General features: G+C 47.7%; 6 protein-coding genes across 19 annotated transcripts; all 6 read right to left on the bottom strand.

Moving 5' to 3' along the window:
* Positions 1–16,202: 16,202 nt before the first annotated feature.
* On the bottom strand, positions 16,203–41,113 carry LOC127697612 (sphingolipid delta(4)-desaturase DES1-like). The gene is made up of 4 exons (XM_052200876.1): positions 41,054–41,113; positions 24,682–24,806; positions 18,980–19,722; positions 16,203–16,766 (listed from the first exon to the last, which is right to left on the bottom strand). The coding sequence occupies exons 2-4, from the start codon at positions 24,761–24,763 to the stop codon at positions 16,617–16,619; spliced, it is 975 nt and encodes a 324-aa protein (XP_052056836.1). The 5' UTR covers positions 24,764–24,806; positions 41,054–41,113; the 3' UTR covers positions 16,203–16,616.
* LOC127697613 (sphingolipid delta(4)-desaturase DES1-like) lies at positions 35,941–48,865 on the bottom strand. Its single transcript, XM_052200877.1, has 3 exons — positions 48,697–48,865; positions 41,054–41,796; positions 35,941–37,178 (listed from the first exon to the last, which is right to left on the bottom strand). The coding sequence occupies exons 1-3, from the start codon at positions 48,776–48,778 to the stop codon at positions 37,044–37,046; spliced, it is 960 nt and encodes a 319-aa protein (XP_052056837.1). The 5' UTR covers positions 48,779–48,865; the 3' UTR covers positions 35,941–37,043.
* Positions 48,866–68,466: 19,601 nt separating this feature from the next.
* LOC127697606 (epoxide hydrolase 1-like) lies at positions 68,467–149,718 on the bottom strand. Of its 10 annotated transcripts, XM_052200863.1 has the most exons (10): positions 146,581–146,692; positions 141,824–142,011; positions 140,042–140,222; positions 134,710–134,937; positions 105,501–105,630; positions 104,800–105,008; positions 102,399–102,507; positions 100,909–101,034; positions 100,255–100,495; positions 68,467–68,652 (listed from the first exon to the last, which is right to left on the bottom strand). In XM_052200863.1, exons 1-9 carry the CDS (start codon positions 146,675–146,677, stop codon positions 100,291–100,293), a joined length of 1,473 nt encoding a protein of 490 aa, XP_052056823.1. In that variant the 5' UTR covers positions 146,678–146,692; the 3' UTR covers positions 68,467–68,652; positions 100,255–100,290. The 10 variants fall into 10 exon arrangements, with proteins under 10 accessions (XP_052056823.1, XP_052056827.1, XP_052056825.1 ...); XM_052200867.1 differs by lacking the exons at positions 68,467–68,652; positions 146,581–146,692 and adding an exon at positions 149,656–149,718 and having other exon boundaries at positions 100,069–100,495; XM_052200865.1 differs by lacking the exons at positions 68,467–68,652; positions 100,909–101,034; positions 102,399–102,507; positions 104,800–105,008; positions 105,501–105,630 and adding exons at positions 128,726–128,851; positions 130,219–130,327; positions 132,611–132,819; positions 133,312–133,441 and having other exon boundaries at positions 100,069–100,495.
* On the bottom strand, positions 68,467–183,039 carry LOC127697608 (epoxide hydrolase 1-like). Of its 3 annotated transcripts, none has more exons than XM_052200871.1 (10): positions 182,928–183,039; positions 178,177–178,364; positions 176,081–176,261; positions 170,691–170,918; positions 169,296–169,425; positions 168,595–168,803; positions 166,203–166,311; positions 164,713–164,838; positions 164,060–164,300; positions 68,467–68,652 (listed from the first exon to the last, which is right to left on the bottom strand). In XM_052200871.1, exons 1-9 carry the CDS (start codon positions 183,022–183,024, stop codon positions 164,096–164,098), a joined length of 1,473 nt encoding a protein of 490 aa, XP_052056831.1. In that variant the 5' UTR covers positions 183,025–183,039; the 3' UTR covers positions 68,467–68,652; positions 164,060–164,095. The 3 variants fall into 3 exon arrangements, with proteins under 3 accessions (XP_052056831.1, XP_052056830.1, XP_052056828.1); XM_052200870.1 differs by lacking the exon at positions 68,467–68,652 and adding an exon at positions 127,873–128,058; XM_052200868.1 differs by lacking the exon at positions 68,467–68,652 and having other exon boundaries at positions 163,874–164,300.
* Positions 68,666–149,732, bottom strand: LOC127697610 (epoxide hydrolase 1-like). 3 transcript variants are annotated; one of them, XM_052200874.1, is made up of 9 exons: positions 149,656–149,732; positions 78,252–78,439; positions 75,622–75,802; positions 74,456–74,683; positions 73,475–73,604; positions 72,783–72,991; positions 70,810–70,918; positions 69,320–69,445; positions 68,666–68,893 (listed from the first exon to the last, which is right to left on the bottom strand). In XM_052200874.1, the coding sequence occupies exons 2-9, from the start codon at positions 78,432–78,434 to the stop codon at positions 68,689–68,691; spliced, it is 1,371 nt and encodes a 456-aa protein (XP_052056834.1). In that variant the 5' UTR covers positions 78,435–78,439; positions 149,656–149,732; the 3' UTR covers positions 68,666–68,688. The 3 variants fall into 3 exon arrangements, with proteins under 3 accessions (XP_052056834.1, XP_052056833.1, XP_052056835.1); XM_052200873.1 differs by lacking the exon at positions 149,656–149,732 and adding an exon at positions 113,764–113,906; XM_052200875.1 differs by lacking the exon at positions 149,656–149,732 and adding an exon at positions 86,037–86,175.
* A 17,047-nt stretch (positions 183,040–200,086) lies between the features above and the next one.
* Positions 200,087–234,575, bottom strand: LOC127697609 (epoxide hydrolase 1-like). The gene is made up of 9 exons (XM_052200872.1): positions 234,462–234,575; positions 214,429–214,616; positions 211,796–211,976; positions 206,914–207,141; positions 205,524–205,653; positions 204,823–205,031; positions 202,425–202,533; positions 200,934–201,059; positions 200,087–200,513 (listed from the first exon to the last, which is right to left on the bottom strand). Exons 2-9 carry the CDS (start codon positions 214,609–214,611, stop codon positions 200,309–200,311), a joined length of 1,371 nt encoding a protein of 456 aa, XP_052056832.1. The 5' UTR covers positions 214,612–214,616; positions 234,462–234,575; the 3' UTR covers positions 200,087–200,308.
* Between the last annotated feature and the right edge of the window lie 2,121 nt (positions 234,576–236,696).

The following is a 236,696-nucleotide window of genomic DNA, read 5'->3' as shown; positions in this document are numbered from 1 at the left end:
GTAGAATAGTAAGCCGGGCGGTGGTGGCGCACGCCTGTAATCCCAGCACTCTGGGAGGCAGAGGCAGGCAGATTTCTGAGTTCGAGGCCAGCCTGGTCTACAGAGTGAGTTCCAGGACAGCCAGGGCTACACAGAGAAACCCTATCTCAAAAAACCAAATCCAAAAAAAAAAAAAAAAAAAGAATAGTAAGGTTATTTGCTGCATCCTCTCAAGTGGTAACACAACACATTGTTACTCAAGACTGCCACTGAAATCACTTGATTCAAGTGATTCTAACAGCTTCTCGTACTATACCTCGAATACATGTGTTCTACCCTTACCACATTCAGAGGTTATTTTTTTTTTTCAGTGTTTTATTCATTATCATGATTGGCTGTTCAGACTGTCTTAGATTGTGTCTAACCTGATTGTCTTAGTTAGGGTTTTACTCCTGTGAACAGATACCATGACCAGTGCAAGTTCTATAAAAGACAACATTTAATTGGGGCTGACTTACAGGCTCAGAGGTCCAGTTCATTGTCATCAAGGCAGAAACATGGCAGCATTCAGACAGATATGGTGCAGGAGGAGCTGAGAGTTCTACATCTTCATCTCAAGGCTGCTGGTGGAAGACTGACTTCCAGGCAACTAGGATGAGGGTCTTAAGCCCATACCCACAGTGACACACCTACTCCAACAAGGCCACACCTCCTAATAGGGTCACTTCCTAAGCCAATCATATATAAACCATCACACTGATGTTTTGTAAGAGATTTTATGTTGTGTCATGATTATTTCATCTAACCATTCACGTATTGCTGTTATTGTATAAACAGTCTGGTTATTTCATTTTCTTCCTAAGTTTTTATTCTATCACCTTCTGCAAAGTCTTTGAGGTTCCTTTTAAAAATTTAAGCTTTTTTATGATTGAGCTGGAGAAATAAATGGCTTAGTAATTAAGAGTATATACTGCTCTTTCAGAGGACCAAGTTTCATTTCCTAACTCCCACATAGCAGCTCAAAACTGCCCATACTTCTAGCTACAGGGGATCCTGCACTTCTGACTTCCAAAGGCACCTGTGCTCATATGCATATAACCCCTCACACACACACACTTTTTAAAAATTAAACCTATTTTTATAAAACAAATGAAATTGATAGTAGACTGGCGAGATGTTGAGCCGATAAAAGCACTTCCTACCAAGCCTCACAACCTGATCTTGATCCTGGGACTCCAATGGTGGAAAGAAAGAACTAACTCCTACAAGTTGTACTCTGACCTTGTGAATGTCTTCTGCACCCCCACCACCCCAAATTGGTAAACTATAACTGAATAAAATCAGGGTTATGGTTACAAAGATCAGCATGACTCCTTTTTTGGGACTTGGCAGAGGTTTATAGGTACTGAGCAGAGTGACACTCTGTTCGACTAAGGACATGAAGGAGAACAGTACTGGATCCCAGAAAGAGACCAGCAGAGGAAACAGAAAACCAAACCGGATCATCAGTAGAAGTAGGTGATGAGGGTGATTGGAGAACTAGAAGTAAATGCCAGAAAGCCTTAAATAGTGAATCTCAGCAGTTGGGCCTGATACTGTACTTGTTATATGCCAAGTGAACACACCATCTGATCTTAACAACTGAATGTTGGATCTAAGTGCATTTATTTCTGTTGGTCTGTGGTCAATGGTCTCATAAAATGCAGGCTGTGTCTGCAGTGGTACAAGTTGAACAGAAGTCAGTTACTGGGCAGAAAATAGATTACAACATTTCTTCAAATAACACCTTTTGAACATACTCTGTAGAATGCCTGACACTCTTATGTGATGTTTCCAACTCAATAGGATCTTTTGACATCCACATTTTATAGAAATAAAGATTGAGAGTTTGCTAGTACTAACAAGAGTAGAGGCTGAAAGCTCTTGAAAGTGCTGTTGACATCTTGGTTGGGAATGTTTCTTCACCAAGTTGAACTTCAAGACTGGCTCACCTATGCCCTTTTGTACAAGAACCCTTGAGATCCTACTCTTCCAACTTCAGGATGAGAAATTTACCTAGGGGTTGAAGAGATGACTCAGTGGTTAAGAGTTAATTCCCAGCACCCACATGGTTGCTCACAATCCTCTGTAGTGGAATCCAATGCCCTCTTCTGGTGTACATGAAGACAGCAACAGTGTACTCATACATAAAATAAATAAAATCTCGAAGGAAGAAAAAAGAAAAGAAAATTTAATTTATCTATGGGAGTTCCCAGAAGTAGGACCCAGATGGGGGAAAATGTCACCTTGGACTCAGTTTCAGGTTGCTTTGCTGTCCTGCCAATGATCTTACTCTGACTATTTTGTCAGGGTACACTTTAAGCCAGCCCCAACCCCATACCACTAAGTGTGGTAGCACATTCAGGATTTACTGTGACTAATGAATGTCATTATAGATAGCTTTTGCCTTTATAAATGCATGAGCTTTGGGGCAAGAGTTTCTGACAAGAACTTGTTCTCTATCTTAAAGAATTATTTGGTGTTACTAATGGTCTGGAACTTTCTTGATTGGACTATAATATATGTGTTGCTAGAAGCCCATAGCACCAGAGCATACCAGTTGGGGTAAAAGCATTCAGAGATAGTTTTTACTATTTCAGATTGGTTCATCTCAGGTGTCCTGACCTCTGCAGAATGTCACACATTCAATAAGAACTTTCTAAAGAGTTTAACCATGTAGGGAATGAGGTCGTTGGAATCCCAAGTAACAAGTCTTTTAACCTCCCTAGAATTTGGGTTATAGATTATGAGATAAGGAAGCATGTGGTAATCTAGAGTGCTACCTGGACCTGTATCCCAGTCTTTGTGAGGCAAGGGCTGGTAGCGCTACTTGTCCAATGTTAGATTGAATCACATAGGGAGTTCCAGCACTTCCTGGGCTATGTAGTAAGACTCTGCTTCAAAACAAGGAAAAATAAAACCCAAATAATATAAAGAAAAATGAAAAGACAGAGGGTTTTAATTTTTTCCAAAGAAAAGGCCTTTGAGCTTAAAGAACGTAGAATAGAAAAGGTCTTGACTGCACAGAACCTCATCCACTGTATACACAAAGGGAGCTAAAGAGGCCCTGGATTCCCTTTGAATAAACACAACTTGTTTCTTGAGTGATGTGATCCTGTGTTACAAGTGCCTAACATCCAAACCAAGAAACTCCCATTTCAATGATTTGCCCACTCAGGGCATACCTTGTAGTTAAGAATCTAAGGACCTTCTCTCTTATGTGAAGACTGTCCACATAGGCTAAGCAGGTTAATTTCATGCTGTGTGCCAAGCCTGACATAGTTTAGATAGTGTATTAGGGTTCTCTATAGTCACAGAATTAATAGAATGTCTATATATTAAAGAGATTTATTATAATGACTTACAGTCTACAGTTTAACTAACCCAACAATGGGCAACTGTGAATGGGAAGTCCAAGAATCTAATAGGTCTCCAGCAGAAGGTATAGCCAAAATTAAAGGTGTGTGCCACCGTGCCTGGATTTAGAACTTGCTCTGTCCCAGGCTGGCCTTGAACTCAGATCTGATTGCCTCAGTCTCCTGGGATTGAAGGCATGTACCACCTTGCCTGGGCCTAAACTTTTCCTGGCCACTCTGCCTCAAGATCTGGATCAAAAGTGTGTGTCATCCCATGTCAAGTTCCCAGTCAGAAGCCTCTGACTTTCAGCCTCAAGATCTGGACCACAGGTGTGCCCTCCATTTCTGGATTGTAGTTCATTCCAGATGTAGTCAAGTTGATGACCAGAAATAGCCATCACAATCAGCATCACTAGTTGGGTCTACGCATTGCTCCATGTGCAGTTAATTCATTGAAGCTTCACAACCTTAAAAGGAGCTTTTCTGAATTAAAAAGATAGTTGAAGACACCCAGGCATGAAGTACAGGAATCTCAAGGGAATAAATGAGTCACCTGAGGTAGGCAGACACTGAAGTATCTGCAAAGAAAGCAGGGAAGCTTTAGGAAGCACAACAGTAGGAAAGGACATTCATTCTTGAAGTCCCTGCCCCAAGTGTGGCATGTATTGGCTGGTTTTGTGTTTCAACTTGACACAGCTGGAGTTTTCACAGAGGACAGAATCTCCCTTGAAATGCCTCCATGAGATTCAGCTGTAATGTATTTTCTCAATTAGTGATCAAGTTGGGGAGGGCCCAGCCCATTGTGGGTGGTACCATTCCTAGACTGGTAGTACTGGATTCTTTAAGAAAGCAAGCTGCGAAAGTCAGTAAGCAGCATCCCTCTGTGGCTTCTGCTGTCAGCTCCTCCCTCCAGTCTCCTACCCTGAGTGTGTTCCTATCCTGACTTCCTTTGGTGATGAACAGCAGTGTGGAACTGTAAGCTGAATAAACCCTTTTCTCTCCACCTTGCTTCTTGGTCATGATGTTTTGTGCAGAAATGCAAACTCTAAGATTGCTCTGGATGAGGAGAGCAGAGAGAACCACTAAAAGGGAAGGAGAAAGCCTCAGAAAATATGAGCACTTCAGTATTAGAAATTTTGAGAATAGGGGCACTGGAGAGAGACGGTACAAAGGACAAAAGCCACATGACACAGAAAGGGTTGGGGAACAAACAAATGACTCCTGGAGTGAAATTTTCTGTTTGTGTCATGTGATGCAGACTCACATGTTTTGTTGAGGCAAGGCTCATGAGAGAATGTGATGTTTGGAGAGAGTATCAGTGGGCTCAGCATGATGGGGCGCTTGCAAAAACTAGCTGTGCAACTCTAACTCTTCATTGGTCTTGTGACTTAGCTGATCAAGAAGCACAGCAGAGAACACCTGGCACTCCGGCTGGTCCTGCCACTCCGCTGACTCACTGACTGGTGCTGATTTGACAGAGGCCTGGTAGTTTCACCTAGATTATGCCACTACTTTTGTTGGTGTTTAGTGACACGTTTGAACTAGATTGCTGGTATCCTGACACTACTCAGCTGGATTTCTGTTGGTATCCTGACACTACTGAACTGGATTGCTAGTATCCTGACAACAGAGATTGCAATAGCCCCAAATAACTACTTCTAAACTTGTCCTATTTATCACCTTTTCTCCTCTACCTTTGGACAGTGGGCTAGAAGGTAGGTCAAAGTATTTGAGAACCCTTATTAAAGTAGGTTTTGAAGCCTACACATTCCCCCAAATTTAATAACAGATCCAGAAAACATAACAGATCTCCTCATGAGCAGATTTGCTGTCCAACTGAACAGAGTTCTCAGGGTTTATAAAACATAGTGCTGACTGGGCATAGTGATTCATGCCTGTAATGGGTTTAAGTTAGCCTGGTGTATACATTGAGTGCCAACTCAATCTCAGATGTAGAATGGGTCCACGTCTAAAAAACTAAACAAATATACAAACCAAATATGTTTGGAAAATCATCTCTGCATTGGATCAATGTGCTGCAGGAAGCCATTTTGAAAAACCCTTGTTGAATCTGAAGCTTGCAGTCCTACAGATTAAGATTTCTTCCTTACAGTGCCCACTTAGGAAACCCAGAGCAAGTATCAGATGATTAAGCTCTGAGAGTTAGCCTGAAGAAAAGATGTAAGTCAGCACCATGGAGAGCTCCCACACTTTGACCCTGTCTGCACTGTAAGCTGGGGTAGAGCTCATGTCCCCATCTTGGCACCAAGTGGAGGAGCTCCCAGGAAGGAAGACAAAACAGCAACAATAGAAGCCAAAGAATGAAGTGTCAGGGGATGCTGGGCCCTGCTGTAACCACAGAAGCTTGACAGTCCTTTAAGGTCTCTGGAGCTGGAGTGAGCACACTGCCTGGTCCGTGAACTATATACACCCTATAGTTTTAGGAGACAAGTGAAGACATTGACATAGCCAAATACTGTAAGGATCCATTCTCATGAGAAGACACCAACTCAAAATAGAGAAGGAAAACACAAAATAGAGACTGTCTGTGCTACCATAGGCAAGTAACATCTCTAGATGATGGAGAACCACATATTTTTAAATTTGTTTTTGCTTCTGTTGTTGGGGAGGGTTGTTTTTTATTTTTGTTTTGGGTTTGTGTGTGTGTGTGTGTGTGTGTGTGTGTTTTTAGACAGACTCTCTTTATGTAGGTCTGGTTGTCCTGACTATATAGACCAGGCTGGCTTCAAACGCCAAGAGATCTGTCTACCTCTGCCTCCCAAGTGTAGCCGCCAGCAGCTACATGTAAACTGGGTTACCTGTTGAGAGAATTTTGGGGTCATAGGGAAGAGCGGCGAAAAGAAAGTACGGCTAAGTCAATGTTCACTGATCAAAGCCGTAAACTTTAATGGCGCCGGACCTTTTAACAGTTTGGGCAAACCCTCCCCCCAGACTCCAGGCTGAGTTCCGGTGGAAGTTGTCTAGCTTCTCTTGGAGGTCTTCGTCTTGACTGCTCCGGCAGCTGGGTGGGTCACCTGTTTAATTCAGGAATCCCTATACCAGGAAGAACAATGAACTTAACCTTTACTACGTGCACTCCACCCTAGGTGGAGCAGGATCCTGGCTAACTGGGAGAAGTTAACCTTGACCAAAGTCAAACTCTGACCAAGTGCAAGACTGCCCCAATATGGCTCTGTACATGTCCTCCCTTTTTTTATTAATTTGAACACGAGGAGGTAGAAAACAAGTGGATAAATATCCTTCATAAGAAGGCGGGCCTTAACCAGGAGGGGAAGCATTGACCGTAATTCCTCTTAAATATTGTATAACGTCTTTTTCAGAGGAGGGGTAATAGGCTCCCTTATTATTTTAAGGACAGCCTCTCGACGTTAACCCCTATGCAATTAGGTGTACTTCCTGGGGACTCAGAAGCAGAAATTCACCTCCCCATGCAGTGCTTTGCCTCGCACGTCTCGCTGGTACCCATGTTTGTTCATAAACAAACACACATAGATCTGAGTTCTATGTGGCTCCCTCTTTGGAGATCCACTTGTGTAAGTTTTGAAGCCAGGGGGGTCTGCAAGTGTCTTTAACAGACATGTAATCTCTCCATCCAGGTGAGCCTGGGTGGAGACAGCCAGTCTGCTTAACAGACAAGGTCAAGAGTTAAAGGTGGAATAGGATTAACTTGTCCCAGAAGTATCCAATTCAGTTGTAAATTAACAACTTTAAGGACCCAAGGCTTGGCCTCTGAGGTGGGAGAGGTAGCCTTGTGAATCAAGAATTAAGCTGTTACTTCTCAGGAAAAGTGGAGACTATATGTTAAATTAACACAGCTGGCTGAAGATTGTTAGCCATCTTCAAAATTGGAATCTTCAATATTGGAATTATTTCTAGACCAGTCTATGGTTGAGTCAGCTGAGCACAATAAGGAGAAGAGTCATTTTAACTCTTCTTAATTAATTTTTCCTAAGCTAGCATAACAGTCTCCATGTTCTGTCCCACAAAGTCTAAAAGCTTGAAGCTAGGCAATTTATCTAACCTGGGACATTTAACAATTGAGGTAAGTCAAGAACATATATCCAATATAGCTCTTATGTTACCATGGTCTGGGCATTCAGCAAGCACAGTCAGCATATCTTCTGCAGCATTCTGTGGAAAAAACAGAGGACATGCCTTCTCCCCCAATATTAAATCAGGATCATGGCATATGTTAGTAAGTGAATTCCTTCATTTCACCTAGACATCAATATGCCTAATTACAAGATGTCATATACATTTAGCAAGGAGTTTCTTGGCATCTAAATTTTAAAATTTTCTTAAAAACATGCAAGCATAATTTAAATTATATGTACAGGGACACGATTTCCCCTCTCTTCTTTCTTCCAAGAAGATATTGTTTTATTAATTTAAGTTGGAACACAAAGTATAAACCATAACATAGGCAATAACTATGTAATTATATAAAATATAGTTGCTTTTTCTGTTAGAGCAGTTGCAACTAGACAGCCTAAAAATGAATCATTAGTCACATGTACATTTTTTTTTAATCTTTTAAATTAGAAATATGAATATCATTTATCTGTAATAACTAAGTCCTCTAGGATTAACACCATTACGTGGTAGAGGTAGAAATTGAGGACATCAAGAACAAATCTTTATAATTTGATGTGCACAAAATATAAAATTATTTCAAATACCTAAAGGACAGTCATTTAGAGAATATATCCTTTGTTCTTAGAAATTTGAATCACATTTGTATAAACTGTAGAAATTAAGAATTAGCAGTATTAAAAATGGACCAATTTTAAGCAATTATAAACCATGAGCTATGTATATCTACTATTATTAAAAGCTTGACCTTTAACATCTTAAAAATAGCTGCTATAGCACCCAATTCAGGTATCTGTGTTGAAGCAGGGAGAAACTTAAAGGAATAAACATGTGATCTGATAGTACAAATTATCTTTTGGATAACAATTATTAATTTTGCCTAAAAATGCTTACCATGTAATAGACCAACCATTAATAATAAATTTGATTGTTGCTTGAAGCAAGGAACAAACGTTTCCTACCTTGAAAACAGAGGTTTAAGACCTTCTGTGGCAAGCTTAAAATGAGGTAAATAAGATAAAGCCAATTAATATATCCTAACAACCTTTGAAAGCCATTTACCTAAAAATTCTAAAAGTCTATAGGAGCAAGGGCCTGTAACAAACATTCTATGAACATTATACACTGAAAATTTTAAGATCTTAACTTCTAGTATAAAAACAGAGACAAAACACTTTTTTTTTTTTTTTTAAAGCCAAACACTCCTTAGGTGGGGCCTGTAAGGCAGAAACAATTTCTCAAAACTTCCTCACTAGCTTCCCCTGAGGCAGCTCTAAGCTTTGCATTAACTCAAATGTAAATTTTTTTATCTGCCCTAGGATCCACCTTGAGTCCTTGGCAAGGACATTGTATGAGATTCCTCAAATGTAAATATCTTCTAATCTGAGCCTTTTATCTAAGACCAGACCCAAACCTACAAGGACAATTTAAGGATTAAACAAAAGAAGCCTGTAATTTCATGGTCAAAGGAACCTACTTGATATCAAATACATTTCTACAGAGATATCCTTTTTAATCTTGGAGGGTTAAATTTTGCTCCTACCATTGTAGCCTATAAACTTGTGGAAAAGTGGCAATGGGCCTCTAAAACCCATAGCTGTATCACTCTCAAAATTATCTTAATTACAAAATGTTAACAATTACGAGCCTGCAAACTGAAAACTGTAGCCAATGACACACTGATTTTTATTGTAACTCAATGTTTTCTTGCAATATTAGAGCACAATTGTAATTTTGGAAGCAAATCTCAATTTTAAACAATCTATTTTCTTTAAAATTAATGGCAAACACATATTTACAGCACAAGGTTTGTATGCCAGTTCTTATGTTCAAGTGTATAACAGTGTAACTTATTAAAGAGACAATATTTTAAATCTTAATCTTCATTAAGTCTAATCTCCAGGCCAAGATTCACATGAAACACCATGCCAATTTAGGAGCGTCCCAAAGGCCTGTATTTCCTGGATTGCGTCATGCCACGTGGTGTTCTTCAAAATGGCGACTACCCTAAACTAAAAGCCTTAACCATCATGCCACGTGTTCAAAATGGCGACTACCCTAAACTACCAGCCTTAACCATCATGCCACGTGTTCAAAATGGCGACTACCCTAAACTACCAGCCTTAACCTAACTTTTGTTAATAACATTATACCTTTTAAATCATGTGCAGTGACTTAAGCCAATACTCTATAGTCAAGACATGTAAAATATACCTTTAAATCCAATTATAAACAAGAACAAAGCATGAGTGGCGTTAGGCCACGTGTAGTTAGTTAAGATAGCTCTAACACTGAATCACCAGTTTTAAACTAACCTTTTCTTAATAACACTATACCTTTTACATAATAACCAATTAATTTATAACTCTTTAGTCAAGAAATGTAAAGCCTTATATCATTAAAACCAATTAGAAACATGTATAAAGCGACTACATGAATTTCACAAGCCAAACCAAGGTCTTCCCAAATCTTGAGGTTTCTGGGCTTTAAGAGCGGCTTTTTCCCCAGCCATGTTTGCCTCTTGAGTGAGCTGCGCTGTCGCGGCGTGGCTTTGAATCAATCCCCACACAAACTGTGGCTAGCTCAAGAGGTTACCAGCAGATGTAATCTTTACCAATTTTTCTTTTTAACATGAAACAGTCATTCACACAAAGACACAGAGAGGGCATAAACATACACATAGACAGTCGGTGCACCGGGACAAACACGGAAAGATACACAGAAAGTTAAGCGTGCTTGTTAAGCAATTGCATCCATTTTCCTCTTTAAACAGCTCTTAGAAGCTGTGGACATATGCCTATTTTTAAAAACCCCTTTCTATTCGCCGAAATCAGCTCTTACGAGCTTTGGGCAAATGCCTACCAAATTCCTTCCCCATATTTCCCTATCTTATCAACCCAAGCAGTCCTGCGCTGGGTCCACGCAGTATGCTTGAAAAACTGTATCCATTCCTGCACTCACAACCATAGACACGAATTCACTAGCGCTAGTTTTGCCCTCTATGTTGCTTACCGTGCGGACACCATTAATTTTCACCTTTTTCTGCGAAGCTTCGCTGGATAGGGCTACCTCAAGAAATTCTCTCGTGCCAGGTCTTCCCCTCTTACTTTTTAAAGTATTATATTTGTTTTTATTTTTACTATAAACTTCCCTATTTTTTGTCTCAGCATTCTCTTTTGTGACTAGGACATTTTCTTGAGAGAAAGATCTCATGTTGTTCGTGCTGGCGTCTAACTTTCTGTGTAGTAGAGGATGACTTTGCAATTCCTGGTCTTCCTCCCCCACCTTTTTGAATGAGGGTTGCAGGCATGTACCACCATGCTTGTTTTTAGGTGGTACTGTGGATTGGATACAGGGGTTCCACTCACCCTACCATCTGAATCGCATCCTCAGCCCTGATTATAGGACTTGTATAATGTGCTGGCTAGTCTTATGCCAACTTGACACACAAACAAGTTATCTGAAAGGAGGGAACATCAACTAAGAAACTATCTCCATAAGATCTGTCTGTAAGACATTTTCTTAATTAGTGATTGATGGGAAAGGCTCAGCCCATTGTAGATGCTATCATCCCTTTGCTGGTGGTTCTGAATTCTATTAAGAAAGCAGACTGAGCAAGCCATGAGAAACAAGTCAGTAAGTCATATCCATGGCCTCTGCATCAGCTCTCTCCTCTAGATTCCAGCCTTGTTTGAGTTCCTGTCCTGATTTCCTTTGATGGTGAACAGTGCTGTGAAAGTGTCAGCCAAATAAACCCTGTCCTTCCCAACTTGCTTTTGGTCTTGGACTTTCATTGAAACAATAGAAACCCAAATCAACACAAAGCAATTAAAATGTATACATAAAGTATTTTTTAATGTCTCCATTCCCCCCTCCTTCCCTTTTTAACTTCTCTTGATATCTAATTCTGTAGACCATTTTTGTCCTTTCTCATATTCTTCATTCCTTTCTTCTCAGTTGTCAGCAGAGGACATGGATTGAGGACAAAAGTTCAGTGATGTAGAAGGGAATAATAAAGATCAGGAATTAATGAAATGGAAATGAAAAGAATTATCTACTCAGTGAAATAGTAGATTTATTGCAAAGGTAAATAAGACTGACAAGCCCTTAACAAAACAAAAGACAGAGAACCAAATCAAGAAGATTAGAATGGAAAGAAAGACATTACTTTACACTTGATAAACTATGAAACTCAGAGGACCAATAAGGAATACCTTGAAATTGTATATACATGGAAAAATCTAGAGGAAGTGAATAAGTGTGTAGAAATAGCCTACTAAAAATAAGTCACAGGTGTATAAGCAACTGAAGCAAATTATAATGGGCAATGAAATTGAAATATTAATAAAGATTCCAAAAATAACACTCCCACTCTCCCATCCCCACCCCTGGCCTCAGGCCTGATTGGAGTCACTGCTAAAATCTATTTGACATTTTGAGAAGAACTAATATTAATCTTCAAATTATTTCATAGTACACAAAGGAAAGAAATATTACCAAACTCACTTATAAAGCTATCATTACTCTGACACCAAAACTGGTAAGCACAGGCAAAAAAGAAGATTGTAAACCAGTGATCCTGATGAATAATGCCATTTTATTGCTGTGAAGAGACACTGACCAAGACAACTCTTATAAGGAAACCACTTGCTTGGGGCTGGCTTACAGCTTTAGAGATTGAATCCATGGCAAGAAACGTGGAGATATTCAGGCTGACATGGTACTGGAGAAGTAACTAAGAGTTTTACATCTTGATCTACAGGCAGCAGAAGGAGACTCTGCCATATTGGGTGAAGCTTGAGCATAGGAGACCTCAAAGCCTACTCACAGAAACACACTTCCTGCAACAAGTCCACACCTACTCCAACAAGACCACACCTCCTAATGGTGCCACTCCCTATGAGCCAGACATTCAAATACATGAGTCTGTGGGAGCCATACCTGTACAAACCATCGCTAATAGGGATGTAAAACTTATCAGTAAGTCAGGCATTTGGCATGTGCCTTTAAGTCTAGCTTTTGGCAGGAGGAAGAAGACTGTGTGTTTGAGGCCAGCCTGGTTTATAGAGTTAATTCCAGGCCACCCAGAGCTCAGAGTGGAACCTTGGACAAAAAGCACAAATCAGAAATAAAACAAAATAACAAAACATCTCAACAAAATGCTTGCAATCTAAAGTCAACAACACATTAAAAAGATTTGTTCACCATGATAAAGTTGGCTTCATTACAGGAATGCAAGGATAGTTCAACATATGCAAATTAAAAATGAAATATTCAACATTAAAAATTGGTGAAAAGTCATGTGGTCATCTCACAGTTTCCACCTATACAGTTAACAATCTAAAATTATACAGTACATTGATGTTTAAATCTAGAACAAATGCCACTTTTGGGAATATACCCAAAAGACTCTTAAGTAAATGTACCACAGATACTTGTTTACTTATGTATTCATTTATTTAAGGTACTGGTATCAATACTAGGGTCTTGAGGATGTTTGGCAACAACTCTACCATTGAACAACCAGGAAACCTGGCCTTTTGTTTTGTTTTGTTTGGGGTTTTGTTGTTGTTTGTTGTTTGCTTGTTTTTGGCTTTGGGGATGTTTGTTTCTTTGCTTGTTCAGATTGCCCTTAAGTTCCCTCTGTAGCACAGGAAATCTAAATATGAGAGCATCCTGTCTCAGACTCTGAACCATTTGGATAATAGACTTGTCCCATGAAGACCAGCTTACGCTTACACATATTTACTGAAATGAGGTCTATAGCTAGGTAATTGGAGAATGCCTTGAAAGAGACAGTGAATGTCCTCTTCCTCCTTTGTAGCTGCTAATTAAAAAGGTGTCTGCCATGGTACCAAGGCCACTGAGCTGCCGACAGCAGAAAGCAACTGGGCAGACCACTCTTGCTGAGAACATCTAGAACTCTAGCCAAGACCCAGCATGTCCTCTTTGCAAGTTAATGATGTTCCTTTTTTGGTGAGTGTGAGGTTGGAGGAACACTAATTCCAGGCCAGCCTGGGCTAGGTAGTAAGACCTGTCAAGAAACATAGATAGAGAGAAAAACAAAATGAATTAACGTATAAATAAAACCCACAAAAACAGAGCAGATAGTTGGGTTATGGAAATGAATGGAAGCGAGACAAAAAGCAGAATGCATCTCTAAGGAGCTTTACTGGATAAAGGCTTTTCTGAGTGATTTGTCCTGTGACTCAGAACTCATTCTTTAAAGAACCTATTTGAGTAGTGGGTGGTTTCAAACAGCCACTCCAGCCAAGGCATAGTTAGTTCATGCTTTCCCTGTCTGAGACTTCCAAACAGAGTAATTAATATTCTTCACTATTCGTCAGTCTTTCCTGTGACCTCAGAAGCCAAGAACACAGTGTTCTCTCTACTGGAGTCACCTGCCAGAGAGAGGAGAGTGGGGTCGGAGAGACAAGAGAATGAGGACTGTAAGACTAGGTTGTAAGTGCTTGCAGAGGTTGCTGAGTCATTGGAATGGTGTCAGAGACAATCATGAGCTTCCATGTGGCTGCTGGGAATTAAACCTGGATCCTCTGGAAGAGCAGTCAGCAGTCTTAACCTCTTAGTCATCTCTTCAGCCCCAAATGTTATGCCCTTTATTTTTTGTTTGTTTGTTTGCTTGTGACAGGGTTTCTCTGTGTTACCCTAGCTATTCTAGAACTGGATCTGTACACCAAGGTGACCATGAACTCAGAGCTCTACCTGCCTCTCCCACCCAAGTGTTGGGATTAAAGGTGTGCACCACCATGCTCTTCTGCCTTTTAATTGTTTGTGATAGTGGTGCTTCCCTAAAGGGACTTTTGGGAGGGGGGCACATCTTAGCCTACTCTGTAGTTCTAGGCAAGTTCTTTGGACTATAAATGTCACTTTCTAGATCTCTTTTCTAGCATATTAGGGCCCCTGGTCCCTTTCACACTGAACCAGTGAAACCCTAATTAGTTCCCTAAGACTTGGGATAGAGAATGATGTGGGAGAGGTGGTGTGACATCAGTGGGGCAGCACAGTCTCCGGTCAGGTCCCTCCTCTCCTGTCTGTTCACTCAGGACAGTGGTCCTTAGTGTAAAGCCCATTGGCATGGATCCTAATAACTTTCTCTGTCCCTTCCACATCGCAGGGATTCAAGTGCGTAAGATCAATCTTTAGTAAAGAGGGGCTGAAGCTGGCCAATGTGCAACTCTATTTCCTCACAGCTCAGAGGGACTTTTAAAATGTGTGTAATGTGAAGAGAAAGGAGACGATACAATGGATGTACAATTCCACGAAGACCTGAAAGATTACCACTGGTGAGACTGTCATTGAATTGTCTCTGGACAGACAGAGGGGGGATGAACCTCCCTTGTCCACTGAGTTGCTTCTTCTTGCTTGGTAAACAATGGTTCCTACTGCTTAGGAACCATGCACAGGAAAGGCTTTTAAAGTGAAGGTCTCTGAGCTGAGAGCTGAGTGTAGGGAAGGAGTTGGCTGTATTAGAACCAGTACAGAGAGTGGGGGAGGCTCTGACTGTGCTAGTCTTGAGCATGGAAGAAAGGAATGTGCTGGGGCTGGCACAGAACAATGACCAGGGAGCCAAGGACACAGTAATAGGTAGGCAGGAGCCAGATGTGGCAAGGCTGCCCATCACGAATGTGTGCAATGTGTGTGTATGTGGCATGCCTGATCTCTCTTTCCTTCTCAGCTTTCCTTACTTGTACAAACCAAGCTGGAGGCAGACATGGCTTCCTGCATCCCCTGGAATATGAGGAGACGGCAGGAGAGTGAAGGAAGCATCCCTCCCTGTGGATGATTGTCTTCCCAGTTACTGAAATCCTGCCTCAGCTTCTAGACACTGTTTCCAACAAAAGAAATCAGTTCCCAACCCTTTCTTTCATATGTGGGCAAGGAGAGCCTTTTTGTGGCTATTTAACTAAAGAGTTATCATCATAGGCAGTGGACAGTCCTTAAACTTAGAATGAAGTGGTTCAGAACTCGTTCTGGATCCCCAACCATGCTAAGTGGAAGTTGACCAACTTGAAAGAAGTTACTTCATATTTTTGGATCCTCATTTTTCCTTTTCCTCTTAATGAGGGCCAGACTATCTACTTTTCAATGTGCACATTAGAAAGAGATGATGTCAAATTGAAGCAGGATGGTCATTTTCCTGAGTATGCATACAGTGCTACCTGAGCTTTTGAAAACAGAGATGATAGACTGGGGAAATGGTTCAGAGGGTGAAAAGCTTGTGGGTCAAGCATGTAGATCCATGTTCAAAGCCCCAGAAACGACATAAAACTGTGTGCAGTAGAGGGTGCCCGGGGTTCTTCTTCCTAGCCTCCCTCAGACCATAGGTGTATGCCACCACAGTCTAGGAGTCTTTCTAGTCTTTTCTGTAGAAAGAAAAATGTAAAGTTGTTTCCCCATGAACTAATGTGACAAAATAACACAGAGAAAAGACAGCTGAATACCAAACAAATGGGCTAAGGAGATGATTCAGTGGTTAAGAGCACTGATTGCTCTTCCAGAGGTCCTGAGTTCAATTCCCAGCAACCACAGGGTGACTCACAACCATCTGCAATGAGGTCTGATACCCTCTTCTGTCTAAAGAGAGCAACGGTGAATACATTAAAAAAAAAAAAAAAAGAATACCAAACACCAAAGAAAAAAAACCGGTAAGCACATTTTGGTTAACAGCACAGTTTGTTATCATTTTTATTAAAATAAAACTTAATGTTATAAATCACGTACTAAAGTAGCCATTTCATGATGTACTTACAGAGTTATAGACATAGATGAAGACATCACAAGAAATGATAATTCACTATCAATAAACAAGTGTCCTATAGGCAGAGCTGAGCACTGTAACAGTCAGGTTGACTGAAAACTAGAGTGAATTCTTGATTTCATGGAGATCTGAGTTTAAATTGTAGCAAGATAGCTCTGACCATCACTGATCCCAAATTTAACCAGACAAAAATCCAGCCTCGGAGGATAGCTCATTGGCAGAGGTCTTGATGAGCATGTACGGTGCTCTAAGTTAAATTACCAGTGAGAGAAACAGAATGGGACAGGTATTTCCACATTGACAGCTATTATAGAGCTCTTGGGAGCAGTTTTCTCCAGCCCTGGTGATGGTTATTTATTTAGAATCTCGTTCCCTTTCTGAGGCCTCTTTATCCTCAAGTAGGGGCTCATTGTGTCATCCATCACAAAGTCATACAGTGCCTTCACCCAGGAGTTGTGATGTGGTAGCTCATCGTAGTACTCAGCTGCAATCTTCCTCACCTGGAAATGAAGACACAGAGAGGTGAACTGTGTCACGGAGGCCTTGGAATGACAGGTGAGTATCTGACATAGACAGAAGGACAAAACCCAGTCAAAGGACAATGCCTCTGTTCATGAATAAGGACAAGCTACACATCACACACATAAAAGCCTCTATCGTAACCCACACTGCATTTAGAGACTAGCCATCGGCAATCAATTCAGCTTAGCAGATGGAACAAAAAGCCACTGGGGTTATAAAGTTGTAAAATGACAGAGCCAGTTCAAAGTTCAGGCTCTGGAAAAGCACTTAAGCTGTTCTTGGGGATTGAGAGTGTATTATCAACCAGGAGAAAATAAAAGTTAATATTTTAAGGACATAAAATAAAAAGTTAATACATTTCATATTACTTGAAGCTATCCTAGAGAATGCATTAGTCTCATGTCCAGTGCAATTCAAATGCTGATGTTATAAATCCCTGGGTGTCTACTGTCTTTAAAATGTTGTGAACAGCTGGAAAAATATATGCTTAAGAAGTATTTTGTGAACAAAAAATCTTAGTAAAAATAAGTAAAAAACAAACTTCAAAAATCGGGATATTCAGGCAGTGTTGGCGCACGCCTGTAATCCCAGCACTCTGGGAGGCAGAGGCAGGCGGATTTCTGAGTTCGAGGCCAGCCTGGGCTACAGAGTGAGTTCCAGGATAGTCAGGACTATACAGAGAAACCTTGTCTCGGAAAAAAAAAATCGGGATATTAGCTGGGTATAGTGGTAAATGCCTTTAATCCCAGCAATCAGGTGTCAGAGGCAGGTGGAGGAGTTAGAGGCCAGCCTGGTTCACAGAGTGAGCTTCAGGCCAGTCAAGGGTTTCAATTCAGTGCATGACAGAGGAGAGAAACAAAAGCCTCTATTCAGAATAGCCTGGCACCAGGAACTGGAGGCTAGAGTCACATCAACTCAAGGTTGCGCCCACTCAACTACATGCTTTATTTATACAAACCTTTATTCTGATTATGTGAGGTTTATCAAAAAGTTGAAAGAATAGTCAAATTAATCTTCAGCCACTTTACCAGTTAACTGCAACAGAGCTACCCTTTGTGTGATGTTCTGAATAAATTGAACCAAAGCGTTTGCTCTCCTTGCTGAACATGTTGAAAGTTGCAGATGCGATTCACAATTGCACTGTGTCATTCCTCAGTGTTTCCCCACTTATAAACCACAGTACTGTCACGCTGCAGCGACATTACACAAAGCTTTATTTTGACAAGAGTCTCTGCTTGAGGAATATAGAATTGGTCCCTGTCCATCCACTTTGTAGATCATTTTTGCAGGTCACCTCTGTATTTCATAAACGGGTGGGAAGATTATAGGAGCCTGGGCACGGGGATTGCTGCAAAGTAGTGTCTTCTTGAGATACACACAGGAGAGGCTCATGAAGCCCCACACCTAGTTGAGGGGCTTTGGCCCTTAAAGGCTTCTGGAGTCGGGATCCCTGATAGTTTCCCATGCTCTGTCCATGACCCTTGGCCCATGAAAATGAGAGAATCGATTAGACCCAGTGGGCTATGAAAAGAAGACATGAATTGGAAGGAGAATTTCGCAGAGTCAAGGTCTGGTAAAAGTAGGGGATTGGTATTATCAAAATATGCTGCATACGTGTATAAAGTTCTCAAAGAGTGAAGTAAAAAATACATACATCTTAACATAGCTCATCAGCTCAAAATGCAGCTGATGTTCACTTTACAAAGGAATTTGATTTTTTTTTAGTATATAATTTTTCTCAAGATTTTATTTTTTATGTATGTGAATATACTGTTGCTCTTTTCAGACACATAAGAAGAGTGAATTGGATCCCATTACAGATGGTTATGAGCCACTATGTGGTTGCTGGGAACTTAACTCAGGACCTCTGGAAGAACAGTCAGTGCTCTTAACCGCTGAGTCATCGCTCCAGACCCCAAGGATTTGATTTTTAATTGAGTTATTTTATCAAGTAAAAGGTTTGTACATCTTCTAACACTTCTGAATTCTAATTGTAACCACCAAGTGTAAGGATCCAGGAGAGTGAAGGTTAGTAAAATTAGGCTGTCAGACACTAGATCTACACTGTGCTTTCTTTTTTATTTTGAAGTAAATTTTTGCTTGATAAAACATACCAGTCTTTTGTAAATGAACAAGTGAAAACTAATTTGGATCCATCAGAAATTAAAACAATAAATTGAACTTCTCTTACCTGTGGAAGACGGCTTCCAGGAATATTGGGGAAGTCATGATGTTCATTGTGATAGCCTCCGTTGAACATGAAAAAGTTGAAAGGCCCATAATATGAGTTTGTGTCTTGCCCCTTAAAGAACATGTAGTGGTCAGCTATTAAATGCCCAGAAATTGGGTTCAAACCCAAGCCAAGTAGAGAGGCTGCCAACATGTAGATTAAAGATTTAATTCCAAAAACATAGTAAACTATAATGTTAAAAGTGACCTGGGACACAATATTGATGGTTTCCAGGTAAGTAATTGGTTTGGGATTGATGAAATAAGGTCGAAGAAAAAGAAACAAAGGTTGAAAAACAACCCATATAAGCTTCCGGAAAGTGGTGCAGAAGAACCAGGCCTCAAAGTCAGAAGGAGCATCCACATCAATACCAGCAGCTCCAAGGTATCGGTGGTGATCTATGTGATACATTTTATAGGAAATTGAATATGGAATCCCAAAAGGGAGATTAGCAAATATTCCAAACCAGCGGTTCCACTGGGCCCTGTGGTGGCCAAAGGGGAAATTGTGGGAAATCTCATGGATAGCCAGAGTGACTGAGTGGTTAATGGAGCTGCCAAAGACAAAGGCCCAAAATATGACCCATTTCCACTGCAAGTCTTTAACTAAGTAAAACGAAGCCAACTGGACAAGAAACATCATGGTTATGATCCATATCAGGTTAGGGTCAGGTTTCATCAAGGATTTTATCTCTGGATACTTTGCTGTAAGAAAAAATACAATAACAAGTGTAAGTGGAGAAAATACAATATAATTATACACAACTGTAATCAACACACCTAAGAAATTATAATGAGGTCTGGAGAGACAGAGTTCAGTGGGTAAACTGCTTGTGCGTAAACAGGAGGGCCTGAGTTTGACCTCCAAAACCAAAGTCAAAGTACCAAGTGTGCTAGCAAGATCCTGTGACCTCCAAACTAAGAAGACAGAGACAGGTGGATCTTTAGGGCTACATTAAGTAAAGTCTCTTAGCTCAATATTAGACCTCTACGAGGGTATAATGACAAATCAAGATTGATAAAGTATGCATCCCTTGGTGAAATAATTTATTATCATTTAGTATTTTGAACACTTAGTAATAATATGATAAATATTGTACTATAATGAAATAATGTAATTATTCATTTTCTAAATATTCTCTTTTTAAAGATTTATTTAGTGCATGTATGTGAGTACAGTGTCACTGCCTTCAGACAAAGCAGAAGAGGGCATCAGATCCCATTACAGAGGGCTGAGAGCCATCATGTAGTTGCTGGGAATTGAACTCAGGGCCTCTAGGAGAGCAGTTAGTGTGGTAAGCCACTGAGCCATCTCTCTAGCGCACTCAAAATATTCTTGAATTTAGGTGACAGATTTTTTTTGTCCTTCAATAAAAGACATGATATAGATGAAATATTATTATATGTAATAATTATAGAAAAAATAAGAAAATTTAGCCATACTCTAAAAAGTATAATGTAGATTTTTAATAAAACTCTGGTTGTTTCCCATACATGGACTGAATAATGTAATGAGAAGAAACTAATGATCAAATCATGAAACAATAGGTAAAGGTTCTCTGTCTGGCGTAGTGGCTACCTCCCAGCACTCAGGAGGCAGAGGCAGGCAGATCTCTGTGAGTCTGAGGTCAGTCTAGTCTACAGAGTGAGTCCATTAACACTGAGGGCTATGTAGAGAGACCTTATCTTAAAAAAAAAAAAAGATTCTCAGGATATAGACATTAGATTAGGAATACTCAAATTAGAAAAATCTCTTTGAGCCTAAAACTTGGACAGGTATTTTGTTATTTTAGCCAACAGTCCTTTGGAAAGTAAATATAAAACTTGCTTTTATGTTTACGTCATATAAATATCATCTCATTGAAATGTGTGTACCAGGAATAGAACCTGACATGCAAGGGAAGTGAGCCCTACCCTGAGCCCTAGAGATCTGAGGTATTGTTTTTAGATGGACTCACGCTTGGTTGTCCAGGGTGTTCATATTGCCAATGTCTTTACTTTGTTAATGGGAAAAGCATGGTATAGACTAAGTATATGCGTATTTTTATTTAAGTTACCATTTTATTTGTTTTTAATAATGTATTTATTTTTGTTTTGCTATATATTTGTGCCCTGACTTTGGTCTGCATGTATGTCTGTATGAGGGTGCCAGATCCCCTGAACAACAGTTACAGACAGTTGTGAGCTGCCATGTGGGTGCTGGGAATAGAACCCTGGTCCTTTGGAAGAGCAGCCAGTGCTCTTAACTACTGAGCCGTGTCTCCAGACCCCAAATTACCATTTTATGAATACATTAATTATACATATTAATGAGACTCAGTGTGCTTTTGTTCATGCACATACAGTCTGTGCAGATCAACTCTAACTTCCCCTTTCCCACCCCACCCCCCCATACACTTTCCAGCCTCTAGTTTTCAATCGGCTTCCTCAGGCTTCTACATGCAAAGGAGAAGATGTGGTGCTTACCTTTCTGTCTCACTTTACATTAACCTCTAGACACACTAACCTCTAGTTCACCACATTATCTACTAACTACAGTGTGTGTATGGTTCTGTGTGCAAAGGTCAATGCTGGGACTTGCTCCTCCTCAGTCACTGTCCACCTCAGATTTTACAGGCTTTTTAAAAGATTTATTTATTTTATGTGTATAAGTGTTTGGACTGCATGTATGTATATGCTCCACATGTGTGCATGGTGTACAGGGATGTCAGAAGAGTACATCAGATCTCCTGGAGCGAGAATTACAAATGATTGTGAGCCATCATGTGAGGGTCTGGGTCTTCTGTAAGAGCAGTAAAGTATTCTTAACCACTAAACCATCTCTCCAGGACCCCACCTTGTATTTTGAGACAGAGCCCATCACTGAACCTGAAGCTCACTGAGTTGCCTGGGCTTATTGGTCAAAAAGCTGCAGAGATCCTATTGTATCTGTGACCCCTGTTCCAGAATGACTGATGTGTGTGTATCTGTGCCTGCGTTAATGTCAGTGCAGAGGAGCTGAACCCAGGTCCCTATGCCTGCACGACAAGCACTTATTGACTTCTGAGATCTCTCAGTAGTTTAATGATACATTGTTTTGTGTGTCACACTTTCCTTATTTTTGCTGCTTGTTAATGAGCACCTCAGCTAATTCCATAATTTAGCTATTGTGCATGCCATAATACATATGAAAAAAGGTATCTCTTTTATATGTTGATTTGTATTCATTTTAGAGGTGTAGCAGAAAGTGGGAGAAATGACTAGATGGAAAACTTATTTTTGGTGTTTCAGAGGAATAATAGAACTTTTAAGAATTTGTTTGAGTTCAAGGCTCTTTCCCACTTTCTCTTCTATTAGACTCAGTGTATCTGGTTCTATGTTGAGTTCCTTAATCCACTTGGACTTGAGCTTTGTGCAAGGTGACAAATATGGATCTATTTTCACTTTTCTACAGACAGCCAGTTAGACTAGCAGCATTTACTGAAGATGTTTTCTTTTTTCCATTGTATTGTTTTGGCTTCTTTGTCAAAGATCAAGTGTCCATAGGTGTGTGGTTTTATTTCTGGGTCTTCAATTCTATTCCACTTATCAACATGTCTGTCTCTGTACCAATACCATGCAGCTTTTGGTAGTAAAGCTTGAGGTCAGGTTTGGTGGTTCCCCCCTGAAGTTTTTTTATCCTTAAGAATTGTTTTAGAAGGTTTATGGGACATATGGGGAGGGGGGATCCAGGAAAGGGGAAATCATTTGGAATGTAAACAAAGAATATAGAAAATAAAAATATTAAAAAAAAGAATTGCTTTTGCTATTTTGGTTTTTTGCCTTTCCAGATGAATTTGAGAATTGCTCTTTCCATGTCTTTGAAGAATTGTGTTGGGATTTTGATGGGGATTGCATTGAGTCTATAGAATGCCTTTGGTTGGATGTCCATTTTTACTGTTAATTCTGCCAACCCATGAGCATGGAAGATCTCTCCATTTTCTGAGATCTTCAATTTCTTTCTTGAGAGAATTGAAGTTATTGTCATTCAGGTCTTTCACTTGTTTGGTTAGACTTACCCCAAGAGATTTTATATTATTTGTGGCTATTGTGAAGGGGGTTGTTTCCCTAATTTCTTTCTCAGACTGTTTATCATTTGGTGAAGTGCTGAAGCCTGTTCTCTGACCTCTCCGAGGTGTAGGCTCAAAGAGGCAGCGGTGGGAAGCACTGCACCCCCTCTTTGGCACCTGCAGCCCAGCACACTCTTTCAGCTGAAGTGCATCTCTGGAGAAGCCCATCTGAAAGGAGCTGGGTGGAGTTTCTCTCCATCTCCTTTGCTCTTGGACACCCACAAGGGGATTGCTTATAAAGCATGAGATGGGCTTCTAACACTAACTCTAGTGTAGATGGAAAGTATACAGAGCTCTTTCTTCCCCAAAGTAAACACATTTTCAGAAGTACATTGCCATTTTGATGCTGTAATTTAAATAAGTTCTCAGAGCTTTTTCCTTAAAGTTATTTCTTTTCTGTCTCCTGAAATGGAACTCTGGGGGGGTAAAATGGTATTTTTCATCAAACGCATTTCAAGGGAGGTGGCACATTGGTGATAAGCTTGTGGGAAAGATTCAGTGCTAGAAAAGCATAAAAAATGTCCTTCCTGCTTCATCGATTTTCTGACTACTGAAGAGCAAGTAAATTTGAGCGTCAGTTTTGCAAGGATGAACATCACATTGTTCTTATGCAATATGTTGATAAGATTTAGATAAGATGTACCCCATGATGGTTCATATTAAAAATGTGCAGGTGAGCTGCAATATTGTGCAGGGAGAAAAGAAGAAACCCAAGAATTAGATAAAAGTCTTTTATGGGGGCTACCTTAAAATACAGTTCAGAGGTTCCCACACCCACTAGGTTGAACTCATTCTGAAATAAGAAATTTCTAACTTCGATACTCATAAAACTTGGCGCCTTGTCCTTTCTTTAGAAAAGTGGTGCTGCTGTGTGAAGTCCTGGGTTTGGGCCCCAGTTCTTGGGGGAGGGGCTCCACACTTTCAACGCCTCTTCCATTGGTTTCATTGCTTTTAAAACATAACAGGTTAGACGGATATTCTTTGCAGGCTGCTAGCCCAGATTAGTAACCTCCTAGCATTCATCTCCCTGCCTCTCACTGCACCTTTAAGAGGCAGAAAAGTCAGGAGACCGCAGTGAGGAGAAGTCAGGCAATGCTGAAAAGCAATCGGCTCAAAAGCCTGCAGGTCGTGAAGGGCGGCCTGGGAGAGATGAGAGAGAGAGTCCTCTGGGAATGAAACGCAGGCGTGCCCAGGCTACTCCAGGGCAGTAAGGCTGGCTTAGTCTGACTTAAACACACTAAGTGAACAAACTGTCAGGTCAAGTCAGGTCGTTCTGTATTTGGCCGGTCATCTGTGCTTCAGTGTCTTCACCCTAACACCACAAGGGAATAAAAGTGTCTATGAACTACCCTCCTGGTGTCACAGGCTCGTGGTAGATTTACAAAGAAGCACACCAGAGCCTGGCTTCTCTAATAAGCCTTGGAATTGCAGGGTAGTGCTGTTCCCTCACCAGTGAAGACTTCAGACTGCACTGAAGACTTGCATCCCTAAGGCTGAGTGCCTAAACCCAGCCTCTCTCTGTGCTGCGGACCTGGGCACAGGCTACACACTGTGGAACGTATGCACAAGACCTCACCCAGGATCTCCCGTCTCCTCTGCGCATGCGGCTCCTCCGTGTAGACCCACTCAAAATCTTCCCGAGAAACGCGGCTGCCCATGGCTCTGCGCGGACCTCTCTGGGTTCTGCTCCAAGTCCAACCTCTTGAAAGCAAAGGAGGTAGAGGCTGCAAGCTCTGGTCTGCAGGTGCCTGCACTGTGTTGAGTGAAGTAGCAGATGGGCAGAGCCCAGCCTGCTCCTCCCACTCACCCCACCCCAGCCAGCCACCTTCTGGATCCAAGCTCTGGGGCCAGAGTAGGAAGAACTTGTTGCTAGGTCTGAGGTTCCTCGGGGCATGAGCACCTGTGGGTCCAGCTCCTGTGTCTACTCTCAGCCCTCATCCCGGAACAAAATGGAAAAGGAAAGAAATGTCTGCGGGTAGACGGGTTGCTGGCCATAACCTCCTGGAACTGAGGATCCTAAGGTGGCTGCAAGTTTTCCAAGTCAGAAGGATGCCCGCTTCAATACATGGCAGCACCCTGAATTGTGGTTAGTTGTTTAGCTTCCAAAGCAAATGATCAGCAGAGCCCTGTGTGTCTGCCTTCTAAAACATAAAGGTTCTCCCACCCAGAAGGAAAACTGTGGCACTGGAAAGCCAGCAAGCCAAATGGAAGCACGCGTGGTTCTTGTGTGGAATCTGTTATTCTGATGTATGCATTTCTCTTACTTGTATCTCTTACAGAGGTCCCTAAGATCTTCAACAGGGGACATTTTGTTTCAAAATTAACTACCACTGTGGGTCCAAAAGAAACCAGGACAAGGATGGCAGAAGGGAAGACGGTGTGCTTCCTAATAAAAGAACACACCATCCACTACAAACTACACACTCCCCACACCGCGCCACATACACAGGCAGCCAAATCTGTTGAGGTCCCTGGCTCAGATTGCCACTGTATAGGAACTAGGAAAGTCAGAGGACCATGCCAAGGTACAGCACAGGGGTGCTGTCAGTCTGAGCTGTCTTTAGAGAGCAGCAACCACAGTGACTGAGGTCTTCAGTGATTATAATTCAAGGGACATACAGAAAGAGATCCTGCGGGGCGGTGGTGGCGAACGCCTTTAATCCCAGCACTTGGGAGGCAGAGGCAGGTGGATTTCTGAGTTCGAGGCCAGCCTGGTCTACAGAGTGAGTTCCGGGACAGTCAAGGCTACACAGAGAAACCCTGTCTCAAAAAACCAAAACCAAACAAAAACAAGAAAGGGATCCGAAGAAGGAAAGGCTGTCAAAAGATGTTCAACCAACTTCAATGTGTTTGACTTATTAAGATTAGGATGTGAATTCTGTAGTTTTAAAAACAGATTTGGCGTTTAATTTAAATCACTGGAGGTGTTAGGAAGTTACTATTAAAAATTTTATTGGGGTTATAGTGTTTTATGGTTATAGTTTCTCAAGAGAGTTTTTCTCCTTTAGAGGTAAGCACCAGAAAAACACCAGGAAAAAGTACTCTAAACTAAAACAGCTACAGTAGGAAGTGATGCTGTGCTACTGTTACAAACTAGAGTTCTCAGCGTAGTAACATGAAATGGACCCCAAGGCGTATGTTCTCTATAAGAGCAGTTGGTATGAACAGTAGGCTACACCGTAAATGTGCAAGCTTTCTTGTGTGCGCATAAACACCCAGGACCCCCAAGGACAGATTACATCGTGCAGGAAGAAGTGGGTGAGAGGATGCCAATGGAATCGGTTCCCATTAGTGTAAACAGTGATCCTCCTGTCTCTTCCCTCAGGGTGCTGTGATTTCAGTGTGTACCCCTTCGCCAAGGCACTAGTAATTTTTAAGAAATTTTTCAAGAATATTTTCCTTGTATGTGCTTTTCTTAAAACCCACAAAAGCACTTCACCATGTCCGAGGTCTTTCCACAGAGCTACATTTTCCCCATAAGCTTTGTGAAGGCTCAGCGCACCTGAAGATTTCTGGCCACAGTGCTCCTGAGCTTTGGCTGTTCAGGCTAGGAGGAGAGACTCTCCCCGGGTCCTCTACATGCCCGCTGCATAAAGAATAGCAGCTCTCCACAGACGCTACCTCCCCGGGTCTCCAGCTGGGCTTAGGGTTTCACTCGCTGTCAGCACCCCTGATTCAGGCCAACCCTGGAGCTTGCTGGCTACACAAACTGGCGTCTGCTTAGGCCATTTTCCTTATTCCCTCTTGATATCAGAGCTCAAGGGTATGTCCTGAACTGGCCTTTTCTGGACTCTCATTCTGTTACACTGAGATTTTGTAAATGTAGACTCTATGGAAGGGTAAGGAGAAAAAAAAATTCAGATAAAAAATGTAAACTTTTTAAAAAGTAGAGTTGGAGATTCTGAGAGTTTGAGGTATAGAACGATTATGAGAGGGACTAACTGCTTTAGCTGTATCTAGATCTGCAGTTCCAAAAGCTACACGGTATAAGAAAAAAAATAATCTGAGAGAAGCACAGACCAATGCTTTAGAGTTTGAAACTTCCTTAATTTGCTCTCCAGGTTTCATCACTTTTGTTAGTCTTGGCAAGCGCGTCCGGGGTCAGGTGAAAGGACTGGGAAGCCTGCACAGCTCCTGACGCTGCAGGCACGTCGGGTGAGACAGACCCTTCTCCTCCAGCCTTCCCTTCTGCCTCTCTAATTAGGTAGCTAATTGTGTTCTGGGTTATGTGCTTGAGACAGGTGATCCTCTGTAGGTGCTGCCACATCGGTGATCCTCTTTCTCAGCCCGGAACATGCCACCACACCCAGCTACAGACGTTTGAATAATCTTCCAGTTGAACTCTTATTAACTTTAAAAGGTTTGGACCTGTGATATGCTTTGTCAGTGTTAATTCACAGGAGGAAAATTATAGCTAGCATTCCTCACTCAAGCAAACATGGATCATAATATCTTCTTCTGGACATCAAGTGGGCACAGTATCAAGTCAGTGGTTCTTTGCCAATAAATATTTTTTCTTGTGCTTTTAGATTAATAACAGTATTTTGCAGTTACAATACCCACAAATATGACTAATTTGGACAGAACTGATGGGAGACCAATGTTCCACCTTGCCTGTCAGTTGTCTGCCCCTCAGGCCTCCCTTGGCACTGCCATCCCTGGCTGGTACTGAGGCCTACTGTGCCATTTACTGTTGGCATTTTTAGGTCCATATGCTGTCCAGTCTCAGTGTCTACACAGCTTCTTCTTCTTCTTCTTTTTTTAAATTGTAGCACACAGCCTTCCCAGGGCTCTGGGCCTCCCTCTTCCAGAGCAATGCCTTCCCGTGGCTGAGTGGCGATGCCTTCCAGTGGCTGAGTGACTCACTCAATTCTTTGGGGTACTGTGGGGTTCTGTGGGTTTGTCCTCATGTCTGTGAGCTTATACATCTCAGTTGCCAATTGCTAATCTACTGTTCGAGTGGCATGTTTCAAGCAGGAACACCCTGGGATGCCAGGCGGTCTGGTTATCCCGTGGTGATCAGTCGGGCTCTCCGTTTGCTTCCCAGCTCAGCCCAAGAGCAAAAGCAGACAGTGGGGGGAGTTCATGATCGCAACAACAGCAACAACAAATGTAATGGAATCCAGTTCCTTTGTAAACATCATTTTTCATACAATCCAATGAGGCTGGGTTGTCAGAATAAAAGATAGATTAGAAAAGTAATGTGCAAAAGCGCTCTGTGTTTCTATGTACCAGCAATCTGTTTCAAAGCTGCACTTAAATGGAGCAACAACGCTTATGAAGATACAAAAAAATGCATCTAGAAACAAAATGTTTGTTAGACCTTTAAGATTAAATGTCAGCAGTTTGGTTGGAGGTTGTCATCGTTTGAATATGCTTGGCCCAGGGAGTGGCACTATTTGGAAGTGTGGTCTTGTTGGAAGAGGTGTGTGAGAGTGGGTTTGGACTTTAAGACACTCATCATAACTGCCTGGAAGTCATTCTTCCACTAGCAGCCTTCAGATGAAGGGGAAGAGCTCTCAGCTCCTCCAGCTCCATGCCTGCCTGGAAGCTGCCATGGTCCTGCCTTGATGACAATGGACTGAACCTCTGACCCTGTGAGGCAGCCCCAATCAAATGTTGTCCTACTGAGAGTTGCCTTGGTCATGGCGTCTGCCCACAGCAGTAAACCCTAACTAAGACACAGGTGTACAGGGCGGTGAAGCTGGGCTTCCTGGTGTCAAACAGTCTACTGCTCAGCACCAGACTCTGGCCAATAGCATTAGCTCTTTGTGAAAAGACATTCAAGACTTGCATTCTCCATGAAACAGGCAATGCTAATAGACTGAGAGGTTAAATTCCATAAAAATGTAAGTTCTCCCATTCAGCTGATTGATTGACAGATTCTAACCAAACTTGCAAGTAGAATTTTCTTGAAAATTGTTCAGATGGTTTTTCAATTTACATGGAAGAGTAACAACAAAACCAAGCAACACTAAGATATCTGCAGAGAAGAGGAAAGTGCCTTTGCCAGAATTTGTAAGATTGTATACAGCTTTAATATGTCATTTATAGAGCACCATGACTAACTCAGGCTGTGGTAAAAAAAAAATTACCATGGAGTTGGTGGGTCCCAGAAAACAAAGGCATGTTCTTCTAAGTCACAGGTAGGCAAGCGTACAACCTTGGCATTGGCAGTTTCACTGGTGAGGTCGCTCTTCCGAAATCATAGAGAGCCTCTTCTCTGTGTCCTCAGGGTAGAAGTAGAAGGAAGCCCACTCAGGTCTTTTTTATAGGGGAATTAATCCTATAAATGAGATTCTACTCTCACTTCTCCGGGGCCCTGCCTAGAAATACCATAACATTGGTATACAACAGATGACTTATTCTGGAAGAAACAGAATATTATTGACAAATGCATATAGAACATAATAGTGGGGGCAGAATCCAGTGTCCAGCAAGAAATCCTACGGATATGTAGTAGTGTAAGATCAGTGAGAGGAGGTAGGGGTTGTGGGATGAGCCCGCCTGCACTGTGTACCAGCACTGCTCAGGCAGACTGTGACTGAAATGTGGACGGTGGGCTGAGCTGCTTTTAAACTTGGGAGACATAGAACTTGTTACAGTTAGGGAGGACTTAGTAAAAGACAAAAAGTACAAACCATCATGGAGAGACTTTGGTCACTAAGTGCACGGCTCCATGGCCATCATGGAGAGACTTTGGTCACTAAGTGCGTGGCTCCCTGGCCAAGGGCATGCTCAGCTTGAGGCTGGAGGCCCATCCCTGGAACCACAAACCAAGAGCAAAGAGGACAGTTAAGATCTGTTTGTGACAGGACTCCAGAGACAAGAGTGGAAAGTCAAGCCATACACCAAGAGAAAGTGACTGCAATACGTATGATCAAGGAAGGTTTCTGATTTAAAATACAAGGAGAAAAGAGGAACAGAAAACAAGAGACAAAGGACCTACCAGGACAAGAAGCTCTGTGGCTTTGCAGTGAAGGACTAATGAGGATTCACACCCTTTCAAGTCCTGATAACATAGGATTCTATTGTGATACACTGGTTACACAGACAGTGCAAAGTTCAGAGTCAATGCACATGAGGAAGAGACACTGTCCCACAGTTGGAAGGCCTCCTCCTCAGATAAGACACTGTAGGACTTCAGCACCACGTCACCTAGTTACAGCGAAGCTACAGAGGCCATGTTGGTCAGGACCTGGAGTCCAAACGACAGCAAGTGGAATCTGAGGGAGAGAAGAAGGGATATAAATCCTTGGCTTAGGACTGGAGAGAGAGCTCAGCAGTTAAGACCACAGACTGCTCTTCCAGAGGTCCTGAGTTCAATTCCCAGCAACCACGTGGTGGCTCACAACCATCTGTAATGAGATCTAGTGTCCTCTTTTGGTGTTTCTGAAGACAGCTACAGTGTACTCATAGAGATGAAATAAATAAAATAAGCCTTTAAAAAAAAAACCCACACCCCTATGGACACCTGATTTAAAAAAAAAAATCCTTGGCTTCTCCTCCCACCTTCCTCCTGTGTCTCCCAGTAGGCAAATAGCCAGAAGCCAGCTGATGGGGGAAGGCTTGGCAACAATCTGCAGGGCCTGCTGCTCTGCAGAGCAGGGCAGGGAAACCCAAGGGAATGAGTGTGGGCTAAATAGGTATGAGAGTATGTAAATTTCCCAGGTTGATATGCAATAAGCCCCTCCCCTGTTATCAGGGACGTTCGGATAAAAGGCACAGTAGGATACGTTTTCAAAAACTCGCTGCCAGAGTGAAGGAATAAACTCTGGTGTCCACGCTATGGGTGAGACTGATAGCAACTTACTATCTCTAGAAAATGGATGTCCAACATCAACATTCATCCAAGAAAATGTGAGCCTCACTCAGGGGTGCACACCCTGGTGTCTGTGCCCTGCATGCTGGCCTATTTCTCTTCTTCACAGCTCAGTGTGAAGATTTTGCATCCTATATAGCTGTTTTGAAAAGCAGACTCACTGCTCCCCAGTTCCCGGAACTCCAGAGCCTCCGTGGTGGAACCACAGTGCCCCAACTGCAGGCTTGCCACATTTCTCATTCCCTTCCAGCTTCGCCTCGTTGCAAAGACAGGGAGTTCTGCAAGCAGTCCCTGGCTACAATCACACCGGCACCCTTGACCCAGAGGAGTCCCCACACCAACTGCCCAAGGCTAAGACTAGCCAGAGCCAGCACCTTCACTCTTGTTACTTGGAGGGAAGGGGTTCTGAACTGGGCAAGACCAGTAAGAAGACCAGGAAAACAGCTCACGCACAGCCCAGCTGACAGAGACATTTGCTGCCAAAGGTGTTAATCCCCTTGGGTGAGAATAATGCCACGGCCACAGTCTTTGCCCCCAAACTGAAGCAGGCCTTAATACCTTCTGGCCAGGATGATGGACATTGGCCAAGTTTATACCAAGGATTCCCAGATTGTGGCCACAAATTACATTAGTCAGGAGCGTATACAGCAAACCACCAAGGCTGCTTACTTCCTGGCTTCATCCAGTTGGGGGCAAGCATACACCCTGTCATATTTCCTGTCTATGTGCCTCCTGCCATTGTGAGATCAAGCAAGTCCAATGCAGTTACGGCAGCAAAACTTGTTTTTAGAAGAAAAGCACATGACTTCTTATCTTGCATGAATAATAGCTTGATGTTTTTCTTTTATAACGACTTCCTGCTGAAATTAAGATGTTATTGTCAGGGACCAGGAATCATGGGATGCTAGTCAAAGGTCAGGACAGGATTCAGGCATTAGGGCATTCTTCAGCTCTTCCAGGAAGTTGTCCATGGACAAGTGAGGCTTATAGGTTAGAAGCCCTTTTGTTTTGTTGATTTTTTAAACACAGCAAACTTAGATTATAGCTTTAACCATCACATTCCCCCTTGAGGTTGTATTCTGAGTAAAATTCTTGACTGTGTGGTGGGTGGGTGTTCGTATTGGAATCTAATACGCATGAGCTCAATGGCACCCAAAATGGGATTGATGTATCTCGTTAAGGCTTTGGCCAACAGTAGTTACCAGAAACGGAAGGATTCAGGGTCCTGCAATGCCTGACATCAGAGTTGCTGTCTAGGAAGTGCCCAAAATGAGAATGGGAGCCAGTTATTTGTCTCCTATTTGGTCCTCCCCACCCCTACCCCCACAATGGTTTTGTTGTGGTTGTTGTTTTTAAAGAGGTACTTATTATATAAGTACACTGTAGCTGTTTTCACACATAGTAGAAAAGGGCATCGGATTCCATTACAGATGGTTGTGAGCCACCATGTGGTTGCTGAGAATTGAACTCAGAACCTCTGGAAGAGCAGACAGTGATCTTAAGCATGAGCCATCTCTCCAGTCCATGGTTGTTGTTTTGTATTTTTTTTCTATTTTCTATTTTGTTTTTGTACAGACATATTATCTCTAATGCTCCTCAAGTAGTTTGTATATCGGACAATTTTTTTTCTTAATACAATAACTTCTTTTTTTCCTGCTGAAATTAGGATGTTGTTGTCAGAGACTGGGAACCCTGGAATGGTGGTCCAAGGTCTGAATGGGATTCAGGTAGTGGGGCATTCGTCAGAAGCCTCTGCTTCTCTGAGTCAGGTAAGGATACAGGAGGCACTCACACTGGCAGAAATGGCTCACGTAAGCTTTCATCACACGCAGGGCTAGCAGCCTTTAGGCTGCACCTGATTTCTGAATGGGGTGTCAGCCAAGTGGACATGATTCCCATTCTATCCTGGCACGGGAAGCCACATCCCTTGCTCCAGGTTAGGATCTCTCTAAGCTGTCCCCACTCTACTTGCTGAGGCCCTGCAGATAGTCAGGTGAAGAGTTCAGTTCCCTACCTCCAGATGTCTCACTGCCTCTTCCCTGCACAGGCTGAGACTGGAAACATTTGCTCACTTTGTATCATATCACCCAATGGCGAAAGGGCCTGTGTGATGTTTTGGAGATCATCAGGACCGTTGGCCTAACAGCCAGTTCTTGAGGCCAGCCGTCTGTCATCAGCCCACGTGGGGTGTAGCTGAGGCAAGAGTCTACACAGGTGGAAAAGGCAGCTGAGTGTTGGCTCGTGGCTTCAAACCCCTGAGCACATCAATTCTCTTATGTAGCCTTCTTGTAGCTGTGGTTGGGCCTACAGGTGTGTGCCACCATATCCCTTGACCTTAAAAAAAACCCAAAAACCTCTTTTTGAAAGGAAAGTTTAAAATAAATGTCCTCTGGTACTCAGGTAGTCATAGGTAGTAAAGAAAATACAAAAAAAAAAAAAAAGATATTGATATATTGTGATTAACACCTTAGGTCACCAGCCATTTTAAAAGTAAAACTTGGTAATAAAATCATATAGTAGAAATAGGGAGTTTTATGATATGCTTGCAAAATGGCAGACATGGGTGGACACCCTCTCTGGGATTGTAATTGGGCAAGCAAACACACAGTTGAGCTCTGTAACAGAGTCAGGCTACCTGGAAACCAGAACAGCTTCCTGATATTATGGAGGTGAAATTCTTCTGGGGTAGCTTTTGGAGCATCACCACTCTCTGTCGGGAGGCTACAGTGCCATCCAGTTTCCTGAGGAAGGCAGCAATGGGGTAGGGAGTTGGTGATCAGAGCTAAAAACTGTTTCCTTTTGGCAATCTAACTCTTTTTATCTCTTGGGCCAGAGGATGATGGCTTCTGGTGATTTTACTCTTTCTTGCTATTCTGGGGCCCAAAGCAGCTGGCCTCTGTCAATTAAATCCTGCTGATAGCAGCAGGGGAAAAGAAACTTACTTAGGTTCTATTCTGGGCCTCTCACTGGTCAGGCAGAGGCTTGGCGCTCCTTAACAGTTCATGAGCCAGAGAGGAGGGGAGGGGAGGGGAGGGGGGAAGGAAGGAGAAGAAAGGGAAGGGGAGGGAATGGAAGGGAAGGGAAGTGTCTTAGTCAGGGTTTCTATTCCTGCACAAACATCATGACCAAGAAACAAGTTGGGGAGGAAAGTGTTTATTGAGCTTACACTTCCATGTTGCGGTTCATCACAAGAAGTCAGGACTGGAACTCAAGCAGGTCAGGAAACAGGAGCTGATGCAGAGGCCATGGAGGGATGTTTCCTACTGGCTTGCTTAGCCTGCTCTCTTATACAACCCAAGAGCACCAGCCCAAAGTAAGTACCACCCACAAGGGGCCCTCCCCACTTGATCACTAATTGAGAAAATGCCCCACAGCTGGATCTCATGGAGGCACTTCCCCAACTAAAGCTCCTTTCTCTGTAATAACTCCAGCCTGTGTCAAGTTGACACACAAAACTAGCCAGTACAATTGACCCCTTGTCAACTTGACACACAAACACATCACTATTAAGCCTCAACCCTTACTTTCTTATTCATCTCCAAGATCTAAATTACTTTAAAAGTCCCACAGTCTTTACATATTAAAAGGTCAATCACCTTAAAATGTCCAATATCTTTAAAATTCAAAGTCTTTTAAAAATTCAAAGTCTTTTAACTGTGGACTCCACTAAAATACTTTTTCTTCAACAGGGAAACATATTAGGGCACAGTCACAACCAAAAGCAAAACTCAAACTCCAATGGTTCAATGTTTGGGATCCAACTCACGATCTTCCAGGCTCCTCCAAGGGCTTGGGTCACTTCTCCAGCTCTGCCCTTTGTAGCACACAGCTTGTCTTCTAGGCTCCAGCTGCCTGTACTCCACTGCTGCTGCTGTTCTTGGTGGTCATCTCATGGCACTGACATCTCCAAAACACTGCTGACTTCTACTGTAATTAGGCTTCACCAATAGCCTCTCATAGGCTCTCTTCATGGTGACAAGCCTCTGCTCCTATGCATGACCCCTTCAAGTCCTGGGCCATCAATTGCAACTGAGGCTGCACCTTCACCAATGGCCTTCCGTGGCCTCTCACTGTGCCAAGAGCCTCAGCTGCTCTTCATGACCCCTTCATGCCTTCAAAACCAGTACCATCTGGGTGACTCTTACACAGTACCAAGTCCAGCCACAGCACAAAATACAACTGTGGCTATCTCTGGAACACACTCTCTGTGCTCTCAGAAAACACTTCCAAGAAGATTTCATCTCAGTGATGCTGGTCTCTTCTTAATCACCGCTAATTTCTTAGCTCCAGCTAACCAGCATCAATAGTCCCAGTAACACAAAGGTTTGCTTTAGTGGTTCTGGTATCTTGTTACTTACAGCTGATTCTTCAGCCCCAGCTAACCAAAACCACAGTAAACATGGTTCACATGTTTGATTACTTCACAATCAAAACATGGCCACTGTAAGAGTCTTTAATCTTCCCTCTGAAATTTCACAAGCCAGGCCTCCATCTTTTGCACTGTTCTTAACATTGTCTTCCAAGCTCCTACAGAACTTTCCACTGAGCTCTTAATATTCTAATGGCTTTTCTAGCTCAAAGTTCCAAAGACCTTCCACGGTCCTCCCCAAAACATGGTCAGGTTGTTACAGGAATACCCCACTACACTGGTACCAATTGTCTTAGTCAGGGTTTCTATTCATGCACAAACATCATGACCAAGAAACAAGTTGGAGAGGAAAGCGTTTATTGAGCTTACACTTCCATGTTGCTGTTTCACTAAAGGAAGTCAGGACTGGAACTCAAGCAGGTCAGGAAGTAGGAACTGATGCAGAGGCCATGGAGGGATGTTTCCTACTGGCTTGCTTAGCCTGCTCTCTTATAAAACCCAAGAGCACCAGCCCAAAATTAGTACCACCCACAAGGGGCCCTCCCCACTTGATCGCTAATTGAGATCACTAATTGAGAAGGGAAGAGAAGGGAAGGGAAGGGAAGGGAAGGGAAGGGCAGGGCAGGGAAGGGAAGGGAACAGCAAGGCACACATAGATACAAGCATACTGGATGAAGCTGAAGAAGGTTGCACTGCCATTTTATTGTTCTTAGTTCTTATACTTTCTCAAGATAATTGATCACATGGTTTTCTAAGCATTTTTTACATTCCATAAGTACATAGTTAAATAAGGCTTAAGGAATCACAACAGAATTGTTTATGTCTTTCCATTAGGCTAGTATGTGACTAAACATGCATTATCTGTTACTAGATCCATAAGTTCATTAAAAGTTTAAAGTAATAATTTTTGTACCTGACTAAACATTATCTGTTACTAGCTCCATTCATTCATTAAAAGTTTGTAGCAATCATTTTTATGTCATTAGTTAGCATAGGTTTTTGTCAAGAGGCAAATCATCTGCCTTGTGTCTTATTATTTTGAAATCTTGTATAAGACTAGTATTAGTCCATCATTTATGTTTTGTCCTTGCACCTACAATAAGTTTCCCATTCTCAGTTTATGACCCTTAGTTGCCAGATTGTGGCTTCATTCCTAACCTAGATGGAATTTGTTCCAAGGCTGTTTTCTTTCTCTAATGTAATTAGCCTGTGACACATGAAGGTCCATTTGCAGCTTTTGTTCTATAGGAGACTTGAGATTACTTGTATCAATTTAGAAGTTTTATAAACAGGAAAATGAAGTCATCAGTTCATCTATACATTATAACTACATGAAAGTACCATCTTCATATTGATTCTACAGGAAATCTGCCTAAGGGTTGGCAGATTTCCAGGAATCACTAGGCTATGTAAGAATGGCAGGAAAGGCATATGGGAAGCAAGAGGCAACCCTGGGATGAAGTTTCTGAGGACCCTGAGGACTTCCAGAGTGCATCCATTACAGTCATGCAAAACAGTGGGTCATCACCAGGAAACTCACTTGCTTGCATACTAGTCTTATACAAGATTTCAAAATAATAAGACACAAGCCAGATGATTTGTCTCTTGACAAAAATCTGTGCTAAGTAGCTTTTCCTAGATGGCTTCTGACAGCTCTTAATTTTAACAAGGAAAAAAGTCCATATTATCAACAATTAAAAATCTTTGCAGATTTTGCTTTGGCACTTGACAGTGTTAGCTCTAAAAGCTATTTCCCTTTTGGAAGCCTCTTCATCTGTGAATAGGGACTTATTGTGTCATCCATCACAAAATCATACAGGAGTTTGACCCAGGAGATGTGATGGGGGAGTTTGTCATAGTATTCAGCTGCTATTTTCCTCACCTAGAAGTTAAAGAAAAAAAACAAAACAAAACACAGTGAGTGTTACTGAGGCCTCAATATGATAGGCGAGTATCTGACAGGCAGAGGCACAAATAACCAAAGCAGCTAAGGGGCAATGCCTTTGTTCATGGTTCTTCAGACCATGAACAAGTTCTTCATGAATAAAGACAGTCTACAGACCACATGCACATAAACAGCTCTGTTATACTATACATTGAACTTAGGGCAAAACCAGCAGCATTCAGTTCACCCAGCAACTGGAATAGAAAGCCATCAATGTGTCTGCACTACAGTGATAAGGGAGAGATGCCCTTCCTCCACCTCTGCCCCTTGCCACCTGCAGCAGGTGGGAGAGATGGCCCTGGGGTCATGAGAACTGGAGAGCTAGTCCTGTCCTTCACTATCTACAGCACTTGGGAGAGAGGGCCCTGCACCTCACCTGGGCAGCACAGTAGAACTGACCCTGTGGAAGGGATACCAGTGAGTACGGGATGCCTGGCCCTATCACTTGCCTGCCATGGGAGAGATGCTCCCCTCTCCTGAGCCACCCATGGCAGGCAGAAGATCTAGCCCTGAAGTCATGAGAGTAGGAGAGCTGGCCCTGCCGCTAGCAAGCCCTGCCCTGTACCTGGCAGTACAGTAGAGTTGACCTTGCTTGTCTGCAGCAGCATTCATTGGGTGATCTATCTGGGGTAGTGCTGAAAAGCTCACACTGGTTGTATGAATGTAGGAGAGCTTGTGGGCCGACCAATTCAGAGACCACCCAGGCCCAGATCCAGGGCTTTGATTGGCCCACCCCCAAATCTACCCCATCTATGAACTGTTGAAGCACATGAAGTGACCAGTCCTACAGTTCCAAATCTGCAGAACCTCCATGACACAGGACAACAACAGGATATGCAAGAGGAGTCCCAGTGAGGATCCAATATTGATAGTCTAGCATAAGGCCTTGAAGCAGAACAGTGACTCATTGTGATAAATATTTGCAAGCAGAGAAGTATGGGCAAAAGGGCCCCACACTGTGGGACACACTGTAACACACTACAGCTTTCAGAAAGAGATGTTTTTTTTTCTCCTGTGGGGGGGTTGCAAGGGCAGAGCATGGATTTCAAGAGATGGGAACATAAGTGAGATCTGGGTGCATGATGTGAAACTCACAAAGAAACAATGAAAGGTCAAATAAATAAATAAAGCCATTAGTATCCCCAAACTGGAAAATGGCAGAGCCAGTCAGAACCTGGATAAACATTTAAGATATTAATTAAGACTGAATGTATAGTTAGCAACCAGGAAGATGCGAATGATGATAAATTATAAACATATAAAGGACATATGGTAGAAAACAATTAAGTTCTCAACATTATATATGGGTTATAAATCTTAGAGAAGTTATAAGCAATTTGTCCAATACAAGTCAGAGGCTGTCATAAACTCTGGATGAGTATGTCCTTTATAAAGTTGTGAGAACATGGAAAATGTTTGTTTAAAGGTGAGCCATGGGACCACTGAGTAGTTACAGGTACTTACTGCCAACCCTGAAGATCTGAATCCAATCCCAGAATCCACAGGATGCAAGAACAGAACCAACTCTAGAAAGCTGTCCTTTGACTCCCATACACACTCCATGAAATATGGGTGCGTGTGCGCATGTACACACACACACACACACACACACAATGTGTATAGATACAGATATAAGTATTTTGGTTTTTTTTTTCCAGACAGAGTTTCTCTGTGTAGCCTAGCTGTCCTGAAAATAGCTCTGTAGACCAGACTAACTTTGAACTTGGAGACCTCCCAGGTACTGGAATCAAAAGTGTATGCCATCGAACCCAGCATTGTATACAAGTTACACTTTAATAAAGTCAGTACAAGTCAGAAGAGTCGGAGGGGTAGCTCAGCGATACCATGTTTGCCTAGCATGCCTGCGGCCATGGTTTCATCTCTAGGAACACAAACAAGCAAAGGAACAAACAAAATACCAATTTTATTATTGCATCGCCAGCAATCATTTCATAGCTACACAGATGTAACTACTTTAGTTGACTGTAATAAATGACAGGAAATAGATAAGAAACAAAGTACGAAGTCCCTAGATATAAATCATAGAAAGAGCAAGGAAATCTGGACTAGTGAAAGATAGGGTTGTTTGTAAGATTAGCTCAGAAAAAGAAGAAAGCATAAAGAAAGAGGGACTTGAATAGTTGTGGGCGTACCATGGGCCTTAAGTCAAGATGTCTAAACTGAAGTTTCAGTATCCAAAGGGCTACAGAAAGTCACACATTCTTTTCCACATAGCTTATGTTGGAACAAATTGCTTGTTCAAAATATTACCAACTTTGTCTCTTGGGTAGACCTACTTAAAAAAAAAATAAAAATTCTAGGCTAGAGAGATGGCTCAGCAGTTAGGAGCACCTTCCATTCTTGTAGAGGGCTTGAGTTCAGTTCTCAGCACCCATGTGACAGCTCACAAGGGTCTGTAACTCCAGTTCAGGGTATATGTCACTTCCTCCGCCTTTCCTGAACACCTAATAAGCACGTGGCCCACACATGCATGCAGGCATTCATCCATGCACAACAAAATGTCCTTAAAATAAAAATTCACCTGACCAGTCACAGCAGAGATCAACAAAAGCCACACTAGAGATTCAGGGCAGATTGACACCAAGGCATTGGAGGCTAGTGTCATATTACACATGCTCAAGGTTACAGCCACACAGGTGCCGGCTTCTTTCCTCAAATACTTTATTGTAAAAATGTAAATCCCATCAAACAGTTGAAAGAATCACCAAACAGCTCTCATGCACCCTTCACCAGTTTGAAGGTGTGACGCAGGTAACTGACAGTTAGCTGAACACAGTTACCCTCTGTAATGTCAGTCTGCATAAGACACAGCCGCCTTCTTCTTCTTCTTCTCCTAGTGGAACCCATTGAGATGAGGTTGGAGATGGCATGCATGATTTCCAGAGAATTTAACACTGGTGTTTCATCCCTCAATATCTCAATGTATGTTTCCAAAAGGTGTCACTCTACAAAGCACACAACACTGAACTACCATACATTATACAAGCCTGTGCAAGGGCGAAGTGATGGTCCGTGCCAGGAACATAATAGAGCATTGCAAACAAATGTCTACCCGTTTTTTCAGAAAACTTAGGATTTCATGGTTCTCATGGACAAATCAACTAGCACCATGTGACTGTGTACTGCATTGTCACAAAGGAGTAACGCTATTTCACATGCCAGCACGCCATCTTGGCGAAGCCCACTAATTTAAGTGACAAGAGTTCCTCAAGCTCAGACTGCTCCTCACATCACAGAAGGATTTGATGTCTAATTCTGAGTCTGTGATGACTGAATGAAAATGGTCCCCATATGAAGGATCAGGAAATGTGGCTGTATTTGAGAAGGTGTGTCACGGCAGGGTGGGATTGGAGGTTTCAGAAGCTCACGCCAGGCCCAGTTTCACTCAGCACCATGCCTCCCTGCCTGCTGCCACACTCACTGCCATAATGATCAGGGCCTAACCCCACGATACTGTGTCAAGGCCCCAGTTAAATGCTTTCTTTTCTAAGTTGCCTTGGTCATGGTGTCTCTTCAAAGCAATAGAACAGTAACGGAGACAGAGTTATTTTACTGCATAACAGACTTTTACAAATCTTCCAATACTTCTGAATCCTGAGCTTTAGGATCTAAAAGATTGTATCCTTGGTCAAACTAGCCTGTCAGATATTAGATGATATTATGCTTTGAGTTTCATTTTGATGAGCAGAATTGGTTACTAAATGTACTAACTTTCATTAAACAATGAGCAAGTGAAGACTAATTTGAATTATATAGCTATTAGAAATGAAAATATTTACCACTTTACTTACCAAGGGCAGGTCTTTTCCAGGAATGTTGGGGAAGTCATGGTGTTCGTTATGATAGCCCACATTGAAGATGAATAAGTTCAGAGGCCCGTAATAGGAGTATGTTTCATGCTCCTTTAAGAACATGAAATGGTCCCCTACAAGATTGCCAGAAATTGGGTGCAAACCCAGACCAAGCAGCGAGGCTGCCAGCATGTAGACTAAAGATTTAATTCCCCAAACATAGTAAACTAAAATGTCAAAAGTGATCTGAACAACAGCATTGATGATTTCCAGATAAGAAACTGGTTTGGGGTTAATAAGTAGAGGTCTAAAAATAATAAAGAGAGGCTGCAAAGCAATCCAGACAAGCTTCCTGAAAGCGGTGCAGAAGAACCAGCGCTCGAGATCATGAGGAACACCCACATCGATGCCGTCAGCCCCGAGGTAGCGGTGGTGATCCATGTGGTATCTCTTAAAGGAAACCGAGTATGGAATCCCAATAGGGAGGTTAGCAAATATTCCAAACCAGCGGTTCCACAGCGCCTTGTGGTGGCCAAAGGGGAAATTATGAGAGATCTCATGAGAACCTATAATTAGTGAGTGGTTAATAGTGCCACCAAATACATAGGCACAAAATAGGACCCATTTCCAGTCCAAGTCTTTGACTAAGTAAAATGAAGCCAACTGGACGAGAAGCATCACGACTATGATCCAGATCAGGTCAGGGTTGGGTTTCATCAAGGACTTTATCTCCGGATACTTTGCTGTAAGAAAAGAAAATACAAGAGTCATTAAGTGGAGATTAGTGTAATTATAATTGTCATCAAGTATATTGAAGTGAACACATTGAAGAAATTATAGTTAAAGGAGTTGGGGAGATGGGTCAGTGGGTAAGAGAACTTATTGTAAAAGCACCTTCCTGAAAGCACGCACTCTGGTAACTGAAACTGTGTCAAAGATCTAATGACAAAGTCCCAAATCTCAAAAAATAACATTGAAATTAATCCTCATGACCTCTGTGTTTTTTTTTTTTTTTAAGATTTATTTATTATGAGTAAGTACACTGTAGCTGTCTTCAGACACACCAGAAGAGGGCATCAAATCTCATTACAGATGGTTGTGAGCCACCATGTGGTTGCTGGGATTTGAACTCGGGACCCTCAGAAGAGCATTCGGTGCTCTTAACCGCTGAGCCATCTCTCCAGCCCGCCTCTGTGGTTTTTAAGACACTCCAAGGATTTGATAAAAGGAAAAATTCAACTACATACGGATCTTTTCTTCTGCAAACAATGTCACCGAAAAAGGGAAACATGTTGACAAGGGACCTTTATGTAGACTGCATAGGAACTTTTAAAGCTTGCACAAATGAGTAAGAATTCAATTTAAAAACTGTAAAGTTGGTGGCTCACAACCACATGGTGGCTCACAACCATCTGTAATGAGGTCTGATGCCCTCTTCTGGTGTGTCTGACGACAGCAACAGTGTACTCATAAAAACAAATCTTTTTTAAAAATTGTAAAACTGAACAGATATTTCTCCAGCTGATCTTGGCTGTCAGCTTGATTACCTGGGAATCAACTTAAACCCAGCAGCTGGGCATAGCTGAGGGATTTCTCTCTCCTGGAGTGCTTGAAGTGCACAATCCATCCTGAATCTGAGGCAAACGTTCCAGCGGCAGCCCACACGAAAGGACACGGAGGAAGCAAGCTTTTGCTTTGTGCCTGCTTGCCCCCACTCTCGCTGGCAAGTTTATCTAGCCTGTCGCTGAGGCACTTCTCTGCTGGCATTGGGCCCTATCTCTTTGGTATTCCAATGTAGAGGGAAGACCTGAAGCTCTCTAGGATGCCTCTGGGACTCCAGTACCAGAGTGTGACTGCTGAGACATTCAGTCTCTTCAACTGAATAACTATTGTAACCTTGGCCTTTCCATCAGGAGACAGCCATTGCTGGGATGCCCAGGCCAGCAGGATTAAGCCACACTAACAAACCTCTTTCTGTCTTTGCTATCCCTGCACCAGGATCACTCCTCTGTGCCACTGTGCCTGGCTTGCATCTGGGAGCTGGGCATCTGAATTCAGGTCATCATGCCTGCATCACAAGCACTGTATTGGCTGAGCTATGTCTCTATGGCTGCTTCATTCTTATCTGTCATAGCTTAACAATGAAAGCACTCTGCAAAGACGCCACTGTCTCTTTATACTTGCTGCTTATTGATGGTCATATCCATTAATCCCACAACTTAGCTATTGTGAATGTCACAACATACATGAATGTGCAGGTTTCTCATTTATATGCTGACTCCATTCACTCTGAAAGTGTAGCAGGAAGTGGGAGAGAGGATTGTGTGGTAGATCTATTGTGAGATTATTATGGGAGGAAAACCACTATTTTTTTTTAAAAAAATTAATTTTTAGAAAATTCATATTGTCCTCTGTAGTAAGTGTATAGTTTATGACCCCCATAGCAGGGTGCAGGCAAGCCTTTTCTCTGTTTATGTTTCTATGGTGGCTAAGCCTACTGTAGGATGGTGAGGAATTTTTCATATACATCCTTACCATTTGTAGTTCATTATCAAGAAGTGGCTCTTCAGACCACTAACTCCTTTCACACTCCGGTTACTTGTGGGTTTGTAGTTTTTTAGAAATCCTTGTGTTTTCTGGATATTAGCTTTCAGTCCAATGGCTAACTGGCGAATCTTGTCTCTCCACAGCTGTTATTCCCTTTGCAGAAGCTTCCGTGGTTGGCAGAAGCCCACTCATGATGTGGCCGTGCTTGCCTTTGGGCTGTGTGCTTCCTGCTGATCTCGCCTGTGTTTTACCCTGGCAGCCTCACATCTTAAGATCGGTATTTGGCACATTTTGAGATGACTTTTGTACAGTGTGGCAAGAGTGGATTTTCAGTGTGGTGTGTGTGGATCTTTTTGTGTGTCTTTAGGGTTTTTTTTCCCAATTCCTGGAGTCTATTTTTCTTCTTTTTAAGACAGGGTCTCTTTGTGTAGCCTTGGCAGTCCTATGATGCTCTCCATAGATCAGGGCTGGCCTCTGACTCAGAGCCCTGCCTGCCTCTGCCCTAGTGCTGGGTTACAGGCAGGTGTGACCACTGCCTCTCACCATTTAACTCTTTAATCTACTGTAGGGTGGGGGCTGATTTCAGTTTCTCTTTCTTCACTATTTATTTTTGGAATTCAGAAAAGGTGCAAATTTTAGAAGGCTGAGAGTTCTCTATGTTGCCCAGTTTGAGCTCAAACTTGTGGGCCCTTCATAGTTCTCCTGCCTCAGTCAACTGAGTATACAGGAGTGCACCACCACACTCAGCAAACAAGCTAAATACTCTATGTATGTTTGTATCTTTTTTTTTTCTTTTTTTTTCTTTTCTTCTTCTTCTTTTTTTTTTTTTTTTTTTTTTTTTTTTTTTTTTTTTTTTTTTTTTTTGGTTTTTTGAGACAGGGTTTCTCTGTGTAGCCCTGGTTGTCCTGGAACTCACTCTGTAGACCAGGCTGGCCTCAAACCAGAAATCTGCCTGCCTCTGCCTCTGCCTCTGCTTCCCAAGTGCTGGGATTAAAGTGCGCCACCACTGCCTGGCTGTATGCTTGTGCCTTACTAGGTTACTAATTTGTTGGCAGCTCTGGAGGTTTGAATGAGAAGATTCCCCTGTAGGCTCACATATTTCACGCTTAGTCCCTATTGATGACCTGATTGGAAGACATGTAGCCTTGTTGGAGTAGATGTGTTCTTGTTGGAAGAACTGTGTTGCTAAGGGTGGGCTTTGAGGTTTGAAAGTATCACCTCAGGCGCAGTGTCTCTCTCTGCCTGCTGCCTGCTGATCAGGATGCAAGCTCTGTCTCAGCTACTGCTCCACTGCCATGCCTGCCTGCCTGCCTGCCTGCCTGCCTGCCTGCCTGCCATGCCTGCCTGCCTGCCTGCCTGCCTGCCATGCCTGCCTGCCTGCCTGCCATGCCTGCCTGCCTGCCTGCTTGCCTGCCTGCCTGCCTGCCTGCCATGCCTGCCTGCCATGCCTGCCTGCCTGCCTGCCTGCCATGCCTGCCTGCCATGCCTGCCTGCCTGCCTGCCTGCCTGCCATGCCTGCCTGCCTGCCTGCCATGCCTGCCTGCCTGCCTGCTTGCCTGCCTGCCTGCCTGCCTGCCATGCCTGCCTGCCATGCCTGCCTGCCTGCCTGCCTGCCTGCCATGCCTGCCTGCCATGCCTGCCATGCCTGCCTGCCTGCCTGCAATGCCTGCCTGCCTGCCTGCCTGTTTGCCTGCCTGCCTGCTTGCCTGCCTGCCTGCCTGCCTGCCTGCCACCATGCTTCCCACCAACAGTGCTAATGGACTAACATCCCAAAGCTGTAAGCAAGTCCCCAGTGAAATGCTTTCTTTTATGTGAGTTCCCTTGGGCACCTTCACAGCAATAGAACAGTGCCTAAGACATCAGTTATCTCTCTTATTATATTAATTTCACTTATAAGTATGTGTGTTTTTGTCTGTGAAGTTGTGTGTGGGTGCCCATAAAAGCTGGAAGAGGGTATTGATTGGATCCCATGGAGCTGAAGTTGTAGGTGATTCTGAACCACCTAATTTAGGTGCTGAGAACTGAGTCCAGCAGTACGCACTCTTAACTGCTGACCCTTGTTTTATCAGTTCTAATAGCCTTTGGGTAGAGTCTGTTTTCTTATATATAGAATACTGTGGACAAACAGAATTTGTGTTTCTCCTCTTTCTTCTGCATGTTTGCCCTTTCTAAACCTTGTTAGGCTTATACTGCATAAGCAGTGAGGGTCCTTTTTTCCAGCAGGAACAATGGAGGCTACCAGAGAAAAAGAAGGTTTCCTTGGGCAAACACAAAGGAATCTCCACAGAGTTTAAGATAAAGCCCCTGAGGAAGCCACTTGCCCTAAAGTCATGTTGAAGGGCAAGGAGGAAGCTTATCTGTGAAAGATGATGCAGGTGGTGTATAGAACTGGCACTGGGATAGCTAGGTTGGTAAGGATAGCTGGAAACTTCTATACCGGCAGAGTCATCAGAACCCAGGGTACCAATGCTGTAGGCCCAGACCTCCACAGCGTTTGCAGCTTCTCTGCTTCTACAGGTCCTCAGTGACAGATACTTTTGTTAAATTTAACAGGCTTCAATCCACATTCTGGAAGTTGGTAAATGGGCTAATCTACAAGCCTGGTTAGCACAAAATCAATAAGAAGAGAACTTCCCCGACAGACAAATCTTTGATTGCTCAAATTCCTGGGAAATAGGCGTCATCCGCATGAAGACTATAATTCCTGGGATCTATACAATTCAAAGGAGCAAATAACCTCCTGTGACCCAAATATCTTCTCCAAGAGGTGGAACAAAGGGAAAAAAAGACACACATTCACTAGAAGACGGAGATGGACAGACAGGCTCATGTGAAGAATGGAGGAGGTGTTGCTGGGGGTATTTCTGTAAGCAGGTCAGTTAATAAACAATGACTGCTTGTTGGGGGGGGAGGGAGGGGGCAAATGAAAGTGAGAGGAGAGAGCTAGAGAGAGAGGGAGGAGAGGGAAAGGGAGGGGGAGTGGAGGGGGAGGGAGAGAGGTAATGAGAGAGAACAGTAAGTGGCCCCTTTGCCTTCCTCCTGACTGCAGAGCAAGTACAGTACTGGCTGCCGCCTCACATGGCTGTCCCAGCGGTCGGTCAGCCATCGGCTGCATCCCCAGCCCCACTCCCATCAGTTCTATGCCCAGCACTTCACTCTCAGCGGTCTCTGCAGCCTCCATTGCTAAGAACCAGTTTTGTTCCTTTTCTGGCATCCTATCGCCCTGTTTCACATAGAGGTTTAGTTTGTTTTGAGAGTTTAGAATGTGTTTGGTAGAACAGGCATCTCTGCCAATTTTATGACGTGGACCTCTTAGAAAGTAATAGACGTTTCAGAAATACGCTGTCACTTCGATGTAACTCCAACGATGACCCTGGCTTTCTCATCCATGGCCGTCCATCTCTGTTCTCAGAAAGGGAATACTGAGCAGCACTCAATGCCTCTCCAAAAATGAGAAGTGTAAAGTAAATTTTGAACCGATGAAGGGAGGAAGTTTGGAGGCAGGAGCTCTGGCCCTGATGCTGGCCTTTGAGGCACTTTGCTAAACCACGAAGCCAAGGTGGCTGCTGAGGCAGCACTCTGGGAGTGGCCAGAGGCTCTAATTACACAGACCAGGAGACAAAGCTTAGCAGGAGAGCCAGAGAATGACAGGGAAGTCACAGGTTACAACAGATTTGTGAACTCAGCTGCTATAAAGAAGACATGGTTTAGACAGTACTCGTGTGGGGGCAAAAACTCCAGGACTGTATTTGTGACTTATTGTATAACCGGTTATTTTAGTTTTTGTTCTGTGGAAAGTGTAAAGCATTCCAACAAAAGATTTTACTGTCATCCGTTGTCACCCATGCTATTGATTGCTAAATGTAATTGTTTGATCATGACGCTGAATAAATGTGTCTTTTTTTTTTATGTGCTGTGTAAAATTAGTCTACTCTGAAGCCATCTTAGTAAACTTCCCCAACAGTGTGAAGCTAGAATTTCTTCAGGATGGTGCCAAGTTCCATTTGGAATTTATTTATGGTTGCTTGGGTGGAGAAGACATTGTCTTCAAATTCTTTGGTGTTGTTAAACTGCCAGTTACCATAGTAACTTTTAATTTTTAATGAGTTTCACCATTGAAAGGGTCATTCAAACAGGGTCACAACTTGGTTATAAAATGGTTGTTGGCACACCCTATGCAATATCAAAATTGAATAACGGTACCAGATAAAATAACAGATGGGAACGAAGCTTGTGTATCAACCATTTCATGTGTACTCAATAAATGATTTAATTCTCTTGGAGAGAGAGAGAGAGAGAGAGAGAGAGAGAGAGAGAGAGAGAGAGAGAGAGAGAGAGAGAGAGAATGAATCACGTGTTACCCCCTCACACTCATGCTCTCTTGTGTAAACCAAATGGGACTAGAACTCAGGATGAACCACATGGCTCTGCTTCCTGGGTGCTGGGATGAAAGGTGGTTGCCCTTTCCCCAGGCTAACCCAAAGTCTCTTAAAGAGCTGTCCTTAATAAGCAACTTAAAGTTTCAGTTCTGTCAGGAGGGCAGATGTGAGCACAGCGGGACCTGCCTTCTCTAACAGGTCCTGGAATCACAGGGTAGGATGCTGGACCTGCTCGTGCTGTCTCTCCTTAGGACTGTGTGTGTGTGTGTGTGTGTGTGTGTGTGTCAGTGGCCCTGGGGCTCTTCAGCACCATGTCATTTGTTTCTTATGCCTGCTGCCCGGCTTTGTGCTTATCCTGGAGCCCTTTGAGGAGGCACTGAATCCAACCCCTCCATGCCCTCGGCAATCTCTCGCGCTGGAGAATCTTGCTGTGAATGGAGAGCCCAACCAAATGAACCCTCAGCTCTAAGGCCAGCAGAGGGGAGATGAGTCAGGGTCCAGCTCGTTCTTCCCAATGAAAGGCCAGTGCAGCACAGGGCAGGTAGACCCTTTCCCAGGTTTCCATACTGTGTGCTTTGAGCCTCCTGAGGATGTCTTGCCTGGGCCATCCCTACCAAGCCTTAGAGATAGAGAGTTGGGGAGGAAAGGGAGATGTCAGTGCCTAGCCTTAGGCATCCCTGACCTTACCCCCTTCGTCCCCCACCCACACAATCTCACCCAATATCTCCAGACGTCGATCATTATGCAGCTGATCAGTATAGACCCACTCAACATCTTCCAGTGGTGCCTGCTTCCTCATGGCTGGTGTGCACAGCTGCCCTAGGATCTGCTCTGGTGCAACTCCGTAAATGTGATGTTATCGATGGCAGCTGTGGCCTGTGTCTGTCATTCCCTTTATAGGCTGAGCAATGCCTTTGAGGAAGTGCTAAACCCCACCCAGTCACCAGCCCTGCCTGGTCAGCTGACTCTACAGGCTGTGCCTCCAGGTTCTGAGGTTTAGATGCATCCTCCTGCAGTCTGTGAGTGCCACTGCCCCTGCCTTTAGAGGCTGCCCTCTGCCCTAGCATGGCTGCAGCCATTTTGTTCCATGCCTGTCAGCTATTTCATATTGTATATGCCTACCAGTCATTGATGCAGAAAAATAACTTGACTCAGAGCAGGGTCATGCTGACCACATACCCTGTTGTAGTCTGTATGAGGTCTTTTAATCTTAAAAAAATATTTCACAAAGTTTTACATAGCACCCTTTGAATTAGAGGTCAGTGTGAACTGTTATGTCTGCATTGGCTTGAGTCAGGGCTGACTACCCGGCAGCATTTCCAGCACCTGTGTATGAGCTCATAGTGATTTTTTTTTTCTCGGTGTGGTTTTACCCTTTATAAACTGATATAAAAAATGTTCAAGGTCACAGCCTCAGTGCCCCTCCCCCCAGTTCTGAATGACAGCCCTGATGGATCAGTCTTAGAATGTGCATTCAATAAACCTTCCCTATCAGACTGAGATGGGTGTTCTCGTGTTTAGTGGGGTGATTCCTGAACCCCAACTTTTTTTGTTGTCAAAACATTTTGCCCTAGGAAAAATATAACCTGCCAAAAAGGGATACTCCTTTCCCCAGAGGTAGGCATTTGGGACAGGGTTTTGGTTTTCTTTTTCCAGGAGAATTAAAGCATTCGACTAAGAAGACTGGAGACCACCGGGCAAGTGAAACATCTGGAGAAAAAGGACAGATAGATCATCAAGAGAAAATGTCCCAAGAAAAAGAATAAATTGGCCAAGTGGTTGTGCTGCCCTCTACAGACATACGTGGCAAATGCTCTTCATGTGGTTCCAATTCAGTTAAAAATGAAAGCTGGCTTTGGATTTGGAGAGTGGTTCTCTCCTCTAAACCCACACATGCTAGTTAAAGGAAAATCTAAAATCTTTGTCTCGTATCAAAAGAGCCACCTGGTCTGAGAGAGAGGAAAAAAAGAGAAAGACTAGTTTATTGCCAGTAATATACCAAAATGGCTGTCATCTGACTCTCCAAAACATTCTTAAGGTAAAAATATCTAAAAATGTATGAGAGTTTTACGTACATGTAAACTTTCTATTGTGATCCCAGTAGTCACAGAGAATATTAACTAAGTGTAGAAATAAGCTTCACTCAGCTTCCCGTGTGTGTTTTCAGGCTTGGGTCTGGAGCAGGTGGCCAGGAACAACGTTTGTGTGCCTCAGGTGGACTAAATGGATTGTGGCCCTCAAACCTTTCTGGGTCTGCTTTCCCAACATGGCATTTAAAATGTTTAGGTTTTCTACCATTCCCAACAGGAACCTTTGAGGTCCCCGAGAAGATGAAGGGGTTCTGTAACAACAAATCCACCTGGATTGTGGTTTATGCCAACCACTGGGCAAAACTGCCCCATGCCTCTTCTGCCACTAGGTTCTGTGCAAACAGTGGACACCTTTGGGTTCACTAGCCACGACTGCTACTAAGCTGACAAACACCACCCAAAGATCAGCTTTGGACCACAAACTGCTCGAGACATTCAAATTGCTGAGTTCGTATGGGACTGATACGGACACTTTACAGAACTTGGAACTTAACCCTAAAGCTGCCGAATATAACCAGGTTGGACTTTGTCGAAAGCTTGGCAGAAATGGCTTCATTACTGTAAATAGTTTTACTGCATTAGAGTTATAATCTTTCCTCCTTATTTAGACAAAAAAAAGGGGATCTAGAAATAAAACAGAAAAACTAGGAGTAAAAGGAGGAAGACCTGGAGTCACGTGACCGCAGACTGAGCCTTCTGAGACAATCCAAACACTTCCTGGGTTCAAACCCAGGACAAGTCTTGCTCAGCACCCGTGGCTCCTCTTGGACTCACTCTGCTCTCGGTCTCCTTCCCCTCTCTCCTCTCATGGTCTGGTTTAGTCTGCCAGCCCCATCCAACCTGGACTTTCCCTCTGCCTGCTTTCTCCCTTATATCCACCATAAAACCATTCTCCATACTTTAGGGATGGCCATGTCCTCCTTTGATTACATTTTTATCCATTGAGAACACAATCAATGGCCTGGTGGTGAAAATTAATGGCTAAATTGTATTAAAATGTTATAAGGGTACCAGTGAATACGGTTGGTATGATGACTGAGTCTCTTTGCATTTGTGAGATCGGGCATGTCGGAGAAATCTGGCTTGTCCTACAGAGCCATTCCCTTAATAATCTGTTGACCCAACTGGATGGCATTATCACCACGTTTTCCCTCCTAGATTTTATTTCATTTTATTTTATTTTAGCTCATTGGCGGGAACATGTGTGCACAGGCCTGTAGCCTTCGGAGTTCAATGTTCAGTGTCCTTCCCTATGACCTGGCTTTCTGAACCGGGCCTCTGACTGAGCCTGGAGCTCACCAGTGTGCCAGACTAGCCTAAAAGTCCTGATCTGTGCCTGTCTCCCTGTCCTCTAGTGCTGGGATTGATTTCAACACATGAAACCACACCTGTGGGTGTTGTGAATCCAAGCTCCTCTTTCCCACTGAGCCACTTCCCTAAGCCCCTAGATTTTTTCATATATGTATATGTTTGGGGTGGTGCAGGTCTAGGTCTTGAAACTTTGTAGGGCGCCATAAGAAGGCAAGCTTTAAGTGAGGAGTGAAGGGAAGGGAGATGAGGGAACGTGACAGGAACACAGAAGGAACTACTCGGGTGTGTGTGTGGGACTGTTGGGGTGAGGCATGGGAAGGGGAGGGGGAGAAAAGGAGCAGAAGCTAATGCAAAACTAAGTGTGCGGTGTTCCTGCTGTAGAATACTGGGGAGCTACTGAAGGGGAAAGGCCTTTGTTGTTTGTTTGTTTGTTTGATTGATTGATTGGTTGGTTGGTTGATTGATTGATTGATTGAGGAAAGGTCTTACCACACAGCCCAGGCTAGCTGCTAAGGGAAATAACAATGTGAAAGCATGCTGACTTTTTGATATTAAAAAAAAAAGAAAGGACAAAATACTGTGCTGGTGTCCTTTTGCTCTTCTATGGATAAAGAACCCCCCAACTCACATAATAACGAAAAACAAGCATTTTAATTTTCAATTGAGCTATGCAAGGAGGAACAGTGGTTCTAAACAAAACTTTAACATGATGTGAGGTTTCCAGCCTTGTGGTGGCAACAGAAATGCTAATGTGGACAAACATAACTAAAATAGCTCAGAAATGTGGCTCGGGGTACAGTAGTGTCCAGGGACAATACTCAACACCAATATAAATATACAAATTCTGTACACTGAAAATGGGTACTTTATTATTCAGGGTTCTCTAGAGGAACAGAGCCAACGTGATTGTGTGTGTGTGTGTGTGTGTGTGTGTGTGTGTGTAGAAGGGAGATTTATTAGAATGCTTTACAGAATGTGGTCCCACTAGTCCGACAATGACTGTCTATGCTGATGGAAGGCCCAAGAATCCAGTAGTCAAAGCGGCTGCATGTCTTAGCTGGTTTTCAGTATCTGCTGGGATTCTCAAGAAGTAGGCTTTAATAGCAGTGAAGGAATGGACTTGCTGTCAGGGGTGAAAGCAAGAAGCCAAAGAGTCCCTTCTTCTATGTCTTCTATATAGGTTGTTGGCAGAAGGTGTGTCCCAGATTAGAGATGGATCTTTCTGCCTCAAAAGATCTGTATTAAAAGCGGGTCTTCCAACTTCAAATGGTTTCATTAAGACATTAAATCCCTCTACCCCAACACTGGGAGGCAGCAGCAGGCAGATCTCTGTGAGTCCAAGTCCAGTTGGTTTTGTGCAGTAATTTCCAGGTTAGCTAGAGCTACATAATGAGATCTTGTCTCCAAAACAACAACCAAGCCAGGGGTGGCAGTACACACACCTTTAGTCCCTGCACCTGGCAGGCAGAGGCAGAGGCAGAGGCCAGCCTGCTTTATGGAGGGAGTTCCAGGACAGCCAGGGCTACACAGAGAAACCATGTCTCAAACAAGAGATCGAAACCCCATCACCACCACCAAATGCACAAATAACACCCACCCCCAAAGGAAAGTCCTCACAGGTGCATTCAGCCTCTTGGGTTTTAGTTCATTCCAAGACGTAGTCAAGTTGACAACCAAGAATAGCCATTGCTGGCCCACATCAATGTTATCTTGAAAAGATTATAAGTACGTGGCCATCCATTCCTGTCAGGTCCTTTATTTTCTCTTTTTTTGTGGTTGTTATCATGATCACCCAATGGGGCAAGATATGGTTCTAGAAAACACACCTGACAGCATACATACTGTCACCAAGAAGTATTATGTCAAAGGCACTGTACTTCAGTCTGTCTATTTTGTCATCTATTGACAGATATTTGTTGCATTTATAGGTTTTGGCCTGATTATAAATAAATATAGCACAAGCAGTCACACACCATCTTGGTAGACGTGGTGCTTTTCTTTCCCTAGGGAGTAATGAGGGAAGAGCCAGCCGGATGATATGGTGAGTTCGTATTGGCTTATCTCTACAAACCGCTTTGCCCCACTCCCCCAGTGCTACAGGTTATGTGTTAGCCAGCCTTGTACAAGCAAGCCACACTGTCATCCCCTACATTGCTGGCTATTTTTTAATGATGAAAATTATTATTGATTCAAATATTAAATCACGGAACACTGGACATGTGTACCTACTAAAGCTCATAGGTCAAGACTTAGTCCCTGAAATGGGAGAGTTACAGGGTTCCATGAGAGAAAGGAACACAGAAATCCCCCTCCCCACCAGGCCACATTGTGGAGATTCTGTACGGATCTCTATGCCTGAAGTTGTTGGTTTGTGGCACCATCTTGGCCCTTTTCCACTGGCCTCACTTCTCCAGGGCTTGGACCTAGCAGGCCATAGTCTTTGTATCACAGCTGATGTGCCTTGAAATACGCAGTCAGCCTATTGTCCCTGGACCTTGTCTATGAAGCCATCCTCGGAATTACTGGGAGCGTGAGAATCCTGAGCTATGGAAGAAGCCCGGAGTGGAAGCAGCTCATGTGCTCTTCCATGATGGCCTGCTTCTCCATGACTGTCATGGGGGCTTGCAGCTTCTTGAATGTTGGGCTGTTATTGTTGCTTGAGGCAGCACCCAGGGCCTCTCATGGGCATGCCACTGTCAGTGAGCACACTTAGCTTCCTGGGCAGGTCTCGAGGTCAACCATGTTGATTTCTTTGGAATCTGTCTCTTCTTTTCTGTCCCATTCTTTGGTTCTCCCAGTTGGCCTAGGCGTACAGGATAGCTTGCTGCTCTCAAGGATCTGTTAGCCTCCTTCTAGCTGCTAAGCATCCAACTTCTGGTATTCTCTGTGGACTCCTCGTATTGAAGCTTTCCTGAAGTCTTTTCTACAGAGTCCATTCTTAGGGAAGGGCTTTAGAGCTCTTTTTTTAAATCAATCAATTAATTAATTTTATTAGATATTTGCTTTATTTACTTTTAGAATGTTAACCCCTTTCCACATTACCTCACTGAAAACCCCCTATCCCATCCCCCCTCTCCTGCTCACCCCACCTCCAGTTTCCTGATTTGCATTCCCCTATTCCCCTTCACAAGACCAATGGCCTTTCCTCTCATTGATGTCTGAAATGGTCATCTTCTGCTACATATGTAACTGGAGCCATGGGACCCTCCATGTGTACTCTTCAGTTGGTGGTTTAGTCCCTGGGAGCTCTGGGGGTACTGGTTGGTCCATATTATTGTTCCTCCTGCGGAGCTGCAAACCTTTTCAGCTCCTTGGGACCTCTCTCTAGCTACTCCACTGGGGACCTTATTCTCATTCTATTGGTTGGCTGTGAACCACGGGTGTTTTGATCCACAATAAGGAGCAAAGTATCCACATTTTGGTTTTCCTTCATCTTGAGCTTCATGTGGTCTGTGAGTTGTATCTTGGGTATTCTGAGCTTTTGGGCTAATATCCACTTATTAGTGATTTCATACCTTGTGTGTTCTTTCGTTTTGTTTTTGTTTTTGTTTTTTGTTTTTTGTTTTTTCGAGACAGGGTTTCTCTGTATAGCTCTGGCTGTCCAGGAACTCACTCTATAGACCAGGCTGGCCTCGAACTCAGAAATCCACCTGCCTCTGCCTCCCAAGTGCTGGGATTACAGGCATGTGCCACCTCTGCCCAGCTGTGTGTTCTGCTACATATGTAACTGGAGCCATGGGACCCTCATGATTGGGTTACCTCACTCAGGATGATAGTTCCTAGCTCCATCCATTTGCCTAAGAATTTCATGAATTCATTGTTTTTAATAACTGAGAAGTACTCCATTATGTAAATGTACCACATTTTCTGTATCCATTCCTCTGTTGAGGGATATCTGGGTTCTTTTCAGTTTCTGGCTCTTATAAATAAGGCTGCTATGAACATAGTGGAGCATGTGTCTTTTTTGCATGTTGGAGCATCTTTTGGGTATATGCCCAGGAGTAGTATAACAGGGTTCTCTGGTAGTATTATGTCCAGTTTTCTGAGGAACCACCAAACTGATTTCCAGAGTGGTTTTACCAGCTTGCAATCCCACCAGCAATGTAGGAATGTTCCTCTTTCTCCACATCCTCTCCAGCATTTGCTGTTCCCTGAGTTTTTGATCTTGGCCTTTCTTACTGGTGTGAGGTGGAATCTCAGGGTTATTTTGATTTGCATTTCCCCAATGATTAAGGATGTTGAACATTTCTTTAGATGTTTCTCAGCCATCCGGTATTCCTCAGATGAGAAATCTTTGTTTAGCTCTGTATCCCATTTTTTAATAGAGTTATTTGGTTCTCTGGAGTCTAACTTCTTGAGTTCTTTGTATATATTGGATATTAGCCCTCTATCGGATGTAGAATTGGTAAAAATCTTTTCTCAATCTGTTGGTTGCCATTTTATCTTATTGACAGTGTCTTTTGCCTTACAGAAGCTTTGCAATTTTATGAGGTCCCATTTGTCAATTCTTGATCCTACAGCATAAACTATTGGTGGAAAATTCAGGAAAAAATTTCCCTGTGCCCATGCGCTCCAGCTTCTTCCCCAATTTCTCTTCTATTAGATTCAATGTATCTGGTTTTATGTGGAGGTCCTTGATCCACTTGAACTTGAGCTTTGTATTGGGAGATAAGAATGGATCCATTTGCATCCTTTTGTATGTTGACTGCCAGTTAACCCAGCACCATTTGTTGAAAAGGCTATCTTTTTTTCCACTGGGTGGTTTTAGCTCCTTTGTCAAAGATCAAGTGACCATAGGTGTGAGGGTTCATTTCTGGATCTTCAATTCTATTCCATTGATCTACCTGCCTGTCCCTGAACCAATACCAAACAGTTTTTATCACTATTGCTCTGTAGTATAGCTTGAGGTCAGGGATGGTGATTCTGCCAGAAGTTCTTTTATTGTTGACAATAGTTTTTGCTATCCTGGGTTTTTTGTTATTCCAGATAAATTTGGAAAATGCTCTTTCTAACTCAATGAAGAATTGAGTTGGAATTTTGATGGGAATTGCACTGAATCTGTAGATTGCTTTAGGCAAGATGGCCATTTTTACTATATTAGCTCTGCCAATCTATGAGCATGGGAGATCTTTCCATCTTCTGAGATCTTCAATTTCTTTATTCAGAGACTTGAAGTTCTTGTCATACAGATCTTTCACTTGCTTGGTTAGAGTCACACCAAGGTATTTTATAATATTTGTGGCTATTGTGAAGGGTGTCATTTCCCTAATATCTTTCTCAGTCTCTTTATCCTTTGAGTATAAGAAGGTTACTGATTTGTTTGAGGTAATTTTATATCCAGTCACTTTGCTGAAGTTGTTGATCAGGTTTAGAAGTTCTCTGGTGGAATTTTTGGAGTCACTTAAGTATACTATCATATCATCTACAAATAGTGATACTTTGACTTCTTCCTTTCCAATTTGAATCTCTTTGACCTCCTTTTGTTGTCTAATTGCTCTGGCAAGGACTTCAAGAACTATATTGAACAGGTAGGGAGAGAATGGACAGCTTTGTCTAGTGCCTGATTTTAGTGGGATTGCTTCAAGTTTCTCTCCATTTAGCTTGATGTTGGCTACTGGTTTGCTGTATACTGCTTTTACTATGCTTAGGTATGGGCCTTGAATTCCTGATCTTTCCAAGACTTTTATCATGAAAAGATGTTGAATTTTGTCAAATGCTTTCTCGGCATCTAATGAAATAATTATGTGTTTTTTTTCCTTTGAGTTTGTTTATGTAGTGGATTATACTGATGGATTTCCGTATATTGAACCATCCCTGCATACCTGGGATGAAGCCTACTTGATCATGGTGTATGATCTTTTGATGTGTTCTTGGATTTGGTTGGCAAGAATTTTATTGAGTATTTTTGCATCGATATTCTTAAGGGAAATTGGTTTAAAGTTCTCTTTCTTTGTTGGGTCTTCATGTGATTTAGGTATCAGAGTAATTGTGGCTTCATAAAAAGAATTGGGTAGTGTTCCATCTATTTCTATTTTGTGGAATAGTTTGAAGAGTATTGATATTAGGTCTTCTTTGAAGGTCTGATAGAACTCTGCATTGAACCTATCTGGTCCTGGGCTTTTTGTTGTTGTTGTTGTTGAAAGATTATTAATGACTGCTTCTATTTCTTTAGGGGTTATGGGATTATTTAGATCATTTATCTGATCCTGATTTAACTTTGGTACCTGGTATCTGTCTAGAAAATTGTCCATTTCCTCTAGATTTTCCACTTTTGTTGAGTAAGGCTTTTGCAGTAGGTTCTGATGTTTTTTTGGATTTCCTCAGTATCTCTTGTTATGCTTCCCTTTTCATTTCCAATTTTGTTGATTTGGATTCTGTCTCTGTGCCCTCTGGTTAGTTTGGCTAAGGGTGTATCTATCTTGTTGGTTTTTTTCAAAGAACCAGGTCCTGGTTTGTTTGATTCTTTGTATAGTTCTTTATGTTTCTACTTGGTTGATTTCAGCCCTGAGTTTGATTATTTCCTGCAGTCTACTCCTCTTGGATGTATTTGCTTCTTTTTGTTCTAGAGTCTTCAGCTGTGCTATTAAGCTGTTAGTGTATGCTCTTTCCAGTTTCTTTTTTGGTAGCACTCAGAGCTATGAGGTTTTTTTTTCTGAGCATTGCTTTCATTGTGTCCCATAAGTTTGGGTATGTTGTACTTTCGTTTTCATTAAATTCTAAAAAGTCTTTAATTTCTTTCTTTATTTCTTCCTTGACCAAGTTATCATTGAGTAGAATGTTGTTCAGTTTCTATGGAAGTATGCGGGCTTTCTGTTGTTTTTGTTGTTGTTAAAGACCAATCTTAGTCCATGGTGATCTGATAGGGTGCATGGAATTATTTTAATTTTCTTATATCAGCTGAAGTCTGTTTTGTGACAGAATATATGGTCAATTTTGGAGAAGGTACCATGAGGTGCTGAGAAGAAGATATATTCTTTTGTTTTAGGATAAAATGTTCTATACATATCTGTTAAATCCATTTGGTTAATAACTTCTGTTAATTTCACTGTTTCTCTGTTTAATTTGTGTTTCCCTTATCTGTCCATTGTTGAGAGTGGGTTGTTGAAGTCTTCCACTATTTATTGTGTTGGGGTGCAATGTGTGCTTTGAGCTTTAGTAAAGTTTCTTTTATGAATGTGGGTGCCCTTGTATTTGGAGCATATATGTTCAGAATTGAGAGTTTATCTTGACAGATTTTTCCTTTGATGAGTATGAAGTGTCCTTCCTTATCTTTTTTGATTACTTTAGGTTGAAAGTTGATTCTATTCAGTATTAGAATGGCTACATCAGCTTGTTTCTTGAGACTATTTGCTTGGGAAATTGTTTTCAAGCCTTTTACTCTGAGGTAGAATCTGTCTTTGTGCCTGTGGTGAGTTTCCTGTATGCATCAAAATGTTTGGTCCTGATTATGTATCCAATCTGTTAGTCTGTCTTTTTATTAGAGAATTGAGTTCATTGATGTTAAGAGATATTGTCTTAGTCAGGGTTTCTATTCCTGTACAAACATCATGACCAAGAAGCAAGTTGGGGAGGAAAGGGTTTATTGAGCTCACACTTCCATGTTGCAGTTCATCACTAAAGGAAGTCAGGACTGGAACTCAAGCAGGTCAGGAAGCAGGAGCTGATGCAGAGGCCATGGAGGAATGTTTCTTACTGGCTTGCTTTCCCTGGCTTGCTCAGCCTGCTCTCTTATAGAACCCAAGAACACCAGCCCAAAGGTGGTACCACCCACAAGGGGCCCTCCCCACTTGATCACTAATTGAGAAAGTGCCCCACAACTGGATCTCATGGAGATCCCCAAATGAAGCTCCTTTCTCTGTGAAAGCTCCAGCCTGTGTCAAGTTGACACACAAAACCAGCCAGTACAAATGACCCCTTGTCAACTTGACACACAAACACATCACTATTAAGCCTCAACCCTTACTTTCTTATTCATCCCCAAGATCTAAATTACTTTAAAAGTCCCACAGTCTTTACATATTAAAAGTTCAATCACCTTAAAATATCCAATATCTTTAAAATTCAAAGTCTTTTAAAAATTCAAAGTCTCTCAACTGTGGGCTCCACTAAAATACTTTCTTCCTTCAAGAGGGAAACATATCAGGGCACAGTCACAACCAAAAGCAAAACTCAAACTCCAGTGGTTCAATGTCTGGGATCCAATTCACGATCTTCTGGGCTCCTCCAAGGGCATGGGTCACTTCTTCAGCTCTGCCCTTTGTAGCACACAGCTTGTTTTCTAGGCTCCAGCTGCCTGTACTCCACTGCTGCTGCTGTTCTTGGTGGTCATCTCATGGCACTGACATCTCCAAAACACTTCTATCTTCCACTGTAATTAGGCTTCACCAATAGCCTCTCATAGGCTCTCATCAGGGTGACAAGCCTCTGCTCCTATGCATGACCCCTTCAAGTCCTGGGCCATCAATTGCAACTGAGGCTGCACCTTCACCAATGGCCTTCCGTGGCCTCTCACTGTGCCAAGAGCCTCAGCTGCTCTTCATGACCCCTTCATGCCTTCAAAACCAGTACCATCTGGGTGACTCTTACACAGTACCAAGTCCAGCCACAGCACAAAACACAACTCTGGAACACACTCTCTGTGCTCTCAGAAAACACTTCCGAGAAGATTTCATCTCAGTGATGCTGGTCTCTTCTTAATCAACGCTAATTTCTTAGCTCCAGCTAACCAGCATCAATAGTCCCAGTAACACAAAGATTTGCTTTAGTGGTTCTGGTATCTTGTTACTCAGCTGATTCTTCAGCCCCAGCTAACCAAAACCACAGAATCTTCACAATCAAAACATGGCCACTGTAAGAGTCTCTAATCTTCCCTCTGAAATTTCACAAGCCAGGCCTCCATCTTTTGCACTGTTCTTAACATTGTCTTCCAAGCTCCTACAGAACTTTCCACTGAGCTCTTAATATTCTAATGGCTTTTCTAGCTCAAAGTTCCAAAGTCCTTTCACAGTCCTCCCCAAAACATGGTCAGGTTGTCACAGGAATACCCCACTCCTGGTACCAATTTGTCTTAGTCAGGGTTTCTATTCCTGCACAAACATCATGAACAAGAAGCAAGTTGGGGAGGAAAGGGTTTATTGAGCTCACACTTCCACGGTGCAGTTCATCACTAAAGGAAGTCAGGACTGGAACTCAAGCAGGTCAGGAAGCAGGAGCTGATGCAGAGGCCATGGAGGGATGTTCCTTACTGGCTTGCTTTCCCTGGCTTGCTCAGCCCTCCCCACTTGATCACTAATTGAGAAAATGCTCCACAGCTGGATCTCATGGAGGCACTTCCCCAGCTGAAGCTCCTTTCTCTGTGAAAGCTCCAGCCTGTGTCAAGTTGACACACAAAACTAGCCAGTACAGATATTAAGGAGAAGTGATTGTTGCTTCCTGTTACTTTTATTATTAGAGGTGGAGTTATGTTTGCGTGTGTCTCTTTTTGTTTTGTTAAAAGGTGATTAATTTCTTGCTTTTTCTAGTGTGTAGTTTCCCTCCTTTTGTTGGTGTTTTCCATTCATTATCCTTTGGTGGGTGGGATTTGTGGCGAGATACTGTGTAAGTTTGTTTTTGTTGTGGAATACCTTGGTTTCTCCATCTATGGTAATTGAGAGTTTTTCTGGGTATAGTAGCCTAGGTTGGCATTTGTGTTCCCTTAGGGTCTGTATGACATCTGCCCAGGATCTGGCTTTCATAGTCTCTGGCGAGAAGTCTGGTATAATTCTGATAGGACTTCCTTTATATATTACTTGACCTTTTTCCCTTACTACTTTTAATATTCTTTCCTTGTTTAGTACATTTGGTATCTTAATTATTTTGTGACAGGAGGAATTTCTTTTCTAGTCCAAACTATTTGGAGTTCTATAGACTTCTTGTTTGTTCATGAGCATCTCTTTCTTTAGGTTAGGGAAGTTTTCTTCTACAATTTTGTTGAAGACATTTACTGGCCCTTTAAGTTGTAAATCCTCACTCTCTTCTATACCTATATACCTTAGATTTGGTCTTCTCATTTTGTCCTGGATTTCCTGAACATTCTGGATTAGGTGCTTTTTGCATTTTTCATTTTCTTTGACTGTTGTTTCAATGCTTTCTATGGTATCTTCTGCATCTGAGAATACTTGCATCCATGACTCCTGACTTCTTCCCTAGGTTTTCTGTGTCCAGAGTTGTTTCCCTTTGTGATTTCTTTATTGTTTCTACCTCCATTTTTAGATCCTGGATGGTTTTGTTCAATTCCTTCACCTGTTTTGTTGTGTTTTCCTGTAATTCTTTAAGAGATTTATTTATGTCCTTCTTGAAACCCTCTATCAGCCTCATGAACTATGATTTTAAATCCAAATTTTGCTTTTCTGGTGTATTGAGGTATCCAGGACTTGCTGTTGTGGGAGAATTGGGTTCAGATGCTGCCATATTGCCTTGATTTCTGTTGGTAACATTTCTACGTTTGCCTTTTGCCATCTGGTTATCTCTGGTGTTAGTTGGTCCTGCGGTCTCTAGTGGGTGCTTGTCCCTCCTGTGGGCCTGCAAGCCTGTATCAGCATGCCTGGGTGACTGGCTCTCCCCTGGCACAGAGTGTTGTGGTGCTGCCCAGCTCCTGGGTGCAGGTGGAGCACGGACTCTGTCCTAGCTGCTCGGCCACTCCTGTGTTCCCTGGCTCCTGCCTGTACCTGCCTGCTTGGTCACCGGAGAGAACATCTAGAACTCTTTTCTTATGGCTTGCCTTTTCCCATGAGGAAAAATCTAAGACACTGTCCTCAAGTTAAGGAAAATGTCGGTGGCTTGCTTCTCATTGAAGAAACCTCTGGATTTTGTCCAGTGTTCTGGAATCAGCTCCCTGATCTGGTCTTCCCCGTTGTGAAGACATCCCTCCTACAGTAAGGGGAGGGTTGTGCCTGTTCTCCACCTGCCACCACTAGTGTAGGCAGACCCTCTACCTTGTCAAGGATAGGGTGATGAGAGACTCCTAAGCTGCTTGGCTTCACAATATAGGAATTTAGCCTTTGCAATAATGGAGGAGGTGGAAGGGGTAAGAAATGCTGGTAACCAGTCTCTGCAAGGTAGCTCTGGAGCCAAAGCCTGGGAGCTGGGGACGGGGACCCATGTATTGGGTTTACCTGCCTAGAATGCAGTGCCTTCGTGCTGAGTTGGAAGAAAGAAAGAACAGTCCGTGGCTCGGATACTTTAGGCACTTTTCTTCTTGCCAAAATTCAGATTCTCTGGGGTATATATTTTCTTCATACGCTGTATGTCCCCGGGAACAATCTCTAGAACAGCAGTTTTCAACTTGTGGGTCACAACCTCGTTAGGGGTCACATATGATATCCTGCATATCAGATAGTTACATTAAATTCATAATAGTAGTAAAAATATAGTTATGGAGTAGTAACAAAAATAATTGTGTGGTTGGGTGTCACCACAACTTGAGGAACTGTATGTATTAAAGGGTTGCAGAGTTAGGAAGGTTGAGAACCACTTCTCTAGAGGATGTATGTGGTCATTTTAACAGTTCTATTAAATGTCTTTTACAGCTATGATTGCCTCACTGCAGAATGGACGCACAGAGCTAAGCACATCTCCGTCTGGAATTGTATCACACTGTGCTTTGTTTTAGTGCCTGATTAGTACAGGAGGGGGACCCTGTATTTCACATTGTCTGGGCCATTTGCACTAGACCACGCCTATTTGCCATCTAACCGCTTCTGTCTTCATGCCTTACAGCGGCTTTTCTATTCCCAACAGCAAAAGGGAAGGCCCTGCAGGCTTTTCCTCAGCCCCTCAGGTCTCTGGATTCTGCCTACGTTTGGCTGGTAGGAGACCCTAGAAGTTAGAGGGAGGGGAAATCGAGGATTTATCCCTTCCTTTCTCTGTATGGGAGCCAGCTCCAGCCATCCAGGATCTGTGGCTTTGCTGTCTCTGGGTTATGTCAGTGCTGAGGTAACTGAGGACCAGTGTCCTCCATGTCTCCTATTTGTCCCCCAAGCCCTGTCACCCGAGAGTAACCCATGCATTGCAGTAGATTTCTTCAGCTACAGTACTCGGAGCAGCGTCTGAGTTTTTTAGGCGGAGCTTAGCCACAAGACCGTTACCACGTGTTGTTCTGATAAGTTCTTATTTTGGTCACTTTATCCCACGTTACCCAGTTTCTGTGTTGGTGCCCTGTGAGCACCAAAGGAACATGAAGAGAAGTCTGGTGTGTTGTTGCTTCTTAGGGGGACACACTGCATGCTGGAAGAACAACACAGAAAAACCACCCTGAAAAATGGAGCCCAAGTCCTTGTACCCCATCTGGACACTAGTGGGCACTCCTGGGCAGACCCTGTCTAGATGGGGGGAGGCGGGGGTTGGCTTTCTTATGGTTAATCTGGAAAGGTGAGGTCTCAGGTGTTCTTACACAAAAGAGTAGATGAATATTCTGCATGGTAGGCCTTCTTGTCAGAGAAATGTCAACAAATGCAAAATAAAAATGATGCTTCCTGCCTCAGCTGCACCAGAAAACACAAAAATCCCACAATTCATGTGGAAGACCCTTCTGTACAATGGCTTGACAATAGCTATCTTAAAAAATACCCTAGCCTTGTACACAGCCACTACGGCCTCATAGAAACACTTCTCAAAGAATCAGCGCAGTAACTGTGTACAGAGAAGATTCCAAGGACACAATGCCTTCAGGGCAAGTGGGAAGACAGTGTGGAAGGAGGGTGGGTTCAGGGCCACCAAGGCAGCGGGAGCCCAAGGCAGGCAAGCATTCTGCCTGTGAGTCAGGCCCTTCCTGGGTGTTTGTAGAGGCCCCAGCGTACTCCTACCAAACATACGTTGAGAAGTAGGCCAGTGGGCGCCATTCCTAAATATAGTGTTACACAGAGGGGGCACCGGGGCTTGTGCAGAGCTGTGGCTACCTGTTGGGTACCTGCTTCCTGGTGTGTATGGGAGCTCATATGTGGAAACAACCTGTGTTTAGCAGGGGCCCTACTGACCTCCTCAGGCCCAGCATCAGCCCCCAAGTCACCTATTTCTTCTTGACAGCCATCCATTAATAGGTACTGCTGCCACAGATTCAACCCTCTCCATGACCAGCTCCTCTCTGATCAGACAACTCCTCATCTCTCATCAGATACCGCTGCGGCTTTCAAGAGTCAACCCAATCCCCATCAGCTAGAGTCACAGGCACCTTTAGTTCTCACACTTGCCTTAGAAGCCACACCCTGTAAATACAGACTCGAACTCCCCACACATTTCCCTCTTCTGACTGTAAGTTCTTTGTGGCTCAGAGTCCCGGTGACAAACTTTCCTGAGAGTCTCAGAGGGCAGCACAGGATGCAGGGGAAGAGGCCCACCCCAGTCTGCTAGGCTGAAGGTTTCCTTTCCTTTTTTTTTTTTTTAAAGAATTATTAATTTATTATATGTGAGTACACTGTAGCTGTCTTTGAACACACTGAAACATAGCAGATCCTGTTTACACTGAAAAGGGCGTCAGATCTCATTAGTGATAGTTGTAAGCCACCATGTGGTTGCTGGGATTTGAACTCAGGACCTTCAGAAGAGCAGTCAGTACTCTTAACTGCTGAGCCATCTCTCCAGCCCTGAAGATTTCCTTTCTTTTTTTCTTTTTCTTTCTTTCTTTTTTTTGGTTGGTTTTTTTGTTTGCTTTTGTCTTTTGTTTTTTTCGAGACAGGGTTTCTCTGTGTAGCCCTGGCTGTCCTGGAACTCACTTTGTAGACCAGGCTGGCCTCGAACTCAGAAATCCGCCTGCTTCTGCCTTCCAAGTGCTAGGATTAAAGGCATGCGCCACTACCGCCCGGCAAGATTTCCTTTCTTAATCAAGGTACCTGCATGTCTGTCCCCACGCCTCTTGTCTGTGATAACTATTAGTCTGGTTGTGAGGCCAGCACTCTTTGAATGGCTACAGACATGCCCTCACTTTAGGGGATTAAGAAAAGACTGTTGAGCAGGTTCTTTCTTTCTTCTTCCTCCCTCCTTTTTCTACTATCTATCTATCTATCTATCTATCTATCTATCTATTTATTTATATGTTGGGGTAAGTTTTCTTCACATTGTGTGAAGGTGTGTCTCTGTACTTTCAATTGTTAACTGTGTCTGGGATTTCTATTTCATAAATATTCATCCTTCCTCACCTTCCTAAAGGCAACCTAGAAATGTATCAGAGGTTGTCTTGATACTGATTGGATGTAATCAAGATCTTAGGGTCAATAACTAGGCAGGAAGGACGACAGCAGAACCTTTGGACAGACAGAGGACACGGGAGGAAAGCAGATGGGGGAGATTCGGAGAGTGGACACAGGGAACAGAATGGATCGGAGCTGAGCAGAGAGGTTCAGAGCTAGCCACATGTTGGGTTATAGGCTAGACAGTTTAAGTTAGACGAGCTAGCTGGGAGACGGCCCCAGCAAAAGGCCTAAGCTTTAAACTATAATAGAGATCTCACGACCTTATTTATACTGCTGGTGGGTCTACAAACATCCTGCTCCCTCCCTCTTCTCCCTCCCTCCCTCCTTCCTTCCCTCCCTCTTCTTTTTCTCTCCTTCCCTCCTTTCTTCTCTCCCTCCACTCCTTCCCTCCCTCTTCTCCCTCCTTCCCTCCCTCCCTCCTTTCCCTTCTTCCCTCCCTCCCTCCTTTCCTTCGTCCTTCCCTCTGTCCTCTCCTTCCCTCCTCTCCCTCCTCCCTTCCTTCCCTTCTTTCCTTCCTCCCTTCCCTCCTCTCCCTCCTTCCCTCCCTCCTTCCTTCCTCTCCCTCCTTCCCTCCCTCCTCTCCCTCCTTCCTTCCCTCTCCCTCCTCTCCCTCCTTCCCTTCCTCCTCTCCCTCCACTTCCTCTCTCCCTCCTCTCCCTCCTTCCCTCCCTTTCCCTCTTCTCCCTCCTTCCCTCCCTCCTCTCCCTCCTCCCTTCCTTCCCTTCTTTCCCTCCCTCCCTCCCTCCCTCCCTCTTTCCTCTCCCTCTTCTCCCTCCCTCCTCTCCCTCCTTCCCTCCCTCCCCCTCCTCTCCCTCCTTCCCTCCCTCCTCTCCCTCCACTTCCTCTCTCCCTCCTGTCCCTCCTTTCCTCCCTTTCTCTCCTCTCCCTCCCTCCCTCCTCTCTCTCCTCCCTTCTGTCCCTTCTTTCCCTCCCTCCTCTCCCTCCTTCTTTCTCCAGAAATACCTACTCCTTCTCTAAGACACCTTCCTCTCTTAGAAGGTGTACACTGTCCTCTTCTGCCCCTGTCATCAGAGGCTGGGTATGTGTCAGGGCTGTGGGAACATGGGGAGCAAGGCCCCGGGCTGCAGGGCAGATGCATGCAGTTCACTCAGCCTGAGGCTGAAGCGCAGCAGGCCCTGTTTCCAGAAAATGAGACTATGTCCCTCTCTGCTCCTGTCACAGTCCCCAGTGCCCCACACCACAGCAGCGCAGACAGCCACTGTCATTTCAGACCCAGCTCTCAGGTCCTGGAAGCAAAGGAGAACAGTTCTGCATGATGTCATCAGGAGAGCAACAGTCAGGGGCAGCAGGAAAGATGGCCGACCTGCCCAGCGAACTTGAAAGTCAGCCCCCACATCACTGCAGCCTGGAGAGACCAAAACACTGCTGTTGTTTTCCTTGGGGACACGAGCCAGGCCTTTCACTTTCCTGGGCAGAATTGTCCCAGCATGCTCTGCTGTCCTCCAGGGCTCAGTGCTGGCACCTTGAGCCCTCTTGAAGCAGCAGGCCTATGGAGCTCTGTGCACAAGAGCATCCAGAGCCCTTGGGAGAGGCAGGACAGCCTGGGCGTGAGTCCTCACTCCTTCCTTTGTACACAACACAGTCCCAATGACTCAGCTCATCTGCTGTGTGCACAGGGCAGTTACACTCTGGACTTCAGACAGCAAACTGAACCTCAGTGACCCAGAGACAGGGTGCCCAGAGATCATTGCTGGAGCCCCATCCAAGGAAAGGGCATCCAGGGTGTGAGCGTGGCTTGTGCTACCTTTGCCCGGTAGTCTCCTTTTGTGTGAAGCTTTGTGTGTGGGAAAACTGCAACCTGAAATTTCAGGCATCAAAGAGACATCACTACATCAAAGAGACAACCAAGGCTACACAGAGAAACACTGTCTAAACAAAGAGGAGGGATGGAGGAGGAAGAGGAGGAGGAGGGAAAGGAGGAGGAGAAAGAAGAGGAGGAAGAGGAGGAGAAGGAGGAGGAAGAAGGGGAGTTATTAATAGAAGACACACACACAAAAAAAAAAAGGGAAAGAAGTGTGGAAGTGGCACTGTTAATCCCGATCTGGCCCGACAGTGACAGCAGAAAAGGTAGTTTTCAGGTGAGAAAAGCCCACTCAGGCCTGAGGAATTAGAATGGCAGCCCACGGAGATGGAATATTCTGAACTAAGAATCCGGATCCTGCTTAATGATGCTTTAGAGCAATGTCGTACAACAGAGTATATGTTCCATTTTGTAGATTTGGAGAATTAAGGCAGAGTGGAGATGGAGATAGAGGGGCACATTGGGGGTTGGAGGGTCCTCAGCTCTGAAGCTGTCAACTGCAGAAGGTCAGGCAGCCCCTTGTGTTGTCCCCAGTGTCATCGCAGAGCTAGGCAGCTACCTTTGGCTAAGAGCATCCCACATCCTACTCTGGGAATCCCAGAGGCGCAGGATCACGGCAGAGAGAGGGGTAGAGAAAGGGGCTCCGATGGGACAAAGGCAAGTGTAGGGGATCCTCCCTTCCGCCTCAGCCAGAGCACCATGGGACCACACACAGCTCATCACTCTGGGCTCATTGGAGACATGGCTGGGCCTGGAATACTTAGGCCTTCACAGTGACAGCTGCCAGCCATACAATCTCTGCTCCTAGTGCCTGTGTACCGGGTGGCCCAAGAGGTGTCAGTGGTTTCTGAGGCTGCCTAATGCAGTATGGTCTTGACTGCTGGTGACGCTTAATTGTCCCTCTGCCCTAGGCAGCAGGACCAAGTTCAGAGGACCAGCAGGACTCTCTAAGACAGGGGTGAGGAGCACACGGCAACTCTCTTTTGAAACGGAAGGCCTATGTGGATATTGAAGAAACACATGGCATTTAACCCATACATTCTTAGAAATCAATCCATTTATCATAAAAGCCAAGTAGCTCAACACAGCTATGTAGTGGGGTGAAGCATATGGGGTGCTGAGAGATGGCTCTGTGGGGTTTAAGTCAGGGTCCCCCAGTGTGGTCAGGGAACAAGCTTATTCCTCAGAAAGGGGCCATCTTCCATAAGTGTGACTCGGGAGGAACCTGGGCTCCTGCTAAAGCCATGGGTGGTGTCCAGCGTCATGACTGCAGCTCAGTCAGGGACACGAACTTGCGGATGTCCTGGGCCAGAAGCCTGGGCTCTTCAAAGGCAGCAAAGTGGCCCCCACGTTCCATGTAGGAATAGGAGATGAGTTTGGGGTACTTGGCCTTCACCCACTTTTCTGGGGCATGCATTATCTCGGAAGGGAAGGCAGAAAAGCCGGTGGGCACAAAGACCTTCATCCTGTGGAGAAGAGGGATGAGGGAAGGCTGAGGTGCTGTGTTCTCCTGTTTCCAGAGAGGACTCAGGGCCTGGGGAGGACTCTGCTAGGTCCTATGGACCCATAATGTCAAGGGCTTCCACACCCTCCCATTACAGTCCCTCCTTTTCATTCATTAGGGACCTTCTCTGCCAGGGAGGGCCACCCAGCAGGGCATGGGCAACCACTGAGGCCCACCTTGCTGGGCTATCTCTTTGCTCTCCCCTGAGGGTCTCTGTATAGGCCTGTGAATCCCAAAGTACCTGAACACAGGCCAGGACCCTGAAGTAGTGGATACTCAGGACGTTTGGTGTCTTTCTCACCTGGCCATCCAGTCTTCCCTGAGTTCAAGGACAGATGGTACCCAGCCCCCAGCCCCAGCGTCCCCCTCCCTGCTCAGCCAGGCTAACCTCTCATGTCTATGCACCATGACTCCTTGGCCTATGTTCTCCTTGCAGAAGCGCTGGGAGGAGACAATGGTTCCTGTGGTCCAGTAGATCATGATGTTAGTCAGCAGATCTTGTAGGGAGAACTTCCTGGGAAAACACACAGGATGTCCAGGCTCAGTGAAAGCTATGGCCGTCAAGGACAAAGGGCTGTCCCCTTCAGGGTCACCACACCAGACAATGCCTAGCTCTCACATGTGGGAGCCCAGAGAAGGACTGATGACTTACACCTGCCACCCAGGGGTGTGGCCTTCCACAGAGAACAGCTCCAGCCTTCCCCTGTAGCTGTCTTTGTTGTAGAAGAGCCGCTGTTTGGCTTTAGGCTGGCCACTGCAGATGCCCTCGTCCCTTCTATGACATTCGCTGACATCAGTGTTTCAGGCCTATGGTCCTCTGAGTCCTAACTGTGGTGAGCTCTACGTGACCTCCTAACCCTGGGGACTCTTTCAATCCCAGTTGCTGACTCCTCCAAAGGTCTCAACATTGCCTATGTTCTGAAGGACCACGGGTCTACCACAGCCCAAGCTCCCTTGCCACCCTTCTTGAGAACATCTTAGCCTAGAAGACACCAGTGCCCACTGTGTCTGGGTCTAGGATTTCAATGTTGTTTTCTTCCCCCACAGGAACTGTGATCTACCAGTGAATTACCACATCTGCCTCCTTGGCCATGTTAGCCCCTCATCCCTCTGCTGGCTGCATTATCTGGTCTAAGGTTACCTTTTCTACATGCTGCCCTCCCCACCCCCATCTCCTCTGCTCTCCCTTCTCAGTCCTGCACCCGGAAACTGCTCACATTGCTTGGGCCTGTAGGACTGAGGCCCTTATTGGGCTCTGTCCTCTTAATATGTCTGTCCCTCTGTCCTTTCCTGTCTCTTCTCTGTAGACAGAGATCCTTAGATGCTGCTTCTCATATTTCTATGATATGTACCACAGACCAACAGACCACACGGAACTCTCTTCCGGACACTCTCTCACTCAAGCGCTGCCTTTGTGGATCCAGGCTCTGAGTGGACACCTGACCCAGAAGCCTTGCAGTCTCTGCCCCTCAGTGTGACAGTGACAAAAAGGATCTTGGTACAGGTTAGCCCCTGTGGCACAGCACTGTGTCAGAGGACACAGCAGTCACCCTCACACCATGCACTCTCTCAGCTCTGTCCCCTCCCATGGCTCTCCACAGAGCTCACAGACTGTATAGGGCCCAAGTGTCAGGGCTCAGTTGTTCTGACACAGAGGGCGTTTGCTGCTGTGGGCACTTCCTGGCACATGTATTTTTTTCTCATCAGCAAGTAGGAGGCTGAACAAGACCCTGGCCCTGTCTTGCATCTGCCTCTCCATTCCTGAGCCCTGAAGAAGCTTGCTGGCTGCCGGTGGGGTGCCTGGAGACAGGGATAGAATGTCAGGCTGAGAGGCAGAACCTGGGGATCAGGTCTGACAGAAAGGTGGTGGGCCCTCACCTCTCCAGGCCTCCATCCTCCAGGTCACGGAATTCTGACTTGGTCCATGTGGAGAACTTTTCTAAGATGTACGCAGCCAGGCCCACGGGAGAGTCATTCAGGGCGCAGCCTGGAGGGGAGGGAGCGAGGGACGGATTCAAGCCTGGCCCCAGAAAGTATGTGACTCCTGGTCCAAGGTGTGTGGGTGCCACAGAGAGGCAGCAGGTCCAGCTGTGCATCCTACATCTGGAGCCCTGGCCTGAGTAGCCTCATAGAACAAGTGGAGATTTATATTCCATACAATCTCATGGGATTCACTTTTTATGGGCTGGATATTGGTTTAAAAAAATAGAATAAATAGTTACAAATAAGTATTGATGGAGCCTTGTTCTAGCCACTGCAACAGCAGGGGGCAGTATACGTATAGCATTCCTGAGGCTCTAGGTACCAGGACCAGCAGTCAAAATCTTGTCTCAGGTAACAGCAGAGCAACCCCACAGGAGTCGTGGTGAGCAAAGGGAGAAAGACCACAGAGTCCATGCTGCTTGACTCCAGTCCTGAAGGACACATACAGGACACAGTGCCCTGGGAGCCCTAGTTAGGGAGTGAGAGGGAACTGACTATTCAGGTCCGGAAAGAGGCCATCGACTGTGCCTGGCACATGGGGACCTGCATTTACAACATGTGTAAGGGACAATGCTGGCAAGCTCTTCGGGGGAGCACCGCTAGAAGGCAGAAGAGCTGGAGACTGACGTCTCTCTGTTGTATTTTGCATTTTTTACACTTCTCAGCATAGGGCAAACATCTGCTTCACAACCGGAACGAAAGCCTTACTTTATAAAGTGCTGTTATGATCAGGAGCTGTCCTGGCTGTGGGCGTGGAGCGACCATAGGAACTGTGGGAGGCTCCACAGTGGACAAACTGACTCCCAGGTGTCCTCTGAGTGGACTCAGGGGACATCCAGAGGACACCTGACAGTCCTTGTATCTTCTAGGGCAGCAATTTTCAAACTGTGGGTTGTGACATTTTTAGGATCACCTGACCCTTTCACAGGGGTCGCATATCAGATATCCTGCATATCAGATATTTACATGATGATTCAAAGTAGTAGCAAAATTACAGTCATGAAAAGCAACAAAATTATTTCATGGTTGAGGAATCACAACATGAGTAACCGTTTTAAAGGGTTTCAGTATTAGAAAGGTTGAGACCCACTGTACTAGAGTGGGCCCACCTAGCCGTGCCTTTCCCCTTCTTTACAGCTCTATATATACACGATAGAAAACCAGGAAAGTACAAATGACAGTGGTGTATTAAGAAGGATATTTATAGGTGTTTTTTCCTTCGGTACTGGTGGCTGCCCACAGGGATTTCACAGGTTGGAGACAAGCATGTTCCCATTCAGCTGCCTCTTCAATACTCTGTTTGCTCTGAGGTTTGGTAGCAGCCTAAGGCACCCGGGCACGCCTTGACCTTCTGGGTCCTCTCGCTGCAGCCTGGAGAGCAGCTGGGCTACAGCCCAAGAGCGTCACCTGGCCTAGCTATTCGTGGGAGTTAATGAGTTCTGTATCCACGAGTAAACAAACTGTACCCCAAATACCACTGAACAAACTATATTTTGATCATCTTATCCTTTTTCTTATGAATTAAATTTTTAGTTTATAGGATTTTTTGGTTTTATTTGTTTTTGTTGTTCTTCTTTTGTTTTGTTTTGAGTCATCAGTCGTGCTATGTAGCCCAGGATGGCTTGGAACTCACTGTGTAGACTAGGCTAGCCTAAAACTTGTGGGGTTCCCCTAGCCTTTGTTTCTCATACGTGGAACTATAACTATGGTGAATGACAGATCACTTGTCAAACAGTGTGATACCCTGGGTTCAGTTCTCAGTACAGAAAACAAAGATGTTTGCTCCCTTGTCAAGGGCTTCTTGCTGCAAGCTGTGTTTTCAGGGGCAGTGAGATTCCCTCTGGGCCGCACTACCCTGGCGTGCTTACCCACAGTGTCCGGTTTGGTGGCCTGGATGTGCAAGTAGCCGCTCTCCCTCATGATGCTGTAGAAAACCTTCTCCTTATAGGGATACAAGAGCTCGATATCTTTCTCCGTGTAGCCAAGAAATCTCCCAAAACGCTGGCCCAGGAGAGGGGTCAGGGTGTAAACATATCTCGAAATGAAAGCCATATTCAAGTGCAGGCCTTTCACATGGCTGTGGGTAAAGGAAAGGGCACGGGTGGGCGTGGCTGCTGGGAAGGACAGGAGTGAGAGGAGAGGGAGGGGAAGGGAGAGGCCGCAGAAATGAAGAATACAATCAGCCTCCTCCAGCCCTGTCCCTCTGGGGCACCCACTGAGTTGGAGGTAAGTGGTTGGGGAACAGGAAAGAGTTCTCGAGTGTTCTTGTATTCAGGGCTGTTCTAGACCTTGTCCCACATAGACTCCTATAGATCCCTTCCTCTGCTTCAGAAAGCCGCCATAGCTACCCCAGGCGTCAACACGCCCTCTCCCACCCAATGGGGGAAGATGTTTCCTCTGTCACAAGCATCCAGACCTGGGGGACCTCACTAAGGGAGCCCCAAGTCTCAGACACTATTAAAGAGGGCCTGGGGTGAACAGTCCTGTGTCCTGTGTAGATCCCACCCACCCACAGAGCCTGGTGAGGCAGCGCCATGCCTGTATGACTACGCCAACTCACTTGGGAACCAACTGGGCCATGTTGGTGCAGATGAGGGACCCCCAGTCCCCACCTTGAATGTAGAATTTCTGGAAGCCCAGTCGTGACATCAGCTTGTAGAAGATCCTCGCGGTGGCCACGGAATTTAAACCTGAGTGTGGAGGGGACAGACATGGTGTTCTGTATGGTCTGGACAATGGTCTGCGGTTGGTGGACATTGGGCTTCCAATGAGTTTCTTGAGTACAGCAGCAGCAACAGATAAAATAGCAAACCTCATCAAATCACAAGTGTACATTAGCCTGTAGACGTGCGTGGAGGCACCGCCCTGGGAAATCAAGCAGCAAAGGGACCCTGCAAACACCCAGCAGGAGTCAACGAGGGAAGTCGAGGCAGCCAGCCAGGATTCCCAGTGCAGATTTGCCTACCCAGATGAGCCTCCCACCGTCGGCATTTATGTCATGGATGAACAGTAGCAGTCAGAAATAGGGTTGTCTTCTCAGCTGTCCTTGGGATGCAAGGGTTTTAATACTCTAAGCTGCTTGCTGTTTTTCCCTCTCCCTGTTACACAGTCAGGGCAGCCTGTCCTGAGGAACGCTTGGAGATAAATGTGCTTGACTCCTAACCAGGGATGCAGTGGGGTGTCAGCATCCTTGCTTCCAGAGCACACTTCACTGAACTCCAACAGCACAAGACAACTTAACCAGCACAATAAGCACTGAATGGGGAGTCATGGGTAGGTACTAAGGAGCCTCTAAAATTCCCCAGACCTTTCTTTCCCAAGGCTAAGGAGACAGTAGCTCACAGGAGACTAGCAGAAGGAGTGTTGGTGTCCCAAGGAAGACCCAGATCACAGCACAACGGGCCTGGTTCTGCCTTCCTTAGGACACTGCAGCCACCAGTGGGCCTGTGAGCCACACAGCATAGGGCTCAGGGAGGTGCTGCGCCCAGCAGGCTCTGTGATGACAGAGCAGTGTGGATACGCCCCCTTCAGGACCCTGTACCTTTCTTGCTGGATGCCTGTGAGAAGCCATAGCCAGGAATGGAGGGACAGATGACTTCAAACACATGTTCGTCACTCAGGCCGTGGGTCTTGGGGTCAGTCAGCAGCGGGATGATCTTGTAAAACTCATAGAAGGAGCCGGGCCAGCCGTGCACCATCAGCAAGGGCTTTGGGGTGCGGCCTGAGGACGGCTGGGGAGGCTTCACGTGGATGAAGTGGATGTCCAGCCCTGGGGACAGAGACAGTCAGGGTGAGGGACAGAGACAGTCAGGGTGAGGGACAGAGACAGGACAGGAGAGAAGCAGAGTGCACAGGAGAATGCAGCCCCAAGCTGCGAGCGAATGAGCGAGAGAGACAGAGCAAATAGAGAGAGAGAAGAGAAACTTTACGTTTTGAAAAACTGCCTGTCAGCTTGTACCCAAAAGTAGTCTGTGTATATTTATTATGCACCTTCCAGATATCCCTGCTTCCAGTTGAGGGCTCTGATCCTGTGTCGAGGCTGGATCCCAACAAACAAGGCTGTGCTTGTCCTATGCTGGAACCTTAATTTCCCCACTCAATAGCTCCCAGGTCCTCCTCTGTTAGGAAACTTACTGCCACCTTCAAGTTCACTTAAGTGGTTATTTTTTTGAAATGAAGTTATTTTTAATTCAAATGTTATTACCATGTCATTTGATGTTAAAATTAGAAACAAATCCACATCTACACTTGAAATGGTCACAGGCTCCCTAGGGAAGCTCATGTAAGGACAGCAGATTTGTGTCTAGGTTGGAGATAACACCAACAAAGCTACCCGTGTAGAACTGAGAATAGAGAAATATAAAGTTAGCCTGAAACTCCATCGGGCTGAGCTGAGGCAGGTCATGTCCAGAGCCCAGGCTTCCTGTACAGACCCTGCTCAAGCACCCTGCTACACTGCTGCCTGGAATTTGCAGGTCTCAGGTCCCACGCCATTGCTCTGCCATTTTGTCTAGTGCTAACAGTTTGTTGACTCAGCGTTCTTTGTACATCCTGGCAAGATGGTGAACCACGGCACCTCAGTGATCTGCCACTGGATCCTGGGGTGAGTATGGTTGACCTAAGGCGACTCATCTCATGCAGGAAGGCTGCTCCCAAGACTCACGCCCTCCCTGCTTCCCCACCCTGGCTGCTGTTCTGGAATCTCACCTTCAATCTTGGTCTTGAAGTGGGGGTACTGGTTGAGGATCTCCACCTGCTTCCTCCAGTCAAACTCATTCCTCCAGTAGGACACCACCTTCTTCAGGTAGTTGGAGTTGAAGCCATAGTGGAAGCGGCTGCCCTCCAAAGGCGGGGATGCCCGGAACCCATCTATCCTCTGGTGTAAGTCCTGCAGTGAAGAAGCCAGGGTGGGCACCAGAGACAGGAGAGGGCTTGTGTGCACAGCCCAGAGTGAACCCCACAGCCATAGATGGTCACCATGGAGAAGCCACACAGGCCACCCACGCAGGCCACCCACGCGTGTCACTGGATCCCTGGGGCTAATGCGTGCTCTCCTGCAGGCTTCAGATTTCCCCTCATCTATCTCTGTCCTGGTGGAATGGGGTGGGGGGCATTCTGGGAGCGAACGGAAGGCTTTGCACAGGCCACACGATGTGTCCTCCCTCTTAGCTCCCTCCCAGTCATCTTCTCATTTCATAGATGTGTGAACAACGCCCACTTAATTCACCAAGCCGCCTACAATTGTGGAATTGGCAATTATTGTAAATGGCAAGATTATTGTAGAGAACATGCAAGGGTTCCACTTTCTCCCAGCAATAAGGAGCTGCCATAGATGCAGGAGCAGAGAGGCCATGGACACAGTGACCCCTGCAGGAGCAGAGAGGCCATGGACACAGGGACCCCTGCAGGAGCAGAGAGGTCATGGACACAGTGACCCCTGCAGGAGCAGAGAGGCCATGGACACAGTGACCCCTGCAGGAGCAGAGAGGCCATGGACACAGTGACCCCTGCAGGAGCAGAGAGGCCAAGGACACAGTGACCCCTGCAGGAGCAGAGAGGCCATGGACACAGGGACCCCTGCAGGAGCAGAGAGGCCTTGGACACAGTGACCCCTGCAGGAGCAGAGAGGCCAAGGACACAGTGACCCCTGCAGGAGCAGAGAGGCCATGGACACAGGGACCCCTGCAGGAGCAGAGAGGCCTTGGACACAGTGACCCCTGCAGGAGCAGAGAGGCCATGGACACAGTGACCCCTGCAGGAGCACAGAGGCCATGGACACAGTCACCCCTGCAGGAGCAGAGAGGCCTTGGACACAGGTGACCCCTGCAGGAGCAGAGAGGCCATGGACACAGGGACCCCTGCAGGAGCAGAGAGGCCATGGACACAGGGACCCCTGCAGGAGCAGAGAGGCCATGGACACAGGGACCCCTGCAGGAGCAGAGAGGCCATGGACACAGTGACCCCTGCAGGAGCAGAGAGGCCATAGACACAGTGACCCCTGCAGGAGCAGAGAGGCCATGGACACAGTGACCCCTGCAGGAGCAGAGAGGCCATGGACACAGGGACCCCTGCAGGAGCAGAGAGGCCATGGACACAGTGACCCCTGCAGGAGCAGAGAGGCCATGGACACAGGGACCCCTGCAGGAGCAGAGAGGCCATGGACACAGGTGACCCCTGCAGGAGCAGAGAGGCCATGGACACAGGGACCCCTGCAGGAGCAGAGAGGCCATGAACCCAGGGACCCCTGCAGGAGCAGAGAGGCCATGGACACAGGGACCCCTGCAGGAGCAGAGAGGCCATGGACACAGGTGACCCCTGCAGGAGCAGAGAGGCCATGGACACAGGGACCCCTGCAGGAGCAGAGAGGCCATGGACACAGGTGACCCCTGCAGGAGCAGAGAGGCCATGGACACAGTGACCCCTGCAGGAGCAGAGAGGCCATAGACACAGTGACCCCTGCAGGAGCAGAGAGGCCATGGACACAGTGACCCCTGCAGGAGCAGAGAGGCCATGGACACAGTGACCCCTGCAGGAGCAGAGAGGCCATGGACACAGTGACCCCTGCAGGAGCAGAGAGGCCATGGACACAGGGACCCCTGCAGGAGCAGAGAGGCCATGGACACAGGTGACCCCTGCAGGAGCAGAGAGGCCATGGACACAGGGACCCCTGCAGGAGCAGAGAGGCCATGGACACAGGTGACCCCTGCAGGAGCAGAGAGGCCATGGACACAGTGACCCCTGCAGGAGCAGAGAGGCCATAGACACAGTGACCCCTGCAGGAGCAGAGAGGCCATGGACACAGTGACCCCTGCAGGAGCAGAGAGGCCATGGACACAGGGACCCCTGCAGGAGCAGAGAGGCCATGGACACAGGTGACCCCTGCAGGAGCAGAGAGGCCATGGACACAGGGACCCCGGCTGGAGCAGTAATTAATGTGTTTCTTTTCCCCACACCCTTTTACAGACACATAAGCTATTCACGGGGCAGTCAATGAGCAGGTGGCAGCTGCACTGCCCTTGAGCCATGGTGCACCCGCCCTGCTCTACAGCCTCCAATGATCCCAACACAGACCAACTGGCCTGCCCAGGCACAGCCCCAAACACACTGGATGCAGAGAAAAGTTCAGCGCTGCAGCGGGGGGGGGGGGGGGGGAGGAAGGAAACTGCTTTGGGGAACAAAATGCACATTCCCTCAGGGAGAAGAGTGGCCAGGACCATCCCAGGCCTGTGCATTTCCAAAGCTCCATCCTCAGCCATGTCCCCATTCTGGTCCCAGGGGAGCACAGCAGGACTCGCCGTCCCTTTGGTGTCTGCCCTGCCTGGTAAAGGGTGTCTCACCTTGATCTCCTCATCTGATGTCTCCACCTTGAAGGGCCAGATGCTCTCATCTTCTTTGGCTGAGGGCTTTGACCCTGGGCCCCACCACCCATCTTCAAGTGGTAAGGTCTCCTCCTTGTCCCGGGTGACAAACCAGTAGATGACAAAGCCCAGCACGGAAGCCAGGACAAGTTCCAGCCACATGCCTCCTGGGAGATGAGAGGACACATCAGCGAGAGGGAGAACCTGGCTGCTGCGGGGCTCTCCAGGGATGCCAGGGGTCAGAAAGGCTCTTCCCTGCTCATTCCCAAGTGTGAGGGCTCATCTCAGCTGTCCACCTGATGGGATTCAGAGCCCTTAGGACACAAGCCTCCAGGTTTGACTGTGATGGTGCTTCCAGGAGGTGACCTGAGCCACCATGAATTGAGTTGGTGTCTTTCCAAGTGCTAGAGCCACAGGCTGAATAAAGGAGGAAAGAGATCTGAGCTCCTGCATTCACCTCTCTGCACTCTGACTGTGGATACAAGGTGACACGTCACCTCCAGCTCCTGTGACATTGTCTACTGGGTCATTACCAGGCACTTAGGTATAAAATCTTGTGGTCTCAGTTCCTCGTATTTTAAAAAGATTTAAGAAACAAACTCCCCACTGAGAGTGGACTTGCTTAAAGTTTAGAAAAGACAGGAGTTTTTAAGTTTCTCCACATAATGTCATCTTACAAGTTATAGAAAGCCTTGAACAAAGCTAAACCATGGTTAAGTTTGCCCGTGACCATGTGAGCTGATGATGTGACTGCTCCCTGACAGTGAAGGGGAGGGGAAGGCCTCTATTGCAGATGTGAGGGAGAGAACAGTCAGAGGCCTCTGGAAGAGTCCGGAGCAGAGACAGGGAGCAGTAGATTCAACAAGGCCAGCAGACTGATCGTAGCCATGAGAGAAGCAGCAGAACAGTGTGGTGTGGGGGTGGGGAGGGAGAGATGAAGACCAAGAGAAGACCCAGAGTGCACATGGCTGACATAGCAGGGTTGTGAGGAAATGGACGGCTGGGGAGGAAACTCGTGCGCTGGAGAAGTTTGGGGCCTGGGTGAGGTGGGAAGATCCAGGTCCCATGACACTGAGGGAACCTGGAGGGCGGCCTGACATGCTAACAGGCACCAGAGTTAGCCATCTGTCCCCTCTGCCAGTGCTCAGGAAATTACCGCTTTAGTAGAGGAGAGTCAGCCTCACAAGTTCTAGAGCAATGCTGGCTTTGTCTGATCACCAGAATGTGGGCAAATGGCTTTCATTTGTACCTGACAGTGAGTCAGGCTAATCTGTCTCTTCCCAGGGCCAAGGGAACCCAGGAGCCTCTGCTCTCTGTTCTACAGATGGATTTTTAAACTCAAGCCTGGACTAAAGATAATGGGAGTCTTAAAGAGCCACTCATTGTTCAAAGAACTAAGAATTCATTTATTTGGAACCTGGCAGATTTCTTTGTCCCTAAGTCCATTGCTTTGATGTAAGTCCACTTAAGGAAAGAAAAATATCAAGGTAAAAACCAAAATCGAGTGACAGTCTGGTAGCCCAGGGAGGAGCATAAGTCTATTTCTAAATTGTCTCTAACCAGGGCTTCAGCATGGGACTGTAGGTATATTCCTAACTTACAAGGGAATCCTGCCTCCCAGGATGGAGTCTGGGTTTGATTCTGGAACTAACTTATGTCTGGTAACACCTTAAAGCTAGCTTTCAAACCGATGAAGATCAATCCTTTTGCAGGAGAGCCATGCTCCAGGTGGGGTGGCCAAGAGACAAGCTGTTAACTGTGTCAGCTCCACCTTCTGATGGTTACACAAAAGCCAGCATTCCTCAGGGACTAGGGAGGCCTGCTCCCCTCTACCAAGGGGCATTTCCTTAGCCCTGGCAGAGTGAGCAATGGCTACCTGTGCTGCCTATTAGCAGCACGGGAACCTGCATGCTGGCCTCCGGACTCCCTCAGTATCAGCAGAATCTGTTACAGATTTCACAGTCCATGCTGGCTTCCTGGTTCTGCTCACCTCAACCTTCTAAAATGTCTCCACCTCATGGGCTTCCCTCCCTACAATGTTCTTTGTCCTTATAATCCTGCTATTTCAGGCTCTCTCTCTCTCTCTCCCTCCCTCCCTCCCTCCCTCTCTCCCCCTCCCTCCCTCTCTACCCTTCCTCTCTCCCTCCCTCCCTTTCTCTCTCTCCCTCCCTCCATCTTTCCCTCTCTCTCCCTCCCTCCATCTCTCCCTACCTCTCTCCCTCCCTCCCTCTTTTCCTCCCTTCCTCTCTCCCCTCCCTCCCTCCCTCTCTCTCCCAACCTCCCTGTCTCTCTCTTCTTCCCTCCCCTTCTCTCCCTCTCTCCCTCCCTCTCTCCTTCCCTCCCTCTCTCTCCCTCTTTCCCTCCCTCCCTATCTCCCTCCCTATCTGCCTTCCTCCCTCTTTCCCTCCCTTTCTTCCTCCCTCTGTCCCTCTCTCTCTCCCTTCTCTCTCTCCCTCCCTCTCTCTCTCCCTCCCTCCCTCTCTCCTTCCCTCCCTCTCTCCTTCCCTCCCTCTCTCCTTCCCTCTCTCTCTCCTTCCCTCTCCCTCCCTCCATCCCTCCCTCCCTTCCTCCTTCCTCTGTCTTACTGTCTCTCTCTCTTTTTTTTTTTTTTTAGAGATTTATTTATTTTATGTCAGTACAGAGTGCAGTGTCGCTGTCTTCAGACACACCAGAAGAGGGCATCATATCCCATTACAGATGGTTGTGAGCCACCATGTGGTTGCTGGGATTTGAACTCAGGACCTGTGGAAGAACAGTCAGTGCTCCTAACCGCTGAGCCATCTCTCCAGCCAGTCTTACTGTCTCTTGATCTCAGACTTGGACTCCCCCTCTCTTAGTCCTCTCTTGGTCTTCCTCTCTCAATCCCCCTCCCTCCTCTCATGGCCCATCCAGCCTGCTGGCCACATCCAGTTTCCTGCTTTCGATTGATGCCCCTTCTAGCAGACTCTGGCTGTACTCTCTCTCATATCTACACTGACACCCTTCCTGTTAACCAGACCTTGGAGTGGCCTGTCCTCAGTTTATACACGCTGCACTGTGGCTCTCTGGTGCCACATGGAGGCTCTCGAACTCCTACCCCTGGCCATGACATCCCACAGCCTTCCCAGGTAATGCAGCAAACTGCAGGCAGATTAAAGCCAGCCAGCTGTGTCCACAGCTGAAACACTCAGGCATCCTGTCTAGGGGAAGTTCAGAGGGGCCCTGGACAGAGACATTGCAGTAGTAGTTCAAGATGACAGAAAGACAGGGAAAATAAGAGAAGATAGGGGAGCCCCTCAACCCCAGGATCTGGTTGAGTCTCTTCAAAAAACTTTCAAAGTGCTGCAAGGGACCATAATCCTTTGGGAAAAGCCCACAAATAAGACTTAACCATGCTTATCAGTCAAAGCACAAGTCTCTACTTCCTTGTGACATGAAAGAATTCCTTTGTCCTTTTTTGACCTGTGTATAAAAACCCCAATACTTCTCTCTTATCAGCAAACAAGTGTACAATGAACCCCACAAACCACTGTGTAATTCTTCTTGCTCAATAAAAACATAGATAAAAATGGTTATGATAAAACATTTTCAGTCTTCTGAATTCTTCGAACAGGGAGACTACAAAAGCCACCAAGGCACCTGAGTGGGACCCTCTCCTGGGATGGCACTCACACTGAGGTGGGCAGCACTGCTGCACCTCAGTTTCTTTCCCATCCTATCTCCAATGAGGAGCAGAGATAACATCAGGTCAAGGGAAAGTACAGTGATAGCTAGGACTAGGGCAATGGAGTTCTTAGCACACCCTAGACTGAGGGGAACACAAGGCCACTTGTCACTGTCCTGGCTGGTTTTGTGTGTCAACTTGACACAAGCTGGAGTTATCACTGAGAAAGGAGCTTCAGTTGGGGAAGTGCCTCCATGAGATCCAGCTGTGGGGCATTTTCTCAATTAGTGATCAAGGGGGGAGGGCCCCTTGTGGGTGGTGCCATCCCTGGGCTGGTAGTCTTGGGTTCTATAAGAAAACAGGCTGAATAAGTCAGGGGAAGCAAGTCAGTAAGGAACATCCTCCATGGCCTCTGCATCAGCTCCTGCTTCCTGACCTGCTTGAGTTCCAGTCCTGACTTCCTTTGGTGACGAACAGCAATGTGGAAAGTATAAGCTGAATAAACCCTTTCCTCCCCAACTTGCTTCTTGGTCATGACATTTATGCAGGAATAGAAACCCTGACTAAGACACTTACCCTTTCCTACTGTCTAATGTTTTATTGCTGTGAAGAGACACCATGACCACAACAACTCTTAGAAGGAAAACAATTAATTGGAGCTGACTTATAGCTAAGAGGTTTAGTCCATTATCTTCATGGTGGGGAGCATGGCGGCAGGCAGGCAGGCACGGTGCTGGAGAGGAAGCTGAGAGTTCTACATCTGGGTCTGCAGACACAGGAAGAGACTGAACCACTAGGCCCTGCTTGAGCATCTGAGACCTCAAAGCTTCCCCCAGTGACACACTGTCTCCAACAAGGCCACAACTCCAACAAGTCCACACCTCTTAATAGGACCACTCCCTATGAGCCTATGGTGGCCATTTTCTTTCAAACCACCTCACCCACCCATCACTAATCTACTCTCAGTATAAGTGGACTTAGGGTGGGCTAGGGTGGGGCCGGTAGAGTATCCACAAGGTAGGGTGACTGCAGGGTACCTGAAGATAGGATGCAGCTCTTGATGATAAGATGGGACTCATCAGTGAGGAAACCCTCCCAAGTCACCCACAATGCTATAAAGAGTTCCTCACTCATGTTCCCGTGAGCCCAGTCCATTCAGGAGTTCATCATGCTCTTCTGTGGAATCATTTGTCATTTCTGCCTGTCTGAGAGGAACAGATACATGCTCATGTCACTCCTTTTAAGTCTGTATTAAAACCTTTTCTTTCTTTTTTTTTTAAACATTTATTTATTTATTATATGAAAGTACACTGTAGCTGTTTTCAGACACACCAGAAAAGGGTCATCCGATCTTATTACAGATGGTTGTGAGCAACCGTGTGGTTGCTGGGATTTGAACCCAGGACCTCCGGAAGAGCAGGTAGTGCTCTTAACCACTGAGCCATCAATTGATGGCCTTAAAACCTTTTCTTAATAAACTACAACTCTGCTTCATAGAGAATCCCTCTTAAACTACTTTCTGCACCTGAGGTCAAGATCCTGGCTACACCTGACTTACAGGGAAAGCCACAGGCCGCACAGCCGCAGTGCAGAGCTGCATCCTTCACCTGAGGAAGGCCTGCCTCTTACATTTATCAAATTTATCACCTTATGTACTACTATAACCTCAAGAACCAAAGGGCATTCCCTGTGTGTAGAGAGCATGAAAAGTTCAGAGAGGAAGTTTAGTCAAGATAATCTAAGCAGTAAGTGCAAAGAGACAGCCATACTGTGCCACTGCTTGCCAGACTCTGGAATGCTAGAGGGGGCCGACTCCACCTTCTTAAGCACAAACAAGAATTGTTGTTTGTCAGTTAGTCAAGTGGAGTTTTCTGTAAACATATTATAATAGCACAGGTGGAAAAACACTTTTGCCCCTAAAGTGATCTCCTCAGCCCTGGAAGAGTGCACGGGTGCGGCTCTGCACAGTGGTTTGGCTGTATAAGAAAGTGGGGACAACCAACTGGCAGCAAAGGGAGGGCATGCACTGGGCCAGGATTCAGATGCCACCCCAGGCCTGTAATGGTGGGAAGGGACATGCGGGCCACTCAGAGAGGGAGAACAGTTGCTCTCTGGGGAGAAGGCATGAACTGTGACTTTCCTCAGGAAATCAATCAGCCCTGCTAGTGGGCTCTTTACTCTAGTGAACCAGTTGTGAAAATGATTATGTCTGAGGAGGAGACTCAGTGTACCCATCCCCTGGGTATCACCATGCAGGCAGGAGAAGGTTCCTGGCAGGGGTTGGCCTTCCTCTTGGTCACCTTTCCCCAGTCTTAGCAACACAGCTCACTGGAGACTCCACCATGCCACCAGCTTTTCCTGAAGACCACCTGCAGGTGACCCCAGAAGGCCACTGGGACTGAGAAGTGGCCTCCCTGCTTCCAATCTTGTCCTTGACCTCTGTTGTGCCCATCCCACCAGCCAGGCTGTGTTCCCATACTCAGAGGTCTTAAAACAAGAATCAGGAAGCAGAATTTGGGCTTCTGCCCTTCAAATACTTGAGCCTGGGCCAGAACCCAAGGGAAAACAAAAACAAAAAGGGCTGAGGCACCAGATAAGCAGGGCCGTGCCTGGGCATGCTGGGCCGCTGTGGACAGGAGGAAGGATGCTGCCCATCCTTACAGGGCTTTTTGTGGGTACCCCTGGGGCACTAGTTGGGCACTGGGCAGAAACTGGACCCCAGAGGTCTGATGGAGACTCTCCCCCTTTCTCTAAGAATCCCTCCCTCTGCTCAGCATGCACTTCCCTCTCAGCACCTCTGGGGCAGCAGGTGTGCAAGGCTCAGCCAAGGGCAGGTGCAGCCACACAAGATAGCATGGGGTATTAGTGTTGGTGCTGAAGGCCACACAGCTGGTCCAGGAGCACCCAAGGGCCTAGGGAAATCTTGTTTTCTTGGAAGGAGGGGCAGCAGAAAGCTTGGGGCCCCCTCACTGACATTGGTCGCTCCTCTCAGAGGACAACTGAAGACATAAAAGCCACCACACCAGGCACACCTCTGCCTCAGGACCTTTGCACGTTCTCCCCTCAGCCCAGTGCAGCTGGACACGGAGAGTGAGGCCACTCCTAACCCTCTGGAGGGTGAGAGTGTTGCCTCTGTGAGGCCTTCCCTCTCCAGTCAGCAGTCCTGGTTTCTTTTATGGCTTTCTATTTCCTACAGCTCACAATTATAATTTATATTTTACAAATAGATAGACATTTATTTTGTGGTGCAGGGAATCTGACCTAGGGCCTTGAATTTTGGTTTTTGTCTGCATTAAAAAGGTCCCAGATCCCATGAGAACATATTCCCTGCCATCCCTAGGGTGAAAGGCAGTGTCTGAATAGTCAGCTCAGGTCCCTAAGCCCCACTGTAGATGCTTCTTCAGGGACACAGGAAGCCATCATGTGACACTCGTGTAGGGTATTAGGGTTGGAACATGCCCATGCCTTTGCTTTATTTATCCCCTCCCAGTCTTCTAAGTCCATGCACTGCACAGCCAGTGAAAGGCTCCACTTGAGGAAGGAAGCCATCACCGTAGTAAAAGCTAATGTGAGCCTCTGGGGCTCTGTGACTTAAAAAAAAAAAAAAAAAAAAACGAAAGAAAGAAAGAAAAAAAGAAAAAAAGAAAATGCCAAATAAGTGTGGACCTCTCCATTCCTTGCCAGGAGGGGCAGAATGATAGCAAAGGCTCAGTCCTAATGCTGACATGCATGTATGTGCATGCAATGGATTCTTCTACTGCCCGCCCAATCTGGCTAACCTGGCGCTGGCGAGGCAATCCAGACTTCCCGCTGCCCGAAGTTTAAAAAAAGGAGACAATGAATTGAAGAAATTAAAATTAAGCATCACTGCATGACCAGCGCTCTCTGCTACCTGGATTGGCTCAGGTTCCTGTGCAAGAAGCAATCCTGGAACCAAAGAGACAAACCTGCATCTGCAGGGGAGGGAGCCAGCTTAGCCCCCAACCCTTTCTTCCAGGTGCATCTGACTGCCTGGCTAGAGGGGTGGGGCATCAGATGCAGAACTGGAAGGCTTGGCCAATTGCCAGCCTGGAACAGCCTTGGGATAGCAGGAAGTGCATATAGCTGCTGGAGATACAAACCTGACAGCTCTCGCTCTAGAGCCCTGCCACTGTCCCCGGGACTAACAGTCAGGGGTCGCGCTCGCGCTAGCGCTCCCACTCCCGAGGCGGCTGGTGTGCAGTTCCTCCACTCCCAAACTCCTCTTGAGCTTCTTTGCCTACCTCTGAGCTATGGAGGAACTAGTTGTCTGTTAGCCTCGCCCCTACTAGCCCCGCCCCCACTAGCCCCGCCCCACCCTTGGCCCCACCCTCAAGTTGCCTACTTGGCCTAGGTTACCTAAGCACCTAGCTAAGGTTTCACCTATTCTGGCAAAGTCTGCCGTTCTGAACAGGTTATTGGCAGGTTAAACTCTGCAGCCTGTGGACTCTAAACACAAAAGCCCGAGCTGGTCTGGTGCTACAGCCTTCCTCTCACCCTCCTAGCAATTCCTTGTAATCATCTGATAATCGGTCAGTGAGCAAACATCTGGGGAGAAAGCTTGCTAGGGTGCTTGTCTCCCATGGGCAAGGCGCTGGAGTTCATTCCCAGAGCCACAAATAAAACAGAGTGAAGTGTGGACACGAACACACAAACCTTAAGTGTGTCTTTAAGCACACCCTGTGAGGCTGGCTGATCTGAAGCCCAGAGGGCATGGGCACCAAGCAGAGGGCAGCACAGGGAGGAAGGAGGCAGTGCTGCCTAGGGAGCAAGCAGGGGTGGGTCAACCGCAGTTCCTGGCACCCTTGGGGCTAACCTGCTCTCCATTAGCCAGCCTGCCCAGTCTCCTGTCTACCCCGCAGCCCTCCTAAGAGTAGCCTGGAGCCTTCATGAGCTTCAGCAGCTACACAGACAAGATGACCAGGCTCACCACTGTGAGCAGGGGCCTGCTGTGGGGTCCAGGTTTATCACCCTGCATACATTTGAAGGCAGGGATCTTAATTCTCACCTCTCACCCCTGGTCTCCAGCCTCCTTCCCTGCTCACCAGGGCCCAAGCCCTCTCTGTTCTAATGGAGGTCCAGTTTCTCTCCAGGGAATACACTCAACTCATTCCCACCTCCCTGGAACTCCTGATACTATGTCCTCTGTCCTCTCTGGGAACCTGGGATTTCCTGCTACTGCAGCTCCCACACACACACACATCCTGGGGCACACCTGAGGTCCTCCTCCACAGTGTGCAGTCCAGGCTTGTCCCTTAGCAAGCCCTCTAAATTGCTCCCACAGGAGTGCTGCCTCCAGCCATTCACAGCACAGGCAAACATATTGTTCTTAACAAAGTGAGCATGGAAACCTTCTAACCAGCTGGGCAGAAGTGGCTGCAGGCAGATCTGTGAGTTTCAGGCTAGTTTGGTCCAAGAGTGAGTTCCACAACAGCCAGGACTAAGAGAAATTCCTGTCTTGAAAAACAGAGAGAGGGGAGGGGGGGAGAGAGGAGAGGGAGAGAGAGAGAAGAGAGGGAGAGAGAGTAGAGGGAGAGAGAAGAGAGGGAGAGGGAGGAGAGGGAGAGGGAGAGGGAGGAGGAGAGGGAGAGGGAGGAGAGGGAGAGGGAGCAGAGAAAGAGGGAGGTAGAGTAAGAGGTGGAGGAAGAGGGAGAGGGAGAGGGAGAGGGAACTCTACCACTAGTTGCTGGTGATGGATGTATCCTCCTGTGAATTGCTAAACCGGCTTGTCTTAGGGTTCCTATTGCTGAGACAAAACATCATGAGGGAAGAAGGGACACAGGCCAGATTTAACAAATGTGTGGGTGACAGTTTGAATCAAAATTATAGAACCACTCCTATCCCTAAAAGAAAGCCAGGCTAATGTGGTGCTGACCCAGATGTCTTGGATGAGCTGGTGTTAATAAAATGTCACCATTTACTAATTTTAAATTGCATAATCCAGGGCAGAAAGTCTACTGACCCTGGAACTCTACTGCAGACTGAAGCCCCAAGCAGAGTGTATGGGTTCATGTGAGGACACTCACAGGTCATTGTAATGGAAGCCCGTGTAGGGAATGTTTGGCCCGTAGCTAATGGTGGCATGCTAATGGTTGTGGAACCTTTGGGAAGTGGAGCCCCGTTGAATATGGTGGATCACTCACTGGAGGTTCATAGCCTGGCCTTGGCTCCTGGCCTCTCTACTTTCTGATCCAATCAGGTCTGAGTAAAAACCCCCATTGTCTCAGGTCTGAGTCCACTCCAGTGGCCATGCCTGCCCTGCCATTATCAAACGGATACTCATTTTCATTTGTTCCTTTTTTTCAAGACGGGCTTTCTCTGTGTAGCTCTGGCTGTCCCAGAACTCACTCTGTAGTCCAGGCTAGCCTCAAACTCAAGAGATCCACTTACCTTTACATCCCAGATGCTGGGATTAAAGGCTTACACCACCACATCTGGCTTCCAACTGCATCTTCTCAAGCCATGCTCCCAAGTGGCCTTTCCTGTGGGATGAGGTGGGAAACCAGAACTCTGAGAGAGCTACAGACAATAAGGCCAGGGTCGTGAAGTTTCAGAGGGGGACAAAAATTTCATCAAGAATTGAACTAGAGGTGTGTGTGTGTGTGTGTGTGTGTGTGTGCGCGCGCAGCTGTGTTCTGCCTGTGTCTGAGGCTAAATTCAAAAGTGATGGACCAAGTTATCCGATGTTGGAGATCTTAGTACAGCCTTCACACTATGGCCCAAATGCTTGTTGAATTTAGTGAGGTTTATGGTACAAATTAAAATCAGAAAGTAGAGCAAAAACCTGAAAAGAAAAATACAGTTCAGTGAAGAAAGGAACATGGACAGGGCACACAAGACAGGTTCCGACAAAGCGTATGATTGCTGAGGAGCCTGGCAAAATCTAAGAGATGATAGCTCACCCTAGAGCCTGGGGCAGCTGGAGGAGCCTCTCCTCGATGCCCTATGGGGTGATGCCTTGTGCTGCTGGCATGCTCTGTGTGTAGAGGGGCTGTTATTGACAGGGGCTCCCAGCTGACAAACTAACTGCCTTACATCTTAGAAGAGACTTTAGAGAGGTGAGCATTGTTGTGACCATCAGACTGTGAGGACCTGTGAGGCTGGCTGAGTCATTCAGCAAAGATGACTCTAAGCCTCTGGAGACAGCATCAGAATGTCACTGAGTGAAGAAAGGAAGTCTGCTCCTAAGCACGGGGTGAGGAGATGGTTGATTGCAGATGTTGTGTTTTATAAAAAGATAAAGAGAGAAGGAATATGTTTGGTGGAGGAGAGGTATGGTGTGGAGGAAGGGGGAGCCTTTGTGGGCCCATGCTGAGGCATCCCTTCCCCTCTGAGGGACCAGCCACGCGTGGTATAGTATAGAATAGTGTTCATTCAGGACATGGGGAGGGAAGTTTAGAGAAAGGTAGAGAGAGAGAGAGAGAGAGAGAGAGAGAGAGAGAGAGAGAGAGAGAGAGAGAGAGAGAGAAGGAGGAGAGGCCTGTCATGAGACTGTGGAGAGGGGGGGGAATGTGGAGAGAGGGGAGAAGGGAGGCAGAGAAACAAGAGAACAAGAAAGCTAGGAGAGGGCGAGCAGCCCCTTTTATAGTGAGTCAGGCACACTTGGCTGTTGCCAGGTAACTGTGGCGTGGAATTTAGACAGAATGCACCCATTTCCCATACCTTACCACACCTCCATAGAACACATCTCCCTTCTCTTTATCTTTTTATAAGCACATCAGTAGTGGTGATTCAATCACCTAGCCACTTGTCCTGGGTTTCTTTGAGACCTAAGAGTTAGGAATGTGTCACACAGGCTCAGGAGTTACAATGCTCAGGTGCCTACACTATTTTGGAGGTTGAGAAAAGTTTGGGACCCAGCTGAAGGGAGGGAGTGACTTGGGGTGGGTCATGTGACTTATAGCTGGATCCTACTTCTGGTCACTCTGTGTCAGTGTAACCAGTGACTTACCTCTCTCTGCCACCATTGTCTGACTGTGGGTTCTACATGAATACAAGGGAGGGGCTAGCACTTCTCTTTGCCTCCCCGCATGGCTGCAGTGAGCAGCAGCAATAGGCAGACAGAGTGGTGGCAAGTGATGCTCCTAGCACTACAGTCCCTGCAGGTCTCTGCTACAAAGACTTCCAGCTCTGGGCTGTAGCCATGATTACAGCTCTCAGGCTGGGGTCTGAGACCCTTTCCTTGAATACTGGACGGCTCTCTGGGACTCTTGGGATGATTAGGACCACCCTTTGACTTATTCCAGGGATTGTTAAACTTCCAAGGGTTGGGGAGATGGCTCAGTGGGTAAAAGCATCTGTCACACAAGCGTGCGGACCCTAAGTGGATTCCTCAGAGCCTCATTAAAAGCCAGACAGGTAGCATGGGCATCCTAATCCCAGCACTTGTGGGGAAATGGTAAACAAGAGACAAGAGCGTTCTTAGAATCTCTGAACCAGCCAGCTAGCCTGCCTAATGTCAAAAAACAACAAAGAATACCCCCCCACACACACACACACAAGGCAAAACTTGTCACTTAGAGCTGTCCTCACAGGGCCAAATGTGTACTTCTACTGGTCAAAGAAAAACAATGTCTTGCTAAAGAAATCTTAACTTGTATTAGATACTCTTTGTTGTTACTATGACCAAATATGATCAGACTGAATCAATTTAAAGGAGGAAGAGTTTACTCTGTGTTATGGTCCCCCGGGACTCATCCTGATGACCTATTTCCTCTAGCTAAGTTGTACCTCCTAAAGTTTGAGGAGAGAGAGAGAGAGAGAGAGAGAGAGAGAGAGAGAGAGAGAGAGAGGTAAAGAAGAAAGGAGGGAGAGAGAGGGAAGGAGGGAGGGAGGGAAGGATGGAGGGAGGGAGAGAGGGAAGGAGAGAGGGAGGGAGGGAGATAAGGAGAGAGGGAAGGAGGGAGGGAGAGAGGGAGAGAGGGAGGGAAGGAGGGAGTGTTGGCATTTAGTCTAGGCTCTGCCCCACAGTTACCAGCCTGACTCACTATAAAAGGAACTGCTTGTTCCTCCTCTCTCTCTTGTGCTCTTGCTCCCTCACCCTCTTCCCCCTCCTCATTCCCCTCCCTCATTTCTCTCTCTACATGGCCTGGCTCCTCTCTCTCTCTCTCTCTCTCTCTCTCTCTCTCTCTCTCCTTTCTCTCAACTCCCCTCCCCATGTCCTGAACAAACTCCACTCTATAAAATACCATTGTTGCATGGCTGGTCCCTCAGGGGGAAGGGATGCCTCAGTTTGGGCCTGCAGAGGCACCCCTCCCCCACCACACCATAGTTCCCTCTACCAAATATATTCCCTCTCTTCTATCATTTTATAAAACACAACAGGAAGAAAGGAAGAATGAAAAGGAGGAAGAAAGAAAGAATGGGGAAAGAAAAGAAAGAAAGAAAGAAAAAGAAAGGAAGGAAGGAAGGAAGGAAGGAAAGAAGGAAGGAAGGAAGGAAGGAAGGAAGGAAGGAAGGAAGGAAGGAAGGAAGGAAGGAAGGAAGGAAGGAAGGAAAAGAAAGACTGTATGGTAGAGGAAAAGGGTTATTGTAGGTAAAAGGGAGAGCATAGCCAGAGGCAGACACATCTGGGAGAGGCCAAAGCGAACAGGACCCTGATACTTCAAAACCAAATCTATTTTCCTGTGGCACAATATACAGAACCTGAAGATAGGACAAGTGGCCTGTGGAGGAGGAAACAGGGCAGGTAATGCCCCAGGGCAGATGGCACTAAACGCTATTTAGTGTCAAGCTCGGGAGTGCGGCCTTCACTCACTATCTACCTAGTACCATAGTTACCAGAGTGTTACAGCACAAAGCCTCCTCAGGGCACAAATGTTCAAAGAGGCCAGTTCTAGCCTTGAGTTCACCTTCGACGCCAGCCCACTAAGACAATCCTATGCGTTCTAGCAGGGCTGACACCTGTGCTGGACCTGGTGCTTGCAGGATAGGTTCTTCTACTGGGCCCAAGTTTCTGGCTTTCTATACCATTTGTGATGCTATCTGGTGGCCTCAGCTCCCAGACAGGTCAGGTCTCCAGCTAGGTTTCTTTTCTGTGCTCCCCAGAATAGATTTCGCCTAAAAAGGCTCCTGCTTCGTGTTGTTGCCAAACTCTTGCCTCATACCAGACCTTTCCAGATCCTTCCGTACCCTGAGCTCTGATGTGATTGATCTTAGCCCCACTTTGGCAAAGACTGGATCATACCACAGGTGTGACATGGTGATTGGCTTTTGTCATCCACCAGCAAACTCTCTTGTCCAGCAGATGAGCACCTGGATGGTAATGTTTTTGACTCTGCCCTACTGCGGTGCTCTGTTGATGTTACATGGGCTCCAGATGTGTGGCATAGGGGAAGGCTGTGCTGGAAACAGAGCTTCTGCCCCCGGCATCACTCTGATCCAGCCCCATGTCTCTGACCTGGAGTCCCATACTCTCTGGGGCCAGGCTTGAATCCCTCCCTCCCTCCCTCCCACCCAGGTTGTGCTCTGAATGACTCTCCCGTGGGACTGGCTGCCTACATCTTAGGAAAGTTCTCCACCTGGTCTATCCAGGACCACCACTGCCTGCAGGATAGAGGCCTGCAGAGGTGAGGCCCCCTCCACTGCCTTCAGGACGCAGTGCCCAGCCTCTGCCTCTCCCTGCCCACCATCCATCCTGGTACAAAGCCCTCTACAGGAGCCCAGCAAGCTCCTCTGTCTTGGGTGTCCCACACATTCTGACAACCCACCTGTCACCTGGGCCACCCTGTGTGGAGGACAGGGAGGTGGAGACACCTACAGGACAAGTGTCTGGCTCAGCAGGTTAGTGACATAGAAGATTCAGAACTCAGTAGCTCCCCCTAGAGTCAAGGAATCCGCAGAGCAGTGAGCAACCTTCATTGCAGAATGGCAGGGCCTCTCCCCCAGGCCCTGTACAGACTTGTAGGTTAGGCTTTGCAGGGCCAGTTGAGGGAGAGATGTGGGAAAGGCTGGGAGCCATCTCATCTCCATAGTTCTGGAAGCTGCACCACATCAGCAAAGACAGCCACTGTCATTTCAGACCCAGCTCTCAGGTCCTGGAAGCAAAAAAGAACAGTTCTGCATGATGTCATCAGGAGAGCAGCAATCAGGGGCAGCAGGAAAGATGGCCGACCTGCCCAGCGAACTTGAAAGTCAGCCCTCCACATCACCGCAGCAGGGAGAGACCAAAACACTGCTGTTGTTTTCCTTGGGGACACGAGCCAGGCCTTTCACTCTCCTGGGCAGAATTGTCCCAGCATGCTCTGCTGTTCTCCAGGGCTCAGTGCTGGCACCTTGAGCCCTCTTGAAGCAGCAGGCCTATGGAGCTCTGTGCACAAGAGCATCCAGAGCCCTTGGGGGAGGCAGGACAGCCTGGGCGTGAGTCCTCACTCCTTCCTTTGTACACGGCACAGTCCCAATGACTCATCTCATCTGCTGTGTGCACAGGGCAGTTACACTCTGGACGTCAGACAGCAAACTGAACCTCAGTGACCCAGAGACAGGGTGCCCACAGATCATTGCTGGAGCCCCATCTAAGGAAAGGGCATCCAGGGTGTGAGCGTGGCCCGTGCCAGCTTTGCCCGGTAGTCTGCTTTTGTGTGGAACTTTGTGTGTGGGAAAACTGCAACCTGAAACTTCAGAAATAATTCATTTAAAACCTCATGCCATTCTGAATGCCAAGATAAGGTCCCAGTGTCCTGCTCCACCCCCACGCCCATGTCATAAGCTACTCCTTAGTCCACTGCGTCAAACTGTATATGCTAGGTGCCTGTTAGTCACCTAGAAGTGCTCAGCTGGGAGGCGATTATCACAGAACCTCAGAGCTGTGTCCAAGCCTGACTTCATTTAATAACAGTCTCAAAGCTCAGCTCCAGTGTTGCCGACACCGCGGTACAGAACAGAGCTGTCAACACTCAACTGGATTATTAGTTGTTATCAATGTCTCACTAGGTCTCCTCATGAGTAGCTTCATGTTGAGTGTGTGTGCATGGGTCAACACAGCATATTCTAATACTTTCCTCAGTTTGAGGCTGCCATGGGTGCAGCTTCTTGGAAAGCATCATCTTCCAATCCGCCCCAGTGAAGGCAGAGTGGACGGCAAGGTCACAGATCCCACGTGATTCAAACTGTTCTCTTACGTTCTAATCAAGATGACAATGTTAGTATTTTGCTCAAGGAAGGGCCATTGAGACTCATGATCTCGGACTACAGAGCAGGTCTGACTGTAGCGTGTTAGTTCGGCAACCTCCACTCCTTATTTTAGAGCAGTAGTAAGTGGTATTCTGGAGTATCCTGGAATAGCAGCCAGCGTTGGCCTGCTGTTGACCTTGAGACCTGTTGTCTCAAGGGTGGAATAGTCAGAGAGCCATACAGATTCATGAAGAAGCTATAATTCATGCAAATGAATATTCTTTAATAGCTCAGGAAACAATGATCAAAACTGACAAGGGATCTTTATACACTGAGGACTGGAATTGGAACAAATGCAGCCACCATGGAAATCGGTATAAAGAAGTTTCCTCAAAAAACTAAACTACGACCTAGCCATACCATTGGATTAAGCCTAGAGGAATATAAGTCAATACATCACAGAAACAACCAAGGCTATGCAGAGAAAGCCGTCTAAACAAAGAAGAGGAGGAGGAGGAAAAGGAGGAGGAAGAGCAGGAGAAAGAGGAGGAACTATTAGTGGAAGGCACCAGAAGGGGAAAGAAGTGTGGGAGTGGCACCTTTAATCCCAATCTGGGCCCTACAGTAACAGCAGAAAAGGTAATTTCCAGATGATAAAAATTCACACAGGCCAGAGGAATTAGAATAGCAGCCCATAGAGATGCACTATTCTGAATTAAGAATCTGGATTCTACTTAATGATGCTTTAGAACAATGTCATATAATAGTTTATATGTTTCATTTGATAGACTTTGGAGAATTAAGATATATGTGTATATTAATAATCATGTAATTGATACCCATTAAAAATTCAATGGGCACCTGCTATAATCTCTGGAGAGGCTGATGCTGAGATTGCACACTTATTAGAGGTTGGGACAGTCTCCGTAATGCCTTTGATGATTCTTCAGGATATGTATCCAACAAATTACAACAATTTAAAAAAGTTATGGCTTAAAAATGTTACAGATATATCTTAGAATCCTTCAAGGAGTTGTAGTGGTTGTAAAGCCATCTAACAGGACTTTAAAGAAAATGCTCATGGAAGGGGAGACGAAGATTCTCCCAGAGATCTGTTAAATAATGTTTATTGACTTTATATTTTTAAAATGTCAATGAGATGAATAACATAACTGCTAAAATACATTGGAATTTAAAAGGACTGATGATTTAGATCAGCCTATATATATAGGATAACATCAGAATGGAAGGTAGGAAATATGTTACCTTGGGGAAAGAGAATATGTTCTTGTTTCAACAGGAAAAGGTAACTATGGATCCCTTCAAAATTAATAAAAATCAGATTTGACCGGGGAAGACCCCCTGCAGACCCTGACTGCAGATATGAAAGAAATCAAGAAGTCCAACAAAACAGGTAACATGCTGCTGATCTCCTTATATGGGAAGAGCTCTGAGGTGGGCTGCGATGTGACAATGTCTCCAGCCAGAACTTCAATCAACTATGCATAGCCAACAAATCTTGTTGGCTCTAAAAATCCTCAGGATTTATCATGCCATCCTTTCAAATGACATAGATAAAAATTTATATTACAGTTTGGTTATACAGTCCAAACTAACTTTTTTGTTTGTTTGTTTGTTTGGATTTGGTTTTTTGAGACAGGGTTTCTCTGTGTAGCCCTGGCTGTCCTAGAACTCACTCTGTAGACCAGGCTGGCCTCAAACTCAGAAATCCACCTGCCTCTGCCTCCTGGAGTGCTGGGATTACAGGCATATGCCACCACCACCCGGCTCCAAACTAACTTATAAAAGAAAAACAGATGCTTTACCTACTTGAACAGAGAGCAAAGAGTCATGCTTAGCTAAATTGTGCACATTGGACATTCCATACATTGGCTAAATGTATATTTCCAGTTAAAGTTTATGTTTATAGACACCAATGACATTAAGAGGCCCTGCCAAGATTTACCCTTTTGGATGCCAAAAGGATGTTGAGACACTGAGGCATGTTTATTGTAGCATTCTGCTTCATCCAGCCTCAGACTATATTAACCGTTTAATCAAAGCTAGCTTTCTTAAGGCTGGCCAATATCCCAATTTTCTTTGGGCCTCCAAAAAATATGACACCCCCAGACAGTAGGAAGCAGTTTTTAAGAGAATGTCAACCAATTCCCATAAAGCAGAGTGGGTGGGTTTTGGTCTTGGGTGATGAGTGTTTGTTGTTGTTTTAGGGGAGTTGGTTACAAGTTGCTAATGGCCTCAGTCAAGGAGGAAACAAAGTAAGAGCTGTTACATTTTGCCACCCCGACTCCAGGAGAATCTGTGTGACAAGTTCCACAGACTAAGGCATTAGACTTCAAAAGAAGGAGGTCTCCTGGAACTGGTTGTGAAAACAATTGAGTCTTAGTTCTCATGTCAATTTTTCTTTTATGCTTTCTTTCATTTCTTTTCTTACATACAGGTTCCTGGGAGCCTAGACCATGATCTGAAACAAGACTAATGGGTACGAAATCACCCCTTGAGATGGGTCACTAACATGACCTTATCACCAGGAAAAGCAACACTTTACTTTTCAAATCGTGTACAAAATTATTATGATAAAAACTTTCCCAACAGTAGAATTTCATATGGCTGCACGTGTGTCATCAGAAGTGGATTTTGGTATATGGCAAAGAAAGCCTTAATTAGAAATAATTAAAATAGTTAAAACTTATGCTTTGAAGATTTATAAAAAATCAGGTATTAGATGTTAAGCAATAATTAATCATAGGGGCTGGAAAGTTAGCTCAGCAGTTAAGAGCACTGACCATAAAGATTTATTAACCTGTTCCTTGGAATATGCCACTAACCTTGGACAACCACCCTATTGAATATATTCTTTTAGAATTGTTATATTTCTGATGATGACATCACCTGTTCGGTTTGTGATTCACTGAACACGTAGTTCAGAGATGTAATGCTTAGATGATTTTTGTATTTTACTGTGCCAAGTGATTCTTGTTGGTATTCACAACTGTTTCACCAGTGATATGGTTTCTAAGAGTTGTGTCATGTTTGATTTAATGTATAAAATCCCGTTTGAGAGCTGCAAAATACACTCAGATTCAAACTGCCTCTGTGTTTCTGTTTGTCACCACTGAATCCTTACCCACCTGGACTTCGAGAACCCTCATCCCAGGGACCCCCATACCCAGCTAGGGTGGTCCATGGCAATATTTGGGGAATATTTCTCTCTTTTACTTTTCTTTCTCCTTTCTCTCTTACCTAATGATAAGGGGAAAGTGGGGGGGAAGGGATGAAAGGACAAAACGTGGGGACACAGGAATGATAAATAAAGGGTAGAATATTGATATACCTGTAGACCAAAGAGCATCAACAGGCCAATTATTTTTACATTTGGTATGGACTTTCTATATTGACACAGATTTAGGTTTATATTATGTTACAACATACTATGTATATATGATCTGATGCCCTCTTCTGGTGTGTCTGTAGATATATTATGTATATATGTTAAATATTTAAAAAAGAAATGTCCTGCATGTTATTTGAGAGCTGGGGTGTCTGTGTGCTCACGTGAGTGTGTGAAAGAAAATCCCTCAAGAGTTACATTTATATACTTTTTTCCTATTTTGTTTTTTAATTAACTTAAAAATTTTACTCTTGTATGTATATGGGTGATTTGCCTGCTTGTATGTCTGTGCACCACACATATGCCAGGTACCCACAGCAGGCACACAGGGCATTGGATCTCTTGGAACTGGAGTCACAGATGGCTGAGTCACCATATGGATGTTGTGAATTTGAAACTATAGAAAAACAGGCAGCCTTCTTAACCACTGAGCCACCTCTCCAGCCCCACCATTTTACTTTTTAAAAGCTATTGTGCATGGAGTATGAGTCCTTTCTCAAGTTTGTTATTGACACATAGGAAAGCGACTGCTTTATCTGTTGCTTTTGTCTCCTGTGCTTTGCTGAACGTTTTTATCAAGTTAAAAGAGTTTCACTTTTTTATTGTATACAACTTTTGCCCTCATATGTTTGTATACCATACGTGTGCTGGTTGCCCTCAGAGGCCAGAAGAGGGCGTCAGATCCCCAGGAAGTAGAGTCACCAAAGGTTGTGACCTGTCCTGTGGGTGCTGAGGGAAGCAGGTCCTCCTGGAAGAGCAGCCAGTGCTCTCAGCTGCGGAGCCATCCCTCTCGCCCCCTTCAGAGTCTTTTAAGGATAGGATCATGTATTCTACAGATAGGCTTGGTTTGGTTTTCTTTCAAATTTGTATCTCCTTTTAGAAATAAACTCTTGAGTGCGCTCACACATCAGCCACTGTAGATAGTTTTGTGCCCCCCACCCCGCCCTGTGTGAAGCATGCTCCCTGCAGCCACACGGGGTTAGCTTCCTGCCGTCCTCTTACTGTCAACTGAACCAGCGGCCAGTGCTTGGGGCCGGGGGCCATTATTCCACTTACTGCTGTCCCCAATGGCAGTCACGTGGCATTCAGACCGCCAAGGCGGACTTCAAACAGATCCCATTACGTGAAAAGTGAATGTTTTTGACATATGAAGAAAGAAAAAGATATCGAATGTGAGCGAGACCCTTGAAGACAAAACCTTTGATCCACAGACTTATGAGGAAGAAAAAGAAATCCCTGCCTCTTCTATGGCAGAGCTACACACTGTGCTAGACCCAGTCACTGTGTGCGGGAGGTGATGTATAAGGATCCGGGGTTTCATGTGTCTATCTGTTGGGAATCTAAAGACTTCATCTGTAGGTAAAGTGGCAGTTTTGCGGGATGGGTGCCCACTCCCTGGGCTGTACTGCCCTCCTCACTGGCCATCTCTCAGACCCACTACCTGGAGAACTGGGCCTTCAGTACATTCACAACAGAAGGTTCAGTGGGTGCCTGAAACTTAGTCACTGGCTGTTCATGAGCCCGTGTGAGGTCCTCTGATGGCCACAAGGGGGCGGCAAACACACGCCCTTCTGAATTCAGGATTCTTATTTGGCATTTGCTACAGAGGGAAGTGCCAGATAAGATGCCAGGAGACCCCAGGACTCCTTTCCTTCCTGGGCCTCTTCTTCTTTAGCCTTCAGATGTTGCGATAGGGAGAGGCTGAGTCTCTGAACCCCAGGACCTCAGAGCAGGAATGGCTGCTACCCAGGGCAGGAAAGCAGCCTTGGCCTTCCCAGCTGATAGCTCCTTGAGGTCAGAGACTCTTCTGAGAACAGTCTATCCTTGGACAAGTCCCTGATGAGAAGGTCTCCAGATACCGTCACTACTAAAGCACATCTGAGGCCCTGCCAACCCCACGAGGGCCCTGATGAGAAAATCCACAGAGACCATTACTACCCAGGGACACCTGAGGGCCTTCAACAGCCACAGAGGGGGTCAGAGGGGTTGGGAGAGCCCCCATTCTCAGCCTGTGCCAGGCAGGAGGTAAGGCTGACACATGCTCATCTCCACAGCCAGCCTGGTTTCCCATATAAAGCGGGAATCTCCCAGAAGGCAGCACCAGGAAGGTGTGTCTGGTGCTTCGTTCTCCACGTTAGGCTAAGATCGTCCTCCATGATGCCTCTGGGAATACCTGAGACATACGATCATTGCAGGGAGAGGCCCTGCTCTAGTGGAAGAGAGCGAGACACAGGGGAATCCTCCTCTCTGCCTCAGCGAGAGCACCATGGGACCACACACAGCCTTGTCCATCACTCTGGGCTCATTGGAGACATGGCCAGGCTGGGATACTTTGATCTTTTTCACAGACAGTTACCAGCAAAACAACCTTTGCTCCCAGTGCCCTGTGTACTCTGAGTGGCCCAACAGGTGTCAGTGGTCTTCTGAGGCTGCCTAGTGAGGTATGGCTTTGACCGCTGGAGACACCCAACTGTGATTCTGCCCTAGGCAGCAGGGCCAAGTTCAGAGGGCCAGCAGGACTCTCCAAGACAGGGGTGGGGAGCACACGGCAACTCTCTTTCAGAAGGGAAGGCCCGTGTGGATATTGAAGAAACACATGGCATTTGGTCCATACATTCTTAGAAATCAATCCATTTATCATAAAAGCCAAGTAGCTCAACACAGCTATGTAGTGGGGTGAAGCATATGGGGTGCTGAGAGACAGCTCTGTGGGGTTTAAGTCAGGGTCCCCCAGTGTGCTCAGGGAACAAGCTTATTCCGCAGAAAGGGGCCATCTTCCATAAGTGTGACTCGGGAGGAACCAGGGCTCCTGCTAGAGCCATGGGTGGTGTCCAGCGTCATGACTGCAGCTCAGCCAGGGAAACAAACTTGCGGATGTCCTGGGCCAGAAGCCTGGGCTCTTCAAAGGCAGCAAAGTGGCCCCCACGTTCCATGTAGGAATAGGAGATGAGTTTGGGGTACTTGGCCTTCACCCACTTTTCTGGGGTATGCATTATCTCGGAAGGGAAGGCAGAAAAGCCGGTGGGCACAAAGACCTTCATCCTGTGGAGAAGAGGGATGAGGGGAGGCTGAGGTGCTGTGTTCTCCTGTTTCCAGAGAGGACTCGGGGCCTGGGGAGGACTCTGCTAGGTCCTATGGAGTCATAATGTCAAGGGCTTCCACACCCTCCCATTACATTCCCTCCTTTTCATTCATTAGGGACCTTCTCTGCCAGGGAGGGCCACCCAGCAGGGCATGGGCAACCACTGAGGCACACCTTGCTGGGCTATCTCTTTGCTCTCCCCTGAGGGTCTCTGTATAGGCCTGTGAATCCCAAAGTGCCTGAACACAGGCCAGGACCCTGAAGGAGTGGATACTCAGGACGTTTGGTGTCCATCAATTCTTCCCCGAGTTAAAGGACAGATGGTACCCAGCCCCCAGCCCCAGCGTCCCCCTCCCTGCTCAGCCAGGCTAACCTCTCATGTCTATGCACCATGAGGCCCTGGCCCATGTTCTCCTTGTAGTAGCGCTGGGAGGAGACAATGGTTCCTGTGGTCCAGTAGATCATGATGTTAGTCAGCAGATCTTGCAGGGAGAATTTCCTGGGAAAACACACAGGATGTCCAGACTCAGTGAAAGCTATGGCCGTCAAGGACAAAGGGCTGCCCCCTTCAGGGTCACCACATCAGACAATGCCTAGCTCTCACATGTGGGAGCCCAGAGAAGGACTGATGACTTACACCTGCCACCCAGGGGTGTGGCCTTCCACAGAGAACAGCTCCAGCCTTCCCCTGTAGCTGTCTTTGTTGTAGAAGAGCCGCTGTGTTTGGCTTTAGGCTGGCCACTGCAGATGCCCTCGTCCCTTCTATGACATTCGCTGACATCAGTGTTTCAGGCCTATGGTCCTCTGAGTCCTAACTGTGGTGAGCTCTATGTGACCTCCTAACCCTGGTGACTCTTTCAATCCCAGTTGCTGACTCCTCCAAAGGTCTCAACATTGCCTATGTTCTGAAGGACCGCGGGTCTACCACAGCCCAAGCTCCCTTGCCACCCTTCTTGAGAACATCTTAGTCTAGAAGACACCAGTGTCCACTGTGTCTGGGTCTAGGATTTCAAGGTTTTTCTGCCCCACAGGAACTGTGATCTGCCAGTGAATTACCACATCTGCCTCCTTGGCCATGTTAGCTCCTCTTCCCAGGGCTGACTGAATTATCTGGTCTAAGGTTACCTCTTCTACATGCTGCCCTCCCCACCCCCATCTCCTCTCCTCTCCCTTCTCAGTCCTGCACCCGGAAACTGGTCACATTGCTTTGGCCTGTAGGACTGGGGCTCTTATTGGGCTCTGTCCTCTTAATCTGTCTGTCCCTCTGTCCTTTCCTGTCTCTTCTCTGTAGACAGAGATCCTTAGATGCTGCTTCTCATATTTCTATGATATGTACCACAGACCAACAGACCACACGGAACTCTCTTCCGTACACTCTCTCACCCAAGCGCTGCCTTTGTGGATCCAGGCTCTGAGTGGACACCTGACCCAGAAGCCTTGCAGTCTCTGCCCCTCAGTGTGACAGTGACAAAAAGGAGCTTGGCATCAGGCTAAACTCCTGTGACACAGCACTGTGTCAGAGGACACAGCAGTCACCCTCACACCATGCACTCTCTCAGCTCTGTCCCCTCCCATGGCTCTCCACAGAGCTCACGGGCTGTATAGGGCCCAAGTGTCAGGGCTCAGTTGTTCTGACACAGAGGGCATTTGCTGCTTTGGGCACTTCCTGGCACATGTATTTTTTCTCATCAGTAAGTAGGAGGCTGAACAAGTCCCTGGCCCTGTCTTGCGTCTGCCTCCCCATTCCTGAGCCCTGAAGAAGCTTGCTGGCTGCCGGTGGGGTGCCTGGAGACAGGGATAGAATGTCAGGCCGAGAGGCAGAGCCTGGGGATCAGGTCTGACAGAAAGGTGGTGGGCTCTCACCTCTCCAGGCCTCCATCCTCCAGGTCACGGAATTCTGACTTGGTCCATGTGGAGAACTTTTCTAAGATGTACGCAGCCAGGCCCACGGGAGAGTCATTCAGGGCGCAGCCTGGAGGGGAGGGAGCAAGGGAGGCATTCAAGCCTGGCCCCAGAGAGTATGTGACTCCAGGTCCAAGGTGTGTGGGTGCCACAGAGAGGCAGCAGGTCTAGCTGTGCACCCTACATCTGGAGCCCTGGCCTGAATAGCCTCATAGAGCAAGTGGCGATTTATATTCCATACAATCTCATGGGATTCACAGACCACATGGGCTCTGCCTTGATGTAAAATGAGAAAACCAATACAAGTAAATATTAATATGTCCATGAGTTAAAATACAATTCCAGTTGTACTGGCTAGTTTTGTGTGTCAACTTGACACAGGCTGGAGTTATCACAGAGAAAGGAGCTTCAGCTGAGGAAGTACCTCCATGAGATCCAGCTGTGGGGCATTTTCTCTATTAGTGATCAAGTGGGTAGGGCACCTGTGGGTGGTACCATCCCTGGGCTGGTGCTCTTGAGTTCTATAAGAGAGCAGGCTGAGCAAGCCATGTAAGTAACATGTAAGCCAGTAAGAAACATCCCTCCATGGTCTCTGCATCAGCTCCTGCTTCCTGACCTGCTTGAGTTCCAGTCCTGACTTCCTTTAGTGATGAACTGCAACGTGGAAGTGTAAGCTCAATAAACCCTTTCCTCCCCAACTTGCTTCTTGGTCATGATGTTTGTGCAGGAATAGAAACCCTGACTAAGACACCAGTCATTGGGACAGAAGGGGAAATGGGAGGTCACTGGACGCTTAGGATCAATGAGGCTCTAGGTACCAGGACCAGCAGTAAAAATCATGGCAGGGGTAACAGTACAGCAGCAACCCCACAGGAGTCGTGGTGAGCAAAAGGAGCAAGAACACAGAGTCCATGCTGTAGGCTTCAGTCCTGAAGGATACATACAGAACACAGTGCCCAGGGAGCCCTAGTTAAGGAGAGTGATGGGATCACTCAGGTCCTCAGAGAGGCCATCAACTGTGTCTGGGACGTGACGTGGGTAAGAGACAACCTTGGCAAGCTCTCTTTGAGAGTGCAGGTACAAGGCAGGAGAGATGGAGACTGACTTCTCTCTGCTCTATTATGCATTTTTTTTTTTTTTTTACATTTCCAGGCATAGCATGATGAACATCTGCTTCACAACTGGAATGAAACCCTTACTTTATAAAGTGCTATTCTGATCACTTTGGGTGTGGAGCTGCCATGGGAACTGTGGGAGGCTCCACAGTGGGCAAACTGTCTCCCAGATGTCCTCTGAGTAGACTCAGGGGACATCCAGAGGACACCTGATAGTCCTTGTATCTTCTTGGGCAGCAGTTCTCAACATGGGGGTCGTGACATTTTTAGGGTCAAATGACCCTTTCACAGAGGTCACATATCAGATATCCTGCATATCAGATATTTACATCATGATTCAAAGCAATAGTAAAATTACAGTTATGAAATAACAACAAAAATTATTTCATGGTTGGGGACTCACATCAAGAGGAACCGTTTTAAAGGGTCTCAGTATTAGGAAGGCTGAGACCCACTGTACTAGAGTGGGCCCACCTAGCCATGCCTTTCCCCTTCTTTACAGGCCTGTAAACGACAGAAAACCAGCACAGTACAAATGGTTCTGCCCTACAAGAAGAAACACATTTTTTCAGCAGTTTTTTTCATCTGTAATGGGGCTTGGACCTTGGAACCTAACAGGTTTGAAGTAAGGACTCTCCCACTCAGCTGCCTCCCCAACACGTTTGTCTCTTCTGAAACAGGATCTCAGCCTAAGGCGCACAGGCAGCCCTTGACCTTCTGGAGCCTCTGGCTGCAGCCCTCAGAGCAGCTGGGTTAGGCCTTCCTGAGGCACGAGGCCCTGTGAGCCTTCAGGCCTGGTTACCCTGGGTGTTAATGAGTCTTGCATTCACTAGAAAACAAATTTGTATGCTCAAAACCTTTGAACAAACTATGGTATGCTTGATCATCTATAATTTTCTTTATAAATTACAAAAAAAGTTTGTAGTTTCTGTTCTTTTTTTCTTTCCACGTCCACCCCAACTGTCTAAATGAAGAGTCTTTCTATGTAGCCCAGGATGGCTTGGAACTCACTGTGTAGACTAGGCTAGAATAAAACTTGTGGGGTTCCCCTAGCCTCTGTCTCTCATATGTGGAACTAGAGCTGTGGTGAATGACAGGTCATTTGTCACGCAGTGTGATGCCCTGGGTTCATTTCTCAGTACAGAAAACAAAGATGTCTGCTCCCTTGTCCAGGGGTTTCTTGCTGCAAGCTGTGTTTTCAGGGACAGTGAGATTCCCTCTGGGCCACACTGACCTGGCGTGCTTACCCACAGTGTCCGGCTTGGTGGCCTGGATGTGTAAGTAGCCGCTCTCCCTCATGATGCTGTAGAAAACCTTCTCCTTATAGGGATACAAGAGCTCGATATCCTTCTCTGTGTAGCCAAGAAATCTCCCAAAACGCTGGCCCAGGAGAGGGGTCAGGGGGTAAATGCTGCTTGGAATGAAAGCCACATTCAAGTGCAGGCCTTTCACGTGGCTGTGGGCAGAGGAAAGGGCACAGGTGGGCGTGGCTGCTGTGAGACAGGGGTGAGGGGAGAGGGAGGGCAAGGGAGAGGCTGCAGAAATGAAGAATCCAAGCAGTCTCCTCCAGCCCTGTCCCTCTGGGGCACCCACTGAGTTGGAGGTAAGTGGTTGGGAAAGAGAAAAGAGTTCTCGAGTGTTCTTGTCTTCAGGGCTGTTCTACACCTTGTCCCACATAGACTCCTATAGTCCCCTTCCTCTGCTTCAGAAAGCCGCCACAGCTACCCCAGGGGTCAGCATGCCCTCTCCCGTGCCCAGTGGGGAAGATCTGTTTCTTCTGTCCTGGGCCCACAAGCATCTGGGCCTGGGGGACCTCACTAAGGGATCCCCAAGTCTCAGACACTATTAAAGAGGGCCTGGGGTGTACAGTCCTGTGTCCTGTGTAGATCCCACCCACCCACAGAGTCTGGTGAGGTGGTGCCATGCCTGTATGACTATGCCAACTCACTTGGGAACCAACTGGGCCACGTTGGTGCAGATGAGGGACCCCCAGTCCCCGCCTTGAATGTAGAATTTCTGGAAGCCCAGTCGTGACATCAGCTTGTAGAAGATCCTTGCGGTGGCCACGGTATTTAAACCTGAGTGTGAAGGGGACAGACATGGTGTTCTGTACGGTCTGGACAATGGTCTGCAGTTGCTGGACTTTGGGCTTCCAATGAGTTTCTTGAGTACAGCAGCAGCAACAGATAAAATAGCAAACATCATCAAATCACAAGTGTACATTAGCCTGTAGACGTGCGTGGAGGCACCGCCCTGGGAAATCAAGCAGCAAAGGGACCCTGCAAACACCCAGCAGGAGTCAACGGGGGAAGTCGAGGCAGCCAGCCAGGATTCCCAGTGCAGATTTGCCTACCCAGATGAGCCTCCCACCGTCGGCATTTATGTCATGGATGAACAGTAGCAGTGTCTGTCAGAAATAAGGTTGTCTTCTCAGCTGTCCTTGGCATGCAAGGGTTTTTTTTTTTTTAACATTCATTTATTCATTTCATCTTCAGACACACCAGAAGAGGGCATCAGATCTCATTACAGATGGTTGTGAGCCATCATGTGGTTGCTGGGGATTGAACTCCTGACCTCTGGAAGAGCAGTCAATGCCCTTAACCACTGAGCCATCTCTGCAGCCCAGGGATGCCACGTTTTTAATATTCTGAGCTGCTCGCTATTTTTTCCTTCTCCCATTTACAGTCAGGGCTGCCTGACCCAGGACTATGTGTCCTGAAGAACACGTGGAGATAAATGTGCTTGAGTCTCAAGTAGGGGCCTGCAGTGGGGTGTCAGCATCTTGCTTCCAGAGCCTGCTTCATTGGACTTCAGTGAGCAGGTGACAACTTATGAGCACTGAACTGAGATCATGGATAGGTCTTAAGTACCCTGGGACATTACCCAGACCTTTTTTTTTTCCCCAATGTTTATTTATTGTATGTAAGTACACTGTAGCTGTCTTCAGACACTCTAGAAGAGGGCATCAGGTCTCCTTAGATGGTTGTGAGCCACCATCTGGTTTCTGGGCTCTGAACTCAGGAGTTTCTGAAGAGCAGTCAGTGCTCTTAACCACTGAGTCTCTCCAGCCCCTGCACAGACCTTTCTTTCCCAAGGCTAAGGAGACAGTAGCTCACAGGAGACCAGCAGAAGGAGCGTTGGTGTGCCAAGGAAGACCCAGATCACAGCACAATGGGCCTGGTTCTGCCTTCCTTAGGACACTGCAGCCACCAGTGGGCCTGTGAGCCACACAGCATAGGGCTCAAGGTGGTGCTGCCCCCAGCAGGCTCTGTGATGACAGAGCAGTGTGGATGCGCCCCCTTCAGGACCCTGTACCTTTCTTGCTGGATGCCTGTGAGAAGCCATAGCCAGGAATGGAGGGACAGATGACTTCAAACACATGTTCATCACTCAGGCCGTGGGTCTTGGGGTCAGTCAGCAGCGGGATGATCTTGTAAAACTCATAGAAGGAGCCGGGCCAGCCGTGCACCATCAGCAAGGGCTTTGGGGTGCGGCCTGAGGGCGGCTGGGGAGGCTTGACGTGGATGAAGTGGATGTCCAGCCCTGGGGACAGAGACAGTCAGGGTGAGGGACAGAGACAGTCAGGGTGAGAGACAGAGAGACAGTCAGGGTGAGAGACAGAGAGACAGTCAGGGTGAGGGACAGAGACAGTCAGGGTGAGAGACAGAGAGACAGTCAGGGTGAGAGACAGAGAGACAGTCAGGGTGAGGGACAGAGACAGTCGGGGTGAGGGACAGAGAGACAGTCAGGGTGAGGGACAGAGACAATCAGGGTGAGAGACAGAGAGACAGTCAGGCCGAGGGACAGAGCATTCAGGCTGAGGGAAGGGGTTCCGCTGTGATAAAGGCTGAAGTCCAGAGGATTTTGCTTCTCTGTGCGCCATTGCTGGGAGAGAATAAGTGTTGGGCCCTTGGTGTCCCCAGGAACTGAAGACAGTGATGACAAGTCTCACCGTCGGTGATCACAGCGTGCTCTGGCTATGTGTTTATCCTGGCTGACCTCACGGTCACCTCAGAGTGTGCTGTCTGGAGGGCAGAGAGGGTCTGGCAATGCATGACCAGGTTCCCGTGATGGAGAGCTCTCAGCAGAAAGCATGAACATTCGTTCATTAAGAGGAGGGAGAGGCTCACGTGAGCATCAACAGTGGGCTGCACTCATCTCCGCAGAGCAGTCCTGTGGAGCGACTTTCCTCCCTGTGCGCAGCCAACACACGACCGAGCTCACGGCCATCAGATTAAATGTCCACATCATGGCGGTGGTGTAGCTCAGTTTTACAGACAGTTCTAGGCACTGTATATTCACTTACGTGGGGCTCTATTCTTGTAAAACATGAAGTAGTTTTATTTATTCTTCAACTATTTCCTATATGCATTATATATAGCATATAGTATATATAAATACACTAATGTATACATACACACATATACATACATATGTATCTTGATAGCTTCCCACTCCCCAGGGTTCCTTGCATGTTCTTGTTCTAACCTCTAACATGCGGGTACTGTCGTCTGCATGTGCGTGGCTGTGGTCATCTAGAATCACCTGCCACCCCAAAGAAAAAGGATTTCCCCTCCCTTAGTAGCCAGCAGTAGCCAGCAGCTTCTCATCGAGGGGAAGTCATGCTGGAGTTATTGACTGGGTTGGCCTTGTGCGTGAATGCAACAGCCCCAAGAGGCTTATATTCTCATGACCCTGCCTGGTGTGAAAATGTTAGAAGTTAAAAATGCACTAAATATTCACTTATTTAATGATACAATAGCTTGGCATGTCACTTGCCTAGTATATATGATGTCCCATATTCACTGTTCACACACACACACACACACACACATACACACACACACACCCAGAGTGCATTTCACACACCTAACTTGTCACCCATGAAAGCTAACCTCCCGGTTCCCTACAGAGCAGCCTGTTTCCTCTGTGGTAATGAGGCTGAGTGAGAGCTGTGCATAGAGTGAGTGTCAGAAGCCCAGGAAAAGGAACAGAGTGGTTTCTACAGAATGCACATTGACTGCACACTAGAGTAAGCCATGGGTCACACTGTTAGGAGCCTAGTTTGGGTTTCATTGCTGTGAAGAGACACCATGACCACGGCAGCTCTAATAAAAGGAAACTCTTAGTTGGGGCTGGCTTAACCTTTCAGAGGTTCAGTCCATGATCATCATGGTAGGCAGCATGGCGGCATGCAGGCAGACATGGTGCTGGAGGAGTTGAGAGTTCTGTATCTCAACCCACAGGCAGCAGAAGGAGACTGTGTTACTGGGCATAACTTGAGCATATATAACCTCAAAGCTCACCTCCACAGTGACACATGTCCTCCAATATGGCCATACCTACTCCAAAAAGGCCACATCTTCTTATATTGGGACTCCCCATGGGCCAAGCATTCAAAAGCACCATCTATAAAGGTCATTTCTATTCAAACCTCCACAAAGGCCAAGGAGTTTATGTAGCTCTATATGCTGAGATTTGAAGTTTTCAGGGATTAATTCTAAAACCATACAAAGAAATCCTCCAGGAATGGAACAACTAACTACTTTAATTTTGTCCTTTGTGATATGTGTGTTTATTTTTTCTGCAGTGAAGGTATATAAAATATATAAGCATTCCACATATATGCACTGAAGAATTTCTTATCAATTTCCAATTATAAAACTAAACTTTTTATATTTATCTTATTCTATGCATATTGGTGTTTTCTTGCATGTATGCCTGTATACCACACGAATGCATGCTGCTTGCAGAGCTTATAATGCAGTGCCCGATCTCTCGAGACAGGGGTTATAGATGTTTGTGAGCCATCATGGGATTGCTGGGAATCCTATACTCCTTTGTAGGGGAGGTTGAGACAGGGTTTCTCTGTATAGCCTTGGCTGTCCAGAAACTCACTCCATAGACCAGGCTGGCCTCGATCACAAAGTCCTGCACACAGTCAGCATCTCCCCAGCACAACATTCTGCACACAGTCAGCATCTCCCCAGCACAACATTCTGCACACAGTCAGCATCTCCCCAGCACAACATCCTGCACACAGTCAGCATCTCCCCACCACAGCATCCTGCACACGGTCAGCCTCTCCCCACCACAGCGTCCTGCACACAGTCAGCCTCTCCCCACCACAGCGTCCTGCACACAGTCAGCCTCTCCCCACCACAGCATCCTGCACACAGTCAGCCTCTCCCCACCACAGAGTCCTGCACACAGTCAGCCTCTCCCCATTACAGTGTCCTTCACACAGTCAGCCTCTCCCCACCACAGCATCCTGCACATGGTTAGCATCTCCCCAGCCCACTTAGTCTTTTTCTCGATGTCTCTCTGTTCAAACACATAGGTGGAATCATGAATCCGCCCTTTGTGAATGGCACCTGTCATCCAGGACAATACAATATCCTTAATGTTTCCCCATGGTGTCACACTGATGAATTTCTCTTTTTCTTTTTGAGAACTGTCATCATGTCCCAGGTTGACCCTCAGTTTCGATCCTCCTGCCTCTGCCTTCCAAGGGCGAGGATAACAGACACCCACACCAGCTTCACTGTCTCCCTTTTCATAAGTGAATGGCATCGATATTCACGTTCAGGGCTGTGAGATTCAGGGTTCTGGGCTCTAAGCTGACCTCACTTCTCAGGATCCTTCCCAGGGCCCTGCCTGACCTGTGTTCTGAGGTTTCTGTTAGTATAGTCGACATTTCCAAGAAACACTTCCAGAACATAACTCCCTTTTAACAAAACTAAAAGGCTGTGCTTGTTCTATTTTGGAACCATAATTTTCCCACTTAATATCTCCCAGGTCCTCCTCTGTTAGTAACGTACTGCCACCTTTAAGTTCATTTTAATGAATAATTTTATCATTTTTAGACTAAATAGCATGATATGAATTTGCTTTTATTTCAGATTTTAGTACCACATCAGCTAATTTTTGGGGTGGTTTTTGTTTTGTTTTGTTTTGTTTTGTTTTGTTTTGTTTTGTTTTGGTTTGTTTTGGTTAGGTTTGTTTTGTTTTGGTTTGGTTTGGTTTGGTTTGGGTTTTGGTTTGGGTTTTGGTTTGGGTTTTTTTTTTTTTTTTTTTTTTTTTTTTTTTTTAGAGCATTTCCCCATGTCTCCCTGGCTGTCCTGGACCTCAGTCTGTAGACCAGGCTAGCCTCGAACTCAGAAATCTGCCTGCCTCTGCCTCCCAAGTGCTGGGATTAAAGGCGAGTGCCATCACTGCAGAGTCACAATGGTAAATCATCTGATTTTAAAATTAAAAATAAATACACACCCATGCTTGCATGTTCCCGGGCTCTCCCTAGAAGCTCGTAGGAGGACAAACAAATATAGCTCTAGGTTAAAGACACAGTGACAGAGATACTTGACTTTGTCTTCCCTTGTAATACTTTCAGTGTAGTAATTTACCATTATCATTGTTAATTCTTGTTAAATTAGATACAGACCCTGCCCAAGAGTAACTTATCATAATGCCACGGAACATCACACTTACTGCCACTGAGCCACTGAACTGTGCATTTAAAGGCCATCAAGGCCGGAAATTTTTATGTTACATATATTTTATTACAATAAAAATGAGAGGATTAAAAATTAACAGTCTTTTCTGATTTCGTTAAACATACTGGGCTTCATTCTGAGTTTGTATGCTGTTAAAAATTTGCTTCCTACTAAGGAAAATATGAATTCACACAAAAACAATCCTGGAATTAAAGAGTTAACTTCCTGTCTTTATAGCTAGTCTGATTGACAGAAGCAGGGGGCTGGGCTGTGAGGTTGAGGGCCATGGGTGGACAGGACGGTTTATCACAGGACTGACCACTGAGCACCTCATGGAATTGCCTAGCCTGAAACTCCATCAGGCTGAGCTGAGGCAGGTCATGTCCAGAGCCCAGGCTTCCTGTACAGACCCTGCTCAAGCACCCTGCTACACTGCTGCCTGTCAGTTGGTCAAGTGGAGTTTTCTGGAAACATATTTTAATAGCACAGGTGGAACAACACTTTTGCCCCTAAAGTGATCTCCTCAGTCTTGGAAGAGTGCACGGGTGCGGCTCTGCACAGTGGCTTGCCTGTACAGGAAAGTGGGCACAACCAACTGGTACCAAAGGGAGGGCATGCACTGGGCCAGGAGTCAGATGCCACCCCAGGCCTGTAATGGTGGAAGGGACATGCCGGCCACTCAGAGAGGGAGAACAGTTGCTCTCTGGGGAGAAGGCATGAACTGTGACTTTCCTCAGGAAATCAATCACCCTGCTAGTGGGCTCTTAACTCCAGTGAACCAGTTATGGAAATGATTATGTCTGAGGAGGAGACCCAGTGTCCCCATCCCCTGGGCACCACCATGCAGGCAGGAGAAGGTTCCTGGCAGGGGTTGGCCTCCCTCTTGGTCACCTTTCCCCAGTCTTAGCAACACAGCTCACTGGAGACTCCACCATGCCACCAGCTTTTCCTGAAGACCACCTGCAGGTGACCCCAGAAGGCCACTGGGACTGAGTAGTGGCCTCCCTGCTTCCAATCTTGTTCTTGACCTCTGTTGTCCCCATCCCACCAGCCAGGCTGTGTTCCCATACTCAGAGGTCTTAAAACAAGAATCAGGAAGCAGAATTTGGGCTTCTGCCCTTCAAATACTTGAGCCTGGGCCAGAACCCAAGGGAAAACAAAAACAAAAAGGGCGGAGGCACCAGATAAGCAGGGCCATGCCTGGGCATGCTGGGCCGCTGTGGACAGGAGGAAGGATGCTGCCCATCCTTACGGGGCTTTTTGTGGGTACCCCTGGGGCACTAGTTGGGCACTGGGCAGAAACTGGACCCCAGGGGTCTGATGGAGACTCTCCCCCTTTCTCTAAGAATCCCTCCCTCTGCTCAGCATGCACTTCCCTCTCAGCACCTCTGGGGCAGCAGGTGTGCAAGGCTCAGCCAAGGGCAGGTGCAGCCACACCAGATAGCATGGGGTATTAGTGTTGGTGCTGAAGGCCACACAGCTGGTCCAGGAGCACACGAGGGCCTAGGGAAATCTTGTTTTCTTGGAAGGAGGGGCAGCAGAAAGCTTGGGGCCCCCTCACTGACATTGGTTGCTCCTCTCAGAGGACAACTGAAGACATAAAAGCCACCACACCAGGCACACCTCTGCCTCAGGACCTTTGCACGTTCTCCCCTCAGCCCAGTGCAGCTGGACACGGAGAGTGTGGCCACTCCTAACCCTCTGGAGGGTGAGAGTGTTGCCTCTGTGAGGCCTTCCCTCTCCAGTCAGCAGTCCTGGTTTCTTTTATGGCTTTCTATTTCCTACAGCTCACAATTATAATTTATATTTTACAAATAGATAGACATTTATTTTGTGGTGCAGGGAATCTGACCTAGGGCCTTGAATTTTGGTTTTTGTCTGCATTAAAAAGGTCCCAGATCCCATGAGAACATATTCCCTGCCATCCCTAGGGTGAAAGGCAGTGTCTGAATAGTCAGCTCAGGTCCCTAAGCCCCACTGTAGATGCTTCTTCAGGGACACAGGAAGCCATCATGTGACACTCGTGTAGGGTATTAGGGTTGGAACATGCCCATGCCTTTGCTTTATTTATCCCCTCCCAGTCTTCTATGTCCATGCACTGCACAGCCAGTGAAAGGCTCCACTTGAGGAAGGAAGCCATCACCGTAGTAAAAGCTAATGTGAGCCTCTGGGGCTCTGTGACTTAAAAAAAAAAAAAAAAAAAAAAAAAAACGAAAGAAAGAAAGAAAAAAAGAAAAAAAGAAAATGCCAAATAAGTGTGGACCTCTCCATTCCTTGCCAGGAGGGGCAGAATGATAGCAAAGGCTCAGTCCTAATGCTGACATGCATGTATGTGCATGCAATGGATTCTTCTACTGCCCGCCCAATCTGGCTAACCTGGCGCTGGCGAGGCAATCCAGACTTCCCGCTGCCCGAAGTTTAAAAAAAGGAGACAATGAATTGAAGAAATTAAAATTAAGCATCACTGCATGACCAGCGCTCTCTGCTACCTGGATTGGCTCAGGTTCCTGTGCAAGAAGCAATCCTGGAACCAAAGAGACAAACCTGCATCTGCAGGGGAGGGAGCCAGCTTAGCCCCCAACCCTTTCTTCCAGGTGCATCTGACTGCCTGGCTAGAGGGGTGGGGCATCAGATGCAGAACTGGAAGGCTTGGCCAATTGCCAGCCTGGAACAGCCTTGGGATAGCAGGAAGTGCATATAGCTGCTGGAGATACAAACCTGACAGCTCTCGCTCTGGAGCCCTGCCACTGTCCCCGGGACTAACAGTCAGGGGTCGCGCTCGCGCTAGCGCTCCCACTCCCGAGGCGGCTGGTGTGCAGTTCCTCCACTCCCAAACTCCTCTTGAGCTTCTTTGCCTACCTCTGAGCTATGGAGGAACTAGTTGTCTGTTAGCCTCGCCCCTACTAGCCCCGCCCCCACTAGCCCCGCCCCACCCTTGGCCCCACCCTCAAGCTGCCTACTTGGCCTAGGTTACCTAAGCACCTAGCTAAGGTTTCACCTATTCTGGCAAAGTCTGCCGTTCTGAACAGGTTATTGGCAGGTTAAACTCTGCAGCCTGTGGACTCTAAACACAAAAGCCCGAGCTGGTCTGGTGCTACAGCCTTCCTCTCACCCTCCTAGCAATTCCTTGTAATCATCTGATAATCGGTCAGTGAGCAAACATCTGGGGAGAAAGCTTGCTAGGGTGCTTGTCTCCCATGGGCAAGGCGCTGGAGTTCATTCCCAGAGCCACAAATAAAACAGAGTGAAGTGTGGACACGAACACACAAACCTTAAGTGTGTCTTTAAGCACACCCTGTGAGGCTGGCTGATCTGAAGCCCAGAGGGCATGGGCACCAAGCAGAGGGCAGCACAGGGAGGAAGGAGGCAGTGCTGCCTAGGGAGCAAACAGGGGTGGGTCAACCGCAGTTCCTGGCACCCTTGGGGCTAACCTGCTCTCCATTAGCCAGCCTGCCCAGTCTCCTGTCTACCCCGCAGCCCTCCTAAGAGTAGCCTGGAGCCTTCATGAGCTTCAGCAGCTACACAGACAAGATGACCAGGCTCACCACTGTGAGCAGGGGCCTGCTGTGGGGTCCAGGTTTATCACCCTGCATACATTTGAAGGCAGGGATCTTAATTCTCACCTCTCACCCCTGGTCTCCAGCCTCCTTCCCTGCTCACCAGGGCCCAAGCCCTCTCTGTTCTAATGGAGGGCCAGTTTCTCTCCAGGGAATACACTCAACTCATTCCCACCTCCCTGGAACTCCTGATACTATGTCCTCCGTCCTCTCTGGGAACCTGGGATTTCCTGCTACTGCAGCTCCCACACACACACACACCCTGGGGCACACCTGAGGTCCTCCTCCACAGTGTGCAGTCCAGGCTTGTCCCTTAGCAAGCCCTCTAAATTGCTCCCACAGGAGTGCTGCCTCCAGCCATTCACAGCACAGGCAAACATATTGTTCTTAACAAAGTGAGCATGGAAACCTTCTAACCAGCTGGGCAGAAGTGGCTGCAGGCAGATCTGTGAGTTTCAGGCTAGTTTGGTCCAAGAGTGAGTTCCACAACAGCCAGGACTAAGAGAAATTCCTGTCTTGAAAAACAGAGAGAGGGGAGGGGGGGAGAGAGGAGAGGGAGAGAGAGAGAAGAGAGGGAGAGAGAGTAGAGGGAGAGAGAAGAGAGGGAGAGGGAGGAGAGGGAGAGGGAGAGGGAGGAGAAGGAGAGGGAGAGGGAGGAGAGGGAGAGGGAGCAGAGAAAGAGGGAGGTAGAGTAAGAGGTGGAGGAAGAGGGAGAGGGAGAGGGAGAGGGAACTCTACCACTAGTTGCTGGTGATGGATGTATCCTCCTGTGAATTGCTAAACCGGCTTGTCTTAGGGTTCCTATTGCTGAGACAAAACATCATGAGGGAAGAAGGGACACAGGCCAGATTTAACAAATGTGTGGGTGACAGTTTGAATCAAAATTATAGAACCACTCCTATCCCTAAAAGAAAGCCAGGCTAATGTGGTGCTGACCCAGATGTCTTGGATGAGCTAGTGTTAATAAAATGTCACCATTTACTAATTTTAAATTGCATAATCCAGGGCAGAAAGTCTACTGACCCTGGAACTCTACTGCAGACTGAAGCCCCAAGCAGAGTGTATGGGTTCATGTGAGGACACTCACAGGTCATCGTAATGGAAGCCCGTGTAGGGAATGTTTGGCCCGTAGCTAATGGTGGCATGCTAATGGTTGTGGAACCTTTGGGAAGTGGAGCCCCGTTGAATATGGTGGATCACTCACTGGAGGTTCATAGCCTGGCCTTGGCTCCTGGCCTCTCTACTTTCTGATCCAATCAGGTCTGAGTAAAAACCCCCATTGTCTCAGGTCTGAGTCCACTCCAGTGGCCATGCCTGCCCTGCCATTATCAAACGGATACTCATTTTCATTTGTTCCTTTTTTTCAAGACGGGCTTTCTCTGTGTAGCTCTGGCTGTCCCAGAACTCACTCAGTAGTCCAGGCTAGCCTCAAACTCAAGAGATCCACTTACCTTTACATCCCAGATGCTGGGATTAAAGGCTTACACCACCACATCTGGCTTCCAACTGCATCTTCTCAAGCCATGCTCCCAAGTGGCCTTTCCTGTGGGATGAGGTGGGAAACCAGAACTCTGAGAGAGCTACAGACAATAAGGCCAGGGTCGTGAAGTTTCAGAGGGGGACAAAAATTTCATCAAGAATTGAACTAGAGGTGTGTGTGTGTGTGTGTGTGTGTGTGTGTGTGTGTGTGCGCGCGCGCAGCTGTGTTCTGCCTGTGTCTGAGGCTAAATTCAAAAGTGATGGACCAAGTTATCCAATGTTGGAGATCTTAGCACAGCCTTCACACTATGGCCCAAATGCTTGTTGAATTTAGTGAGGTTTATGGTACAAATTAAAATCAGAAAGTAGAGCAAAAACCTGAAAAGAAAAATACAGTTCAGTGAAGAAAGGAACATGGACAGGGCACACAAGACAGGTTCCGACAAAGCGTATGATTGCTGAGGAGCCTGGCAAAATCTAAGAGATGATAGCTCACCCTAGAGCCTGGGGCAGCTGGAGGAGCCTCTCCTCGATGCCCTATGGGGTGATGCCTTGTGCTGCTGGCATGCTCTGTGTGTAGAGGGGCTTTTATTGACAGGGGCTCCCAGCTGAGAAACGGCCTTACATCTTAGAAGAGACTTTAGAGAGGTGAGCATTGTTGTGACCATCAGACTGTGAGGACCTGTGAGGCTGGCTGAGTCATTCAGCAAAGATGACTCTAAGCCTCTGGAGACAGCATCAGAATGTCACTGAGTGAAGAAAGGAAGTCTGCTCCTAAGCACGGGGTGAGGAAATGGTTGATTGCAGATGTTGTGTTTTATAAAAAGATAAAGAGAGAAGGAATATGTTTGGTGGAGGAGAGGTATGGTGTGGAGGAAGGGGGAGCCTTTGTGGGCCCATGCTGAGGCATCCCTTCCCCTCTGAGGGACCAGCCACGCGTGGTATAGTATAGAATAGTGTTCATTCAGGACATGGGGAGGGAAGTTTAGAGAAAGGTAGAGAGAGAGAGAGAGAGAGAGAGAGAGAGAGAGAGAGAGAAGGAGGAGAGGCCTGTCATGAGACTGTGGAGAGGGGGGGGAATGTGGAGAGAGGGGAGAAGGGAGGCAGAGAAACAAGAGAACAAGAAAGCTAGGAGAGGGCGAGCAGCCCCTTTTATAGTGAGTCAGGCACACTTGGCTGTTGCCAGGTAACTGTGGCGTGGAATTTAGACAGAATGCACCCATTTCCCATACCTTACCACACCTCCATAGAACACATCTCCCTTCTCTTTATCTTTTTATAAGCACATCAGTAGTGGTGATTCAATCACCTAGCCACTTGTCCTGGGTTTCTTTGAGACCTAAGAGTTAGGAATGTGTCACACAGGCTCAGGAGTTACAATGCTCAGGTGCCTACACTATTTTGGAGGTTGAGAAAAGTTTGGGACCCAGCTGAAGGGAGGGAGTGACTTGGGGTGGGTCATGTGACTTATAGCTGGATCCTACTTCTGGTCACTCTGTGTCAGTGTAACCAGTGACTTACCTCTCTCTGCCACCATTGTCTGACTGTGGGTTCTACCTGAATACAAGGGAGGGGCTAGCACTTCTCTTTGCCTCCACCATGGCTGCAGTGAGCAGCAGCAATAGGCTGACAGAGTGGTGGCAAGTGATGCTCCTAGCACTACAGTCCCCGCAGGTCTCTGCTACAAAGACTTCCAGCTCTGGGCTGTAGCCATAATTACAGCTCTCAGGCTGGGGTCTGAGACCCTTTCCTTGAATACTGGATGGCTCTCTGGGACTCTTGGGATGATTAGGACCACCCTTTGACTTATTCCAGGGATTGTTAAACTTCCAAGGGTTGGGGAGATGGCTCAGTGGGTAAAAGCATCTGTCACACAAGCGTGCGGACCCTAATTGGATTCCTCAGAGCCTCATTAAAAGCCAGACAGGTAGCATGGGCATCCTAATCCCAGCACTTGTGGGGAAATGGTAAACAAGAGACAAGAGCGTTCTTAGAATCTCTGAACCAGCCAGCTAGCCTGCCTAATGTCAAAAAACAACAAAGAATACCCCCCTACACACACACACACACACACACACACACAAGGCAAAACTTGTCACTTAGAGCTGTCCTCACAGGGCCAAATGTGTACTTCTACTAGTCAAAGAAAAACAATGTCTTGCTAAAGAAATCTTAACTTGTATTAGATACTCTTTGTTGTTACTATGACCAAATATGATCAGACTGAATCAATTTAAAGGAGGAAGAGTTTACTCTGTGTTATGGTCCCCCGGGACTCATCCTGATGACCTATTTCCTCTAGCTAAGTTGTACCTCCTAAAGTTTGAGGAGAGAGAGAGAGAGAGAGAGAGAGAGAGAGAGAGAGAGAGAGAGGTAAAGAAGAAAGGAGGGAGAGAGAGGGAAGGAGGGAGGGAAGGATGGAGGGAGGGAGAGAGGAAAGGAGAGAGGGAGGGAGGGAGATAACGAGAGAGGGAAGGAGGGAGGGAGAGAGGGAGAGAGGGAGGGAAGGAGGGAGTGTTGGCATTTAGTCTAGGCTCTGCCCCACAGTTACCAGCCTGACTCACTATAAAAGGAACTGCTTGTTCCTCCTCTCTCTCTTGTGCCCTTGCTCCCTCACCCTCTTCCCCCTCCTCATTCCCCTCCCTCATCTCTCTCTCTACATGGCCTGGCTCCTCTCTCTCTCTCTCTCTCTCTCTCTCTCTCTCTCTCTCTCTCTCTCTCTCTCTCTCTCCTTTCTCTCAACTCCCCTCCCCATATCCTGAACAAACTCCACTCTATAAAATACCATTGTTGCATGGCTGGTCCCTCAGGGGGAAGGGATGCCTCAGTTTGGGCCTGCAGAGGCACCCCTCCCCCACCACACCATAGTTCCCTCTACCAAATATATTCCCTCTCTTCTATCATTTTATAAAACACAACAGGAAGAAAGGAAGAATGAAAAGGAGGAAGAAAGAAAGAATGGGGAAAGAAAAGAAAGAAAGAAAGAAAAAGAAAGAAAGAAAGAAAGAAAGAAAGAAAGAAAGAAAGAAAGAAAGAAAGAAAGAAAAAGAAAGGAAGGAAGGAAGGAAAGAAGGAAGGAAGGAAAGAAGGAAGGAAGGAAGGAAGGAAGGAAGGAAGGAAGGAAGGAAGGAAGGAAGGAAAAGAAAGACTGTATGGTAGAGGAAAAGGGTTATTGTAGGTAAAAGGGAGAGCATAGCCAGAGGCAGACACATCTGGGAGAGGCCAAAGCGAACAGGACCCTGATACTTCAAAACCAAATCTATTTTCCTGTGGCACAATATACAGAACCTGAAGATAGGACAAGTGGCCTGTGGAGGAGGAAACAGAGCAGGTAATGCCCCAGGGCAGATGGCACTAAACGCTATTTAGTGTCAAGCTCGGGAGCGCGGCCTTCACTCACTATCTACCTAGTACCATAGTTACCAGAGTGTTACAGCACAAAGCCTCCTCAGGGCACAAATGTTCAAAGAGGCCAGTTCTAGCCTTGAGTTCACCTTGGACGCCAGCCCACTAAGACAATCCTATGCGTTCTAGCAGGGCTGACACCTGTGCTGAACCTGGTGCTTGCAGGATAGGTTCTTCTACTGGGCCCAAGTTTCTGGCTTTCTATACCATCTATGATGCTATCTGGTGGCCTCAGCTCCCAGACAGGTCAGGTCTCCAGCTAGGTTTCTTTTCTGTGCTCTCCAGAATAGATTTCGCCTAAAAAGGCTCCTGCTTCCTGTTGTTGCCAAACTCTTGCCTCATACCAGACCTTTCCAGATCCTTCCGTACCCTGAGCTCTGATGTGATTGATCTTAGCCCCACTTTGGCAAAGACTGGATCATACCACAGGTGTGACATGGTGATTGGCTTTTGTCATCCACCAGCAAACTCTCTTGTCCAGCAGATGAGCACCTGGATGGTAATGTTTTTGACTCTGCCCTACTGCGGTGCTCTGTTGATGTTACATGGGCTCCAGATGTGTGGCATAGGGGAGGGCTGTGCTGGAAACAGAGCTTCTGCCCCCAGCATCACTCTGATCCAGCTCCACGTCTCTGACCTGGAGTCCCATACTCTCTGGGGCCAGGCTTGAATCCCTCCCTCCCTCCCTCCCACCCAGGCTGTGCTCTGAATGACTCTCCCGTGGGACTGGCTGCCTACATCTTAGGAAAGTTCTCCACCTGGTCTATCCAGGACCACCACTGCCTGCAGGATAGAGGCCTGCAGAGGTGAGGCCCCCTCCACTGCCTTCAGGACGCAGTGCCCAGCCTCTGCCTCTCCCTGCCCACCATCCATCCTGGAACAAAGCCCTCTACAGGAGCCCAGCAAGCTCCTCTCTCTTGGGTATCCCACACATTCTGACAACCCACCTGTCACCTGGGCCACCCTGTGTGGAGGACAGGGAGGTGGAGACACCTACAGGACAAGTGTCTGGCTCAGCAGGTTAATGACATAGAAGATTCAGAACTCAGTAGCTCCCCCTAGAGTCAAGGAATCCGCAGAGCAGTGAGCAACCTTCATTGCAGAATGGCAGGGCCTCTCCCCCAGGCCCTGTACAGACTTGTAGGTTAGGCTTTGCAGGGCCAGTTGAGGGAGAGATGTGGGAAAGGCTGGGAGCCATCTCATCTCCATAGTTCTGGAAGCTGCACCACAGCAGCGCAGACAGACACTGTCATTTCTGACCCAGCTCTCAGGTCCTGGAAGCAAAGGAGAACAGTTCTGCATGATGTCATCAGGAGAGCAACAATCAGGGGCAGCAGGAAAGATGGCCGACCTGCCCAGCGAACTTGAAAGTCAGCCTCCACATCACTGCAGGAGGGAGAGACCAAAACACTGCTGTTGTTTTCCTTGGGGACACGAGCCAGGCCTTTCACTTTCCTGGGCAGAATTGTCCTAGCATGCTCTGCTGTCCTCCAGGGCTCAGTGCTGGCACCTTGAGCCCTCTTGAAGCAGCAGGCCTATGGAGCTCTGTGCACAAGAGCATCCAGAGCCCTTGGGAGAGGCAGGACAGCCTGGGCGTGAGTCCTCACTCCTTCCTTTGTACACGGCACAGTCCCAATGACTCAGCTCATCTGCTGTGTGCACAGGGCAGTTACACTCTGGACGTCAGACAGCAAACTGAACCTCAGTGACCCAGAGACAGGGTGCCCAGAGATCATTGCTGGAGCCCCATCTAAGGAAAGGGCATCCAGGGTGTGAGCTTGGCCCGTGCCAGCTTTGCCCGGTAGTCTGCTTTTGTGTGGAGCTTTGGTTGTGTGTAGGAAATCTGCAACCTGAAACTTCAGAAATAATTCATTTAAAACCTCGTGCCATTCTGAATGCCAAGATAAGGTCCCAGTGTCCTGCTCCACCCCCATGCCCATGTCATAAGCTACTCCTTAGTCCACTGCGTCAAACTGTATATGCTAGGTGCCTGTTAGTCACCTAGAAGTGCTCAGCTGGGAGGCGATTATCACGGAACCTCAGAGCTGTGTCCAAGCCTGACTTCATTTAATAACAGTCTCAAAGCTCAGCTCCAGTGTTGCCGGCACCGCGGTACAGAACAGAACTGTCAACACTCAACTGGATTATTAGTTGTTATCAATGTCTCACTAGGTCTCCTCATGAGTAGCTTCATGTTGAGTGTGTGTGCATAGGTCAACACAGCATATTCTAATACTTTCCTCAGTTTGAGGCTGCCATGGGTGCAGCTTCTTGGAAAGCATCATCTTCCAATCCGCCCCAGTGAAGGCAGAGTGGACGGCAAGGTCACAGATCCCACGTGACTCAAACTGTTCTCTTACGTTCTAATCAAGATGACAATGTTAGTACTTTGCTCAAGGAAGGGCCATTGAGACTCATGATCTCGGACTACAGAGCAGGTCTGATTGTAGCGTGTTAGTTCAGCAACCTCCACTCCTTATTTTAGAGCAGTAGTAAGTGGTATTCTGGAGTATCCTGGAATAGCAGCCAGCGTTGGCCTGCTGTTGACCTTGAGACCTGTTGTCTCAAGGGTGGGATAGTCAGAGAGCCATACAGATTCATGAAGAAGCTATAATTCATGCAAATGAATATTCTTTAATAGCTCAGGAAACAATGATCAAAACTGACAAGGGACCTTTATACACTGAGGACTGGAATTGGAACAAATGCAGCCACCATGGATGTCGCTATAAAGAAGTTTCCTCAAAAAACTAAACTACAACCTAGCCATACCATTGGATTAAGCCTAGAGGAATATAAGTCAATACATCACAGAAACAACCAAGGCTATGCAGAGAAAGCCGTCTAAACAAAGAAGAGGAGGAGGAGGAAGAGCAGGAGGAAGAGCAGGAGAAAGAGGAGGAACTATTAGTGGAAGGCACCAGAAGGGGAAAGAAGTGTGGGAGTGGCACCTTTAATCCCAATCTGGGCCCTACAGCAACAGCAGAAAAGGTAATTTCCAGATGATAAAAATTCACACAGGCCAGAGGAATTAGAATAGCAGCCCATAGAGATGCACTATTCTGAATTAAGAATCTGGATTCTACTTAATGATGCTTTAGAACAATGTCATATAACAGTTTATATGTTTCATTTTATAGACTTTGGAGAATTAAGATATATGTGTATATTAATAATCATGTAATTGATACCCATTAAAAATTCAATGGGCACCTGCTATAATCTCTGGAGAGGCTGATGCTGAGATTGCACACTTATTAGAGGTTGGGACAGTCTCCGTAATGCCTTTGATGATTCTTCAGGATATGTATCCAACAAATTACAACAATTTAAAAAAGTTATGGCTTAAAAATGTTACAGATATATCTTAGAATCCTTCAAGGAGTTGTAGTGGTTGTAAAGCCATCTAACAGGACTTTAAAGAAAATGCTCATGGAAGGGGAGAAGAAGGATTCTCCCAGAGATCTGTTAAATAATGTTTATTGACTTTACATTTTTAAAATGTCAATGAGATGAATAACATAACTGCTAAAATACATTGGAATTTAAAAGGACTGATGATTTAGATCAGCCTATATATATAGGATAACCTCAGAATGGAAGGTAGGAAATATGTTACCTTGGGGAAAGAGAATATGTTCTTGTTTCAACAGCAAAAGGTAACTATGGATCCCTTCAAAATTAATAAAAATCAGATTTGACCGGGGAAGACCCCCTGCAGACCCTGACTGCAGACATGAAAGAAATCAAGAAGTCCAACAAAACAGGTAACATGCTGCTGATCTCCTTATATGGGAAGAGCTCTGAGGTGGGCTGCGATGTGAAAATGTCTCCAGCCAGAACTTCAATCAACTAAGCATAGCCAACAAATCTTGTTGATTCTAAAAATCCTCAGGATTTATCGTTCCATCCTTTCAAATGGCATAGATAAAAATTTATATTACAGTTTGGTTATACAGTCCAAACTAACTTTTTTTTGTTTTTATTTGTTTGTTTGTTTGTTTGGATTTGGTTTTTTTGAGACAGCGTTTCTCTGTATAGCCATGGCTGTCCTAGAACTCACTCTGTAGATCAGGCTGGCCTCGAACTCAGAAATCCCCCAGCCTCTGCCTCCTAAAGTGCTGGGATTACAGGCATATGCCACCACCGCCCGGCTCCAAACTAACTTATAAAAGAAAAACAGATGCTTTACCTACTTGAACAGAGAGCAAAGAGTCATGCTTAGCTAAATTGTGCACATTGGACATTCCATACATTGGCTAAATGTATATTTCCAGTTAAAGTTTATGTTTATAGACACCAATGACATTAAGAGGCCCTGCCAAGATTTACCCTTTTGGATGCCAAAAGGATGTTGAGACACTGAGGCATGTTTATTGTAGCATTCTGCTTCATCCAGCCTCAGACTACATTAACCGTTTCATCAAAGCTAGCTTTCTTAAGGCTGGCCAATATCCCAATTTTCTTTGGGCCTCCAATAAATATGACACCCCCAGACAGTAGGAAGCAGTTTTTAAGAGAATGTCAACCAATTCCCATAAAGCAGAATTGGTGGGTTTTGGTCTTGGGTGATGAGTGTTTGTTGTTGTTTTAGAGGAGTAGGTTACAAGTTGCTAATGGCCTCAGTCAAGGAGGAAACAAAGTAATAGCAGTTACATTTTGCCACCCCGACTCCAGGAGAATCTGTGAGACAAGTTCCACAGACTAAGGCATTAGACTTCAAAAGAAGGAGGGCCCCTAGAACTGGTTGTGAAAACAATTGAGCAGTAGTTCTCAAGGCAATTTTTCTTTTATGCTCTCTTTCATTTCTTTTCTTACATACAGGTTCCCGGGAGCCTAGACCATGATCTGAAACAAGACTAATGGGTATGAAATCACCCCTTGAGACGGGTCACTAACATGACCTTATCGCCAGGAAAAGCAACACTTTACTTTTCAAATCGTTTACAAAATTATTATGATAGATAAAAACTTTCCCAACAGTAAAATTTCATATGGCTGCACGTGTGTCATCAGAAGTGGATTTTGGTATATGGTAAAGAAATCCTTAATTAGAAAGAATTAAAATAGTTAAAACTTATGCTTTGAAGATTTATAAAAAATCAGGTATTAGATGTTAAGCAATAATTAATCATAGGGGCTGGAAAGTTAGCTCAGCAGTTAAGAGCACTGACCATAAAGATTTATTAACCTGTTCCTGGGAATATGCCACTAGCCTTGGACAACCACCTTATTCTTTCAGAACTGTTATATTTCTGATGATGACATTACCTGTTCTGTTTGTGATTCACTGAACACGTAGTTCAGAGATGTAATGCTTAGATGATTTTTGTATTTTACTGTGCCAAGTGATTCTTGTTGGTATTCACAACTGTTTCACCAGTGATATGGTTTCTAAGAGTTGTGTCATGTTTGATTTAATGTATAAAATCCCCTGTTTGAGAGCTGCAAAATACACTCAGATTCAAACTGCCCCTGTGTTTGTTTCTGTTTGTCACCACTGAATCCTTACCCACCTGGACTTCGAGAACCCTCATCCCAGGGAGCCCATACCCAGCTGGGGTGGTCCAGGGCAATATTTTAGGAATATTTCTCTCTTTTACTTTTCTTTCTCCTTTCTCTTTTACCTAATGATAAGGGGAAAGTTGGGGGAAGTGATGAAAGGACAAAACGTGGGGACACAGGAATGATAAATAAAGGGTAGAATATTGGTATACCTGTAGACCAAAGAGCATCAACAGGCCAATTATTTTTACATTTGGTATGGACTTTCTATATTGACACAGATTTAGGTTTATATTATGTTACAACATACTATGTATATATGATCTGATGCCCTCTTCTGGTGTGTCTGTAGATATATTATGTATATATGTTAAATATTTAAAAAAGAAATGTCCTGCATGTTATTTGAGAGCTGGGGTGTCTGTGTGCTCACGTGAGTGTGTGAAAGAAAATCCCTCAAGAGTTACATTTATATACTTTTTTCCTATTTTGTTTTTTAATTAACTTAAAATTTTTATTCTTGTATGTATATGGGTATTTTGCCTGCTTGTATGTCTGTGCACCACACATATGCCAGATACCCACAGCAGGCACACCGGGCATTGGATCTCTTGGAACTGGAGTCACAGATGGCTGAGTCACCATATGGATGTTGTGAATTTGAAACTATAGAAAAACAGGCAGCCTTCTTAACCACTGAGCCACCTCTCCAGCCCCACCATTTTACTTTTTAAAAGCTATTGTGCATGGAGTATGAGTCCTTTCTCAAGTTTGTTATTGACACATAGGAAAGCGACTGCTTTATCTGTTGCTTTTGTCTCCCGTGCTTTGCTGAACGTTTTTATCAAGTTAAAAGAGTTTCACTTTTTTATTGTATACAACTTTTGCCCTCATATGTTTGTATACCATATGTGTGCTGGTTGCCCTCAGAGGCCAGAAGAGGGCGTCAGATCCCCAGGAAGTAGAGTCACCGAAGGTTGTGACCTGTCCTGTGGGTGCTGAGGGAAGCAGGTCCTCCTGGAAGACCAGCCAGTGCTCTCAGCTGCGGAGCCATCCCTCTCGCCCCCTTCAGAGTCTTTTAAGGGTAGGATCATGTATTCTACAGATAGGCTTAGTTTGGTTTTCTTTCAAATTTGTATCTCCTTTTAGAAATAAACTCTCGAGTGCGCTCACACATCAGCCACTGTAGAGAGTTTTGTGCCCCCACCCCGCCCTGTGTGAAGCATGCTCCCTGCAGCCACACGGGGTTAGCTTCCTGCCGTCCTCTTACTGTCAACTGAACCAGCGGCCAGTGCTTGGGGCCAGGGGCCATTATTCCACTTACTGCTGTCCCCAATGGCAGTCACGTGGCATTCAGACCGCCAAGGCGGACTTCAAACAGATCCCATTACGTGAAAAGTGAATGTTTTTGACATATGAAGAAAGAAAAAGATATCGAATGTGAGCGAGACCCTTGAAGACCAAACCTTTGATCCACAGACTTATGAGGAAGAAAAAGAAATCCCTGCCTCTTCTATGGCAGAGCTACACACTGTGCCAGATCCAGTCAGAGTGTGCGGGAGGTGATGTGTAAGGCTTCCGCGGTTTCATGTGTCTATCTGTTGGGAATCTAAAGACTTCATCTGTAGGTAAAGTGGCAGTTTTGCGGGATGGGTGCCCACTCCCTGGGCTGTACTGCCCTCCTCACTGGCCATCTCTCAGACCCACTGCCTGGAGAACTGGGCCTTCAGTACATTCACAACAGAAGGTTCAGTGGGTGCCTGAAACTTAGTCACTGGCTGTTCATGAGCCCGTGTGATGTCCTCTGATGGCCACAAGGGGCGGCAAGCACATGCCCTTCTGAATTCAGGATTCTTATTTGGCATTTGCTACAGAGGGAAGTGCCAGATAAGATGCCAGGAGACCCCAGGACCCCTTTCCTTCCTGGGCCTCCTCTTCTTTAGCCTTCAGATGTTGCGATAGGGAGAGGCTGAGTCTCTGAACCCCAGGACCTCAGAGCAGGAATGGCTGCTACCCAGGGCAGGAAAGCAGCCTTGGCCTTCCCAGCTGATAGCTCCTTGAGGTCAGAGACTCTTCTGAGAACAGTCTGTCCTTGGACAAGTCCCTGATGAGAAGGTCTCCAGATACCGTCACTACTAAAGCACATCTGAGGCCCTGCCAACCCCAAGAGGGCCCTGATGAGAAAATCCACAGAGACCATTACTACCCAGGACACCTGAGGGCCTTCAACAGCCAGAGAGGGTGTCAGAGGGGTTGGGAGAGCCCCCATTCTCAGCCTGTGCCAGGCAGGAGGTAAGGCTGACACATGCTCATCTCCACAGCCAGCCTGGTTTCCCATATAAAGCGGGAATCTCCCAGAAGGCAGCACCAGGAAGGTGTGTCTGGTGCTTCGTTCTCCACGTTAGGCTAAGATCATCCTCCATGATGCCTCTGGGAATACCTGAGATATATGATCATTGCAGGGAGAGGCCCTGCTCTAGTGGAAGAGAGGGAGACACAGGGGAATCCTCCTCTCTGCCTCCGTGAGAGCACCATGGGACCACACACATCCTTGTCCATCACTCTGGGCTCACTGGAGACATGGCTGGGCTGGGATACTTTAATCTTTTTCACAGACAGTTACCAGCCAAACAACCTTTGCTCCCAGTGCCCTGTATACTCTGAGTGGCCCAACAGGTATCAGTGGTTTCTGAGGCTGCCTAGTGGGGTATGGCCTTGATCACTGGTAGCACCCAACTGTGACTCTGCCCTAGGCAGCAGGGCCAAGTTCAGAGGGCCAGCAGGACTCTCCAAGACAGGGGTGGGGAGCACACGGCAACTCTCTTTCAGAAGGGAAGGCCCGTGTGAATATTGAAGAAACACATGGCATTTGGTCCATACATTCTTAGAAATCAATCCATTTATCATAAAAGCCAAGTAGCTCAACACAGCTATGTAGTGGGGTGAAGCATATGGGGTGCTGAGAGACGGCTCTGTGGGGTTTAAGTCGGGGTCCCCCAGTGTGCTCAGGGAACAAGCTTATTCCTCAGAAAGGGGCCATCTTCCATAAGTGTGACTCGGGAGGAACCTGGGCTCCTGCTAGAGCCATGGGTGGTGTCCAGCGTCATGACTGCAGCTCAGCCAGGGAAACGAACTTGCAGATGTCCTGGGCCAGAAGCCTGGGCTCTTCAAAGGCAGCAAAGTGGCCCCCACGTTCCATGTAGGAATAGGAGATGAGTTTGGGGTACTTGGCCTTCACCCACTTTTCTGGGGTATGCATTATCTCGGAAGGGAAGGCAGAAAAGCCGGTGGGCACAAAGACCTTCATCCTGTGGAGAAGAGGGATGAGGGGAGGCTGAGGCGCTGTGTTCTCCTGTTTCCAGAGAGGACTCAGGGCCTGGGGAGGACTCTGCTAGGTCCTATGGAGCCATAATATCAAGGGCTTCCACACCCTCCCATTACAGTCCCTCCTTTTCATTCATTAGGGACCTTCTCTACCAGGGAGGGCCACCCAGCAGGGCATGGGCAACCACTGAGGCCCACCTTGCTGGGCTATCTCTTTGCTCTCCCCTGAGGGTCTCTGTATAGGCCTGTGAATCCCAAAGTACCTGAACACAGGCCAGGACCCTGAAGGAGTGGATACTCAGGATGTTTGGTGTCTTTCTCACCTGGCCATCCAGTCTTCCCTGAGTTAAAGGACAGATGGTACCCAGCCCCCAGCCCCAGCGTCCCCCTCCCTGCTCAGCCAGGCTAACCTCTCATGTCTATGCACCATGAGGCCCTGGCCCATGTTTTCCTTGTAGTAGCGCTGGGAGGAGACAATGGTTCCTGTGGTCCAGTAGATCATGATGTTAGTCAGCAGATCTTGCAGGGAGAATTTCCTGGGAAAACACACAGGATGTCCAGGCTCAGTGAAAGCTATGGCCGTCAAGGACAAAGGGCTGCCCCCTTCAGGGTCACCACATCAGACGATGCCTAGCTCTCACATGTGGGAGCCCAGAGAAGGACTGATGGCTTACACCTGCCGCCCAGGGGTGTGGCCTTCCACAGAGAACAGCTCCAGCCTTCCCCTGTAGCTGTCTTTGTTGTAGAAGAGCCGCTGTGTTTGGCTTTAGGCTGGCCACTGCAGATGCCCTCGTCCCTTCTATGACATTCGCTGACATCAGTGTTTCAGGCCTATGGTCCTCTGAGTCCTAACTGTGGTGAGCTCTACGTGACCTCCTAACCCTGGTGACTCTTTCAATCCCAGTTGCTGACTCCTCCAAAGGTCTCAACATTGCCTGTGTTCTGAAGGACCACGGGTCTACCACAGCCCAAGCTCCCTTGCCACCCTTCTTGAGAACATCTTAGCCTAGAAGACACCAGTGTCCACTGTGTCTGGGTCTAGGATTTCAAGGTTTTTCTGCCCCACAGGAACTGTGATCTGCCAGTAAATTACCACATCTGCCTCCTTGGCCATGTTAGCTCCTCTTCCCAGGGCTGACTGAATTATCTGGTCTAAGGTTACCTCTTCTACATGCTGCCCTCCCCACCCCCATCTCCTCTCCTCTCCCTTCTCAGTCCTGCACCTGGAAACTGCTCACATTGCTTTGGCCTGTAGGACTGGGGCTCTTATTGGGCTCTGTCCTCTTAATCTGTCTGTCCCTCTGTCCTTTCCTGTCTCTTCTCTGTAGACAGAGAAGATCCTTAGAAGCTGCTTCTCATATTTCTATGATATGTACCACAGACCAACAGACCACACGGAACTCTCTTCCGTACACTCTCTCACACAAGCGCTGCCTTTGTGGATCCAGGCTCTGAGTGGACACCTGACCCAGAAGCCTTGCAGTCTCTGCCCCTCAGTGTGACAGTGACAAAAAGGAGCTTGGCATCAGGCTAAATTCCTGTGACACAGCACTGTGTCAGAGGACACAGCAGTCACCCTCACACCATGCACTCTCTCAGCTCTGTCCCCTCCCATGGCTCTCCACAGAGCTCACGGGCTGTATAGGGCCCAAGTGTCAGGGCTCAGTTGTTCTGACACAGAGGGCGTTTGCTGCTTTGGGCACTTCCTGGCACATGTATTTTTTCTCATCAGTAAGTAGGAGGCTGAACAAGTCCCTGGCCCTGTCTTGTGTCTGCCTCCCCATTCCTGAGCCCTGAAGAAGCTTGCTGGCTGCCGGTGGGGTGCCTGGAGACAGGGATAGAATGTCAGGCCGAGAGGCAGAGCCTGGGGATCAGGTCTGACAGAAAGGTGGTGGGCTCTCACCTCTCCAGGCCTCCATCCTCCAGGTCACGGAATTCTGACTTGGTCCATGTGGAGAACTTTTCTAAGATGTACGCAGCCAGGCCCACGGGAGAGTCATTCAGGGCGCAGCCTGGAGGGGAGGGAGCAAGGGAGGGATTCAAGCCTGGCCCCAGAGAGTATGTGACTCCAGGTCCAAGGTGTGTGGGTGCCACAGAGAGGCAGCAGGTCCAGCTGTGCACCCTACATCTGGAGCCCTGGCCTGAATAGCCTCATAGAGCAAGTGGCGATTTATATTCCATACAATCTCATGGGATTCACAGACCACATGGGCTCTGCCTTGATGTAAAATGAGAAAACCAATACAAGTAAATATTAATATGTCCATGAGTTAAAATACAATTCCAGTTGTACTGGCTAGTTTTGTGTGTCAACTTGACACAGGCTGGAGTTATCACAGAGAAAGGAGCTTCAGCTGAGGAAGTACCTCCATGAGATCCAGCTGTGGGGCATTTTCTCTATTAGTGATCAAGTGGGTAGGGCACCTGTGGGTGGTACCATCCCTGGGCTGGTGCTCTTGAGTTCTATAAGAGAGCAGGCTGAGCAAGCCAGGGGAAGCAAGCCAGTAAGAAACATCCCTCCATGGTCTCTGCATCAGCTCCTGCTTCCTGACCTGCTTGAGTTCCAGTCCTGACTTCCTTTAGTGATGAACTGCAACGTGGAAGTGTAAGCTCAATAAACCCTTTCGTCCCCAACTTGCTTCTTGGTCATGATGTTTGTGCAGGAATAGAAACCCTGACTAGGACACCAGTCATTGGGACAGCAGGGGAAATGGGAGGTCACTGGACGCTTAGGATCAATGAGGCTCTAGGTACCAGGACCAGCAGTAAAAATCATGGCAGGGGTAACAGTACAGCAGCAGCCCCACAGGAGTCGTGGTGAGCAAAAGGAGCAAGAACACAGAGTCCATGCTGTGAGGCTTCGGTCCTGAAGGATACATACAGGACACAGTGCCCAGGGAGCCCTAGTTAAGGAGAGTGATGGGGTCACTCAGGTCCTCAGAGAGGCCATCAACTGTGTCTGGGACGTGACGTGGGTAAGAGACAACCTTGGCAAGCTCTCTTTGAGAGTGCAGGTACAAGGCAGGAGAGATGGAGACTGACTTCTCTCTGCTCTATTATGCATTTTTTTTTTTTTACATTTCCAGGCATAGCATGATGAACATCTGCTTCACAACTGGAATGAAACCCTTACTTTATAAAGTGCTATTCTGATCACTTTGGGCGTGGAGCTGCCATGGGAACTGTGGGAGGCTCCACAGTGGGCAAACTGTCTCCCAGGTGTCCTCTGAGTAGACTCAGGGGACATCCAGAGGACACCTGATAGTCCTTGTATCTTCTTGGGCAGCAGTTCTCAACATGGGGGTCGTGACATTTTTAGGGTCAAATGACCCTTTCACAGAGGTCACATATCAGATATCCTGCATATCAGATATTTACATCATGATTCAAAGCAATAGTAAAATTACAGTCATGAAATAGCAACAAAAATTATTTCATGGTTGGGGACTCACAGCAAGAAGAACCGTTTTAAAGGGTCTCAGTATTAGGAAGGTTGAGACTCACTGTACTAGAGTGGGCCCACCTAGCCATGCCTTTCCCCTTCTTTACAGGCCTGTAAACGACAGAAAACCAGCACAGTACAAATGGTTCTGCCCTACAAGAAGAAACACATTTTTTCAGTAGTTTTTTTCATCTGTAGCGGGGGTTGGACCTTGGGACCTAACAGGTTTGAAGTAAGGACTCTCCCACTCAGCTGCCTCCCCAACATGTTTGACTCTTCTGGAACAGGATCTCAGCCTAAGGCGCACAGGCAGCCCTTGACCTTCTGGAGCCTCTGGCTGCAGCCCTCAGAGCAGCTGGGTTAGGCCTTCCTGAGGCACGAGGCCCTGTGAGCCTTCAGGCCTGGTTACCCTGGGTGTTAATGAGTCTTGTATTCACTAGAAAACAAATTTGTATGCTCAAAACCTTTGAACAAACTATGGTATGTTTGATCATCTATAATTTTCTTTATAAATTACAAAAAAGTTTGTAGTTTCTGTTCTTTTTTTCTTTCCACCTCCACCCCCAACTGTCTAAATGAAGAGTCTTTCTATGTAGCCCAGGATGGCTTGGAACTCACTGTGTAGACTAGGCTAGAATAAAACTTGTGGGGTTCCCCTAGCCTCTGTCTCTCATATGTGGAACTAGAGCTGTGGTGAATGACAGATCATTTGTCACGCAGTGTGATGCCCTGGGTTCATTTCTCAGTACAGAAAACAAAAATGTCTGCTCCCTTGTCAGGGGTTTCTTGCTGCAAGCTGTGTTTTCAGGGACAGTGAGATTCCCTCTGGGCCACACTGCCCTGGCGTGCTTACCCACAGTGTCCGGCTTGGTGGCCTGGATGTGTAAGTAGCCGCTCTCCCTCATGATGCTGTAGAAAACCTTCTCCTTATAGGGATACAAGAGCTCGATATCCTTCTCTGTGTAGCCAAGAAATCTCCCAAAACGCTGGCCCAGGAGAGGGGTCAGGGGGTAAATGATGCTTGGAATGAAAGCCACATTCAAGTGTAGGCCTTTCACGTGGCTGTGGGCAGAGGAAAGGGCACAGGTGGGCGTGGCTGCTGTGGGACAGGAGTGAGAGGAGAGGGAGGGCAAGGGAGAGGCCGCAGAAATGAAGAATACAAGCAGTCTCCTCCAGCCCTGTCCCTCTGGGGCACCCACTGAGTTGGAGGTAAGTGGTTGGGGAAGAGGAAAGAGTTCTCGAGTGTTCTTGTCTTCAGGGCTGTTCTAGACTTTGTCCCACATAGACTCCTATAGATCCCTTCCTCTGCTTCAGAAAGCCGCCACAGCTACCCCAGGGGTCAGCATGCCCTCTCCCGAGCCCAGTGGGGAAGATCTGTTTCTTCTGTCCCGGGCCCACAAGCATCTGGGCCTGGGGGACCTCACTAAGGGATCCCCAGGTCTCAGACACTATTAAAGAGGGCCTGGGGTGAACAGTTCTGTGTCCTGTGTAGATCCCACCCACCCACAGAGTCTGGTGAGGCAGCGCCATGGCTGTATGACTATGCCAACTCACTTGGGAACCAACTGGGCCACGTTGGTACAGATGAGGGACCCCCAGTCCCCGCCTTGAATGTAGAATTTCTGGAAGCCCAGTCGTGACATCAGCTTGTAGAAGATCCTTGCGGTGGCCACGGTATTTAAACCTGAGTGTGGAGGGGACAGACATGGGGTTCTGTACGGTCTGGACAATGGTCTGCGGTTGCTGGACTTTGGGCTTCCAATGAGTTTCTTGAGTACAGCAGCAGCAACAGATAAAATAGTAAACGTCATCAAATCACAAGTGTACATTAGCCTGTAGACGTGCGTGGAGGCACCACCCTGGGAAATCAAGCAGCAAAGGGACCCTGCAAACACCCAGCTCAGGGTCCCCTAGAGTCAACGGGGGAAGTCGAGGCACACAGTCAGGATTCCCAGTGCAGATTTGCCTACCCAGATGAGCCTCCCACCATCAGCATTTATGTCATGGATGAACAGTAGCAGTATCTGTCAAAAATAAGGTTGTCTTCTCAGCTGTCCTTGACATGCAAGGGTTTTTTTTAAACATTCATTTATTCATTTTATATATATGAGTACACCATCACTGTCTTCAGACACACCAGAAGAGGGCATCAGATCTTATTACAGATGGTTGTGAGCCACCATGTGGTTGCTGGGGATTGAACTCCTGACCTCTGGAAGAGCAGTCAATGCCCTTAACCACTGAGCCATCTCTGCAGCCCAGGGATGCCACGTTTTTAATATTCTGAGCTGCTCGCTATTTTTTTCCTTCTCCCCTTTATAGTCAGGGCTGCCTGACCCAGGACTATGTGTCCTGAAGAACACGTGGAGATAAATGTGCTTGAGTCTCAAGTAGGGGCCTGCAGTGGGGTGTCAGCATCCTTGCTTGGAGAGCCTGCTTCATTGGACTCCAGTGAGCAGGTGACAACTTATGAGCACTGAACTGAGATCATGGATAGGTCTTAAGTAGCCTGGGACATTACCCAGACCTTTTTTTTTCCCCAATGTTTATTTATTGTATGTAAGTACACTGTAGCTGTCTTCAGACACTCTAGAAGAGGGCATCAGGTCTCCTTAGATGGTTGTGAGCCACCATCTGGTTTCTGGGCTCTGAACTCAGGAGTTTCTGAAGAGCAGTCAGTGCTCTTAACCACTGAGTCTCTCCAGCCCCTGTGCAGACCTTTCTTTCCCAAGGCTAAGGAGACAGTAGCTCACAGGAGACCAGCAGAAGGAGCATTGCTGTCCCAAGGAAGACCCAGATCACAGCACAATGGGCCTGGTTCTGCCTTCCTTAGGACACTGCAGCCACCAGTGGGCCTGTGAGCCACACAGCATAGGGCTCAAGGTGGTGCTGCCCCCAGCAGGCTCTGTGATGACAGAGCAGTGTGGATGCGCCCCCTTCAGGACCCTGTACCTTTCTTGCTGGATGCCTGTGAGAAGCCATAGCCAGGAATGGAGGGACAGATGACTTCAAACACATGTTCATCACTCAGGCCGTGGGTCTTGGGGTCAGTCAGCAGCGGGATGATCTTGTAAAACTCATAGAAGGAGCCGGGCCAGCCGTGCACCATCAGCAAGGGCTTTGGGGTGCGGCCTGAGGGCGGCTGGGGAGGCTTCACGTGGATGAAGTGGATGTCCAGCCCTGGGGACAGAGACAGTCAGGGTGAGGGAAGAGACAGTCAGACTGAGGGACAGAGACAGTCAGGGTGAGAGACAGAGAGACAGTCAGGGTGAGGGACAGAGACAGTTGGGGTGAGGGACAGAGAGACAGTCAGACTGAGGGACAGAGAGACAGTCAGGCTGAGGGACAGAGAGACAGGCTGAGGGACAGAGAGACAGTCAGACCGAGGGACAGAGAGACAGTCAGACCGAGGGACAGAGAGACAGTCAGACTGAGGGACAGAGACAGTCAGACTGAGGGACAGAGAGACAGTCAGACTGAGGGACAGAGAGACAGTCAGACTGAGGGACAGAGAGACAGTCAGACCGAGGGACAGAGAGACAGTCAGACTGAGGGACAGAGACAGTCAGACTGAGGGACAGAGAGACAGTCAGACTGAGGGACAGAGAGACAGTCAGGCCGAGGGACAGAGAGACAGTCAGACTGAGGGACAGAGACAGTCAGACTGAGGGACAGAGAGACAGTCAGACCGAGGGACAGAGAGACAGTCAGACTGAGGGACAGAGAGACAGTCAGACCGAGGGACAGAGAGACAGTCAGGCCGAGGGACAGAGCATTCAGGCTGAGGGAAGGGTCCGCTGTGATAAAGGCTGAAGTCCAGAGGATTTTGCTTCTCTGTGTACCATTGCTGGGAGAGAATAAGTGTTGGGCCCTTGGTGTCCCCAGGAACTGAAGACAGTGATGACAAGTCTCACCGTCGGTGATCACAGCGTGCTCTGGCTATGTGTTTATCCTGGCTGACCTCACTGTCACCTTAGAGTGTGCTGTCTGGAGGGCAGAGAGGGTCTGGGAATGCATGACCAGGTTCCCGTGATGGAGAGCTCTCAGCAGGGCTTCATGAACAATTCATGAAGAACATATCAGGGGAGGGAGAGGCTCACGTGAGCATCAACAGTGGGCTGCACTCATCTCCACAGAGCAGTCCTGTGGAGCGACTTTCCTCCCTGTGCTCAGCCAACACACGACCGAGCTCACGGCCATCAGATTAAATGTCCACATCATGGCTGTGGTGTAGCTCAGTTTTACAGACAGTTCTAGGCACAGTATATTCACTTACGTGGGGCTCTATTCTTGTAAAACATGAAGTAGTTTTATTTATTCTTCAACTATTTCCTATATGCATTTATATAGCATATATTATATATAAATACACTAATGTATACATACACACATATACATACATATGTATCTTGATAGCTTCCCACTCCCCAGGGTTCCTCGCATGTTCTTGTTCTAACCCATCACATCCAAGTAGTGTCGTCTGCATGCGCGTGGCTGTGGTCATCTAGAATCACCTGCCACCCCAAAGAAAAAGGATTTCCCCTCCCTTCGCAGCCAGCAGTAGCCAGCAGCTTCTCATCGAGGGGAAGTCATGCTGGAGTTATTGACTGGGTTGGCCTTGTGCGTGAATGCAACAGCCCCAAGTGGCTTATATTCTCATGACCCTGCCTGGTGTGAAAATGTTAGAAGTTAAAAATGCACTAAATATTCACTTATTTAATGATACAATAGCTTGGCATAACACTTGCCTAGTATATATGATGTCCCATATTCACTGTTCACACACACACACACACACACACACACACACATACACACACACACACCCAGAGTGCATTTCACACACCTAACTTGTCACCCATGAAAGCTAACCTCCCGGTTCCCTACAGAGCAGCCTGTTTCCTCTGTGGTAATGAGGCTGAGTGAGAGCTGTGCGTAGAGTGAGTGTCAGAAGCCCAGGAAAAGGAACAGAGTGGTTTCTACAGAATGCACATTGACTGCACACTAGAGTAAGCCATGGGTCACACTGTTAGGAGCCTAGTTTGGGTTTCATTGCTGTGAAGAGACACCATGACCACAGCAGCTCTAATAAAAGGAAACTCTTAGTTGGGGCTGGCTTAACCTTTCAGAGGTTCAGTCCATGATCATCATGGTAGGCAGCATGGCGGCATGCAGGCAGACATGGTGCTGGAGGAGTTGAGAGTTCTGTATCTCAACCCACAGGCAGCAGAAGAAGACTGTGTTACTGGGCATAACTTGAGCATATATAACCTCAAAGCTCACCTCCACAGTGACACATGTCCTCCAATATGGCCATACCTACTCCAAAAAGGCCACATCTTCTTATATTGGGACTCCCCATGGGCCAAGCATTCAAAAGCACCATCTATAAAGGTCATTTCTATTCAAACCTCCACAAAGGCCAAGGAGTTTATGTAGCTCTATATGCTGAGATTTGAAGTTTTCAGGGATTAATTCTAAAACCATACAAAGAAATCCTCCAGGAATGGAACAACTAACTACTTTAATTTTGTCCTTTGTGATATGTGTGTTTATTTTTTCTGTAGTGAAGGTATATAAAATATATAAGCATTCCACATATATGCACTGAAGAATTTCTTATCAATTTCCAATTATAAAACTAAACTTTTTATATTTATCTTATTCTATGCATATTGGTGTTTTCTTGCATGTATGCCTGTATACCACACGAATGCATGCTGCTTGCAGAGCTTATAATGCAGTGCCCGATCTCTCGAGACAGGGGTTAGAGATGTTTGTGAGCCATCATGGGGTTGCTGGGAATCCTATGCTCCTTTGTAGGGGAGGTTGAGACAGGGTTTCTCTGTATAGCCTTGGCTGTCCAGAAACTCACTCCATAGACCAGGCTGGCCTCGATCACAAACTCCTGCACACAGTCAGCATCTCCCCAGCACAACATTCTGCACACAGTCAGCATCTCCCCACCACAGAGTCCTGCACACAGTCAGCATCCCCCCCACAGCATCCTGTACACAGTCAGCCTCTCCCCACCAAAGCATCCTGCACACGGTCAGCATCTCCCCACCACAGCATCCTGCACACAGTCAGCCTCTCCCTACCATGGCATTCTGCACACAGTCAGCTTCTCCCCAGCACAACATTCTGCACACAGTCAGCCTCTCCCCACCACAGCATCCTGCACACAGTCAGCCTCTCCCTACCACAGCATTCTGCACACAGTCAGCATCTCCCCAGCACAACATTCTGCACACAGTCAGCCTCTCCCCACCACAGCATCCTGCACACAGTCAGAATCTCCCCACCACAGCATCCTGCACACAGTCAGCCTTTCCCCACCACAGCATCCTGCACACAGTCAGCCTTTCCCCACCACAGCATCCTGCACACAGTCAGCCTCTCCCCACCACAGAGTCCTGCACACAGTCAGCCTCTCCCCACCACAGCATCCTGCACATGGTTAGCATCTCCCTAGCCCACTTAGTCTTTTTCTCGATGTCTCTCTGTTCAAACACATAGGTGGAATCATGAGTCTGCCCTTTGTGAATGGCACCTGTCATCCAGGACAATACAATATCCTTAAGGTTTCCCCATGGTGTCACACTGATGAGTTTCTCTTTTTCTTTTTGAAAACTGTCATCATGTCCCAGGTTGACCCTCAGTTTCGATCCTCCTGCCTCTGCCTTCCAAGGGCGAGGATAACAGACACCCACACCAGCTTCACTGTCTCCCTTTTCATAAGTGAATGGCATCGATATTCACGTTCAGGGCTGTGAGATTCAGGGTTCTGGGCTCTAACCTGACCTCACTTCTCAGGATCCTTCCCAGGGCCCTGCCTGACCTGTGGTCTGAGGTTTCTGTTAGTATAGTCGACATTTCCAAGAAACACTTCCAGAACATAACTCCCTTTTAACAAAACTAAAAGGCTGTGCTTGTTCTATTTTGGAACCATAATTTTCCCACTTAATATCTCCCAGGTCCTCCTCTGTTAGTAACTTACTGCCACCTTTAAGTTCATTTTAATGAATAATTTTATCATTTTTAGACTAAATAGCATGATATGAATTTGCTTTTATTTCAAATTTTAGTACCACATCAGCTAATTTTGGGGGTGGTTTTTGTTTTGGTTTGGTTTGTTTTGGTTTGTTTTGTTTTGGTTTGGTTTGGGTTTTGGTTTTGGGTTTTTTTTTTTTTTTTTTTTTTTTTTGAGAGCATTTCTCCATGTCTCCCTGTCCTGGACCTCAGTCTGTAGACCAGGCTAGCCTCGAACTCAGAAATCTGCCTGCCTCTGCCTCCCAAGTGCTGGGATTAAAGGCGTGTGCCATCACTGCGCAGTCACAGTGGTAAATCATCTGATTTTAAAATTAAAAATAAATACACACCCATGCTTGCATGTTCCCGGGCTCTCCCTAGAAGCTCGTAGGAGGACAAACAAATATAGCCCTAGGTTAAAGACACAGTGACAGAGATACTTGACTTTGTCTTCCCTTGTAATACTTTCAGTGTAGTAATTTACCATTATCATTGTTAATTCTTGTTAAATTAGATACAGAGCCTGCCCAAGAGTAACTTATCATAATGCCACAGAACATCACACTTACTGAGCCACTGAACTGTGCATTTAAAGGCCATCAAGGCTGGAAATTTTTATGTTACATATATTTTATTACAATAAAAATGAGAGGATTAAAAATTAACAGTCTTTTCTGATTTCGTTAAACATACTGGGCTTCATTCTGAGTCTGTATGCTGTTAAAAATTTGCTTCCTACTAAGGAAAATATGAATTCACACAAAAACAATCCTGGAATTAAAGAGTTAACTTCCTGTCTTTATAGCTAGTCTGATTGACAGAAGCAGGGTGCTGGGCTGTGAGGTTGAGGGCCATGGGTGGACAGGACGGTTTATCACAGGACTGACCACTGAGCACCCCAGGGAATTGCCTAGCCTGAAACTCCATCGGGCTGAGCTGAGGCAGGTCATGTCCAGAGCCCAGGCTTCCTGTACAGACCCTGCTCAAGCACCCTGCTACACTGCTGCCTGGAGTTTGCAGGTCTCGGGTCCCACGCCATTGCTCTGCCATTTTGTCTAGTGCTAACAGTTTGTTGACTCAGCATTCTTTGTACATCCTGGCAAGATGGTGAACCACAGCACCTCAGTGATCTGCCACTGGATCCTGGGGTGAGTATGGTTGACCTAAGGCGACTCATCTCACACAGGAAGGCTGCTCCCAAGACTCACGCCCTCCCCGCTTCTGCACCCTGGCTGTTGTTCTGGAATCTCACCTTCAATCTTGGTCTTGAAGTGGGGGTACTGGTTGAGGATCTCCACCTGCTTCCTCCAGTCGAACTCATTCCTCCAGTAGGACACCACCTTCTTCAGGTAGTTGGAGTTGAAGCCATAGTGGAAGCGGCTGCCCTCCAAAGGCGGGGATGCCCGGAACCCATCTATCCTCTGGTGTAAGTCCTGCAGTGAAGAAGCCAGGGTGGGCACCAGAGACAGGAGAGGGCTTGTGTGCACAACCCAGAGTGAACCCCACAGCCATAGATGGTCATCATGGAGAAGCCACACAGGCCACCCACGCGTGTCACTGGATCCCTGGGGCTAGTGCGTGCTCTCCTGCAGGCTTCAGATTTCCCCTCATCTATCTCTGTCCTGGTGGAATGGGGTGGGGGGCATTCTGGGAGAGAACGGAAGGCTTTGCACAGGCCACACGATGTGTCCTCCCTCTTAGCTCCCTCCCAGTCATCTTCTCATTTCATAGATGTGTGAACAACGCCCACTTAATTCACCAAGCCACCTACAATTGTGGAATTGGCAATTATTGTAAATAGCAAGATTATTGTAGAGAATATGCAAGGGTTCCACTTTCTCCCAGCAATAAGGAGCTGCCATAGATGCAGGAGCAGAGAGGCCATGGACACAGGGACCCCTGCAGGAGCAGAGAGGCCAAGGACACAGTGACCCCTGCAGGAGCAGAGAGGCCATGGACACAGGTGACCCCTGCAGGAGCAGAGAGGCCATGGACACAGTGACCCCTGCAGGAGCAGAGAGGCCATGGACACAGGTGACCCCTGCAGGAGCACAGAGGCCATGGACACAGGTGACCCCTGCAGGAGCAGAGAGGCCATGGACACAGGGACCCCGGCTGGAGCAGTAATTATTGTATTTCTTTTCCCCACACCCTTTTACAGACACATAAGCTATTCACGGGGCAGTCAATAAACAGGCGGCTGCACTGCCCTTGAGCCATGGTGCACCCACCCTGCTCTACAGCCTCCAATGATCCCAGCACAGACGAACTGGCCTGCCCAGGCACAGCCCCAAACACACTGGATGCAGAGAAAAGTTCAGCGCTCCAGCCGGGGGACGTGCCTGTCGCCTCATGAAGGGGCTCAGAGTCGTCATTCACAGGGATTTTCATGTCTCTTGGCCTCCCCCAAACAGGTCTGGAAACCTTAGACTCCATCCGGGATGGATCCTCAGGGCTGAGTTCCCACCTCGGGCCCAGCATGCCCCTCCCACACGTGAGCTCAGCTGCTTGCCCTTGGCTTCAGTCCAGTCCTCCTGGGAACGTCCCTGACCTTTTGTTAGTGCCCCAGTGACATCAATCTCCACTGATGTGCAGGTCACTCTATCTCTTGATGCAGTCTCTTTTCCTGCATGTCCTGAGCTCCACTCCCCTCCTTAGCTGTGACTCCACATCAGCCCAGCGACATCTGCTCACTCTGTCCCTTAAACTGTGCTCCACCCTCAAGTGGGCAGACTAGGAGGTTGGGGGATGGGAGCTTTCTTCAGTCTATGGTGCACACAATGATTCTACAAGCAGCTCCTCTGGGCCTTGTGTGGGGGATGAGAGGTAGCTTGAGAAACGGGGTTATTAGGGAGGAAATTCCTTTTGGGAACAAAATGCACGTGCCCTCAGGGAGAAGAGTGGCCAGGACCACCCCAGGCCTGTGCATTTCCAAAGCTCCATCCTCAGCCATGTCCCCATTCTGGTCCCAGGGGAGCACAGCAGGACTCGCCGCCCCTTTGGTGTCTGCCCTGCCTGGGAAAGGGTTTCTCACCTTGATCTCCTCATCTGATGTCTCCACCTTGAAGGGCCGGATGCTCTCATCTTCTTTGGCTGAGGGCTTTGACCCTGGGCCCCACCACCCATCTTCAAGTGGTAAGGTCTCCTCCTTGTCCCGGGTGACAAACCAGTAGATGACAAAGCCCAGCACGGAAGCCAGGACAAGTTCCAGACACATGACTCCTGGGAGATGAGAGGACACATCAGCGAGAGGGAGAACCTGGTTGCTGCGGGGCTCTCCAGGGATGCCAGGGGTCAGAAAGGCTCTTCCCTGCTCATTCCCAAGTGTGAGGGCTCATCTCAGCTGTCCACCTGATGGGATTCAGAGCCCTTAGGACACAAGCTCCAGGTTTGACTGTGATGGTGCTTCCAGGAGGTGACCTGAGCCACCATGAATTGAGTTGGTGTCTTTCCAAGTGCTAGAGCCACAGGCTGAATAAAGGAGGAAAGAGATCTGAGCTCCAGCATTCACCTCTCTGCACTCTGACTGTGGATACAAGGTGACACGTCACCTCCAGCTCCTGTGACATTGTCTACTGGGTCATTTCCAGGCACTTAGGTATAAAATCTTGTGGTCTCAGTTCCTCGTATTTTAAAAAGATTTAAGAAACAAACTCCCCACTGAGAGTGGACTTGCTTAAAGTTTAGAAAAGACAGGAGTTTGTAAGTTTCTCCACATAATGTCATCTTACAAGTTATAGAAAGCCTTGAACAAAGCTAAACCATGGTTAAGTTTGCCCGTGACCCTGTGAGCTGATGATGTGACTGCTCCCTGACAGTGAAGGGGAGGGGAAGGCTTCTATTGCAGATGTGAGGGAGAGAACAGCCAGAGGCCTCTGGAAGAGTCCGGAGCAGAGACAGGGAGCAGTAGATCCAACAAGGCCAGCAGACTGATCATAGCCATGAGAGAAGCAGCAGAACAGTGTGGGGTGGGGGTGGGGGAGGGAGAGAGGAAGACCAAGAGAAGACCCAGAGTGCACATGGCTGACATAGCAGGGTTGTGAGGAAATGGACGGCTGGGGAAGAAACGCGTGCGCTGGAGAAGTTTGGGGCCTGGGTGAGGTGGGAAGATCCAGGTCCCGTGACACTGAGGGAACCTGGAGGCCGGCATGACATGCTAACAGGCACCGGGTTCGCCATCTGTCCCCTCTGCCAGTGCTCAGGAAATGACTGCTTTAGTAGAGGAGAGTCAGCTTCACAAGTTCTAGAGCAATGCTGGCTTTGTCTGATCACCAGAATGTGGCAAATGGCTTTCATTTGTACCTGACAGTGAGTCAGGCTAATCTGTCTCTTCCCAGGGCCAAGGGAACCCAGGTGCCTCTGCTCTCTGTTCTAGAGAAGGATTTTAAACTCAAGCCTGGACTAAAGATAATCTTAGGATAAGGGAGTCTTAAAGAGCCACTCATTGTTCAAAGAACTAAGAATTCATTTATTTGGAACCTGGCAGATTTCTTTGTCCCTAAGTCCATTGCTTTGATGTAAGTCCACTTAAGGAAAGAAAAATATCAAGGTAAAAACCAAAATGGGGTGACAGTCTGGTAGCCCAGGGAGGAGCATAATTCTATTTCTAAATTGTCTCTAACCAGGGCTTCGGCATGGGACTGTAGGTATATTCCTAACTTACAAGGGAATCCTGCCTCCCAGGATGGAGTCTGGGTTTGATTCTGGAACTAACTTATGACTGGTAACACCTTAAAGCTAGCTTTCAAACCGATCAAGATCAATCCTTCTGCAGGAGAGCCATGCTCCAGGTGAGGTGGCCAAGAGACAAGCTGTTAACTGTGTCAGCTCCACCTTCTGATGGTTACACAAAAGCCAGCATTCCTCAGGGACTAGGGGAGGCCTGCTCCCCTCTACCAAGGGGCATTTCCTTAGCCCTGGCAGAGGGGAGCAATGGCTACCTGTGCTGCCTATTAGCACGGGAACCTGCATGCTGGCCTCCGGACTCCCTCAGTATCAGCAGAATCTGTTACAGATTCACAGTCTATGCTGGCTTCCTGGTTCTGCTCACCTCAACCTTCTAAAATGTCTCCACCGCATGGGCTTCCCCTCCCTACAATTGTTCTTTGTCCTTATAATCCCTGCTATTTCAGGCTCTCTCTCTCTCTCTCTCTCTCCTCTCTCTCTCTCTCTTCTTTCTCTCTCTCCCTCTCTCCCTCCCTCCCTCTCTCCCTCCCTCCCTCCCCCTTCTTCTCCCTCCCTCCCTTTCTTTCTCCCCTCCTTCCCTTTCTCCCTCCCTCTCTCTCTCCCTCCCTCTCTCCCTCCCTCTCTCCCCTTCCTCTCTCCCTCCCTCCCTCCCTCCATCTCTCCCTCTTTCTCCCTCCCTCCATCTCTCCCTACCTCTATCCCTCTCTCCCTCCCTCTCTCCCTCCCTTTCTTTCCCTCCCCTCTCCCTCTCCTCTTTCTCTCCCTCCCTCTCTCGCCTTCCCTCTCTCCCTCCCTCCCTCCCTTCCTCTCTACCTCCCTCTCTCGTTTCCTTCTCCTTTCCTCTCTCCCTCCCTCCCTCCCTCTCTCTCCCTCCCTCTCTTCCTTCCTCCCTCTCTCCCTCCCTCTCCCTCCCTCCCTCTCTCCCCTTTCTCCCTCTCTCTCCCTCCCTCTCCTCCCTCCCTCTCTCTCCGTCTCTTTCTCTCTCCCTCCCTCCCTCCCTCTCTCTCCCTCCCTCTCTCCCTCCCTCTCTCTCCTTCCCTCCATCTCTCCCTCCTCCCTCCCTGCCTCCCCTTCTCTCCCTCCCTCTCCCTCCCTTTCCCTCCCTCTCTCCCTCCCTGTATCTCCTTCTCTCTCTCCCTCCCCTTCTCTCCTCTCTCCCTCCCTCCCTCCCTCTCCCTTCCTTCTTCACTCCCTCTCTTTCCCTCTCTCCCTCCCTCCATCCCTCCCTCTCTCCCTCCCTCCCTCCTTCCTCTGTTTTATTCTCTCTCTCTCTCAGACTTGGTCTCCCCCCTCTCTTAGTCCTCTCTTGGTCTTCCTCTCTCAATCCCCTCCTTCCTCTCATGACCCATCCAGCCTGCTGGCCACATCCAGTTTCCTGCTTTCAATCGATGCCCCTTCGAGCAGACTCTGGCTGTACTCTCTCTCATATCTACACTGACACCCTTCCTGTTAACCAGACCTTGGAGTGGCCTGTCCTCAGTTTATACACTCTGCACTGTGGTTTTCTGATGCCACATGGAGGCTTTGGGACCTCCTACCCCTGGCCATGACATCCCACAGCCTTCCCAGATAATGTAGCAAACTGCAGGCAGATTAAAGCCAGCCAGCTGTGTCTACAGGAAGTTCAGTGGGGCCCTGGACAGGGACATTGCAGTAGTAGTTCAAGATGACAGAAAGACAGGGAAAATAAGAGAAGATAGGGGAGCCCCTCAACCCCCAGGATCTGGTTGAGTCTCTTCAAAAAACTTTCAAAGTGCTGCAAGGGACCATAATCCTTTGGGAAAAGCCCACAAATAAGACTTAACCATGCTTAGCAGTCAAAGCACAAGTCTCTACTTCCTTGTGACATGAAAGAATTCCTTTGTCCTTTTTTTGACCTGTGTATAAAAACCCCAATACTTCTCTCTTATCAGCAAACAAGTGTACAATGAACCCCACAAACCACTGTGTAATTCTTCTTGCTCAATAAAAACATAGATAAAAATGGTTATAATAAAACATTTTCAGTCTTCTGAATTCTTCGAACAGGGAGACTACAAAATCCACCAAGGCACCTCAGTGGGACCCTCTCCTGGGATGGCACTCACACTGAGGTGGGCACCACTTTCTTTCTCCATCCTATCTCCAATGAGGAGAAGAGATAACATCAGGTTAAGGGAAAGTACAGTGATAGCTAGGACTAGGGCAATGGAGATCTTAACATACCCTAGACTGAGGGGAACACAAGGCCACTTGTCACTGTCCTGGCTGGTTTTGTGTGTCAACTTGACACAAGCTGGAGTTATCACAGAGAAAGGAACTTCAGTTGGGGAAGTGCCTCCATGAGATCCAGCTGTGGGGCATTTTCTCAATTAGTGATCAAGGGGGGAGGGCCCCTTGTGGGTGATGCCATCCCTGGGCTGGTAGTCTTGGGTTCTATAAGAAAACAGGCTGAACAAGCCAGGGGAAGCAAGTCAGTAAGGAACATCCTCCATGGCCTCTGCATCAGCTCCTGCTTCCTGACCTGCTTGAGTTCCAGTCCTGACTTCCTTTGGTGACGAACGGCAATGTGGAAAGTATAAGCTGAATAAACCCTTTCCTCCCCAACTTGCTTCTTGGTCATGACATTTATGCAGGAATAGAAACCCTGACTAAGACACTTACCCTTTCCCACTGTCTAATGTTTTATTGCTGTGAAAAGACACCATGACCACAACAACTCTTAGAAGGAAAACAATTAATTGGAGCTGACTTATAGCTAATAGGTTTAGTCCATTATCTTCATGGTGGGGAGCATGGCGGCAGGCAGGCAGGCACGGTGCTGGAGAGGAAGCTGAGAGTTCTACATCTGGGTCTGCAGACACAGGAAGAGACTGAAACACTAGGCCCTGCTTGAGCATCTGAGACCTCAAAGCTTCCCCCCAGTGACACACTGTCTCCAACAAGGCCACAACTCCAACAAGTCCACACCTCTTAATAGGACCACTCCCTATGAGCCTATGGCGGCCATTTTCTTTCAAACCACCTCACCCACCCATCACTAATCTACTCTCAGTATACGTGGGCTTAGGGTGGGCTAGGGTGGGGCTGGTAGAGTGTCCAGGAGGTAGGGTGACTGTAGGGTACCTGAAGATAGGATGCAGCTCTTGATGATAAGATGGGACTCATCAGTGAGGAAACCCTCCCAAGTCACCCACAATGCTGTAAAGAGTCCCTCGCTCATGTTCCCGTGAGCCCAGTCCATTTAGGAGTTCATCATGCTCTTCTGTGGAATCATTTGTCATTTCTGCCTGTCTGAGAGGAACAGATACATGATCATGTCACTCCTTTTAAGTCTGTATTAAAACCTTTTCTTTCTTTTTTTTTAAATATTTATTTATTTATTATATGAAAGTACACTGTAGCTGTTTTCAGACACACCAGAAAAGGGTCATCCGATCTTATTACAGATGGTTGTGAGCAACCGTGTGGTTGCTGGGATTTGAACCCAGGACCTCCGGAAGAGCAGGTAGTGCTCTTAACCACTGAGCCATCAATTGATGGCCTTAAAACCTTTTCTTAATAAACTACAACTCTGCTTCATAGAGGATCCCTCTTAAACTACTTTCTGCACCTGAGGTCAAGATCCTGGCTACACCTGACTGGATGTTACAGGGAAAGCCACAGGCCGCACAGCCCCAGTGCAGAGCTGCATCCTTCACCTGAGGAAGGCCCTTCTCTTGCATTTATCAAATTTATCACCTTATGTACTACTATAACCTCAAGAACCAAAGGGCATTCCCTGTGTGTAGAGAGCATGAAAAGTTCAGAGAGGAAGTTTAGTCAAGATAATCTAAGCAGTAAGTGCAAAGAGACAGCCATACTGTGCCACTGCTTGCCAGACTCTGGAATGCTAGAGGGGGCAGACTCCACCTTCTTAAGCACAAACAAGAATTGTTGTTTGTCAGTTAGTCAAGTGGAGTTTTCTGTAAACATATTTTAATAGCACAGGTGGAACAACACTTTTGCCCCTAAAGTGATCTCCTCAGCCCTGGAAGAGTGCACGGGTGCGGCTCTGCACAGTGGTTTGGCTGTATAGGAAAGTGGGCACAACCAACTGGCAGCAAAGGGAGGGCATGCACTGGGCCAGGATTCAGATGCCACCCCGGGCCTGTAATGGTGGAAGGGACATGCCGGCCACTCAGAGAGGGAGAACAGTTGCTCTCTGGGGAGAAGGCATGAACTGTGACTTTCCTCAGGAAATCAATCACCCTGCTAGTGGGCTCTTTACTCCAGTGAACCAGTTGTGGAAATGATTATGTCTGAGGAGGAGACCCAGTGTACCCATCCCCTGGGTATCACCATGCAGGCAGGAGAAGGTTCCTGGCAGGGGTTGGCCTTCCTCTTGGTCACCTTTCCCCAGTCTTAGCAACACAGCTCACTGGAGACTCCACCATGCCACCAGTTTTTCCTGAAGACCACCTGCAGGTGACCCCAGAAAGCCACTGGGACTGAGTAGTGGCCTCCCTGCTTCCAATCTTGTCCTTGACCTCTGTTGTTCCCCATCCCACCAGCCAGGCTGTGTTCCCATACTCAGAGGTCTTAAAACAAGAATCAGGAAGCAGAATTTGGGCTTCTGCCCTTCAAATACTTGAGCCTGGGCCAGAACCCAAGGGAAAACAAAAACAAAAAGGGCTGAGGCACCAGATAAGCAGGGCCATGCCTGGGCATGCTGGGCCGCTGAGGACGGGAGGAAGGATGCTGCCCAACCTTACGGGGCTTTTTGTGGGTACCCCTGGGGCACTAGTTGGGCACTGGGCAGAAACTGGACCCCAGAGGTCTGATGGAGACTCTCCCCCTTTCTCTAAGAATCCCTCCCTCTGCTCAGCATGCACTTCCCTCTCAGCACATCTGGGGCAGCAGGTGTGCAAGGCTCAGCCAAGGGCAGGTGCAGCCACACCAGATAGCATGGGGTATTAGTGTTGGTGCTGAAGGCCACACAGCTGGTCCAGGAGCACCTGAGGGCCTAGGGAAATCTTGTTTTCTTGGAAGGAGGGGCAGCATAAAGCTTGGGGCCCCCTCAAGGACATTGGTTGCTCCTCTCAGAGGACAACTGAAGACATAAAAGCCACCACACCAGGCACACCTCTGCCTCAGGACCTTTGCACGTTCTCCCCTCAGCCCAGTGCAGCTGGACACGGAGAGTGAGGCCACTCCTAACCCTCTGGAGGGTGAGAGTGTTGCCTCTGTGAGACCTTCCCTCTCCAGTCAGCAGTCCTGGTTTCTTTTATGGCTTTCTATTTCCTACAGCTCACAATTATAATTTATATTTTACAAATAGATAGACATTTATTTTGTGGTGCAGGGAATCTGACCTAGGGCCTTGAATTTTGGTTTTTCTCTGCATTAAAAAGGTCCCAGAGCCCATGAGAACATATTCCCTGCCATCCCTAGGGTGAAAGGCAGTGTCTGAATAGTCAGCTCAGGTCCCTAAGCCCCACTGTAGATGCTTCTTCAGGGACACGGGAAGCCATCATGTGACACTCGTGTAGGGTATTAGGGTTGGAACATGCCCATGCCTTTGCTTTATTTATCCCCTCCCAGTCTTCTAAGTCCATGCACTGCACAGCCAGTGAAAGGCTCCACTTGAGGAAGGAAGCCACGACCCTAGTAAAAGCTAATGTGAGCCTCTGGGGCTCTGTGACTTAAAAAAAAAAAAAAAACGAAAGAAAGAAAGAAAAAAAGATAATGCCAAATAAGTGTGGACCTCTCCATTCCTTGCCAGGAGGGGCAGAATAGTAGCAAAGGCTCGGTCCTAATGCTGACATGCATGTATGTGCATGCAATGGATTCTTCTAGCGCCCGCCCAATCTGGCTAACCTGGCGCTGGCAAGGCAATCCAGACTTCCCGCCGCCGGAAGTTTAAAAAAAGGAGACAATGAATTGAAGAAATTAAAATTAAGCATCACTGCATGACCAGCGCTCTCTGCTACCTGGATTGGCTCAGGTTCCTGGGCAAGAAGCAATCCTGGAACCAAAGAGACAAACCTGCGTCTGCAGGGGAGGGAGCCAGCTTAGCACCCAACCCTTTCTTCCAGGTGCATCTGACTGCCTGGCTAGAGGGGTGGGGCATCAGATGCAGGACTGGAAGGCTTGGCCAATTGCCAGCCTGGAACAGCCTTGGGATAGCAGGAAGTGCATATAGCTGCTGGAGATACAAACCTGACAGCTCTCGCTCTGGAGCCCTGCCACTGTCCCGGGACTAACAGTCAGGGGTCGCGCTCGCGCTAGCGCTCCCACTCCCGAGGCGGCTGGTGTGCAGTTCCTCCACTCCCAAACTCCTCTTGAGCTTCTTTGCCTACCTCTGAGCTATGGAGGAACTAGTTGTCTGTTAGCCTCGCCCCTACTAGCCCCGCCCCCACTAGCCCCGCCCCACCATTGGCCCCACCCTCAAGTTGCCTACTTGGCCTAGGTTACCTAAGCACCTAGCTAAGGTTTCACCTATTCTGGCAAAGTCTGCCGTTCTGAACAGGTTATTGGCAGGTTAAACTCTGCAGCCTGTGGACTCTAAACACAAAAGCCCGAGCTGGTCTGGTGCTACAGCCTTCTTCTCACCTTCCTAGCAATTCCTTGTAATCATCTGATAATCGGTCAGTGAGCAAACATCTGGGGAGAAAGCTTGCTAGGGTGCTTGTCTCCCATGGGCAAGGCGCTGGAGTTCATTCCCAGAGCCACAAATAAAACAGAGTGAAGTGTGGACACGAACACACAAACCTTAAGTGTGTCTTTAAGCACACCCTGTGAGGCTGGCTGATCTGAAGCCCAGAGGGCATGGACACCAAGCAGAGGGCAGCACAGGGAGGAAGGAGGCAGTGCTGCCTAGGGAGCAAGCAGGGGTGGGTCAACCGCAGTTCCTGGCACCCTTGGGGCTAACCTGCTCTCCATTAGCCAGCCTGCCCAGTCTCCTGTCTACCCCGCAGCCCTCCTAAGAGTAGCCTGGAGCCTTCATGAGCTTCAGCAAGTACACAGACAAGATGACCAGGCTCACCACTGTGATCAGGGGCCTGCTGTGGGGTCCAGGTTTATCACCCTGCATACATTTGAAGGCAGGGATCTTAATTCTCACCTCACCCCTGGTCTCCAGCCTCCTTCCCTGCTCACCAGGGCCCAAGCCTTCTCTGTTCTAATGGAGGGCCAGTTTCTCTCCAGGGAATACACTCAACTCATTCCCACCTCCCTGGAACTCCTGATACTATGTCCTCTGTCCTCTCTGGGAACCTGGGATTTCCTGCTACTGCAGCTCACACACACACACACACACACACACACACACACACACCCTGGGGCACACCTGAGGTTGTCCTCCACAGTGTGCAGTCCAGGCTTGTCCCATAGCAAGCCCTCTAAATTGCTCCCACAGGAGTGCTGCCTCCAGCCATTCACAGCACAGGTAAACATATTGTTCTTAACAAAGTGAGCATGGAAACCTTCTAACCAGCTGGGCAGAAGTGGCTGCAGGCAGATCTGTGAGTTTCAGGCTAGTTTGGTCCAAGAGTGAGTTCCACAACAGCCAGGACTAAGAGAAATTCCTGTCTTGAAAAACAGAGAGAGGGGAGGGAGGGAGAGAGGAGAGGGAGAGAGAGAGAGAAGAGAGGGAGAGAGAGTAGAAGGAGAGAGAAGAGAGGGAGAGGGGGGAGGGAGAGGGAGAAGAAGGAGAGGGAGGAGAGGGAGAGGGAGCAGAGAAAGAGGGAGGTAGAGTAGGAGGTGGAGGAAGAGGGAGAGGGAGAGGGAGAGGGAACTCTAACACTAGTTGTTGGTGATGGATGTATCCTCCTGTGAATTGCTAAACCGGCTTGTCTTAGTCAGGGTTCCTATTGCTGAGACAAAACATCATGAGGGAAGAAGGGACACAGGCCAGATTTGACAAATGTGTGGGTGACAGTTTGAATCAAAATTATAGAACCACTCCTATCCCTAAAAGAAAGCCAGGCTAATGTGGTGCTGACCCAGATGTCTTGGATGAGCTGGTGTTAATAAAATGTCACCATTTACTAATTTTAAATTGCATAATCCAGGGCAAAAAGTCTACTGACCCTGGAACTCTACTGCAGACTGAAGCCCCAAGCAGAGTGTATGGGTTCATGTGAGGACACTCACAGGTCATCGTAATGGAAGCCCGTGTAGGGAATGTTTGGCCCGTAGCTAGTGGTGGCATGCTAATGGTTGTGGAACCTTTGGGAAGTAGAGCCCCGTTGAATATGGTGGATCACTCACTGGAGGTTCATAGCCTGGCCTTGGCTCCTGGCCTCTCTACTTTCTGATCCAAACAGGTCTGAGTAAAAACCCCCATTGTCTCAGGTCTGAGTCCACTCCAGTGGCCACGCCTGCCCTGCCATTATCAAATGGATACTCTATTCGGCAAAACCAGAACAGGGAAGTGGGAAGGGGTGGGTGGGAGGACAGGGGGAGAGAAGGGGGCTTATGGGACTTTCATTTGAAATCATTTGAAATGTAAATAAAAAATATATTGAATAAAAAAAAAGAAAAGAAAAAAAAAGGATACTCATTTTCATTTGTTCCTTTTTTTCAAGACGGGCTTTCTCTGTGTAGCTCTGGCTGTCCCAGAACTCACTCTGTAGTCCAGGCTAGCCTCAAACTCAAGAGATCCACTTACCTTTACCTCCCAAATGCTGGGATTAAAGGCTTACACCACCACATCTGGCTTCCAACTGCATCTTCTCAAGCCATGCTCCCAAGTCATTGTTCCCTTCTTCTGGTGGCCTTTCCTGTGGGAGTGAGGTGGGAAACCAGAACTCTGAGAGAGCTACAGACAATAAGGCCAGGGTGGTGAAGTTTCAGAGGGGGACAAAAATTCCTTCAAGAATCGGAACCAGAGGTATACACACACACACACACACACACACACACACACACACACACACACACACACACACGCACACAGCTGTGTTCTGCCTGTGTCTGAGGCTAAATTCAAAAGTGATGGAGCAAGTTATCCGATGTTGGAGATCTTAGCACAGCCTTCACACTATGGCCCAAATGCTTGTTGAATTTAGTGAGGTTTATGGTACAAATTAAAAGCAGAAAGTAGAGCAAAAACCTGAAAAGAAAAATACAGTTCAGTGAGGAAAGGAACATGCACAGGCCACACAAGACAGGTTCTGACAAAGCAATATGATTGCTGAGGAGCCTGGCAAAATCTAAGAGATGATAGCTCACCCTAGAGCCTGGGGCAGTTGGAAGAGCCTCTCCTCGATGCCCTATGGGGTGGTGCCTTGTGCTGTTGGCATGCTCTGTGTGTAGAGGGGCTTTTATTGACAGGGGTTCCCAGCTGAGAAACGGCCTTACATCTTAGAAGAAACTTTAGAGAGGTGAGCATTGTTGTGACCATCAGACTGTGGAGACCTGTGAGGCTGGCTGAGTCATTCAGCAAAGATGACTCTGAGCCTCTGGAGACAGCATCAGAATGTCACTGAGTGAAGAAAGGAAGTCTGCTCCTAAGCATGGGGTGAGGAGATGGTTGATTGCAGATGCTGTGTTTTATAAAAAGATAAAGAGAGAAGGAATATGTTTGGTGGAGGAGAGGTATGGTGTGGGGGAAGAGGGAGCCTTTGTGGGCCCATGCTGAGGCATCCCTTCCCCCTCTGAGGGACCAGCCACACATGGTATAGTATAGAATAGTGTTCATTCAGGACATGGGGAGGGAAGTTTAGAGAAAGGCAGAGAGAGAGAGAGAGAGAGAGAGAGAGAGAGAGAGAGAGAGAGAGAGAGAGAGAGAGAGAGAGAGAGAAGAAGAAGAAGAAGAAGAAGAAGAAGAAGAAGAAGAAGAAGAAGAAGAAGAAGAAGAAGAAGAAGAAGAAGAAGAAGAGGAGGAGAGGCCTGTCATGAGACTGTGTGGGGGGGGGGGGGGAATGTGGAGAGAGGGGAGAAGGGAGGCAGAGAAACAAGAGAACAAGAAAGCTAGGAGAGGGCGAGCAGCCCCTTTTATAGTGAGTCAGGCACACTTGGCTGTTGCCAGGTAACTGTGGCGTGGAATTTAGACAGAATGCACCCACTTCCCATACCTTACCACACCTCCATAGAACACATCTCCCTTCTCTTTATCTTTTTATAAGCACATCAGTAGTGGTGATTCAATCACCTAGCCACTTGTCCTGGGTTTCTTTGAGACCTAAGAGTTAGGAATGTGTCACACAGGCTCACGAGTTACAATGCTCAGGTGCCTACACTATTTTGGAGGTTGAGAAAAGTTTGGGACCCAGCTGAAGGGAGGGAGTGACTTGGGGTGGGTCATGTGACTTATAGCTGGATCCTACTTCTGGTCACTCTGTGTCAGTGTAACCAGTGACTTACCTCTCTCTGCCACCATTGTCTGACTGTGGGTTCTACCTGAATGTAAGGGAGGGGCTAGCAGTCCCCTTTGCCTCCACCATGGCTGCAGTGAGCAGCAGCAATAGGCAGACAGAGTGGTGGCAAGTGATGCTCCTAGCACTACAGTCCCTGCAGGTCTCTGCTACAAAGACTTCCAGCTCTGGGCTGTTGCCATGATTACAGCTCTCAGGCTGGGGTCTGAGACCCTTTCCTTGAATACTGGACGGCTCTCTGGGACTCTTGGGATGATTAGGACCACCCTTTGACTTATTCCAGGGATTGTTAAACTTCCAAGGGTTGGGGAGATGGCTCAGTGGGTAAAAGCATCTGTCACACAAGCGTGCGGACCCTAAGTGGATTCCTCAGAGCCTCATTAAAAGCCAGACAGGTAGCATGGGCATCCTAATCCCAGCACTTGTGGGGAAATGGTAAACAAGAGACAAGAGCGTTCTTAGAATCTCTGAACCAGCCAGCTAGCCTGCCTAATGTCAAAAAACAACAAAGAATACCCCCCACACACACATACACACAAGGCAAAACTTGTCACTTAGAGCTGTCCTCACAGGGCCAAATGTGTACTTCTACTGGTCAAAGAAAAACAATGTCTTGCTAAAGAAATCTTAACTTGTATTAGATACTCTTTGTTGTTACTATGACCAAATATGATCAGACTGAATCAATTTAAAGGAGGAAGAGTTTACTCTGTGTTATGGTCCCCCGGGACTCATCCTGATGACCTATTTCCTCTAGCTAGGTTGTACCTCCTAAAGTTTGAGGAGAGAGAGAGAGAGAGAGAGAGAGACAGAGAGACAGAGAGACAGAGAGACAGAGAGACAGAGAGACAGAGAGAGAGAGAGAGGTAAAGAAGAAAGGAGGGAGAGAGGGAAGGAGGGAGGGAGGGAAGGATGGAGGGAGGGAGAGAGGGAAGGAGGAAGGGAGAGAGGGAGAGAGGGAGGCAGTGTTGGCATTTAGTCTAGGCTCTGCCCCACAGTTACCTGCCAGACTCACTATAAAAGGAACTGCTTGCCCCTCCTCTCTCTCTCTTGTGCTCCCTCCCCCTCTTCCCCTTCTCTCCCCATTCCCCTCCCTCATCTCTCTCTCCACGTGGCCTGGCTCCTCTCTCTCTCTCTCTCTCTCTCTCTCTCTCTCTCTCTCCTTTCTTTCAACTCCCCTCCCCAAGTCCTGAATAAACTCCACTCTATAAAATACCATTGTTGCATGGCTGGTCCCTTGGGGGGGGGGGAGGGATGCCTCAGTTTGGGCCTGCAGAGGCACCCCTCCCCCACCACACCATAGTTCCCTCTACCAAATATATTCCCTCTCTTCTATCATTTTATAAAACACAACAGGAAGAAAGGAAGAATGAAAAGGAGGAAGAAAGAATGGGGAAAGAAAAAAGGAAAGAAAATAAAAAAGAAAGGAAGGAAGGAAGGAAAAGAAAGACTGTATGGTAGAGGAAAAGGTTTATAGTAGGTAAAAGGGAGAGCATAGCCAGAGGCAGACACATCTGGGAGAGGCCAAAGTGAACAGGACCCTGATACTTCAGAACCAAATCTATTTTCCTGTGGCACAATATACAGAGCCTGAAGATAGGACAAGTGGCCTGTGGAGGAGGAAACAGGGCAGGTAATGCCCCAGGGCAGATGGCACTAAACACTATTTAGTGTCAAGCTCTGGAGCGCGGCCTTCACTCACTATCTACCTAGTACCATAGTTACCAGAGTGTTACAGCACAAACCCTCCTCAGGGCACAAATGTTCAAAGAGGCCAGTTCTAGCCTTGAGTTCACCTTGGACGCCAGCCCACTAAGACAATCCTATGCGATCTAGCAGGGCTGACACCTGTACTGGACCTGGTGCTTGCAGGATAGGTTCTTCTACTGGGCCCAAGTTTCTGGCTTTCTATACCATCTGTGATGCTATCTGGTGGCCTCAGCTCCCAGACAGGTCAAGTCTCCAGCTAGGTTTCTTTTCTGTGCTCCCCAGAATAGATTTCGCCTAAAAAGGCTCCTGCTTCGTGTTGTTGCCAAACTCTTGCCTCATACCAGACCTTTCCAGATCCTTCCGTACCCTGAGCTCTGATGTGATTGATCCTAGCCCCACTTTGGCAAAGACTGGATCATACCACAGGTGTGACATGGTGATTGGCTTTTGTCATCCATCAGCAAACTCTCTTGTCCAGCAGATGAGCACCTGGATGGTAATGTTTTTGACTCTGCCCTACTGCGGTGCTCTGTTGATGTTACAAGGGCTCCAGATGTGTGGCATAGGGGAAGGCTGTGCTGGAAACAGAGCTTCTGCCCCCGGCATCACTCTGATCCAGCCCCACGTCTCTGACCTGGAGTCCCATACTCTCTGGGGCCAGGCTTGAATCCCTCCCTCCCTCCCTACCACCCAGGTTGTGCTCTGAATGACTCTCCCGTGGGACTGGCTGCCTACATCTTAGGAAAGTTCTCCACCTGGTCTAACCAGGACCACCACTGCCTGCAGGATAGAGGCCTGCAGAGGTGAGGCCCCCTCCACTGCCTTCAGGACGCAGTGCCCAGCCTCTGCCTCTCCCTGCCCACCATCCATCCTGGAACAAAGCCCTCTACAGGAGCCCAGCAAGCTCCTCTGTCTTGGGTGTCCCACACATTCTGACAACCCACCTGTCACCTGGGCCACCCTGTGTGGAGGACAGGGAGGTGGAGACACCTACAGGACAAGTGTCTGGCTCAGCAGGTTAGTGACATAGAAGATTCAGAACTCAGTAGCTCCCCCTAGAGTCAAGGAATCCGCAGGGCAGTGAGCAACCTTCATTGCAGAATGGCAGGGCCTCTCCCCCAGGCCCTGTACAGACTTGTAGGTTAGGCTTTGCAGGGCCAGTTGAGGGAGAGATGTGGGAAAGGCTGGGAGCCATCTCATCTCCATAGTTCTGGAAGCTGCACCACAGCAGCGCAGACAGACACTGTCATTTCTGACCCAGCTCTCAGGTCCTGGAAGCAAAAGAGAACAGTTCTGCATGATGTCATCAGGAGAGCAACAATCAGGGACAGCAGGAAAGATGGCCGACCTGCCCAGTGAACTTGAAAGTCAGCCCTCCACATCACCGCAGCAGGGAGAGACCAAAACACTGCTGTTGTTTTCCTTGGGGACACAAGCCAGGCCTTTCACTTTCCTGGGCAGAATCGTCCCAGCATGCTCTGCTGTCCACCAGGGCTCAGTGCTGGCACCTTGAGCCCTCTTGAAGCAGCAGGCCTATGGAGCTCTGTGCACAAGAGCATCCAGAGCCCTTGGGAGAGGCAGGACAGCCTGGGCGTGAGTCCTCACTCCTTCCTTTGTACACGGCACAGTCCCAATGAGTCAGCTCATCTGCTGTGTGCACAGGGCAGTTACACTCTGGACTTCAGACAGCAAACTGAACCTCAGTGACCCTGAGACAGGGTGCCCACAGATCATTGCTGGAGCCCCATCTAAGGAAAGGGATTCCAGGGTGTGAGCGTGGCCCGTGCCAGCTTTGCCCGGTAGTCTACTTTTGTGTGGAACTTTGTGTGTGGGAAAACTGCAACCTGAAACTTCACAAATAATTCATTTAAAACCTCGTGCCAGTCTGAATGCCATGATAAGGTCCCAGTGTCCTGCTCCACGCCCATGCCCACCTCATAAGCTACTCCTTAGTCCACTACGTCAAACTGTATATGCTAGGTGCCTGTTAGTCACCTAGAAGTGCTCAGCTGGGAGGCGATTATCACAGAACTTCAGAGCTGTGTCCAAGCCTGACTTCATTTAATAACAGTCTCAAAGCTCAGCTCCAGTGTTGCCGGCACCGCGGTACAGAACAGAGCTGTCAATACTCAACTGGATTATTAGTTGTTATCAATGTCTCACTAGGTCTCCTCATGAGTAGCTTCATGTTGAGTGTGTGTGCATGGGTCAACACAGCATATTCTAATACTTTCCTCAGTTTGAGGCTGCCATGGGTGCAGCTTCCTGGAAAGCATCATCTTCCAATCCGCCCCAGTGAAGGCAGAGTGGACGGCAAGGTCACAGATCCCACGTGACTCAAACTGTTCTCTTACGTTCTAATCAAGATGACAATGTTAGTACTTTGCTCAAGGAAGGGCCATTGAGACTCATGATCTCGGACTACAGAGCAGGTCTGACTGTAGCGTGTTAGTTCAGCAACCTCCACTCCTTATTTTAGAGCAGTAGTAAGTGGTATTTTGGAGTATCCTGGAATAGCAGCCAGCGTTGGCCTGCTGTTGACCTTGAGACCTGTTGTCTCAAGGGTGGGATAGTCAGAGAGCTGTACAGATTCACAAAGAAGCTATAATTCATGCAAATGAATATTCTTTAATAGCTCAGGAAACAATGATCAAAACTGACAAGGGATCTTTATACACTGAGGACTGGAATTGGAACAAATGCAGCCACCATTGAAGTCGGTATAAAGAAGTTTCCTCAAAAAACTAAACTACAACCTAGCCATACCATTGGATTAAGCCTAGAGGAATATAAGTCAATACATCACAGAAACAACCAAGGCTATGCAGAGAAAGCCGTCTAAACAAAGAAGAGGAGGAGGAGGAAGAGGAGGAGGAAGAGCAGGAGAAAGAGGAGGAACTATTAGTGGAAGGCACCAGAAGGGGAAAGAAGTGTGGGAGTGGCACCTTTAATCCCAATCTGGGCCCTACAGCAACAGCAGAAAAGGTAATTTCCAGATGATAAAAATTCACACAGGCCAGAGGAATTAGAATAGCAGCCCATAGAGATGCACTATTCTGAATTAAGAATCTGGATTCTACTTAATGATGCTTTAGAACAATGTCATATAATAGCTTATATGTTTCATTTTATAGACTTTGGAGAATTAAGATATATGTGTATATTAATAATCATGTAATTGATACCCATTAAAAATGCAATGGGCACCTGCTATAATCTCTGGAGAGGCTGATGCTGAGATTGCACACTTATTAGAGGTTGGGACAGTCTCCCTAATGCCTTTGATGATTCTTCAGGATATGTATCCAACAAATTACAACAATTTAAAAAAGTTATGGCTTAAAAATGTTACAGATATATCTTAGAATCCTTCAAGGAGTTGTAGTGGTTGTAAAGCCATCTAACAGGACTTTAAAGAAAATGCTCATGGAAGGGGAGAAGAAGGATTCTCCCAGAGATCTGTTAAATAATGTTTATTGACTTTACATTTTTAAAATGTCAATGAGATGAATAACATAACTGCTAAAATACATTGGAATTTAAAAGGACTGATGATTTAGATTAGCCTATATATATATAGGATAACCTCAGAATGGAAGGTAGGAAATATGTTACCTTGGGGAAAGAGAATATGTTCTTGTTTCAACAGGAAAAGGTAACTATGGATCCCTTCAAAATTAATAAAAATCAGATTTGACTGGGGAAGACCCCCTGAAGACCCTGACTGCAGACATGAAAGAAATCAAGAAGTCCAACAAAACAGGTAACATGCTGCTGATCTCCTTATATGGGAAGAGCTCTGAGATGGGCTGCGATGTGAAAATTTCTCCAGCCAGAACTTCAATCAACTAAGCATAGCCAACAAATTTTGTTGGTTCTAAAAATCCTCAGGATTTATCATGCCATCCTTTCAAATGGCATAGATAAAAATTTATATTACAGTTTGGTTATACAGTCCAAACTAACTTTTTTTGTTTGTTTGTTTGTTTGTTTGTTTGTTTGTTTGGATTTGGTTTTTTGAGACAAGGTTTCTCTGTGTAGCCCTGGCTGTCCTAGAACTCACTCTGTAGACCAGGCTGGCCTCAAACTCAGAAATCCACCTGCCTCTGCTTCCTGGAATGCTGGGATTACAGGCATATGCCACCACCGCCCAGCTCCAAACTAACTTATAAAAGAAAAACAGATGCTTTACCTACTTGAACAGAGAGCAAAGAGTCATGCTTAGCTAAATTGTGCACATTGGACATTCCATACATTGGCTAAATGTATATTTCCAGTTAAAGTTTGTGTTTACAAACACCAATGACATTAAGAGGCCCTGCCAAGATTTATTCTTTTGGATGCCAAAAGGATGTTGAGACACTGAGGCATGTTTATTGTAGCATTCTGCTTCATCCAGCCTCAGACTACATTAACCGTTTCATCAAAGCTAGCTTTCTTAAGGCTGGCCAATATCCCAATTTTCTTTGGGCCTCCAAAAAAATGACACCCCCAGACAGTAGGAAGCAGTTTTAAGAGAATGTCAACCAATTCCCATAAAGCAGAGTGGGTGGGTTTTGGTCTTGGGTGATGAGTGTTTGTTGTTGTTTTAGGGGAGTTGGTTACAAGTTGCTAATGGCCTCAGTGAAGGAGGAAACAAAGTAAGAGCTGTTACATTTTGCCACCCGGACTCCAAGAGAATCTGTGAGACAAGTTCCACAGACTAAGGCATTAGACTTCAAAAGAAGGAGGGCTCCTGGAACTGGTTGTGAAAACAATTGAGCAGTAGTTCTCATGGCAATTTTTCTTTTATGCTCTCTTTCATTTCTTTTCTTACATACAGGTTCCCGGGAGCCTAGACCATGATCTGAGACAAGACTAATGGGTACGAAACCACCCCTTGAGACGGGTCACTAACATGACCTTATCGCCAGGGAACGTGTACAAAATTATTATGATAGATAAAAACTTTCCCAACAGTAGAATTTCATATGGCTGCACGTGTGTCATCAGAAGTGGATTTTGGTATATGGTAAAGAAAGTCTTAATTAGAAAGAATTAAAATAGTTAAAACTTATGCTCTGAAGATTTATAAAAAAATCAGGTATTAGATGTTAAGCAATAATTAATCATAGGGGCTGGAAAGTTAGCTCAGCAGTTAAGAGCACTAACCATAAAGATTTATTAACCTGTTCCTGGGAATATGCCACTAGCCTTGGACAACCACCTTATTCTTTCAGAACTGTTATATTTCTGATGATGGCATTACCTGTTCTGTTTGTGATTCACTGAACACATAGTTCAGAGATGTAATGCTTAGATGATTTTTGTATTTTACTGTGCCAAGGGATTCTTGTTGGTATTCACAACTGTTTCACCAGTGGTATGGTTTCTAAGAGTTGTGTCATGTTTGATTTAATGTATAAAATCCCCTGTTTGAGAGCTGCAAAATACACTCAGATTCAAACTGCTTCTGTGTTTCTGTTTGTCACCACTGAATCCTTACCCACCTGGACTTCGAGAACCCTCATCCCAGGGACCCCCATACCCAGCTGGGGTGGTCCATGGCAATATTTGGGGATTATTTCTCTCTTTTACTTTTCTTTCTCCTTTCCCTCTTACCTAATGATAAGGGGAAAGTTGGGGGAAGTGATGAAAGGACAAAACGTGGAGACACAGGAATGATAAATAAAAGGTAGAATATTGATATACCTTTAGACCAAAGAGCATCAACAGGCCAATTATTTTTACATTTGGAATGGACTTTCTATATTGACACAGATTTAGGTTTATATTATGTTACAACATACTATGTATATATGGTCTTATGCCCTCTTCTGGTGTGTCTGTAGATATATTATGTACATATGTTAAATATTTAAAAGAGAAATGTCCTGCATGTTATTTGAGAGCTGGGGTGTCTGTGTGCTCACGTAAGTGTGTGAAAGAAAATCCCTCAAGAGTTACATTTATATACTTTTTTCCTATTTTGTTTTTTAATTAACTTAAAATTTTTATTCTTGTATGTATATGGGTGATTTGCCTGCTTGTATGTCTGTGCACCACACATATGCCAGGTACCCACAGCAGGCACACAGGGCATTGGATCTCTTGGAACTGGAGTCACAGATGGCTGAGTCACCATATGGATGTTGTGAATTTGAAACTATAGAAAAACAGGCAGCCTTCTTAACCACTGAGCCACCTCTCCAGCCCCTCCATTTTACTTTTTAAAAGCTATTGTGCGTGGAGTATGAGTCCTTTCTCAAGTTTGTTATTGACACATAGGAAAGCGACTGCTTTATCTGTTGCTTTTGTCACCCGTGCTTTGCTGAACATTTTTATCAAGTTAAAAGAGTTTCACTTTTTTATTGTATACAACTTTTGCCCTCATATGTTTGTATACCATACGTGTGCTGGTTGCCCTCAGAGGCCAGAAGAGGGCGTCAGATTCCCAGGAAGTAGAGTCACCGATGGTTGTGACCTGTCCTGTGGGTGCTGAGGGAAGCAGGTCCTCCTGGAAGATCAGCCAGTGCTCTCAGCTGCGGAGCCATCCCTCTCGCCCCCTTCAGAGTCTTTTAAGGATAGGATCATGTATTCTACAGATAGGCTTAGTTTGGTTTTCTTTCAAATTTGTATCTCCTTTTAGAAATAAACTCTTGAGTGCGCTCACACATCAGCCACTGTAGAGAGTTTTGTGCCCCCCACCCCGCCCTGTGTGAGGCATGCTCCCTGCAGCCACACGGGGTTAGCTTCCTGCCGTCCTCTTACTGTCAACTGAACCAGCGGCCAGTGCTTGGGGCCAGGGGCCATTATTCCACTTACTGCTATCCCCAATGGCAGTCACGTGGCATCCAGACCGCCAAGGCGGACTTCTAACAGATCGCATTATGTGAAAAGTGAATGTTTTTGACATATGAAGAAAGAAAAAGATATCGAATGTGAGCGAGACCCTTGAAGACAAAACCTTTGATCCACAGACTTATGAGGAAGAAAAAGAAATCCTTGCCTCTTCTATGGCAGAGCTACACACTGTGCTAGACCCAGTCACTGTGTGCGGGAGGTGATGTGTAAGGCTTCCGCGGTTTCATGTGTCTATCTGTTGGGAATCTAAAGACTTCCTCTGTAGGTAAAGTGGCAGTTTTGCGGGATGGGCTGTACTGCCCTCCTCATTGGCCATCTCTCAGACCCACTGCCTGGAGAACTGGGCCTTCAGTACAGTCACAACAGAGGGTTCAGTGGGTGCCTGAAACTTAGTCACTGGCTGTTCATGAGCCCATGTGAGGTCCTCTGATGGCCACAAGGGGGCGGCAAACACACGCCCTTCTGAATTCAGGATTCTTATTTGGCATTTGCTACAGAGGGAAGTGCCAGATAAGATGCCAGGAGACCCCAGGACCCCTTTCCTTCCTGGGCCTCTTCTTCTTTAGCCTTCAGATGTTGCGATAGGGAGAGGCTGAGTCTCTGAACCCCAGGACCTCAGAGCAGGAATGGCTGCTATCCAGGGCAGGAAAGCAGCCTTGGCCTTCCCAGCTGATAGCTCCTTGAGGTCAGAGACTCTTCTGAGAACAGTCTATCCTTGGACAAGTCCCTGATGAGAAGGTCTCCAGATACCGTCACTACTAAAGCACATCTGAGGCCCTGCCAACCCCACGAGAGCCCTGATGAGAAAATCCACAGAGACCATTACTACCCAGGGACACCTGAGGGCCTTCAACAGCCACAGAGGGGGTCAGAGGGGTTGGGAGAGCCCCCATTCTCAGCTTGTGCCAGGCAGGAGGTAAGGCTGACACATGCTCATCTCCACAGCCAGCCTGGTTTCCCATATAAAGCGGGAATCTCCCAGAAGGCAGCACCAGGAAGGTGTGTCTGGTGCTTCGTTCTCCACGTTAGGCTAAGATCGTCCTCCATGATGCCTCTGGGAATACCTGAGACATACGATCATTGCAGGGAGAGGCCCTGCTCTAGTGGAAGAGAGCGAGACACAGGGGAATCCTCCTCTCTGCCTCAGCGAGAGCACCATGGGACCACACACAGCCTTGTCCATCACTCTGGGCTCATTGGAGACATGGCCGGGCTGGGATACTTTGATCTTTTTCACAGACAGTTACCAGCCAAACAACCTTTGCTCCCAGTGCCCTGTGTACTCTGAGTGGCCCAACAGGTGTCAGTGGTCTTCTGAGGCTGCCTAGTGAGGTATGGCCTTGACCGCTGGAGACACCCAACTGTCTCTCTGCCCTAGGCAGCAGGACCAAGTTCAGAGGGCCAGCAGGACTCTCCAAGACAGGGTGAGGAGCACACGGCAACTCTCTTTCAGAAGGGAAGGCCCATGTGGATATTGAAGAAACACATGGCATTTGGTCCATACATTCTTAGAAATCAATTCATTTATCATAAAAGCCAAGTAGCTCAACACAGCTATGTAGTGGGGTGAAGCATATGGGGTGCTGAGAGACAGCTCTGTGGGGTTTAAGTCGGGGTCCCCCAGTGTGCTCAGGGAACAAGCTTATTCCGCAGAAAGGGGCCATCTTCCATAAGTGTGACTCGGGAGGAACCAGGGCTCCTGCTAGAGCCATGGGTGGTGTCCAGCGTCATGACTGCAGCTCAGCCAGGGAAACAAACTTGCGGATGTCCTGGGCCAGAAGCCTGGGCTCTTCAAAGGCAGCAAAGTGGCCCCCACGTTCCATGTAGGAATAGGAGATGAGTTTGGGGTACTTGGCCTTCACCCACTTTTCTGGGGTATGCATTATCTCGGAAGGGAAGGCAGAAAAGCCGGTGGGCACAAAGACCTTCATCCTGTGGAGAAGAGGGATGAGGGGAGGCTGAGGTGCTGTGTTCTCCTGTTTCCAGAAAGGACTCGGGGCCCGGGGAGGACTCTGCTAGGTCCTATGGAGCCATAATGTCAAGGCTTCCACACCCTCCCATTACAGTCCCTCCTTTTCATTCATTAGGGACCTTCTCTGCCAGGGAGGGCCACCCAGCAGGGCATGGGCAACCACTGAGGCACACCTTGCTGGGCTATCTCTTTGCTCTCCCCTGAGGGTCTCTGTATAGGCCTGTGAATCCCAAAGTGCCTGAACACAGGCCAGGACCCTGAAGGAGTGGATACTCAGGACGTTTGGTGTCCATCAAGTCTTCCCCGAGTTAAAGGACAGATGGTACCCAGCCCCCAGCCCCAGCGTCCCCCTCCCTGCTCAGCCAGGCTAACCTCTCATGTCTATGCACCATGAGGCCCTGGCCCATGTTCTCCTTGTAGTAGCGCTGGGATGAGACAATGGTTCCTGTGGTCCAATAGATCATGATGTTAGTCAGCAGATCTTGCAGGGAGAATTTCCTGGGAAAACACACAGGATGTCCAGACTCAGTGAAAGCTATGGCCGTCAAGGACAAAGGGCTGCCCCCTTCAGGGTCACTGCATCAGACAATGCCTAGCTCTCACATGTGGGAGCCCAGAGAAGGACTGATGACTTACACCTGCCACCCAGGGGTGTGGCCTTCCACAGAGAACAGCTCCAGCCTTCCCCTGTAGCTGTCTTTGTTGTAGAAGAGCCGCTGTGTTTGGCTTTAGGCTGGCCACTGCAGATGCCCTCGTCCCTTCTATGACATTCGCTGACATCAGTGTTTCAGGCCTATGGTCCTCTGAGTCCTAACTGTGGTGAGCTCTACGTGACCTCCTAACCCTGGTGACTCTTTCAATCCCAGTTGCTGACTCCTCCAAAGGTCTCAACATTGCCTGTGTTCTGAAGGACCACGGGTCTACCACAGCCCAAGCTCCCTTGCCACCCTTCTTGAGAACATCTTAATCTAGAAGACACCAGTGTCCACTGTGTCTGGGTCTAGGATTTCAAAGTTTTTCTGCCCCACAGGAACTGTGATCTGCCAGTGAATTACCACATCTGCCTCCTTGGCCATGTTAGCTCCTCTTCCCAGGGCTGACTGAATTATCTGGTCTAAGGTTACCTCTTCTACATGCTGCCCTCCCCACCCCCATCTCCTCTCCTCTCCCTTCTCAGTCCTGCACCCGGAAACTGGTCACATTGCCTTGGCCTGTAGGACTGGGGCTCTTATTGGGCTCTGTCCTCTTAATCTGTCTGTCCCTCTGTCCTTTCCTGTCTCTTCTCTGTAGACAGAGATCCTTAGATGCTGCTTCTCATATTTCTATGATATGTACCACAGACCAACAGACCACACGGAACTCTCTTCCGTACACTCTCTCACCCAAGCGCTGCCTTTGTGGATCCAGGCTCTGAGTGGACACCTGACCCAGAAGCCTTGCAGTCTCTGCCCCTCAGTGTGACAGTGACAAAAAGGAGCTTGGCATCAGGCTAAACTCCTGTGACACAGCACTGTGTCAGAGGACACAGCAGTCACCCTCACACCATGCACTCTCTCAGCTCTGTCCCCTCCCATGGCTCTCCACAGAGCTCACAGACTGTATAGGGCCCAAGTGTCAGGGCTCAGTTGTTCTGACACAGAGGGCGTTTGCTGCTTTGGGCACTTCCTGGCACATGTATTTTTTCTCATCAGTAAGTAGGAGGCTGAACAAGTCCCTGGCCCTGTCTTGCGTCTGCCTCCCCATTCCTGAGCCCTGAAGAAGCTTGCTGGCTGCCCGTGGGGTGCCTGGAGACAGGGATAGAATGTCAGGCCGAGAGGCAGAGCCTGGGGATCAGGTCTGACAGAAAGGTGGTGGGCTCTCACCTCTCCAGGCCTCCATCCTCCAGGTCACGGAATTCTGACTTGGTCCATGTGGAGAACTTTTCTAAGATGTATGCAGCCAGGCCCACGGGAGAGTCATTCAGGGCGCAGCCTGGAGGGGAGGGAGCAAGGGAGGGATTCAAGCCTGGCCCCAGAGAGTATGTGACTCCAGGTCCAAGGTGTGTGGGTGCCACAGAGAGGCAGCAGGTCTAGCTGTGCACCCTACATCTGGAGCCCTGGCCTGAATAGCCTCATAGAGCAAGTGGCGATTTATATTCCATACAATCTCATGGGATTCACAGACCACATGGGCTCTGCCTTGATGTAAAATGAGAAAACCAATACAAGTAAATATTAATATGTCCATGAGTTAAAATACAATTCCAGTTGTACTGGCTAGTTTTGTGTGTCAACTTGACACAGGCTGGAGTTATCACAGAGAAAGGAGCTTCAGCTGAGGAAGTACCTCCATGAGATCCAGCTGTGGGGCATTTTCTCTATTAGTGATCAAGTGGGTAGGGCACCTGTGGGTGGTACCATCCCTGGGCTGGTGCTCTTGAGTTCTATAAGAGAGCAGGCTGAGAAAGCCATGGGAAGCAAGCCAGTAAGAAACATCCCTCCATGGTCTCTGCATCAGCTCCTGCTTCCTGACCTGCTTGAGTTCCAGTCCTGACTTCCTTTAGTGATGAACTGCAACGTGGAAGTGTAAGCTCAATAAACCCTTTCCTCCCCAACTTGCTTCTTGGTCATGATGTTTGTGCAGGAATAGAAACCCTGACTAAGACACCAGTCATTGGGACAGAAGGGGAAATGGGAGGTCACTGGACGCTTAGGATCAATGAGGCTCTAGGTACCAGGACCAGCAGTAAAAATCATGGCAGGGGTAACAGTACAGCAGCAACCCCACAGGAGTCGTGGTGAGCAAAAGGAGCAAGAACACAGAGTCCATGCTGTAGGCTTCGGTCCTGAAGGATACATACAGGACACAGTGCCCAGGGAGCCCTAGTTAAGGAGAGTGATGGGATCACTCAGGTCCTCAGAGAGGCCATCAACTGTGTCTGGGACGTGACGTGGGTAAGAGACAACCTTGCCAGCTCTCTTTGAGAGTGCAGGTACAAGGCAGGAGAGATGGAGACTGACTTCTCTCTGCTCTATTATGCATTTTTTTTTTTTTTACATTTCCAGGCATAGCATGATGAACATCTGCTTCACAACTGGAATGAAACCCTTACTTTATAAAGTGCTATTCTGATCACTTTGGGTGTGGAGCTGCCATGGGAACTGTGGGAGGCTCCACAGTGGGCAAACTGTCTCCCAGATGTCCTCTGAGTAGACTCAGGGGACATCCAGAGGACACCTGATAGTCCTTGTATCTTCTTGGGCAGCAGTTCTCAACATGGGGGTCGTGACATTTTTAGGGTCAAATGACCCTTTCACAGAGGTCACATATCAGATATCCTGCATATCAGATATTTACATCATGATTCAAAGCAATAGTAAAATTACAGTTATGAAATAGCAACAAAAATTATTTCATGGTTGGGGACTCACATCAAGAGGAACCGTTTTAAAGGGTCTCAGTATTAGGAAGGCTGAGACCCACTGTACTAGAGTGGGCCCACCTAGCCATGCCTTTCCCCTTCTTTACAGGCCTGTAAACGACAGAAAACCAGCACAGTACAAATGGTTCTGCCCTACAAGAAGAAACACATTTTTTCAGCAGTTTTTTTCATCTGTAATGGGGCTTGGACCTTGGAACCTAACAGGTTTGAAGTAAGGACTCTCCCACTCCGCTGCCTCCCCAACACATTTGTCTCTTCTGGAACAGGATCTCAGCCTAAGGCGCACAGGCAGCCCTTGACCTTCTGGAGCCTCTGGCTGCAGCCCTCAGAGCAGCTGGGTTAGGCCTTCCTGAGGCACGAGGCCCTGTGAGCCTTCAGGCCTGGTTACCCTGGGTGTTAATGAGTCTTGCATTCACTAGAAAACAAATTTGTATGCTCAAAACCTTTGAACAAACTATGGTATGCTTGATCATCTATAATTTTCTTTATAAATTACAAAAAAAGTTTGTAGTTTCTTTTCTTTTTTTCTTTCCACGTCCATGCCCAACTGTCTAAATGAAGAGTCTTTCTATGTAGCCCAGGATGGCTTGGAACTCACTGTGTAGACTAGGCTAGAATAAAACTTGTGGGGTTCCCCTAGCCTCTGTCTCTCATATGTGGAACTAGAGCTGTGGTGAATGACAGATCATTTGTCACGCAGTGTGATGCCCTGGGTTCATTTCTCAGTACAGAAAACAAAGATGTCTGCTCCCTTGTCAGGGGTTTCTTGCTGCAAGCTGTGTTTTCAGGGACAGTGAGATTCCCTCTGGGCCACACTGCCCTGGCGTGCTTACCCACAGTGTCCGGCTTGGTGGCCTGGATGTGTAAGTAGCCGCTCTCCCTCATGATGCTGTAGAAAACCTTCTCCTTATAGGGATACAAGAGCTCGATATCCTTCTCTGTGTAGCCAAGAAATCTCCCAAAACGCTGGCCCAGGAGAGGGGTCAGGGGGTAAATGCTGCTTGGAATGAAAGCCACATTCAAGTGCAGGCCTTTCACGTGGCTGTGGGCAGAGGAAAGGGCACAGGTGGGCGTGGCTGCTGTGGGACAGGAGTGAGGGGAGACGGAGGGCAAGGGAGAGGCCGCAGAAATGAAGAATACAAGCAGTCTCCTCCAGCCCTGTCCCTCTGGGGCACCCACTGAGTTGGAGGTAAGTGGTTGGGGAAGAGGAAAGAGTTCTCGAGTGTTCTTGTCTTCAGGGCTGTTCTACACCTTGTCCCACATAGACTCCTGTAGACTCCTTCCTCTGCTTCAGAAAGCCGCCACAGCTACCCCAGGGGTCAGCATGCCCTCTCCCGAGCCCAGTGGGGAAGATCTGTTTCTTCTGTCCCGGGCCCACAAGCATCTGGGCCTGGGGGACCTCACTAAGGGATCCCCAGGTCTCAGACACTATTAAAGAGGGCCTGGGGTGAACAGTTCTGTGTCCTGTGTAGATCCCACCCACCCACAGAGCCTGGTGAGGCAACGCCATGGCTGTATGACTATGCCAACTCACTTGGGAACCAACTGGGCCACGTTGGTACAGATGAGGGACCCCCAGTCCCCGCCTTGAATGTAGAATTTCTGGAAGCCCAGTCGTGACATCAGCTTGTAGAAGATCCTTGCGGTAGCCACGGTATTTAAACCTGAGTGTGGAGGGGACAGACATGGGGTTCTGTACGGTCTGGACAATGGTCTGCGGTTGCTGGACTTTGGGCTTCCAATGAGTTTCTTGAGTACAGCAGCAGCAACAGATAAAATAGTAAACGTCATCAAATCACAAGTGTACATTAGCCTGTAGACGTGCGTGGAGGCACCACCCTGGGAAATCAAGCAGCAAAGGGACCCTGCAAACACCCAGCTCAGGGTCCCCTAGAGTCAACGGGGGAAGTCGAGGCACATAGCCAGGATTCCCAGTGCAGATTTGCCTACCCAGATGAGCCTCCCACCATCAGCATTTATGTCATGGATGAACAGTAGCAGTGTCTGTCAGAAATAAGGTTGTCTTCTCAGCTGTCCTTGGCATGCAAGGGTTTTTTTTAAACATTCATTTATTCATTTTATATATATGAGTACACCATCACTGTCTTCAGACACACCAGAAGAGGGCATCAGATCTCATTACAGATGGTTGTGAGCCATCATGTGGTTGCTGGGGATTGAACTCCTGACCTCTGGAAGAGCAGTCAATGCCCTTAACCACTGAGCCATCTCTGCAGCCCAGGGATGCCACGTTTTTAATATTCTGAGCTGCTCGCTATTTTTTCCTTCTCCCATTTACAGTCAGGGCTGCCTGACCCAGGACTATGTGTCCTGAAGAACACGTGGAGATAAATGTGCTTGAGTCTCAAGTAGGGGCCTGCAGTGGGGTGTCAGCATCTTGCTTCCAGAGCCTGCTTCATTGGACTCCAGTGAGCAGATGACAACTTATGAGCACTGAACTGAGATCATGGATAGGTCTTAAGTAGCCTGGGACATTACCCAGACCTTTTTTTCCCCCAATGTTTATTTATTGTATGTAAGTACACTGTAGCTGTCTTCAGACACTCTAGAAGAGGGCATCAGGTCTCCTTAGATGGTTGTGAGCCACCATCTGGTTTCTGGGCTCTGAACTCAGGAGTTTCTGAAGAGCAGTCAGTGCTCTTAACCACTGAGTCTCTCCAGCCCCTGTGCAGACCTTTCTTTCCCAAGGCTAAGGAGACAGTAGCTCACAGGAGACCAGCAGAAGGAGCATTGCTGTCCCAAGGAAGACCCAGATCACAGCACAATGGGCCTGGTTCTGCCTTCCTTAGGACACTGCAGCCACCAGTGGGCCTGTGAGCCACACAGCATAGGGCTCAAGGTGGTGCTGCCCCCAGCAGGCTCTGTGATGACAGAGCAGTGTGGATGCGCCCCCTTCAGGACCCTGTACCTTTCTTGCTGGATGCCTGTGAGAAGCCATAGCCAGGAATGGAGGGACAGATGACTTCAAACACATGTTCATCACTCAGGCCGTGGGTCTTGGGGTCAGTCAGCAGCGGGATGATCTTGTAAAACTCATAGAAGGAGCCGGGCCAGCCGTGCACCATCAGCAAGGGCTTTGGGGTGCGGCCTGAGGGCGGCTGGGGAGGCTTCACGTGGATGAAGTGGATGTCCAGCCCTGGGGACAGAGACAGTCAGGGTGAGGGAAGAGACAGTCAGGGTGAGAGACAGAGAGACAGTCAGGGTGAGTGACAGAGACAGTTGGGGTGAGGGACAGAGAGACAGTCAGACTGAGGGACAGAGAGACAGTCAGGCTGAGGGACAGAGAGACAGTCAGGCTGAGGGACAGAGAGACAGTCAGACCGAGGGACAGAGAGACAGTCAGGCTGAGGGACAGAGAGACAGTCAGACCGAGGGACAGAGAGACAGACTGAGGGACAGAGAGACAGTCAGACCGAGGGACAGAGAGACAGTCAGACTGAGGGACAGAGAGACAGTCAGACCGAGGGACAGAGAGACAGTCAGACTGAGGGACAGAGAGACAGTCAGGCCGAGGGACAGAGAGACAGTCAGGCCGAGGGACAGAGAGACAGTCAGACTGAGGGACAGAGAGACAGTCAGGCTGAGGGACAGAGAGACAGTCAGGCTGAGGGACAGAGAGACAGTCAGACCGAGGGACAGAGAGACAGTCAGGCTGAGGGACAGAGAGACAGTCAGACCGAGGGACAGAGAGACAGTCAGACTGAGGGACAGAGAGACAGTCAGACTGAGGGACAGAGAGACAGTCAGACTGAGGGACAGAGAGACAGTCAGACCGAGGGACAGAGAGACAGTCAGACTGAGGGACAGAGAGACAGTCAGGCCGAGGGACAGAGCATTCAGGCTGAGGGAAGGTCCCGCTGTGATAAAGGCTGAAGTCCAGAGGATTTTGCTTCTCTGTGCACCATTGCTGGGAGAGAATAAGTGTTGGGCCCTTGGTGTCCCCAGGAACTGAAGACAGTGATGACAAGTCTCACCGTCGGTGATCACAGCGTGCTCTGGCTATGTGTTTATCCTGGCTGACCTCACGGTCACCTCAGAGTGTGCTGTCTGGAGGGCAGAGAGGGTCTGGCAATGCATGACCAGGTTCCCGTGATGGAGAGCTCTCAGCAGAAAGCATGAACAATTCATGAAGAACATATCAGCGGAGGGAGAGGCTCGCGTGAGCATCAACAGTGGGCTGCACTCATCTCCGCAGAGCAGTCCTGTGGAGCGACTTTCCTCCCTGTGCGCAGCCAACACACGACCAAGCTCACGGCCATCAGATTAAATGTCCACATCATGGCTGTGGTGTAGCTCAGTTTTACAGACAGTTCTAGGCACTGTATATTCACTTACGTGGGGCTCTATTCTTGTAAAAAATGAAGTAGTTTTATTTATTCTTCAACTATTTCCTATATGCATTATATATAGCATATAGCATATATAAATACACTAATGTATACATACACACATATACATACATATGTATCTTGATAGCTTCCCACTCCCCAGGGTTCCTCGCATGTTCTTGTTCTAACCCATCACATCCAAGTAGTGTCGTCTGCATGCGCGTGGCTGTGGTCATCTAGAATCACCTGCCACCCCAAAGAAAAAGGATTTCCCCTCCCTTAGCAGCCAGCAGTAGCCAGCAGCTTCTCATCGAGGGGAAGTCATGCTGGAGTTATTGACTGGGTTGGCCTTGTGCGTGAATGCAACAGCCCCAAGAGGCTTATATTCTCATGACCCTGCCTGGTGTGAAAATGTTAGAAGTTAAAAATGCACTAAATATTCACTTATTTAATGATACAATAGCTTGGCATGTCACTTGCCTAGTATATATGATGTCCCATATTCACTGTTCACACACACACACACACACACACATACACACACACACACCCAGAGTGCATTTCACACACCTAACTTGTCACCCATGAAAGCTAACCTCCCGGTTCCCTACAGAGCAGCCTGTTTCCTCTGTGGTAATGAGGCTGAGTGAGAGCTGTGCATAGAGTGAGTGTCAGAAGCCCAGGAAAAGGAACAGAGTGGTTTCTACAGAATGCACATTGACTGCACACTAGAGTAAGCCATGGGTCACACTGTTAGGAGCCTAGTTTGGGTTTCATTGCTGTGAAGAGACACCATGACCACGGCAGCTCTAATAAAAGGAAACTCTTAGTTGGGGCTGGCTTAACCTTTCAGAGGTTCAGTCCATGATCATCATGGTAGGCAGCATGGCGGCATGCAGGCAGACATGGTGCTGGAGGAGTTGAGAGTTCTGTATCTCAACCCATAGGCAGCAGAAGGAGACTGTGTTACTGGGCATAGCTTGAGCATATATAACCTCAAAGCTCACCTCCACAGTGACACATGTCCTCCAATATGGCCATACCTACTCCAAAAAGGCCACATCTTCTTATATTGGGACTCCCCATGGGCCAAGCATTCAAAAGCACCATCTATAAAGGTCATTTCTATTCAAACCTCCACAAAGGCCAAGGAGTTTATGTAGCTCTATATGCTGAGATTTGAAGTTTTCAGGGATTAATTCTAAAACCATACAAAGAAATCCTCCAGGAATGGAACAACTAACTACTTTAATTTTGTCCTTTGTGATATGTGTGTTTATTTTTTCTGCAGTGAAGGTATATAAAATATATAAGCATTCCACATATATGCACTGAAGAATTTCTTATCAATTTCCAATTATAAAACTAAACTTTTTATATTTATCTTATTCTATGCATATTGGTGTTTTCTTGCATGTATGCCTGTATACCACACGAATGCATGCTGCTTGCAGAGCTTATAATGCAGTGCCCGATCTCTCGAGACAGGGGTTAGAGATGTTTGTGAGCCATCATGGGGTTGCTGGGAATCCTATGCTCCTTTGTAGGGGAGGTTGAGACAGGGTTTCTCTGTATAGCCTTGGCTGTCCAGAAACTCACTCCATAGACCAGGCTGGCCTCGATCACAAACTCCTGCACACAGTCAGCATCTCCCCAGCACAACATTCTGCACACAGTCAGCATCTCCCCACCACAGAGTCCTGCACACAGTCAGCATCCCCCCCACAGCATCCTGTACACAGTCAGCATCTCCCCACCACAGCATCCTGCACACAGTCAGCCTCTCTCTACCATGGCATTCTGCACACAGTCAGCTTCTCCCCAGCACAACATTCTGCACACAGTCAGCCTCTCCCCACCACAGCATCCTGCACACAGTCAGCCTCTCCCTACCACAGCATTCTGCACACAGTCAGCATCTCCCCAGCACAACATTCTGCACACAGTCAGCCTCTCCCCACCACAGCATCCTGCACACAGTCAGAATCTCCCCACCACAGCATCCTGCACACAGTCAGCCTTTCCCCACCACAGCATCCTGCACACAGTCAGCCTTTCCCCACCACAGCATCCTGCACACAGTCAGCCTCTCCCCACCACAGAGTCCTGCACACAGTCAGCCTCTCCCCACCACAGCATCCTGCACATGGTTAGCATCTCCCTAGCCCACTTAGTCTTTTTCTCGATGTCTCTCTGTTCAAACACATAGGTGGAATCATGAGTCTGCCCTTTGTGAATGGCACCTGTCATCCAGGACAATACAATATCCTTAAGGTTTCCCCATGGTGTCACACTGATGAGTTTCTCTTTTTCTTTTTGAAAACTGTCATCATGTCCCAGGTTGACCCTCAGTTTCGATCCTCCTGCCTCTGCCTTCCAAGGGCGAGGATAACAGACACCCACACCAGCTTCACTGTCTCCCTTTTCATAAGTGAATGGCATCGATATTCACGTTCAGGGCTGTGAGATTCAGGGTTCTGGGCTCTAACCTGACCTCACTTCTCAGGATCCTTCCCAGGGCCCTGCCTGACCTGTGGTCTGAGGTTTCTGTTAGTATAGTCGACATTTCCAAGAAACACTTCCAGAACATAACTCCCTTTTAACAAAACTAAAAGGCTGTGCTTGTTCTATTTTGGAACCATAATTTTCCCACTTAATATCTCCCAGGTCCTCCTCTGTTAGTAACTTACTGCCACCTTTAAGTTCATTTTAATGAATAATTTTATCATTTTTAGACTAAATAGCATGATATGAATTTGCTTTTATTTCAAATTTTAGTACCACATCAGCTAATTTTGAGGGTGGTTTTTGTTTTGGTTTGTTTTGTTTTGGTTTGTTTTGTTTTGGTTTGGTTTGGGTTTTGGTTTTGGGTTTTTTTTTTTTTTTTTTTTTTGAGAGCATTTCTCCATGTCTCCCTGTCCTGGACCTCAGTCTGTAGACCAGGCTAGCCTCGAACTCAGAAATCTGCCTGCCTCTGCCTCCCAAGTGCTGGGATTAAAGGCGTGTGCCATCACTGCGCAGTCACAGTGGTAAATCATCTGATTTTAAAATTAAAAATAAATACACACCCATGCTTGCATGTTCCCGGGCTCTCCCTAGAAGCTCGTAGGAGGACAAACAAATATAGCCCTAGGTTAAAGACACAGTGACAGAGATACTTGACTTTGTCTTCCCTTGTAATACTTTCAGTGTAGTAATTTACCATTATCATTGTTAATTCTTGTTAAATTAGATACAGAGCCTGCCCAAGAGTAACTTATCATAATGCCACAGAACATCACACTTACTGAGCCACTGAACTGTGCATTTAAAGGCCATCAAGGCTGGAAATTTTTATGTTACATATATTTTATTACAATAAAAATGAGAGGATTAAAAATTAACAGTCTTTTCTGATTTCGTTAAACATACTGGGCTTCATTCTGAGTCTGTATGCTGTTAAAAATTTGCTTCCTACTAAGGAAAATATGAATTCACACAAAAACAATCCTGGAATTAAAGAGTTAACTTCCTGTCTTTATAGCTAGTCTGATTGACAGAAGCAGGGTGCTGGGCTGTGAGGTTGAGGGCCATGGGTGGACAGGACGGTTTATCACAGGACTGACCACTGAGCACCCCATGGAATTGCCTAGCCTGAAACTCCATCGGGCTGAGCTGAGGCAGGTCATGTCCAGAGCCCAGGCTTCCTGTACAGACCCTGCTCAAGCACCCTGCTACACTGCTGCCTGGAGTTTGCAGGTCTCGGGTCCCACGCCATTGCTCTGCCATTTTGTCTAGTGCTAACAGTTTGTTGACTCAGCATTCTTTGTACATCCTGGCAAGATGGTGAACCACAGCACCTCAGTGATCTGCCACTGGATCCTGGGGTGAGTATGGTTGACCTAAGGCGACTCATCTCACACAGGAAGGCTGCTCCCAAGACTCACGCCCTCCCCGCTTCTGCACCCTGGCTGCTGTTCTGGAATCTCACCTTCAATCTTGGTCTTGAAGTGGGGGTACTGGTTGAGGATCTCCACCTGCTTCCTCCAGTCAAACTCGTTCCTCCAGTAGGACACCACCTTCTTCAGGTAGTTGGAGTTGAAGCCATAGTGGAAGCGGCTGCCCTCCAAAGGCGGGGATGCCTGGAACCCATCTATCCTCTGGTGTAAGTCCTGCAGTGAAGAAGCCAGGGTGGGCACCAGAGACAGGAGAGGGCTTGTGTGCACAACCCAGAGTGAACACCGCAGCCATAGATGGTCATCATGGAGAAGTCACACAGGCCACCCACGCGTGTCACTGGATCCCTGGGGCTAATGCGTGCTCTCCTGCAGGCTTCAGATTTCCCCTCATCTATCTCTGTCCTGGTGGAATGGGGTGGGGGGCATTCTGGGAGAGAACGGAAGGCTTTGCACAGGCCACACGATGTGTCCTCCCTCTTAGCTCCCTCCCAGTCATCTTCTCATTTCATAGATGTGTGAACAACGCCCACTTAATTCACCAAGCCGCCTACAATTGTGGAATTGGCAATTATTGTAAATGGCAAGATTATTGTAGAGAATATGCAAGGGTTCCACTTTCTCCCAGCAATAAGGAGCTGCCATAGATGCAGGAGCAGAGAGGCCATGGACACAGTGACCCCTGCAGGAGCAGAGAGGTCATGGACACAGGGACCCCTGCAGGAGCAGAGAGGCCATGGACACAGGTGACCCCTGCAGGAGCAGAGAGGCCATGGACACAGTGACCCCTGCAGGAGCAGAGAGGTCATGGACACAGTGACCCCTGCAGGAGCAGAGAGGCCATGGACACAGGTGACCCCTGCAGGAGCAGAGAGGCCATGGACACAGTGACCCCTGCAGGAGCAGAGAGGCCATGGACACAGGGACCCCTGCAGGAGCAGAGAGGCCATGGACACAGGGACCCCTGCAGGAGCAGAGAGGCCATGGACACAGGGACCCCTGCAGGAGCAGAGAGGCCATGGACACAGGGACCCCTGCAGGAGCAGAGAGGCCATGGACACAGTGACCCCTGCAGGAGCAGAGAGGCCATGGACCCAGTGACCCCTGCAGGAGCAGAGAGGCCATGAACCCAGGGACCCCTGCAGGAGCAGAGAGGCCATGGACACAGGGACCCCTGCAGGAGCAGAGAGGCCATGGACACAGGGACCCCTGCAGGAGCAGTAATTATTGTATTTCTTTTCCCCACACCCTTTTACAGACACATAAGCTATTCACGGGGCAGTCAATAAACAGGCGGCTGCACTGCCCTTGAGCCATGGTGCACCCACCCTGCTCTACAGCCTCCAATGATCCCAGCACAGACGAACTGGCCTGCCCAGGCACAGCCCCAAACACACTGGATGCAGAGAAAAGTTCAGCGCTCCAGCCGGGGGACGTGCCTGTCGCCTCATGAAGGGGCTCAGAGTCGTCATTCACAGGGATTTTCATGTCTCTTGGCCTCCCCCAAACAGGTCTGGAAACCTTAGACTCCATCCGGGATGGATCCTCAGGGCTGAGTTCCCACCTCGGGCCCAGCATGCCCCTCCCACACGTGAGCTCAGCTGCTTGCCCTTGGCTTCAGTCCAGTCCTCCTGGGAACGTCCCTGACCTTTTGTTAGTGCCCCAGTGACATCAATCTCCACTGATGTGCAGGTCACTCTATCTCTTGATGCAGTCTCTTTTCCTGCATGTCCTGAGCTCCACTCCCCTCCTTAGCTGTGACTCCACATCAGCCCAGCGACATCTGCTCACTCTGTCCCTTAAACTGTGCTCCACCCTCAAGTGGGCAGACTAGGAGGTTGGGGGATGGGAGCTTTCTTCAGTCTATGGTGCACACAATGATTCTACAAGCAGCTCCTCTGGGCCTTGTGTGGGGGATGAGAGGTAGCTTGAGAAACGGGGTTATTAGGGAGGAAATTCCTTTTGGGAACAAAATGCACGTGCCCTCAGGGAGAAGAGTGGCCAGGACCACCCCAGGCCTGTGCATTTCCAAAGCTCCATCCTCAGCCATGTCCCCATTCTGGTCCCAGGGGAGCACAGCAGGACTCGCCGCCCCTTTGGTGTCTGCCCTGCCTGGGAAAGGGTTTCTCACCTTGATCTCCTCATCTGATGTCTCCACCTTGAAGGGCCGGATGCTCTCATCTTCTTTGGCTGAGGGCTTTGACCCTGGGCCCCACCACCCATCTTCAAGTGGTAAGGTCTCCTCCTTGTCCCGGGTGACAAACCAGTAGATGACAAAGCCCAGCACGGAAGCCAGGACAAGTTCCAGACACATGACTCCTGGGAGATGAGAGGACACATCAGCGAGAGGGAGAACCTGGTTGCTGCGGGGCTCTCCAGGGATGCCAGGGGTCAGAAAGGCTCTTCCCTGCTCATTCCCAAGTGTGAGGGCTCATCTCAGCTGTCCACCTGATGGGATTCAGAGCCCTTAGGACACAAGCTCCAGGTTTGACTGTGATGGTGCTTCCAGGAGGTGACCTGAGCCACCATGAATTGAGTTGGTGTCTTTCCAAGTGCTAGAGCCACAGGCTGAATAAAGGAGGAAAGAGATCTGAGCTCCAGCATTCACCTCTCTGCACTCTGACTGTGGATACAAGGTGACACGTCACCTCCAGCTCCTGTGACATTGTCTACTGGGTCATTTCCAGGCACTTAGGTATAAAATCTTGTGGTCTCAGTTCCTCGTATTTTAAAAAGATTTAAGAAACAAACTCCCCACTGAGAGTGGACTTGCTTAAAGTTTAGAAAAGACAGGAGTTTGTAAGTTTCTCCACATAATGTCATCTTACAAGTTATAGAAAGCCTTGAACAAAGCTAAACCATGGTTAAGTTTGCCCGTGACCCTGTGAGCTGATGATGTGACTGCTCCCTGACAGTGAAGGGGAGGGGAAGGTTTCTATTGCAGATGTGAGGGAGAGAACAGCCAGAGGCCTCTGGAAGAGTCCGGAGCAGAGACAGGGAGCAGTGGATTCAACAAGGCCAGCAGACTGATCATAGCCATGAGAGAAGCAGCAGAACAGTGTGGGGTGGGGGTGGGGAGGGAGAGAGGAAGACCAAGAGAAGACCCAGAGTGCACATGGCTGACATAGCAGGGTTGTGAGGAAATGGACGGCTGGGGAAGAAACGCGTGCGCTGGAGAAGTTTGGGGCCTGGGTGAGGTGGGAAGATCCAGGTCCCGTGACACTGAGGGAACCTGGAGGCCGGCATGACATGCTAACAGGCACCGGGTTCGCCATCTGTCCCCTCTGCCAGTGCTCAGGAAATGACTGCTTTAGTAGAGGAGAGTCAGCTTCACAAGTTCTAGAGCAATGCTGGCTTTGTCTGATCACCAGAATGTGGCAAATGGCTTTCATTTGTACCTGACAGTGAGTCAGGCTAATCTGTCTCTTCCCAGGGCCAAGGGAACCCAGGTGCCTCTGCTCTCTGTTCTAGAGAAGGATTTTAAACTCAAGCCTGGACTAAAGATAATCTTAGGATAAGGGAGTCTTAAAGAGCCACTCATTGTTCAAAGAACTAAGAATTCATTTATTTGGAACCTGGCAGATTTCTTTGTCCCTAAGTCCATTGCTTTGATGTAAGTCCACTTAAGGAAAGAAAAATATCAAGGTAAAAACCAAAATGGGGTGACAGTCTGGTAGCCCAGGGAGGAGCATAATTCTATTTCTAAATTGTCTCTAACCAGGGCTTCGGCATGGGACTGTAGGTATATTCCTAACTTACAAGGGAATCCTGCCTCCCAGGATGGAGTCTGGGTTTGATTCTGGAACTAACTTATGACTGGTAACACCTTAAAGCTAGCTTTCAAACCGATCAAGATCAATCCTTCTGCAGGAGAGCCATGCTCCAGGTGAGGTGGCCAAGAGACAAGCTGTTAACTGTGTCAGCTCCACCTTCTGATGGTTACACAAAAGCCAGCATTCCTCAGGGACTAGGGAGGCCTGCTCCCCTCTACCAAGGGGCATTTCCTTAGCCCTGGCAGAGGGAGCAATGGCTACCTGTGCTGCCTATTAGCACGGGAACCTGCATGCTGGCCTCCGGACTCCCTCAGTATCAGCAGAATCTGTTACAGATTCACAGTCTATGCTGGCTTCCTGGTTCTGCTCACCTCAACCTTCTAAAATGTCTCCACCGCATGGGCTTCCCTCCCTACAATTGTTCTTGGTCCTTATAATCCTGCTATTTCAGGCTCTCTCTCTCTCTCTCTCTCTCTCTCTCTCTCTCTCTCTCTCTCTCTCTCTCTCTCCCTCTCTCCCTCCCTCCCTCTCTCCCTCCCTCCCTCCCCTTCTTTCTCCCTCCCTCCCTTTCTTTCTCCCTCCTTCCCTTTCTCCCTCCCTCTCTCTCTCCCTCCCTCTCTCCCTCCCTCTCTCCCCTTCCTCTCTCCCTCCCTCCCTCCCTCCCTCCATCTCTCCCTCTTTCTCCCTCCCTCCATCTCTCCCTACCTCTATCCCTCTCTCCCTCCCTCTCTTCCTCCCTTTCTTTCCCTCCCTCTCTCCCTCCCTCTTTCTCTCCCTCCCTCTCTCTCCTTCCCTCTCTCCCTCCCTCCCTCCCTTCCTCTCTACCTCCCTCTCTCCTTTCCTTTCTCCTTCCCTCTCTCCCTCCCTCCCTCCCTCTCTCTCCCTCCCTCTCTTCCTTCCTCCCTCTCTCCCTCCCTCTCCCTCCCTCCCTCTCTCCCTTTCTCCCTCTCTCTCCCTCCCTCTCTCCCTCCCTCTCTCTCCGTCTCTTTCTCTCTCCCTCCCTCCCTCCCTCTCTCTCCCTCCCTCTCTCCCTCCCTCTCTCTCCTTCCCTCCATCTCTCCCTACCTCCCTCCCTGCCTCTCCTTCTCTCCCTCCCTCTCCCTCCCTTTCCCTCCCTCTCTCCCTCCCTGTATCTCCTTCTCTCTCTCCCTCCCCTTCTCCCTCTCTCCCTCCCTCCCTCCCTCTCCCTTCTTTCTTCACTCCCTCTCTTTCCCTCTCTCCCTCCCTCCATCCCTCCCTCTCTCCCTCCCTCCCTCCTTCCTCTGTTTTACTGTCTCTTGAACTCAGGCTTGGTCTCCCCCTCTCTTAGTCCTCTCTTGGTCTTCCTCTCTCAATCCCCCTCCCTCCTCTCATGGCCCATCCAGCCTGCTGGCCACATCCTGCTTTCAATCGATGCCCCTTTGAGCAGACTCTGGCTGTACTCTTCCTCATATCTACACTGACACCCTTCCTGTTAACCAGACCTTGGAGTGGCCTGTCCTCAGTTTATACACTCTGCACTGTGGTTTTCTGATGCCACATGGAGGCTTTGGGACCTCCTAACCATTGGCCATGGCATCCCACAGCCTTCCCAGGTAATGTAGCAAACTGCAGGCAGATTAAAGCCAGCCAGCTGTGTCTACAGGAAGTTCAGAGGGGCCCTGGACAGGGACATTGCAGTAGTAGTTCAAGATGACAGAAAGACAGGGAAAATAAGAGAAGATAGGGGAGCCCCTCAACCCCAGGATCTGGTTGAGTCTCTTCAAAAAACTTTCAAAGTGCTGCAAGGGACCATAATCCTTTGGGAAAAGCCCACAAATAAGACTTAACCATGCTTAGCAGTCAAAGCACAAGTCTCTACTTCCTTGTGACATGAAAGAATTCCTTTGTCCTTTTTTTGACCTGTGTATAAAAACCCCAATACTTCTCTCTTATCAGCAAACAAGTGTACAATGAACCCCACAAACCACTGTGTAATTCTTCTTGCTCAATAAAAACATAGATAAAAATGGTTATAATAAAACATTTTCAGTCTTCTGAATTCTTCGAACAGGGAGACTACAAAATCCACCAAGGCACCTCAGTGGGACCCTCTCCTGGGATGGCACTCACACTGAGGTGGGCACCACTTTCTTTCTCCATCCTATCTCCAATGAGGAGAAGAGATAACATCAGGTCAAGGGAAAGTACAGTGATAGCTAGGACTAGGGCAATGGAGATCTTAACATACCCTAGACTGAGGGGAACACAAGGCCACTTGTCACTGTCCTGGCTGGTTTTGTGTGTCAACTTGACACAAGCTGGAGTTATCACAGAGAAAGGAACTTCAGTTGGGGAAGTGCCTCCATGAGATCCAGCTGTGGGGCATTTTCTCAATTAGTGATCAAGGGGGGAGGGCCCCTTGTGGGTGATGCCATCCCTGGGCTGGTAGTCTTGGGTTCTATAAGAAAACAGGCTGAACAAGCCAGGGGAAGCAAGTCAGTAAGGAACATCCTCCATGGCCTCTGCATCAGCTCCTGCTTCCTGACCTGCTTGAGTTCCAGTCCTGACTTCCTTTGGTGACGAACGGCAATGTGGAAAGTATAAGCTGAATAAACCCTTTCCTCCCCAACTTGCTTCTTGGTCATGACATTTATGCAGGAATAGAAACCCTGACTAAGACACTTACCCTTTCCCACTGTCTAATGTTTTATTGCTGTGAAGAGACACCATGACCACAACAACTCTTAGAAGGAAAACAATTAATTGGAGCTGACTTATAGCTAAGAGGTTTAGTCCATTATCTTCATGGTGGGGAGCATGGCGGCAGGCAGGCAGGCACGGTGCTGGAGAGGAAGCTGAGAGTTCTACATCTGGGTCTGCAGACACAGGAAGAGACTGAAACACTAGGCCCTGCTTGAGCATCTGAGACCTCAAAGCTTCCCCCCAGTGACACACTGTCTCCAACAAGGCCACAACTCCAACAAGTCCACACCTCTTAATAGGACCACTCCCTATGAGCCTATGGCGGCCATTTTCTTTCAAACCACCTCACCCACCCATCACTAATCTACTCTCAGTATACGTGGGCTTAGGGTGGGCTAGGGTGGGGCTGGTAGAGTGTCCAGGAGGTAGGGTGACTGTAGGGTACCTGAAGATAGGATGCAGCTCTTGATGATAAGATGGGACTCATCAGTGAGGAAACCCTCCCAAGTCACCCACAATGCTGTAAAGAGTCCCTCGCTCATGTTCCCGTGAGCCCAGTCCATTTAGGAGTTCATCATGCTCTTCTGTGGAATCATTTGTCATTTCTGCCTGTCTGAGAGGAACAGATACATGATCATGTCACTCCTTTTAAGTCTGTATTAAAACCTTTTCTTTCTTTTTTTTAAATATTTATTTATTTATTATATGAAAGTACACTGTAGCTGTTTTCAGACACACCAGAAAAGGGTCATCCGATCTTATTACAGATGGTTGTGAGCAACCGTGTGGTTGCTGGGATTTGAACCCAGGACCTCCGGAAGAGCAGGTAGTGCTCTTAACCACTGAGCCATCAATTGATGGCCTTAAAACCTTTTCTTAATAAACTACAACTCTGCTTCATAGAGGATCCCTCTTAAACTACTTTCTGCACCTGAGGTCAAGATCCTGGCTACACCTGACTGGATGTTACAGGGAAAGCCACAGGCCGCACAGCCCCAGTGCAGAGCTGCATCCTTCACCTGAGGAAGGCCCTTCTCTTGCATTTATCAAATTTATCACCTTATGTACTACTATAACCTCAAGAACCAAAGGGCATTCCCTGTGTGTAGAGAGGATGAAAAGTTCAGAGAGGAAGTTTAGTCAAGATAATCTAAGCAGTAAGTGCAAAGAGACAGCCATACTGTGCCACTGCTTGCCAGACTCTGGAATGCTAGAGGGGGCAGACTCCACCTTCTTAAGCACAAACAAGAATTGTTGTTTGTCAGTTAGTCAAGTGGAGTTTTCTGTAAACATATTTTAATAGCACAGGTGGAACAACACTTTTGCCCCTAAAGTGATCTCCTCAGCCCTGGAAGAGTGCACGGGTGCGGCTCTGCACAGTGGTTTGGCTGTATAGGAAAGTGGGCACAACCAACTGGCAGCAAGGGGAGGGCATGCACTGGGCCAGGATTCAGATGCCACCCTGGGCCTGTAATGGTGGAAGGGACATGCCGGCCACTCAGAGAGGGAGAACAGTTGCTCTCTGGGGAGAAGGCATGAACTGTGACTTTCCTCAGGAAATCAATCACCCTGCTAGTGGGCTCTTTACTCCAGTGAACCAGTTGTGGAAATGATTATGTCTGAGGAGGAGACCCAGTGTACCCATCCCCTGGGTATCACCATGCAGGCAGGAGAAGGTTCCTGGCAGGGGTTGGCCTTCCTCTTGGTCACCTTTCCCCAGTCTTAGCAACACAGCTCACTGGAGACTCCACCATGCCACCAGTTTTTCCTGAAGACCACCTGCAGGTGACCCCAGAAAGCCACTGGGACTGAGTAGTGGCCTCCCTGCTTCCAATCTTGTCCTTGACCTCTGTTGTTCCCCATCCCACCAGCCAGGCTGTGTTCCCATACTCAGAGGTCTTAAAACAAGAATCAGGAAGCAGAATTTGGGCTTCTGCCCTTCAAATACTTGAGCCTGGGCCAGAACCCAAGGGAAAACAAAAACAAAAAGGGCTGAGGCACCAGATAAGCAGGGCCATGCCTGGGCATGCTGGGCCGCTGAGGACGGGAGGAAGGATGCTGCCCAACCTTACGGGGCTTTTTGTGGGTACCCCTGGGGCACTAGTTGGGCACTGGGCAGAAACTGGACCCCAGAGGTCTGATGGAGACTCTCCCCCTTTCTCTAAGAATCCCTCCCTCTGCTCAGCATGCACTTCCCTCTCAGCACATCTGGGGCAGCAGGTGTGCAAGGCTCAGCCAAGGGCAGGTGCAGCCACACCAGATAGCATGGGGTATTAGTGTTGGTGCTGAAGGCCACACAGCTGGTCCAGGAGCACCTGAGGGCCTAGGGAAATCTTGTTTTCTTGGAAGGAGGGGCAGCATAAAGCTTGGGGCCCCCTCAAGGACATTGGTTGCTCCTCTCAGAGGACAACTGAAGACATAAAAGCCACCACACCAGGCACACCTCTGCCTCAGGACCTTTGCACGTTCTCCCCTCAGCCCAGTGCAGCTGGACACGGAGAGTGAGGCCACTCCTAACCCTCTGGAGGGTGAGAGTGTTGCCTCTGTGAGACCTTCCCTCTCCAGTCAGCAGTCCTGGTTTCTTTTATGGCTTTCTATTTCCTACAGCTCACAATTATAATTTATATTTTACAAATAGATAGACATTTATTTTGTGGTGCAGGGAATCTGACCTAGGGCCTTGAATTTTGGTTTTTGTCTGCATTAAAAAGGTCCCAGAGCCCATGAGAACATATTCCCTGCCATCCCTAGGGTGAAAGGCAGTGTCTGAATAGTCAGCTCAGGTCCCTAAGCCCCACTGTAGATGCTTCTTCAGGGACACGGGAAGCCATCATGTGACACTCGTGTAGGGTATTAGGGTTGGAACATGCCCATGCCTTTGCTTTATTTATCCCCTCCCAGTCTTCTAAGTCCATGCACTGCACAGCCAGTGAAAGGCTCCACTTGAGGAAGGAAGCCACGACCCTAGTAAAAGCTAATGTGAGCCTCTGGGGCTCTGTGACTTAAAAAAAAAAAAAAAAAAAACGAAAGAAAGAAAGAAAAAAAGATAATGCCAAATAAGTGTGGACCTCTCCATTCCTTGCCAGGAGGGGCAGAATAGTAGCAAAGGCTCGGTCCTAATGCTGACATGCATGTATGTGCATGCAATGGATTCTTCTAGCGCCCGCCCAATCTGGCTAACCTGGCGCTGGCAAGGCAATCCAGACTTCCCGCCGCCGGAAGTTTAAAAAAAGGAGACAATGAATTGAAGAAATTAAAATTAAGCATCACTGCATGACCAGCGCTCTCTGCTACCTGGATTGGCTCAGGTTCCTGGGCAAGAAGCAATCCTGGAACCAAAGAGACAAACCTGCGTCTGCAGGGGAGGGAGCCAGCTTAGCACCCAACCCTTTCTTCCAGGTGCATCTGACTGCCTGGCTAGAGGGGTGGGGCATCAGATGCAGGACTGGAAGGCTTGGCCAATTGCCAGCCTGGAACAGCCTTGGGATAGCAGGAAGTGCATATAGCTGCTGGAGATACAAACCTGAAGGCTCTCGCTCTGGAGCCCTGCCACTGTCCCGGGACTAACAGTCAGGGGTCGCGCTCGCGCTAGCGCTCCCACTCCCGAGGCGGCTGGTGTGCAGTTCCTCCACTCCCAAACTCCTCTTGAGCTTCTTTGCCTACCTCTGAGCTATGGAGGAACTAGTTGTCTGTTAGCCTCGCCCCTACTAGCCCCGCCCCCACTAGCCCCGCCCCACCATTGGCCCCACCCTCAAGTTGCCTACTTGGCCTAGGTTACCTAAGCACCTAGCTAAGGTTTCACCTATTCTGGCAAAGTCTGCCGTTCTGAACAGGTTATTGGCAGGTTAAACTCTGCAGCCTGTGGACTCTAAACACAAAAGCCCGAGCTGGTCTGGTGCTACAGCCTTCTTCTCACCTTCCTAGCAATTCCTTGTAATCATCTGATAATCGGTCAGTGAGCAAACATCTGGGGAGAAAGCTTGCTAGGGTGCTTGTCTCCCATGGGCAAGGCGCTGGAGTTCATTCCCAGAGCCACAAATAAAACAGAGTGAAGTGTGGACACGAACACACAAACCTTAAGTGTGTCTTTAAGCACACCCTGTGAGGCTGGCTGATCTGAAGCCCAGAGGGCATGGACACCAAGCAGAGGGCAGCACAGGGAGGAAGGAGGCAGTGCTGCCTAGGGAGCAAGCAGGGGTGGGTCAACCGCAGTTCCTGGCACCCTTGGGGCTAACCTGCTCTCCATTAGCCAGCCTGCCCAGTCTCCTGTCTACCCCGCAGCCCTCCTAAGAGTAGCCTGGAGCCTTCATGAGCTTCAGCAACTACACAGACAAGATGACCAGGCTCACCACTGTGATCAGGGGCCTGCTGTGGGGTCCAAGTTTATCACCCTGCATACATTTGAAGGCAGGGATCTTAATTCTCACCTCTCACCCCTGGTCTCCAGCCTCCTTCCCTGCTCACCAGGGCCCAAGCCTTCTCTGTTCTAATGGAGGGCCAGTTTCTCTCCAGGGAATACACTCAACTCATTCCCACCTCCCTGGAACTCCTGATACTATGTCCTCCGTCCTCTCTGGGAACCTGGGATTTCCTGCTACTGCAGCTCACACACACACACACACACACACACACACCCTGGGGCACACCTGAGGTTGTCCTCCACAGTGTGCAGTCCAGGCTTGTCCCATAGCAAGCCCTCTAAATTGCTCCCACAGGAGTGCTGCCTCCAGCCATTCACAGCACAGGTAAACATATTGTTCTTAACAAAGTGAGCATGGAAACCTTCTAACCAGCTGGGCAGAAGTGGCTGCAGGCAGATCTGTGAGTTTCAGGCTAGTTTGGTCCAAGAGTGAGTTCCACAACAGCCAGGACTAAGAGAAATTCCTGTCTTGAAAAACAGAGAGAGGGGAGGGAGGGAGAGAGGAGAGGGAGAGAGAGAGAGAAGAGAGGGAGAGAGAGTAGAAGGAGAGAGAAGAGAGGGAGAGGGGGGAGGGAGAGGGAGAAGAAGGAGAGGGAGGAGAGGGAGAGGGAGCAGAGAAAGAGGGAGGTAGAGTAGGAGGTGGAGGAAGAGGGAGAGGGAGAGGGAGAGGGAACTCTAACACTAGTTGTTGGTGATGGATGTATCCTCCTGTGAATTGCTAAACCGGCTTGTCTTAGTCAGGGTTCCTATTGCTGAGACAAAACATCATGAGGGAAGAAGGGACACAGGCCAGATTTGACAAATGTGTGGGTGACAGTTTGAATCAAAATTATAGAACCACTCCTATCCCTAAAAGAAAGCCAGGCTAATGTGGTGCTGACCCAGATGTCTTGGATGAGCTGGTGTTAATAAAATGTCACCATTTACTAATTTTAAATTGCATAATCCAGGGCAAAAAGTCTACTGACCCTGGAACTCTACTGCAGACTGAAGCCCCAAGCAGAGTGTATGGGTTCATGTGAGGACACTCACAGGTCATCGTAATGGAAGCCCGTGTAGGGAATGTTTGGCCCGTAGCTAGTGGTGGCATGCTAATGGTTGTGGAACCTTTGGGAAGTGGAGCCCCGTTGAATATGGTGGATCACTCACTGGAGGTTCATAGCCTGGCCTTGGCTCCTGGCCTCTCTACTTTCTGATCCAAACAGGTCTGAGTAAAAACCCCCATTGTCTCAGGTCTGAGTCCACTCCAGTGGCCACGCCTGCCCTGCCATTATCAAATGGATACTCTATTCGGCAAAACCAGAACAGGGAAGTGGGAAGGGGTGGGTGGGAGGACAGGGGGAGAGAAGGGGGCTTATGGGACTTTCATTTGAAATCATTTGAAATGTAAATAAAAAATATATTGAATAAAAAAAAAGAAAAGAAAAAAAAAGGATACTCATTTTCATTTGTTCCTTTTTTTCAAGACGGGCTTTCTCTGTGTAGCTCTGGCTGTCCCAGAACTCACTCTGTAGTCCAGGCTAGCCTCAAACTCAAGAGATCCACTTACCTTTACCTCCCAAATGCTGGGATTAAAGGCTTACACCACCACATCTGGCTTCCAACTGCATCTTCTCAAGCCATGCTCCCAAGTCATTGTTCCCTTCTTCTGGTGGCCTTTCCTGTGGGAGTGAGGTGGGAAACCAGAACTCTGAGAGAGCTACAGACAATAAGGCCAGGGTGGTGAAGTTTCAGAGGGGGACAAAAATTCCTTCAAGAATCGGAACCAGAGGTATACACACACACACACACACACACACACACACACACACACACACACGCACGCACACAACTGTGTTCTGCCTGTGTCTGAGGCTAAATTCAAAAGTGATGGAGCAAGTTATCCGATGTTGGAGATCTTAGCACAGCCTTCACACTATGGCCCAAATGCTTGTTGAATTTAGTGAGGTTTATGGTACAAATTAAAAGCAGAAAGTAGAGCAAAAACCTGAAAAGAAAAATACAGTTCAGTGAGGAAAGGAACATGCACAGGCCACACAAGACAGGTTCCGACAAAGCAATATGATTGCTGAGGAGCCTGGCAAAATCTAAGAGATGATAGCTCACCCTAGAGCCTGGGGCAGTTGGAAGAGCCTCTCCTCGATGCCCTATGGGGTGGTGCCTTGTGCTGTTGGCATGCTCTGTGTGTAGAGGGGCTTTTATTGACAGGGGTTCCCAGCTGAGAAACGGCCTTACATCTTAGAAGAAACTTTAGAGAGGTGAGCATTGTTGTGACCATCAGACTGTGGAGACCTGTGAGGCTGGCTGAGTCATTCAGCAAAGATGACTCTGAGCCTCTGGAGACAGCATCAGAATGTCACTGAGTGAAGAAAGGAAGTCTGCTCCTAAGCATGGGGTGAGGAGATGGTTGATTGCAGATGCTGTGTTTTATAAAAAGATAAAGAGAGAAGGAATATGTTTGGTGGAGGAGAGGTATGGTGTGGGGGAAGAGGGAGCCTTTGTGGGCCCATGCTGAGGCATCCCTTCCCCCTCTGAGGGACCAGCCACACATGGTATAGTATAGAATAGTGTTCATTCAGGACATGGGGAGGGAAGTTTAGAGAAAGGCAGAGAGAGAGAGAGAGAGAGAGAGAGAGAGAGAGAGAGAGAGAGAGAGAGAGAGAGAGAAGGAGGAGAGGCCTGTCATGAGACTGTGGAGAGAGGGGGAGGGAAATGGGGAGAGAGGGGAGAAGGGAGGCAGAGAAACAAGAGAACAAGAAAGCTAGGAGAGGGCGAGCAGCCCCTTTTATAGTGAGTCAGGCACACTTGGCTGTTGCCAGGTAACTGTGGCGTGGAATTTAGACAGAATGCACCCACTTCCCATACCTTACCACACCTCCATAGAACACATCTCCCTTCTCTTTATCTTTTTATAAGCACATCAGTAGTGGTGATTCAATCACCTAGCCACTTGTCCTGGGTTTCTTTGAGACCTAAGAGTTAGGAATGTGTCACACAGGCTCACGAGTTACAATGCTCAGGTGCCTACACTATTTTGGAGGTTGAGAAAAGTTTGGGACCCAGCTGAAGGGAGGGAGTGACTTGGGGTGGGTCATGTGACTTATAGCTGGATCCTACTTCTGGTCACTCTGTGTCAGTGTAACCAGTGACTTACCTCTCTCTGCCACCATTGTCTGACTGTGGGTTCTACCTGAATGTAAGGGAGGGGCTAGCAGTCCCCTTTGCCTCCACCATGGCTGCAGTGAGCAGCAGCAATAGGCAGACAGAGTGGTGGCAAGTGATGCTCCTAGCACTACAGTCCCTGCAGGTCTCTGCTACAAAGACTTCCAGCTCTGGGCTGTAGCCATGATTACAGCTCTCAGGCTGGGGTCTGAGACCCTTTCCTTGAATACTGGACGGCTCTCTGGGACTCTTGGGATGATTAGGACCACCCTTTGACTTATTCCAGGGATTGTTAAACTTCCAAGGGTTGGGGAGATGGCTCAGTGGGTAAAAGCATCTGTCACACAAGCGTGCGGACCCTAAGTGGATTCCTCAGAGCCTCATTAAAAGCCAGACAGGTAGCATGGGCATCCTAATCCCAGCACTTGTGGGGAAATGGTAAACAAGAGACAAGAGCGTTCTTAGAATCTCTGAACCAGCCAGCTAGCCTGCCTAATGTCAAAAAACAACAAAGAATACCTCCCCCCCCCCCACACACACACAAGGCAAAACTTGTCACTTAGAGCTGTCCTCACAGGGCCAAATGTGTACTTCTACTGGTCAAAGAAAAACAATGTCTTGCTAAAGAAATCTTAACTTGTATTAGATACTCTTTGTTGTTACTATGACCAAATATGATCAGACTGAATCAATTTAAAGGAGGAAGAGTTTACTCTGTGTTATGGTCCCCCGGGACTCATCCTGATGACCTATTTCCTCTAGCTAGGTTGTACCTCCTAAAGTTTGAGGAGAGAGAGAGACAGAGAGACAGAGAGACAGAGAGACAGAGAGACAGAGAGACAGAGAGAGGTAAAGAAGAAAGGAGGGAGAGAGGGAAGGAGGGAGGGAGGGAAGGATGGAGGGAGGGAGAGAGGGAAGGAGGAAGGGAGAGAGGGAGAGAGGGAGGCAGTGTTGGCATTTAGTCTAGGCTCTGCCCCACAGTTACCTGCCTGACTCACTATAAAAGGAACTGCTTGCCCCTCCTCTCTCTCTCTTGTGCTCCCTCCCCCTCTTCCCCTTCTCTCCCCATTCCCCTCCCTCATCTCTCTCTCCACTTGGCCTGGCTCCTCTCTCTCTCTCTCTCTCTCTCTCTCTCTCTCTCCTTTCTTTCAACTCCCCTCCCCAAGTCCTGAATAAACTCCACTCTATAAAATACCATTGTTGCATGGCTGGTCCCTTGGGGGGGGGGGAGGGATGCCTCAGTTTGGGCCTGCAGAGGCACCCCTCCCCCACCACACCATAGTTCCCTCTACCAAATATATTCCCTCTCTTCTATCATTTTATAAAACACAACAGGAAGAAAGGAAGAATGAAAAGGAGGAAGAAAGAATGGGGAAAGAAAAAAGGAAAGAAAATAAAAAAGAAAGGAAGGAAGGAAGGAAAAGAAAGACTGTATGGTAGAGGAAAAGGTTTATAGTAGGTAAAAGGGAGAGCATAGCCAGAGGCAGACACATCTGGGAGAGGCCAAAGTGAACAGGACCCTGATACTTCAGAACCAAATCTATTTTCCTGTGGCACAATATACAGAACCTGAAGATAGGACAAGTGGCCTGTGGAGGAGGAAACAGGGCAGGTAATGCCCCAGGACAGATGGCACTAAACGCTATTTAGTGTCAAGCTCGGGAGCGCGGCCTTCACTCACTATCTACCTAGTACCATAGTTACCAGAGTGTTACAGCACAAAGCCTCCTCAGGGCACAAATGTTCAAAGAGGCCAGTTCTAGCCTTGAGTTCACCTTGGACGCCAGCCCACTAAGACAATCCTATGCGATCTAGCAGGGCTGACACCTGTACTGGACCTGGTGCTTGCAGGATAGGTTCTTCTACTGGGCCCAAGTTTCTGGCTTTCTATACCATCTGTGATGCTATCTGGTGGCCTCAGCTCCCAGACAGGTCAAGTCTCCAGCTAGGTTTCTTTTCTGTGCTCCCCAGACTAGATTTCGCCTAAAAAGGCTCCTGCTTCGTGTTGTTGCCAAACTCTTGCCTCATACCAGACCTTTCCAGATCCTTCCGTACCCTGAGCTCTGATGTGATTGATCCTAGCCCCACTTTGGCAAAGACTGGATCATACCACAGGTGTGACATGGTGATTGGCTTTTGTCATCCATCAGCAAACTCTCTTGTCCAGCAGATGAGCACCTGGATGGTAATGTTTTTGACTCTGCCCTACTGCGGTGCTCTGTTGATGTTACAAGGGCTCCAGATGTGTGGCATAGGGGAAGGCTGTGCTGGAAACAGAGCTTCTGCCCCCGGCATCACTCTGATCCAGCCCCACGTCTCTGACCTGGAGTCCCATACTCTCTGGGGCCAGGCTTGAATCCCTCCCTCCCTCCCTCCCACCCAGGTTGTGCTCTGAATGACTCTCCCGTGGGACTGGCTGCCTACATCTTAGGAAAGTTCTCCACCTGGTCTAACCAGGACCACCACTGCCTGCAGGATAGAGGCCTGCAGAGGTGAGGCCCCCTCCACTGCCTTCAGGACGCAGTGCCCAGCCTCTGCCTCTCCCTGCCCACCATCCATCCTGGAACAAAGCCCTCTACAGGAGCCCAGCAAGCTCCTCTGTCTTGGGTGTCCCACACATTCTGACAACCCACCTGTCACCTGGGCCACCCTGTGTGGAGGACAGGGAGGTGGAGACACCTACAGGACAAGTGTCTGGCTCAGCAGGTTAGTGACATAGAAGATTCAGAACTCAGTAGCTCCCCCTAGAGTCAAGGAATCCGCAGGGCAGTGAGCAACCTTCATTGCAGAATGGCAGGGCCTCTCCCCCAGGCCCTGTACAGACTTGTAGGTTAGGCTTTGCAGGGCCAGTTGAGGGAGAGATGTGGGAAAGGCTGGGAGCCATCTCATCTCCATAGTTCTGGAAGCTGCACCACAGCAGCGCAGACAGACACTGTCATTTCTGACCCAGCTCTCAGGTCCTGGAAGCAAAAGAGAACAGTTCTGCATGATGTCATCAGGAGAGCAACAATCAGGGACAGCAGGAAAGATGGCCGACCTGCCCAGTGAACTTGAAAGTCAGCCCTCCACATCACCGCAGCAGGGAGAGACCAAAACACTGCTGTTGTTTTCCTTGGGGACACGAGCCAGGCCTTTCACTTTCCTGGGCAGAATCGTCCCAGCATGCTCTGCTGTCCACCAGGGCTCAGTGCTGGCACCTTGAGCCCTCTTGAAGCAGCAGGCCTATGGAGCTCTGTGCACAAGAGCATCCAGAGCCCTTGGGAGAGGCAGGACAGCCTGGGCGTGAGTCCTCACTCCTTCCTTTGTACACGGCACAGTCCCAATGAGTCAGCTCATCTGCTGTGTGCACAGGGCAGTTACACTCTGGACTTCAGACAGCAAACTGAACCTCAGTGACCCTGAGACAGGGTGCCCACAGATCATTGCTGGAGCCCCATCTAAGGAAAGGGATTCCAGGGTGTGAGCGTGGCCCGTGCCAGCTTTGCCCGGTAGTCTACTTTTGTGTGGAACTTTGTGTGTGGGAAAACTGCAACCTGAAACTTCACAAATAATTCATTTAAAACCTCGTGCCAGTCTGAATGCCATGATAAGGTCCCAGTGTCCTGCTCCACGCCCATGCCCACCTCATAAGCTACTCCTTAGTCCACTACGTCAAACTGTATATGCTAGGTGCCTGTTAGTCACCTAGAAGTGCTCAGCTGGGAGGCGATTATCACAGAACTTCAGAGCTGTGTCCAAGCCTGACTTCATTTAATAACAGTCTCAAAGCTCAGCTCCAGTGTTGCCGGCACCGCGGTACAGAACAGAGCTGTCAACACTCAACTGGATTATTAGTTGTTATCAATGTCTCACTAGGTCTCCTCATGAGTAGCTTCATGTTGAGTGTGTGTGCATGGGTCAACACAGCATATTCTAATACTTTCCTCAGTTTGAGGCTGCCATGGGTGCAGCTTCCTGGAAAGCATCATCTTCCAATCCGCCCCAGTGAAGGCAGAGTGGACGGCAAGGTCACAGATCCCACGTGACTCAAACTGTTCTCTTACGTTCTAATCAAGATGACAATGTTAGTACTTTGCTCAAGGAAGGGCCATTGAGACTCATGATCTCGGACTACAGAGCAGGTCTGACTGTAGCGTGTTAGTTCAGCAACCTCCACTCCTTATTTTAGAGCAGTAGTAAGTGGTATTCTGGAGTATCCTGGAATAGCAGCCAGCGTTGGCCTGCTGTTGACCTTGAGACCTGTTGTCTCAAGGGTGGGATAGTCAGAGAGCTGTACAGATTCACAAAGAAGCTATAATTCATGCAAATGAATATTCTTTAATAGCTCAGGAAACAATGATCAAAACTGACAAGGGATCTTTATACACTGAGGACTGGAATTGGAACAAATGCAGCCACCATTGAAGTCGGTATAAAGAAGTTTCCTCAAAAAACTAAACTACAACCTAGCCATACCATTGGATTAAGCCTAGAGGAATATAAGTCAATACATCACAGAAACAACCAAGGCTATGCAGAGAAAGCCGTCTAAACAAAGAAGAGGAGGAGGAGGAAGAGGAGGAGGAAGAGCAGGAGAAAGAGGAGGAACTATTAGTGGAAGGCACCAGAAGGGGAAAGAAGTGTGGGAGTGGCACCTTTAATCCCAATCTGGGCCCTACAGCAACAGCAGAAAAGGTAATTTCCAGATGATAAAAATTCACACAGGCCAGAGGAATTAGAATAGCAGCCCATAGAGATGCACTATTCTGAATTAAGAATCTGGATTCTACTTAATGATGCTTTAGAACAATGTCATATAATAGCTTATATGTTTCATTTTATAGACTTTGGAGAATTAAGATATATGTGTATATTAATAATCATGTAATTGATACCCATTAAAAATGCAATGGGCACCTGCTATAATCTCTGGAGAGGCTGATGCTGAGATTGCACACTTATTAGAGGTTGGGACAGTCTCCCTAATGCCTTTGATGATTCTTCAGGATATGTATCCAACAAATTACAACAATTTAAAAAAGTTATGGCTTAAAAATGTTACAGATATATCTTAGAATCCTTCAAGGAGTTGTAGTGGTTGTAAAGCCATCTAACAGGACTTTAAAGAAAATGCTCATGGAAGGGGAGAAGAAGGATTCTCCCAGAGATCTGTTAAATAATGTTTATTGACTTTACATTTTTAAAATGTCAATGAGATGAATAACATAACTGCTAAAATACATTGGAATTTAAAAGGACTGATGATTTAGATTAGCCTATATATATATAGGATAACCTCAGAATGGAAGGTAGGAAATATGTTACCTTGGGGAAAGAGAATATGTTCTTGTTTCAACAGGAAAAGGTAACTATGGATCCCTTCAAAATTAATAAAAATCAGATTTGACTGGGGAAGACCCCCTGAAGACCCTGACTGCAGACATGAAAGAAATCAAGAAGTCCAACAAAACAGGTAACATGCTGCTGATCTCCTTATATGGGAAGAGCTCTGAGATGGGCTGCGATGTGAAAATTTCTCCAGCCAGAACTTCAATCAACTAAGCATAGCCAACAAATTTTGTTGGTTCTAAAAATCCTCAGGATTTATCATGCCATCCTTTCAAATGGCATAGATAAAAATTTATATTACAGTTTGGTTATACAGTCCAAACTAACTTTGTTTGTTTGTTTGTTTGTTTGTTTGGATTTGGTTTTTTGAGACAGGGTTTCTCTGTATAGCCCTGGCTGTCCTAGAACTCACTCTGTAGACCAGGCTGGCCTCAAACTCAGAAATCCACCTGCCTCTGCTTCCTGGAATGCTGGGATTACAGGCATATGCCACCACCGCCCAGCTCCAAACTAACTTATAAAAGAAAAACAGATGCTTTACCTACTTGAACAGAGAGCAAAGAGTCATGCTTAGCTAAATTGTGCACATTGGACATTCCATACATTGGCTAAATGTATATTTCCAGTTAAAGTTTGTGTTTACAAACACCAATGACATTAAGAGGCCCTGCCAAGATTTATTCTTTTGGATGCCAAAAGGATGTTGAGACACTGAGGCATGTTTATTGTAGCATTCTGCTTCATCCAGCCTCAGACTACATTAACCGTTTCATCAAAGCTAGCTTTCTTAAGGCTGGCCAATATCCCAATTTTCTTTGGGCCTCCAAAAAAATGACACCCCCAGACAGTAGGAAGCAGTTTTAAGAGAATGTCAACCAATTCCCATAAAGCAGAGTGGGTGGGTTTTGGTCTTGGGTGATGAGTGTTTGTTGTTGTTTTAGGGGAGTTGGTTACAAGTTGCTAATGGCCTCAGTGAAGGAGGAAACAAAGTAAGAGCGGTTACATTTTGCCACCCGGACTCCAAGAGAATCTGTGAGACAAGTTCCACAGACTAAGGCATTAGACTTCAAAAGAAGGAGGTCTCCTGGAACTGGTTGTGAAAACAATTGAGCAGTAGTTCTCATGGCAATTTTTCTTTTATGCTCTCTTTCATTTCTTTTCTTACATACAGGTTCCCGGGAGCCTAGACCATGATCTGAGACAAGACTAATGGGTACGAAACCACCCCTTGAGACGGGTCACTAACATGACCTTATCGCCAGGGAACGTGTACAAAATTATTATGATAGATAAAAACTTTCCCAACAGTAGAATTTCATATGGCTGCACGTGTGTCATCAGAAGTGGATTTTGGTATATGGTAAAGAAAGTCTTAATTAGAAAGAATTAAAATAGTTAAAACTTATGCTCTGAAGATTTATAAAAAAATCAGGTATTAGATGTTAAGCAATAATTAATCATAGGGGCTGGAAAGTTAGCTCAGCAGTTAAGAGCACTAACCATAAAGATTTATTAACCTGTTCCTGGGAATATGCCACTAGCCTTGGACAACCACCTTATTCTTTCAGAACTGTTATATTTCTGATGATGGCATTACCTGTTCTGTTTGTGATTCACTGAACACATAGTTCAGAGATGTAATGCTTAGATGATTTTTGTATTTTACTGTGCCAAGGGATTCTTGTTGGTATTCACAACTGTTTCACCAGTGGTATGGTTTCTAAGAGTTGTGTCATGTTTGATTTAATGTATAAAATCCCCTGTTTGAGAGCTGCAAAATACACTCAGATTCAAACTGCTTCTGTGTTTCTGTTTGTCACCACTGAATCCTTACCCACCTGGACTTCGAGAACCCTCATCCCAGGGACCCCCATACCCAGCTGGGGTGGTCCATGGCAATATTTGGGGATTATTTCTCTCTTTTACTTTTCTTTCTCCTTTCTCTCTTACCTAATGATAAGGGGAAAGTTGGGGGAAGTGATGAAAGGACAAAACGTGGGGACACAGGAATGATAAATAAAGGGTAGAATATTGGTATACCTGTAGACCAAAGAGCATCAACAGGCCAATTATTTTTACATTTGGTATGGACTTTCTATATTGACACAGATTTAGGTTTATATTATGTTACAACATACTATGTATATATGGTCTTATGCCCTCTTCTGGTGTGTCTGGAGATATATTATGTACATATGTTAAATATTTAAAAGAGAAATGTCCTGCATGTTATTTGAGAGCTGGGGTGTCTGTGTGCTCACGTAAGTGTGTGAAAGAAAATCCCTCAAGAGTTACATTTATATACTTTTTTCCTATTTTGTTTTTTAATTAACTTAAAATTTTTATTCTTGTATGTATATGGGTGATTTGCCTGCTTGTATGTCTGTGCACCACACATATGCCAGGTACCCACAGAAGCCACACAGGGCATTGGATCTCGTGGAACTGGAGTCACAGATGGCTGAGTCACCATATGGATGTTGTGAATTTGAAACTATAGAAAAACAGGCAGCCTTCTTAACCACTGAGCCACCTCTCCAGCCCCTCCATTTTACTTTTTAAAAGCTATTGTGCGTGGAGTATGAGTCCTTTCTCAAGTTTGTTATTGACACATAGGAAAGCGACTGCTTTATCTGTTGCTTTTGTCACCCGTGCTTTGCTGAACATTTTTATCAAGTTAAAAGTGTTTCACTTTTTTATTGTATACAACTTTTGCCCTCATATGTTTGTATACCATACGTGTGCTGGTTGCCCTCAGAGGCCAGAAGAGGGCGTCAGATCCCCAGGAAGTAGAGTCACCAAAGGTTGTGACCTGTCCTGTGGGTGCTGAGGGAAGCAGGTCCTCCTGGAAGAGCAGCAGTGCTCTCAGCTGCGGAGCCATCCCTCTCGCCCCCTTCAGAGTCTTTTAAGGATAGGATCATGTATTCTACAGATAGGCTTAGTTTGGTTTTCTTTCAAATTTGTATCTCCTTTTAGAAATAAACTCTCGAGTGCAATCACACATCAGCCACTGTAGACAGTTTTGTGCCCCCCACCCCGCCCTGTGTGAGGCATGCTCCCTGCAGCCACACGGGGTTAGCTTCCTGCCGTCCTCTTACTGTCAACTGAACCAGCGGCCAGTGCTTGGGGCCAGGGGCCATTATTCCACTTACTGCTATCCCCAATGGCAGTCACGTGGCATCCAGACCGCCAAGGCGGACTTCTAACAGATCGCATTATGTGAAAAGTGAATGTTTTTGACATATGAAGAAAGAAAAAGATATCGAATGTGAGCGAGACCCTTGAAGACAAAACCTTTGATCCACAGACTTATGAGGAAGAAAAAGAAATCCTTGCCTCTTCTATGGCAGAGCTACACACTGTGCTAGACCCAGTCACTGTGTGCGGGAGGTGATGTGTAAGGCTTCCGCGGTTTCATGTGTCTATCTGTTGGGAATCTAAAGACTTCCTCTGTAGGTAAAGTGGCAGTTTTGCGGGATGGGCTGTACTGCCCTCCTCATTGGCCATCTCTCAGACCCACTGCCTGGAGAACTGGGCCTTCAGTACAGTCACAACAGAGGGTTCAGTGGGTGCCTGAAACTTAGTCACTGGCTGTTCATGAGCCCATGTGAGGTCCTCTGATGGCCACAAGGGGGCGGCAAACACACGCCCTTCTGAATTCAGGATTCTTATTTGGCATTTGCTACAGAGGGAAGTGCCAGATAAGATGCCAGGAGACCCCAGGACCCCTTTCCTTCCTGGGCCTCTTCTTCTTTAGCCTTCAGATGTTGCGATAGGGAGAGGCTGAGTCTCTGAACCCCAGGACCTCAGAGCAGGAATGGCTGCTACCCAGGGCAGGAAAGCAGCCTTGGCCTTCCCAGCTGATAGCTCCTTGAGGTCAGAGACTCTTCTGAGAACAGTCTATCCTTGGACAAGTCCCTGATGAGAAGGTCTCCAGATACCGTCACTACTAAAGCACATCTGAGGCCCTGCCAACCCCACGAGAGCCCTGATGAGAAAATCCACAGAGACCATTACTACCCAGGGACACCTGAGGGCCTTCAACAGCCACAGAGGGGGTCAGAGAGGTTGGGAGAGCCCCCATTCTCAGCCTGTGCCAGGCAGGAGGTAGGGTGACACATGCTCATCTCCACAGCCAGCCTGGTTGCCCATATAAAGCGGGAATCTCCCAGAAGGCAGCACCAGGAAGGTGTGTTTGGTGCTTCGTTCTCCACGTTAGGCTAAGATCGTCCTCCATGATGCCTCTGGGAATACCTGAGACATATAATCATTGCAGGGAGAGGCCCTGCTCTAGTGGAAGAGAGCGAGACACAGGGGAATCCTCCTCTCTGCCTCGGTGAGAGCACCATGGGACCACACACATCCTTGTCCATCACTCTGGGCTCACTGGAGACATGGCCGGGCTGGGATACTTTGATCTTTTTCACAGACAGTTACCAGCCAAACAACCTTTGCTCCCAGTGCCCTGTGTACTCTGAGTGGCCCAACGGGTATCAGTGGTTTCTGAGGCTGCCTAGTGGGGTATGGCCTTGATCACTGGTAGCACCCAACTGTGACTCTGCCCTAGGCAGCAGGGCCAAGTTCAGAGGGCCAGCAGGACTCTCCAAGACAGGGTGAGGAGCACATGGCAACTCTCTTTCAGAAGGGAAGGCCCATGTGGATATTGAAGAAGCACATGGCATTTGGTCCATACATTCTTAGAAATCAATCCATTTATCATAAAAGCCAAGTAGCTCAACACAGCTATGTAGTGGGGTCAAGCATATGGGGTGCTGAGAGACGGCTCTGTGGGGTTTAAGTCGGGGTCCCCCAGTGTGCTCAGGGAACAAGCTTATTCCGCAGAAAGGGGCCATCTTCCATAAGTGTGACTCGGGAGGAACCTGGGCTCCTGCTAAAGCCATGGGTGGTGTCCAGCGTCATGACTGCAGCTCAGCCAGGGACACAAACTTGCGGATGTCCTGGGCCAGAAGTCTGGGCTCTTCAAAGGCAGCAAAGTGGCCCCCACGTTCCATGTAGGAATAGGAGATGAGTTTGGGGTACTTGGCCTTCACCCACTTTTCTGGGGTATGCATTATCTCGGAAGGGAAGGCAGAAAAGCCGGTGGGCACAAAGACCTTCATCCTGTGGAGAAGAGGGATGAGGGGAGGCTGAGGCGCTGTGTTCTCCTGTTTCCAGAGAGGACTCGGGGCCTGGGGAGGACTCTGCTAGGTCCTATGGAGTCATAATGTCAAGGCTTCCACACCCTCCCATTACAGTCCCTCCTTTTCATTCATTAGGGACCTTCTCTGCCAGGGAGGGCCACCCAGACAGGGCAATCACTGAGGCCCAGATTGCGGGGCTATCTCTTTGCTCTCCCCTGAGGGTCTCTGTATAGGCCTGTGAATCCCAAAGTGCCTGAACACAGGCCAGGACCCTGAAGGAGAGATACTCAGGACGTTTGGTGTCTTTCTCACCTGGCCATCCAGTCTTCCCTGAGTTCAAGGACAGATGGTACCCAGCCCCCAGCCCCAGCGTCCCAGCTCCCTGCTCAGCCAGGCTAACCTCTCATGTCTATGCACCATGAAGCCCTGGCCCATGTTCTCCTTGTAGTAGCGCTGGGAGGAGACAATGGTTCCTGTGGTCCAGTAGATCATGATGTTAGTCAGCAGATCTTGCAGGGAGAATTTCCTGGGAAAACACACAGGATGTCCAGGCTCAGTGACAGCTGTGGCCATCAAGGACAAAGGGCTGCCCCCTTCAGGGTCACCGCATCAGACAATGCCTAGCTCTCACATGTGGGAGCCCAGAGAAGGACTGATGACTTACACCTGCCGCCCAGGGGTGTGGCCTTCCACAGAGAACAGCTCCAGCCTTCCCCTGTAGCTGTCTTTGTTGTAGAAGAGCCGCTGTGTTTGGCTTTAGGCTGGCCACTGCAGATGCCCTCGTCCCTTCTATGACATTCGCTGACATCAGTGTTTCAGGCCTATGGTCCTCTGAGTCCTAACTGTGGTGAGCTCTACGTGACCTCCTAACCCTGGTGACTCTTTCAATCCCAGTTGCTGACTCCTCCAAAGGTCTCAACATTGCCTATGTTCTGAAGGACCACGGGTCTACCACAGCCCAAGCTCCCTTGCCACCCTTCTTGAGAACATCTTAGCCTAGAAGACACCAGTGTCCACTGTGTCTGGGTCTAGGATTTCAAGGTTTTTCTGCCCCACAGGAACTGTGATCTGCCAGTAAATTACCACATCTACCTCCTTGGCCATGTTAGCTCCTCTTCCCAGGGCTGACTGAATTATCTGGTCTAAGGTTACCTCTTCTACATGCTGCCCTCCCCACCCCCATCTCCTCTCCTCTCCCTTCTCAGTCCTGCACCCGGAAACTACTCACATTGCTTGGGCCTGTAGGACTGAGGCCCTTATTGGGCTCTGTCCTCTTAATCTGTCTGTCCCTCTGTCCTTTCCTGTCTCTTCTCTGTAGACAGAGATCCTTAGAAGCTGCTACTCACATTTCTATGATATGTACCGCAGACCAACAGACCACACAGAACTCTCTTCTGTACACTCTCTCACCCAAGCGCTGCCTTTGTGGATCCAGGCTCTGAGTGGACACCTGACCCAGAAGCCTTGCAGTCTCTGCCCCTCAGTGTGACAGTGACAAAAAGGAGCTTGGCATCAGGCTAAACTCCTGTGACACAGCACTGTGTCAGAGGACACAGCAGTCACCCTCACACCATGCACTCTCTCAGCTCTGTCCCCTCCCATGGCTCTCCACAGAGCTCACGGGCTGTATAGGGCCCAAGTGTCAGGGCTCAGTTGTTCTGACACAGAGGGCGTTTGCTGCTGTGGGCACTTCCTGGCACATGTATTTTTTTCTCATCAGTAAGTAGGAGGCTGAACAAGTCCCTGGCCCTGTCTTGCGTCTGCCTCCCCATTCCTGAGCCCTGAAGAAGCTTGCTGGCTGCCCATTGGGTGCCTGGAGACAGGGATAGAATGTCAGGCCGAGAGGCAGAGCCTGGGGATCAGGTCTGACAGAAAGGTGGTGGGCCCTCACCTCTCCAAGCCTCCATCCTCCAGGTCACGGAATTCTGACTTGGTCCATGTGGAGAACTTTTCTAAGATGTACGCAGCCAGGCCCACGGGAGAGTCATTCAGGGCGCAGCCTGGATGGGAGGGAGGGAGGGACGGATTCAAGCCTGGCCCCAGAGAGTATGTGACTCCAGGTCCAAGGTGTGTGGGTGCCACAGAGATGCAGCAGGTCCAGCTGTGCACCCTACATCTGGAGCCCTGGCCTGAGTAGCCTCATAGAGCAAGTGGAGATTTATATTCCACACAAACTCATGGGATTCACAGACCACATGGGCTCTGCCTTGATGTAAAATGGAAAAACCAAAACAAGTAAATATTAATATGTCCATGAGTAAAAATACAATTCCAGTTGTACTGGCTAGTTTTGTGTGTCAACTTGACACAGGCTGGAGTTATCACAGAGAAAGGAGCTTCAGTTGGGGAACTGCCTCCATGAGATCCAGCTGTGGAGCATTTTCTCAATTAGTGGTCAAGTGGGTAGGGCACCTGTGGGTGGTGCCATCCCTGGGCTGGTGCTCTTGGGTTCTATAAGAGAGCAGGCTGAGCAAGCCAGGGGAAGCAAGCCAGTAAGAAACATCCCTCCATGGCCTCTGCATCAGCTCCTGCTTCCTGACCTGCTTGAGTTCTAGTCCTGACTTCCTTAAGTTATGAACTGCAACGTGGAAGTGTAAGCTTAATAAACCCTTTCCTCCCCAACTTGCTTCTTGAGCATGATGTTTGTGCAGGAATAGAAACCCTGACTAAGACACCAGTCATTGGATCAGCAGGGGAAATGGGAGGTCACTGGACGCTTAGGATCAATGAGGCTCTAGGTACCAGGACCAGCAGTAAAAATCATGGCAGGGGTAACAGTACAGCAGCAGCCCCACAGGAGTCGTGGTGAGCAAAAGGAGCAAGAACACAGAGTCCATGCTGTGAGGCTTCGGTCCTGAAGGATACATACAGGACACAGTGCCCGGGGAGCCCTAGTTAAGGAGAGTGATGGGGTCACTCAGGTCCTCAGAGAGGCCATCAACTGTGTCTGGGACGTGACGTGGGTAAGAGACAACCTTGGCAAGCTCTCTTTGAGAGTGCAGGTACAAGGCAGGAGAGATGGAGACTGACTTCTCTCTGCTCTATTATGCATTTTTTTTTTTTTTTTTTACATTTCCAGGCATAGCATGATGAACATCTGCTTCACAACTGGAATGAAACTCTTACTTTATAAAGTGCTATTCTGATCACTTTGGGCGTGGAGCTGCCATGGGAACTGTGGGAGGCTCCACAGTGGGCAAACTGTCTCCCAGGTGTCCTCTGCGTAGACTCAGGGGACATCCAGAGGACACCTGATAGTCCTTGTATCTTCTTGGGCAGCAGTTCTCAACATGGGGGTCGTGACATTTTTAGGGTCAAATGACCCTTTCACAGAGGTCACATATCAGATATCCTGCATATCAGATATTTACATCATGATTCAAAGCAATAGTAAAATTACAGTCATGAAATAGCAACAAAAATTATTTCATGGTTGGGGACTCACAGCAAGAAGAACCGTTTTAAAGGGTCTCAGTATTAGGAAGGTTGAGACTCACTGTACTAGAGTGGGCCCACCTAGCCATGCCTTTCCCCTTCTTTACAGGCCTGTAAACGACAGAAAACCAGCACAGTACAAATGGTTCTGCCCTACAAGAAGAAACACATTTTTTCAGTAGTTTTTTTCATCTGTAATGGGGCTTGGACCTTGGGACTTAACAGGTTTGAAGTAAGGACTCTCCCACTCAGCTGCCTCCCCAACATGTTTGTCTCTTCTGGAACAGGATCTCAGCCTAAGGCGCACAGGCAGCCCTTGACCTTCTGGAGCATCTGGCTGCAGCCCTCAGAGCAGCTGGGTTAGGCCTTCCTGAGGCACGAGGCCCTGTGAGCCTTCAGGCCTGGTTACCCTGGGTGTTAATGAGTCTTGTATTCACTAGAAAACAAATTTGTATGCTCAAAACCTTTGAACAAACTATGGTATGCTTGATCATCTATAATTTTCTTTATAAATTACAAAAAAAGTTTGTAGTTTCTTTTCTTTTTTTCTTTCCACGTCCATGCCCAACTGTCTAAATGAAGAGTCTTTCTATGTAGCCCAGGATGGCTTGGAACTCACTGTGTAGACTAGGCTAGAATAAAACTTGTGGGGTTCCCCTAGCCTCTGTCTCTCATATGTGGAACTAGAGCTGTGGTGAATGACAGATCATTTGTCACGCAGTGTGATGCCCTGGGTTCATTTCTCAGTACAGAAAACAAAGATGTCTGCTCCCTTGTCAGGGGTTTCTTGCTGCAAGCTGTGTTTTCAGGGGCAGTGAGATTCCCTCTGGGCCACACTGCCCTGGCGTGCTTACCCACAGTGTCCGGCTTGGTGGCCTGGATGTGTAAGTAGCCGCTCTCCCTCATGATGCTGTAGAAAACCTTCTCCTTATAGGGATACAAGAGCTCGATATCCTTCTCTGTGTAGCCAAGAAATCTCCCAAAACGCTGGCCCAGGAGAGGGGTCAGGGGGTAAATGCTGCTTGGAATGAAAGCCACATTCAAGTGTAGGCCTTTCACGTGGCTGTGGGCAGAGGAAAGGGCACAGGTGGGCGTGGCTGCTGTGAGACAGGAGTGAGGGGAGAGGGAGGGCAAGGGAGAGGCCGCAGAAATGAAGAATACAAGCAGTCTCCTCCAGCCCTGTCCCTCTGGGGCACCCACTGAGTTGGAGGTAAGTGGTTGGGGAAGAGGAAAGAGTTCTCGAGTGTTCTTGCCTTCAGGGCTGTTCTACACCTTGTCCCACATAGACTCCTATAGACTCCTTCCTCTGCTTCAGAAAGCCGCCACAGCTACCCCAGGGGTCAGCATGCCCTCTCCCGAGCCCAGTGGGGAAGATCTGTTTCTTCGGCCCCGGGCCCACAAGCATCTGGGCCTGGGGGACCTCACTAAGGGAGCTCCAAGTCTCAGACACTATTAAAGAGGGCCTGGGGTGTACAGTCCTGTGTCCTGTGTAGATCCCACCCACCCACAGAGCCTGTTGAGGCGGCGCCATGCCTGTAAGACTACGCCAACTCACTTGGGAACCAACTGGGCCACGTTGGTACAGATGAGGGACCCCCAGTCCCCGCCTTGAATGTAGAATTTCTGGAAGCCCAGTCGTGACATCAGCTTGTAGAAGATCCTTGCGGTGGCCACGGTATTTAAACCTGAGTGTGGAGGGGACAGACATGGTGTTCTGTACGGTCTGGACAATGGTCTGCGGTTGCTGGACTTTGGGCTTCCAATGAATTTCTTGAGTACAGCAGCAGCAACAGATAAAATAGTAAACGTCATCAAATCACAAGTGTACATTAGCCTGTAGACGTGTGTGGAGGCACCACCCTGGGAAATCAAGCAGCAAAGGGACCCTGCAAACACCCAGCAGGAGTCAACGGGGGAAGTCGAGGCAGCCAGCCAGGATTCCCAGTGCAGATTTGCCTACCCAGATGAGCCTCCCACCGTCGGCATTTATGTCATGGATGAACAGTAGCAGTGTCTGTCAGAAATAAGGTTGTCTTCTCAGCTGTCCTTGGCATGCAAGGGTTTTTTTTTTTTTTAACATTCATTTATTCATTTTATATATATGAGTGCACCATCACTGTCTTCAGACACACCAGAAGAGGGCATCAGATCTCATTACAGATGGTTGTGAGCCACCATGTGGTTGCTAGAGATTGAACTCCTGACCTCTGGAAGAGCAGTCAATGCCCTTAACCACTGAGCAATCTCTGCAGCCCAGGGATGCCACGTTTTTAATATTCTGAGCTGCTCGCTATTTTTTCCTTCTCCCCTTTACAGTCAGGGCTGCCTGACCCAGGACTATGTGTCCTGAAGAACACGTGGAGATAAATGTGCTTGAGTCTCAAGTTGGGGCCTGCAGTGGGGTGTCAGCATCCTTGATTGCAGAGCCTGCTTCATTGGACTCCAGTGAGCAGGTGACAACTTATGAGCACTGAACTGAGATCATGGATAGGTCTTAAGTAGCCTGGGACATTACCCAGACCTTTTTTTCCCCCAATGTTTATTTATTGTATGTAAGTACACTGTAGCTGTCTTCAGACACTCTAGAAGAGGGCATCAGGTCTCCTTAGATGGTTGTGAGCCACCATCTGGTTTCTGGGCTCTGAACTCAGGAGTTTCTGAAGAGCAGTCAGTGCTCTTAACCACTGAGTCTCTCCAGCCCCTGCGCAGACCTTTCTTTCCCAAGGCTAAGGAGACAGTAGCTCACAGGAGACCAGCAGAAGGAGCATTGCTGTCCCAAGGAAGACCCAGATCACAGCACAATGGGCCTGGTTCTGCCTTCCTTAGGACACTGCAGCCACCAGTGGGCCTATGAGCCACACAACATAGGGCTCAGGGTGGTGCTGCCCCCAGCAGGCACTGTGATGACAGAGCAGTGTGGATGCGCCCCCTTCAGGACCCTGTACCTTTCTTGCTGGATGCCTGTGAGAAGCCATAGCCAGGAATGGAGGGACAGATGATTTCAAACACATGTTCATCACTCAGGCCGTGGGTCTTGGGGTCAGTCAACAGTGGGATGATCTTGTAAAACTCATAGAAGGAGCCGGGCCAGCCGTGCACCATCAGCAAGGGCTTTGGGGTGCGGCCTGAGGGCGGCTGGGGAGGCTTCACGTGGATGAAGTGGATGTCCAGCCCTGGGGACAGAGACAGTCAGGGTGAGGGACAGAGACAATCAGGTTGAGAGACAGAGAGACAGTCAGACTGAGGGACAGAGAGACAGTCAGACCGAGGGACAGAGCATTCAGGCTGAGGGAAGGGGTTCCGCTGTAATTAAGGCTGAAGTCCAGAGGATTTTGCTTCTCTGTGTACCATTACTGGGAGAGAATAAGTGTTGGGCCCTTGGTGTCCCCAGGAACTGAAGACAGTGATGACAAGTCTCACCGTCGGTGATCACAGCGTGCTCTGGCTATGTGTTTATCCTGGCTGACCTCACTGTCACCTCAGAGTGTGCTGTCTGGAGGGCAGAGAGGGTCTGGCAATGCATGATCAGGTTCCCGTGATGGAGAGCTCTCAGCAGAAAGCATGAACATTCGTTCATTAAGAGGAGGGAGAGGCTCACGTGAGCATCAACAGTGGGCTGCACTCATCTCCACAGAGCAGTCCTGTGGAGCGACTTTCCTCCCTATGCACAGCCAACACACAACCGAGCTCACGGCCATCAGATTAAATGTCCACATCATGGCGGTGGTGTAGCTCAGTTTTACAGACAGTTCTAGGCACTGTATATTCACTTATGTGGGGCTCTATTCTTGTAAAACATGAAGTAGTTTTATTTATTCTTCAACTATTTCCTATATGCATTATATATAGCATATATTATATATAATACACTAATATATACATACACACAAACACATATGCGTGTATCTTGATAGCTTCCCACTCCCCAGGGCTCCTTACATGTTCTTGTTCTAACCTATGACATGCGGGTACTGTCATCTGCATGCGCGTGGCTGTGGTCATCTAGAATCACCTGCCACCCCAAAGAAAAAGGATTTCCCCTCCCTTAGCAGCCAGCAGTAGCCAGCAGCTTCTCATCGAGGGGAAGTCATGCTGGAGTTATTGACTGGGTTGGCCTTGTGCATGAATGCAACAGCCCCAAGAGGCTTATATTCTCATGACCCTGCCTGGTGTGAAAATGTTAGAAGTTAAAAATGCACTAAATATTCACTTATTTAATGATACAATAGCTTGGCATAACACTTGCCTAGTATATATGATGTCCCATATTCACTGTTCACACACACACATACACACACACATACACACACACACACCCAGAGTGCATTTCACACACCTAACTTGTCACCCATGAAAGCTAACCTCCCGGTTCCCTACAGAGCAGCCTGTTTCCTCTGTGGTAATGAGGCTGAGTGAGAGCTGTGCGTAGAGTGAGTGTCAGAAGCCCAGGAAAAGGAACAGAGTGGTTTCTACAGAATGCACATTGACTGCACACTAGAGTAAGCTATGGGTCACACTAGTTTGGGTTTCATTGCTGTGAAGAGACACCATGACCACGGCAGCTCTAATAAAAGGAAACTCTTAGTTGGGGCTGGCTTAACCTTTCAGAGGTTCAGTCCATGATCATCATGGTAGGCAGCATGGCGGCATGCAGGCAGACATGGTGCTGGAGGAGTTGAGAGTTCTGTATCTCAACCCACAGGCAGCAGAAGGAGACTGTGTTACTGGGCATAACTTGAGCATATATAACCTCAAAGCTCACCTCCACAGTGACACATGTCCTCCAATATGGCCATACCTACTCCAAAAAGGCCACATCTTCTTATATTGGGACTCCCCATGGGCCAAGCATTCAAAAGCACCATCTATAAAGGTCATTTCTATTCAAACCTCCACAAAGGCCAAGGAGTTTATGTAGCTCTATATGCTGAGATTTGAAGTTTTCAGGGATTAATTCTAAAACCATACAAAGAAATCCTCCAGGAATGGAACAACTAACTACTTTAATTTTGTCCTTTGTGATATGTGTGTTTATTTTTTCTGTAGTGAAGGTATATAAAATATATAAGCATTCCACATATATGCACTGAAGAATTTCTTATCAATTTCCAATTATAAAACTAAACTTTTTATATTTATCTTATTCTATGCATATTGGTGTTTTCTTGCATGTATGCCTGTATACCACACGAATGCATGCTGCTTGCAGAGCTTATAATGCAGTGCCCGATCTCTCGAGACAGGGGTTAGAGATGTTTGTGAGCCATCATGGGGTTGCTGGGAATCCTATGCTCCTTTGTAGGGGAGGTTGAGACAGGGTTTCTCTGTATAGCCTTGGCTGTCCAGAAACTCACTCCATAGACCAGGCTGGCCTCGATCACAAACTCCTGCACACAGTCAGCATCTCCCCAGCACAACATTCTGCACACAGTCAGCATCTCCCCACCACAGAGTCCTGCACACAGTCAGCATCCCCCCCACAGCATCCTGTACACAGTCAGCCTCTCCCCACCACAGCATCCTGCACATGGTCAGCATCTCCCCACCACAGCATCCTGCACACAGTCAGCCTCTCCCTACCATGGCATTCTGCACACAGTCAGCTTCTCCCCAGCACAACATTCTGCACACAGTCAGCCTTTCCCCACCACAGCATCCTGCACACAGTCAGCCTCTCCCTACCACAGCATTCTGCACACAGTCAGCATCTCCCCAGCACAACATTCTGCACACAGTCAGCCTCTCCCCACCACAGCATCCTGCACACAGTCAGAATCTCCCCACCACAGCATCCTGCACACAGTCAGCCTTTCCCCACCACAGCATCCTGCACACAGTCAGCCTTTCCCCACCACAGCATCCTGCACACAGTCAGCATCTCCCCACCACAGCATCCTGCACACAGTCAGCATCTCCCCACCACAGCGTCCTGCACACAGTCAGCCTCTCCCCACCACAGAGTCCTGCACACAGTCAGCCTCTCCCCACCACAGCATCCTGCACATGGTTAGCATCTCCCCAGCCCACTTAGTCTTTTTCTCGATGTCTCTCTGTTCAAACACATAGGTGGAATCATGAGTCTGCCCTTTGTGAATGGCACCTGTCATCCAGGACAATACAATATCCGTAAGGTTTCCCCATGGTGTCACACTGATGAGTTTCTCTTTTTCTTTTTGAAAACTGTCATCATGTCCCAGGTTGACCCTCAGTTTCGATCCTCCTGCCTCTGCCTTCCAAGGGCGAGGATAACAGACACCCACACCAGCTTCACTGTCTCCCTTTTCATAAGTGAATGGCATCGATATTCACGTTCAGGGCTGTGAGATTCAGGGTTCTGGGCTCTAAGTTGACCTCACTTCTCAGGATCCTTCCCAGGGCCCTGCCTGACCTGTGGTCTGAGGTTTCTGTTAGTATAGTCGACATTTCCAAGAAACACTTCCAGAACATAACTCCCTTTTAACAAAACTAAAAGGCTGTGCTTGTTCTATTTTGGAACCATAATTTTCCCACTTAATATCTCCCAGGTCCTCCTCTGTTAGTAACTTACTGCCACCTTTAAGTTCATTTTAATGAATAATTTTATCATTTTTAGACTAAATAGCATGATATGAATTTGCTTTTATTTCAAATTTTAGTACCACATCAGCTAATTTTTGGGGTGGTTTTTGTTTTGTTTTGGTTTGTTTTGGTTTGATTTGTTTTGGTTTGGTTTGGGTTTTGGTTTTGGGTTTTTTTTTTGTTTTTTTGAGAGCATTTCTCCATGTCTCCCTGGCTGTCCTGGACCTCAGTCTGTAGACCAGGCTAGCCTCGAACTCAGAAATCTGCCTGCCTCTGCCTCTCAAGTGCTGGGATTAAAGGCGTGTGCCATCACTGCGCAGTCACAGTGGTAAATCATCTGATTTTAAAATTAAAAATAAATACACACCCATGCTTGCATGTTCCCGGGCTCTCCCTAGAAGCTCGTAGGAGGACAAACAAATATAGCCCTAGGTTAAAGACACAGTGACAGAGATACTTGACTTTGTCTTCCCTTGTAATACTTTCAGTATAGTAATTTACCATTATCATTGTTAATTCTTGTTAAATTAGATACAGAGCCTGCCCAAGAGTAACTTATCATAATGCCACGGAACATCACACTTACTGAGCCACTGAACTGTGCATTTAAAGGCCATCAAGGCTGGAAATTTTTATGTTACATATATTTTATTACAATAAAAATGAGAGGATTAAAAATTAACAGTCTTTTCTGATTTCGTTAAACATACTGGGCTTCATTCTGAGTCTGTATGCTGTTAAAAATTTGCTTCCTACTAAGGAAAATATGAATTCACACAAAAACAATCCTGGAATTAAAGAGTTAACTTCCTGTCTTTATAGCTAGTCTGATTGACAGAAGCAGGGTGCTGGGCTGTGAGGTTGAGGGCCATGGGTGGACAGGACAGTTTATCACAGGACTGACCACTGAGCACCCCATGGAATTGCCTAGCCTGAAACTCCATCGGGCTGAGCTGAGGCAGGTCATGTCCAGAGCCCAGGCTTCCTGTACAGACCCTGCTCAAGCACCCCGCTACACTGCTGCCTGGAGTTTGCAGGTCTCGGGTCCCACGCCATTGCTCTGCCATTTTGTCTAGTGCTAACAGTTTGTTGACTCAGCATTCTTTGTACATCCTGGCAAGATGGTGAACCACAGCACCTCAGTGATCTGCCACTGGATCCTGGGGTGAGTATGGTTGACCTAAGGCGACTCATCTCACACAGGAAGGCTGCTCCCAAGACTCATGCCCTCCCCGATTCCCCACCCTGGCTGCTGTTCTGGAATCTCACCTTCAATCTTGGTCTTGAAGTGGGGGTACTGGTTGAGGATCTCCACCTGCTTCCTCCAGTCAAACTCATTCCTCCAGTAGGACACCACTTTCTTCAGGTAGTTGGAGTTGAAGCCATAGTGGAAGCGGCTGCCCTCCAAAGGCGGGGATGCCCGGAACCCATCTATCCTCTGGTGTAAGTCCTGCAGTGAAGAAGCCAGGGTGGGCACCAGAGACAGGAGAGGGCTTGTGTGCACAGCCCAGAGTGAACCCCACAGCCATAGATGGTCACCATGGAGAAGCCACACAGGCCACCCACGCGTGTCACTGGATCCCTGGGGCTAGTGCGTGCTCTCTTGCAGGCTTCAGATTTCCCCTCATCTATCTCTGTCCTGGTGGAATGGGATGGGGGGCATTCTGGGAGAGAACGGAAGGCTTTGCACAGGCCACACGATGTGTCCTCCCTCTTAGCTCCCTCCCAGTCATCTTCTCATTTCATAGATGTGTGAACAACGCCCACTTAATTCACCAAGCCGCCTACAATTGTGGAATTGGCAATTATTGTAAATGGCAAGATTATTGTAGAGAATATGCAAGGGTTCCACTTTCTCCCAGCAATAAGGAGCTGCCATAGATGCAGGAGCAGAGAGGCCATGGACACAGTGACCCCTGCAGGAGCAGAGAGGCCATGGACACAGTGACCCCTGCAGGAGCAGAGAGGACATGGACACAGTGACCCCTGCAGGAGCAGAGAGGCCATGGACACAGGTGACCCCTGCAGGAGCAGAGAGGCCATGGACACAGTGACCCCTGCAGGAGCAGAGAGGCCATGGACACAGTGACCCCTGCAGGAGCAGAGAGGCCATGGACACAGGGACCCCTGCAGGAGCAGAGAGGCCATGGACACAGTGACCCCTGCAGGAGCAGAGAGGCCATGGACACAGGGACCCCTGCAGGAGCAGAGAGGCCATGGACACAGTGACCCCTGCAGGAGCAGAGAGGACATAGACACAGGGACCCCTGCAGGAGCAGAGAGGCCATGGACACAGGGACCCCTGCAGGAGCAGAGAGGACATAGACACAGTGACCCCTGCAGGAGCAGAGAGGCCATGGACACAGGGACCCCTGCAGGAGCAGAGAGGACATAGACACAGGGACCCCTGCAGGAGCAGAGAGGCCATGGACACAGGGACCCCTGCAGGAGCACAGAGGACATAGACACAGTGACCCCTGCAGGAGCAGAGAGGCCATGGACACAGGGACCCCTGCAGGAGCACAGAGGCCATGGACACAGTGACCCCTGCTGGAGCAGTAATTAATGTGTTTCTTTTCCCCACACCCTTTTACAGACACATAAGCTATTCACAGGGCGGATTATGAGCAGGTGGCAGCTGCACTGCCCTTGAGCCATGGTGCACCCGCCCTGCTCTACAGCCTCCAATGATCCCAGCACAGACGAACTGGCCTGCCCAGGCACAGCCCCAAACACACTGGATGCAGAGAAAAGTTCAGCGCTCCAGCCGGGGGACGTGCCCGTCGCCTCATGGAGGGGCTCAGAGTTATCATTCACAGGGATTTTCATGTCCCTTGGCCTCCCCCAAACAGGTCTGGAAACCTTAGACTCCATCCGGGATGGATCCTCAGGGCTGAGTTCCCACCTCGGGCCCACCATGCCCCTCCCACACATGAGCTCAGCTGCTTGCCCTTGGCTTCAGTCCAGTCCTCCTGGGAACGTCCCTGACCTTTTGTTAGTGCCCCAGTGACATCAATCTCCACTGATGTGCAGGTCACTCCATCTCTTTATGCAGTCTCTTTTCATGTGTGGATGCTAAATGCTGAGCTGTGTGAGGGAGGGGTCTCTGCGATCTCCCAGAACTCCACAGAGCTCCCGGACACAGTAGCTGTTCAAGGACCCCAGGGTGAGGGAAAGACGGGCCACACAAGGTCTGATCCCTTGGGACCCCGATTCACTGGCCCCTCAGGACACTTTCTTCTCCCTTCTCCTACACACCAGCCCTGACTTTCTGACTCCAGCTCTGTGTGAAAAGGCCTGTTCCCTGAGATTTGAGATCCTCAGTCTGAGCTCTCCAGCACCTGGGACCCTCTGCTGTGCTATTCTCAGCTTCAGGGCCAACCTTTCAGGGATTCTGGAACAGGTGACAATGGGCAAGCTTGCTACAGGAATATGGTGGACCTACTAGTGGTCAGCACACAGTAGGGGCTTGCCAAGGGTGACGCCATGGTCTCCATGTCACTGTAGGACCTGAGCTCCACTCCCCTCTGTAGCTGTCCACATCAGCCCAGGGACATCTGCTCACTCTGTCCCTTAAATTGTGCTCCACCCTCAAGTAGGCAGACTAGGAGGTTGGGGGATGGGAGCTTTCTTCAGTCTGTGGTGCACACAATGGTTCTACAAGCAGCTCCTGTGGCCCTCATGTCTAGGAGAAGTAGCTTGAGAAACGGGATTAGTAGGGAGGAAATTCCTTTTGGGAACAAAATGCACATTCCCTCAGGGAGAAGAGTGGCCAGGACCACCCCAGGCCTGTGCATTTCCAAAGCTCCATCCTCAGCCATGTCCCCACTCTGGTCCCAGGGGAGCACAGCAGGACTCGCCGTCCCTTTGGTGTCTGTCCTGCCTGGGAAAGGGTGTCTCACCTTGATCTCCTCATCTGATGTCTCCACCTTGAAGGGCCGGATGCTCTCATCTTCTTTGGCTGAGGGCTTTGACCCTGGGCCCCACCACCCATCTTCAAGTGGTAAGGTCTCCTCCTTGTCCCGGGTGACAAACCAGTAGATGACGAAGCCCAGCACGGAAGCCAGGACAAGTTCCAGCCACATGACTCCTGGGAGATGAGAGGACACATCAGCGAGAGGGAGAACCTGGCTGCTGCGGGGCTCTCCAGGGATGCCAGGGGTCAGAAAGGCTCTTCCCTGCTCATTCCCAAGTGTGAGGGCTCATCTGAGCTGTCCACCTGATGGGACCCACTCCTGGACTTATTCCCATTTGCCTTGTGAGAAACCTGAATGTGGCCAGAAGAATAATGGCGTTTCTTGCGTCAGATCCACAGGAAACGCCGTGAGCAATGGATTGTTCTGCATGACTGACAGCCACTGGAGAAGAAGCCTCTGCTGTGGCCTAAGTTTGCACAGTGGCTGCCACAGCCCCACACAAAACACTTCTGCAGGGACAACAGTTTGTCCATTGTCTTCTGCTTCATTCTGAATCCAGTTTCCTTATTACTCACAGTGGCCACAGTTGCTGTTTCAAAATAACTGATGTACTGCAGCTCTGGTTTAAAATTTTCTGTTGTTAGTGTTGCTAATATTCTGGTGAGTGAGACATACTTCCTGGTTTCAAGTATTATAGTCAATGTCTATATCACAGCTAAGTGACACTTCCAGATCTATACTCCTTAGTTTTGCCTTTAAACAACTCCCTTTGTTTCAATATTTTCTCATGTGGGCATAAATTAATGCCCTGTGCATTCTCTTATACATTTGGTTATGAGCCTAACCTTTAATGACTGAGCCATCTCTCCAGCTGTTGTCAGTGTATTCTGTTTGCCTTGCTCTGCTCTTCCAAAATTAATAGAAATACTCAGAGAAACACTGGTTCTTGTTTTGTTTTAATGATGTTTGAGATGGAGGTTGGCCCTGAACCCAGCCATCCTCCTGCCTCAGGCTTCCCAGTACCCAGGAATATAAGCATGGCTCATCATGTCTGGCCAATAATTTTCTGATTTAGGCCAACAATGCTAAAGATATATAATCTAGAAATCTGCATAATGTTAGAGAGACAGGCTCAATCATGACTCTACTAGGCCGTGAGAACTGCCCACCCCCTGGGAACTGTGTGCGGGGGCTGCAACAGTGCTGGGTGGGGGCTGTGGGGGCTCCATTTGGAGCCTTGGGGCTTCTGAGGGGCCTTCTGCTCCCGATGTGGCTCAGGAGGTTCTCTCTAAACCCTGAGGTGTGAAAAGAGGGGGTGCATTCTATGTGTGATCCTGGAAGGAGGGTTCTTCGCTCAGCACAAGGGAAGTGGGAGGTCAAAGGTCCTGGGACCCTGAATCCAGCTGAGAGTGGGACAATGTTAGGTAGCGCACCCTCAGCTATAGCTGTCATCTCTGGGTATTTTAAATAGTTTTATGGAAAGAGGATACACACACTACTATGTGCCCATTTCAAGTGTACAATCCAATTGTTTGGAGTCTATTCATGGACAGAGGCAACCATCAGCACAGCTTATGTTAGGATATTGTGATGCCAACAAAGAGAAACCTTACACTCTGAACATGTTGCTTCTCTAGTCCCCAACCTATCCTGGGCCTTCCGTAACCACCTCTCCAGTTTCTGTAGGCATGCGCTATTACATTTCAGCAAATCCAAGCTGTATTTTAATACCCACAAGTCTGAGTCTTTTGTCTTTTCTCTCAGGAGGAAGAAAGAAGAACCCGGTCTCTGCAAACCAATACCACAGAGATCCCGGCCCGGCATTGTGGCGGGCTCCTCAGCTTCCATCTTCCTAGGACAGCGCCCAGCTTGGCAGGAACATGAACCTCTGCTTAGAGCAAGGGAAGAGGAGGTTTCCCTGGTCACGCTATAGTCAGGACCAGCCTGGGGTGACAGACAGAGCAGGGAGTGGAACCTCAAGGCAGGAAAAAACCTGATAGAAAAGCACATGCGCACCCAGCACCTGCTAAGTTCAGATGGTCGGGGACTGCATCAGTGATCGTAGAGGCCCCAGGTTTATTCCTGCAGAAAGCTGCCCATTTAAGATAAGAACTGTCCCACTATATGCCATTACCAGTGACACCAAGCCACACAGAAAGGCAGCTGTGGGCTTCCACAGAGATGTGGGTGACGAGTGGGGGTACCTGCTCCCTGATGTGGAAGGAATCTCAAGTGGAACCTGCTTCTGTCTGGCAAGGACCCTACTTATCATCTCCCCCACCTGCCATCAGTCCCAGAGCCACCTCTGTGCCAGAGCCACCTCTGTGTCTTCCTCCATACCCATCCATCACCAGAGGCTGTTATATCACACACAGATATAACATCCTCCATGGCCAGCCCCTCTGCCCAGGAACCTTATCACCCCATATTGGATACTGCCACAGATCTCAAGAGAGGCAACCTAGGCACCATCAGCCAAAGCCACTGGGACATGGAGACCCCAGGACAGCCCTCCATGAAAACCATGTCTGTGAATGAGGTCTTCAACTTCCTTCCCATCTCCCACTTTGGGCTGTAAACATCTGTGTGGCTCAAAGTCTCTGTGAGAATGTTTCCTGAGAGTCTGGATGCCAGAGAGAAAGCATTTCCCATCCTAGTGAGAGGATACTAGTGTGTGTGTGTGTGTGTGTGTGTGTGTATGTGTGTCTATGTCTGTGTGTCTATGTCTGTGTGTGTCTGTATGTGTGTCTATGTCTCTGTGTGTCTCTGTGCGTGTGTGTGTGTGTGTGTGTGTCTGTATGTGTGTCTATGTCTGTGTGTGTCTCTGTGTGTGTCTGTGTATGTCTGTGTGTGTGTGTCTATGTCTTTCTGTGTGTGTGTGTGTGTTTCTCTCTCTCTCTCTGTTGGTGTACATTTCATTCCCAGGCCCCCAGACCAAGGCTTCTGTCTCTCCCTCAGCCCTTGTCCTCAGATCCCTGATCCATCAGGTGGTAGAACCAGCTTAAGTAAAAGAAGTTAGAGATGGCTGGGGATGAGTCCTTCAGAATTCAAACAGGGACTTCACGTTTTTTTCATTTCTAGAGACTCTTTGTCCCTACTATAAAGTCATCTTCCTCGAGAAGATGGAATGCTGTCACCTGTTGCCCGAGGGCCAGCGAGAGGAGACCACTTTTGTATGATGCCATCAGGAGAGCTACAAGCAGAGTCCAGCAGGAAGGCTGGCCAAGCTGCCCAGGAACTTGACAATCAGCCCCTACCTGACTGCAGCAGGGAGGCCCCAAGTGCCTCTGTTGTTGTCCCTGGGAACAGAAGAGCCTGCTTTTCCTTCTCTGGGCAGAATTATCCTAGCGTGCTGGGCTGTTCACCAGAGCTGCGTGCAGGCTTCGTGGTTCTTCCCTGGTCACAGCTTGCAGGTGAGGGCGTCTGAGTAGAGTCCCTACCAACCCTGACTTTTATAATTTCAGAGCCCCAATGACTCAGCTGATCCTTTGTGTGCACAGAGCAGTTATCACCCTGGACTTCAGACAGCAAACTGAACCACAGTGACAGTGACAGTGACCAGGAGGCTCAGTGCTGAGGGTACAGTGCTGGAGCTCTATTGGAAAAACCAGAATCCCGGCAAAGGGGTGCCAGGATGACTCACTCTGGGCTTGCCCCAGTGCCCACCCCTTAGGAGGTTGTGTTTACCCATGGGCGACTGTGGCCTGAAAGTGTAGGCAGACATTTTAGAAGTAATTCTTACTTTAAAGCTATGTGTTGGTCTAGCAAGAAGGCTCAGTGAGTAAAGGCACTTGCCGCTAAGCCTGATGGGAGATGTTTGATCTTGGCATCCACGTGGTGGACGGAAGGAACCAACTCTGGAAAGTTCTTTTTCTTCCTCTTCATATTCTCTCTCTCCAGAAAAGACTTTAAGCAAACAACAAAACCCCAAAGCTGTGATCATAAATGGTGGCGTCTCTCACTGCCCTGCTCCAACCTGCCCAGGTGGTAAATAATTCTTTTGTTCAATGTATCTATGATGTATACATTATATATCCATTAGTTATATAGGGGCACCCTAGTTATCACAATGGTGAGCTTGAGTTCAAGTAACCCTATGTCACTTAGTAACTGTGTGGTGTCTTGGAAAGTATTGTTCTCCAAAAAGCTCAAGAATACAGTTGGGGCACAAAGCAAGAGAGCTAAAGAGTAACTTAATGGCTTTGTTTCTTAGAATAATCCAGGTAGGAGAATATAAGTATTATCCACTATGTAAAATGGTGTTGTACTTTGCTCAAGTATTAGGTCACTGGGCCTTGGAGTCACTGGGCCTCAGAGTCCAATACAGGACTGATTATAATGTCTCAGTTCACCCCACCTGACTACCACTCGTTACTTAATAGCAAATAAGAAAGGTGCACAGAAAAGGGATTTCCGTTTAGCCTCGAGTAGCCGCTGGCACTGTCCTGCTGCAGGCTGGATTTGCTGCATTTGCCAATAAACAGTGCAAAAAAATCTGCTATTCATGGGCCTTTAAAAACCAACCAACCAACCAAGGCCAACACTTATTTAAGGTAAGAATCAGAAAAGGGAAATGCCTAGCTCCATGCTTGTGAAAATTACAATTCATGGCTGAAGACTATATCTCTGTTGCTGTGCAGGCTGCATGTCCCCTCTCTACCTTCCTCCCGTAGCATGTGTTACAGTCTGAAACTTTCACACCAGCCCTGGGACCTAAGAACACTGACAACCACAAGCCCAGGTACTGTGGCCCCAAGGAATCTTCTAGACTGGGAGTCTTCCCCCTCTTCCTGGAAGGATAATAAGCAACACCTTTCCCTGAATGTGAGTGGGTAGTACTGCCAGGAAGAGTCTGAGCCTGGATCCTGACCAATCAAAGCTGGTGTCCACTGGCTGTGGGTATATCTTTGCCCACATACCCCTTCCCCTGGACTGAGCACTGAGATGCCCACAATTGAGAGCAGGACAGACTTGGGTCTGGCTTCATTCAGAGTCTACAGAAAAGGGGGTTCTAGCACCCTTTCTTATTCCACTGACATCTGTAAGCTCCACAGCGTTTCTTCCAAAGCATAACTATCAAGATACTGAAGACCACCGGATAAAGAGTAAAGGTCTGTATGTATCTAGTAAAGGTAGGAATGCTGACGCAACTCGCCTCAGTGAAGGTCTCACAGGGAGATGCCATCATGAGTTCAGGTGGCCACGGGAACCTCCACTGTGATGATTTGCCACACCAACCCCAGAAGAATCTGTGTAACAATTTCCACAAACTGAGGTGAAAACTTCAAAAGAAGGAGGCCTCCTGGAACTGGCCGTGGAACTCTTTCCCAGAACAATATATTGAGCCATAGTTCTCATAGAAATTTATCTGTTTTGTTTTCTTTTATTCCTTTTCTTATTTACAACACATTCCTGGTAGCCTAAGCCAAGATCTTAAATAAGAATAATGGGTAAGAAACCATCCCCTGAGATGGGTCACTAACTTGACCTTATCTCTGGGGAAAACAACACTTTACTTTATAAATCATTTACAAAATTACATAATAGTAGTAGGATAGATAAAAACTTTTCCAACAATAAAATTTCATATGGTTGCATGTGTATCATTGGAGGTGACTTTGGTATATGGTAAAGAAATCCATCAATAAAAAGAATTAAAATAGTTTAAATGTATGCATTGAAGATGTATAAAAAATCAGGCATTAGATATTAGACACTAATTGACCATTTGGGGCTGGAGAGTTAGCTCCGTGGTTAAGAGCACTGACCATAAAGATTTATTAACATACTCTTGGAAATGTGCCCCTAGCCTTGGACGACTGCCCCGCTGAACACATCCTTTCAGAGTTGTTACACTTGGATGATTTCTACTAATCATAATGTTACCTGTTCTGTTTGTGATCCACTGAGTCCATCTTTTCAGAATTGCAATGTTTGCTTGATTTCTGTGTTTTACTGTACCAAATGATATTGATGGTATTTGTGACTGCTTCACTGAACACATCTTTTTTCTTTCTTTCTCTCTTTCTCTCTTTCTTTCTTTCTTTCTTTCTTTCCTTCCTTCCTTCCTTCCTTCCTTCCTTCCCTCCCTCCCTCCCTTCCTTTTCTTCTTTCTTTCTTTCTTTCTTTCTTTCTTTCTTTCTTTCTTTCTTTCTTTCTTTCTTTCTTTCTTTCTTTCTTTCTTTCTTTCTTTTTCCTGGCTGTCTTGGAACTCACTCTGTAGACCAGGTTGGCCTCAAACTCAGAAATCCACCCCCCCACCCCCCACCCCCCACCCCCGCTTCTGCCTTCCAAGTGCTGGGATTAAAGGCGTGCGCCACCACCGCCCGGCTTCTGAACACATTTTCTAAGAGTTGTAATATTTGTTTTTTTTTTAATGTATAAAAACTCTGGCTTAAGAGCTGCAAAATACACTCAGATTCAAACTGCCTCTGTGTTTGTTTCTGTTTGTCACCGCTGAGTTCTTACCCACCTAGCCTTCAAGGACCCTCATCCCAGGGACACCCATACCCGCTGGGGTGGTCTGTGGCAATAATTTCCCTGGACTCTGACTTTTTCATAGACCTTTTAGGAGAGGTCAACCCCAGAAGGCCCAGTTACTTGAAGAGCTGGTTCAGAGGGAAGACCCACCAGTGAATCTCCTGGAGGATGGAACGCGCCAGTGTTATTAACAGTCAGGTACCTGCAGTATCTATGAGCTGGGTAGTGGCGTAGCACACTTGCCGGACAGTGAGGATGCTGCCTGGCGGTTCTCCGGAGCTTCTGAGTCATGGTGCCACAATTCAAAGCTCTGATGCATTTGGACAGGAGATCTTGGGGGCACAATGAGGGGGTTTCTAGTATGCTTTTTTTCTTTGGTGGTTCCATTGGCGGTTCTATCACAGCAGCTGCAGGACTCTGGATAAGTTATGAAAACCCTTGAGCCTTTGTGATCCAGAGTGTGGGGATCATCAGTCTATCAGGCTACTGATGAAGAATGAATGGCCATGCACAGGGGCTCCACCAGTGTGGGTGCCCTTTCCTTTCCCTAATTCACTGTATGGGACTCTCCTATCCAAGTCGTCTACAGCAGCATATGTGTACAGAACCAGGCTGGCGGTGAGAGAGTGGAGACAGCTATGTCCTGGGATGCCCACTGTCCTGCCCGTGTGCCCTCACCAAAGCCGAGATCCAGAAGGATTAAGCCAAGCTCAGCCCATGTAGGCCTGTGACCGTCCATGTCCTGTGAACCATGTCCTAGGGGTGCATGTCTGGGCTATTAGCTCAGAGATGTCCTGTTCTGTCAGGGTCTCACTGCTGTCTGCGGAGGCTCTACCGTGTAGCAAACAGTTGCAACAATGTTTGGTTTGGTCTATTTCTTTTGCAGTAGAGAACATTCTAACCTCTTCAAAACACCAAAGTTTAGGGGATATCAGGGTGTTTCCAGAAACAAAAAGGCAAGTCTCAAGTTCCATTTCTACATGCTAGCACCTGAAACTGAAGGTTAATTTATCTGTTTTCATAGGTTTCGTTCTCTCAGTAATCTTTTCATTTGTTTTGTAGCCCAATTTCCAATGAGAAAAATGCTGTGCCCAGAGAATCAGTGTTGGGAGAGGAAGACATTCCATTGGGCAGGGCTGTGGGTGTGGCCGCTAGCGCATGTGAGATGCGTCTGAGGCCTCCTGCTACAAAAGCAAAAGGAAACCATATATTTTTTCTTAGTGTTAAGGTATTCTCCCCAAGGAAATGATTGGTTGCTTACTAGAGAAGATGTGTTAAAAAACCAAATCTAAGACAAATAGCTGGATATACATGTTATAACATTGTAACCACAGCTGGGAACATGACTCTAAAGAGTGTCTGCTAGTCTTTCAGAGGATGGGGATTCTATTCTCAGTCTTCACATCTGTCTTCAGCTCTAGCTCCTGGGACCTGGCATCTGTGCAGGCATTATACATATGAGGTGCACAGACATACATGCAGGTAAAATATCCAGGTGCACAAAATTAAAAAAAAAAATCACAAAATCAATTCATACTAATTGGAGGACAAAGGTCATTTACTAGAAATCTTATGAGCAGCCAAGACCTCATAAGAAGAATTAAGATTATACGTATTTTTAAGTTTTTTTTTAAGATTTATTTATTATTATATCACTGTCGCTGTCTTCAGACACACCAGAAGAGGGCGTCAGATCTCATTACAGATGGTTGTGAGCCACCATGTGGTTGCTGGGACTTGAACTCAGGACCTCAGGAAGAGCAGTCAGTGCTCTTACCTGCTGAGCCACCTCTGCAGCCCAGGTTATAGTATTTTGATATTAGCTGCTGCTTGCTGTGTTTCTCGCCTCGGTGGCTGAGTTCTTGTCAGCATGGACGCTCTGTTCCACTGTCAGATAAAGATGTGTGCTTATCAACTTTTGTACTATTCACATACGTTTTAAACCAATGCATGTGTCATCTACTCAAATGTAAATTTTAATGTTTCATCGTTAAGTTATGAAAAGCTTTATCTGTGAATCTCTTTCAATGTGTCAGGTGTCAGCTGCCACCACAGCACCAGAGTCTCACTCAACACACTCAGGCAGGGACTGGGGACTGGGAGTCTGCTGTGTGGCTTCCTTCTGCTTGTGAAGTCTGAGAAACAAAGATCTATGTGGAAACCTAAGGGCACAAATCTGACAGCGGCCCAGTGAAAACGTAAAGCCGTGAAGATGAAGTTGGCAAGGCGGGGGTAGGGAGGCAGGGAAGAGGCCATTGGAGAACTGGTGTCAAAGAGGGGGCATCATTTACCTGCATGTGACCCCCCTGTTGTCTCTGTATGTGATAGAGAAGCAAGTCTATTCTAGACGTCCTGTGAGGTTCATCCTTTGTGCCTGCTACCAGCTCCCATTCTCAGATGTCTCCCAATTCCCAGCCCATGTGGCACTGAACTGTCACCTTGTCCCCCTAGACTTTGTCGTCTTCTGGGGTTTCACTCATGTGCCATTGCCCACTGGTCACTGTCAGGTTTCCAAAGTAGAGATTCCCTGGCAACCTTCCTTATTTGACTAATGTATCTGTAAGTTCCACACTTTTTCTTCCAAAGCATAACTATGAAGACTATCTCTGCCATTGCACCCAGCCTAGACTCCACAGGGTCTGCTCAGGACTGCTGCAAGGGCCATGGCTGACCCCTCCCTACCCCAATCTCTGCATACTGCATATGTATTTCTCTTTCTCTCTCTCTCTCTCTCTCTCTCTCTCTCTCTCTCTCTCTCTCTCTCTCTCTCTCTCTCTCTGTCCCTCCTCTGTTTTACTCTCTCTTGATCTCAGACTTGGTCTCCCCCTCTCTTAGTCCTCTCTTGGTCTTCCTCTCTCAATCCCCCTCCCTCCTCTCATGGCCCATCCAGCCTGCTGGCCACATCCAGTTTCCTGCTTTTGATTGATGCCCCTTCGAGCAGACTCTGGCTGTACTCTCTCTCATATCTACACTGACACCCTTCCTGTTAACCAGACCTTGGAGTGGCCTGTCCTCAGTTTATACACTCTGCACTGTGGTTTTCTGATGCCACATGGAGGCTCTGGGACCTCCTACCCCTGGCCATTGCATCCCACAGCCTTCCCAGGTAATGTAGCAAACTGCAGGCAGATTAAAGCCAGCCAGCTGTGTCTACAGCTGGAATGCTCAGGCATCCTGTCTAGGGGAAGTTCAGAGGGGCCCTGGACAGGGACATTGCAATAGTAGTTCAAGATGACAGAAAGACAGGGAAAATAAGGGGAGTTGGGGAGCCCCTCAACCCCAGGATCTCGTTAAGTCTCTTCAAAGAACATTCAAACTGCGTTCAAGGGACCATAATCCTTTGGAAAAGTCCACAAATAAGACTTAACCATGCTTAACAGTCAAAGCACAAGTCTCTACTTCCTTGTGACATGAAAGAGTTCCTTTGACCTTTTTTGACCTGTGTATAAAAACCCCAATACTTCTCTCTTATCAGCAAACAAGTGTACAATGAACCCCACAAACCACTGTGTAATTCTTCTTGCTCAATAAAAACATAGATAAAAATGGTTATGATAAAACATTTTCAGTCTTCTGAATTCTTCGAACAGGGAGACTACAAAATCCACCAAGGCACCTGAGTGGGACCCTCTCCTGGGATGGCACTCACACTGAGGTGGGCACCACTTTCTTTCTCCATCCTATTTCCAATGAGGAGAAGAGATAACATCAGGTCAAGGGAAAGTACAGTGATAACTAGGACTAGGGCAATAGAAATCTTAGCACACCCTAGACTGAGGGGAATGGAAGGCCACTAGTTACCTACTGTCCTGGCTGGTTTTGTGTGTCAACTTGACACAAGCTGGGGTTATCACAGAGAAAGGAGTTTCAATTGGGGAAGTGCCTCCATGAGATCCAGCTGCAAGGCATTTTCTCAAGAATCAGCTGTGATTAACAAGATACCAGATCTACTGAAGCAAACCTTTGTGTTACTGGGACAAGTGATGCTGGTTAGCTGGAGCTAAGAAATTAGTGGTGATTAAGAAGAGACCAGCATCACTGAGATATACCCTTCTGGGAAGTATTTTCTGAGAGCACAGAGGCTGTGTTCCAGAGATAGGCAAGGTTATACCTCATGCTGCAGCTGGACTTGGTAATGTGTAAGAGCCACCCAGATGGTACTTGTTTTGAAGGCATGAAGGGGTCATGAAGAGCAGCTGAGGCTCTTGGCACAGTGAGAGGTCACGGAAGGCCATTGGTGAAGGTGCAGCCTCAGTTGCAATTGATGGCCCAAGACTGAAGGGGTCATGCAAAGGAGTGGAGGCTTGGCACCACAAAGAGAGCCTGTGAGAGGCTATGGGTGAAGCCTAGGTGAAGCAGAAGACAGCGGTGTTTTGGAAATGCCAGTGCCATGAGACGACCACCAAGAACAGCAGCAGCAGTGGCGTACAGTCAGTCACAGCCTAGAAGACAAGGTGTGTGCTACAAAGGGCAGAGCTGGAGAAGTGACCCAAGCCCTTTTAATTGTGAAAGACTAAGTTTTAAAAGAGATTGTATATTTTAAAGGGATTGAAATTTTAAGAATTTGCAAAGGCTGTGGGACTTTTAAAGTTATTTAGATCTTGGGGATGAATAAGAAAGTAAGGGTTGAGGCTTAATAGTGATGTGTTTGTGTGTCAAGTTGACAAGGGGTCAGTTGTACTGGTTGGTTTTGTGTCAACTTGACACAAGCTGGAGGTGTCACAGAAAAAAGAGCCTCTCTTGAGGAAGTGCCTCCATGAGATCCAGCTGTGGGGCATTTTCTCAATAAGTGATGGGGGGGGAGGCTGTGGGTGGTGCCATCCCTGGGCTGGTAGTCTTGGGTTCCATAAGAAAGCAGGATGAGCAAGCCAGGGGAAGCAAGCCAGTAAGAAACATCCCTCCATGACTTCTGCATCAGTTCCTGCTTCCTGACCTGCTTGAGTTCCAGTCCTGACTTCCTTTGGTGATGAACAACACTGTGGAAGTGTAAGCTGGATAAACCCTTTCCTCTCCAACCTGCTTCTTGGTCATGATGTTTGTGCAGGAATAGAAACCCTGACTAAGACACTTACCCTTTCCTACTGTCTAATGTTTTATTGCTGTGAAGAGACACCATGACCACAACAACTCTTAGAAGGAAAACAATTAATTGGAGCTGACTTATAGCTAAGAGGTTTAGTCCATTATCATCATGGTGGGGAGCATGGTGGCAGGCAGGCAGACACGGTGCTGGAGAGGGAGCTGAGAGTTCTACATCTGGGTCTGCAGACACAGGAAGAGACTGAACCACTAGGCCCTGCTTGAGCATCTGAGACCTCAAAGCTTCCCCCAGTGACACACTGTCTCCAACAAGGCCACTACTCCAACAAGTCCACACCTCTTAATAGGACCACTCCCTATGAGCCTATGGCGGCCATTTTCTTTCAAACCACCTCACCCACCCATCACTAATCTACTCTCAGTATACGTGGGCTTAGGGTGGGCTAGGGTGGGGCTGGTAGAGTGTCCAGGAGGTAGGGTGACTGTAGGGTACCTGAAGATATGGTGTAGCTCAGGATGATAAGATGGGACTCATCAGTGAGGAAACCCTCCCAAGTCACCCACAATGCTGTAAAGAGTCCCTCACTCATGTTCCTGTGAGCCCAGTCCATTCATGAGTTCATCATGCTCTTCTGTGGAATCATTTGTCATTTCTGCCTGTCTGAGAGGGACAGATACATGCTCATGTCACTCCTTTTAAGTCCGTATTAAAACCTTTTCTTAAAAAACTCCAACTCTGCTTCATAGAGGATCCCTCTTAAACTACTTTCTGCACCTGAGGTCAAGATCCTGGCTACACCTGACTGGATGTTACAGGTAAAGCCACAGGCCGCACAGCCCCAGTGCAGAGCTGCATCCTTCACCTGAGGAAGACCTGACTCCTGGATTTATCACCACATGTAATAACCCTAAGAACTAAAGGGCATTTCCCTGTGTTTAAAGATCACTTAAAGTTCAGAGAGACATTTGAACAATCTTGCAGTAAGTGCCTAAGTGACTGCCACACTGCGCCACTGCTCACCAGCCTCTGGGACAATAAGGCAGATTATAGGCCTAGATATTCAGGGTTTTTCAGAGCAAAGGCCAAGGAGTGAGTAGAGAGAACCCCGCCAGTGTTGGCAGCAGGCCCTGGATCTGACTGGACACAAGGAGCACTCCCTCAGAGAGGCTGTGTGAGACTGCCTGGTGGTGGCCTGAGTTCCTGGCATCTACTTTTGGCTTAGGAATTGTAGGGGCTGAGGGGAAGTGGGAAAATGAAGTACCTGCTACCCTCAGATTTCAGAGACAGAGGGAGGTGTGGCCTCCTCTTGACCTTAAATCTGACTGGCCCTGCAACTCCATCTCCTTTCCTAGGGAGATGAGGACACTCTAAGCAGGGAAAGGGAAGCATTGGTCTCTCTTGTGGTCCACTCGGCCTGCCACATAAGGGAGGGTGCAAATGTCTTTGCTGACAACTCCCGGGCCTTCTGATAGTACTGCCTGCTCACCACTCCAGGTTTCAGGCCGCTCAATGATTGATAAGCAGAGGCTTCCTCAGACCACACAGATGGCCAATGGCCAGTCTCTTCTCCCTCAGTGCCACTGTCCCTGTGCTGTGGGGGCTCAGTTGTGGTGTGCCCTCTATGCTGGGCCTAGTGTCTCATTTCTCTCAGAGCACAGCCTTGGAGTCGAGCTAAGGAGAACAGGCCAGAGTCGCCCGGCGAGAGAATGCTCGAGTGCATTTCAAGGCAATACAGAAGGGAGGAAGAGCAGGGCAAGGTAAGGAGAGCCCAGTGGGGAGATAGCATGGCCATGTGTCAGCGGAGACAGCCAGAGAATTCATGATCTGAGGGTATGCTCTGCTGAAGCACACCAGAGCCTACGGCCAGCACCCTTCAGTGCTGCCCCTGAACCCTCCTAAGGACAGGGCCTGTGCCTCTCCAGGCCTCAGTCTGGTCACCACCACAGAGGAGTTAACTAGAGAACGTGGGAAGGCAGGCCCTGGATGCCTTTAGAGAGGGAATGGATATTTCCAGTACTTAAATGTATTGATTCAATCCTGTATTTATAAGCTTTAAACCTAAGGAATCTGGGAAAGCTAGCTCATTAATTAGTTAGAAATGATTATTTTACTTAGTGTCAGGCAGACTCCATTGTAGATGTGTCTGAGGTCTCATTAACAATGGCCTCTTGACTCTACTTTATGGGCTCTCAAATAAACATGCTCCATTAAGTGTGTGTGTGTGTGTGTGTGTGTGCTAGAGATGGGTTCCAGAGCATCTCACGTGGGCATACCGTCTCCCACTAAGCTGTCGGCCAGCATGGTTTCCCTATTTCCCTCAATGCTGTGACACAGGTTTTCCTCTAAGGAGTGAAGGCAGGGGAACTGCACTGTTAGGTCCCTGTGCCCTCTCCCATCTCCAGCTCTGCTGATCCAAATAGGATCTGATAGGTTTTCCATTGGCTTGAGATGTCTAGAAGTGCATCGCACCTCCTTTAAGGAGGAAGGTTAGCTCATGCCTGCTGTTGAGCGGGGTTGACAGATGCCCACATTGGGATGGCAGGAGTAGACTACCCAGCAACTTTCTTCCCTCCACAAGTCACTCTCTGGGTGTTGTCTGCACCATACCCAGCTGATCCTCAGTGATCGGAACCTCGTGGCCTGGAAGCTTTCTCACTGGCTAGCACGCAACAGGACTGCCTAGAAGCCACTGGGGCTTTTGAGTAGTCCAACCCACCCTCCTTGCTGCTTGGGTACAGGGAGAACTTCCTGTGGAGCCCCTGAGGCCTGGCTAGCCTGCCAGCACTGCTCTCTGGGTTTTTCACTGGAGGCTGGAGGAGTGCTCAATTTGCCTGTAGCAATGCCTAGGTCGCAAAAAGTGCATCAAGTCCCCTCATGGTCTATGGGAAAGAGTCCAAGCTTCTCTGGGAGGAGCTGGGTGTGACTCGAATGCAGAACCCTTGCCTGGCATTTGTGAGGCCCTGGGTTCAATCCTCAGTGGAAAGAAAAGGAAAATCCCCAGGTAGCCACAGATGCTCAGATGCCCCGTCCCATCATCTTCTCTGACTTTAAGATGTTCCGCCCCAGTACCATTTCCTTGAACACAGGTTTTCAGAAGACAGGACCAGAACAGGGCCTGGGAGGCCCTCCACAGCAGGGTGCACAATGGGAAAAGAACACTTTCTTGCACTTGGAAGAGGAGTTCATTCCTATTTTCCGGGTGGTTCTGTTTTCTCTGAGGGCCAAAGTTGGTTGGTCAGTGAGTCTGCCTGAGGCAGGGAAGGAGGAAGGCACAATACCCTGAGTATGCAGGGGAGAGCAGCTCCCTAAACTGCCATTCCCGGGCACTTGGGTCCAGAAACCTGCAATCTGAGTGCCTTATATTTAAAAAAAAAAAAAAAAAAAAAAAAAAGGAAAGAAATTGTCCAAGGAAAGTGGATTTGCTTACAATTTGGACAAGGGAGGGTCTCTAAGTTTCTCCAGACAGCATCATCTTACAGTTTATAGAACGCCCTGGAACAAAGATAAAGCATGGGTAAATTTACCTGTGAGTGTGTAACCTGGTGCGTGGCTGTTCTCTGACTGTGAAGGGAAGGTTTCTATTGTATATATGAGGGAGAGAACAGCCAGAGTCCATAGCAGAGACAGGGAGCAGTAGATTCAACAAGGCCAACAGACTGATCGTAGCCATGAGAGAAGCAGGAAAACAGTGTGGGTGGGGATAGGGTGGGGAGGGAGAGAGGAAGACCAAGAGAAGACCCAGAGTGCACATGGCTGACATAGCAGGGTTGTGAGGGAATGGACGGCTGGGGAGGAAACGCGTGCGCTGGAGAAGTTTGGGGCCTGGGTGAGGTGGGAAGATCCAGGTCCTGTGACACTGAGGGAACCTGGAGGCCGGCATGACATGCTAACAGGCACCGGGTTCGCCATCTGTCCCCTCTGCCAGTGCTCAGGAAATGGCTGCTTTAGTAGAGGAGAGCCAGCCTCACAAGTTCTAGAGCAATGCTGGCTTTGTCTGATCACCAGAATGTGGGCAAATGGCTTTCATTTGTACCTGACAGTGAGTCAGGCTAATCTGTCTCTTCCCAGGGCCAAGGGAACCCAGGAGCCTCTGCTCTCTGTTCTAGAGAAGGATTTTTAAACTCAAGCCTTCTCTCATGGCCCATCCAGTCTGCTGGCCATGTTCAGTTCACTACTTTCTCTCTCTGTTCCAAACCCTTCAGGATGCTTCTGGCTGTACTCTCTCTCATATCTACACCAACAACATTTGGCTGAACAGACCTTGGAGTGGCCTGTCCTTAGTTTATACATGCTGCACTGTGGCTCTCTGGTGCCACATGGAGGCTCTGGGACCTCCTAACCCTGGCCATAGCATCCCACAGCCTTCCCAGGTAATGCAGCAAACTACAGGCAGATTAAAGCCAGCCAGCTGTTTCCACAGCTGGAACACTCAGGCATCCTGTCTAGGGGAAGTTCAGAGGGGCCCTGGACAGGGACATTGCAGTAGTAGTTCAAGATGACAGAAAGACAGGGAAAATAAGGGAAGATAGGGGAGCCCCTCAACCCCAGGATCTGGTTAAGTCTCTTCAAAAAACTTTCAAAGTGCTGCAAGGAACCATAATCCTTTGGGAAAAGCCCACAAATGAGACTTAACCATGCTTAGCAGTCAAAGCACAAGTCTCTACTTCATTGTGACATGAAAGAATTCCTTTGACCTTTTTTGACCTGTGTATAAAAACCCCAATACTTCTCTCTTATCAGCAAACAAGTGTACAATGAACCCCACAAACCACTGTGTAGTTCTTCTTGCTCAATAAAAACATAGATAAAAATGGTTATGATAAAACATTTTCAGTCTTCTGAATTCTTCGAACAGGGAGACTACAAAAGCCACCAAGGCACCTCAGTGGGACCCTCTCCTGGGATGGCACTCACACTGAGGTGGGCAGCACTGCTGCACCTCAGTTTCTTTCTCCACCCTATCTCCAATGAGGAGCAGAGATAAGCTCAAGACAGGGAGAAAGCAGTCATACCTAGGCCTAGGGCCATGGAGATCCTAACACACCCTCGACTGAGGGGAATGGAAGGCCACTAGTTCTTTGCCCTCACACACTGCCTTACTTACGGTTTCTATTGCTGTGAGGAGACACCACAACCATAACAAGCCTTATGAAGAAAACATTTAATTGGAACTGACTTATAGCTAAGAGGTTTAGTCCATTATCATCATGGTGGGGAGCATGGCGGCAGGCAGGCAGGCACGGTGCTGGAGAGAGAGCTGAGAGTTCTACATCTGGGTCTGCAGACACAGGAAGAGACTGAAACACTAGGCCCTGCTTGAGCATCTGAGACCTCAAAGCTTCCCCCCAGTGACACACTGTCTCCAAGAAGGCCACTACTCCAACAAGTCCACACCTCTTAATAGGACCACTCCCGGTGAGCCTATGGTGGCCATTTTCTTTCAAACTACCTCACCTACCCATCACTAACCTGCTCTCAGTATAAGTGCTCTCATTAGGGTGGGCTAGGGTGGGGCTGGTAGAGTATCCACAAGGTAGGGTGACTGCAGGGTACCTGAAGATATGGTGCAGCTCGGGATGATAAGATGGGACTCATCAGTGAGGAAACCCTCCCAAGTCACCCACAATGCTGTAAAGAGTCCCTCACTCATGTTCCTGTGAGCCCAATCCATTCAGGAGTTCATCATGCTCTTCTGTGGAATCATTTGTCATTTCTGCCTGTCTGAGAGGGACAGATACATGCTCATGTCACTCCTTTTAAGTCTGTATTAAAACCTTTTCTTAAAAAACTCCAACTCTGCTTCATACTAACTCTGAAATTCCTTTCTACACCCGAGGTCAAGATCCTGGCTATGCCTGACTGGATGTTACAGGGAAAGCCACAGGCTACACAGCCGCAGTGCAGAGCTGCATCCTTCACCTGAGGAAGGCCTGCCTCTTGCATTTATCAAATTTATCACCTTATGTACTATTATAACCTCAAGAACCAAAGGGCATTCCCTGTGTGTAGAGAGCACGAAAGTTCAGAGAGGAAGTTTAGTCAAGATAATCTAAGCAGTAAGTGCAAAAAGACAGCCATACTGTGCCACTGCTTGCCAGACTCTGGAATGCTAGAGGGGGCAAACTCCACTGTCTTAAGCACAAACAAGAATTGTTTGTCAGTTGGTCAAGTGGAGTTTTCTGGAAACATATTTTAATAGCACAGGTGGAACAACACTTTTGCCCCTAAAGTGATCTCCTCAGCCTTGGAAGAGTGCACGGGTGCGGCTCTGCACAGTGGCTTGCCTGTACAGGAAAGTGGGCACAACCAACTGGTAGCAAAGGGAGGGCATGCACTGGGCCAGGATTCAGATGCCACCCCAGGCCTGTAATGGTGGAAGGGACATGCCAGCCACTCAGAGAGGGAGAACAGTTGCTCTCTGGGGAGAAGGCATGAACTGTGACTTTCCTCAGGAAATCAATCAGCCCTGCTAGTGGGCTCTTAACTCCAGTGAACCAGTTGTGGAAATGATTATGTCTGAGGAGGAGACCCAGTGTCCCCATCCCCTGGGCACCACCATGCAGGCAGGAGAAGGTTCCTGGCAGGGGTTGGCCTCCCTCTTGGTCACCTTTCCCCAGTCTTAGCAACACAGCTCACTGGAGACTCCACCATGCCACCAGCTTTTCCTGAAGACCACCTGCAGGTGACCCCAGAAGACCACTGGGACTGAGTAGTGGCCTCCCTGCTTCCAATCTTGTCCTTGACCTCTGTTGTCCCCATCCCACCAGCCAGGCTGTGTTCCCATACTCAGAGGTCTTAAAACAAGAATCAGGAAGCAGAATTTGGGCTTCTGCCCTTCAAATACTTGAGCCTGGGCCAGAACCCGAGGGAAAACAAAAACAAAAAGGGCTGAGGCACCAGATAAGCAGGGCCATGCCTGGGCATGCTGGGCCGCTGTGGATGGGAGGAAGGATGCTGCCCATCCTTACGGGGCTTTTTGTGGGTACCCCTGGGGCACTAGTTGGGCACTGGGCAGAAACTGGACCCCAGAGGTCTGATGGAGACTCTCCCCCTTTCTCTAAGAATCCCTCCCTCTGCTCAGCATCCCCTTCCCTCTCAGCACATCTGGGGCAGCAGGTGTGCAAGGCTCAGCCAAGGGCAGGTGCAGCCACACCAGATAGCATGGGGTATTAGTGTTGATGCTGAAGGCCACACAGCTGGTCCAGGAGCACCTGAGGGCCTAGGGAAATCTTGTTTTCTTGGAAGGAGGGGCACCAGAAAGCTTGGGGCCCCCTCACTGACATTGGTCGCTCCTCTCAGAGGACAACTGAGGACATAAAAGCCACCACACCAGGCACACCTCTGCCTCAGGACCTTTGCACGTTCTCCCCTCAGTCCAGTGCAGCTGGACACGGAAAGTGAGGCCACTCCTAACCCTCTGGAGGGTGAGAGTGTTGCCTCTGTGAGGCCTTCCCTCTCCAGTCAGCAGTCCTGGTCTCTTTTATGGCTTTCTATTTCCTACAGCTCACAAATATAATTTATATTTTACAAATAGATAGACATTTATTTTGTCCTGCTTGTGATCTGACCCAGGGCCTTGAATGCAGTTTGTCATCTGCACTAAAAAACTTCTAGATTCCATGAGGACAAATTCCCTGCCTTCCCCAGGGTAGAGGACAGTGTCTGCACAGTCAGCTCTGGTCCTTGAGCACAGCCACACTGGACATACTTCTTCAGGGACACAGGAAGCCCTCACGTGGCCCTCCTCGTGTGGGTGTTTGGGAATGGAAAGTGTTTGCTGAACACGCCCACATTTTTGCTCTCCTCCCCACCTCCACTCTTGTGTGACTTCAGACCGTGCACAGCCAGCGAAAGGCTCCACTTGAGGAAGGAAGCCACTATCACAGTAAAATGCAGTGTGAGCCGCTGGGGCTCTGTGACTTTAAAAAAAGATCAGGTTGAAATCAGAGACAGAGAAGCAAACATTGATCTCTACAATCCTGCCAGCAGCAAAGAAGGCCAGCAAAAGCGGAGTCTTAGGGTTGATGTGCATGCTTGCATACCGGGTCCCTCCACCTCCCTTCTGATCCAGCAGAGCAGATGCTAGAAAGGGGATCTAGACTTCAGGCCACTGGATGTTTAAATGATGGGAGGTGCAGACCAGAGAAGTTAAACTTAAAAGTCACTGTGTAGACAGCGCCCTTAGCTACCTGGATCGGTTCAGGTTCTTGGGCATGTAGCAAGCCTGGACGCCAAGGGACAAACATGCATCCGCGGGGAATAGAGAACAAGGAGCCAGCATGGCTGTCAGGCATAGCACCCACCCCTTGTTTCCGAAGCACAACCGGAAGGCTCCAGAGATGGGGGAGGATGGGGCGTCAGAGGCAGGACTGAAAGGCGTTGCCTACTGCAGGCTGGGATCAGCCTTGGGTTATGGGGAAGCGCATTTATCTGCAGGAGACACGCGCAGCCCTCGCAACTCTCACGCTGGGGTGCCGCTGCTGTCCCCGGAGCTTACTGTCAGGGTGGCGCTCGCGCTCCTCCTCCAGAGGCCTCTGGTGTGCAGCTCCTCCACTCCCAAACTCCTCTTGAGGCTCTTTGCCTACCTCTGAGCTATGGAGAAACTAGCTGCCTGTTAGCCTCGCCCCTACTAGCCCCGCCCCCACTCGCCCCGCCCCACCCTTGGCCCCATCCCTGAGTTGCCTACTTGGCCTAGGTTACCTAAGCACCTAGCTAAGGTTTCACCTGTTCTGGCAAAGTCTGCTGTTCTGAACAGGATATTGGCAGGTTAAACTCTGCAGCCTGTGGACTCTAAACACAAAAGCCCGAGCTGGTCTGGTGCTACAGCCTTCCTCTCACCTTCCTAGCAATTCCTTGTAATCATCTGATAAGCGAATGGTCAGTGAGCAAACATCTGGGGAGAAAGCTTGATAGGGTGCTTGTCTCCCATGGGCAAGGCGCTGGCGTTCATTCCCAGAGCCACAAATAAAACAGAGTGAAGTGTGGACACGAACACACAAACCTTAAGTGTGTCTTTAAGCACACCCTGTGAGGCTGGCTGATCTGAAGCCCAGAGGGCATGGGCACCAAGCAGAGGGCAGCACAGGGAGGAAGGAGGCAGCGCTGCCTAGGGAGCAAGCAGGGGTGGGTCAACCGCAGTTCCTGGCACCCTTGGGGCTAACCTGCTCTCCATTAGCCAGCCTGCCCAGTCTCCTGTCTACCCCGCAGCCCTCCTAAGAGTAGCCTGGAGCGATCATGAGCTTCAGCAGCTACACAGACAAGATGACCAGGCTCACCACTGTGAGCAGGGGCCTGCTGTGGGGTCCAGGTTTATCACCCTGCACGAATTTGAAGGCAGGGATCTTAATTCTCACCTCTCACCCCTGGTCTCCAGCCTCCTTCCCTGCTCACCAGGGCCCAAGCCTTCTCTGTTCTAATGGAGGGCCAGTTTCTCTCCAGGGAATACACTCAACTTATTCCCACCTCCCTGGAACTCCTGGATACTATGTCCTCCGTCCTCTCTGGGAACCTGGGATTTCCTGCTACTGCAGCTCCCACACACACACACACCCTGGGGTACACCTGAGGTCCTCCTCCACAGTGTGCAATCCAGGTTTGTACCATAGTGGGCCCTCTAAGTTGCTCCCACAGGGGTGCTGCCTCCAGCCATTCCCAGCGCAGGCAACCATATTTTTCTTAACAAAATGAACATGGAAACCTTCTAACCCATTGGGCAGTGATGGCTACTCCTTTATTCACACCACTCCCTGAGTAGGAGGCAGAGGCAGGCAGAGCTTTGAATATGTCGCCAGGCTGGTCTACACAGTATGTTCGAGGACAACTAAAGTCACATGGCGAAACCCTGTCTTGGAAAACAAACAAACAAAGAAATAAGAAAAGAAAAAAAAAACAAAACACTAGTTGCTGGTGATGGATGTATCATCCTGTGACTGTGGTAAACCCACTTGTCTTAGTGAGGGCTCTCTACTGGCTGGTTTTGTGTGTCAACTTGACACAAGCTGGGGTTACCACAGAGAAAGGAGCTTCAGTTGGGGAAGTGCCTCCCTGAGATCCACCCTTGGGGCATTTCCTCAATTAGTGATCAAGGGGGAGGGCCCATTGGGGGTAGTGCCATCCTTGGGCTGGTAGTTTTGGGTTCTATAAGAAAGCAAGCAGAACAAGCCAGGGGAAGCAAGCCAGTAAGAAACATCCCTCCATGGCCTCTGAATCAGTTCCTGCTTCCTGACCTACTTGAGTTCTAGTCCTGACTTCCTTTAGTGATGAACAGCAATGTGGAAGTGTAAGCTGAATAAACCCTCTCCTCCCCAACTTGCTTCTTGGTCCTGATGTTTGTGCAGGAATAGGAGCCTGACAGAGACAGGTTCCTATTGCTAAGATAAAAACATCAGGATAGAAAGCAGCACAGGGAAGAGGGGATTGGTTGCAGTTAGAAACTCTCAGATACACTCCATCCCTGAGGGAAGTCAGGACAGAAACTCAGGGCAGGAAGCTGAAGGCAGGAACTGAAGCAGAGGCCACAGTTCCTGGTTTGCTCTGCAGGGCTTGCTCTGTCTGCTTTCTCACACAGCTAAGGGCCCCGTGCCCAGAGGGCTGGAGGGCTGGGCCCACTCTCATCCCTCAATCACTAACAAAATGTTCCTGGTTAGCTTTACTTCTAGGCTCCACCCCACAGTTAACTGGCAATAGCCAGGCGTGCCTGACTCAGTATAAAAGGGGCTGCTTGACCTCTCAT

The sequence above is a fragment of the Apodemus sylvaticus genome, chromosome 12 (assembly GCF_947179515.1).
Source record: "Apodemus sylvaticus chromosome 12, mApoSyl1.1, whole genome shotgun sequence".
In the NCBI taxonomy this organism is placed as follows: Eukaryota; Metazoa; Chordata; class Mammalia; order Rodentia; family Muridae; genus Apodemus; species Apodemus sylvaticus.
This window is presented reverse-complemented; position numbering and strand designations above follow the sequence as displayed.

Excerpts from the sequence above, each read along its gene's own strand:
- LOC127697612 (XM_052200876.1), bottom strand. The coding sequence starts at position 24,763 with ATGGGCAGCCGCGTTTCTCGGGAAGATTTTGAGTGGGTCTACACGGAG. Across the intron at positions 19,723-24,681 it reads GAGGAGACGGGAGATCCTGG|CAAAGTATCCAGAGATAAAA; the intron begins GTGAGGTCTTGT and ends TTTTTCTTACAG. Across the intron at positions 16,767-18,979 it reads CTGGAAGCCGTCTTCCACAG|GTGAGGAAGATTGCAGCTGA; the intron begins GTAAGAGAAGTT and ends CTTCATTTCCAG.
- LOC127697613 (XM_052200877.1), bottom strand. The coding sequence starts at position 48,778 with ATGAGGAAGCAGGCACCACTGGAAGATGTTGAGTGGGTCTATACTGAT. Across the intron at positions 41,797-48,696 it reads TCGACGTCTGGAGATATTGG|CAAAGTATCCGGAGATAAAG; the intron begins GTGAGATTGTGT and ends CTTTTCTTACAG. Across the intron at positions 37,179-41,053 it reads CTGGAAAAGACCTGCCCTTG|GTGAGGAAAATAGCAGCTGA; the intron begins GTAAGTAAAGTG and ends TTTAACTTCTAG.
- LOC127697610 (XM_052200874.1), bottom strand. The coding sequence starts at position 78,434 with ATGTGGCTGGAACTTGTCCTGGCTTCCGTGCTGGGCTTTGTCATCTAC. Across the intron at positions 75,803-78,251 it reads CATCAGATGAGGAGATCAAG|GACTTACACCAGAGGATAGA; the intron begins GTGAGACACCCT and ends TCTTCACTGCAG. Across the intron at positions 69,446-70,809 it reads GAGGATGGAGGCCTGGAGAG|GAAGTTCTCCCTACAAGATC; the intron begins GTGAGGGCCCAC and ends GTGTTTTCCCAG.
- LOC127697606 (XM_052200863.1), bottom strand. The coding sequence starts at position 146,677 with ATGAGCGAGGGACTCTTTACAGCATTGTGGGTGACTTGGGAGGGTTTC. Across the intron at positions 102,508-104,799 it reads CACCAAGCCGGACACTGTGG|GCTGCGCCCTGAATGACTCT; the intron begins GTAAGCACGCCA and ends CCTCCCCTCCAG. Across the intron at positions 101,035-102,398 it reads GAGGATGGAGGCCTGGAGAG|GAAATTCTCCCTGCAAGATC; the intron begins GTGAGAGCCCAC and ends GTGTTTTCCCAG.
- LOC127697608 (XM_052200871.1), bottom strand. The coding sequence starts at position 183,024 with ATGAGCGAGGGACTCTTTACAGCATTGTGGGTGACTTGGGAGGGTTTC. Across the intron at positions 178,365-182,927 it reads GAGCTGCATCCTATCTTCAG|GAGTCATGTGTCTGGAACTT; the intron begins GTACCCTACAGT and ends CTCATCTCCCAG. Across the intron at positions 170,919-176,080 it reads CTTCAAGACCAAGATTGAAG|GGCTGGACATCCACTTCATC; the intron begins GTGAGATTCCAG and ends CTCTGTCCCCAG.
- LOC127697609 (XM_052200872.1), bottom strand. The coding sequence starts at position 214,611 with ATGTGGCTGGAACTTGTCCTGGCTTCCGTGCTGGGCTTCGTCATCTAC. Across the intron at positions 205,032-205,523 it reads GTGGCCCAGTTGGTTCCCAA|CCACGTGAAAGGCCTACACT; the intron begins GTGAGTTGGCGT and ends CTCTGCCCACAG. Across the intron at positions 202,534-204,822 it reads CACCAAGCCGGACACTGTGG|GCTGCGCCCTGAATGACTCT; the intron begins GTAAGCACGCCA and ends CCTCCCATCCAG.